The sequence below is a fragment of the Ceratotherium simum genome, chromosome 12, assembly GCF_057802395.1.
Source record: "Ceratotherium simum simum isolate JZ-2026a chromosome 12, ASM5780239v1, whole genome shotgun sequence".
Taxonomy (NCBI): domain Eukaryota; kingdom Metazoa; phylum Chordata; class Mammalia; order Perissodactyla; family Rhinocerotidae; genus Ceratotherium; species Ceratotherium simum.
In genome coordinates this window covers 21,629,772-21,860,398 of record NC_141911.1, presented here as the reverse complement: position 1 = coordinate 21,860,398, position 230,627 = coordinate 21,629,772, and the positions used below count along the sequence as shown (strand labels likewise).

Here is a 230,627-nt window from a genome sequence, read left to right as displayed (position 1 = left end):
GAGGAATTTAAAAGATTAGCATGAGCTGCTGCCAGAACAGTCGATAATCAAGAGGAAAGAATTATACCTATGATAAAATTTCTATTTGGTTAATATAGAGTATTCACATTTAAACATAGAACCATATTTACCACTTAGTTGAACTTTCCATTATAAGTGGAAATATAAAGAATTTAATCAGAAAAAAAAAAAGCCTGTGCTCATCTTATGAAAACATGAATTCATGCATGAGTGGGCCCCAAGCACATCCCTTGTCAACAAACGTGTTGGGGGCTAATGACCTTGGAGCACTGCTAGCTGTTTCTGACAGAGGCACCGAGAAAAATGTGTTGTTATCTTTCCTGATCACTTCCAAACACTAATGTTCCATGAAACTCTCCATGAATCTATCAATTAAAGATTTATCTAAAAATTTTTTAAGCTTTTCTTAAAATATAGTCTATTAGGGTAACAAAGTCTTAAAGTACTTCACATGTCAAGTACCTCTTTGTCTTTACTTTTTCTTTGAAGCTTTAATAGCTGTATCATAAAATAGTTTGCCAAGGTTTGTCGGTAGCTGTATTCATAACTATGATTTCAGAGGCTTTGAATATACTCCCCTCCCTCATGCCAGCCTTTGTCTTTCCAGTTCGAAACATCTTGGGTTTTTTTTTTTTTTTAAGGCATATTAAACCGTTCCTGGTTTGTTCTATTACTGTACAAAGAAGAGAGATCAGAAGTTAAGGCAGAGAGGTGTCTTAGAAATCCTGCCAAGGAAACAGCACCAGGTTTGAGCAAAGTTCAAGGCTAGATCCACGTACCTGTGAAGCATTGTGAAGCAACTCTGCTGCCTTGCTTTGCATGGATCTACGCCTACTTGGCTGAAAGCAGTGACGACTAGGGTTAAGGTGGATGGTATATATACTGCCAGGAGACTTTCAGTTCCCTTCCTGTTCGTTATGGACTCTGGCATATGATTTCCTGGTATTTATTAACATCTCTTAGCGATAGTATGAGGACCCAGGTATTTATTATCTCAGTGGCTGATGAGACTTATTTTATCAGCTACAAGGGTAATGTAACATTACACAGCGATGTGCTAATAAGCCTGACTCTTATTTCAGTTTGGTCTTGAACAAATTGCCTCTTACTGACTTTTATGGCTGCCAGTGTCTCATTTTGGACAGGAGTCTACATGGGAGAGTGGAATCACACTTTGAGTCAAGATTCTGGGGTTCTAACCCTGGCTTCACCACTTCAAGGAAAAAGGCAGTGCGATGTGTATTGGAAAGCCCATAGGCAGAGGAATCAGATGAGTTTGCATGCCCCTCTCAGCTGCTAGCTGTGACTTGAAACACATTACTTAATCTCTGACCCTTATTTTGTGTTCTCTAAAATGGCAACAGTAGTGCCTATGTCACTTACAGGGTTGTTTGTGGAGTTTGAAAGAAATAATATATGTTAATGTGCTTCAAGTGAAGAGGCCCTCAGTAAATTACTGCTATGGTTGCTGTTCTCAAAACCTCCCATTTCTTCATTGTCGGGAAACGAGTTGAGCTGCCATATCTGTATTTCCTTTCAGCTATCAATCTCCAAGACTTATAATAATTTGACCCCTCCACATACATACAGCTGCTCTGATTTAGAAAATATATCTACTGTAGTAGGATTCTGAGTTAGAAATAATAACCAACATGTACTGAGCACTTCTGTATTCCAGATACTGTGCAAAGGGCCTTACATCCATGATCTCATTTAATCGTGATAAACTCTTTGATATGTAGGCATTATTATATACCCATTTTACAGAAGCACTACATAAGACTTTGAGAAGTAACTTATCCAAGAGCACACTGCTAATAAGTGACAAAGCCTGGTAAGTCTGACCCCATAGAGCACGCTCTTACCACTACCTGACAGAGGGCAGCAGGTTTGGGTAGAGTGAAAAGTGGGCTGCAGTGCACTCACACCCACAACCTCGGCCAACTGGAGAGGAAGCTCTGGAGCCGGGCTGGCCAAGCAAAGAAGTCTTCAGTTGGAGTGAGGGGCTGGGCCTTTATAGTCCTGTATCAACCAGTCACCTGACTCAGACTGCCCCCTGGAAAGGGGGTGTGCCCTGGGGAGAGGTGGCGCTCTCTGCCAACACTCAGCAGCTGAAGGCTGGGTAAGTCCTGAAGAAGAGGGCCTGGGTGGTGCCCCACCGCGTGCACTCCAGGACACCACTCACCTTCCTGCACAGGCCTCCTAAAGACAGGGCTCTGATTCTGACCACCCAAGGGACAGATCCCATTTCTTTTCATTTGATGTGACCTCCCTGTTATGATACTTTACAAAGAATGTGGGTGTCAGACACATGGGACAGGAGAGTGAGTAGAGGTCACTGGACCTCACGAGAGACCCCTCTCGAGGGGACTTCCTCAAGCAGGTGGCAGCTGAACTGAGGGGTAGAAGAGAAGACGGCTGATTACTTCCTGCAGAAGAGCCAGTTTGAGCATAGCCATGAGACAAACACCAGCATCCCGTTCTCAGCAACTACCGTATAGAAAGTGCCTTCAACCAGCCCAAATGGTGCCCTTTGTGCAAATTTTAAAAAGGCACTCTTCAGCGAAAGCTTCAATTCGTATGTTATTACACCACCTGTACGCACTTTGACACCCCAGTACACAGTATTTTAGTGTTGAGAGAGGGCTGAGATGAGGCTAGAGCTGTTAACAGCTGTTACAAAGTTACGAGTGTGTCAACCCTCCTCCCTCGTCCTCTGGCGCTCACTGTCCTGCCCGGGATCCCGACACCCGGGCGTCCTCTCAGCCCACCTGCTCTGTAGGCCAAGACCTTAACACCCCTGGGGAGCAGCCATCTCCATCTCTTACGTCAAATCGTTTTCTAAACCTTTCTGAGCCTGGGTTTTCTCATCTGCAAAATGGGGATAATGATAACCAACTCTGGATTGTCGCAGGGGCTACACTGCATTTGAAACGCTCCTTCTACATGTAGAGGTTTATTAAAGGATACTTGGGCTGGGGAAACAAAGAAGATCTAAATCCAGGGTAGACCAGAGGAAGGCGGGGCTATCTGTAAACACAAAACAGTCTAACCAGATTTTAAAACATTTAAATTATTCACTTCCTGGTTTTGGCGATCCAGTCGCTACACGGTACCCTGGTACCCTCTGCTCAGACGGCGCCCGCGGAAGGCCGCGGGAACAGCTGACGGCCCCGGGAACAGCAGTTGCCAAGGCGACTCCTCGCTCCCGCACGTAGCGGCCGTCCGCGCCCGCCCCCTCACGCCGTCACGCGCCCTCGTGCTGCCCCGCCTCCGGGAGCGCGGCGGCGCGGGCCACTGGCTGGAAGCCTCGGTCTCACTATCCTCACTCCATCCGCGGAGCCAATCGTTGGCACCGCCAGGGATTCGTAGGCGTGAGTCACACGATTCCGGCAAGAGCAAGGACCAATCACAGCACCGAGAAGGCGGGGCGGGAGCCCTCTCAAGCCAATAACGGCAGGAGGAGCCAGCCTCTCCTTCTGGGCCCCACCCCTGAGGCGCGAGAGGTAGGTTCGGAGGCTGTAGCACCTGGGCGGCAGTCCGCGCGCGATCGCCCAGGTGAGGCGGCCGGAAGGTAGGCTCGCAGGCGAGGAAGGAGCAGTGCAGGGCTCGGGCTCAGTGCTCCGCGAGATTGAGGGGATTGGGGTCGGCGTGATTGAGCGCTCACGGCCGGAGGAGGGCAGCGGTACCGGGTGTGAGGGCGGGGGTGGAGAGAGGAACAGGTCAAAACAGTGGGAAATTCTCAAGTGATGGAACTGGGCTAGGGCATGTGTTTTGCTTTCAAGGGTTTACAGTCATCGGGAGGCGGGACGTATTAAAAGACAGTTACACTAAAGGGCGGTAGAGTGATGAAAGTTTTGCAAAAACAGAAGCACTACAAGGGAGATAAGATGTGTATGTGCGGTGGGAGTAGTGGGGTTGGGGAGGGCATCCAAGAGGAGGTTACTGAAGGATGAATAGGATTTGGATAGGACATTACTGGTAATGGAATGCCGTTCCCGTGGGCAGAGAGCAGTGAAGCAGCAGGAGGAATGAGAGGTCAGATTTTGCAAGAATAAGAAGTGTAGGATGGCGAGAATGTCAGAGATGAAGAGAGGCCTGGCAGAGCCTGTGTGCGTCACTGTAGGCTTGGTTTTTATCTGTAGGGGAGGCACTCCCTTGAATTTAGGGAGTTTTAAGAGGAGAGTTTAAATAGGTTCTATCTAGCCTTGTGTGGTAGAGATAGGGTTTAAGAAGGTCAGGCTTGGAGACACGGCCTCTCCGGATTGCACTGGGAGGCACCCGGTGCAATCCGGGCTTCACTAAGGTAAAGATTCCGAGGGCCGACACTGGCTGACAGTACTCAGAGACAGCTCAACTTCAAGGTTTCTCAGAAAATCCACAAATAACTACATTTCTTTTTTCTGAAGATATAGTCAGCCTGCTCCAGAGCAAGCTTCCAGGCAATCAGGTTGCCCAAGGATAAGAAAAGGAAGAAAAAAAGTCCCTCTTTATTTCTCCTCCTCTCCTTTTTAATTCCTGTTTTCTGCTTTTGTTCAGTTGGCAACACTGTATCTATTCTCCTTACTTGTGTGTGGAGAGGAAACTCCTGAATGTTAATTAAAGCCAGTATCTCTAAATTGGGTGGAGGTTGAAGATAGGCAGCAGAGATGAGAGACTTAGAACGTTCTGTCAGAGATACCTAAGTAGGTGATGGTGCAATTCGCCAAGCTAGGGACTAAAGGAGGTGGGGTGTATTTGGGTAGAGGGTGCAAGGAGCAGTTGCTGAGCTTTTGGACATGTTGAGTTTGATGTGCCTCTGAACTATCTAATTGGAGATGGCCAGTACACTTTGGGATAATCAGAACCTGGAGTTTAGGGGAGAGGGCTAGAAATAGAGATTGTGGATATCAGCAGATTTAAAAAACAGGAAATAAAGATCACCCAAGGTAATCTAGAGTAGTTAGGAGTAAGGAAAGCATCGTGGGAAGCTTTCCAGGCTCAATTCTCAAGTCTTCCTTTCTTCCTGATTGAACCTTTGGATCTGATGTTCCCTCCACCCAAAAAAGGTCTCTGTATCCCCCACTGGACCTTACTTCACTCTCTTTTAATTTGGTCACCTCTCTCTCGAGCTCTGCATCTCAGTTGAGATGGCATCTTTCTCTAGGAACTCTTCCCTGGTCCTCTGTTCTCACAGCACTCTGTGTTTCCAACCCATAATTGTTCTGTCCATGTACTTTTATGATAGTCTGGTCACTTCTTTGCGTTCCTCCCTCGGTTTTACGTTTTGTGAAGTCAGGGGTGAGGGCAGCAGGTAGCACAGTGGCTGCACATCGTCGCACAAATTAAATCCGAGTGTAACATGGGAATCCCAAGAACCAAGGAAGGAGAGTATTTCAAGGAGAGAAGTATCTTCCAGACCGGTCAAATAAAATAAACTCCAAAGAATGTTTGTTGGGTTTGGCAGCTAGGAGCTCCTTAGTGATTTTAGTAAGAGTGAATTCAGTGTGGTGATGCGGCTAGAAAGCAGATTGTAGTTGCTGGAGAGTGAAAGGGAGATGTGAAAATGCAGACAGCAGCCTGTGTAGAATAGTCTTTCAGGAGGCTTGGGTAAACTAGAGGTTATTCCCCTCTTACTAGAATATTTATTGTGCTTTGTTATTTGTATAGTATAACACAATGGATGAGAGCATAGGCTCCCCCATGTAGCATTTTTGTAACTTGGTAAAGTTGCTTAATCTTTCTAAACCTCACTTTTTCATTTATAGAATGAGGATAATAAAAGTCCCTACCTCATGAAGGCATGGTAAGGATTAAAGTCTCTAATAGAGAGCATGTACAGGAACATAGTTCCTGGCTTACAAAAGTGTTGAATAATTGTTAGCTTCTTGTACTACTATGTGTCAGATCCTATGCTAAGTACTTCACAAGCACTATTTTTTGGACTCGTTAAAACTATTGTTCTTTTTTTTTTTTTTTTTTTAGCTTTATTGAAGTATAACTGACAAAACTGTAAGATATTTTAAGGTGTACATTGTGGTGATTTGATATACATATACATTGTGAAAAGATTCCCACTATGTAGTTACTGTTGTTATTCTTCACAGTTTTGCAGATGATAAAACAGGCTCAGAGAAGTTATGTAACTTGCTCAAGGTCACACAGCTATTAAGTGGTGTTGGTTCAATATTGTCAGATTTGGTAATGACCTCATGAAAAATGAGGATTGGAACAACTGTTTTATTTGACATCTTGATGTGAGTGGGAAGCTAGATTACAAGTAGTTGAGTGAGTTGTGTGGGTAAGAATTAAGCAGTGGGAGGGTTTATGTTGATCTCTGCTTTGAGAAAGAAGTTGGTTGGTTCAAAGAAAGAGAGAAATGGGACATTGACTTGGGGGAGAGGTGATAGAGGTTAGGAAAACTTTTCTCAAGAAAGGAAGACTTGACTATTTGTGTGTGTGTGTGGGTGGGTGGGTGTGTGAGGAAGATCAGCCCTGAGCTAACATCTGCCAGTCCTCCTCTTGTTGCTGAGGAAGACTGGCCCTGGGCTACCATCAGTGCCCATCTTCCTCTACTTTATATGGGACGCCGCCGCAGCATGGCTTGCCAAGCGGTGCTTCGGTGCACGCCCGGGATCTGAACTGGTGAACCCTGGGCCACCGCAGCAGAGCTCGCACACTTAACTGCTTGTGCCACCGGGCCGGCCCCCACTTGAGTATGTTTTTAAACTTTAGGGAATGGGCTCAGTTAAGAGAGAAAGTCAAAAGATGCAATAGGATAAGTGATGGACCAGTTCTTGATGAGGTAAGATGAGAACACAAGACTAGTCAGTCTTAAAGGAGAGGATGAGTAAACAGAGAAACTTGGAGGTTGGGATGGCACAGGTTGTAACACTATAGTCTTCATGGTGTAAGTCATTTGAGAATGAGGGCGAAAGCGTAAGGATGCAAAATGAATTCAGAGACCTGAGGAAGTTGGCTAAGCTTCCCAGTATCCTATGAGGAGTGGGATAAGAGGTCAATTTGGGAGGGTGGGGGATGGAGGGGAGCATTGTAAGCCCTATTAAGAGTGCTTGTAAGCCTTAAAGATTTGTTTTTAGAGTGGTCCATCATAATTCATAAATTAGAAACAGCACTGAATATTTTTAGGCAGGTAACATTCTTCATAAGTTTCTCTATTTTTTGATTTGGTGAGGGATTAAGCTTATTTATTATGTAAGTAAAACATGTTCATGAAAAAAATTAAAATTGTAAGAAGGTATAAAATGGAAAGTAAAATTTTTCCTCCTCTCCTCCATAACACCCCCAACTGTGTGTGCACATGAGTGCACACTCACCCCTAATACCTCTTGATCACTTTTCCTAAAGGTCACACTCTAGATTGTTCCCTGTGTCTCCTTTTGTACATTTTCATGTTTGTGTGTGTGTCTCTGTATATACATATGCATAAAAGTGCATAGATAGAATACATAACTTTTTCACAACATAAGTGGGGCTTTTGCTATCCATATTATTCTGCAACTTGCTATTTCACTTAGCACTGTAACTTAGTCATCTTTCTATGTAGGGCATAGAGATCTTCCTCATTCATTTAAGTGGCTGTATAATAGTCTATGGAAGGACCTAGAATTTAACTCATTTCTTGCTGGACTTATTTATGTTTTGATTTTCTTTTTTCTTTTTGTTTTTGCGATTATAAGCAATCCTTCCTTCAGTCTTAGTGTGCCTGTCTTTGTACACTTGAGTGAGAAAATTGCTAGGTCAAAGGGTGTATTCATTTTGAATTGTGATAGATACTGACTTTTTCCTCAAAGGTATACTAATTTCCCCATCAACAACGTATAGTGATGCCTGTTGCCTTGAATTGTTACCCTTATCAGTCCCAGGTGATTTTCGCTGTAGGGTGTGTTTCCTTGTTTGAGTCAAATTGAACTGCTTATTTGTTTAGTTAGCATTCACATTAATTTTTCTCTGAACCACTTGTGCATGGCCTTTGTCATTTTTCTGTTGGGTTTTTAGTCTTTTTCTAAAACACATTTCGTACCCCTTTGTTATAGGTGTTGGAAATATTTTCCAGTTTGTCATTTGGTCTTTGACTTTATTTATAATTGTTTTTTTATTCTCCAATCAGAAGTATTTAAGTTTTATGTAGTCCTATTTGGCGGCTTTTTCTTTATTGGTTCTTTTGGTTTTAAGCGACGCTTTTAAACTTCACCATTGCTCATTAAAATCACAAGTTTTTCCACAGAGACCACACTAAAAAGTCTCTTTAAAGATGGCTTGAAATTCTTTATTCACTATTGTTCCTTTAGATCCTGCTCTTCAAAGTTAACATGTGGCTTTTAAATCAATATCTATAAGTGGAGGTGGTCATGACATCCAGTAGACTGTTTTTTTTTAACCACATGTTTAGGACCTGAGAAATTGGTACTTCTTTAGAAACTGTTATTTTTAAAATTATCAAAAGATGCATTTTTAAAACTATTTTCTTGGAATTTCATTGTTTAGCTTGCTTTCTTGCTTATTTATGCATGCGTTTATTTATTTATGTTTACAGAATCATAAGGCTGTCTGCAGAGATTTGAAAAATGGCAACAAATGAAAGTGCCAGCATCTTTAGTTCAGCATCCTTGGCTGTGGAGTATGTAGATTCACTTTTACCTGAGAATCCTCTGCAAGAACCATTTAAAAATGCTTGGAACTATATGTTGGATAATTATACAAAGTTCCAGATTGCAACATGGGGATCCCTGATAGTTCATGAGGCTCTTTATTTCTTGATCTGTTTACCTGGATTTTTGTTTCAATTTATACCTTTCATGAAAAAGTACAAAATTCAAAAGGTGAGTATGATGGACTTGCAATGGAATATTATCATTAGTGTTGTTGACTATTTTAGAAGTAAATATAACTTTGTTTTGAGAGACTCCAGGTCAGGGCTCTCCAATAGAAATATAATGAAGCCACGTGTGTAATTTTAAATTTTCTAGTGGGATACATTAAAAAGTAAAAAGAGGGGGTCGGCCCAGTGGCATAATGGTTAAGTTCGGCACACCCTGCTTTGGCGGCCGGGTTTGCGAGTTCGGATCCCGGTCACAGACCTACACTGCTCATCAAGCCATGTTGTAGCAGTGACCCAGATACAAAATAGAGGAAGATGGGCACAGATGTTGGCTCAGGGCCAGTCTTCCTCAAGCAAAAAGAGGAGGGTTTGGCAGTAGATGTTAGAGCAAATCTTCCTCACACACACAAAAAAAAAGTAAAAAGAAATAGGGACATTAATTTTAATATATTTTATTTAACACAATAAATCTAAACTATCATCATTTCAACAAGTAATCAGAATTAAAAAGTACTTAATGAGATATTTTATGTTCTTCTCATAATGTCATTGAAATCCAGTGTGTATTTTACACTGATTTTGGCCCATCTTGGTTTAGACTAGCTGTATTTAGTGTTAAATAGCCACTTGTTTCTACTTGCTACCATGTTGAACAGCACAGCCCTAGATCATTATTGATAATGTTTCAAGAATAATTTGTTAAGTTAAGGATAATGCTTATCTAATTTGGGTATTATTTTGCAATTCACTCCAACCCCTGTTGTCTCAGCCCTAAAGTATATGTTAATATTCTGAGATCTTGGTCAGGGTATTAAAGTTTTGTTTTTTCCCTAAATATAAGGTGGTAGTTCAGCAGCATTCATGTCATCCCAGATAAAGAGGTGATGATGCTCCTAGTTTCTAGGTATTTGCTTCAATGCGCTAAATGTTTCTTGGGAGCCCACTCTGCATGACAGGGTTTTGAGGTATGCAAATACCCCTTCTCAGTTTGAAACATAGGGAAGATAGTGAACTCGACTAATGTGTACACTAATGAGCTTGACACAGTTCCCAGGAAAGAATCTGGACTAACTTATTAGAGAGATGATTTATCAGCACTTGGTAAATCCGTGATAGTTTCTAATGCTTACTGTTTACTTTTTAAAAAGTCATGCCAAGCTAAAACTCAAGGGCACACAGTCTTGATAGAAAGTAGACATCTTGAGAGTGTTCATCTGTGGAGACTAATCTGCACTCGAGAGAGTGTACATTGGGTGGCAGTTGGTGCACACATTCTCTCTCATCGTCTACTAGTTTCATTGCCTCTCCCAGTGAGTCCCACTTTAAGCAAGTACTGACATTGATCTCCTCTGGGGATGGTACAGGGCATCAGAGGACTGGACTCCAAGCCAAAGGAGGGAAGAACAAAGGGAAAAGGGGGAGGGAATAAAAAGGGATGTGGCCCAAAGGAGAGGATCCTGTTACCCTAAATTAAGCATGCAGAAGTTCCAAAATGTTTTTTTATAAAAGGGCCTGCTTTGAAAGGCAGAATTCAGTTTGGATGTCCAAGTTCTCTTGCATGTTCGGGGCGATTCTGGCTGCCGCGTGTGCGCCATTGATTAGTTTATAGGGCTGATTTGTTGTGTGGCTGGCCGGGCCGAAGTATCCTTGTCTTTCTGCCCTCTGCAGTTGACTCACTGGTCAGAGGTGGTAACCTTTCCAGAGAGAGGAAGACCTTTTTCAGTCAAGGTTTTATGAGCGGCTTTAAAATAAAATGTGGCAAAAGGAGGGACAAGCAATCATCTAGTTGATCACAACTAATTATTTTTATAAACAGATTGAAAAGCTGGGTAGTGTGGCTTCAAGTCTGCTCAGCATGCCTTCCTTTGAGTTTCACAACCGTTCAAGTTCTTGCTTTGAGCTTTTTTGATACTAAAATAAATTGTGATGGTAAATCAGTACAAGTTTTAACAATATAAGGGAGTTTAAAAACAAGCGAACAAATCAGTACAAGTTAATTACAGGTTTATGCATTTTGAAGGGAGATACCCTGAAACTCGGAGGGTGCAGGAAGAAGTTGTGGTGATGAGACAGCAGTGAACACTTTCTGCTTTCAAGCAGAATAGACTACGTGACAGTTATGCACATGCTTCCTAGTGAGGGGGAAATGTACAGGAATGAAGAAGTGATAAAGCAGGGCCGGCTCCGTGGCTTGGCGGTTAAGTGCGCGCGCTCTGGTGCTGGCGGCCCGGGTTCGGATCCCGGGCGCACCCCAAGGCACCACTTCTCCGTCCAACCCGAGGCCGAGTCCCACGTACAGCAACTGGAAGGATGCGAACCTATGACATACAACTATCTACTGGGGCTTTGGGGGGAATAAAATGAATAAATAAAATCTTTAAAAAAAAAAAAAAAAAAAAAGAAGTGATAAAGCAGACCTTGCAGGATCTGTTTCTTTTTAAACAGTCATACATCTTAGTAATTCTCTAGGAATTTTCCTCAAGGACATATGCACTAAAAACATTCTTTCTGAAGCCTATGGCCCTAATAATGGTTTTCCTTCATATTGGGATGCTATTGTATATAAAATAAAATATGATAAACTCTGGTATTCCACTACGTATGAGTTTTTAATTAATTATGTTTTAAACTAACTTATGTACACTTGAAACGGTATAGCATGTGATTTTATTAGTTATAGTTGATTAATTTTTGTGTTAATTTCTGCAGCTACATGGGTATCAGATTCTAGCCAGGAAATGAGAAGTCTGTTAAACACAGTTTCTATGGGAAACAGTGCCATTGCTGGTCCAAGCCATAATCTTCCATTTATTTTGTCTCCAATCACAGACTGGAGGTTTGGAGGAGAGGGGTCAGATAATGCTCAGAGTAGAAATAGAAAGACAATTACAAATTATGTTGTCTCATCCCCTCATTTTATTGTTGAGGAAACTGAGTTGTGAGCATCAGAGAGATGGTTAACTGGTCAGTGGAGGCCCAGGGATTAGAGCCCAGCTGTCTGGATGATTCAATGCTTTTCCTTTTTTTGTCAGGGAAGATAACTCTCTTAAAGAATTTCAACAATAGAACTGCATCTGGAAACCTAGATTTTAGTTAGTCCAAGTTCTGCTAATAACGGCCTGTGTGATCTTGGGTGAGGTGGTTGACCTTGGGCTTCTGCTCAGGAGCAGCAATTCCCATACTCGGGTTATTGTGGTTCAGTTAAAAAAAGTGTCATTGGCAGATTTCTGAATTTTTAAGTAAAGACATTTAAGCCAAAGCAATAACTACTATTTATTATCACCCTCTTTTTCTAAAACCAAAAGCACTTTCTCTTATCTAAGTGCAACCTTTTAAATTGAATAAATTTAGTTTTTTTTTATATGCCTTGCTGAGCAAGTTGATATCCTGATGAAGTTTTATGAACATCTCACTATATTGATCTCACCTTGCTCATTTTGACTTGAATCTGTGAACTTCATTACCTGTGGGCACTGGCTCTCCAGTCTTTGAGAACTGCTGGACACATCTCTGAAGTACTTCCAGCTCAGAGAGTTTATAATTCCATCATTGTATACGAACAGAAATGCACTTATTTCTGGGAATGAATACTGCTGAATGGCTGGAAACATCCATTTACCTGTGTAATAAAGGCTTCCAATGGTGCATGTACAACTACTTCAACAGTTGGCGGAACCCAGCTGTCATGTTAGCATAACACATTTCTTCTCTGAAATTCCTGGTGAAAGAAATGAATGATCTGTGGGCAGCAAAGACTGGAGAGTTACTCATTCTGTAGTGTGTGCTCCTTTGGTTTGTTTGAGATCATTATGATCACTATTCCTGGGTTTGTCTTTTACCAATTTGTGCACCTGTTTAAAGTAGTGATGGTCTTTGTCAAGAATTTAGAAACGGAGGATCTTGTGATTCCTGGGCCTTAGTTACTGTACCATAGTAACTGTAATATAGAATTCATATGACATAGGATTAATTAGAATTAAGAATTCTAATAGAATTAAGTTCTCATATGAACTTGAAAAAAATTAGGAATTCACTTCTAGTTGTCATGCTAAACTACTGATATCAAAGGATGATACTCAATATTGTGATTTTTCTCCACAGGATAAACCAGAAACATGGGAAAACCAATGGAAATGTTTTAAAGTACTTCTCTTTAATCACTTTTTTATCCAGCTTCCTTTGATTTGTGGAACTTATTATTTTACAGAATATTTCAATATTCCTTATGATTGGGAAAGAATGCCAAGATGGTATGTAGACAAAGATTTGATTTTTATACTCAGTCATGGTTTATTATCCAATTAAAATATACTTATATCTTCTTTCTTCATTTGGTTAATATTTGTTTGTTCTACACTTTAGAAGTAAATAAAATGTAGAAAAGTAAAGGATAGCAGAAACTTAAAATGTTCCCATTTTTATATCTTTCTATATTTTAATGTAATATTTTATTGGAAGATGAGTTTCTTACATCAGAAGTTTTCCATAGCATCCTTTATGTAATTGTATGCAGCATGCTTATACTAAGAAAAAATGTTACATTTTGAGTCTAAAATGAATGAAAAAAATGAGAGAATAGTTTGTGGGGTTTATAAAACTTGTGTCCATACAGACACAAATATATATTATCTGAGCACACATATTTGAATTAAAATAATATTTGTATTAAAATATCTGTTACTGATATAACTTGAATTTACCAATATAGAGATATATACCTTTTCTACGTAGTATATATTCAACAAATAAAAGTGTGTATGTGTGCAGTTGTATATAAAATATTTTTACCCATTGTACTTATGTCCTTCTCTTTGGTGGAAAAAAGTCATGATTTTACTATTATTAATCTTAATTCAAGTCTTTCGTCAATATTACTCTTTTCCTAGAACTTCTGGTTCTTGTTTCTTAGCTCTGATTTCTTTATTTTTTGTGAGGAAGATCAGCCCTGAGCTAACATCGGATGCCAATCCTCCTCTTGTTTTTGCCGAGGAAGATTGGCCCTGGGCTAACATCCGTGCCCATCTTCCTCTACTTTATATGGGACGCAGCCACAACATAGCTTGACAAGCGGTGCGTTGGTGCATGCCCGGGATCCGAACCTGTGAACCCTCAGGCCACTGCATCAGAGCGCGCGCACTTAACCGCTGCGCCACCACCGGGCCGGCCCTTCTTAGCTTTGATTTTATAGCTGTGAATTTTGTGAAAAACAAATTAGAATTGGTATAGTGGTCAATCTCTTTAACCCTTTTTAAGGTGGTATCATATAGCAACTTTGTATCTAGCAGTTTTGAGACTATGTTAATTAATATATCCATTTAGGTCAAGCTGGTAAATGGGTATTTGGTTATAAGTAGTGTCTCAAATAGTGATCCGAAGTAAAAGTCTAGATTGTTTAAGTAAAAGTTGTTTTATACTCACTACAGTATTTTCATCTTAAAGGTGTATGCTTATGGCAAGATGCCTTGGCTGTGCAGTGATTGAGGACACCTGGCACTATTTCCTGCATAGGCTCTTACACCACAAAAGAATATATAAATATATCCATAAAATTCATCACGAATTTCAGGTATATTAGAATTATATTTAATACGTTTTTTTCTATTAGAGGCAAAATGGTGTTATTTTTATCTCCTCAAAAGACAAATTTTTAAAATTTGTCAGTGATGTTTCTTTCTTTTTCCTTTGGCGTGATTGTTAAAACATAACACACACACACACACACACACACACGTACACAAAGCCAGTTCTACAGATTTTCTTAATTTCATGGTAAATTGAGACCTGAAAGAAAAATGTTACCTGAAGTGGTTCAGGCTCTCATCTTTGTGGCCTGAGCACTATCCTGACACAGTCGGATACCTGGCAATTTGATAGAGACTGTAGTGATATTAGAGTTATTTAAATCGGACCCCAAAACAACCAACTTTAATCTTTAAACATCTAAAACAATTCCTGACTTAGTTTTAACACATTTCTACCACACTGCTGACTCCCACGAAAACAGTGGTTTTTATCTGAACTACTTTGATGGAGCTATGTCAAACTGGTTACGTCAATACGTTCCACACTGATCCTCATTGTGTGGTATGCTAAACGAAGCATCCCTTTCTTGGCAGAACAAATTCAGATGCATAAAACAAAATTAGAGTTCAAGTCAATTGTTGAATGCCTCTGTCTTAAACCATCAAAGACAGTTATCAAGATTTTATTAAGGACATCCCTAGACCTTTTGGTGTTTGGTAGGAACAGAAAGATATTGAGAATTAACTGTTATTCTTTACATTTATATAGATAGAGATATACTATTGTTACATGGAGAAAGAATATAATTTTATAAAACTATATGCATGAATAAATTAGAATATATTTATTAGGATTCTTTAGAGCAACAGAAAGAGTAGGAGATATGCACGTAGTCACACACAGCTTTATTTTAAGGAATTTGCTCATGTGATTGTGTGGCTGGCAAGTCTGAAATCTGTAGGGCAGACCAGAGGCTGGAAATTCAGGTAACAGTTGATGTGACAGTCTAGGATCTGAGTTTCACAGGGCAACAGGCTGGAAACTCAGGCAGGTCTCTATGTTGCAGTCTTGAGTATTCCTTCTTCCGTGGGAACTTCAGTCTTTGCTTTTAAGGCCTTCAGCTGATTGGATGAAGCCCACCTGCATTATGGAGGGTAATCTTTACTCAAAGTCTACTGATTTAAATGTTAATCACATCTAAAAAGTACTTTCACAGCAACATGTAGACTGGTGTTTGACTAAGCAATTGGGCACCAGAGCCTAGCCAAGCTGACATACAAAATGAACCATCACAATATATTAAGCAATTATCTATTTATTTTAGGCTCCATTTGGAATGGAAGCTGAATATGCACATCCTCTGGAAACCCTAATTCTTGGAACTGGATTTTTTATTGGAATCATGCTTTTATGTGATCATGTAATTCTTCTTTGGGCCTGGGTGACCATTCGATTGATAGAAACTATTGATGTCCATAGGTGAGTTATGGTTTCTATTTAGGTATAAGGTGTCATGAAATATCTTTATTTTCATGGTCATAGATTATCTTTATTTCTTTTTTGTTTATTTTTATTTATTTTATTTTTTTTTAATTGAGATGTAAATGACATAAAATATTGTATTAGTTTTAGGTGTACAACATAAGGACTAGATATATGTGTATATTGCAAAATAATTACCACAATAAGTTAACGCCCATCACCACACATAATTATAATTTTTTGTGTGTGTGATAACTTTTAAGATCTACTCTCTTAGCAACTTTCAAATGTAATACAGCATTGTTAACTCTAGTCTCCATGCTGTACATTGCATCCTCGTGGATTATTTATGTTAAAACTGGAATTTTGTACCTTTTGACCCTCTTCACCCATTTTGCCCACCGTAATCATTGTCATAGATTATCGTTTTTTCTAAGTAGACTAATAAGAGAAGTTAACCTTGTGAATGTTATTATTTTTAAAAAGATGAGAACATGGTCATTGGATAAAAGTTCATAATAGAGTCTTTTTCCATCCCTGTTTATGGTTGTTTTCGGTGTTATAGTGAGAATATATTAATATATTGTTTGGGCAAATGAAATAAGATTTTGATAGCTACTGCAAAACTGCCCTCCAGAAGGGTCCCTATTTACATTCCCAGCAGGAGTGTATTAGAGTGCTTTTCTCCTCCCAAGACCCTTTCCAACCTGGGTATCACCATCTTTTTAATCTTTGTCAGTGAGAGGGCAAAGAGCTTTCAGCATTGTGATCCACATCTCTCCAGGGATTCGTGAGGCTGAGCATCTGTGTGTGTGCGCTATTGCCCAACAATATTTTTGTCTTCTAATTACCTTTTTATATACCTTTTATATAAAATATGCCTATTTTTCTGTTAGGGTATATGTTTTATAACCTATTGTTTCGTGTAAGCTTTATTTGTTGCATATGTTGTAAATGTTTTCTGTCATTTGAATTTTAACTCTTGGTGGTTTTTTGTAGCACTGAAGTTTTTAATTTTCACGTAGTAAAATCTATCAGTCATTTTCTTGATGGCTTTTGGGTTTCCGTTTGCTTAGGTCTTCCTGAAGCATTGTTCAAATGAAAATATTTTTGTGGTTTTCTTAGAAATTTGCTTAAATACGATAATTCAGGACCAGCAATTACTTTATCCTTCTGTAATGAACCTAAACCTAACTCTTACTTGAAACAAATTGAAACATTCAGCCTTGACTGAAAAAGAATATTTCGATTCTCTACTGCCCAGCACTGATGGAAGCACAGCTTGTAATATGTACATATTTCACATGCTTCCTTTCTGTTGATTGGAAGGCATTTTTTGGTAAATTATTTCTATTTAATGCCTTTTTAAATGCCTAATATCCTAATTTTTTCATTATTTTAAAATTAGTGTCTATTCATTGCATTTTGCCTTGGAACTTATTAGTATACCTGTGAAAGCAGAATGCCAAATAGTAAGAATTATTTTAAACCACTTAAGCAGCAAAATTAATGCCTCTAGTCCTAGGCAGAGAATATTATTCTGTAGATAAGTTGTCGATGATGTCTCCCTCATTCTTTCTTCCTTCCATTGTTCTTTTCTCCCTCCTTCCCTCTCAGCCTCCTAACAGGAGGGCAGGATTGGCGTGATTCAGACTGGTATAATTGTGGATATCCGATTTTATGTTTGTAGTTGCAAATAAAGGATGATACTCTAGGGCTGGCCCCGTGGCTTAGTGGTTAAGTGCGCACGCTCCGCTGCTGGCGGCCCGGGTTCATATCCCGGGCGCGCACCGACGCACCGCTTCTCTGGCCATGTTGAGGCCGTGTCCCACATACAGCAACTAGAAGGATGTGCAACTATGACATACAACTGTCTACTGGGGCTTTGGGGAAAAAAAAAGGAGGAGGATTGGCAATAGATGTTAGCTCAGAGCCCATCTTCCTCAGCAAAAAGAGGAGGATTAGCATGGATGTTAGCTCAGGGCTGATCTTCCTCACAAAAAAAAAGAAAAAAGGATGATACTCTAGAACAAGTTGCTACACCATGATTCTCAGATTTAACCTCCTTAATGCTTGATACTAATTTCATATAACTTCCTAAAAGACATATGTAGTATTATGGACATTACAAACTATGGTGAGAAAGCTCCTTTAGAACAGGAAAGAAAAATAATTCTCGAAAATCTAATAATTCTCGAAAATCTGTATCTAAAGATTCATTATATAACCCCTCTCTTTCATCCTCTGGTATATATTAATTTCCATAGATCTTTTAAGTTTTTAAAAATTTCTTACAGAGGTTTCTAGAATATGCATCATTTTCTGTGAGTTTTTGTTTTTTTAAACATGTCAGAAATAAAATGACTTAGGTAAAGTGGAATGTTATTTGAATTAATGAGCATATGACTATCAATGAAAATGTCAATTATTTGAGGTGTATTTACTTCCTCCATAATCTTTATCATTTTTATTTCAGTGGTTATGATATTCCTCTCAACCCTTTAAATCTCATCCCTTTCTATGCTGGTTCTCGGCATCATGATTTCCACCACATGAACTTCATTGGAAACTATGCTTCAACGTTTACATGGTGGGATAGAATTTTTGGAACAGACTCTCAATATGTTGCCTACTATGAAAAGATGAAGAAGGCTGAGAAAAAGGCTGAATAAATATCTCATATGAACCTTCCTGAAGATGCACATGTTCCTGAATTAAGGCTAGTAGCTAACATTGCTTCTAGGGAGCAGAAATAAACATGTGTCTTGGCTGCTAAGTGATAAAAAGAACATTAACAACCTTTAATTATCTTCCTAGTGGGAACTTTTTCTACTTTACGTACAAGTTCTGTACATGTAGAAATAAGTAACTGTATATTTAAGGACAATTTTTATGAGGAAGTTTTAAAGGCCATGTTGCTAACCTTACAAAAAGGTTTTAAGTAATGGAAGAAGTATTAATCTCTATCTTTTCCCCCAGTAATAATTGAAATTGGTCTTTAAATCTTTTAAATATATAGTGGCCATTTCAGAAACTCTTAATAGTAATGTTGGCCTCATATTGAACTTTAAACATTTTTTAGAATTTTCCTAAACGTCAAAATATCATGGGTTGAACCACATCGGTTAATACAGTGTGAATGAGGCTGCTGAAAGGAATAGCCAGCAGCAAGAATTTCCACTCTTGTCTGGAGCTGACCATCTTGGGGTGATTCTCTTTCTTTGAGAAGTCCTTTTTGATTGCAATGTACTACTGGTATCTTAATTAATTAGAAATTAAGGCATTTCTGAATTGACGTAAGTGGAATGTTTTAGTCTAAAGGTTTTCACGTTACTTGAATATTTTTAAAAATTGAGCTTTATTTCTGCTATTTACCCTTTCATTTTTGTATATCAAGTTCTCATTATACTTAAAACTGTATCTTGAAACTTTGTGAACCGATTTGCTGTATTTGCACTTTGAGCTATTGAAATAAATGTGATTTTTTTGGTCTGATTATCTGGTTTCCAATTTTGAACATCAGCTGTCACCTTTTATTATCTTCTTATAAGGAGAAGTACAGAAATCATTAAATTATTAAGTTTTGTAATAAAAGGAATAATTCTATTTTTTTAAGTGCTTAATTTGCTAAACTCTTGGCAGTTTCAACGTGTATTTATTAGGCTATCCATTGTGGGGAATTCACTGACCTAGTAAAGTGGAGGATACTGAAGCAGCTCTTTTTCTTTACTTAGAAAATGTATGTTTTCTGTACAGATGAAAGAACAGAGCTACACCTTTTACGGCTGGTTTAATCTCCAGTAACTAGATTCTAACTCAAATCAAGAGTTGGTAATTCTAACTTAGTATATGGTAGTACCAAATTGTTATTTTTTAAAAATATGGAGCCATTTTCTGCTGTTTTTTCTTTCCCTCTTTTTGAAAACATGGAGTAAAGAGGTTCAAATAAGGATTCAAAAAGTTACAACTGAGGGAGCCTGCCTGGCGGTGTAGCGGTTAAGTTCGCGTGCTCCGCTTCAGCAGCTTGGGTTCGCAGGTTTGGATCTGAGGCGTGGACCTACGCAACACTTATCAAGCCACGCTGTGGCGGCGTCCCATATAACGTAGAGGAAGATGGGCACGGGTGTTAGCCCAGGGCCAATCTTCCTCAGCAAAAAAGAGGAGGATTGGCAACAGATGTTAGCTCAGGGCTAACCTTCCTCAAAAAAAAAAAAACAAAAAAAAAATGTTACAACTGAGGATATTTTGCTAGACGGTGTTTTCTAACTTGTACCTGGTTCATATGGCCCTTGTCATTCTCCCATTCCACCCCTCCCCCAACCCATGTGTGCATGGGCGGGGTGGAGGTGTAATGAATTTGATAGCTCTTAATTCTCAAACAGTGATTTTGGGGCTGTACTTACAATTGTGCTGTTTATCAGATATCTGTAGGAATTTTTTAATTTACCTTTCGTTCCCTAATACTCATGGAATGCACAGACATCTGAATTAACAGTAAAAACGTGACTCCCTTTCAGCGTTTAGGGAGAGAGTGACACCTGCTGTTGGGAATGGTGCAAAACAACCTGGTACATTCTAATTCACTCCTTTCAAACTAGTTAACTTTTTGAAAAGTAAACTGGGCACTTACTGTATACCCTGAATTGTGCTGTGAGCTTTTAATGCATGATCTCATTTAAGTCTCTGAGGTCAATGCTGTTTTCTCCATTTATATATGAGGGAATTGTCTGAGAGAGGTTAAGTTACTCAAGATCACAGGGCTAGTCTTTTGACTTCAGAAGCCATGCTTGTGGCTGTGTTTACTACACTGGAGACTTGAATCCTCTAAAAAAATCTCAGGAAATACTCCCCCGAACTTCCCCCTCATTCTTATGTACAGTCTTTTAAGAAGAGAGATTCTTGGAAGAAAGTTCTAAACCAGTAGCCACCCAGAAAGTAGTAAGACTCATTCACAAGCTCTTCAGGACAAATACATTTTAATTTTATTTATTTATTTATTTTTCCCCCAAAGCCCCAGTAGATAGTTGTATGTCATAGCTGCACATCCTTCTAGTTGCTGTATGTGGGACGCGGCCTCAGCATGGCCAGGGAAGCAGTGCGGCGGTGCACGCCCGGGATCTGAACCTGGGCCGCCAGCAGCGGATTGCGCTCACTTAACCGCTAAGCCATGGGGCCGGCCCCAGGACAAATACATTTTAATATAATTTACTGGCCAGATTTCTTTTAAAATTACCTGAATTAAGTTTCTATCTGTCTTTTCTATTAGCACTTGACAGTGAAACACAAAAATACACAAAACAAATATGAAGACTAGAGTACAAATACAATACATAGCTCTGATTCTACTCTAGAAAATAACGAGAGATTTTTTGTTTCTTGGATGATCTGTTTTGGGTTTTACTAAAGTAGTTTGAAAGCTTAAAGTTAATATTGTAATTAAAATGAGTAGTGCTTTACTCTTTTCTACATATTCTGGCTAAAGACATTTAGACTTTTGGAAAACCTGGGTCTGCGATGTTTAATGTCTCTCACCCCAACTCCCAGTGCTTACGCTCTTACATGAAACCTAGGGCTATTAAATTCCATATCCCTGTAGCTGGAGAAAGACTGTCTAAACTCTTTATGAGTGATCAGAGGGTTGTATGTTTATCTCTGAGAATTTAGCTCCTAATCCATTCTTCCAAAATACTAGAATCTTTCAGCCAATAATCAGAAGAGTGATGTACCCTTGATCAAATTAATGCTCTGCGAGGTGGCTGTCAAATGCTGACATTCTTACATAAAATCATCAGAGGACCATGGTAAAATGTCTTCAGGATATAGAGTACTGTTGAGTTCTGAATGTTGAAAGGAAGAGGATGGGAGAGGCTTGAATCCAATATATGAAATATTGTCTTGAAACTATCAAGAAAATAAGCAAAATTCGGGGGACATCTGCAGGCTCACTGCACATTCAAAGGAAAGGGCCTGTGGCAGAGAATAAGCACAAGATAACTAACCCTAGAGCTGCTCACAGGAGACAAACCAGCACTCTAGGGACGGGATGATAACAGGAGAGACAAAGCGAAGATGCTGAGACAGCAGGTCTTGCTCCTTCGCATCATGAAATTCCTTTGCTCCTGGTAATTGATTCACTTCCTGGAAGGCATTTTCCCCTCCTCTTCCTCTAAACCTATTTCATCATCTGTGAAATGAGGATAATAACATTTCATAGGGAGTTATGTGAGGATTAAGTAAGATGTTCCGTGTGAAGTATGTGTTGCTGTGTGCAATAAATGTTAGCTAAAAATGTTAAAAATTCCCTACCTTTCTTTAAAGACCCGGCTCTGGCTTCGTCCCACCTCCCCCAACTTTCTTACTGAGGGCTTATGCCTGCTTCAGATGAGAGCAGTCTCTCACCACTCTCCCTCCCCGTGAGTTCTGTGACACTCATCTCTATCACTCCTCAGCACACGCTACCTTATATTACTACCTCTTTTTAACTGAAGATTTCTATTTTGCACTATGTATTTTCATTCTTCTGTACCTTTGCTTATGCTAATCTCTCAGCCTGAAACAGAGGCTCCGTGATTAATATGGTCAAAGGTACGCAGGTCGTGAGTGACTAAGCTGACTGCAGAGCTGGGATTTTCCTATTCTCCATGTTTTCCCCTGTATCTTCTGTACATCTGGCGTGATGCCTTGTATGTGGTAGGAGTTCAAGAAATGTCTATCAATTAAAAAAGGGGGAAAACATGGTAATAGCATCTTAATGTAGGATTTGGCAATTACGCTGCCATTTTAACAATCGATGCAGAAAATTTTAAGTAATAACAGCAAATAGTTGGGGGAGCAGTGGGCAAAGAGGGATTCTTGCAGTACATGCCAGAGCCAGAACCCGGCGTGGAGGCTGCCCGGGTCAGTTGAAGTCTGACCACGCTCTAATGCGTTGGCATCTTAAAGTTTGATTTCATTAGTGTAGAGTTTTATGAAATATGCAGCTTGATATGTTCTCCTAGGGAACAAATTACCAATTAGAGGGCATGCACGTCTATTTAACTTGACAAAAGACTGTGTCCACCCAATAAAATTTAAAACTTGGTTTAGTCTTTTAGCAGATTTGAGTCAGACTTCTTGCGGTCCATGACGGTTCTCTGAGCTTTCCTTTGCTATAAAATAATTCATCTGCTAGTAATGGAAGGTAGAGAGGAGGAAGTAAGAAAAAGGCATTGGTCACTGCTCAGGAGCAGATGATGTACCGTTAACATACAGACCAGCATTCTGAGCTACTTACTTAACGCTTACACTTTCTTTATCAAGGGAAAATGATCTTCAGCTGGAAAAGGAAGCAAACTAGCCCTGTTGAGAGGGAACTGAACTCCAAGAGAGAGGAAGAGATATTTAATCAGGTGCCAAATAGCTTTAACTGAACTTTGAAGTTTCCAAGTTCAAATGAATTGCATCCCTGAGGAGGGAAAGAATTTGCAAATGTGATTATGAAACCATTTTAGATGATCAGGCAGCATATCCGTCATTTCAGACTTTGTCTTTTTCTGTAGCTTGGGTGCATTTTTTCCAGAGAAGAATCTTCCAATCTCTGTGTGGGGAAGAATATGCCCAGATGCCATCATTCTGAGATTCAAGTATGGAAAGGGGGCTTAAGATCCCCCAGTTCAGTAGGTGCCCTTTCACGGAATCCCTCTGTTCTCAGCCCTATGCCCACCTCACCCACAGTCCCCCCAGGGTCTGGAGATTCCCGAGCCTCTTCTGTTCAATTTCCATTCAATTTCTCCAAAGAATAAACCTGCTCCCTCAAGACGGGTGACCATGCAGAGCTGGGGAAGAGGCCTGTGACTAAAGGCTTTGTAAATAATTTTTAATAGATTGCAATGCTAGTTTTCAGTGTTTTGAAATAATGTGTTAGAAATTTTGAATTGAAGTACATCACACAAACAGAAAAATACACAGTTTGATGAATGGTCACAACCACGTAATCACCACCCAGATCAAGAACTTGACTACCTCCTTTATCACTTTGACCATGAGTATAGTTTTTTCTGCTTTCAACCGGGAATATAGTTAGATTCTCACCTGGTTGAACAACTGAATCCAAATTATTTTGACTAGTGAGAGTTCCTAATGTCGTGACATGTGGCTTTGCCTGTGGCTGTGTCCTGTTAAATGTATTTGTCATTGACTTGGATAATACCATTGAAGGCAAGCTTATTGATTGAATATGATTAAGGCAAAGGAAAAGAGAAAGCTAACACTTTGTTCTACACGACAGAATCAAGATTCAACAATTTTTTTACCTTCATTTAAAGTTCAGCTGCACAAATGGAAGACGAGAGTTACAGACCTGGATTAATAGCAATATGTGTCTGAAAAACTTAAGAATTGTAGTAGACCACAAGTAGTAACTTAGAAGTTAAGACAATGTTAAGATGAATTATTGGCAAGTCTAAATTGCAGAGAAGTTAGTGGTCTCATTTTACTCTGCTTTGGTTGGCTGCACACAGAAAAGCATATTATGTTTACTTCATCATATTTTGACTAATATTCAAAAGAGAGTAACCAGGAATGGCTTGAGGTCTAGCAATAAAGACACAAAAATAGTTTAAGTAAATATAGAGGCCTAGTCTAGAGCAGCTTTATCAAATATGGTAGTAGCTAGCTACATGTAACTATTGACTGGTTGACAGCACAGATTATAGAACATTTTCATCAATGCAGAAGCTCCATTGGACAGCACTGTTTAGAGACAAGAAGAATAAATAGAAATATCAGAACCAGCCCTAATGGCCTAGTGGTTAAATTTCAGCGCTCACCACTTTGGCTGCCCGGGTTCGCATCCCAGTCACTGAACCACACCACCCATCTGTCAGTAGCCGTGTTGCGGCAGCGGCTCACATAGAAGAACTAGAGCGACTTACAACTAGGATATACAATCATGTACTGGGACTTTGGGGAGGGGAAAAAAAAAGAGGAAGATTGGCAACAGATGTTAGCTCAGGGTGACTCTTTCCCTGTTAAAAAAAAAAAAAAAGTAACATCAAAGTTGTCTTCAAATATCTGAAATAGTTTTGTGTAAAAGAGGGTGAGACATCCTTTATTAATCTACCAGAGGGCAAAACTTTACCAGGAAACAAAGTTATAGGAGGTTTTTAAAACTTTTTATTATTTTTAATAACTCAACCTTTGATAGAACTTTCTAACAGTTAGAGCTGGTTACCTGCTTCTTCACCAATGGTTTATGCAGCAGCTGTAGGATCCTTAATTAGTATGTAATAGAAGAAATCCTTAAAATGAGGGGGAGTTTCAATGGGGCTATTTCTTTCTTTTTTTTTTTTTTGTGATGGAGATCAGCCCTGAGCTAACATCTGTGCTAATCCTCCTCTTTTTGCTGAGGAAGACCAGCTCTGAGCTAACATCCATTGCCAATCCTCCTCCTTTTTTTTTCTTCTTCCCCAAAGCCCCAGTAGATAGTTGTATGTCCTAGATGCACATGCTTCTAGTTGCTGTGTGTGGGACGCAGCCTCAGCGTGGCTGGAGAAGCGGTGCGTTGGTGCACGCCCGGGATCGGAACCCGGGCCGCCAGTAGCAGAGCACGCGCACTTAACCACTAAGCCACTGGGCCGGCCCTGAATGGGGTTATTTCTAATGATGCTTCCAGCTCTAACTGTCCATGCTTCTAATGTATATATATGAATTTATTGTTACAACCATTTTTGATATGGCATACAAGGCTTTGTCTCAATTGATCCTACTTTTCCACTCAAGCCTAATCCATACTGAACTGCTTTCAGTTCCTGCAAAGAGCCCTGTTGCTTCTTGGCATTTGCATTTTTCTCTTCCTGAAGAGGAACAAACTTTCCTCTCCAAGAACTTCTACCCCCTTCACCGGGCTAATTTCCACACGTTTTTCTGTCTCAGATCGGCTGTCACTTCCAGTGATCTTTTTCTGGCCTCTTCTCTCCAAGTCTGACACAGCTTCTTCTCTGATATCCTCCCATAACACTCTACTTCTCCCATCAGGTACTTAGCACACTGGATTGTAAAGGTCAATTTACTTGTCTGTATCCCCCAATAGACTGTAAACTCCTCAGGGAATGTCATAGAGGTTATCTTATTCACAGTAGCCTCCCCAGTTCCTAGAAGGGTCTAGGTGTTCCTAGGAATGCTAAATAAATTAAAAACATGACTATTTTATACTGAAACCAGAATAGACTGACAAAAATGTCTAAAAGAAAAATAATTTCAATGTAAATAATTACTAGGTAGATGAATGTTCCAATCATTGCTGACAAAAATCAGAATACTTATAAGTACAGAGACTTTTGAAGAAAATGAAAATACTTGGCAGTGACCTGATAGGTAGATAGATTGAAAGAGAGAAAGACAAAGGGAATAGCAACTGTTTAAAACTCAGTTAACACATATTCTATGAGACCTGTATTACCTGGATACCAAAACCAGACAATAAAATCACAAGAAAGAAAAACTACAGACCAATATCCCTTATGAGTATAAACGCAAAAACCCACAAGAAAATACTATCAAATCCAAACCACAATGTGATATCACTTCACATCCATTAGGATGGCTATAATCAAAAAAACAGACCATTGCAAGTGTTGGCAAGAGTGCAGAGAAATTGCAAACTTCATACATTGCTGGTGGGAATGTAAAATAGTGCAGCTACTTTGAAACGAGTTTGGCAGTTTCTCAAAATATTAAATACAGTGTTGCCGTATGACCTGGCAATTCTACTCTGAGGTATATACCTAAAAGAAATGAAAATGTACATGAACACAAAAACTTGTACATGAGTGTTTATAGCAGCATTACTCAGAATAGCCAAAAGGTGGAAAGAACCCAAATGTCTAGCAACTGGTGAATGGATAAATGAAATATGCAACATCAGCATGACAGAGTATGATTCAGCCATATAAATGAATGAAGTATTGACTCATGAAACAACATGGTTGAACCTTGAAATCATTATGCTAAATGAAAGACGCCAGTCACAAAAGACCACATATAGTATGATTCCACTTATATGAAATGTCCAGAGGAGGCAAATTTATAGAGATAGAAAGTAGATTAGTGGTTGCTTAGGGCTGGGGGTGGGGAGTTGGAAGTAGGTGAAGAATGAGGATTGACTGATAATGGGTATGTGGTTTCTTTTAGGGGAGATGAAAATATCCTAAAATTAGATTGTGGTGATGGTGGTTCAACCTTGTGACTATACTAAAAGACATTGAATTGTATATTTTTTAGTAGTGAATTGTACAGTGTGTGAATTATATCTCAATAAAGCTGTTTTTTTTTAAACCACATTTAACGATATATTAGTTTGTGTGGGCTGCTGTAACAAAGTACCACAAACTGGGTGGCTTAAACAAGAGAAATTTTTGTCTCACCGTTCTGGATGCTAGAAGTCTGAGATCAAAGTGTTGGTAAGGTTGGTTCCCTCTGAAATCTGGGAGGGAAAATCTGTTCCAGGCCTATCTCCCAGCTTCTGGTGGATTGCTGGCAATCCTTGGCATTCCTTGGCCTGTAGATGCATCACTTGGCTCTCTGCCTTCATGTTCACATGGCCTTCTCTCTGTGTGTGTGTCTGTTTCTGTGCCCAAATTTCCCCTTTTTATACGGGCACCAGTCATATGGGATTACAGCCTACCCTAATGACTTCATCTTAACCTGACATTCTGCAAAGACCCTATTTCCAAATAAGGTTACATTCACAAGTCCTGGGGGTTAGGACTTCAATATCTTTTGGAGGAGCACATTTCAACCCATAAGAAACAGTATGAACACTATTTTCTTCAATTCTAAATAGAAGACCAGGATCTAAATAGAAGACTAGAATCTTGCTTACTTCTAAAAAACTCATCACATTCTCTAACACTTTAAAACTGTAATACAGAGAGAAGATAATTTTCTACCTTCTATTAGCTTGAATACTTACCTGGAAGAAGTGGAGTTTTTCCAGAGTTGGTGAAGAAATTTCAGAATGCTTCTGTGTCCTTCAATGACCTTAAAAGTTGTGTAATTTAATCATCTACCTAGACTTGAATCTCCTTTCTATGATAGATAGACGTGCAAAAGGGCTTCGAACTAAGACCACTGGAGAGCAAATTCACCATCCAGCAGTAGCTTCCTTGCCAACTGGTGGCAGTATTTTGCTTGAGGCCATGAGGCCCAAGGAAAGGGCACAAGAGCTACACAGACCAGGGTTCGGAGTCAGACTCTGCTGGTTACTGTTGGCTTGTCCGTGTAACCTTATTTCTTTGTCTGTAAAATGAGAATATTAATGCTTACCTTGCAAGGTTTTAAGGATTAAACATCGTTAGCTATAAAAATCCCAGCGAAGTGCCCAACACATAATAAAAACAACAGCAACAAAAAGCTGCAAATTAAAGAAGACATCTGAGGTTTGATTTTCTGAATGACTTGACTAATATTTTTCAAATAGATTGTCAAAGAATGAAAAATTGGAACCAATACTTATCCTTTTCACTGGAAACTATTATTTTCCCAGGTGCACACCAATTGATAAACACAGCTCTTACAAATATTTTTCTATAAAATGTGGTGGTTAGATATACTCAATAAATTAAAATAAATTGATATAAATACCAAATGCACATTTAAACTTAAAATACCTATTATTTCACAGTACTATAACTTAGCAGATTTATTAAGAACAAAAACGTTAAAATTCTGTTTTCAATTTGATTGGAAATTTTGCATTAAAATGATGTTTATCAGCCATTTTATCAGTTTTTCTTATTTTGGTCCAAATGAATCATGTTCTATTTCACAGCATCTCTTATAAAGCCTCCAAAATGAAAGTATTTTTCCTGCTATGAGGAGTGCTGTGCTAGATTGAAAGCGTAAAATAACTCTGGAACTAGAAAGGTCAGGTGGCTATTTCCCCAGACAATTTCGTTTACCAAAGTGAATGGTCTTCTTAAGCTTTGTTCATTCTATTCCAGTTTACTTTTACCATTCAGTCCAAGGGTATTCTCTAGACATCCCTTAGTTACTGCTCTAAGCATGGATATCAGAAAAAATTTCTTAGACACGACTGTGAGGATTAACTGAGAATTGTTCTCTAAAGCACTAATTCAGGTAGTGAGGACAAGTAACAAGACTGCAACAGTATTCTGGGACTTCACTATTATGAAATAGTCCCTTTTAATCTGGCAATATGCCTGCTTTACTGTTCTAATTGTTTACAGCCTGAAGAGTCCCAGACTGAGAACCTGGCGACGATTAACGTCTAAGTCTAGCTAAAGGATGATGGGGGAAAGTGGTTCCCTTCCAGAAACAAGGAGCAAGTAAGAAATAAGTCACAAAAAAATCTTGACCTTTACTTGGACAATGAACATTATTTAAAAGCACAACTGAAGTCTAAGAAGTTATAGTAAACAGTCTGTAAAGTCTAGACACACAGATAATAGTATTTTATTTTTCCTACAGATGGAATATGTCCTTGATGACATAATGTATATTTACCTGTGTTTCTAGTCTTTACAGATACCCTATTTGAGGTTTTTACTTGTTCTTGTTTCTTAGATGTCAAATTTTAGGCATAACCTACCATAATACCCTATTTCCTTATCTCCAGTGATTAACCTGAGAATAGGCACCTGACCCAAGTCTTCCAGGCTGATCCCAGAATCTTTCTTTGGGATTTTATGTATGGACATTGAGAGAGAGTGCTGAAAGTGTCTATAGAAATCCCTGTAGAAGTCCCTCTCACTGAGTGGAATGAAGCTAACACGGAGGCTGAAGCAAGAAAGGGACCCATAGGTTGATGGGTAGATAGATTCCTGATGATGGCGAGTCCTTGAAAGAAGCTGGGGAAGAGGCCAGCTCTATTTATGTGAATTAATAAATTTCCTTCCTCCCTTCCTTCCTTCCTTCCTTCCTCCTCTCCTTCCTTCCTTCCTTCCTCCCCTCCTTCCTTCCTCCCTTCCTTCCTTCCTTCCCTTCCTCCTATTTACTTATGACATTTTGAATTCAGTTTATTTTAGTTGCAACAAAGCAAGTCCTGACTAGTTTACCTACCCAGGACGTCAAAGTCAGTAGAGCAATTCCAGGTTCCATTTGGTTATAACATGTGTTTTCAAGTGAACTGGCAGAAGTAGGCAGTGGTGATGGGCTCTTCATCAAACTCGGAACAATACTTCTCTCAGATCAGCATACAACCATAACCATCAGCTGTTTCCTGTAGTATGGAAGTGGTTGGAGCTAAATGTAGACTTTGAGCAAATTATTTTTGAATTGTTGAGGCTCAACTTAAATGGTGGAGTATCAGATGTCAACTGAGGAGCATAGCTTGATCTCTTTAAGAATTTACGTATTTGTTCAGTCAATAAACACGTATTTAGTTTTAATTGCGTATCAAATTCTGCTAGGCACTAGGATACACTAGGGGGCATGAGAAACATGATTCCTGGCGTCAGAATTTATAGTACAAGAGAGATTATGGTCGATTAAATAAGTAGTTACTAAAAAGCTCTGAGAAGGGAGAGAGGCACAAGGAATTTGGGGATTACTTAGCAGCAGGATCTTTCCTGCTTGTTGGAAGCTCTTAGGGAAGGTTCCCACAGGAAGTAATGTTTAATCTGAGACCTGACTGACAACAAAAGTTACCCAGAAATGGAGGGGGCACAGAAGGGGAAAAGTAATCCAAGTAAAGAGAACATCATGTGCTAAGATCAGGCGGCAAGAGAGGATGGAATACGCCACATACTGAAAGAAGGATGGAAGCCCTGGAGGTGATGGTGAGCGAAGTTGGAGAAATAAAGCTAGGTCACGATGTGCTTTGGAGTTTGTTTCTGAAGCATTTTAGACGAGGGAACTTGCCCTGCTCTGAGGCATGCATAAGAGGCAAGCCAAGATGGAAGGATGGCCATGGAGGCTGTGGCTTATTTTCCATCAAGCGCCTGTGACTAACTCTCACTTGCTCCCTACTTCCTCTCCTACATAATCCCATCAGTTTAGGGCACCATTGGAGCCCCTTCTCTACGTGGTGCTGTTGCCCCAGCCCCTGTTGGCTGTCCAGCGAACATGGGTTAGTTATAGACAGCCCAGGGTGGATGAATTAAATGGCTAATGAAATAGCAGAGGTGTTGGGAGACAGCCTGAGCAAGATCAAGAGATAAGAAACTAGTTGTTAGGAAGAGGTGAAACTAGATCAAAGAAGGGACAGTAGTTGGGCTGTTAGGGTTTCTGCAAGTGTTAAACAAAATATAAGCAAAGTCAAAGAGTCCAAAGATTAATTTGCAGAGCCAAGGAACCAGACAGAACAAGTAAAACATTGAAGCTTGGAAGAACCCATCATGGAACAATTTTGAGCAATGTGGCAGCTGAATCTAATTTCTTTACCCAACCAGGAAGACTTAATGACTCAGTATGTTTGGTAACACTTCCTGCCACACGTGAGTGCCCAAGTGGCTGGGGTCTGGTGTGTTCTGAATCTGAGAATTAATTAATTATTTAACCAATCTAGTTATTAGACATTTATTGTATATCGTTTTCAAAGTGTTTAAAATACTCAACAAGTCACTTCTTAAGAGCATGTGTTTTTCTCAGACTTTAATTCTGCTAAATTCCAATAGAAATGAACTCTCCTATGCATGGTGATTTGTTCTAGCCAGAGAACACACTTTTAGCCGACAAGGCAATCTTGAGTCTCCAGAACAGAGAGTGAGCTCTGAGCTCCTCTCTGACAGGAACTAAATGTTAATCAATTTTGTATTCCTCACTGACCACATCCCACCAAGTAACTACCAAGTACCCAGCATATAATAGGTTGTAAATAAAAGTTTTTTAAATGAATGAATGCATTGAAAGCCTATTTTGAATCATGGAAATAATGCTGTGTTTCTCCACCATCCTGACTTCATCACTTCCTATTTATATGAACTTGCACTAATTATTTAACCTCTCTAAATTTTAGTCTTCTTATTTTTAAGATGTGGTAAGAGGGTGAAAGAAAGAGTAAAGCCAATAATTAGTACAGGGCTTAGTTGGAAGATTTTAGATATTAAGGCTATCAGGAATGATATTCTTCTTTTAGAGATAGATGGGTTATTTCCTTGAAATCTTTAAAGTTCAAAAGGTGTAAAGTTCTTGTGGACATAAATTAAAATGTTAGGACATGTGTCTCATTTTTTCAACAAATATTTATTGAATCTATTTTATGGGATAGACTCTGGTGGTAGGAACCTACCCTCAGGTTCTCATCTTCTAGAAGGAAAAGAAAGCACCACAAGTAAAGAAACACCATTTCACGATGAGTGTGATGAGGGAGATGAACAGGAAGCTGGGATGGACAGCGCCTGGATGGCCCACCGCACATAGAGAGCCTGAGAGAGTGGGACTTGAGCAGATGGGAAGGCAGGCAGGAGACAGATTCCACAGGACTGTGAAAACCATGGTAAGAAGTTGGGAATTTATTCCAAGTACGTTGGAAAGCTGCTGCAAAGTTTTAAGCAGGGAGGTGATAGAATCTGATTACATTTTGAAAATGGGCTGCAGTGTGAATAATAAATTCTTGGTGGGCAAGGTGTAGAATCACGGAGATCAATTAGCAGGAGATTGTTGGGCCGGCCCCGTGGCTTAGCAGTTGAGTGCGCGCGCTCCACTGCTGGCGGCCGGGGTTCGGATCCCGGGCGCGCAGCGGCGCACCGCTTCTCTGGCCCTGCTGAGGCCGCGTCCCACATACAGCAACTAGAAGGATGTGCAGCTATGACATACAACTATCTACTGGGGCTTTGGAGGAAAAAAATAAATAAATAAAAAAAAATTAGCAGGAGATTGCAATGGTCCACATGAAAAATGTTGGTGGCTTAGATTGTGGTAGTGGCAGTGGCCGTGGCAAAATGGGGGATTCCATATATATAGACATGGTATGTGATAGGATTGATAGACATTGTTGATGTGGGGTATGGGGGAAAAGGGAAGACTGAGGGTGTAAACTGGAATTTTATTGAACAAATAGATAATGAGGCCATTTCTGAGATGAAGTAGACTGCGAGAAAAACAGGAGTTTTTTTGGGGGTTGGGGGGAGTGGAGCAGTGATCGAGCCTTTGACAAGAATATTAAAGATCCAAATGGATATGCTCATTGATTATAATGAAAGATTAGCATACTGCTGTGCACATCTGTATAATGTTTAGGGTTACCATTGTCGATTCCTGAGCAACTTAGCTCATACGATAAACAAGATCTTATTTATTTACAAGATTTATTAATTTATAAGATTTTTTTAATTGATAAGATGGCCAGCATCTCATAGTTAAAGAGGAAACCAATCGTCCTTTGTGACATTTGTCTGATGAGAGCATGGTATTTGATTTTCGTTTTGGGAACTTCATTCCCAAATTTGAGTATATAATATTAGTGGAAAAGTTAAGTCCTATAAAGCAATACATTCCTCTAGCTACTAGAGCCTAGCATAACATTTTAGAAGTAAGTTATCTTATCTTTTTTATCCAATTTTTGTAATTTTGTTTTTAAATAGCAGAGTATATCATTTTAAGTTAAATCCGATGATCGCATGACCACATTTTACAGTTGTTAAAGATATATCATATTTTATAGTTGGTAAAGGCATAGGAATAATAATTTCTTCATAGATGGGAGAACACAGAAATTCAATTCATTCTTGGCTCCTAGTAGCATGCTAAGACTTCAGATTTATAGCATGTTTTCCTAAAATAGAATCAGCTCAGATCCAAAGAATTAAGTGAAGGAGTAATTCTAAAATATATCTTTGAGTTAATAATATTTCTCTTTGACCCTGTATATGCTTGCTTTGGAATTCATCCTCCACAAATTTAGGTGGCTTATCTGTAAGTTGTGGATAAAAAAATGTGGTCATTCTGAGAATCAAGTTAGAAAATGTAGGTGAAATACTTTGTGAAGATAGAAACACAATAACTGTTATGGGTTTTTTTTTGTTTTTTGTTATGCTACTGTGTATCTTGGATAAGGTACAGAGATTCCTCAGTTTGATTTAGGACTAGTTATCCATAAGGAAGGTAATTTCCCACACTTATCACACCAAAGTAGATGAAGTTTATAAAGTTCCCAAGACCCTTAAATAGAGATATTACCAGATTTTCAACTGCTTTACTTTTGCTTTTTTTTTTTTTATAATTTTATTTATTTATTTTTCCCCCAAAGCCCCAGTAAACAGTTGTATGTCATAGATGCACATCCTTCTAGTTGCTGCATGTGGGACGTGGCCTCAGCATGGCGGGAGAAGCGGTGCGTCGGTGCGCGCCCAGGATCCGACCGGGCGGCCAGTAGTGGAGCGCGCACTCAACCGCTAAGCCACGGGGCCGGCCCTACTTTTGCTTTTTTTCTTCCCCTCTTCCTCTTATTTTTTCCTCCTCCCCCTCTTCTTCCTTCTCCCTCTCTCTCTTTCACGATTACACTCTCTCTCTCTCCCACTCCCTGCCCTCCCACTCTTCTTCTCTTACACAAATCCCACCTAGGTTCTCAGCTAAACTCTATTCTTTACACCGCAGGATTCCCTCAGAAAGAAATAATCCATTAAGTCACTCATGAGAAGGCAAAACCAGCCCCCAGACCCAGGCTAAGCCACCAGTGGAACTCTATTGGGCAGCTACCACTCCATGCCTCCTGGCCCCTCATCTACCTAGTAGTATATTGGATCCTGCCCTCTCCCAGGTTATACATCTCTGCATGCAGGCCCCTGGAGTCAATCATGCAACCAAGTGGGGAGCAAACCAAGCCATCTTCTTCATTAACTTGGAGCGAGACTCCACATATGAGTTACTTTTCAGCGAAAGGGCCAAAGCAAGTATTGTGTTTGAGGTGTAGGAGAATCCTGATTTAACTTGAAAGACTTTGGTCAATAGACGGTAAGGTGCACAATAGCAGTAATTATGTAATGGTACTACGTTAAAGTCATAGTTATTGGTGAACAGGGTTTGAGCATCCACTTGATGAATATGCTGTATTCTTTTTCTTTTTGCAAATACTGATGTAAATGGTCACTCACCCACCTGCAGGATGATTTAAGCTGTCATTTCTTCAGTGGGGTTGGGTTTGTGGCCATCCACAAAGCTTCTTTGAAATTAAGGATGCAGTCCTAGTAATGAGTAAGAGATTTTCTTGTTTGTTTGTTTGTTTCTCTCTCTGTACATGAATCATTGATTAACTTCAATTTTGACCTCATTAGCATCTTGATCAGTCCATCTAGAAGCAGAGAGGCTTCCAAATTGTTGGGAAAGGCGGGAGATAATTTAACACACATGTGTGGACACAACATATGTTCACACACATTTATAATTTTGTAGCCTTGCAGGGAAGTGAGCAGCTTTCACAAGTAAGAGACTGTTTCACCTTGACATCTTGTGTATTGTATAAAACAAAGAGGAGAACAGCTTTATTTCCTGGACACTTGAGATTAAAAAAGTCACAAAAGGGGCTGGCCCCGTGGCTTAGCGGTCAAGTGTGCGCTCCGCTACTGGCGGCCCGGGTTCGGATCCTGGGCGCGCACCGACGCACCGCTTCTCCGGCCATACTGAGGCCACGTCCCACATACAGCAACTAGAAGGATGTGCAACTGTGACATACAACTATCTACTGGGGCTTTGGGTAGAAAAAGGAGGAGGATTGGCAATAGATGTTAGCTCAGAGCCGGTCTTCCTCAGCAAAAAGAGGAGGATTATTAGCATGGATGTTAGCTCAGGGGTGATCTTCCTCACAAAAAAATAAATAAATAAAAAATAAAAATAAAAAAGGCACAAGAAAAATTAAGGATTGAAAAGTAACATAATAGATAAGATATGGTTATTGCTTATATACAAAAGATTCCAGTACTTCTTTGTACATCCACATAATGCTTAATATTCCTGAGCACCATAAAGTTGTTAGCATCTTACGTCATAAAGTTGTTATGCATTGTTTGTATTGGTCAACTTCCAGCAGCTGACGGGAAAACCAATCATTCTTTGGGGTGTTTATCAGATGGAAATTGGCAATTTGATTTTCACTTCAGTAATTTGGTTTCCAAAGGTAAGAACATAATAGAGAACCCACTTTTCTCTTCTGAATATTATATTTGTGATGTAGTAGACTTAAAATGACGATATGGACAATAATACTATAGACAGAAATAGGAGCTAACATTGAATAATTACAAAGATAAAATGAGAAAATTGGCAAATAACTTGTGTTACATGCAAGCAACTTGGTAAATGTGATTGATGAGTGAAGAGGAAACTGTGGTTGTTATGTGTCATCAAGGAAGGAATCCTGTAGGAGGATGTGGGAGCATAGGAGCTTATTGAGTAAGCAGAGCATTAAAAACGTAGGGAGGGGCCAGCCCCATGGCTTAGCGGTTAAGTGCGCGAGCTCCACTACTGGTGGCCTGGGTTAGGATCCTGGGCGCACACCGACGCACCACTTCTCCAGCCATGCTGAGGCTGCATCCCACATACAGCAACCAGGAGGGTATGCAGCTATGACATACAACTATCTACTGGGGCTTTGGGGAAAAAAAGGAGGAGGATTGGCAATAGATGTTAGCTCAGAGCCGGTCTTCCTCAGCAAAAAGAGGAGGATTAGCATGGATGTTAGCTCAGGGCTGATCTTCCTCACAAAAACAAAAAAACAAAAAAACAAAAGTAGGGAGAAGTCTGAGTGCCGTAGTTGGAAGGAATTTGGTAGCAGATTTACTAATTCATTCATTCGTCTGCAAATGTCTTGAATGCCTATAAAGGCGACTCTCACCATGCTAAGCTGTGGAGGCAAACACACAAGGCCAGTCTCTGTCTGTAAGTGGGAGGGAATGGATATAGGACTCTGAATCTTGGGAGCGATAAACACGGGAGCAGAGAGGTGATAAGAGAAACCATGAGTGTGGGGCCCTGAGGAAGCCTAAGAAAGGTCAATGAGTGTTCACTCTTATTAGATGGATAGAACCTACAGAGTAGAAGTTGAGTAGAAGAGTGAAGGAGATGTGAGAAAGTTGTGGTGTTTGGATAATAACTAATAGGGAAAGTGAACTCAAGTGAGAATTTCAGTTTTTTTCAAGAGGATAGGAGAGAATTGTGCAAAGGGGGAAATGCAAAAAGAGAAAAAAAGACCTAAAAGTATAAGAGAGAGGAAGATTGCCTCGTGGAGAAGAGGAGGATAGGAATGGGGTCTAGGGAATAAGGTTGGCCTCGGGAGGAGGAAAGACAGCTTAGGAGGTAAACACAGTGTAGATATAAATATGGTTGTAGTTTGGGGGACTGTGGTCATGAATTTGAAGTAATAGCTTGAGAGATAAAATAAGGTAGTGAGAGAAGCAGGAGGAGATACAAGAAGTAAGATTTCCTAGGGCTCTTTAATGAAATTCTCTGAGGAAGGGGATCATAGCTTTGGTTTTGATCCACTGAGTGATGGACATGACAGGATGATGGATGGTATAATCAAGGCGAGTGGGGCAGAAGCTGGTTTTTGCAGTAAGATTAAAAACTGGGATTAACCAGTGATGGAGAGGAGTAATAAGGAGAGGATGTTGCCTTAGTCCAGGCAAGAAATAACGAGTGCCTGGACCAAGACATTAACTGTGAAGATAAAGCAGAAAGAATAATTTTAGAAGACGTATATAAGAACAGCAAGATTTGTCAGGGGTTCAATACAGTTGTCACTAGCCATGTGTGCCTATTGAGCCCTTGAAATATGGCTAGTCTGAATTGTGCCCATGTGCAGTGACGTAAAGTACACACCATATTTTGGAGACTCAGTGTGAAAAAATCTTTCATTAATACATTTTATATTGATTACAAGTTGAAATGATAATATTTAGGATCTACTGGGTTAAACAGAATTTAGTATTAAAATTAATTTCACCTGTTCCCTTTTACTTTTTTTTTTTAACATGGCTACTAGAAAACTGAAAATTACATATATGGCTCATATTTTATTTTTATTGGGCAGTGCTGCTGGGAGGTTAGTAATACTGGGGTGGCCGCTAAGATACAGAGAAATTGATACAAGGTAGAGTTGTAGAAAAACAATGATAAACCCTTTGGACCATGTTTAATTTGAATTGATAATTAGATATTTAGGTGGCGATACTTGTAGATGGAGTTCTGTCCAGCTGATTCAAGCAGCACATTCAGAATGTATTTGGTCATTACCTGTCTGCCATGGTCCGTATCTACCCTCTAAACTGATACAACTGGAACATATTTCCAGTGGGTTGTTTAACGGAAAAAATCAATTAAAGAAGAGAACCATAAAAAAGTGAAGCATACAAGCACAATTTAAATAATTTATTTAAACCTAAAACATAAGCATATACTCATCCATTGGCTGGCTGTTGGTTGTTGGTTGTGGGAGCATGGCCTTTTCACCATAATGCATCTTCTATTACCAGTTTCAGTTTCTTTAAAGTGACAGGTTTTTGAACAAATCTAAGAGCACAATCTTCAGATATTTTTATGTTTTCCTCAGTCCTTCACTGTTTTCTCATCTGCACCTAATTCCATTTTTAAAATTCAAGTGTTCCCAAAGCATTCAACTTTTTTCTACTCTTGTATTTATCAGTTTAGCTAATTTTTAATTAATTACACAACTACAAGTAAAAGTCGCATGAGCATCTTGGTGACACACCTGACTGACTCTTGGTATGCACACAACCCAGTGATGTGAGAAATGAGAAATGAGAGTAATGTGAGAAATGTGAGACCAGCCGCAGCCCTGGTCGGGTATCTGGGCATCTGTTGCTGTGCTTCAGAGTGTGAACAGAGAGATGGTTAAGTGAAAGTCGGCTAAGAGAATTTCTTCAGTGATAACAAGGAATGACAAGCATTGGTGTTTGGAGTTCAGAAGGTAGGAGGAAGGATCCTGAAGCCGGAATGCCTGGATGGGGCACTGCAGTAAGAGGTACCATGATTGAAGAGTTTGTTCCAGCAAGGAGTGAAGGGGCACAGAAGGCTTCCATTTATTGAGCACTTCTCTTGTACCCACCCCCTTGTAGGCATTATTTCATGGAATGCTCATAGCATCCCCCATTTTTGGATGAAATCATTGAGCAATATCCCAAAATAAGTAGATTAGGGATTAGAACACCAATCTGTCAAACTTCAAAACCAGTCCTCTTGAACCAATGTTCCTCCAATCTTTTGTGTATCAGAACCACCATAACAGAGTAGGGATGGGAAGAGCTTATTTAAATGTAGATTTCCAAGCCCTGTTCCCAGAAAACTGGATTCAATTGGTCTGGAATGTGGCCATGCTCACCAGGTGATTCTGATGCAGAAGGTTCATGAAAACTGAGTGACAATACAATATGGCCTCTACAGTGAGCTACCAAGGAGGGCCAGCCACAAAGGGAGGGAGTACTGCTAAGTGAGGAATGGACACTAGAGATGGATATCTGTAGTGGTTTTCTGGGGCCAGCTCCTACCAACTTGCAAGAGCCAATTGTTAAAACTGAAAGAATTTTATGAGTCAATTGTTAACCACAGCCATTATTTACAAAAAATAAATTATATGAACTTGCAATTAAATACTATATGAAGAACAAAGGCAATAAATACTCAACGTTCATCCTTTCTTAATTATGTTGCCACATTTTATTATCTTCTATGTTGCTGAGGTTATTTGTGTCTATTGTGTCTGTATGGGAGAGACGCTGTATGTATTAGTTAGCTAGTGCTGCATAACAAATCACCCCAACCTCAGTAACTTAAAACAACAATTTATTTTCCAACAGTTTCTGTAGGTCAGGAATCTGGTTGCTGCTTCACTGGGTGGTTCTGGCTCAGGGTCTCTAATGAGATTGTAGTCAAGCTGTTGAAGATGCAGCTATTTCAAGGCTTGGCTAGGGCTGAAGGATCTGCTTCCAAGCCTGCTCACATATTTGTTGACAGGTGTCAATAATTCATGGGCTGTCGGACTGAGGATGTCAGTCCTTCTTAGCTTGTTCGATAGAGGCTTCCCTCAGGTCCTTACAATGTGAGCTTCTCCAGACATGTGGCCAACTTCCCCAGGACAAGTGATAAGAGAAAGAGAGAGAGAGAGATGGAAGCTGCAATCTTTTTATAATCTAATTTTGGTAGATACATCCCATCCCTTCTGCTGTATTGTATTCATTAGAAGCGAGTCGAGTCACTAAGTCTTGGCACACTCAGGCAGAAGGAAATTAACCTCCACCTTTTGACAGGGAGGAGTATAAAGAATCTGTACACAATACCACGCCATATAAAGGTATATCTCTTCTCAACACTGTGTTCAGTGATGTCACATTGGTAATTTGAAATCAGCCACGGTGGGAATATTTACACCACAGAAGTCAGCAAACACTCTAAATCGGAGGTGGAGAGGTGAGTGTTAAACATTTACCAGCACACTACTGGATGATGTAGAGCTATGTGTTTATAGAACTTTTGTGGAGTAGATGAGTTTTAGACAGGGCCTTGCAAGGAGAGAATAAAATATTTGGGATATAGGAAGAGATAGTTTCTAGATTTGAAAATAGTAGAGGTGATGCAGAAAGTGGAGGTTTGGAGAGCTTAAATATGCCCCTATAGATGTCCAGAAATGAAATGAAAAAAAAGCTCTCTCTCTTTCTGTTTCTTTCTTGCACATGCACGACTTAAAATGTGGGTTGCATACTAGGTTTAACCATGAGTACACAAAGTGAAATACATTAGAGACTTGGCACGAAAGATTTTCTACCTAGCAATCAGGATGGGTATATGACGTTTTACATAACCACCTATGAGACCACAAACAAGTAATATATGCTCCAGTGAAGCTGACCTACACCCAAAATAGCCCAGAAATTCAAGGACCAAGTTTTAATTCCTTTGAACTGGTTCCTTGGTGTATGTGGTATGCCCAATAATAAGTGAGGCGCTTTATCATCTATATGATAAGCAGGAATATTTTTCAGAAAGAAAACTTCCAGAATCATAGCATTTTAGATCTGAAGGAGACCTTAGAAATAGTACCGTATTCCTCAAAGTACGTTTGTCAATCAAACATCAAAATCAGAAATACCTGGTGTTCTTGTTAAAGCCTGGAACCTTGTTAATACCTGGAACCCATCTGGGACCTACTGCATTGGTGGGGGCTTGGGAAACCGCATGTTTTACAAACTCCTAGATGATTCTGCAGCACTTGAATGAATAACACAATCCAAAGCTTTCATTTTATAGGTAAGGGAAACGAACTTCTAAGATGCAAAGAGTTCCCCCTCAAGTGAGACCACGTAGCTGGTAGGATTCCACCCATTTAAAAAAAAAAGGAGAAAGCAACTCACAAAATTGAGATTTGGGAGAAAATAGAAAACACACCCTTTGTTTAAAGAGATAGCTAACCGGCAACACAGGGCTTCAATGAATAATATATTGTTGACGTGTGTAGTTGCTAGTCAATATGCCCCACCTAGCCACAAATTAGTGTGGTGACCTTAAATTGCTAACATAAAAATCTTAACCTTCCACTTCTGAAGTTGTTGGTTTCAGCTACTCTGTTTTCTTTTTCTAGGTTTACAAGGTTGCTTTTTTGGGTATGATTTTAGAAATGTAATTATAACTCTGGTTTCAAATTTCTGGACCACGTAATCAAACACAGACTGGTCATAGTGGAAAGTATATGGTTTTTAGCTCCGCCTACATTGACAAGGAACGTGGCTGGATCCAAGTTCAAGTGAGTGGCATGTCATTATAGTGGCACTTTTCCCCAAAAAATCCAAAAAAGAAGATCCAGGCTGCTGTCGCAAGAGGGGTTTGGAACCAGCCTCTCCAGCAGGTTTTTTTTTTTTTTCTGATCCAATGAAATCACTTAAATATCTGGATCCTTCGCAAGGAGGAAGTTCTCATTTAGTGCAACGCACTGTTAGTCAGGTGGAGAAAGAGCAAGTTTAGAAAAAAATGTCTAACGTGAAAAATTACCCTCATGGCGTCCAGCTTTTATCCTTTGTTGGAATACCCAACGGATTGATTATTTATTTAGATTTGTGCTGTTCTTGAATCCAAATGGCAACCTCTTCAGAATAACATATGCTCCAGAGTTGCTCCAGGAATATTAATCCCCTGGAAAGGGTGAGTTTTTGGGGCTGGCCCCGTGGCGTAGCGGTTAAGTGCGAGCACTCCGCTGCTGGCGGCCTGGATTTGGATCCCGGGTGCACACTGTCGGATGACTTTGTCAGGCCATGCTGTGGCGGCGTCCCATATAAAGTGGAGGAAGATGGGCATGGATGTTAGCCCAGGGCCAGTCTTCCTCAGCAAAAAGAGGGGGATTGGCATGGATGTTAGCTCAGGGCTGACCTTCCTTCCAAAAAAAAAAAGTCTGGGTATTTAAAGCCATGAATGGTTTTATATTTTTACAATAACTTTGCAGAGGGGAACGGAGATATTATCTCTCATGATCGGAGATTTTTTTTTCCATAACAGGATTTAATCTTTTGATTTTATTTTTTCTTGAAAGAAGATTCTCCGGCTTCAATGGAGCCTTCAGATGACTGCAGTCCTGGCCAACATCTTGGTTACAACCAGATAAGAGACCCTGAGCCAGAATCACCCAGATAAACTGCACCTGAAAGATTTAATCTTAACACCAAACTAAATCCTTCTCTAGGCACTCCCAGAGTTGAACTTTCTTTTCCCCAGAGGTGTTACAGAAGGGGGTGGCACAGGCACTGCCACAGGACGTTGACTTAGCTGTTTGCTTTTTTTTTTCCCTGGAAGAATCCAGGAATGTGCATAAATACAATTAAAGACAGTATCTGCAAATTTATAGAATGCATTTTCATTCTCTTAAACCTCTAAATCAAAGTGCTCAGTGTGCTATTTTCTGGCCAGACCTTGCAATAAATGAAAATCCACCCTTGGGTTTGTGTTTGGTCTATCAATACAGTTACTAAAGATACATCATCGGGAGAAGGCAAGTGGTTGCCAATACTTCCTTTCTGTTGCTTTTTTTCCTGGAATGTTCTCCAATTCTTGGTGCATCGAGAGGAAAACCCTGGTCCGTTCGGAAAAGATGTCACTTTAAAAGGCTCTACTAACAATCCAAGAGTATGTTTTCCACACGCAATGTCATGGGTTTCTCAATGACAACAACCTTCCCAGACCCAGACCGTAGCTGTCATTTCACCTGCGTCGTCCCCGGCGCCATGTGGCTTTTGACGTGGTTCTGAGCCAACGAAGAACGCCAGCAGCCCTCCCAGATGACCGCGGGCTGGGCTGGCCGTGCGCGGCCCCTCCCCGCAGTGGTTTCTCCCGCAGCTCCCCTGGGCTCGGCGGCCGGTAGTGCAGCCCGCGGGCCGCCGCTTCGCCCCTCTCCTCTGGGTGGCCCCAGCGCACGGCTGCCACTCAGTCGGCCCGGGACGGTGAGGCGAGAGGAGGCTGGTGCGGAGCTCGTCGCCTCCCCGCAGCGCCAGGCAGCGCGGTCGCGGAGCCGGGCAGACAAAAGAGGCCGCGGGCGCAGGCGGGCGCGGGCGGCGGCGGGGCGATGGCCGGGCGGGGAGGCCGGGCGCTGCTGGCGCTGTGCGGGGCTCTGGCCGCCTGCGGGTGGCTGCTGGGCGCCGGAGCCCAGGAGCCCGGGGCGCCCGCGGCGGGCATGAGGCGGCGTCGGCGGCTGCAGCAGGAGGACGGCATCTCCTTCGAGTACCACCGCTACCCCGAGCTGCGCGAGGCGCTGGTGTCCGTGTGGCTGCAGTGCACCGCCATCAGCAGGATCTACACGGTGGGGCGCAGCTTCGAGGGCCGGGAGCTCCTGGTCATCGAGCTGTCCGACAACCCCGGTGTCCATGAGCCTGGTAAGGGCGCTGCTCCCTGCCATCCCCGAGGGGCGACGCGCAGGGCTGCAGAGGGTTGGACTGGTGGCGGTGGGGTTGGGAGGGAAAGGTGGGCTCCGGGGTGGCTTCTGGAAAAGGGCGTCTGGGGTGGAAGGTCGGAGGTGGAGGGAGGGATGGAGATGGGGATGAACCTGACCTAGAACTCTGCGGATTGCCAGGTCCCAATCTCTGCTGTCCTTCCCCGCTCCTCGTCGCAGCTCCAAGCCTTCCCCCAGCCCTTAGGCCACCGTTTGGTGAGCAAAGGCCAGAGAGGCTGGAGAGGGGGAGGTAGGAGCTCGGAGCAAGCAAATCTGCGCGCCCGCACACCCGGCGGTCACTCTCACTTTGCTGTATCAAAAACCGGAGGGAATAATAGAGAATCCTGAAGAAGGAGGTTGACCCTCCTTTGCAGACGAGAGTAGAAAGATGAGATGCAGAAGGCAGGGACTTAGAGGAAAGAGGGAGTCAGTTATTTGTTTCCTGATTTCCAGAGGACCAGCTTAACGGGTCCCGCAGGCTCTGCAAATCCATCTCTACCTGGACGTGCCTATTAGGTGCACGCTCTGCTGTGGATGCTCAGGGAACGTTAAAGATATTGGCCACTTTGGGTGGTGGTGTGTGCAGACACGTAGGTCCTCCTCTGAGGGTGGCAAAGTGGCCTCTGACAGGCATTCTGATTTTGAAACTGCACATGGCCTTTCTAAGGAAAAAGGAATATTTCATTTTCTCTGCTTTGGCCACTTGAGATGAATAGTTTGTGACCAGGTTTTTATTTCAACTGATGTTCCCCTATAGCCATTTTATACGTCTTCCTCCTGAGTATAAGGTGCGTTTCAATTTATGTTAAATATGATTCATTTAGTGTTAATAAAGAGGTATTTTAAAAAATGTCTTTGGGGCTTTTTTTCATTATGTTTCTGCTCTTTAAAAATGATATAACTCTTAAGTCCTGATTTTCTGATAGTAAAGGTATATTAAAGTAATCTGGACTAATATCAGCATGGGATGCTTAATTTTTTTTTTAATGGCAAATAAAGCAAGAATATAAGCTAAAAATTCTCAATGTAGGGCCAGAATAGTTTATAATGATATTTAGGATTCAAACTGAGAAGGGATTAAGCTAGGTGATCAACAGAGACACTTTGATCTTCAAATGGAGAGTGTATGGGTTGATCAATAATTAATCTTCAAACAGGAAACACTTCAAAACACTTGTCTTACCTTCAAATAATATAAATGAAAAGGTTTGTATAAGTTTGCTGTCAAAACTCTAAAATGAGATCCTAGAAAACAGTTTATATAGTGCAGTCTAGAAGGATTCAGTATGTAGAGTTGGAAATTTTGAACAAGAGTTTTGTACTTTTATCTGAAGATAAAGAAAAATTTAAAATGTGACAACTCATTTTCAGTTATTTCAGATAACCCAAGTCAAGACATCCGAGGCACAGATAAAGCCAATCTAAATATTTGTGATTCTCTTACTGCCTACTTAATTAGGACCGTGGTATTCTACTTTTTGTACATTGCCCCTCAGAATTTGTTACATTGTTTCTTCAAGGAGATTACATGAAAGCTAATGTTAACTTTTTGTTGCCTTGATTCAAGTTTAGAAATGAAATTCTAAAGTGATATTACTGTTAGAATGCAATGTGCTTTTGAAAATGAAAACAATAATTCTTTTGCCTGAATATCTGGAATTGTATGGTCCATCAAGATTTGCAAATCCCTCTTCTAGATTGCAAGCTTTATGAGGTAGGTACTGTGTCTCTAGCACCTAGCCTGGATCTGGCACACGGCAGGCACTCAATACATGTTACGGAAAAAATGAATTACTCATTTGCTGAATAACACAATTGTTTTAAAATAAAATGTTTTATTCTTCATAAACACAAAATATACAGATTTAATTCATTTTATGACTGTGAACTCAGAAATGTTTTACATTATGTGCTTTATAATTCCTTGTTAAATAAAGGGAACTTGAAGTTCATGGTATTACTCAATAATAGAATACAAAATATCTATTTGTTGTATTTTTAAAGGTAGAAGTAAACCATCATGAACCAACACTAAAAAAACCATAAGAGTCATTTCTTTCTCCACCACTTTTTAAGAGGAAATGAGTAGATTAGAAATCTTCAGGGAACTAGTGTTAAAAAACAAAATTCAACTGAGTAAATTTTAAAGATCTTATTGGTTTTATTCACCAATTCGTAAATCGGGCAGCATCCAGTCTAGCAGATAGAAAGGAATTCCGAGTAGTTGTACAAAATGAAAGACTTTTATAGGCAGAAGGGAAGAGGAACAAGGAAGTTACACTAGGCAAAAAAGCGGGTTGGTTATTGCAAGGTCACTTTCCTTTAGGGAATGGCAGGGGTCTATCAGGCAGATTACCTAACTAGTGCTGATCAGGAGATTCCTGATTGAGAGGTTTAAGATTCCATTTCTGGGAGAGCAGAAATTGTAATTAAGCCTCGGTTTGGTGACGTGGGGCTTAGCACAAGCAACTCCATTTTGGGCCTGTTATATTGTTTTTAACACTAGTAAATGGAGAGGTCTGATCAGTATATAAGTTTGATGGTACTTGTATGATCTTTTTAGGAAATTTTAGATAAAGGAAAATGTTCACCATTTTTATATAGCCTTCAAATTTCTTTTAGATTAAAATATTTTAAGAAATGAAAAAGGAATATCTATATTTACTCTGAGGTAGAAATGAATGCCTTCAGTGTTTTTTGAGCACGTGTACACTCTAGGCAGGCCAGGTTCTATGGGCTGTGTGGTGATACACAAGATAAGTGTTGCCCTTTGGGGAGTTGTGAATTGGGAGTTTGAAGGATAGTATAAAGCTGTGCAGTGTTGCAAGAACCATGTGGGAGGACTGGAGAAAGGAGACTAGGGACATTAAGTCAGGGGGATTTGGTTCTTGAAGAATGGATGACTAGAAGGCAGGAAATGTACAGAATATGGAAATTTACCAATTCCATTGTAGTTCATATAGATGTAGGTTTTAACAGAGCCCTCTGCTTTTGGACTAGAGCAACTATCTTAACTATTTTCACTTTATAAGCCCTTTTTAAAATTTGAAATAATATTTCTCATTAAGCTAGTAGGAAATAATATTTGGCTTAAAAAATTCATTTACTTACCTAAAACTATGATGAAGTTGCCCGTATTCATTTTATCTTCCATTAAGAGAGAGGTGTCAAGTTTGTTGGTTTTCTTAATCTGAATTCTTTTTCTGAACTTGAAAAAAAATGTAGCTAATGTGTGAGGATTTAGTTATCATGATAGAAAAACTCTCCCCAAACGAAACAGCATATACAGATAAAGCCTTTCCTTGTGGCAGAACTGGTGAGTGAGAGGTTTACTTGGTTAGATTAGCAGAGTATGAAGAGAAGTGTTCCTTGATTCCACCAGCTCTCTTCCTGAGCAGAGAAGTGATCATCATCGTACTTGTTCAGTACCAGGCTGTGGGCTGAACTTGAACTTATCTCCTGAAAATGATTCATTCTCTCAGATATTCTACATTTGAATTTATCAAAATGGAGAGAAAATTCCATTTTGAATTGGTCAGCAAGGAATATCTATACCTATTCTGTCATCACATCATAGGAATCAGCTTGGTTCTTGACCAGCTGAATGTTGGGTCTCAGTTATGATTTTGTATCCCTTTGGAGACCTGCAAAAATCTACTGGAGAAGGGTTGTAGGTATCAGCCATCCTCAGTTAGAACTGCAGGTGGTCTTGGCACCAGCCTCATCTCCTTACACATCGTGCGTCTGGACCGCAGATGCGGGACAGGGGTGAAGACCGGGCTGGGATTGAGTCTCTATGCTTGGATTGGCCTCTTGGCTGATTCTAGGTTCTCAGATGTGTTCCCATTAGGTATGATATTTGCCAGGCCTAATCGCGTTCCCCATTTTCCTTTCTGTTTGCTTATATTTTATACTTTAAAAATATTTCTACACATGGGGACTCATGCTCAAACTCAAACATATGCTCTCCTAGGCATGCATATCCGTCATTGCAATACTCATAAAAGAAACCTTTATTAATTTATGTCTAAGCAGTGGAATCTGTATTCCCAGACCACTCCTTTCAAGAGTTAAACATGAGTTAAGATTAGTTTGTTTAAAACACTAATTCTTTTACACGTAGTTCAAGATTGCTCTTGGGGAGTGAATCTGATTTATAGCTAAAATGCTATCTTAGAAACATTCTTTAGAGCATAGATTTTTCTTTCTCAAAGGCTGGAATGATTATTTTGGACCTATTCCTTCCAAAATCTGTTAAAATTTAAAGTGTATGAATGCCAGTATGCATTTGCCAAATATTGTGATGGAACATTTAATGCTGGCAAAATTTCTATACAACTTGAAAAAAAGTGGGAATTTTGATGATTTTGTATGGCCTCTTTTCATACTAGATTAGTATGTATTAGTGGGAAATGATTACAACTGAGTAATACCTTACAATTGGTGAATATAGATGTTAGATTCTGGAGAAGGATCTAGATGTACTTCATGTGGTCAAGAGTTATTTTTAGACCCCAGTGAGTCTGTGAAGCTCTTGCCATAAATAATGTACTTGATTGGCTTGTGATTGGCTAATGAAAGAGAGGAAATTGGGCTGGCCCCTAACATTATATCCTGTGCTCAGACAAAATAGGCAGCTTTCTGTGGAAACTGATTTGAGAGGTGGCAAAGGAATCATCTGCCAGCGTCTCCCTTATTGGCATAGTATGGGTGAAATCTCCATCTTTACAGTCACTTCCTCTGGGAAAGATATTTTTTCTTTTGCTGAGGAAGATTCACCCTGAGATAATATCTGTTGCCAATCTTTCTCTTTTTTGTATGTGAGCCGCCACCACAGCGTAGCCACTGACAGGCGAGTGTTGTAGGTCTGCACCTAGGAACTGAACCCAGGCCGCTGAAGCAGAGTGTGCCAAACTTAACACGAGATCACCAGAGCTGGCCCTGGGAAAGACATTTTTGACATATGCAAAAATAGCCCCTGTAAGAGGTGACACATAACCCCGATTTTCCCAAAGTGTATTCAATGGAACATTAGTTCAGCTTGGTTTGATAAGTATTAGGTAAACAAGCATGAACAGGTTTGCATATGGCAAGACTTATCAGAGCCCTTAATATGCCCATGTATGTTTCAGATCTCCAAGTTAGACCTTTGCTATACAGTATTTTCCTATCTTCTTTTACCAGAGAACCCCTTTTTTCAAGGAACTTATCTTGGAACTATTGTTACATTAGTTTGAGAAACACAGTGTTAGCCCATTGTCATTCATTATCATATTATTAAGGATTAATTTGGTAATTCTCTACCAGAGAGACTCACACAGGGAGATCCTCAGGAGAGGGGAGCATATTTTGTCCATTTTTTTGCTCATAAACAGCTATCATAGTGATTTACATACAGTAAGCTCTTAAGATATGCTTATTGAATTGAGAATATGATTCTGAGGCCACGAGGCATAGGACAGGTAATTTTGATCAGAAAGGTTAAAGTAACAACTGTGTTCCAATTGTTTTATTAAGTAGCTTCATGCTTTCAACTTCTCTTTACCTCTTTTTCTTGTCTATAAAATAGGAATACTTAGAAAACTCATACCTCACAGGAGTGCTGTGAGGCAAAGTAGTATAGAATATAGAAAAGAATTTAGTGAAGTTGCTTGCGTCTGGTTATTAAGAAGATGGGCTAATTTGTTAAAAATTTTGCTTCACTTTCAGTCAGTCTGGAAAATGTGCTCCATTGGCTTGCCTTCACTTGGGTTAGGCCTTCTTGGCCGTGTCACCGCTTGAGACCTGCCGAATGCTTACCTGTGACATGGCATTGCACAAGCCCAGTTGACGGCCCTGAAGGACTTTTTCCCTTTCATCCCTGTTTTCTTGTTCATGAATGTTTGCCCTCTATCGATTTTAAAATGCGGGGCATTCCTGCTTTTCTTCAATTTGACTTCCTTCCATAGGAACAGTGAAAGAGTTCATCATTATTTGAGAATGTCTTTACGGTTGTTTCTTCAGGTAGCTAAATAAATCTAGGGCAATTCCAACATTTACTTTGGCCAACTAACTTATTTTCCTAAAGAATTTGTAATGAAACTGCTCAGGTCCTGACTACTTTATTCTTTTACAGACTCCGTGTAAGTGAAACATCTTGAAACCTCCTCTCTTACCCCTTCCTAATTTTTTTACCCCCACTGGGGTCTTTTCTTTTTGTTTCCATAGTTCTTTGAAGAGCTATAACATAAAGGTTCACGGTATATGCTTTGATGTCAGGGGACTTGAGTTTAAATCCTGCCTCTTCCTGTCTTTAACTAAGTGCTCTCAGGCAAGTCAATTTGCTTCTCTCTAAGCCCCCAACTCATCACCTATGAACTGACAATAATGTGATGATTAAATGAAGTCACAAATATAAAGTTCTTAATTTAATATGTTAACAATTATTATTTCCTCTATTATGACATTTTCCATTGGTGGTCTAAGGGTTCCCCCAGTAGACAGTGAGCTTCTTGTGGTCAAGGATTGTATTTTGTTCATTTCTTTGTCCCAAATGTATAGTCCTATGCTTAGGATGTAGTGGCCGCTCAGTGAATGTCTGTGGAATAAATGAAATTTCTCAAACAGGCAAAAATGTGCATCACAGAACAAAGCTGTATTGAAGGTCAATGTTGACTGTATGCATGATAGCATGTCAAAAGTACGATAGCAAGAAAGGATAGAAATGGTATTTTTCTTATGCATAAACTTTATGTTTTACTGTGATGCATCCAGTTTTGTGTAATAGAGAAACCCACCAACTGCACATCTCTTCAAGTTTCAGTGATGGCTTGCTGTGTTTGTTGTCTGTTATAACTTGGACTAGTATGAAGCTCTTTTCCTCTTGAGACATTTTAGAAAGTTAAGCTGCTTTTTAAGTGTTAAATAAGAGCTCTAATCAGTAAAAATGTCCTTGGTAAAATTTTTGACCTTTAAAAAGTGCATGAGGGCCGGCCCCGTGGCTTAGCGGTTAAGTGCGCTCGCTCCGCTGCTGGCGGCCCGGGGTTCGGTCCCGGGCGCGCTCCGACGCACCGCTTCTCCGGCCATGCTGAGGCCGCGTCCCACATACAGCAACTAGAAGGATGTGCAGCTATGACATACAACTAGCTACTGGGGCTTTGGGGGAAAAAAGTAAATAAATTAAAAAAAAAAAAACAAAACAGTCTGCATGAGCCCTTAGTGTTGCATACCAAGAGCTGTGCGCCGTTTTGAACGTAGAAGTCATACAGCTCCAGGTTTTAATTTTCCCTTCCCTTATGAAATGGCATTTAAATAGGCACTTGAAAATGCCATAGAGGAGGAGGTTTATGTGAAAGCTGGCTGATGGGTCAAATGAGCTCAAATCTGAAACATGTTTAAATTTGCTCTTTCCTTCCCTGCTCGTTAATTACTGGAATTGCTGCCAGTCCATTGCTCTGTGAATGTTTCTTTCTTTTAAAATTCAGGATATGGTGTTTTGTAAGACTCAGCAGCCAGCTCTTTCTAATAAAATGTGGCCTCAGAGAAGAGCCTGTTTATGTTATCAGTACCTTTTATTAATTTCAAATGATTTGCCTACATCTCTAACTGTCCCCAGTTAGTATCTTTGAAAGATAAGGTGACTCACGTAGAGGATTACAAAGTTGATTGTTAAACAAAAAGAAATGAATTAATTATGATTATAAACTCTAAAACAACTTTCTACTGCCAGTAAAGATTTTGTTTTTTATAGAAGTCTACAAAATCATTGCTGAGCCATCATAGTTCTATAATAATAATTATAATACCCCTCATTTTTAAGATGTTTGATTTCAAAGACTGATTATTTAAAAAATGGATACAGATGACTTCTTTTTTAAATGAGGCTAAATATAGCCTTTAACTTAAATTAGATTGCTAAAAAAATCCCTTGCTGTGATTATGGATGTCAAGGTAATTGGGAAAAACAACAATTACCTCATGTATTTGCATATGCAGGTAACTACTCAGATGTTCAGATCCCAAAGTGATGCTGTCTGATTGGACCTACCCAATTTCTCTTCCTACATGGCCTAAATTATTTGAAACCAGAAAATCTTCTCTTTATTATGCAGCTGCTATTCACTACCATTGTGTAATTTTTTCCCCCTATGAAATAGTTTGTTTCTGGAGCTCAGTTCAACAACTTGCATAAATCATAAGCTTTGACCATGAGTTCAGGGTAGGGAAACTTCAGTATAAAGGTTGGGCTGTCACATCCCTGACCAAAGTCCTGAATACCCTTTTTCTTTTCCTTTTTCTAGCCCAGGGGTAGTTTTTAAAACAGCCTTTTCTCATAACCATTATAAAAAATTGCTGTGTAGCATTCCAAGCTAAATTCAACTTTCCAAGATGAAAAGAAAAAGGAGGCTTTTGTCAATGTAGCTAATGCTTCCAATTTAATTTAGGGAATATTTCATGAATACTCACTATGTATAAGCTATTTTATTTTATCTGCCAGTCACCCTTTTAGGCAGTGTCTTTGCGTATCTTGAAGTGAGTTATTTAGTTTCTTGTGCCAGATTCACTCTTTCACACATGTTGAGCTTAATTTACATTCTGTATAACCAGTGGGCACGTCACTTGATTCTGCAAAATGTGTACTGTATCCAGATACAAGAGGTGAAGGCTTCCCTTTACTGTTCTTGATGTAGCAACATAAGGACAATATCTGTAGGGAAAACTACTGGAAATGTTAGACATTGCAAAATAAAATGTTTTTTGTCCTTTTTCTGTTTTAGGTGCAGGGTTGGACAGCTGATTTTAAAATACAACAGTCCTATTGATATAGTTTAATTCGTCGTGACATGGTTCAGCGCAGATCTTTTTTTTAAAGTTTACCAGAGGAAACCAATCTTATTCATTGTGGGAACTCAGTAAATGTTAAGCCCGATTCTCCACATAATCAGCATTCTGGGAATTACGTTAACACACTTTTGGAAACTGCATTAACTCTACAAAATTATCAGGACCTTTGTAGTGCTCACACACAGAGATATCCACTTGTTAAATGTATTTTCTCAAGAGTCTAATTCAGTTTTTGGAAAATGCTAAAGCAATACACAATATAGATAATTTTCATGTGAATATTATATAGATGTATAATGAATAATACTCTATAGACAAGTAGACTAAAATGCTATATAGACATATAGAGTTTCTCTAGGTCTTGATGATGGCGAGATAATCATGAGTGGAGCAGTCATTTTAAATTATTTTAAATTTCAAATTGGTTTAGGTATTTATATTTATAGATTTCATATGCGTCTATAAAATAGCCTTCAGTTTTCTTTTTTTCACTCCTATCTATACCTATTATCGACACTTAGAGTTTTCTCTTTTATCTAAGTGGCTTATTTTTAAAAAGAAAATCATTTCTCAAAAGTTTTTACTTTTAGGACGTTTTCTTGGGCTCTTATTGTCCTCTCTAAATCTGGTTAGAAATTCCACCAGGGTTTTAAATATTTGGCTAAATTTGCCTTTACTCTTGAAGATTTTATCTAAATACCCTCTGGGTTCAGTTTGGAGAACCTAACAGGTTAATGTGGCCTCACATTTTCTTTGCCTCTTCTCCCTTTGGCTTTTCCTCTCTTCCATGGACATTAAAGTAAGAAATAATAGCAATTGGGAGGCTTTCGTCTGATAACTTTGGGTAAACACACAGGATGTGTATAAGCTCATTTACTGGCAACCATTTATTGCATAGTTCTCCATCTGTTTATTAACAACCTCCAGTTTGGTCCTAAATGAACAGCTTTTCCATACCTATCACAGGTGAGGAATTGGATAATATTTATCTTTATAGGGACTTAAAGATGCCTATTGTTGAAAAGAAGTGTTTAAATGAAAACTAAAAAATGTAAATTTCCTTGTTTTCTTTTTAAGATCTTATCACAGTGATCTTAATTAATTTCCTACAAAAATGCACATACATTGCTGTTATTTATGCATTAGGAAAATCTTAGTGAATATGTTAAGAATAGTTATACTATAAAAAAGACAGGTAACTTGAGGAGTTTATTTTTAAGGGAGTTATTTTTATGAGGTTTTATGGAGCTGAAGAAGAAACAATCTGAATCTTAAAATAGGCACATTTTGCTTAAGTCTGTACTGCCTTTGTTTATCAAATAGTGACAACCTATTATTGGCCACATAAAAGAGCCTAATTTTTAAAAAAGCCAGACGTTCATGTCCTTAGCACTCTCCATTTCATTTCTGGCAAAAATCAGGGTTGTAAAATAAGGCTTCAAAAATACCGTTGTAAATTCAGTTACAAGTTAATAGTTTAAAGCATTGCTTGTGCTAGAGTTTTCCTTCTCTCTAGAGGACCATCCTTCTTGCTAATTTCTTAATTTATTTGCCAAATATACTAAAACTGTTAGAGGGTCGTGGTGACTTATAACCATTTATAAATTAAATTTTATAAAGTTATTGGGCATGTAAACATTATTAAAATGTGACAAAAATAAGAAATGAACAAATTCAAACATCTAATGAAAATCATAATTTCATTCAATTTAGGACAGATTTTTATAATGTTAGTGCTTAATTTTTACAGTGGCCAAATTATAAAGTTATCTGTCCTCTCATTTTTTAGAGGGAGATTTCCTAACTTGTCTTCCCTTTCCTGGAACCAGGATAACAACTGCATATTTCAGTGTGGACTTGTATGTTGGGTCCGTAGCAGGTTCTCAATGCATTGTTGAAAGTGATGAATGAATGAACACTTTGGAATGAATAACACATATTAGATGTAGTTATACATACTGCCAAACCAGTGACTGTGGGTATGCAAACACACCCCACTCTCCACTGCAGGGCAAATAGTTATTTCCATACACAATTCTGTCTTTCCTGTGAGCTTGGGGAGAGGTGCCATCTCTGCCGGGTTCATTGCTTATCCATAGTACCTGGCATGTGTATGTGATCACAAATTGGATCTGATGTTAACTTTCCACCCCAGCCTGGTCCCGTTTCTTGTTCTGGTCCTTTTTACATAGAGCCCTGGCTTTGTGTTGCCTCCTGATCTGCTTCTTAGTAAGATTCAGGTCCTTGTGCTGTGTTAAGCCACATCACTCTGGCTGCTTTCTTGTATCAGAACCAAAGAACTAATTGCAAAGAGCTCTTAGTCATTAGGAGGATGACCCTGGAAGTTGTGACCAAAGGATCAGACAAAGCCATGGGTGGTATTTAGCATTCAATTGAATACCATTTCAGTATTTGTAAGAGTTGTGTAGTTCTGCCAAACAGGATGATAATGAAAAGAAGGAAAAAATCTTTGGAACAAGATGGACAATAATTATTTTAAGAGCCAAGGAAGTGTGAAGTCAAATTGGTGGTATATAGTCACCTGGGAGGAATTACTGACTCCAATTTGTCAGATGTCTTTGGGAAGGTAACCCTAAAACTGTGTGGGTTGACATAGCTGTTTCCTTTCCTGGTAAGAATCTTCAACCCCAAGGAGATTTGGCAATGATTTTGTATGTTGGGATTTTAAGTACTTTTAAAACTTAAAATGTTCAGTAGAATTTGGTAGATTCCAATGTTAAAGATGAATACCTTGTAATCTCAATAGAAAAATGTGTCAGCTTTGATTTTTAAGTTGAAATTTTAACAAGTTTGTAGGTGGTAGAACATTTAAGAGACGCTAAGAATCACCATGTACATTTAATGTATTAAATTTACCACGTTATTTAAGAAGTTGGAAATGTTTGTCAGTTAGTCAAACAAGGTACTTAAAAAGGGAAGTGAATATATTAAATTTATACTGACAGTTTGAAATTTTAAAGGTAATTTAATTAAGTGACCAGATCTCTCTTTCAAGTGATTATAGAATCTCTTAGATTTGTAAATAGATTAATATGATTTGTAAACTGAACTTGAATGCTCGTGGAAGGACTAAGCTTTTGAATTTATAATTTGTAACTCTAATAAATTGAATATTGACTTTTACAAACCAAATTAATTTCCAAATCTTTTTATTCACCTAAGTCACTGTCTCGGGCATCAAAAAACTTGCATTTAACATTAATTTCTGCATGCAGTGGCTCAGAGCTCAGTCCTTAAAGTAGGAAAGTTCCTCCTCTGAAAGAATTTTTGCTTCCAGATGCCTGAGCTACAGGAGATTTTGGAGGTGTTGAGGATGTGCAAAATGCCTAGTAAAAATGCTTCCTTCAATGTGTTAATGCATGGGAAGGATTCTATAAGCTTTCCTCAAATTAACTTTCTTCAAATTAGAACAACCTCTAGGCTGAGTTTTGCTTGGAAGAGTCTCCCCAAAATACTTAACTGGTCTTTGATTGGTTCTAGTGTTCCACTGTCCAGTGTAGCATCTGGGATTAATAGAGTTTCATGTTTTCATGTATGTGCGTTATACACAATTTTACTCTACCTCTCAAATCCATTTCAGCTCCTGATTTGCTCTCCAATGGTAACTGTGGACTGAACTGGAGAAACTTCATTAAAAGAGTATGTTAATTTTACTCATGTGTCTAAATTGCTGGGCTACATGTTGAGGACAACTCTAGGCCTTGCACTAGGGGTAAAAACCATGAACTATGTGATAATTATTTTTAATATTTTTGAGATCTTTTTTCCAATTTTTCTAGACTTCTGTGTATGCTTTCTATAGTTGATTCAGATTGCTGGATAGATGGGAGTTGGAGGCAACTTATACTGTTCTAATAAACATTTCCCCTTCTCTTTTGATTCTATTTCAGTTTGCACAAAATGTATTTTAAAAAATTATATGTGACTTTCCGGAACATCAGGTATTTTTCCTGAATAGTTTTAAAACTCATATTTTTGCTGTTCTTATTTTAACATTGAAGCTGAACCCTTGATTACTATGATTCTGTGACCTGTGTGTATAGGGAGAAGGAATGAAAGAGAATGTGTTCTTAAATGAATGTACAGAAGAGTGAGACTGGCTGGAATTTCCCCCCAAATCCATAGAATAAGGGTAATGTGTTTATGGACTCTGTAAAGACAGTAGCATAAGCAAAACATTCATATTTTTGGGGCCGGCCCCGTGGCTTAGCGGTTAAGTGCGCACGCTCTGCTACTGGCGCCCGGGTTCGGATCCCAGGCGCGCACTGACGCACCGCTTGTCTGGCCACGCTGAGGTGGCGTCCCACATACAGCAACTAGAAGGATGTGCAACTATGACATACAGCTATCTACTGGGGCTTTGGGGTGACAAAGGGAAAAAAAGGAGGAGGATTGGCAATGGATGTTAGCTCAGGGCTGATCTTCCTCACAAAAACAAAAAACAAACAAACAAACAAGCAAAAATTCATACTTCCGCCAACATTTCTAAGAGGCCAAGAAGGCTCTCATTTGTAGACCATACCACATTTTCCATGATGTTCTCAGTTCCCAGACCAAGGTAATAAGAACGCCTTATTATCACAAAGACCCTATAACAACTTTCAAGTATAAATCACTCTAATTGGACAAATTACCAAGAAAATTAAAGGGATTCATTCACTAGGCGTTTGGAAATACTAGACAGAAATATTTTTTTTTTTTTGAAAATTTTTTTTTTATTGATGTTTTAATGGTTTTTAACATTGTGAAATTTTGGGTTGTGCATTTTTGTTTGTCCATCACCATATATATGACTCCCTTCACCCCTTGTGCCCACCCCCAACCCCCACTGCCCCTGGTAACCACAGTACAGTTTTCTTAGACAGAAATACTTTTAAACCAGTTCACATTTGGAAATCAAACTCTGAGTATTAGAGGGCAGTAAATGAGGCACATCTTTCATTACTAGATGTGTGATTATATTTGTAGCTCTAATGTACTTATTTAACAATAATAACCAAGTGCCTGCTTTCTGAGTGACATTCTGCAAATTGAAGAGATACTTACAGAAGGGGGGCAACAAACGACAGTATTTTACCAAGTACTTAATGTGAAGGTATTGACTCAAATTCTACAGGGAGTTGAGAGAGAACTCATCAAGGGGGCTTTCAGAAAGAGGTGGGATTTGGCTAGGTTTTAAAGGATGAATCTGGAAAGTAGAGGAGGGGACTTCATTCTATGCCAGTATAGTGTCACTTGTGCTTCTTATGCCTGTTCCTTCACTAGCCCCAATAGTGGTGGCACAGAAGTATTCAATAAGTATTGTGACAGATAATTACATTCCATTAACATGTGAAATTTCCATCTTGTTAGAGAGAATATAGTTTTTAGGATGGTGTCCTTTGGGTTGATTTCCCTCAGCAGGAGAATAAAACTATTTGGGATGGAGATTATACTACCATTTTCTTTATATGTACATTAAGCATATAATATAATATGGTTATATTATATATTATATAATTATAAGTATAATTATATTAAACATAGAATATATTGTAATAAGCAACAATTGATTACCAATACTTTCCTCCTCCAGGTAGCTATTATTGAACATTCTCTAGTAAGTCATGGAGTAAAAAAGTATTAAGTAATTTTGATTTTGTTAAGCCCATTTCCAGCAGTTAAATACAGCTTAATTAGTGTTCTGTTTTGAGTATACATTTCAAAAACTATATTTAACAAGAAAATAAGAACAACAGCAGCAAAAAAGTGATGTAGTTTGAATTATTGAAGGAGAGAATTCAGCCCATAGCTTTTCTCCACGCATTGGCAACCATTTCAGAACATTCATCCAGCTGCATTTGTCTAACACTTGAATAATGATCATGTAGTTTGTTGGATGCCTTTGGGAGAGAAGTGCAGAAATATTTAGTATTTAACTAATTTTTCCAATTGTAGGTTTTTGATTAGGGTAAATTTATTTTGAATTACTCATGTTAAACCCAATCTTCATTAGTGTTAACTAGAATTGTGAAACGTTGGAATTATAGATTTTTTTTCCTAGCTGGAAGGAACACTCTCATTTTATAGATGAGTAAATAGAGCTTCAGAGAGAGATTAAACAACATGCCCAAGCTAGAACCCATTTCCTGATGTACAGCTGGGCATTCTTTTTAGAATATTTCCCATAACAATGTATATAGGTGGGGGACTAAACATAACTATTTCTTATGTGTCTGTTCAGAGTCATGAGCATGGACTGAAGTCTGGGAGGGAATTTATAGGAATGTACCTTATCAGTATGTTTTCAGTTCCTTAGAGCAGAGCTTCCTGACCCGTCTGCTATAAAGGAGTATAGGTGTGCCCGGGGTGGAGGGACAGGGCCTGGGTTGGCAGGAGAGTGTGTTGAGTGGCAAAAAATTAGGAAAGGATTGAAATAAATCACTTTAGCATACTATAAGTATATACAGAAAATATTATTTTTCTTGGCAGTAGAAAGAAGAAATAAGCTTTCTTTAGGAAGAAATAAGCTTTTGTTGGAAGACTGTTCTGCTGAACTCTTCTGAGGGCTGGGCCTTCAGGGCTGAAGAATAGGCTAAATTGAATAAAAAGGAGAAGGCATATTTTCAGAGGCTGTGTGGAGAGTTAGCAAGAGAAAGACTTATTGGCTGGTGGCTTAAGAGAAACTTTGAGGATAGAAATGGTGGATGGGGTCGTCAGCAGAATCCACTATGCTCTGAGATGCTTTGTGTAGTAGATAACTTTGGGCGATGGGATGAAGTACTTAATCTTGCTTCAGATAAGCACTGGCAAAACCAGAGATTGTCCAAGAAAAGACAGTTACATATAAATTACAACTCAAGAACTCATGAACAAAGATCACGTATGCACTATACCACAGTGCTTCCTGTAATACATAAAGGCAACTTTTTGTGGAATGTAAGCTAGACATCTCCCATCTCACTGACCATTTATAGTAAAGTCTTAGATTCCTGAGTTATGTATTCAAAATTGGAAGCCTGGTCCCAGGAGAACATAAATACTGGGAGAGGGCCCTTGGGAGGATATTGTGGTTTGTATGGCCAACTCAAGTTTTGTGTGCACCATGCAGAATGAATCATATGTTGTGTTGTTGGAGGTTAGGGGTGCAGAATATAAATAACTGAAACTGGGTGAGGTTTCCTTTTAAAAATAGTACTTGCGTCAACCTGTTCAGCTGTCTACATTAAATTTTAACGTGAAATAAGTTATTTGTGCCAAAGAGGGTTACATATTTGTTGTGAATTTTTCCAAACCAACAATCAGCACAGGGTTTCTTAAAGAACTTTATTTCTATATTTGTGAATGTTTTATAAAACATTATAATGGTATGAGAATTATTGATATTTAATAAATAGCCTTTATGAAAAATAATAAATATATATAGGAACTATACCTAGATAAAGGGCCCCCTTAAATTATTGTACAGAAAATAGTGGTATGTATTATTGTAAGAATTTAAGAATATATATAAAAGATATCTGGATGAAATTTTGTTTTGCTTTTTTGCCTTTTGAGAAACTCTACCAAAGTGATTAGATGATAAATTCTGTTGTTAATTTATAGTCAGGATATGAGCAAGCAAAGAAAATGCTAAAATCTTCAGGCTGATGTTTGTGTAAGGGGGTGTGTTCTTGTGTGAGCAGGAAATAGGCTAATAATGTGGTGAAAAGACTTGAGATAATTTTCCAGTTAATTTGGTATAAAATAACTTTCCTTTTGATTATCATATTATTTCAGGTGAAAGTAGTTGCTCTGAATTATTCAGACAGTTGCTTTAATTCTCCATTGGGTCTGTGCACGGTCATAACCTTTGGGTGTTAATGAGAGTGGGAGTCCAGAGCCTCATCAAGTGCCGGATGAGGAAGAAGGGATGGAGGAGAGAGTTCTCTGTGTGTCAGGTGTCAGTGAATAATCCTGGAAATGATTTGATTGAGCAGTTTTATTAGCCACTATTTCTTTGCCAGACTAATAAAAAGTGACTTTTTAGACTGGTTTTCCAAGTTCTTTTATACAAATGGATTAGAATGAAAAGAAAAGAGTGTGGAGCAAGTTTCTTCTTGTTTCATGCTTAGAATATTCAGCCTAGAAACTAAATAGCACAGGATAAAACTTGAACTCATAAATTCTGTGTATTCTATGTAGTTCAAAGGTACTACATGTTATTTCACATACAGAGAATTGTACAGGACTCCTGCGAAATGTTTTTTAACCTTCAGAGGTAGAATGACTAAAAAAAACCTTATAGTGAAGGGTTTATGACGCCCAATCTCATGTGTTTGTGACACCCAATCTCACGTGTTTGTGACAACCCAGTCTTGTGTGTATGAGCCAGAGGACAGGGCTAATTCTAATATGAAGAAGAGTCGTCCATTGTCTTAAGTAAATGAAAAACTAGATTGACTTTTGTCTAGTCACTTATTCTAAGACCACTGCAACTTTTTTTTTCTTTTTGCACAAAAAAGCTGCCTCACAGATGTTCCATTTACTTTGCCCTCTTTTTTCTCCTTCCTCCAAAGTTTAAAAAAGTGTGCATGAGTGTGTGTGTGTTTATGTTGAAATTTCAAATATAGCAGAGTTTTCATGAGAAAATGCTTTTCAGATCATCATATGTGTTCTTTGCACAGTGAGGTTTTTGATATTACATCCTATCCCGGAATTAGCTCCTGGGGTCATCTTTAACCAGGCTGAGGAATCTATTAGGTGATGTAGGAACTGCTGGTGTCAGACTCACCGTGGTTTGTGGTCTGGGGTCTCTCTGTTGTAACTCCTGCAATCTGACTTTGAAGTAGCTCTTAGAAAGTGAGCCCTTGAGCCAGCCCTGATGGCCTGGCGGTTCAAGTTCATTGCGCTGTGCTTCAGTGGCCTGGGCCTGGTTCCCCAAGCACAGACCCACACCACTGGTCTGTCAGTAGCCATGCTGTGGCAGCAGCTCACTAGAAGAACCAGAAGAACTTACAACTATATACAACTATGTACTGGGGCTTTGCGGGGGGCTGGGGGGGGGGAGAAAAAAGAGGAATATTGGCACTGGATGTTCGCTTAGGATGAATCTTCAAAAAGAAAAAGTGAGCCATCAAATGCTTGAAATGCTTAAAAAAATTAAGGCAGACTGAAACATAACATTTAAAATAAAAGAAGAAAATGAAGCAAACTTGAAAACAAAAACATTAAAAACAATAGAAGTAGGGGCTGGCCCAGTGGCGCAAGCGGTTAAGTGTGCGCACTCCGCTGCGGCAGCCTGGGGTTTGCTGGTTCAGATCCCGGGCAAGCACCGACGCACCGCTTGTCCAGCCATGCTGTGGTGGCGTCCCATATAAAGTAGAGGAAGATAGGCATGGATGTTAGCCCAGGGCCAGTCTTCCTCAGCTAAAAAAAGAAAAAAAAAAGAGGAGGATTGGCAGATGTTAGCTCAGGGCCGATCTTCCTCACAAAAAAAAAAAACCAAAAACAAACAAACAACCAAAAAAAACAGTAGAAGTAAGGTAGAAAATAAAGAGAATAAATTTTAAAGATGAAATTAAAAAGCTAAGCAAAATATTTAAATGTTATGAAAAGAATATGAATTTCCTTTCTTTTTGCTCACACTTCTATAATGCTTAGTATATGCCAAGCACTGTTTAAAAGGTTTAGCTCATCTAATACTCAACCCCTATGAGGTTGGTACTATTATTATCCCCATTCTAAAAATTGGGAAACTGAGGCACAGAAAGATTAAGGCAGTTGTTTAACATCACAGGCTTATAAGTGGCAGAACCAAGATGAGAATACATATATACGTATATAGTTATATTGTTAAGTAAATACAGAAAATCAGTATATTAGAACCTATTTACTTCATCCTCTTCCCTTCTCCTGGGACTAGCTTCTCTCTTTCTGCCTTTCTCCCTTTCCTTTTTGGAGAAATTCTTCTAGCGATGTGATTTGAGTGGGAGCTGCTGCCGTGTTCTTAGACACCCTCTTCCATCTTCCAAAGTCAGTCTCCTTTTTACCCCATCATCATATCTTGATTCTACAATATATTTCCAAACATTATTTCAGATTCTCTGCATTTGCGTCAGGTAAACAAGATCATCTCCCTTATATGGGGCAAATGATCATTTCAACTTAAAATGGAGCTGTAGTAAAAATACGATTTATTTGTAATTTTGAACATTCATGTTAGATAACTCAGAGGCTGTTAACAATAAGAATATCATTCTAATCTTTTCTACATTATTTATCTCCTTGATTAATCTCTTTAATCAGAGATAATATTGATAAAAGACTGATAAAAGCATGTACCAGTGAAAATTTTCTAAGACATTAACATTTGTCATTATATTTAGGACTGTTAGCTTACAAGTGCATGCATATACACATATACACACACCTTTAAATAGAGTATGTTTACCTAGGAAATCAAGAAAGTGAGAAACTGAGTGTAAATAAATATTTAAAAATGGAAGGGCAAATGGCTTTTCATAGGTAGACTTGATCCGAAGTGAGTGAAAAGATCTCGGCAGTTACTTTAGCTAAAGTACCCGATCATCATAGTTTGAGGAATAATAGGTATTAGATGGGTGGCTTATTTGACTTGAAAATCCAGTATTTTTTGTGAAATAAGTGTTGTCATGGTGACAGAATGGGTTAGCAACTGAAGACTAATTTCATTGGTTGAGTGTTGGCAGACTCGCTTGTTGAGTAGCATTAATATGTTGCTTCCTGCTGTTTTTTTATTGAGGAGACCATCTGGCATTAGCCATATTTAAAGGTACAGTGTTGTTAGACAAAGAATACTGGGGCACACACAGTGACGTGTTAAAAATAGATTTTACAGTCATTGATTGTTTTAACCAATCAGTGACTAAGAAGTTCCCTTTCAAATGATTGACTATTGTAACAATTTAATTCAAAATTCTAGGCTTTGACACTAGGAATTAAAGGGCTTTACTTTTGAGCTTGCTTATGTTATAAAAATTTAACTGCCTAAACATACACCTTTACATGGTCATGTTAATCTTGATGTGCTTAAAAATGAACCCACTTGATAAACTGTTCTCTCACATTATATGTCCATGAACCATACAGTTAGAGATATATTTTTAAAATAATGAGTACTGAGGATGTTTAATATATTAGAACATGAATAGTTGTCTGTTTTTTTTTTGCATTTGAGGGCAGTAAACACAATGGATTTGAAAGATGTCAAATGCATCTATTATGCAAATGATAACTATCCATTCTAAATAATAAATGTTGTGTATCTATTAAGAGACATACCTTATTTTTTTAAATTGAGGTCATAATAATTTATAACTGTGAAATTTCAGTTGTACATTATTATTTGTCTGTTACCATATATATGTGCCCCTTTACCCCTCATGCCCATCCCCCAACCGCCTTTCCCTCTGATAACCACTAATCTGTTCTCTTTATCCACGTGTTTGTTTATCTTCCACATCTGAGTGAAATCATATGGTGTTTGTCTTTCTCTGTCTGGCTTATTTCGCTTAACATATTACCCTCAAGGTCCATCCATGTTGTTGCAAGTGGGACGATTTTGTTTTTTTCTTATGGCTGAGTAGTATTCCATTGTACATATATACCCCATCTTCTTTGTCCATTCATCAGTTGATGGGCACTTGGGTTGCTTCCAAGTCTTGGCTATTATGAATAATGCTGCAATGAACATAAGGGTGTATAAATCTCTTTGAATTGTTGATTTCGAGTTCTTTGGATAAATACCCAGTAGTGGGATAGCTGGGTTGGACATACCCTATTTTTAAGGAGCTTCCAGTATAGTAGGGGGGATAAGATGCATGTATATGATAATCAAGACAGAATATGGCAAGAACCTTAAGAGAAATACAAAGTGAAGTTTGAGATTAAAGAATGGAGGAGGAGGATGCCATCAATAAGGATACCAAGAAGTCCCTGTGGAAAAAGTGGTGCCTAATTAGCCTGGCTCTTAGCCAGTGTAGATGAAGAGAGAATTCTAGACGAGGCAGTAGCATTCATTAAAGTTATAACCACAACCTAGGAGCGGGTTCCAAGGTAATGTTCAGAGAATAACAACATCACACTTAGCGTCTAGAGTTTATTGCACACGTAGAGGAAGCAAAATCTTAACAGATGGGCTTTAGCCATATCATGATGTCCTTGAATGCCAGGCTGAGGCTTTAGACTTCATTTGTTTGGCAATTAATAGAAATAGAAAATTTACAAGTTGCTAGTTTAAGTAAAAGGTAATGTGTGCTTTTGAGAGGTTTAATGAGGTGTTGTGGACCAACTACCTGGAGAGAGATGTATGGTCGTTAGTTTGTAATGAGGAGCTTCATTTCAGGGGCAAGTTTGAGGACAGAGAAAAAGATTTCGGAGTCATTTGTATGACTGGTGAAGGTGCAAGTCGTGATTGTGGACAAGACCACTGAGGGAGAGAGAATAGACAAAGGAGAGAAGGTGTCTCAGGGCACAACCTTAGGGTATATCGACATTTTTTTTTTTTTTTTTAAAGATTTTATTTATTCATTTTTTTCCCCCCAAAGCCCCAGTAGATAGTTGTATGTCATAGGTTCACATCCTTCCAGTTGCTGTACGTGGGACTCGGCCTCGCATTGGACGGAGAAGTGGTGCCTCGGGGCGCGCCCGGGATCCGAACCCGGGCCGCCAGCATCAGAGCGCGCGCACTTAACCGCCAAGCCACGGAGCCGGCCCAATATCGACATTTTTAAGATTAGAGGAGGTAGATGAGAGCAGAGAAGTAGTCAGAGAAATAGAGACAATAGATACAATTCAGTGCTGTAGAAATCATGGGAAGAGAGAGTTTCAAGGGCTGGGGGGCGCATGACAGTGCCAAATGCTGTGGAAGTTGATGAGGCAGAGGACTCAGTAAAGGTCACTCTCTGGACTGGTTGGAAATCACTGGTGATATTTGGGGAAGCGGTTTCAGTAGAGTTGAGAATAAGGAGCCAGACAAAGGAATAAAGTGTAAGTGGAGCGTGGATTCCCCTCGAACACTAACCTTTTCTTACCCACCCATCAAACCAAGCTTCTTGAAAGGTTAGTCTCTCTCTCTCTCTCCCGCTTCATCACACATTCATTCTGAACTCATAGCAATGTGGCTTCCACTGCATCACTCTGTTGAAACTGTTCTCACAGAGGGCATTAGTGACCTCTTAATAGGGTGACCTTCTTGTACCAGGAGGATATTCTGTGGTCCTGAGGTATTTGATATTAAACCCCTCTTTCAGAAGAGTGAAAACTCAGAGACTGTATAGGAAGCTATTGGAGTAGAACAGGTGAGAGATGATGATGGCTGTCACTCAGGTAGTAGAGATGGAGGACATGAGAAGTGGATGATATTTAGGATGGATTCTGGGGATAGAGATGTGGGATAAGGCCTAAAATTCAGATTCATTTGCTACCTTGACATCTTTGAGCTTCACAGGGCCCCAAAGGTCCCTGCTGCTGCCAGATATGCTCCCCACTCAGCAACAAAGGCTCCCCATCTGGCTGGTTCCTGCGTCAGTTGGACCAGCTATACTCCACCGTGGTCCTCAACCTAACCAGTTTCACTTCTCTGCCAACTTGTGAAATTATTCAAAGAAGCCAGTCACATCCTCCCACTGGAAGCAGGGGTCACTGCACCCTCTTGTTACTACAGAGCCTGTCCCCACAGCCTTTGCTTCTTCACTCTGTTCCTGAGGGTAACCCCCTTGTGGCACTGCATGGCATGTGCTGTGCTTCTACCCTGGGCGGTTGAGTACATGTGACTAATAAACTAAAAAAAACCCCAAAAACCAAAAACAACTCCCCTGTTTCACTCCCAAAACTGTCCTTATTTGGATGATAAGTTCTGAGTCACTGTAACTCTTAACTGCCAATTCCAATGAGTTTTTCAGTATTTATCTTACTTGGCCTTATAATTTTTTTGCTTTGTGCAATTGATCATGCTTCTTTACTATGACTTGAAATTCCTCTTCTTTGACTTGTGCTGGGTAACTCTCCTAGTTCTCCTCATACATTCTCAGTCTTGTTTGAGGTCTCCTCTTCTTCTGTCCACCCTTTAAGTGGTGGCGTTGCTCAGAGTTCTGTTCTTGATTTCTTTTCTCGTTACACAACTTCTCTTTGGATGAGGTCATTCACAGAAATAGGTATAGCTAACTACAAGCCAATGATTGCAAAATATAGCTCTGTTTTCTCCCCTTGAACTTCAGATTTGCATATTCATCTGCCAGGTGGACACCTTTACTGTAAGTGAATCTCAGCATGTGGGCAAGAATTTGAGCATTAGAGTAAGACAGACACAGGTTGCCAGCTCTGCCATTTAATAGCTTAGAGACCTTGAAGAGGATATTTAATCTCTATGTGGCTCAATTTTTGTTCTGTAAAATTACTAAATTTTACATAGGGTTTATGTGGGGATAAAATGAGATAGCACATGTAAAGTGCTTTACATAGCTCATGGCTCACAATATACATTTAATTAATAATGGGTATTGTTATTGTTCCATAAACCTTATTCTCCTCCTATATTCCTGTCTTGATGAGATGTGGAACACCTACCTAGCTGAGTGGAGGAGAGTCTATATTTGGAGGAACATGAAATATTTTTGAAAAGACTAGGTGGTACCACAATATATGAGACCCTGAAAGCTGGACAGAAGAGTTTAGATACTATGGTAACAGGGACTTCTATGGGCTTTTAAGCACAACGGTGACTCTGTGAAAAGTGGTGTTTTAGTCAAATTGATTATCTTAAAATTAAGCCAGACTATTAAAAGTCGGGGCAGGGAGGCTGGCCAGGAGACTTTTGAAGTAATAGTGGCATAATTTGATGAGGACTTGGAAGAGAGTGGTGACAATGGGATGAAGAGGAAAAGATAGGTAGAGAAAGGCGATAAATCTACAGATTATTTTATTTTTCATATCAGTTCTTCAGAAGACTATAACTTCTTTTTCATCTGTAAGATATATTAAATAAACATTTAGTAAAACTTTTTTATAGATCAAGAAGTCACTATTGTTTTGAGCCAATCTGTTTGTGAGAATGTTCTCCTTATAATGATGGCAAATATTTCCAGCCTGATTCATTTGGTATTTACTTAGATGTTAATTTACCTCTTCAGATCTTTGAGTGAGTTTTGTAAATGGCTGGTCCCATTTGTGATACCTTTATTATTCTCTTAGTTACAAAGACTTCTCCTGATATCTAATTCACTCTCGGAGGATGTTTGTATTTTCAGTGATTCTGGTCTGTTACATGATACTGTGTGAATTAAAATATAAACATTAAAATATATCACAGGAAGATTTACTCTACAGTGAAGAGGAAAGAGTCAATATGAAAACTTAAAAAATTTGGCAAGTGGAAAAATGGAAAGGAGAAAACCACTTATGTCTTTAAAAATACTTGCAAAACTTTTTCTCTTTTTTTGGTGTAATTGTTTTGAAATCTGGAGTGTAAAATGCGGACTCTTTCTCCCCTTTTCTGGATTTGAAACAACCAAACACTGGGAAATATTTTGTCCTGAACAGAAGTGGAGACACACCAAATTTGAGCTCAGGTTTTAAAAGTCAGCGCTGAGAAACAACTAAAAGTTAATGATGATTATGATGAGTATGTAGATTGCTGTTTGATTCTTTCATAGCTCTGTATGACCATCTAGACAGCGTATTAAAAGGAAAAGCTAAAGAGTGAATGGTTTATGATGTGTATATATCACAAAGGAAACCATTACCACCTACGATTACAACGAAGGTTCAAGTCAACTGAGTGTGGAAAGAAGACAATATAAGGAATTTAAGATAAGAAAATCTACATCCTTGAGGCCGTGAAGCACATGTTCTAGACGACAATATATTACAATTGCATTAAATAAAAACTGATGTTTTCATACTGATGGGAAAGCATGTTGAATGGTATGAAAAATGTTAGAACTCTGTATTTGTAAAATCTGGGAGTTGAAATAGACCATCACTAGAGCCCCAGCTCTAAAGTCCTGCCACTACTATTGATGTGACAATGATTTAATTGTTGGACAAAACTTAAATTGCAACATGTGCATAGGGAGTGTGTTTTCTGGCTTGCTAAGAACATAAAAAGGGGAAGTCGAAAGCCTCTCATAACCATATTTTTAATCTCATTTTCATTTTTATTTTTGTTTCTCTTATAATACATTATAATCAAAGAGAATATAACTGAACTGACTTCACAAATTTTTCCTGAGATTTCAAAAGTATACTGTTCTCAAGCTCCATCTTAAAACTTGCCTCTTTTATTTTAATGGCTGTGAAAATTCTTGCTGTTATTATTTTTATTACAGCTTAATTGAGATAGAATTCACACACCATACAATTCACACATTGAAAGGATAAAATTCTGTAGTTTTTAGCATATTCACAGAGTTGTGCAGCTATGACCACAATAAATTTTAGAACATTTTCATCTTCTCCAAAAGAAAACCCATACCCATTAGTAGTCACTCTCCATTTTCCCATTCCCTCCCAAACTTCCCCCACCAGCCCTAGGCAACCACTAATCTACTTTTTATCCCTGTAGATTTGCCTATTTTAGATATTTTAAATAAATAGAATCTTATAATATGTGGTCTTTTGTGACTGGTTTCTTTCATTTAGCATGTTTTCGAGATTCATCCATGTTGTAGCATGTATCAGTATTTCGTTTTTATTGCCAAATAATATTGCATTTTATGGATATTCCATATTTTACTTACCCATTCACTAGTTGATAGACATTTGGATAATTTCTACTTCTGACTATTATGAATAATGTTGTGAACATTTGTGTGCAAATTTTTGTGTGGACATGTTTTCATTTCTTTTGGGTATATACCTAGCAGTGAAATTGCCGGGTCGTATTGTAAGTCTGTTTAATATTTTGAGGAACTGCCAGACTGTTTTCCAAAGTGGCTGCACCATTTTACATTCCCACCATCAGTGTATGAATGTTCCAGTTTTTCCACATCCTTCCAAACTTGTTTTTTCTCATTTTGATTATGGTCAGCCTGGGTGTGAAGTGGTATCTCATTGTTTTGATTTGGTCATCCCTAATCGCTAATGATATTGAGTATCTTTTCGTGCGCTTATTGGCCATATGCATATCTTCTTTGGAGAAATGTCTTTTCAAATCTTTTGCCATTTTTGATTGGGCTATTTGTCTTTTTATTGTTGCATTGTAAGAGTTCTTTATATGTTCTGGAATCAAGTCCCTTATCAGACACATGATTTGCCAAAAGTTTTTCCTATTTTGTGGATTGTCTTTTCATTTTCTTGATGGTATCCTTTGAAGCACAAACATTTTTAATTTTGATGTAATTCAATTTATCTATTTTTTCTTTTGTTTCGTGTACTCTTGTTATCGTATCTAAGAAGCCATTGCCTAATCCAAAGTCGTGAAGATTTACACCTATGTTTTCTTCTAATACTTTTATAGTTTTAACTCACACTTAGGTCTTTGATCCATTTTGAGGTTATTTTTGTATATGATGTGAGATAGGGGTCCAACTTCCTTCTTTTGTGTGTGGATATCCAGTTGTCCCAGCACTATTTTTTGAAAAGACTATTCTTTCAATATTTTCACCTCTTATGAATTAGTTTTATTGGTTTCCCCAGATATCAGGGGTTGCTATAACTCTCTAAGGCCAAACTTTTCTAAATTCTAGACTACAATATAGGAGGAAAGTTATCTATTCCCAACTGAAAGGAGTTATTTAGCAAACAACTGCTATAGTGTAAAGTTTACATGGGTACCATGACTTATTCCCAGTAAGTATGGCAGAATTTGGGAGATTGATGGGATATTTATCTCTAGCAAAGAATGGAATTCCTATTGGGGCAAAGATATGGCAGGAATTTGAGATAACAGGGGGATCACTTTGAAACAAAGCAGTCAGAATTACTGACCTAGGATATTTCCCTATTAGTGTTTTATGTAACTGTCCTCCTCACCCATTACCTGTGTCTATCAGTGATGTTGCTTGCAGACACATTATGGTTTGGTTCCCAATGGTGGTGTCTGTTCTTCCTATTCCATTCAGTTCAATATGGTTCAGTTAAGTAAATAACTATGGAGGGAAAAGTATTTTCATGGTGCTGATCAGATACCAGTGGTCGAAGGTACAAAACAGAAAGACAGTAGTATTTATTGGGAACTTATATGTCAGTCATTGTTTAGTATTCTCTCCATTTCATAGATGAGGAGAGGCAACTCAGAGATGTCAAATGGTTCACTTAATGTCACCAGTGGTGCAAAAGGAATTAAAAAAATTTAGATTGTCTGCTTCAAAAACTCATTCTGTTTCCAATGCTATACCAGAGGTTCTCACCTTGAGACTGCCTCAGAATCACCTGGAGGACTTGTTAAAACCTAGGTTTCTGGGCCCCACCCCAAGAATTTCTGATTCAATAGGTCTGATGTGCAGCCTGAAATTTTTCATTTCTAACAAGTTTCCAAGGATGCTGGGACTGCTGGTCCAGGGACTACAATTTGAGAGCTACTGTAATACACTGTGATGATTCCCCTGTGTATGGATGCTGATATTCAAAGAGTTGGGGTGGAGGGAGACTCAGAAGACAATATAAAGTCAATAATAGTAACAAAGGGCTAAGAGTGCATGCAGAAGGAAAACACTAATTTTGATTAGAGCATTGGACAAAGTTTCTGTAAAAGACATTATGGGAATGGATTTGCTTATGCATAATCTCAAGCCTTTACCTCTGACTAGTAAAATCACAGAGCAGCAACTGTCCCATCCTAGATTTGCTTTGTCACCCGTATACCTAGAGCACTAAGCTCTTGAGCAAGCTCCTCGTGGTGGGAGTAGTGGTTCTGGAGTGGTTGGTGTGAGAAGTGCAGAGGGAGCAGCCAGATTATGAAACTGAATACAGGAAAGTAATGTGAGCAAGGCTGGCTAGACTCTTCCAGCACTCTTATATCCCACAGTCAGGTTCAGTGAATTGATGCCGTTTGTATGAGAGACTAAAAATAAATAATGGATTTAATTTGGTGATTTTTTTGGCTCTGAGTCTTTCAATGTACAAATGAAATCTTGGTAAATAAAATATTAAGAACAGTGTATCAATGCTTTTCTAAGAAGCTATGAAATACTGTGGTGATCTCATCTCACAGCGAGTGTGCAAGGGCCATTTATTGAATTGTTTTATACTATAGTTTATTTGGACTTTACGCTCACCCAGTAACCTTCATATTGCTGAGTTCTGTAAAATTGCATTAAAGAATCAGTGTTAATGGGATTTACAAAATGTCAGGATTGTATACCAGTTGCCTCTCTTTATGACGTCATTTTGTCTGTCAATCATACAGGCTTTTTAATTAATTAATATTTAAAATCAGAGATCTTAATGGCTCAGTCTTGAACTGTATGAACAATTCACTCGGAAGAACAACTTCAATTTATAAAGATTCAAAAAAAAAATCATTGAAGCCCAGAGCTATGAACCGATCCCTTTTTGATGCAGTCTGATTATTGATTATTCGTGGTCCTGTTCACAGCTGTGCCCAAAGTAGAACTCGCACCTGCGCTGGGTGAGTAAACGAAGGAGACCAGTAACTCTCTCAGCTGCCAAAGACCCAGCTATTAATGGAGATTTATTTTTATTACACATTTGGAATCTTGTCATTCCAGAAGGTGCTGAAATAGAATCTCAGTAATACTTGATTTAAGAGGCAGAGGTTTTATAAATTTACAGCTATTAGAAAAAATGAAAAGCAAAGATAACAGAGGGGAAAGGACCACATTTGTCTTTGCATCTGTTCCTTCCCCAAGATGGAAGGTGCCAGAATTTATTAGAAGACATTTTAAAGGCCTAACTGAAAACCTGGGATTAGTTTAGAGAATGAGAAAATCTTGCTCAGGATTAATTTTCTTTTCATTTATGGTGCTACCATGCGTCTTGGGTACATGGGGTGTGTGTGTGTGTGTGTGTGTGTGTGTGTGTGTGTGTGTGTGTTGGGGGTTCCCGTTCTGTGGATGCTACAGGATCTGAGGCTAAAGGACAACAATCCAGCAGAAAGCTTGGTTTCAGGGGATGTCAAAGGCAATTTCCTGGCTGCACTGGGAGATAAATTGAGGACCAGAGAAAGGTGCATGGAAGACATTACACAGTTGTTCCAATCACGAAGGGAATAGGGAAGTGATTATTTCAATATTACTTTAGGGGATCTTGACCACAGCATTACTTAAGATAAAAATCTAGCTCATTGTTTCTGAGAGTTGGCCTCTTTCTCCTCTCCAGAGGGAATATTTTCCCCTATTTTTCTCCTCTGTGGAAAGAACTTATTCAGACAAAAAGGCATTGTTGGAAAGGGAGTTTTTTTAGTAGCATAAGAGAGGCTATCAGCACTTATTTGTTTAAAAATGGACTTTCTTTGTCAACTTTTTTCCTTCATCCTTCCCTTCCTCTCTTCCTTTTTTTCCATTCTCCCTCCCTCTCCTCCTTCCCCTCTCTCCTCTGCTCTTACCTCCTTCCCACTCCTTCCTCTCCAAGTTCCCTTGAACCCTTGTTTTCTTTAGTTTATCTCATTCTGTGGGCCTCACAGTCAACCCTCTGGTAGAGTACACTTGACATTCTAGACAGTTGGTCAGTCAGTGCTAAGTGCTAAATTGCTAAATGATCGGCCAAGAACAGCCTTGATCAATGAATGCACCTTCCCCTCCTCATTCTCCATGGAATGAAGATGAAAATGAGCTTTCTCCTCTTTTTTGGGTATGGCCCCTTGAATTCTAGTTCTTTATAGTACACAATGGAATCCTTGTGACGTGCTTGAAGCAGCTTTCTCATGGGCGTCTAGATCCCTGTAAGGGTGTAGGGTACATGTGCACACATTCTGTTTATCTGATCCAATGATTGATGCAATAATTTTATTCAAAGTGAAGAGTGTGCTTTTATTACAGTATATGGTAAATGGTTCAGTGGATTCTGGTTCTGCTAGATGAAACCCTACACCTGCTGCTGATGATTTGAGGAGAAAACCTTTCTTTACCGGAAGGAGTGGGGAGAAGAGCAGTATGGGGAAGAGAGTGGGGCCATGTCTCTAAATTCCCCCATGAGAATGAAACCATCTCTTTAAATATGAAAGCACTGTCCGTCCACAGGGGAACCACGTTTTTTTTTTTTTTGTGAGGCAGATCAGCCCTGAGCTAACATCCATGCCAATCCTCCTCTTTTTGCTGAGGAAGACCGGCTCTGAGCTAACATCCGTGCCAATCTTCCTCCCACAGGGGAACCACCTTTTCTGTAATCATTCGTAACCATTTTGGTACAGCAAACGGCTGCTTAGCAGCTACCACTGGCTGAGCTAATATATCTTTTAAAGGTGTTGAATCTATACCCAAGGGAATGACTTTTCTAGTGGGACAGCATCTGTGTACATGCAGAGCAAGGTCGGGTCATTTTAGAGGGCATTTGGGCCCCAACCAGTCTAAAAGTTAGGGTTTACAAATACATTCCACAGAAGAGATTTTGTTTGGAAGGGTAAATAAAGCACATTATGGAAAAGTTAAGAAAGAAACAAAAGAGAAGGATGTAAACTTACTTTATGTTTAAAAGAGCAGATGTGTGGATAAGGTAGAGACTGTGGATTTTCTAAATATAGTTTATTTGGTGGTGGGGAAAATTGTAGACATTAAATATATTTTATAGTTCCAGTGACACCTTACAATTACCTAGTCCTTTATAATTTTCAAAGAAATACTTACGTTAGTCAGCACTTACCACATTCCAGGCACTATTCTAGATGCTGAGATAAGGCAATAAATACAACAGATATTATTCCATTAAGTCCTCTCAACAAACCCTATGAATCAGGTACCATTATTATCTTTATTTTATGGATTAGGAAGCTGAGGCACAGAGAGGTTACATGACTTGCCCAAAGTTTCATAGTTAGGAAGTAGAGGAGTCAGGATCGAAACCCAGCCTTTCTTATCTTAGAGCCTGTGCTCCTAACTATCACTAACTGTCCTGTCTCGTGCAATCAGCACAGGCACCGTGTACTTTATCTTCATCTTTAAAACAACGCTGTGAGGGAGACAGCATGGGAATTTTTCTTTACATTTAAAAAATAGTAAAATATTAAAAAATTCAAAAGAAACTTATTTATTTATTTTTTTTCTGAGGAAGATCAGCCCTGAGCTAACATCCATGACAATCCTCCTGTTTTTGCTGAGGAAGACCGGCTCTGAGCTAACATCTATTGCCAATCCTCCTCCTTTTTTTCCCCAAAGCCCCAGTAGATAGTTGTACGTCATAGTCGCACATCCTTCTAGTTGCTGTATGTGGGCCGCGGCCTCAGCATGGCCGGAGAAGCGGTGCGCCGGGGATCCGAACCCGGGCTGCCAGTAGCGGAGCGCGCGCACTTAACCACTCAGCCGCGGGCCGGCCAAAAGCAACTTATTTAAAGTCGTCCATCAGGGAGAAGTTCTAGAGTCTTCTGCTTCATCTCTTGTCTTGATTAATGTCTCAGTCTCCTCATTAGCTTCCCAGCCTCTCGTCAGCCACATCCCTTGATTTCCTTTCTCCTCATGATAGCGGAGTAATTTTTCTCAAACACGAAATCTGTATTGCTGCTCCAATGACTCACTTGTACTCTTAGGATCAAGCCCAAACTTCTCAGCATGCTCTCAGACTCTTCTCGGTGGGTCCCTGCATGCCTCTGCAGCTTCATCACTTGCTCCTCCCTCCCCACCTCGGAGCTCTAGCCCTACTGAATTTTGCTCATTTTAACAAGACATTCTCTTTCTTGCCCCTTCCATGTTACATATGCTGTTTCCTTTGCTTTAAACATCCTTTCTTCTCTACCTGCCTCTTACTCTGCCCTTCTTTTAAAAGTGGCTAAATCCTATTTCCTTTTCAATCTCCACCTAGAGCCACCTCTCCACAGTGTGTTGTAATTGCATGTGCACACTTCCTTCCCCATAACGATGGGGCTGAAGCGGAGGGTGGGGGGATGGGGGATGGGGATCTTGTTCACACAGTTTCTTCTAGCACCCAGCATAGCCTAACAGAATGTGATGTGTTAATACATGTAATCAGCAGACATCTTTTGAACACCTGCTTTGGCAGGTGTGATGCCAGGTGTTGGGCGGAAGTGTAGTATCATGGAGGATTTGAGGGACTTTGGAATCAGATAGCTCTTAATTGAATTCTAGCTTTATCGCTTACTGCTTTTGAGACTTTGAGCCAGTTGCTTAACCGTTCTAAACTTGTTTTCTCAAATAAAAAGCAAGGATCACTAAAATGGCTTGGAAACTTTTGTGTGGGAAACTGACTTGTAAGGAGATAATTATGGTCCATGCTATGTGTTATGGTGTAGGCATGGGCAGAGTGCCACGGGAGCACAGAGGAGGGGCAACCAGGGCAGTCCAAGGGATCAGGGAAGATGCCATTGAAGCCTTTTCTTCATCTTCCTCAGAGCTTCTGTCATAGACATGCCCGGAGATACCTGCAAGTCAGCCAGCTGTTCATCTTTCTGGAAAAGCCTAGTCCAAGGTCTTTCTGAGCATGGAGATAGAGCAAGTGATCTTCCATTCATGCATATTTATGATTCTATTCTAAGTTAAATTATTAATAGCATTTGGACAAATATTCTATTTTTAATATGGACAAGAAGAATGTTTAGTTTGAAACATTTCCTGAGCTTGCTTACAGCATTCTGGGAAAAAATGTCTTAACTTTGTTATTTTCTCAAAATATTTGTATATTTTTCCTGCAATATAATAGTAAAATGAAATCTATGAAGCGTTTAGAATTTTTTTTTTTTTTTTTGTGAGGAAGATCAGTCCTGAGCTAACATCCATGCCGATCCTCCTCTTTTTGCTGAGGAAGACCGGCCCTGGGCTAACATCTGTGCCCATCTTCCTCCACTTTATATGGGACGCTGCCACAGCATGGCCTGACAAGCGGTGCCTCGGTGTCTGCCCGGGATCCAAACCCGGGCGGCCAGCATCGGAGCACACACACTTAACCGCTCCGCCCTGGGGCTGGCCCCAAGGATTTAGAATTTTTAAAGCTGTGTAATTCACATTTTAAGCTTTTACTGTTTCTTTAGTTTTCCTAAAATAACTTGAGAGATTACTACTTGAAGAAGGTCTTCATCTATCAGATTGATCAGATGAATGTATCTTGAAAATAGTTCTGCCTCTTTGGATAAAATCTATTTTATTCCAAAGAAAGCTTTTTTATGACAAATAAAAACGAAGCTATAAATTTTTAAGAATCTTATAATGAATAGCATGACCTGCTCTAAAGAAGGGAGTGTATTTGTATACAACTTAAAGCCAGATGTTTTTATTTGAAAAACAAAATTTGTTATGCTTCTAAAAATAGTTTTTATGTAAGAAAAATAAAAACAGCGATGCAACAGGAAAGCTAAGAACATTTTCTTGCATGAATTGTGTGTGTGTGTTAACAGCCTGAACAGTATTCCTTTGTAGGCTACCTGGCACCATCATTATGGTAGTTTGATGAAAATCAACTGAGTTATACAATTTGCCCAAAGAAATATTGAACAAAAATAACCTAGATCTAGACGTATATATATATGAAATAAAGTAATTCATAAGAATGCATCTAGAAATAAAATTGCCCTTGGAAAGCACCACCTCCCATGACTACAGGGATAGCTCATTATTTGCTTAGGATAATATTTGCATTTTGAAGTGAACTAGAGTGACTTTGCAAAATGCCAGAATTAGGAGAGCAGGAAGACTTATTTTTTTAAAAAACAAAATGTAATTAACACTAGAAGAATGAGTTTCCTGCAATTATCTCATTATTATCAATTAATTCCAAATGAATATGTTTGAATGAGACGTGGGTCTAGACTCTTTATTTCTTCCTTAACCTTGCTGCTCACAAATTGTAAACAGGTAAAATTAGTGAAAATGTTAATAGTGCCAAACCTGAAACTATCTTTGGATCATTGACCTGATTGGTGGAAAAACCTTTGTAGAAAGGTTTTTATAGGTTTCCACGGCGGTGAGCTAATTTACAACTTCTCCCAATAGGGGGGCAGCAGACAGGGCTGTGTTTCTTCCTATGTCACTTTGTAGGATCCATTGTTGTTCTCTAGCTATTGTGTAAAAAGTGACTTGAATTTAAAGCAACTGCTACCTGGAGGGTAATTTTAATAAATTCTTTTATCATTTGGATTCAATATAGCAAAGTGAAAGCAGCATTATTTAGGGTAACTGTCACCACAATCTTTAATATTATCTCACTATTATTTTCCCTGAAAGTATGTTTTGGGACAATTAACAATGACTAATACTTCAATTTTCACCACAAGTACAAACTTATTGATGAACGTTTACATTCTGTATCTTTCTCTTGTCCCCTATCATCACCAATTATTTCATAACGAGAAGGTGTGTAATTTCAACTTTGTAGAAATTAATATAAATACATTTAGATAGCGACATATTACATGTTCTCTTTGTCACATACAGTCCCTCATCTGCTTTGTAAGTAATATGGGAGAACTGAACTAAGCATCATTATGCTATTATACACAGTCCTCAAAGGAAACAGATCTTTTTGATTATTTGCTTAGTTTTGTTTAGCATCTAGACCCTCCAGAGGTAAACACTAAATGTGAAATAGAGAACTGAACTTGGCTTTGGTTCTCCAATTCTAGGCATGGCGTTAATGTTTTTTTGGAAACTTAGGTCCTAGACTGTGAGGCATGTTCCCATCTATGCTCTGCTGCCAGCTCAGCCACCACCCACACTCCTGTGCCAGCTCAACCATAACTTTAAGTGAGACTAAATCAGTGCCTGAAAGTAAGAGGTAAGGAAGCTTTCTGGCTTCCTTAATAAAACTAAGCCTGATCATCCATGTGTGGCGATGGAGGGAGAAGGTGTGTGGGAGGGTTTCACCAAGTCTGGCCCTGACTCTGCCCACCCTCCCTCCATTCACCTGCCCCTCTGGGTGCTCGCATCAGTTACACTAATTACACTGCCACCAGTGGTCTTGCTTTGGGGTGCTGCTCTCTCTGATGCTCTGCCCCAAGCAGGGACACAAAATACTGCTTTTAATTTCCAGTAGCATAGTCCATGGCAGGATGAAGCACTTACACAAAAGGCAGCTAGAGGCTTTGGGGTAACAGAATGGAAACCAGCAAGGGGAGAAAATGCAGTAGACAGTTGGAGCCCCTCCATGTAACTTGCTTGATCTCCAGAGCCCCAAAGCACTGTTCCATTCCGGGCTCTGCACATGCATTTCCTCTGCTCAGATTTCTTTTATCCATCATTGTCTGCCTAGCTTCTCATTCACTAGATTTCAGTGTAGGTGTGACGTCCGTCTGACTCCCGGGCTTAGGTTTGTTTGCTCCATATGCTCCAGTGATCCTACGTATGCACGCTCATCACCGTGTTCTGCAGTTAGGCCATAAACTCAGTGAGGTAGGAACTTTGTCTTTTTCAGCGCTGTATCCTCAGCACCTAGAACAGTGCCTGGCACACTGTGGGCACAAAATATTTTTGAGTGAATGAATGAGTTAATGAGTGAATAGGACCCCGGAAAAAAAGACTTAGAACCCTGACATCTAGCTTCCCTTCACCACATGGGAGGCTCCCTTCACGGTAACCTCACAGAACTGAGGTTGGGTTGTGTTTAGAAAGCTGGCAGGTTTCCTTACAAAAGGTGCAAGTCAACCACTGAATTTAAGAGGCAGAGAGAAGGGCCATTTTCTAGACTAGAAGATAATATGGAATGGCATAGAGGGTGGAGGATCAGTGGCAGGTGTGATGTTGATGCTTATGGAAATTGGGAAACTGTCCAATTCTCCTTAGTTTGGACTTTTTTTGTGTGAATGAATTTCCTAAAAGTCAAATGTAGCCACATAAAAATATTTGGACTAAGAAAATACAATTCCCTCGATATCATTGGGACATATGGTTTAGAGACAGAGCATTATTGAGCCACATCTATGGGCCAGGCCTTCATATGGATTATCTCCTTTAATAAAACAATCCGATGAAGTAGGGATTGTACTTCCCTTTTACAGATAAGGAAACAAGCTCAGAGGGATTTATTAACTTTAGGGTTGCCAAACTAATGAACAGTAGAGCTGGGAGCTATTTGTTCATTCATTCATGCAACAAATATTTATTGGCAGTAAATGTTTTTCATCATTGGTTTTGCCTTTTTCCATGGTAACAATTGCATTTCACTTAGAATCATGATTTTAATCCCGGGAAAGCTATATAGAAAAGGGCACTGAATTAAGCAGATCACATCAGTAGAAATGTGAAACCTCACCATTTTATTCATCCAGAAGTGTCTAGAACTTTAAGTTCAGATCCTTTTATTATAACTTTAATATCTTGTCTGGCTATCTCTCTCTCTCTTATGTTTTAAATCATCAAATCCCCAGCTCCTGGAATATGGTGGGCACTTAGTAAATAATTTATAGTATATAAGAGAAGTCAGAAACATAAATCATTTTCTGTTCAGTATTAACAAAATCTGACTTTTTTTCTTGGTTCTGTGTAAGGAGTATTTCACTGAGTGTAAATTATGAAGGACTTCAAGAATCAAATTCATGTACCACTGTTATATTCATTGTTGGAACTGAATTCTGAGGGGAACTGAGAGTTTATTGTCCTCTAAGCTTTTACCTTAAGACAGATGACACCAATGCAGGTAGTCATGGAGAATAATAGATTTGAGAATTTAATAAATATGTTGGTTTGAAACACAAATATCATCAGCCAGCAGGGAGGCAGACACATTTTGTGTGAATGAGAACTTAGCCCACTGATTGACATTCAAGACCCATTGGAAAAAATCAGGAAACACAAGAGTGGGAAGAGCCCAGAGTCAATCAGATTGGAGCAGCTCTCCAAAAATACAGAAGGCCAGAAGGTGGTGAGAAAAATGCCAGACAACAGGCTGTGGAGAAAAATAAACAAGCCAAGAAACCTCCTATTTGGCCTTAAAAGAGGCAGATGGTGACAGGAAGTATTCAGTGAGGGGTGATTGTGCTAAAAATCACAAAGATTATAAAATTATCCATCTGTAGTTTGAGGTTTTAGGGAAAAATTAAAACTCTTTGCTCGTATTGCAAGAAAGGGTGATGGTACAGAAACAGAATATTAAGTAAGTGTATTTGTGTCAGGATAACAGAAATGTGAGATGCATTATCCCATTAGAAGAGAAGTTTTGTTTACTTAGAGATTGTGACCAAAATTATAAAAGGTATTTTGTTTCGCATAAAAAGAGTTGGATTTGTATTAAATCTGTTCCTTTCACATTTTTGATGTAAGAAAGAATTCTCCTAAGAATGTTAATAGGTTGCTAAGGTAGCAATAATAATTTTTTAACTGACAAAACATTCTTTCTTTCTCTTTTTTTCCTCCTTAGAAAGGTCTTTGGAATGGGATATAGAAAATGAGAAATAACAATGTTGAGGTTTAAGGTAGAGAATTTTAATTTGAAAGTTGAGAAAAAACTATAGCAGAGAAAGCCAATCATTTGGAATGATATTGGGAGAATTTGAAAAAAAATTCATTGTCAATATTTTAGGATAGATGCAGTTAAACATTGAGAATTAGAAATAGTTTTTATGTAAAGGACCTCATTTTCTGTGCTTAAATTTTAATTCAAAACTACCTATTCTATTTTCTGTTTTTTAAAATCCTTTTAAAATTTATGTATATATTTTTATTGAGGTCACGTTGGTTTATAACATTAAATTTCACGTATACATCATTATATTTTGACCTCTGTATAGACTGCACTGTGTTCACCACCAAAAGTCTAGTTTCCATCCATCACTGTACACATGTGCCTCTTTACCCCTTTCATGCTCCCCTCACCCTCCACCCCTCTGGTAACACTAATCTGGTCTCCGTATCTATGTGTTTGTTTGTTTATCTTCCACAGGTGAGTGAAGTCATACAGTAATTTTCTTTCTCTGTCAGGTTTATTTCACTTAGCATAATACCCTCAAAGTCCATCTATGTTGTTGCAAATGGCACGATTTTGTCTTTTTTTTTTTTTTAATAGCTGAGTAGTATTCCATTGTCTATATATATCACATCATCTTTATCCATTCATCTGTTGGTGGGCACTTAGGTTGCTTCCAAATTTTGGCTATTGTGAATAATGCTGGAATGAACATAGGGGTGCATATAACTTTTCGAATTAGTGTTTTTGTGTTCTTTGGGTAAATACCCAAAAGTGTAATAGCTGGGTCATATGGTATTTCTATTTTTAATAGAAATATCTATACTGTTTTTCATAGTGGCTTCACCACCTATCCTGTTTTTTTATGGCAGTGTCCAACTTAAGGAATCGAATAAGCCTAGGGTTTTGCAACCCTTTTCTAGACCACTGAAGCATTTCTGCTATGTGCTTGAATATGTCTTCGATTTCATGCATCAGAAATATTAGATGCTGGACACTCCTTCTTTAGAAGAAGTCGTTAATAATTTAATATAATCGATTCTTATCTATTTTAATTGTTTTGCTCTTGGATTTTTAACCATACTTACTTAAGAGTGAGTACTATATTTTAAGTTTAAATGAATACAGAGGTGGATTGTGTGGTGATGCTTCTACCCTTTTCCTTGAGAACCGAAGGCAAAAAGTTAAATATATTATGAAAATTTGCTTTACTTTTTTTTTTTGTGAGGAAGATTGGCCCTGAGCTTTTAAAAACACAGTTTTCCAGACAGAGAAACAAGCTTATATATGGGTGTATTTTTTATTTTTTTATTTTTCTGTGAGGAAGATTGGCCCTGTGCTAACATCTGCCAATCCTCCTCTTTTTTCGCTGAGGAAGACTGGCCCTGGGCTAACATCCATGCCCATCTTCCTCCACTTTATATGGGACGCCGCCACAGCATGGCTTGCCAAGCAGTGCGTCGGTGCGCACCCAGGATCCGAACCGGTGAACCCTGGGCCGCTGCTGTGGAGCGTGCGCACTTAACTGCTTGCTCCCCCGGGCCAACCCCATGTGGGTGTATTTTTAAATGAACTAGAATCATGAAATCTAGACACTTTACATGTTATTTTATTTAATCCTCAAAACAACATTTTAACATAATTGTTATTACAGTATCATTCTCATTTCATAAATGGGGCAAGAGAGGATCATATAAACCAAGTCAGTGTCCTAAGGTCACACACCTAATAAGTAACAGAGTCAAGATTTGAACCCAGTTATGTATGTCTCCCAACTCTTCCCATTATGCCAGTGCTTCTTAATAGGGGATGGGGTTTTGCACATTAGATTACTTAATCCCATTGTCCATTAGACTACTTGTCCTTTGCACTAATCCAGGGGTGGTGCCTAGGCATATGTATATTGAAAAAGTTTCAGAGGAGGTTCTGATTCCAACCTTTAGTTGGGAACTGCTGTATCCAAAGTTTCAAAAACCAGCCAACTAGCCAACCAACCAACCAGCCAACCAATCAACCAACCCATCCACCCATCCATCCAGTCTTTATTGTATGGTGGTAGGTGAAGATCTAAGCATTATTTTCTGCAAGTTGCTAGGCAATTGATCCAACCTCCGTCACTGAATAATATTGTTTAATCACAGATTTAGAATGTCTTTTTATGAGGTATTAAGAAATATCATAAGTTATTTCTGAGAGATACACATATATACATACACAATTATTTTCTCTCTTCTTGTGCTTATGTATATATTTTTCAGTTTTATGGCGTTACATGTGTGGGTATCTGTTAATATCTCAAAGTATTAGTGCTATCCTCACCCTCATTCTCAGGTCTCATTTCTTTAACAATTTTCTTTGTTTTGTTATTCCCTCCATTTCTGTCTTCTAGGAGGTCTTAAGAATCATTTTATATAACAAAAATGTCCTCTTTTATTTTGACTGAAAATACATCAAAGTATGAATCTGGGAAAAATGAAAATATTTTATATCTTTTGTTTCTCAGAAAATTCTAGCAGTTTTATTAATATTGATAATATACTTCTTATAGTCATTCCTATACAAACAATATTTTTATTGCTACTGTGGATGAATTGTCTTTCGTTAACTTGTTATTGCTGGAGTAAAAGAACTATTGATTTTTCATATATGTAGCTTGTTTTTGGCCATTTTGCTGAACTCTCAATTCTAATGGTTGTTTAGTTGATTCCTTTCAGTTCTTCTGAGTATACTGTATAATTTGTACTCAACGTTTTCATTTTATTTGTCAAAGTTTATATATCTTAATTTATTCACATGCATATATTAAGAGTTCAGAATTTCGGGTACATTGTTACATGATAACGCCAATAGATATCATGGGAATGGCTCCTGGGTGTCACTGTATGATGGTTCGTGTACATACTTCAGCATGTAAATGACTATGCTTCTGTACTTCCAGATTAGATACATTAAGCCTTTGGAATAATTAATTAGTTTTATCAAATATTTTGATTTGAAATGAATTTTTATTTAAAGGATACTAAGAATAAACTCTGACTGGGGCAGGTTATTTTTAAAATATATTTCTATTTTATGACATTTTATTTAGGTGTTCATATCTATGTTATGACATTTTATTTAGGTGTTCATATCTATGTTATGACATTTTAGTTAGGTGTTCATATTTATGTTCATAAAGGAGATTGCCCTACACTTTTCTATTTTATATAGTTTTTCTCAGATTTCGAGTTAGAGTTGTAATATATTTTCAGAAAATCATTTTATTGAGGTTTTTTACATTTGTATGTACATTTTACATACAATTAATGTTTACATTAATAATATTTATTAATGTAATGGGAAATGTCTCTATCTAGGTCAATGTCATACAGGAAAATTACAGTTTTTAACACTTTCTCTGATTATCACTTATTTCGCCTTTACTGACTAAGACTGGTCAAATTAAGCATGGTGTTAAGGCAGAAACTTATTGGGTGTGTAGTAGTAAAGTAGAAAATATTTTACAATCCCACTCTGCTTTTTTCTAATCCCCCTGTACTAGGATTTGAAGGCTTTTCATTGTTGTGCTCTGTAGGCTGATGATTTCTTCAGGGCAGAACACAACAGAGGTATTGAAAGGTGTACTTTTGGGACCTACATGCCTGGCTATAACTCCTTGTCCTCCAGAGAGGGGAGAAGGTACTGAATCTTAATTTTGATGTCCCTTGTATCGCTGGTTGGCAAATAACCTCTGTCTCTGTTCCACCTCCTGGACTTGGTAGTTTATGGCTCCCATCCTCTGTGTCTTACTGGCGGATATAGGGCTCATTCCCAGATGGGTGAATTTCTTGTTCTTCTCCAAGTTTGCCCAAAGAATCTTAACATTTGCCTAACAAATCCCCTATCCTTCCTGCTTTTACAATAGGGACCCTTGAGGTTTCTTTGTCTCTTTTCATTTAGTATAGCTTTTCACCCAGGAAAGGACAATTTGAGTTGTAGTTATAGAATGCTCACTTAAAGTTTGATTTCAGCTAAATATTTTGTGTTCACATTTTCATCCATCTTATAATTCTGGTTAATATCACATCCAGATTTGAAACGCAAGTTATGTAAACAAGAAGGCATATCTGGACAGCTAGTGCTTTCCTAAATCATGTTTTCCCATTTTAATTATTGTGCAATTGTGCATAGCATTCCATTTTAACACATTATTTCCATTTTATTGTTTCTAATCTAATTATTTCTGCTTTTTTCATTAATAGTTTTGCTAGAGGTTTGTTTGGTGCAGCATTTTGCAAGTTGTTCTCAGAATATTAAAAAATGGCAAATGAGCTTGGGAAATTGTACTAAATACCACTCTTGAGGATTCAGAGTACATATTAACATAAGAAAAAGTCTGAGAAGTTGTAAAGTAAATGGGAAAACTTGTCAAGTCTATTTAATGTTTTAAAGAACTTGAAAATAATGAACTTATTTGTGTAGAGGAAGACTTTTTCTTGGCACAGTTATTGATTTTTTTCTTAAGACCAATTTGAGAAGTGCTATTCTATTTCATCATTATTATTACTTCAAATAAAGAGCTTTGAATTTGTTTATTCAATTCATTTTTCTTTCTTATTATTTTTTACTTATATTTTAATTATTTTTTTACTTTTTTAGGGTATTTTTCCACCTTTTTACAACTTAAACATGGTTTCGTTCATTTATTTTAATATTTAAACATGAAAAAATTTAAAGCTATGACAATGTCTCTGATTACATCTTTGACCATCCTAAAGTCTTGATATTTAGCAACCTCATCAGTGCTATTTTACAAATAAACTATTTTATTTTTAATTTTTTTCTTTGATCTAATTTTTTATTTTTGGTGTGATTCTTTTTTTTTTTTTATTGATGTTTTAATGGTTTCTAACATTGTGAAATTTTGGGTTGTACATTTTTGTTTGTCCATCACCATATATATGACTCCCTTCATCCCTTGTGCCCACCCCCCACCCCCACTGCCCCTGGTAACCACAGTCCAGTTTTCTCTGTCTATGTGTTGGTTTATATTCCACATATGAGTGAGATCATACAGTGTTTGTCTTTCTCTTTCTGGCTTATTTCACTTAACATAATACACTCCAGTCCCATCCATGTTGTTGCAAATGGGACGATTTTGTCTTTTTTTATGGCTGAGTAGTATTCCATTGTATATATATACCACATTTTCTTAATCCAGTCGTCAGTCGAGGGACACTTAGGTTGCTCCCACTTCTTGGCTATGGTGAATAATGCTGCAATGAACATAGGGGTGCATAAGCCTCTTTGGATTGTTGATTTCAGGTGCGTTGGATAGATTCCCAGTAGTGGGATGGCTGGATCATAGGGCATCTTTATTTTTAATTCTTTGAGGAATCTCCATACCGTTTTCCATAGAGGCTGCACCAATTTGCATTCCCACCAGCTGTGTATGAGGGTTCCTGTTTCTCCACATCCTCTCCAACATTTGTTGTTTTTTGTCTTGGTGATTATAGCCATTCTAACAGGCGTGAGGTGGTATCTTAGTGTTGTTTTGATTTGCATTTCCCTGATGATTAGTGATGTTGAGCATCTTTTCATGTACCTATTGGCCATCTGTATATCTTCCTTGGAGAAGTGTCTGTTCATTTCCTCTGCCCGTTTTTTGATCGGGTTGTTTGTTTTTTTGTTGTTCAATTGTGTGAGTTCTTTATATATTATGGAGATCAACCCCTTGTCAGATGTATGTTTTGCAAATATTCTCTCCCAGCTGGTTGGTTGTTTGTTCATCTTGATTCTGGTTTCGTTTGTCTTATAAAAGCTCTTTAATCTGATAAAGTCCCACTTGTTTATTTTTTCTTTAGTTTCCCTAGTCTGGGTAGGCGTGTCATCTGAAAAGATTCCTTTAAAACCAATGTCAAATAGTGTGTTGCCTATATTTTCTTCTATGAGTTTTATAGTTTCAGGTCTCACCTTCAGGTCTTTGATCCATTTTGAGTTAATTTTTGTGAATGGCGATAGCACATGGTCCACTTTCATTCTTTTGCATGTGGCTGTCCAGTTTTCCCAACACCATTTATTGAAGAGACTTTCCTTTCTCCATTGCATGTTCTTAGCACCTTTGTCGAAAATTAGCTGTCCGTATATGTGTGGTTTTATTTCTGGGCTTTCAATTCTGTTCCATTGATCTGTGTGTCTGTTTTTGTACCAGTACCATGCTGTTTTGATTACTATTGCTTTGTAGTATGTTTTGAAGTCAGGGATTGTGATGCCTCCTGCTTTGTTCTTTTTCTTTAGGATTTCTTTAGCTATTCGGGGTCTTTTGTTGCCCCATATAAATTTTAGTATTCTTTTTTCTATTTTTGTGAAGAATGTCATTGGGATTCTGATTGGGATTGCATTGAATCTGTAGATTGCTTTAGGTAATATAGACATTTTAACTATGTTTATTCTTCCAATCCACGTGCATGGGATATCTTTCCGTTTCTTTATGTCATCATCGATTTCTTTCAATAATGTCTTGTAGTTCTCATTGTATAGGTCATTCACCTCCTTGGTAAGATTTATTCCTAGGTATTTTATTCTTTTTGATGCAATTGTAAATGGTATTATCTTTTTGAGCTCTCTTTCTGTTAGTTCATTATTAGCATACAGAAATGTAACTGATTTTTGTAGATTGATTTTGTACCCTGCAACTTTGCTGTAGTTGTTGATTATTTCTAATATTTTTCCAATGGATTCGTTAGGGTTTTCTATATATAAAATCATGTCATCTGCAAAGAAAAAGTTTAAAAATTTCCAGTTGTATGCCTCTTCTCAAAATTTTATTAATTTTCAAATTTATTGTATGGTTGTTGGAGAAAGTGACCTATAGTCTTTCTTATTTCCAAAATTTTACTTTTTAAAATTTATCAAAAATTTCTCTATGACCAATTATGCAATTAGCCATTATGTTTCAGGTGTACGTTAGAAGGTGAATTCCCCATTTCTGGATTATCGAGTTGGATATGTTTTGATAAATTTTGTTTTTCTTTTTAAAATTTCTGCTATTCTTTTTGTCTACTTGACCTACTATAGACTGGTGAAGGCGGGTGGGTCTCTTATGTAATTGTTTTGATTGGTTTCTACTTATACTTCCAAAGGTTTTTGCTGTGTATACTTTTCTTGATGAATTATTCAGAGTTATATACTCAGTAGATATTGTACCTTTTCAAAATACTGCTTACTTCTTTTTAAAAACAGTTAAAGTCAACTTTGCATAATTAGTTTACTTTTCTTGTTTTTTATTTTTGGGTTTGCTTGATATGCATGTGAAAGTTGGTTTTTTTTTTTTTGATCTTTGCATGTCATTTTATTTGAGGTATATTTGTCAGAAGTTGTAGAATTAGTTATTTTCTCATCACACCTTAGGCTTTTTTCCTTTTGGCAGTAAAATATAAAAGATTTATATTGATTGCCATAATTATTATGTTTGACCTTATCATTATTTTTATGCTTTCGTTTTTTATTACTATTTGCTTTCTATTCTGCGTTCTGCAATGAAGGCCATCTACTTTTAGTTTCTGTAGTGACTTAAGAAGTAGAAACCCTTTTTTAATTCCACTGTTGCTTACTGTAAAGGTAATATAGATTTATAATCTCTTTATTATTATAAAAATATAAATCCTCTTTCAACATTTGTTGGTTCTTTTTATTTAACTTGAGAGTTTTTACTCTGATTTTTAAGCCTCTATGTTTTTATCTTGTTAAAAAAACACTACAGGTCCTTCTTCACTGTGTCTTCTGGTTCTTGAATTAGTCTCCTGAGTGTGAGGAATTTATAGAACTCTGCAGAGCAGTATTTTGGACAAATATTCCCTTTATGTGCCTACAGATAGAAGATAGGGTGAAAGCCTTGCCTCATTCCTGTTTAGGGAAACAGAAAATTCGACCTGCCTATTTCTTAGTTGGATAAAGACGAGCAAGAAGTAAAAAATAGTCTGGCAGAGTTCCTAAGATTTTGACAATATGGTCAAGTCATTTAAAGATTGCTTAAGGTCAGATCTGTTTAAAAGCAGAATATTTCCTCTAAAAACCACTTAATACCAATGAAGTCCAAGTGGAGGTTTTAGATTAGTGGTTCTCAGTGGGGGGAGATTTGTTTCCCAGGGAACATGTGACAATGTCTGGAGACATTTTTGGTTGTCACAACTCATGGGGAGGTGCTATGGCATGTGTTGGGTAGAGGCCGTAGATACTGCTAACCACCCTACAATGCACAGGACAGCCTCTCACAGCAACGAATGATCTGGTCCCACGGGTCAATGGTGCCACAGGTATGCCTGCTTTAGCTGAGGTGATACCTTAGATTAAGTGGTTATGTACAGTAGTAAAGTAGATTTTTATAATGTTGATTGCATTGGATAACTTTTCTAAGACAGAAGCAGAAATCCAAATACCTGTCAGTACCTGAGTGAATTACTTGAAGTCTTTAGCAATGAAATTTTCTGCATTGGTCTCTGTATCTTGGATTTCAGGGCTCTCACAGCTATAATCTAGAGTCTTCAGCCACATCAAAATAACTAATAATTATCCCACAATGAAAAAACAATTCTCTAGGGGAATGTCTTTCAACCCTAGAATTTTAAGGCTCTATCCTTAGTGGCTCAACCAAAACCTTACATAAATCTATAAATACTGTTCCTTCAAGAAGGATGTGAAGGAAGCTTCTGTTCTGTATTTTCAAAAAGTAAAATTGAAGGGTTAGGTTATTGCAGTAGTTCTTTTTACTGAATTACAGTTTAAGGTTAGCTTTTGTTATGTATAATAATTTATTCTGTTTAAACAGTTAGAAAAAATGCTAACTCTAGCATCTAGTTATAGTGATTAAGCCATCTCAGGTGCTCTGTGCAATCTGCTCCCTGTTTATTTTCTTGCTACTTAAAGTGTGGTGCCCACCCCCACCACCCTACCAGTGCCATCAGCAACACCTAGATAGATCTTGTTGGAAATGGAGGCTCTTGGTCCCCAGACCAGACTCACTGAATCCTAATCTGTGTGTTAACAAGGTCCCCAGGTGATTTATATGCACAGGAAAGTTTGAGATGTGTCTCTTTTGTTGGCCTTGGTTTTATTTTTATTTTCAGTGGTCTAGTTTTTGTAACGTTAAATAGTGTAAGCTGCCTCAAATTCTTTTAGAAGTAGGAAGAAGTAAAAATCTTTTGTGTCTATCTGAATTGGACCATTTCTTATTTATAAAAGAAATACACACACACACATATTTGGGAAAATTCAAAAAAGTATAAATAATTTAGCCACAGCAATCCTTTGGCATTACACTCCTTTGTCCTTTTTCTGTGCATATGTGTGTGTATATAGTATAGTTTTGTCTTGCCTTTTTAAAACATTGTACCATAAACATTTTCCCAACCATTTTCTATAGTTATTTGTTGGACGTATTAATGGTTGCATACATTCTATTTTATGAATGTAGCGTAATTTAATCATTCTGTAGAGAATGATTTCTAAATTAAAAAGAAAAATTAATGTGGGCATTGAGTAAGAATCTACAATAATTTTCAATTATTTTTTTCCAAATATTAGATCCTCCACTGTGTTCTATAGTATCTGCAGAGCTCCCTGTCTCTGATGCTTTATTCCCCTAAGACTCTGTCAGAAATATCCCATTGTAGCAGTCATACAAAATAGAAGTGGATGTAATACTTCTCAATATTTTCCCAGGAATTTCCTCTGGCAATAGGGGATAGTGATTTAGGACCTCCAACAAGCTCAGGGTGTAGTCCAAAGCATCCATACGTTGTACATTTGATATTTATTTCAGATGTAATTTTCTTCTTCGTCTTTTTTTTTATTTTTGGTGAGGAAGATTAGCCCTGAGCTAATATCTGTTGCCAGTCGTCCTCTTTTTGCTGAGCAGGATGGCCCAGGGCTAACGTCCATGCCATCTTCCTCTACTTTATATGCGGGACGCCACCATAGCATGGCTTGACAAGCGGTGCATAGGTCCACGCCTGGGATCTGAACCGGCGAACCCCAGGCTGCCGAAGCAGAGCATGCGAACTTAACCACTATTACCGGGCCAGCCCCTGTAATTTTCTTCTTGAAAAGAAAAGTCATATGAATTTGTCTTGCATTCTGTATAATATGAAAATAACATTCTTTATTACTTGCTAGTGAAATAGACACTTTTCTTAAGTTTTCCTTAAGATTATGCAGTTTATGCTGTATTTTCTTTGGCAAGATTTAGATATTCCAATGTGAAGGCAATCAAAGAATGACCTGCTTCTCAAGGAAAAAGGGTAATAGGAGATAATGTTTCCCTTGACATCACAACATAAAGACAGCCTGGTCTCCCATATACATGCATTACCCATTGTATAATTTTCCTGTGGATTCTGTAACAAATTACCACTAACTTGATGGTTTAAAGCAGCAGAAATTTATTTTCTATAGTTTTGGAAGCCAGAATTTTGAAATTAGTATCATTGGGCTGAAGTCAAGCTATTGGTGGACCTGCTGCTCCCTTCAGAGGCCCTAGGGGAGAATCCCTTCCTCCCTCTTCCAGCTTCCTATGGCTGCCAGCATCCCTTGGCTTGTGGCCGCACCACTCCAGTCTCTGCCTCTGTAGTCAAGTTGCCTTTTCCTCTTCTGTATGTGAAATCTCCCTCTTATTAGGATACATGTGATTGCATTTAGGACCTACCCAGATAATCCAGGATAATCTCCCCATCTCAAGATTCTTAATCACATCTGCAAAGGACCTTTCGTTTTTGCAATAGAAGGTAACATTCTATAGGTTCCAGGAATTAGGACATGGGTATCTGTTAAGTGGCCATTTTTTAGCCTACCACATTGTTAAAAAGAAGACAGTAGGCACAAATGGAGTCTCTTATGCTAAGGCCCCTGTCACCAAACCGAGACTTAAAGTAATTATAATTTGGCTCTCTCAGAAATGGAATCTTAAACCGGTCAATCAGGAATCTCCTGATCAGCACTAGTTAGGTAATCTGCCGGATAGACCCCTGCTATCCCCTAAAGGAAAGTGACTTTGCAATAACCAACCTGCTTTTTTGCCTAGTATACCTTCCTCGTTCCTGCTCCCTTATGCCTATAAAAGTCTTTCCTTGCGTACAGCTCCTCGGAGCTCCTTTCTATCTGCTAGATTGGATGTTGCTCCATTCAGATTGATTTTTGCTCATATAGACTCTTAAAATTTTTAACATGCCTCAGTTTATCTTTTAACGACACCAGTCTTAACTCTTTCTCTTAACCAATCCTGTCACTCTTCTCTCCTGTATTAGTTACCTATTGCTACATAACAAACCACCCCCCAAACTCAGTGGCTTAAATTAATCATTTGATTTTGTCATAAATCTGTGGGTCCGCAGTTTGGGCTGGGCTCAGCTGGGCAGTTCTTCTGCTAGTTTGCCTGAGTTCACTTAGAAGCTGGGTGGTTCAGATGGCTTCAGTTATATCTGACTGTGTGCGCTGTGGATCACCGACAGACCAGAGGGAACTACACAAGGGTGTGGACTCAAGGAGTTGTGATTCTTTGAGGGCCACTAATTTAACAATTTCTAACAATTCCCTGCATCTCTCATTTTTAATACTTTTGGAAATGCAAGTTTGTACAAAAGCACTCCCAGAATAAGTGTATTGGGAAGATTCTTTGTTCTTTTACACAGTTTAAAAATGATTAAGTTTCTGTTATGTTGCCAACACTTCAAATTTATAGGAAAGATTAAATATACACTTTTATAATGTAAAAACAATAATAAGCAACCAAGACAGACCATAAGGAATTATAAATCCTTGTCTATGCTGTGCTTGTGTTTTTGAGTTATTTTTTCATGCTGCATATATGACTAACAGGTAAGAAAAATTTCATGCTTAACATCTAATCCCTGGGGAGGTCATAACCTCAGCTGGTATGAGGCCAGACATGATTGTGTGGGGAGTCATTCTGCAGGTAATTTTTATGCGCCTGGAGAATTTCTGATTGTTTGAAAGCTGAGTGGAAATACAAAAGAAAAATAGAAATAACATTATTATTGCTACTGTGCTTTTAAAAATGGATTGATTCTAGTCTTTTTATTTTTCTACCAGTTTTTAATAGCTACAGAAATCACATAGCCTAGAAGTAGTTTTCATTAAAAAAAAAATTACTGCTTGCAAATAACCATATGTAGCCAAATTGATTGCATGTGTTGACTCAACTTTTAGAAGAAGTAATGTTAGTCATACTTACTACAAGACCTTCTTGTTCTCTGAGGAAAAGGTCACTTTGGGAAGTCTGCACAAAAATTTATAAAAGTGGTGCAAAACAACATGTGAGAAAATAACATAAAAATATTTTTTTGGTCTGATTCCAAACCTAAGGGCTTGTTTGGGATTTCAGAATAATGTTTATAGATAAATTCTGCAGGATCTGATTTCAGTGATATTTTGAAGGTAACAGACTAAAAGTGTTGTCAGTTAGTATTTAAGCTTCTTCATTTCTAGCACAAATCCCAGAAGGAAGATGATAAGGACTTTCTAAAATTCACAACATGATTGATAATTGAGACTGTGTGGTAGTAAAATATATAGTTTTCATTCCATGTTGGAGTTTGAAAAAAATATAGATCTATATGAAAGTGATTTTTATTTATAGATAATATATGCCTCACAAAAGAAATGTAAAAAGAAAGTTATTTAATGATATGTACTTTGCAGGCCTACTAAGAGAGAGTAAAATTTAGGGTGAGGGAGTTGTATTTCAGAAAAAGCAAAAAGAACAATCAGAAAATGATTTAAGCTAGATATTTGGATTTTGTCTGAAGACACCGAGGTTGAAGAATGCTGGCACAGTCCAGAGGAAATAAGGACTGGCTGGGACCGTGGGCAAGGCCTGAGCCACCATCTTGTTTTTACCGGTGCAGCCCCTTGCCTTACCGGAAGAAACTCTGGCCTTCATGGTTGCTCATGACCAGCCCTATGCTCTGGCCTTTTCCAATAAACTTGCCTCACCTGAATGGAGACTTGACGATCATCCAAAGACAGTTCTTCAGCTCCTGGCCCCAGCTCCCGGCTGAGCCTGCTCACTCCAGAAAGGAGCCTGAGCCCCATTCCTAGTGAGTTGCCAATCTGTCCCCTGCCTTTTCCCAGCCTCCTGGCTTTCTTGCCTTAGATCCCCTTATATTGACCTAGGAGCGTCATTTCTACTAAACTTCAGGAGCTGTAGTGTGGAGTTATCTCCATACCTATCAATTCCTCCTCTGGTAAGACTTGCCTGTCCTAATGTGATACCTCTGTTTCCCACTGTCCATGCTTACGTTATGCCACCTGGGTTAGCTTCAGCATTTGGTTTTGCATCTGCTCCATACCAGTCTGGCTACAGTTTTATGTTATGTAGTATGTTAATACCACAAAATTACCCTTGCAAAAAAGAGCAAAGGACTAGCAGAACTATCTTTCTGTAAAAGAGAGGGAAGGAGAAGGGAAGAGAGGGGAAAAAATATGTTGAGGGCACTGGGCCAGGTACTTTCCACGTATAATCTTTATATTTAATTCCCATAGCTCTCTATGAAGCAGGTGGTAATATCCCCATTAAGTATGGACACATAGTTAATAATAGGGGGAGTTTTTCTGACAAAGACCACGTTTTTTCCACCATAACCTCAAAAGTGTGTTTCCTCACACTTTTGAAACATCTGAAATGGAAAGATTTGCTTTTCTGTATAACATATAGTGGCGGTAACTGAAATTAAGTGCTGAAGAACTTGGAATTTTGGGTGGAGACATGTGAAAGCTCATTAGAGTTTTGGTTGAACATGAGAACATTAAAATATGGTAAATGGTGATAAAGATCCCAGAGAGTAATAAGAATGGGTAAATATATGAGAAGAGATCTGTAGGGAAGGAAGCATATTGAAGGCTTTACAGAATACAGTAGATATTTCTATCCATTATAGGCGTTAATAGAGAACATAGGTGACAAAGGCAAGAGAGATAAAAGTAGTAGATAGAAAAACAAAACAAAAAACATTCTGAGCCAACCCTGATGGCCTAGTGGTTAAAGTTCAGTGTTCTCACTGCTTTGGTGGCCTGGGTTCATTTCCTGGTCATGGACCCACACCACCTGTCTGTCAGTTGCCATGCTGTGGCAGCAGCTCACGTAGAAGAACCAGAAGAACTTAAAACTAGGATATACAACCAGGCACTGGGGCCTTGGGGAGAAAAAAAAAAAGAGGAAGAATGGCAACAGATGTTATCTTAGGGCGAATCTTTCTCTGCAAAACAAACAAACGAACAAAAAATTCCCTTTCTCTCCTGCTCACCAGCTCCCTCAAAAAAAAAACCCCCAAAAACCCCAAATGAAATAATCAATGTAAGATAAACAATGTAAGACTATCAGGATGATGCCAGAGAAAAAGAAGGTCAGGGAAGACAAAAGCACTTCCAAAACCTTTTAAATTCTCAAAAAATCAGAAGCTGGGGGCTGGCCCCATGGCTGAGTGGTTGGGATTCTGTGCAGTCCCCTTCGGCGGCCTAGGTTTGTGGGCCCAGCAGGTTCGGATCCTGGGCACATACCTACTCCACTCATCAGCCATGCTATGGAGGCATCCCACATACAAAATAGAGGAAGAGTGGCATGATGTTAGCTCAGGGCTAATCTTGGTTAGCAAAAAAGGAGGAAGATTGGTGATGGATGTTAGCTCATGGTGAATCTTCCTCACCAAAAAAAAAAAAAAAGAGAGAAGCTGAATGGTGTAGGAAGATTTGTTAGCACCTGTCTTCCTTCATACGGTGTTTTGTGAGCACAGCTCTATTCTAGTCGTTGTGCTGGGTACAGATGATAGAGTCACCCACAATTTACATGTTCCAGATGAATTATTCTTATTTATTTCTAAAGTTCAGGGCCAGTTCCTGATCTGCCCCCTTAAACTCGTTATTCTTTGTTTCCTAGTTGCATATGTGACACTGCCATCCCCCAGCTCCTCCTACAGAAGCCTGGGAGTTACTCTGGCTGCCTCCTTCTGCCTCAGCCCAGCTATCACCAAGCCCTGTCAGTTCTATTTCTTAATCTTTCTCCAATCTGTCCACTGCCCTCCATGACTCCCACCACCATCCTAGTCCAAGCCAATAGCATCTCCTGCTTGGCCCACCACAATATCTCCTGACTTATTACCTTCTTGGTCCCTCCAATTCATTCTTCACACCAGAGGTCAGCAAACTTTTTCTGTAAAGGGCCAGATAATAAATATTTCCAGCTTTGTCGGCCATACAGTCTCTGTCTCAACTACTCAATCTGCCGTTGAAGGGGAAGCAGCCAGAGCCAGTCCATACACAATGGCAATGGTTTCCAGTAAAACTTTACACAACAGACAACAGCAGGGTTAGTCTCCTAGTCATAGTTTGCTGAAGATCCCTGCCCTACACTGTGGCCAGTGGTCCTTCTTAAATGCAGATGGAATCATGTGAGACCCCTGCTTAAAGTATCTAATTGCTTCTCCCACTCGTGGAAATAAATTGACAATGTCTTCCTTCTTTATTCTGCTTATCTTGAGCCCCTTCCTTCTTGATCATTTTGAGCCAGTCCTATTGGTCTTATTTCATTCAGATCCTTGAAAGCTTCATGTTCCTTCCTGACTTGGGGCCTTTACACAAGCTGTTTTCCTTTCCCTGGAAAACTTCACTTTCCTAACTCCCACTCAACCTTCTGTTCTCAGCTTAAATGTCGCTTTCTCAGGGAAACCTTCCCTCTGCTTCCAGACTAATTTAGGTTCTTTATGCTATATCCATACTTTTTTCATAACTTTTATCTCAATTTTGCTTAAATAAATACTTGTATGATTATTTGTCTAACATTTAGCTCCGTGCTAGACTGTAAAGTCTGAGGGTTCGAGAACATGTCTCAAGTTTCAACTATGAATTCTCAACATCAAATCCTATGCCTTGTATGGTAGGCAATTAGCAAATATTTGCTAAATCAATAAATTTAAATCTATAATTTCTAAATCTATAACGTGAAAATTGATATTAGAGAAATTGTTGCTAGTTGGAGAATCAAGGTGAAATGGAGATATATTGTTTGACTAGCAGCCATGGAAGACACACAGATTTTGCAAGAAAAACTTTTAGGCTGAACCATATGAAACTGCCTACATTTGATTATTCTTGACCTACAAAAAAAGGCAATTTCATCTGCCTCCACTTAATTCGAAATATTGTGTACCCTCTTTCTTATAGCTTCTTATTTCCAGCACCCGAAGAACTCAATGGAACCGACCAACACCAAGATGGGGCTACGGTGCCCACCTGGCTTATGTTGAATTGAACATTGTATTCAGTAAGCTCTTGATGGATATGAAGTCCTGGAAGTAAGAATGAGGGAAGCTGCCAATAGGGTGTAAGCAGGAAGAGGAGCAACACGTGGTAATTGAGTGCATGATAACGAAAGATCTTTGGCGCTAGTTGGCCAGAACTATAGGAAAAAAGGTGGAAAAACTATAGTCTCAAATAACTTATACAGCCTCAATGAAATGAAAAGAGACCATGGTTTTCACATAATGGCTTTCTGGGAGAATTGAAATGCTAGTGCTTTTCAGGCTACGGGAGAAAACAAACCTTGGAAAATAGTTCAGAGAAGCAAAAGAAGAAGGAATGAAAGCTTGAGTTCGTGTTTATAAAGAGCAGATATATAATTAATTCATTAGCGGGACATGTTATGGGATGTTTAATCATAGGAAATAGTTATAAATATGATGTAAAATGTTAATCCCTGAAAGTTTGGAACTATGAGAACAACGACCTCTCACGTGCCCTTTTAGCTTTATGATTCATAAAAGGTGTAGAAGGGGAGAAAAAATAATATAGCACATAAATTCAAAACTATGATATATATTTATATATGGTATATTGATTTCTTTATGGTATATTTATATACCATATATGATACTACGTGTACTGACATTTATTTACTTTGATGTCACGTTCCTACCCATTTTAAATATCAGTCTGTGCCATTTTACTGCAAAACCTTTGTCTTTGAGTCTTCACTTTCCTTCCTGTTTTGAATAAATTCAAATTAAGCTTTTGCTCCTACAGCTCACGTGAAGGTTACCATCTCCATCATTGTAAAGCTCATCAGCGCCCACATTGCTAAATATAATAGCAATTGGATTGGCAGTTGACTTTGTTGATCATTCCTTCCTTCTTAAACACGTTTTTACTTGGTTTCCAGGACTTGGTTTCTTAGTTATCCTCTTATTTCACTGGCTGATCCTTCTCTCTTTATAGTTTCCCCTCACCTTCCCAAACTCAAATATTTAGAGTACTCTAGGACTTTATCCTTGAACTTCCTCTCTGTCTGCCCACATTTCCTAGGTCAGTGACTTTCAAACCTATTTGGATCCCTATGCAGTAAAAAATTACATTTTACAACATTCCTAAGTATACACACGCACACACACATACACACGCACCCGTGCACACACACACTGAATCAAAGTCCTCACAAAATAGTGCACTTTGATATATTTTTTCTCTTCGCTTTTCTATTTCATTAAAAAATCCTCTTCACACCCGCTAAGTTGATTTCACTACCCACCTAATGAGTCACAACTTGCAGTTGAAAAAAACATTTGTCTAAGTAGGTCTCCTGCAATCTCATGGCTTTCCATGCCACTTCTATGCAGATGATGCCTAAATATATAGGCAGTTTTCACTTTGCATGGTAGTGTAGGATCATAGAAATGACTGTGCAAACTGAAACCCTGCATAGGAATCTTAATAATCAGTAGGAAAGTTATGATCTTTAAAACTTTTTGTTAAAACATTAACTCTTACTCCTGATTATAAATACACAGGGAAATGAAAAAGTAGTAAGCCTAGTATTATTTAGTACACTGTAACTTAAAGCTTTAGAAACATTGAGAATTAGTGATTTAGGTCTTTGTAAAAAACGTATCAAGAGTAGTTTGAACAGTGCTTGCTTCCTTCTTCTCCTTGTATAATTATGATACAGAATGAGCGTCTCTTCAATGCCATGGCAAATCTTCATACTCCTTTCTAAGTTTGGATCAGCTTCCAACATTTTATCCTTTACATTTTTAATGTCATAGAATATCTCCACAAGTTCCTTTAATGTTAAGTTTTTTGCCAGCATCATTTCCTCTAGGACGTCTTTATCCTTTTCCTCACAGCCACTTTCCTCTTTTATGTTGATAAGTTTCCCTTCATTAAGTTTCTCTGGCCACAGATCCAGAGGCTCTCAGGTGGTAGCAGTGTCAATAGTCCCACAATTAGCTATTTCTTCCATTACTCCATTTGAGTTCAATTTGAATTTCACCTCCTGCATTTTCACTTTTCATTTCTTTGCTGCAATTTCCTCTTTCTTGGCTAATTCCCTTCTTTAATTATCCATTTTGTAAAAAGTCATACGTGTTTATCGCTGTGAGATAAGAAGGCAATACAACACATGCTTTGCTGTATGGGCATGAACTGAATGACAGATGTGTAGTGACCAGTCACCAACAGACTTTAAAAGAAGTGACACGATGGGGCTGGTCCCGTGGCTTAGTGGTTAAGTTTGTCGTGCTCCTCTTTGGTGTCCTGGGTTTGGTTCCTGGGTGCAGACCTACACCATTTGTCATTAACCATGCTGTGGTGGCAACCCACATACAAAATAAAGGAAGATTGGCACAGATGTTAGCTCAGGGTGAATCTTCCTCAAGCAAAAAAAGAGGAAGATTGTCAACAGATGTTAGCTTGGGGTGAATATTCCTCAGGCAAAAAAAAAAAGTGACGTGATTGGTCACTAATCATGATGTATATCTGTTATTTTAGGTAGTGATTTGTGGACTGAAGAGCTGGCAGTGATGTTTGTACTTTATGCAATTACTCCCACCTGATATACCATGGTAATTGAAATTTGAACTATGTAGTTGGGGACTTGTGTTATTTAACTAAACTGTGGTAGCTGATATTCATTCATATTGGATCCCTGCAAAGCGAAGACTGCCTGTATAACTCCAATTGGATTTCTCTCTGAACTCGAGCATCATATGTCTTAACTTGAATTTCTTATAGGTAGTCGAAACTCAATACGTCCAAAACAGAACCTCTGAGGAACAGAGGTTGACTAGCCAATCCTAAACAGAAGTAGCTAATATTCGTTTTTGGTCATTCTCACTCCTCTAAGGGTCTCATGTACCTTTTCTTCTCAAGGACCAGGTAATAATTATTTTTGGGTTTGTGGTAGTACAAAAGCAGCCATAGGTAATACATACATGAATAGACGTGGCTGTGTTCAATAAACCTTTATTGTGTTCCAATAAAACTTTATTTATAAAAAACAGATGGCCAGACCATGGACTGTAGTTTGCTGAACCCTGATCTAGACTATTCCAAAGACTTTTTGGCAGAATCATTCTTGAATTATCTTAGACATAGAAAATCTGTTTTTAAATAAATCTTTGAACTAAGGAAAGAGCTTTCATAATCCTTTTCAGAATATCTCCCCTAATTATAACAGCCCTATGATTATCTAGATTTTTAACACATATCCTATAGATACAACAGAAGCCCATTTCCTTTTACCCCCTTCTGGTGGACCTAGAAAAGATCTAGTTGTTAACATTTGTTTAGTATTTCTTCACATTGTAATGAGCATTATGAAGTCAGACTCCTGGCTTTTATCTTGAAGGAAAAAAATTGTGTTCTTTTATTATAGCTTTCTTTTTTCCAAACTAAAATAAACTTTGTGACTTTTTCTGGATCTAAGTTCCTACAGTGTTTTTAGGTTTTGTAACCTTGGTTATGTAGCACTCTAAATGGTAATAATTGGTATCTGCATATCATGGATGAAAGGGATGCTTTTGTATAGAGCCAGAATAAATGCTTTTTAGTGGTGTGGACACTTGGTGTTTTTCAGAGCAACAGCCTGGTACAGTGCGTGTATCCTCGTTTGGGACAGGATGATCCGAATCTGGATTCTGGTATTGCAACTTGCTAGCAGGGTGACTTGAGCAAGTCACTTTACTTGGTTTCATTTTTCTCACCTATCAAGTGGGGTTATTCATACCAGGTCTGCACAATCTCAGAGGCTTGTGGTAAGGTAAAGTGATGATCAAATATAATAATAATATATTGAAACTCTGCAAATTGAAGAGCACTCTATGAATATAATAAGTGACTTTTTTTCTATTTGCTTCCCTTAATCTATGTGTGCTGTAGGCTTGGTATAGCAAAGTTAGTCACTATCTCTATTTCTCTTCAGTTTACCATTATCCTAACTAAGAATTACCAACTTGCATTCTGAGTAAAACCAATTCAGCGGCTTTGTTCAGTGTGAACTGCATTTTGGGAGGGCTGTGCCCTATGTCGTCGCCTGTGGTCAGTCCCGTGTGCCAAGCTGGATGACGTGATCACCACATAAAGCCGACTTCCGTCCCTGAGCTTTCACATGCCCTGAAGGCTCACGCTCCACTGGGGTCCTCTCTCATTGCTGCTCCCTCTGTACTTGACTTGCTCCCCTTCTTGTCTGTTCTCCAGTCGGGGTTTGCTCACCTGGCTGCAAATGAGAACCTTAGGACAGTTCAGTTTCCTAAGCTGAGGGTGAGAGGCCCCTTCTGCTCCCAGTCCAGACACCTGCCCATCTGTGGATGGAGGTCAAAGATGAAGGACCTTAAACCAGGGGCCTCTACAGACCCCGCAACCAGAGGTGCTTCTAATTCCAGGCATTGTGAAACAGTCCACCTTGTATTTGGGAGACGTTAGGAGTTTTGTATCATTATGTAACTTCACCTTTAAAGCTCTGCCATCGAGCAGTTTTTCTTCAGGTTGGTGTATGATGCTTTTACTCTGCTTAAAATGCCCATGAACACTTCATCTGTTTCCTATCAAAATACCATTAGACAATAACATTACGTATCATCGGGCCAGAGTTTTCCAAAGCCCAGCCAATTTCCTATTTACTCTATTTTAGAGACAGTCCAATGTACAATGGATTTTAATAATTTATGTAGTGGTCTTTTTTTGTACCTCAACTGAAGTAGTATTGTAGATAAATTCAGGGATTAAAAAAAACCAACAACTTAATTTTTACATATAGAGGAACTGTAACCTTCATGAGTTTCTATTCTTTGCTACTTTATGTAATCAAAATTGGTCTGGTTTTGGAGCTTTGATATCTCAAGTGATTATTTAAATTGGACACTGTATTGAAATTCTTGTGGCAAGTGACAGGCAGCCCAATTCTAGAAAAAAAGAGAATGTATTGGTTCGTGGAAATGACAAGTCCCAGGATAGATCTAGCTTCAGGCATGGCTGAATCAGAGTGAAAGTGGCATCTCAAGGACACGGTCATGGAGATTGCTGTTCTCTGTGTTGTCAGACAGGCACTTCTCTTAGGATGATAAGTTCCCACAAAAGTCCTTCATTGAGTCTTATTGGTCTGGCTTGGGTCACGTGCTCATATCTGAAACAGTTGTTGTGGTCAGAGAGAGAGAGTTCGCTGATGGGCTAGGCCTGGGTCATGTGGACTGAGAGTGGAGGAAATCATGGTGCTGTTACTCAACAAAGGGGATATTAATTCTGGATCAGCAAAAGCATCAGGTGTCCACTTTAGACACCATTTAAGTAATATTTTCAGGCATCTTTATTCAGGGCCTGGATCCTATAGAAATCAGTTCTATTCTGTCAGCCTCCCTGCACCTAAGTTTATTACCTTCTAAAGAACTGGGGTTGGGGAGAGGATTAAACTGAAACCCTTTTGGTTAATACTTGTTGAATAATAATTCAGGTAGTTTGCTAGATCCTGGAGATATAAATAGAGAAGGCACTGTTGTGGCTCTTGAGGTCATTATGTCTACTAGAAGACATGTAAACATATAAATTCAAGATAATATAATATTTACTATGATGTTATCATGCATTGGGTATATATAATATTTACTATGATGTTATCATGCATTGGGTATTATGGGAGGAAAGGCATATAGTCAATATGGGAGCAGGGGGTGGGGTATGGAAAGAATTCAGGCAAGGTTTTCAAGAGGACCTAACATCTGAGCTCAATCTTGAAGTACGAGTAAGAGTTTTTGGGTGAAGAAGGGGGAACTGAGGTATCTAGGCAGAAGGAACATAATGTGCACACCTATGGAGCTGTGATAGACACGGTGTGTATGGTGAGCTGCAAATGATTTAACATTTCTTGAGGTTGAAGTATGAGTCAGGGAGAGGCTAGAGGGGTGGATGAGGGCCAGATGTTGGAAACCAACATAAGCAACCTAGAGTTTAGATTAAATTCAAATACAAAAGAATTTAGACTTATCCTATGAGAGCTAAGGAGATTTTGAGGGATCTTACTTAAAAGAGGGATAGTACCATGTGTTTTTCAGAAGAATCACTCTGGCAACCATGTGGAGGGTAGATGAGGGGATGGTTAGTTCTGGAGGTAGGAAGACACCTTAGGAGGCTATTTTAATAGACCCAGTGAGAGAAGATGAGGGTAGTGAATGGAAGAGTGTTCAGAAGGGAGTGGAAGTGAGAAATATTGGCAAAGTTTGGTAATTGGATCTGTGTGTGGAGGTTGTTTTGCAGTACAGGGCTCCTTCAGATATGGTTCCTCAGAGTAGGAAGGCCATTTTGGTCTAGACAAAGCAAGAGGTATATTTGGAAGTACCAAAAGCCTCTGAGGAAGGAGTAGAGGAAATAATTGGGCTTCTATCCTTCTTTATTTGAGGCACAGTTATGGTGCATCACATTTTCCCTCTATTGATTATTTCATCAACATGTATCTATTGAGCATATTCTATATGACGGTCACTGTGATGGGATCCCAATAATGAATAAAACATAATCTCTGCTCCCATGCACCCTACAGTCTAGTGGAGAAGACAAATGGATAATTTGAATGGATCATTTCAAACATGAATAGTGTTACAAAGTCACTGAAATAAAAATGGTTTAGGGGCCGGCCTGGTGGCGCAGCTGTTAAGTGTGCGCGCTCTGCTGCGGTGGCCCATGGTTCGCCGGTTCAGACCCCGGGCGCGCACCAACGCACTGCTTGTCAAGCCATGCTGTGGTGGCGTCCCATATAAAGTGGAGGAAGATGGGCACGATGTTAGCCCAGGGCCAGTCTTCGTCAGCGAAAAAGAGGAGGATTGGCATGGATGTTAGCTCAGGGCTGATCTTCCTCCCAAAAAACCCCAAAAAAACAAAAACGATTTAAAAAAGATAAAAGAGTTCTAACACAGTGGAAGGGTTCCTTCTGGCTTCAAGGCTAATGTGTTTTAAGGACTATAAAGGTTTATGCCAGTAGCTGTGGCTGGGGCAATATATAGACCTAATTTTGGCCTTCTTGGATCTCATTTATGGAAGAATTTATAGTAGGGTTTCGAGGAGTGCTTGCTCTAAGGATGAGCACCGACAGCCAAAAGCAGAGATGGAGATCCTTAGACTGACCTCTAGTGCAAAGACTGGTCCCTTCAACATTGAGCAGATTTGGTACAAGGCACTTCTGACTAATATGTGTCCTGCTGTTTTAAAAGAGTAAGTGTAATTTTCAAAGGTGTCTGATTTGCAGTCAGGAAGAGGCTTAAACCTTCAGAGAATCTGGCTGTCGTAATTCTGACTCAGAAAAAAGGGAATGGTGGGAAACACTTCATCTGCCTGGTTCATTAAAGATGCTTTTGGATAAATAGTCTAGAATTACTTTTGAAAAAACTAACCAACAACCAACTCAAATATTAACAACAACCACCAAAAAACCCCCCAAATAAACAACAACATAAAAACCAGTCATTTGGTAATTGCCAAAAGGTGGCCTTTGGGTTGAGTTGACTTTAAAATTTTATAAGACAATAAAAAGATCATGTGGAACGGGAAATGGATAATGTAGAAGAAGAGGGGGAAAAACATAGAATTGACTGGGGGAAGGATAGTAGACCATGTCTTTATTGTCTATTGTTCCGATTTATAAGTCAAGAGGAATTTATTTCCTAGTTAAATTGTTAGAAATAAATTATTCGTGGAGGAGCCATCTGTGTTCTCTATTGCTAATTTATCCACCTAGAAGGAACAATATGTTGTGGCAGAAGTCTGCTGAAGCAATTTTTTTATGTGACTCATCACTTTGAAGATTTACTTCAGTTTCAAACTTATGTCTTACATCTCAATGTGACAGGAGGTTCATGCTGCATTTCTTGCTCTTACAAAAAATTCAGAGAGACTGACAATAAAAAGATACTGTTACTAATGAGGACAATATATATTTACAGTTGTTGCTAGAGCTGTCTATATACCAAGAGACTGGGGTAGCCATCTATCTGAGTAGAAAAGGGGAGCAGCTTTCTTAAATTGAGAAAATGTCAATGTTCTAGATAAAAGAATGTTGAGGTGATGGAGAACTGATGGAGTTATGAGAGAGCTAAATCATTCCCCAAATCAGCTCATTAACCTGATGAATGAACAAAATGCGATCTGCTTGTTTTTCGAGTTTACTTCTCTGCTTTCTAGAAATTTTTAGATTTTAATACCTTAGCTCAAAGAGTATCATTTGCATAATACAATTATGCTTTATATAGCTTCGCATAAGACTTCCACATCAGCCTTTCTTGCTTTCTTTAGTTTTTCTTGCTAAAAACACTGTGTGTGTGTGTGTGTTTGTTTTTCTGTTTTTACTCTCTGTGTATCCTCTCCAGGTTTTCAACGCGCGTCTCTTGCTGTGATGTCTTTAACCAGAAAGGCTCCTAGTGTTTTTTCAGTGCTGAATCACTAGGAGGCAGGAAGAATGGTGGTTTGAAAGTTAATCTTCATCATCATAGAAAATAACTGTGTCTCTTTACTTATCCAGAAGTCAGATCCGTTTGAACTAAGCCCCTCTCATTATACGGATGTTGGCAAATGGAAGTATTACCAAGGTATCCATTTGCAGTAGGAACAAACCAAACATAACATAAGTTTAAGAATTCCATCAACTACTGTCATATCCCCTCCCAAGCTATGGTTTCTGGAGCAGTGGTGATTTACAGGATTTTGGGAAATGTCACTGGTTTCATGATTCATATGTGCGCCATGGGAATAAACAAGAGTAAATTTCTATAACAATCTATATACTTTAAGCCTTATCCACTGTATACTATATCCTCCTCATACTATCTCAATTGAGTTCCCTAATAGTGTTGTGACAACCCTTAATAAATGTGAGCGAGCATCAGTGCTGGGAGAATTCCAAGGAGTAAGCAAGAAAATACCACCTCTGCTGCTATTTCTCCAATTGGGAAATATTTGCCTTGAGGTGGCTCCGGTGGTGACATATGAGTCCTTGATACGCATTGGCTAATCAGTGCTTGAAAATTCCCTTGGATATTGGGACTTCTTGGTTCTTAGAGAGAGGTTAGTGTGTTTCTTATCTCATGGACAGCATCAGCAAATGTCAGTATGACATAAATCTTTAAAATTCAGCCCTAACAATCTAATCCTCAGCAATAAAAGAAGAATATGAAATGCTGTTACATTAAAGGAACTGCAGAATGTCACCGGGTGGAACATTCATCAGTACAAAGGCACTCCCAAGGGAAACACAGTGAGGGAGACACGTGCTGAAACATCTCCTGACTGCAAACCTGGGGGCTTTATGCCAGTTACTCAGTGTTGCTAGGGTGACCACCTCTCCCAGTTTGCTCAGAATGGCCCATTTTATGACTTTCCCTGCAATAATTAATCATTGAGACCCCTTGCACTCTCAGGAGTGCTGATTTGGTTGGTAATCTGATGAATAATGAAATTGTTTTTAATCACTCACAAATAGCATAAAGAAACTTTAGAGCATTGTGTTTCTGGAGAATTGAAACAACTTGGAGAAGAAATGGCTCGTATATGCCCAGAACTCCTCAAGAGTCCTGATTAGCAGCGCTTCGTGGACCTTAGATTTCCTGTGCCATAGGACATCACAATGACTCAACCCCTTTTGCTAAAGAACGATGCCGTCATTTGAATGTCCTGTCAACGCCTGCCTCTGGAGCAGACCACTGTGATATTTGATTTTCAGGGCAAGCTGAAGATTTCAAGCCAGCTCCATAGACTCACTAACCCTGTTTTCCAAGTAGAATTCTAGAATCAATAATTATAACTTTCAGGGCAGGCATTTTCCGTGAAATCTTGGTTTCAGTTACTCCCAATTATTTATCCCATCATATTTGGGCTTTCTTTACAGATCTTTTTTATTTTCTTTTGGCTCTGAGTCCAAAAATTTTGGGTTTGACTTTCATTCCTAGCTGGAGGATGTGGGTTATGGTTGAGGACCTATAAGCATTTTGACTAAACCAAAATGACCACCTTGCTCCAATTTTGTTGCTGCTGCCCCAGGTTGTGTAGGCAAATGCATTCAAAGTGGTTCTAATCATGGTTGATCATCTCTTCTGCTAAAAAGAGCAGTAAGGAATGCATTTCATATTTTGTATAAAATATAGCATTCTTTTTGTAAATTCTTATTATTTAAATAGCATTTCTGGTTTGGCAGACCTTTTTCAATTTTCCCACTAAGGAAAATTCCTTTCTACGGCAAAACAGTCAGTATTTATTACAAAATATAGCTGCAGCTTTTGCTAGTATGTTCCCAGTACTACTTCTGAATTTCCTTCTGATATTCCTCAAACTTGTCTTTTTGAGATGTAAATAAACTCAACACACAGGGAATTCATACAGAAGTGCCAAATTCAGTTTCCAGATTGTAACAACAATAACAACAAAAAGCATAAGGAGTTAGAACTGTGCTGTTCAATGTGGTGGCCACATATGGCCATTTAAATTTAAATTAATTAAAATTAAGTATAATTAAAAATCCAGTTCTCAGTTGCACTAGCCATATTTCAAGTGCTCTAGTGGTACTATACTGGACAGCACAGATACAGAAAACTGCCACCACCGCAGAAAGTTCTACTGGACTGCGATGGTATGCGGGAATAGACAGGCCTTGCATAAACACTTCTTTTATTCTCTGGTGAAAACACAATTGAGTCAACCTTTAATATGTCTTCAGTTCTGATTCTGTGCTAGTGAGTCAGGGCTCTAGGAGGATTCCTCGTATTACTTTGAGGAAGAGCAGTGGAACCTAAAAGTGGCACAGCTGTCCCAGAACTCAGAACCCAAGATCTAGCAGACTTTAAGTTTCATGAAGATAAGGTCTAAGTCTGCTTTGTTTTCATTTTAACCCGGGGCCTGCCAGACAGACCCTCAGTAAACACTTCTGTGAATGAATAAATGAAAGAGCTCAGCAAAGACCAATTAAAGGGGACTAACTACAAAATTGTGGGCATCTTTTGGGGTTTGGATTATTTTGAAGGTCCTCTGGGAATTATGAGAAGGAGCAAGTAAGAGTCGTTGGAAATGTCTTCCATGTAGAAGTCAGAACAAAAGGTAGAGCAAATAGCATTTGCGGAGTGGTTCCTCCTTTTTCTTCTCTTCCTTCTTCTCCTCTCTCTCCTCCTCCTTCTCCATCATCATCATCGTTTTCAAATAACTAATCTTTTTGGGCATTTATTACATGCAAGCCACTATTCTAAGTGCTTTTAATGGATTTTTTACTTAATCCCCCCAATAACCTTATGAAGTAGGTATTATTGTTATTCCTACATTCAAGTTGAGGAACCGAGGTACAGAGGAAAAATAACTTGCCCAGAGTCTTGCAGCTGGTAAATGAGGGAACACAGATAGAAATCTAGCCTGTGTGACTCCAGAGCTTCCATTTTTAACCACTTGGGGGAGGTACTGCATCTTCTTAAGTTGGCAACCCATTTGGGTTTGAAATTAATTAGGAAAAGAAATAACTGGTGGTTGATGTGGAACATTGTGGGTAGTGACAGTCAAGTGGAGAATATAGGGCACAACCATTGTTGCCAGTGGCTTCTGTTATTCTTTGTTATACTTGCCAACACTAATGCCCTCAGAGTTCATATCCTCTCTTCCTACCCTCATTGCATTTCCCCCAGTTTTACCTGGGGAGGCAAACTTCTGGTGAGTAGAGGGGTTCATCTTGGGCTGTGGCATTGTTCTGTTTCATTAGCCACGTGAGTTACAACGTGGCTACAGCAACTGAAGAACAAAATTCTTGTTATTGAAAGTTGGATAGCTTTCTCTAGTCATTTTTTTTTAATTGTGGTAGGAACCCTTAACATGAGATTGACTGTCTTAACTGGTTTTGTTGTTTTGAAATTTTATACACGTTGAGTAGCAACTCCCCATTTCCCCCTACTCCCAGTCCCTGGCAATCAATATTCTGTTCTTTGCTTGTTTGGCTATTTTAGCTACCTCATATAAGTGGAATTCTGCAGTACTTGTCCTTCTGAGACTGGCTTATTTCACTTAGCATAATGTCCTCAAGGCTCGTCCATGTTGTTGCCTAATGTAGGATTTCCTTATTTTTTAAGGCTGAATAATATTCCATTGTATATACATAAACTACATTTTGTTTATCCATTCATCTGTCAATATTTACTTAGGTTGTTTCCACATCTTGGCTATTGTGAATAGTGCTGCAATGGGGAGGAGTGTGTATATCTCTTCAAGATCCAGATTTTAGTTCTTTTGGGTAAATACTCAGAAGTGGGATTGCTGGATCATATGGTAGTTCTATTTTTAACTTTTTAAGGAACCTCCATACTGTTTTCCATAAAGGCTGTACCATTTTGCATTCCCATTAACAGTGTACAAGAGTTCCAATTTCTCTACATCCTCACCAATACTTGTCTTTTGTCTTTTGAAATAGCCATGTATCTATGTTGTAACAAAATACCACAGACTGGGTAGCTTATCAACAACAAACATTTATTTCTTAAGTTCTGGTTGTCCGAGATCAGGGTGGCAGCATGGTCAGATGAGGGCCCTCTTCCAGGTTGCGGACTTCTCGTATCTTCATGTGGTGGAAGGGGCTAGGGAGCTCTGCAGGGTCTCTTTTATAAGAGCACTAATCCCATTCATGAGGGCCCCACTCTCCTTACTTAAGCACCTCCCAAAGGTCCCACCTCCTGATACTATTACATTGGGCATTACGATTTCAACATATGAATTTTGAGGGGACACAAACATTCAAACCATAGCACCTTCCTAATAGGTGTGAGGAGATATCTTACTGTAGTTTTGATTTGCATTTCTCTCATGATTAGTGACGTTGAGCATCATTTCATATACCTGTTGGCCATTTGTATGTCTTCTTTGGAGAAATATCTATTCAAATCTCTAGCCCATTTATTAATCAGGTTATTAGCCTTTTTTGCTGTTGAGTTGTAGGAGTTCCTTATATATTTTTGAAATTAACCCCCTATCGGCTATATGGTTTGCAAATATTTTCTCCCATTCTGTCAGTTGCCTTTTTACTCTGCTGATTGTTTCTTTTGTCATGCAGACGCTTTTTAGTTTGATGTAGTCCCACTTGTCTATTTTTGCTTTTGTTGCTTTGGTTTTTAATAATTAGAATAAAAGTTATTTTAACTTCTATATTTATGGTTCTATTTACTTTCTTCCAATAGTATGTAAATTTGCTTTCTCTTTTTTTCTCTTTTTAGGCACAACAGAAGTTATTCTATTTTATTAATATTTTCTATTTTACTGATGTTATTTTACCTTTCTACTGGATTTTTTGTTTGTGTTTTCAAATATTAATTTTTGCTTATAACTTTAAAGATTCCTTACTCCTACCTTCTTTTGGCTGATTTTTGTATTTTCTTTTGGTTTGAAAATATGAAAGAAATGACAAAAAAGTTAATAGCTTTTTAAAACAGTAGCAATAACAAGTTAGATACAGTAGTAGAGATAATTGTGAATTATATACCCCGCAATAGATTTAACAAGAAAGGTGCAACTCCCATGTGAAGAAAGATGTACAACTTTATTGATAGTTGAATAAATGGAAATTGAATTCACAGAAAGACTTAAAATCATGAATATAGCAATTCTTCCAAAATTAATATACACTTTTAATGAAATTCCAACCACTCTTACGTTTTTTAAATGAAAGAAATTATTTTTGATCTTTAATCCACTGTCTAGTGAATTATCGCATATCTGTAAACTAGAATTTGGAGAGTCAGGTCAAGCAGAATGGAAGGGATAAGCACCTAAAACTTGATTAAATGACATGGAGGGTAGCAGGGTAGCTAAGCAATTTGGCTGTGGTGCTAGGTCATGGGTATTGAATTCTAGCACTGCTATTGGTAAGCTGTGTTATTTAGACTCCCAATGCCTTTGGTTTCCTCATCTCTAAAATGTAGATGAAAATGGTTCCCACCTCGTAGAGTGTGTATATATGTGTGTGTGTGTGTGTGTGTTGTGCGTATTAAATGAATTAATACATAGAAAGCCCTTGGAACAGTCTTTCCTGCCCTCATTACATGCACACTATTATTGTCACCAATGCTCAGATTCTAATAGATGATATACTTTTGACATGATTAGCCTGTGTTCACCAAAGTCATAATGCTAACGCCTGTATGTATATCATGAATTTAAAGAAGGATAAGATGAGATAGAGGTTGATAAACATTTGAACACTGCCATGTATGTTAGGTTAATGTGTTCAGATACGACACCAGAAATGTTGTTATCATTTTGCTTTCAAGAATACCAGTTTATTTTAGAAGATCTCTAATTCTTTTTGTGACTCCTGTTTGTTAATTTTCATGACTGCCCTTATTGCTCTACTGGATATGTCTTTTCACATCGTGAATGTTGTGAGGACAAGAGATACATAGATTGGAGAAGTGAGTGTGAAGACAGGAAGGTGGTTGGTGAGTGATGAGAAGAGAGTAACAGATATATGAAGAAAATAACAGTATTTCCTATCCCTAAATGAGACATGTGATGAATGTATCTATGTAGATAGAGCTATATAGATTTTTGTTTGTTTGTTTTGGTTTCATGCAATTTTGTGTGGAATTTTTCTGATTTTTTTTTGTTATTTAATTATCTTCCCAGAAAAGAAATTCTTTTCTCTTGCTGGTTTGAGATGTAGTTATTTATCTTTTTCTGAGCTGTTAAGCAGTTCGAAAATCTTTTTAAATAGAAACTTTTGATACATATGATGATTTTTATCATTGAACTTGAAAACAGCTGGGTATTTTGTTCACAAAGAAATATCTCAATAAGAATGTTTTTGACAAGATATCTCAAACCATCCAAATACAGAATATTAAATAGCTTTAAAAGAATCATGAACTTGTTAGCAAAAACAGTGACAAGGTTCAATATAAGATTTTATGTTGACGTTTTGGGATTGTGGATATTGTTTACTTGAGGGACACATGAAATTAAAGATGATTAGTTAGTATTTAGTAACTGTCTTTATTACTTCACTGAAGCCAGGTGGTTTATATTTTATTTAGCAAAATATTTTAACATTTTTTTTTTACTTTTGAATGCTTGTAGAATATTTATTTAAATTAACTTTAAAGAATCCCTAAGGGAGGGGACAGGTGAAATACTAATACAAGCTAATAAAAAGTATTACAAGATAGAAATGTCTAGCCTTTGTTGGGGCGGTGTATATCTCTGTAGTTATCTACTTGAGCTGGTATGAGATTTTGTCTCTCATTTTATTATCCTCTCCTCTTCATTGGGAAAAGAAAAATTCTCTAAAGGCATTATCTAAGTCCCCAAAGAAATGAGGAAAAGAGTAGCAGAAGATGGGTGAGATGGAGTAGGAGGTAAAATTAGAATAGTTGCAAGCAGTAAAAATCTTGAAAGTACTTTAGTGAGAAAACTATAAACAAAATGATAGTAAATATCCTATAAGAATCCATAAAATTACTCATAATTTATTCATAAATACAATAAAAATGTAGAACTGTGCATAATTATTTAATGTATATTTAAGATTTAAATATTGAATTTAAAATTGAGAAGAGCAAAACACTTTCCTGTAATCTGAATAGTTCTGGAGCATTATAGGGTTATGTCAGTAAGTCCTGTATTATTCTACCATCTTCTGGCATCTAACATTGGATTCCATATACATTAGCAGGTCCTTTTGGGGTCATGCTGTTTAGCATTTATAGTGAATCTTAGACCTGAGGCCATGTAGTGGCCTCCAAAATTATGCTGTGTGCTTTGGTGGGTAGGCACCCAAGTTGGTTGGAGTGAGCCAACAATAAGAAAAAATACTCAAGTTTCTAAAGAGTTATTATTTAAAAGTCAGTCTCTCTGTCTCCCTCTTTTTCTCTCCCACTTTTGATTTTGGAGAGTCCAAATAATCCTCAAATATTGGTCCACAGGCCAGCAGCATGGCATAGTCCACAGACCAGCAGCATAGTATCCCCTGGGAGCTTATGAGAGCTTGAGGCTCTCAGGCCCCACTCCAGGCCTGCTGAATTGGAATCTGCATTTTAACAAGATCAAGTGATTCACAAGCACATCCAAGTTTGAGGAGCCTGCCTTATGGAATAGGCTGAGACTAGGCTGATGCTGTTGTCTGTACTCCTGGAAGGATTGGTTAATTTTCCAAACCCACTTAGGTTCCATATCTCTCTGAAAGATCCCAGAGGCACCAGATATTCCTGTTGGAAGTTTCTGTATGTCTCGATTAGGGGGTGATTGTTCATATCATTAACAGTGTGAGTCGTGGGCAATATTGTGGGCATTTATTGGTTACCTACTAGTTGTTGGGCATGGTGCAAAATGTCTTATCTATATATTTTCTTTTTTGTTGAGGAAGATTGGCCCTTTGCTAACATCCGTTGCCAGTCTTCCTCTTTTTCTTTGTTCTCCCCAAAGCCCCAGGACATAGTTGTGTATCATAGTTGTAGAGTTGTAACTCTTCTATGTAGGATGCCACCTCAGCATGGCTTGATGAGCCGTGAATAGGTCTGTGCCCAGGATCCAAACCGGTGAACCCCAGGCCGCCAAAGCGGAATGCATGATCTTAACTGCTACTACAACAGGCCGGCCCCTGTATTTTCTCATTTAATCCTCTCAACAGCTCAACAAAAGAGATTTTAGTAATCCAATTTACAGAAAAGAATACTAAGACCAGGGTAAGGGTTACTTGCTCCAGGTTAAGTTAGATATACCATATTAGACCTGAAATTCACACCCAAGTCAATCTCACCTAAGTCCATGCTCCCCATTCCCCTATTTTTTTTTTTTTTAGACAGTGCTATATTGCTACCCTGCTGCTGTGTTTCATTTGCAGTAAGGAAGGGCATGTAATAGTCTCCTATTTGTCTGGATCAGAAAACAAGCCTGTGTAAAACATGTATGTTGATATTTATGGTGCCCATGATGTCCTTCCTTTCTGATTCTGACTTATAAATGTCTAGCATAATGTTCCTTAAGTTTGTAAAATCTTTGCATAATTTTGGGGGTTTTTTTTGCACACGTGAAGGAACAGAATTCATAGTTTTGTTTAAATCCAATTCTCAAAAAAGTCCATGACCCACAAATTGTTAAGAACCATCACCCTGCTCAGTCTGTGTCCCAGTCACCCTCAGCTGTTGGAATTCCCATCTGTCTGCCGATGTCATTGAACTCCTCCTCATCACCAGCCTTTCCCTGCACCTACCTCCCAGATCATTCCTTCTCAATCCTAGAAGGGCAGCAGAATCACCTCTAGATCCCTTAAAAATACAGATGCTCTGGCATCTTCTAAGGCCTTTTGGAAGTATGATCTTTGGGAATGCAGCTCAGAAATCTGTATGTATATGAAGCCCACAAATGGTTATGACCTAGAGTTCTGTAAGTCAGCACAATTTTCTTTAAAAACTTTGAACAAAAGAGGATAGTTCATGCATGCCCTGATGTAGAATAATCTCCTGGAGGGAGACCTAGAGTTGACTCACTCCTCCCAAGGGGAATTATCACCAGCTAGGTACTGGCTTTCTGAGACATGCAGTCTCAGAAAGCACAGTCTGAGACATGCAGAAAGACCCAGAGAGCTCCATTTAGCCCTTTACTCTCCTTTAAAAGATTCTCTTATATTTCCTGCTGCTTCTGAGACAGGTGTATGTTTAGTGCTGCAAGTCTTTAGTTATGATGTTGAACCAATAACATCTTAAAGATGTTTTGACATATCAGTTTGACTTTTGAGTTATCTCCTTCCTGAGAGAATTAAAAAGAAAGTTCCAAGGAGTTTCTGGGAAGAGATTATTCAACTAAGCATAGCTGATTTTGCTTTAGCTAGTTAATGTTGCTGCCACTTGATCTGCTTAATAGCAAATTGAAGGTTTTCTTCTTCAGTCATCTGTGTTTGCTAGAAATGCTTGACGTTTTTCACCCACACAGGTTCTGATGACATCACTTTTACTCATCCTCTCATCTATTCATGTTTGAAATAAGATAAGCTGTTCATTCATGGGCATAAAGAGAGATGATTAGTGGAAATGGACTCGTGTTTTTCCATTACTTTTTGTAATCATGTCTTAGTTCACTATGATGATGTACCATTTTCTCTTTGTTCCAGAGAACTATCAAATTGTCAACTAACATTTATTGAGAACTATGATTTATATTGGACACGCTTAAAAGCTTGAATACCAATAGCTGGTCGAAGAAAAGACATTAGGCCCTATTTCTATGGACTCGTAGGATGTTTAAGAGATCATCTAGTGCAACCTGTACGGCGTGTCTCTGAGACACCTTTGTGTTTTCTAGGGGAATTAATGACTTCACAGCAGCCATTCTGTCTTTCCACAGCTCTAGCTGAGAGAAAGTTTGCCCTTCGGCTGTGCTAAATGCTCTCTCTTTGTACCTTCTAATTACGATTCTAGTTTTGTCCTCTGGACTTTTGCAGAATCAATCAAATCCTTCCCCACATAACAACCTTCGGATAAGTAACCGTCAACCTTCATAAACTTGATATTGCACCTAAACTTCTCTTGTCTAGCTACAAAATAAACTCCTTATGGGCATTATTTTCCAAATAGACGTACAAATCACAACCCAATATGTTAATAAGAGAATCAACAAAGACCTGAATCATAATCGCTTGTCAGAAACCAGGTCCATTCATGTTTTCTTTCCCCCTCTTCTAGTGCTAGTTCATTTAACTCTGTTCTGTTCTTTGCCTCTTAGATAAATTTATCTTTACATTTTATTTTATTTGATAAGAATACTGGTGAGGGGCTGGCCCAGTGGCGCAGCAGTTAAGTGCGCGTGCCCCATTGTGGCGACCCGGGGTTCACAGGTTCGGATCCCGGGCGCACAGCGACGCACCGCTTGCTAAGCCATGCTGTGGCGGCATCCCATATAAAGTAGAGGAGGATGGGCATGAATGTTAGCCCAGGGCCAATCTTCCTCAAGAAAAAAGGGGAGGATTGGCATCGGATGTTAGCTCAAGGCTAGTCCTCCTCACAGAAAAAAAAAAAAAAAGAATACTGGTGAAAGACAGCAGAGTTTTCTAACAGAGTTATCTAGAATAACTAGAAATGAATACTTTTGAAAGATGCTTTAAGGTCCAAAATCCTATCTTCAGTAAATAAATGCATAAAGACATTCTGATGAGCATGATGCAATCCATAACTATTAAAGTAGTTTAAAAATAATTCTGTCTTTCCTGGTGATTAATATCTACAGAAAGAATTTAAATCATGAAACGACATCATTAAAACAATTGCTGCCTTATCTGATTTCTATATTAAAACTTCTGTGTTCACTTCACTATGTTCTTAAACAAGTCAAAGATTTTCTGAATCTAAAGCTTCGTAGGCGATCTCTCCTTGGATAGTAATTACAGTACGTCTCATATTAGTAATTTTAACAACTGACTTCTGTGATTTTTTTAAATTATGAATTTCTATGAGTGGGCACAGAAATTATATTGCCTTTTGTATCATGAAGATAGCCTTGTAGGTCAAGACTACAGGAAGAACAGAAGGAATTTTGAATACAGTCGTCCCTTGGTATCCTTGAGGGGATTGGTTCCAGGACCTCAGTGGATACGAAAATCTGTGGAAGCTCAAATCCATTCTATAAGATGATGTAGTATTTGCATATAACCTATGCACATCCTCCCATGTACTTTATTTATTTATTTTTTTCTGAGGAAGATCAGCCCTGAGCTAACATCCATGCCAATTCTCCTCTTTTTGCTGAGGAAGACCGGCTCTGAGCTAACATCTATTGCCAATCCTCCTCCTTTTTTTTCCCCAAAGCCCCAGCAGATAGTTGTATGTCATAGTTGCACATCCTTCTAGTTGCTGTATGTGGGACGCAGCCTCAGCATGGCCAGCAAAGTGGTGCCTCGGTGCACGCCCAGGATCTGAACCCGGGCTGCCAGTAGCGGAGCGCATGCACTTAACTGCTAAGCCCCCGGGCGGCCCCATCTCCCATGTGCTTTAAATGGTCTCTAGATTAATTATAATACCTAATACAATGTAAATGCTATGTAAATATTTGTTATACTGTATTGTTTAGGGAATAATGGCAGAAAAAAAAGTCTGTACACATTCAGTACAGAGGCAACCATCATAGGCCTTTTGATCTGGGGTTGGTTGAATCCGAGGATACGGAATCCGAGGATATGGAGGGCTGGCCGACTGTACCTGAAATTGCATGTAAATATTTTAGAAAAACTATTTAATACATTAAAGTAAAATTTTTGCACTGATTTTTTAGAGCAAAGGGTGATATAATCCAGTGAGTCAATAACTGTTAGGTTAATCAACTCAGTCAAAAAAAATTCCCTGGTCCTTTCTTTCCTTCCCCCTAAATTGAATGGATTATGGTATAGTGCTTTGGAAAATGGCCCTATCTCAATACAAAAAAAACTCAAAAAAACCTCTTTTAGTTCTTCCTGCATAAAATTAAACATAAAGAAAGGCAGTAGGGTAGAGGCTAGTCTGATTATATTTCTTATAATGTGTTTGAAATTCCTCAGATTTCTTAGACTTCAGATTCCCCTTCTGGCGAACCTGTGAAGAAACTGGAAGCTATATATCTCAAATAATTGCTTTCCATATGCAGTGGTGTGCTGGAGTAGGCTTGTATGGACTTCTGAGACTTATTTTTAATTTTCAGGAAATTCGTGACCCAATAGACCTCACATTGGTAGCTTCAAATTGGCCACAGTGGGAGTATTTACACCATGGAAATTGTCAACTGCTATAGATCAGAGCTGATCGTTAAACATTTACCAGCACATCATTGTATACAAGTATTCGTGAAAAGTTTCTAGCATACTCGTGTGAAAAAATTTTGATTAAAAAGAGTTGAAGGTGTTTGTTAATATTGGAACTCTGACATTGTTTTATAGACTTATAAGGCTGGAAATATCTTCTGTTCTTTTGTTTACCCCTCTTTCTTCAATTAGGATCTTACTAGAAACATTCTAGATGTCATATGTAAGAGAACTTTAAAATTATATGTAATGGCTAATAATTAATATTTTCAAAAATAATTCTATAATGCATCTGAAGGGGAGGAAAAATAATTTTCCCTCAACCTTTCTAGGTTCTTGCTTGAGACACCTCCATAATAAAAAACAGGTTAACAGGAAAAAAACAAACAGAAGTTTAATAACATGTATACCTCTTGTATACATGGGAGATATCCAGGAAAACCGAGTAACATCCCGAAATGGCCCAAACCACCACGTTAAATAGCCTCTCCAGCTAAAGACAAAAGAAAGATGTTGGGGGGTGATGGGCGTGGGGGACCAGTTATGGGAGGTTACCAGGAAAAGGAAACAGGGTAAGGTTGTTATACAGATTTAAGTCCATGCCTTCTCCATTGATGAGAGTTTCTAGAGATTTAGTCATTCTCCTCTTTTTGGTACAGAAAGGGAGACACCCTTAGAAATGGAGATTTCCCTTACAAGTATAAATATCTCTTATGAAAATATCACTTCCGCTCTGTACTCTTTTTTTTTTTTCAGAGTTTTTCCTATGTCTGCTATTCCATAAAAATAATCAGTTCAAAATAATCCTTATGCCAAAGAGGCATATTTTGGGGTGGTGTATTCTGCTTCTCTTCACATCTCTGCGGAATAATTCTGGAATGCATTCTGTTTTGACTGCCCATTAAAAATCAGATGAAATAAGATTTCAGTTTCAAGATGTCATATTAATTTAGTTATTTTAAAAATATTACTGAAAGAAGCAGCAAGAGGTGATAATATAATCTTCTATACTCTGTAATTTCTTTTGCAACTGTTTTTTATTCTTTTGCCTTTCTTTGGTTTCTTTTCCTCCTTTTTCTTTGTTTTCTCCTCATCTGTTTGTAGAAGAGGAATCTATTTTTATAACCATATCCACCCTCTTCCATTGTTTATTGGCCCCTGGAGATTTGCATTTCTTTCAGGAATATGCTCAGCATTTTAGTCTGCTAAGATGTACTAAAACATGAGCCAATTAATGACGTTCTTATTGACAAGTTCTAGGAAACTTGCAGGGTTCAGTTTCTGCAAGAATGATTGCCAAGCTATAATATTTTAGAATGTCAAACAAATGGAAACAATTAGTAACACTAATGTCTTAACCCCAGGTTTACCACTGAGGGAGAGAGATAACTGATTAAAAGGCCCATCTGTTCCATAGATGTTTCCAACTTGCGTGCATAGCTGTTTGTAAATCAAAGTTCAGTGATTGTGCTGCTTGCATAGCTAGTTTGTCTGTTTCTCAAAATCGCTGGTTATGTACACATTTTACCATGATATCTTTGAGAAATTGAGTTTTATTTGTGGATACTATAGTTATTCAGCAATGTGTTTAGCATATTGCATGTACCAGAAACATGTATTTTGAAAATGTTACCAGCTCTAAGAATTGTGTAGTCAGTGAGTTAAATCTATACCTTTCAAATGAGTTAGTGGACTTAACATTTTGGCAATCATTTGATGTTGGAGGAAGACTGGATTCATCTCAGTGTTCCATCTCTGTTTACAGGATGAAAGATGGAAGAGTTCTATTATTATAATCACATTCTTTCTTAAAATACCCTTAATCTACTCATTCTTTCTAAATAATGACGGTACACTTCTCATGTAGAATTTCACAATTTAAAACCCACGTTCACATTTGTTATCTCATTTTCCATTAGATATCTCCCCCTCTGCTATTTTCTTTCCATATGGAGATCCTTGAATAATTAGCCCGGTGGCCTAGTGGTTAAGTTCAGCATGCTCCACTTTGGCAGCCTGGGTTCAGACCCCGGGCATGGACCTACACTGCTCTGTTAGCAGCCATGCTGTGCTGGTGGCCCACATACTGAAAAACAGGGGAAGATTGGCATGCTTGTTAGCTGAGGGTGAATCTTCCTCAGCAAAAAAGAAAAGTTATCTGATCAATTACTCTACCCAGTGGTCAACCTGTCAGCTATTTCCAAGAGGAGAAAATATTAGAGAGGCAGACAGGCTGACCATTGGTCAAATAAGGGGTGAAAGTACATTTCTTTTTTGTGGGAAAGGCATACAATATTATATTTTACTTTTGCACCTTTTTTTGATTATATTTTTTAGGCTCAGCCTCCTGGGCCAGTGGACTTCTGATTTAGGGGCTCTCTGGTCACTTTAAGGCCATTAATTCCCACCCTTTGGGAGTGTCACTAGTCTGCTGTCAGCTTCAAACTTCACCTGCATGCCAAGCCTAAGGGGTGTGGGTTTCTGGATTGCAAAATGTTTATGTTTTATTTTTGAAGCAATAGAAATTTCTTTAAGTTTCTTTCTTCTTCCTTTCTTTCTCTCTTTTTCTCTCTCTCTCCCCTCTCTCCTCCCTCCCTCCATCCCTCCCTCTTTCTTCCTTCCTTCTTTTCTCTCTCTCTCTCTCTTTCTCTTTAAACTGATTTAGTTATTTCAGATCACATTAATACACCATTGGGGCAAATCAAGCATTACAAGTATGGAGCTTAAAGTTATTTGCCTGCTCCAGTTTGAAATTTATTTAGTTATTTCTGACTTCAGTAAAACCTTGTATCTTATTTTGAAAAACTTATGTTATCCTTATCTTGTTCTGATGAGAATACAAATCCAATCAGGTACATTAATTGTTCTGTGATACAGATGAAAAAGATAGAAACTCGGCCCAGCCAGGCTGGATTAGGTTTGTGAGGTGGTTATCTTTTAATGATGGCTTGATTAATGATTTTGTGCCATGCGAAGTAACTGGAAAACTAACAGTTATGAGACATTGTGGAAAAATTGATGCAACAGGGAAACTACTTCCTGAGCATACGCAATGCAACCTGTGCAAATATGATGATTCTTCAATTGCAGATCAGGAACTCGGGGTAAGCATGGTGTAAAAAGGAAAATGAATTAGATAGTGAGTGAGGAAAGTAAGATGAATGTAAAAACAACCATCCCCAAGTGTACTGAGAATAGTTCTCGCTGCCTTTTCTTCCCGTTGCTAGGAGAGGGATGAGCAAATGGGCAGGTACATGTGCATTACCAGCTGTATCCATAAGCAATGACGTACCTGCTAAGCCTGGGATTTGTGCTCTGTATACACTAAACAGGAATGCATATGTCATCCATTTAACAGCCTGTTGTAAACTCCATCTTTATAGCCACTGAAAAGAAAATTAAGTGATGATGCAAAGCTGTCACTCCTTCGTTAAATAAATTGAACGTAATTGACATAGAGAGGTTTATTCAAAGTCCAAAGTCTTCAATTTTATCTCTATTTCTGGATTAAAGACGGTGAAGGCAAAGTCTCTTCGGAACCCTTTGTTTAGACTTTACAACAAAAATAGCCTTAGAGAGCTGCTTGCCTAGAGAGATTTTGTGGTTTTCTTGTGACCATGGAAATTAATCTTGTTCTTGGGAAATCAGCTGTTCACAACACTGCTGCCTTCATTCCCAAAAAAGAGTTTCTATTCCTGCCTGGGAATGTCGGATATAGCAACAAGTGTTGAGGCCCCTAAATATTCCCCATGGGTACGGACTCTTTGACACTGCCTCAAGTCCCCTTCAGTTATTCATTTATTCCCTTCACTGTTCCAGAAAGGTTTTCAGGCAGCCGTGGCTGCACCTGTATCTCAAGGGCATGTTCTGCTGTCAGTCATGCTGCTGGGAGGATGGGATGTAAAAGCGAGACCGTTCATTTATTCATTTACTCATGGATTTATTGAATTGATATTTATTGTGCTCTCACTGTGTTTTAGACTCCGTGCTGGGCACGGGTGATACACTAGTGAGGTAAAATAGATGCAATCCCACTACTAACAGATCATCCAGTCTGGGGGTGGGAGATTGAACAAATCATCACACTGATTAATGTATATTTTCAAATTAGGGTGTTAAAAATAACAAAGGAACTGAACTTAGACTAAAGATACTCTGAGGAAACCATAGTTATCCAGGATCAGAAAGACATGAGGGCAGAATGTGTGTTTGAGAAGTAGAGAGCATCATAGACGAGAGCCCAGTGGCTGAAGGAATCATGGCTGAAAGATGGAGACAGAGGGATGGTGCCTCAGGAGGCTCGAGAGATGGATCAGGCCAGACCACAGGAGAGTTAAAGATCTTCTAGAGAATTTTGGTCTTTATGGTGAAAGCAAATGGGAAGTTAGTTAGCTGATGGGTTTTTAGGTAGAGGGGACCCGATGAGGGTTGTGTTTTGAAAAGATAACTCTGGCTTTGGGAGGGAAAGGGACTGGAGAGGTGCCAGGGAGGTGGCTGGAATATTCCAGTTGTTTATGCATCCAACATTCCTTCATCGTTGCCTCACTCTGACCGCTGTTCGTGTGCACGTCTGTGTCCTCCACCAGACCGTACATTCCTTGCTGCTTTATTCGCTTTGGGTGCCCTGTAGCGCCTGACGCTGGGATTTGCATATATACATCCAACAAATGCCGTATTTAAACTGTGGCTCTTCTCCATCTCAGAAGACGTGTCAGTAGGCTTAACACAATCCTTCTGTATTCTTCTGGTAGCATTACCTAGTGATCTAATTTATTCCTGCAGACAAAGGAAGATAAAAATACACTTACCTTTTCTTTTGCTAAGTCATATGTCTTGCACTTTATTTCCATACATTAATATCTTCCATAAAATGACCTTTGTAGTCCTATCTTTGCGTCAAGACTAAAGCAACGCTATAGTCATCACAAATAGAATAGCTATATTGAGGGAGATTTGTTCCTGGGACAAATTTCCTACAGAGTTGAAGAAGCAAAACCATATTGGAAATTTTCAGACTCTGAAAATCAGGAGTTGCAAACATAAATAAGTAAAGCACCGACAGGGAGTTGTGTGGAGGGAGTTGTGCGGAGGGAGTTGTGTGGCCTATGGCAGAACTGGGAGAGCATGCCCTATCCCAAAGCGTTCAAATTCAAATACAAAATATACTGTGGTAGCCAAACAAAACATTGGGGGCTAACTGACTATGAGTTCGCTATTTCCCCTTTAAATGATTAAAGAATTTTTTTTTTTTAAATCCAGAAAAGTAATAGAAAATTTCAGTGTGCTCATCTGCTCTTATGGGTTGCGGGCCAAGCTCTTTTTTGAGTGACTGAAGCTTCAAAGCTGTGTTGGGGTAAAGGAGCAGGACCAGAAGGCCTCCAACAGTGCATTCTTCCCAAATAACTTTGTAAAGCAGGCTTCTAATATTCCTCTGGCTATTTGATCTTTATTTTGTTTTGTAATGGACTGCTACAGTTTCTTTTGTGCATAAATCACATTAATACATCCAGTAAGGGGAATGTATAAAGCTCATGAGTTTGACAGAAGGGAAGAAGATTATTATGACTTTTGAAATCAGAAGCTAAGAAAACATTTCTTCTCATATACCTTCTGGGCAAGCCCCTAGCGAGTAGTTTTATTAGAGACTTTCCCTCACAGTAAAAACGAGGGACATATAAATAGCGCTGATCCAGCTCCCACCTGCTCCTTAGATTAAGATTAGCTGAAGCTCAGGCTGAGAGGTCACACAAGGGCGTGGCATTCTGTGGTTGGCAGTCACTTAAATCGCACACTCAGGAATCTCATGCAGAGAATATTTAGGTGACATATTTCCAGGAGAAAAATAATTCCAACTTCTTTTCTTTTACCTGAGGTAAGCAGTCCCAGTGATTCTGTAAATGGGAGAATCCTTTCCGCAGCAGAAATTGGGCCTGTGGGATGGATGAAGCAGATAGGAGCAGAACAACGGGATTAATTAAGATCATTTTGCTGCTGTGCTCTGCAATTTTATTACTCCTCCTAAAATGCAACAGAGAGCAGCAGAAACGGGCAGCAGTGATTTATATTTGAATTCTGAGCCCTTCAGCAAAATGTATCCTCTTTGGGCTGCAATAAGGATAATAAAAATATCTGTCTTCCACATTTTAGTGAGCTGTTGTAAAGAGAAAATTAGATTGTGTGCGGTAAAGCACCTCACAATGACAAGATAATGCGATGTAATAATAATGATATTAAAAATAATTATAGCAAACACATAGCACTTGTTATTTGCCAGACACTGTTCTAAGCATTTACACTCATTATTTCACTTAGTTCTTATAATAACCTTACGAGGTGGTATCCATTAGCTCATTTATAGATGGGGAAACAGAGCCACAGAGAACTAAAGTAACTTCCTCAAGGCTGGCCAGTGAGAAGTGACGCTTGGATTTGAACTCAGGAAGTTTGGCTCCAGAAGTTAATGCTTTAATCACTATGGTTAAAAAAAAAAAAGGCATAAACTTTTGACTAAATGAGAAGACCAGCATTTGAATGCTGGCTTCACGGGCTGTGTAACTGTGTGGTCAGGCCTCTTCTGAACTTTGGTTTGCTCATCTTAAAATACAGATAGGATAGTTATACCTACTTTTAGAAGTTTGGTGAGAGCTAAATGAGAAAACATGCAAAGTTCAGGATTAGACAATAGGAGGCACACAATGTATTATTATTACTAGTTATTGGGGTTGGGTGGGATATTTGTCGCTTGGGCTACCATAACAAAACACCACAGACTAGGGGGCTTAAACAACAGAAATTTATTTTCCCAAATTTCTGGAAGCTGCAAGTCCAAGATCAAGGTGCCAGCAAGATTGGTTTCTGATGAAGCCTCTCTTCCTGTCTTACAGGTGGTTGTCTTCTTGCTGCATCCTCACATGATCTTTTCTCCATGCACATGGAGAGAGAGAGATCTCTGGTGTCTCTTCCTATTTTTTTTTGTTTTTTTTTGATAAACCATAATTTATATAAATCAGAGTAAGAACAAAGAATCACAATAGTTTATAACCAATACCTTATAAATAGCTCTAAAATTCAACTAAGTAATAAATTCTAACAACAGCCCTTACTCGGAAACCAGTAATGCCTTGTATATAGTAGAAGCTCAATAAAAGAATTGCTTTTTTTTTTTTTTTTCTGTCTGGAATAGATTTTATTTATTTATTTTTTAATTTTTTGTTTATTGCAGTAACATTGGTTTATAACATTGTATAAATTTCAGGTGTACATCATTATACTTCTATTTCTGCATAGATTACATCATGTTCACCACCCAAATACTAATTACAACCCATCACCACACACATGTGCCGAATTATCCCTTTCGCCCTCCTCCCTCCCCGCTTCCCCTCCGGTAACCACCAATCCAATCTCTGTCTCTATGTGTTTGTTTATTGTTGTTATTATCTACTACTTAATGAAGGAAATCATACGGTATTTGACCTTCTCCCTCTGACTTATTTCACTTTGCATAATACCCTCAATGTCCATCCATGTTGTCACAAATGGCTGGATTTCATCGTTTCTTATGGCTGAGTAGTATTCCATTGTGTATATATACCACATCTTCTTTATGCATTCGTCCCTTGATGGGCACTTAGGTTGCTTCCAAGTCTTGGCTATTGTGAATAACGCTGCAATGAACACAGGGGTGCATGTATCTTTATGCATTGGTGTTTTCAAGTTCTTTGGATAAATACCCAGCAACTCTTCCTATTCTTATAAGGACAATAGTCCTGTTGGATCAGGGCCCACCCACCCTTATGACCTCATTTAACCTAAATTACCTCCTTAAGGGTCCTACCTCCAGATATAGTCACATTGGAATTTAGGGCTTCAACATGAATTTTTCAGTCCGTAACACATGGGTAGCTGGGGAGAGAGAATTAGAAGGATAGAAGGGGTGTTTGGAATATTTTGATATTTAAGGTAGATTTCTTAGGTATCAATTCTGGAGGGAAAAGAAGTTGTCAGCTCTGGGTAATAAATTAGTAGATATACAATATATTCAGCACTGTATATTATTTGCCTTCTATTTGGCACGATAGAAAACGTCTCCATACCATCTGTTTTTGGCTTTTAGGTGAGCCTGAATTTAAATACATTGGGAATATGCACGGTAATGAGGCTGTTGGACGGGAACTGCTCATTTTCCTGGCCCAGTACCTGTGCAATGAATACCAAAAGGGGAATGAGACAATCGTCAAGCTGATCCACAACACCCGGATCCACATCATGCCTTCCCTCAACCCCGATGGCTTTGAAAAGGCAGCATCTCAGGTGAGTGTGAGCCAGCTCGAAGCAGGGCATGCTTTCTTCATTTTGTATGTTTGTGCATATGTGCTTATCTACAAGCAGTGCTCACATGGAGCTTACAGATGGTGCAGGGGAGGGTATAAGTGATACATTATTCAACTTGCTGATAAGAAAAACGTTCAGAAGGTAAGGGATGGTGGGTGAGAGTTTCTTCAGCAGAGATTGCAAATGAGAAATTTTGTTAATAAGTGAATATTTAATTAATGCTTTGTTTTTATTGTTAAATAAATCATATTTATTCATCCATGTTTGTGACTAGGTAAATTTGCTTCTAAAAATCTACAAGTATGAAAAATATCTACTGCCATGTATTGAAGAGTAATGCCATTGTGGCATCTGAATGAGGCGTTGTCATAGCGCCCTCTGCTGAGTCAAGGAAGAAAGAATTTTGGCCAGATCAGGGTTTCACTGTGTTTACTCCTTGTCTATGTATGATGAGTAAAATAAAATTAAAAAAAACCCCTCCTACCTCTAAACTAAAATTAATTTGATACATTTTAACTGTTAGAGAAGCTGGAAAGTAATGTCATTTTAAGATAAGATATATGGTATGTGTTCTCTTTTTGTTGGGACAGGCATGGAGGACATTATATTTGCTGTTTTCTACAGTTTAAAATAATTTTCTTATTTTATGGTGATATATTAAAGTATATATTTACACTTAAGAAGTCAATTTTTACCTTAAAAATAAAAGATTCAGTTACCTGATTGTTTGACGTTGTAAGAAACCCGGACAGTGAATTTCTGTAAATAAGCATAACATTGATATAATTTCTAAAGTTATGAGAGAAAAATTCTGGTAACATAAAGAATTAAATTATTTAGGGCCGGCCCCATGGCTTAGCAGTTAAGCGTGTGTGCTCCGCTACTGGCAGCCCGGGTTCGGATCCTGGGCGTGCACCAACACACTGCTGCTCCAGCCATGCTGAGGCCGCGTCCCACATACAGCAACTAGGAGGATGTGCAGCTATGACATACAACTATCTACTGGGGCTTTGGGGAAAAAAAAAAAAGGAGGAGGATTGGCAATAGATGTTAGCTCAGAGCCGGTCTTCCTCAGCAAAAAGAGGAGGATTGGTATGGATGTTAGCTCAGGGCTGATCTTCCTCACAAAAAAAAAAAAAAGAACCTTCCAAAAAAAAAGGAAATTATTTATTATTTTAAAGTGATTTTCAGAATTGTAAGACAAAATGGACAAAAAGATTATCATTGCTATTTTCTGTCTTATAGATTTTTTATTCCTCATAATCTAAGGTATCTGGGCTTACATGACCTCAAGAATATGGGAATTCTCTCTATATCAAAGATTTGATATAATTAATAGTAAAATAAGAAAATCTACATTATGGAATATAACTGAATATCTTGGAAAGTCATTAAATTTCCATGTTATATCATTAGTGAGATGAAGGGTTTAAAATTGAACAGAAATTCCTCAACTTACAAAGCTCTAGAACTTTGTTTCATGAAGACTTTAAGAAGGAGGTATATTATTAAATATACAAATAATTTATGTTAAACTCATTTTAAGCTTCTGATCTTGAGTAATTTATTCTTTTGAATATTTAAAAAAATAGATTGCTGTGATTTATAGAAACGATGAATATTTTTCTTAAATCTAAGTATAGAGTGGCATGCTTTGAAACATGTCATCTATTACTAGCTAATATATATTGACTTTTTTTTGCAAATTTATGATAAATATCTTTTAAATGTTATTATGATTAACATTTAAAATATTATTTATTGAAAATATTTTCAAAATATTCATAACAAATACTTAAACCTGATTCCTTCATGTTTATGTCAGTAAAATGGTGGAAGTACCATTATGGGAAGATATTGTTGAAATAAATAATCTTAATAAATTATTTTTAAAATCATTAATGGAGACCTTAAATATATAGCAACAATAATAATAAATAACTGATGATTTTTCTCTTTGATTTGTTTAGCCCGGTGAGCTCAAGGACTGGTTTGTGGGTCGAAGCAATGCCCAGGGAATAGATCTGAACCGGAACTTTCCTGACCTGGATAGGATAGTTTATGTCAATGAGAAAGAAGGTGGTCCAAATAATCATCTGTTGAAAAATCTGAAGAAGATTGTGGATCAAAACACAAAGGTAGAGAACGTGGGTAGTTTTCTTGTGTTCTGTCCTCTAGCCTAAGGAAATATGTTCACAACGAAGGACAGAGGAGTAATGTTAAAGTTTGTATGGGATAGTTAACTATAGCTGTCAAAGTCAAGGCTGGACAGCCTGGAGCCTTGAAATTCATCTTGTACCTGGAATTGGGCAGGGGGAGTTGGTGTGGGGACAAGGGGAAGGACCCAGTTGTGGGTGTCTTAGAAAGTCTTCACGGCCCTTTCAGAGGCTGTTTATCGGCACATCTGGTCAGCTCCTCCTACAACATTTCACAGTTGATCTTTTCTTTCTTTTCCAGAACTTTCTCCTCTTTGCTTTGCACAACTCTACTTTCTCCTACCTCTTCTACTGCCTTTCAAATCACTAATTGGTTTCTTTCCCTGCTTCTTCTACCAGGAGTACCAAGGTACTCCTGTACCTCCAATGTCATCTATTCTACAAAGTCTCCCAGATCCATATCTCTAACTCCAGATCTCCCACGGAGTTCTGTTTCTCTATTTTACTTGCTTACTGAGTCTGTTTATCTGGTGACACGCCGGGCCTAAAGTTCAGCATCGCCAGAACCAAATATTTTCCGTAAGAAAACTATTCTCTCATTTACCCGATTATCAAAGTCTTGATTTTTTTTTCATCTCTGTCACCAACTACCAGCAATTAGTTACCAAATCTCTGTGATTTGGCCTCCCTAACACCTGTCCAGTCTTCTTCTCCTCTGCAAACTCATTCTATACTTTAGCTGAGACCTCCATCATCTCCTGCTCTGGTGAGTACAGTAGCTCCCTATTCTTGTTTTGGGTTCAGCCTCTCCCAACTCTGTTTAAACTTCTCAAATTCCTCCAGAGTGACCTTCATACACAAATTATTGCTCTATTGCTTAAAAAACCTTGCCAGCTCTCCACTGCCCAGAGGATAAAGTAAAACTCAATGTGGCAGAATTGTGTGATGGTTTAGCACGGAGACTCTGGAGGCAGCCACCTTGGTTCAAATCCTGGCTCTATACTTGCTGTGTGAGTTTTGGAAAGTTATTTAACCACCACGTGCTTCTGCTTCTTCATCCAAAATATGGAGATGATAATAGTATCTACCTCAGAGGGTGGTTGTAAGGACTGAATGAGTTAGTACGTGTAGAGTACTTGAGGTCAGGACCTAGAACTATTATTACCGTGTCAGTGTAATTTCTGAGTAGTCTCTCTTATGTACCTCAGGGTTAGATGGGCACATTGACATATCCGCTAAACATTTGGTGCTCCTTCAAACCAATGTGGTTTGAACATTGTTTTCAATTACTTGGAGGAGAGGTAGAGCCCACCATGGAGGAAAGGTGGAGAATGGCTGTTGGCAGCTCTCGGTTCCTTTTCTGTTGTTCCAGGCGATTCTGCTCTGGCTTATCAAATACTTCTGGTACTTTTCCTAAGTGAGAACTTGGAAAGTACAGTTTTTCCATTTTATTATAGTTCCAGGGCCGTTCAAGTTTCCCTTGGCCCCTGCCAGCAGCTGGCTGACCCACTCCTTAATCTGGCTCTAGTATTCCGTATACTCCAGTCCACCAACTCCTTTTTGCTCCCTAGGCATACCATTTTCTAAGTTTTATGTCTTCGTATGTGTTGTTGTTCCACCTGTCTAGAATGTTCTTCCCTTTCCTTCCATGTCACCTCCTCTGTGAAGCCTTCCCCTGCTCTTCCAGACACATCCTGTTAAGCCTTCCTCTATGTTCTTTATATATGCTTCCAGTATGGTGCTTGTAGTTACACAGAGCTTTATATATGTTATAATTTTTTGTTTACATAGCTGTTTTTCCCTTTGATTCTAGAGTTCAATCCCTTGATTGCGGGAATTATAATTCATATTTGAGTCTGACACATAGTAGGCTGAAAGCCTATTATGAACGAATGCAATCCAGCCTGGCAAGCAGATCACAATATCTAAAATCCACAGCTGGAGTTCCAGACAAGTATTCCTCATGTGTTTGGGATGCTGGGGAGGGGATCCAGGAGATAGAGAGTCCCAGATTATTGGTCTAAAGTTCTTAAAACTCCCCTGCCTATATTTAGGATTCATTCCCGACACCTGGCTGAGCCTACAAGTGGGAACTGGTCTGAGAAAAGGGCTGCCAGGGGCTGGGGATTCTGGCAGAACCTGACAAGTGAGTGACTTAAACCTCCCTGCTTCTGAGTCACAGATACTTTTGCAGTTTCTCAGCCCCCAAACCATCTTTCTTGGGAGAAGGGAGAGCTGGAAAGGCAGAGGGCTGCGGTAACAGAGGTGAGAAGAGGGTAGTCCTGTGTGATAAGCTATGAGGAAATGTCAGCTATGACAGAAATGAAAAACTGTCTGGAAGCCCAGTGTTGATATTAGCCCACACACTTTCCCCATTGCTTACATTAACCTGCCTAGGCTGTCTTTGTTAAATCTGAGAAATCAGAAAAATAACTCCTGTCACCTATCATAGAAGAATCATGAAAGAAACTCACGTTGACAGGATATTTGATTGGCAGCCTTTGCGCAAGTGCCGTTATTTTGAGACAGCACTATCTTCCTCTTCCCCAGCTGAAGCTGTATAATATTTGCACAGTCCCTATATTAGATGTTTTCACATTTCTAGCTTAAGCAATACTTATTTAAAAGATGCATGTTCATGGTACTTTTAAAAAATTGGGACTTTTATTAAAAATATCTCAATGCCAGTACTTTTTCTGGGTACAGGTAAATTAAGGAGAAATATGTAAAAATTAAAGTTTATTCCCTTTTCTGGAACAGAAACAAGATTTGTTTACATTATACTAAATCTTTAGTGTACCTGCTTAATAATCATGGGATGATATTGCCCATGTCTGGTTCATCTCTTTTTGCCATCCTTGTCGTAAAGACTGAGTCAGCGGGTAGACCCAGCCTGGTATGGGACATACAGTAGGCATTTCATTAATGTTGTTACACATCCTCCCTTTCCCACTTCCCCTTCTCAGCCTAATATCTACATCACTTATAGTGGTTTTTATTTTATTTATTTATTTATTTATATTGAGATATAATTCACATATAACATTATATTTGTCTCAGGTGTGCAACATAATGATTCTATATTTCTGCATATTGCAAAATGATCACCACAATAGGTCTAGTTAACAACTATCACCATACATGGTTACAAATTTTTTTTTCTTGTGAGGAGAACTTTTAAGGTCTGCTCTCTTAGCAACTTTCAAATACATATTACAGTATTATTAACTATAGTCACTATGCGGTACATTACATCCCCAGCACTTATTTATTTTATAACTGCAAGTTTGTACAAATTGCCCCCTTCATCCATTTCACCCCCCACCTGCGGCAACCACCAATCTGTTCTCCATATCCTTATAGTGGTTTTTAAATGTCAAGATTTATGTTTGGTACGCTAGAAATCAGGGGTTAAAAATGCGGATTCCCATGGATGCTAATTGACAGGGTCTGGGGTGTGTGGGCTGTGGGGGTGGGTGGTGGAAAGGAACCAACATTTTTACTGAGTCCTCCCCATGCTCTCCTTGCCCTTCAGAATCTCTCTGAATCAGAGCTCTCTCTCCCTCTCCTAGAGTTCTTCCTGTGAAGTCATTTTTCATCTGCTCTTGAACTCTTCAGCTGGGTCACCTCTGCTGTTTTCTGGGCTTAGTCCATGAGCCTTAGCTTGGATTGCTTGGAAATAGAATGGATTAAAATACATCAAATAATTTTATTAAATTTATACTTGTGTTTAATGACTAGAGTTATGAAGAAAATGGAATAAATAAAGCTTTAATATATTTTAAGAACGAAAGCCATCTAATTATAGAGCATAACATTTGAGCTATCTTTATCATCTTTAAATGGAAGCCTTAAGGATAGGTCACAATTGGCTCCAGATTCTATTAAGGGTCCATTTTAGGAGTGCTCCAGAGGCTTCTCTATGGATTACTTACATATATTATTGCAGTATCTAAGGAGTCTCAGCATTTAGCAAGCCTGAAAGACTAGAGCAACTGAGTTTAATTTATCAAATTGAGGAATTTGCTTGCTTGCTTTTGAACATACTGGTAACATGTATATTAGCAGTAGTGTATGTAAAAGAACTAACAATAGGCCAAATCTAATAGCTGCACACGGCTTTCAGGGCTGTATCTTTAAATTTGTTTCCAAAAACAGTTTCTTTAAAAAGATTTTTATTACAAAATTAATGTTTTATTACAAACAAAAAGATAAAGCAAATATAGATAAGAAGAAAAACAACCTGTTACCTTATATTCTTAAATGACCACCATTCATATTTTGGTACGTATCCTTCAAAATTATTTTTTATGCACATATCAACCTATAAATATATAGAAGCATGCCATGCATACCTTTTTGAACCCTTTCAGGTGAATAATAAATACAACAGTAGAGTCTATGCCGGGATGGCTTTGCCTCCTGAGCTTCCGTTCAAACCAGCCCTTGGCCCCTGGCGGTGTTTTGCTTGCTTCCCTCAAGTGTACTCCCCTTCCTTCCTTATCTTTACTACTGCTGTCTCCCTTCTCCTCCCATCCAAATCCTACCTTATTTTTTTCCCTGACACATAGTGAAGTTCCACCTCCTTCCTGAAGTCCTCAGTGATTCTCCAAACCAGAGGTTTCTGTCTCTTCTGAACTCATTGAAATATTTGTCAGCACCAATCATTCGGTTTGAGTAACTAGGGAGAATGAGGGGGTATATAGAAGGAAGAAGACTGACAATATATTCAGCAGTAAAAGAAAAACTTTCGAACAGACTCGTATAGAGGAATGTGTGTTAAACTCATATCATATAATATTATTGCCATTTTGAGCAATTGGGCCTAATAAACCATAACTTCATTGTACAAAAAGCATATGCATTATAGATTTTTTTGATTAAATGTCCTATATTAGTTATTTTTAGGTTGATTTAAATAAATATTTAAACTTGATTTAATTTAAATTAATTTGATCTCTAGAAACAAATTTAGGGATGTATAAGAATTTAGTTCATAAAAGGGAGTGTTTCAGATCATTGTGGAAAGAATGGATTATTCAATAAATGGAATTGAGACAAATGCATCTCAGAAATATCAGCATTGGCCGGCCCTGTGGCTTAGCGGTTAAGTGCGTGCACTCCGCTGCTAGCGGCCCGGGTTCGGATCCCCGGCGTGCACCAACGCACCGCTTCTCCGGCCATGCTGAGGCCTCATCCCACATACAGCAACTAGAAGGCTGTGCAACTATGACATACAACTATCTACTGGTGCTTTGAGGGAAATAAAAAAAAAAAAAGAAATATCAGTATTGATCAAAATAAAATTGTGATGTATTATGATTTAAATATAAAAAGTATGAGCCTAGTAAAAGAAAACTTTGGTAAATATATCATTTTTGGAGGGGGATAAAACTTTCTAAATCTCTTATTTAGAAACCGGCACATCGTGGCCACTTAATAGTTATTAAATGAATGAATGAAATATAAAAGCAAACGAAGGTACCATAAAGAAAAGATCAGTAGATTTGACAATATAATCATCTTAAAGGTCTGTATTTTAGTTATTATTATTAAATTTGAAAGGCAAATGACAAACTTGGAAAATATTTATAGTATGTAGTAGCAGAGGGTTAATATTTTTACTAAATAAACAACTCTTGCAAATTAATAAGAAAAGATATACATTTCAATCGAAAAATCAGTAAAACCATGTATAAACATGTCACCAAAGAATAAATATAAATGGTCACTAAACGTATAAAAAACTGTTCTAATTTTATTAGTTAATCAAAGACTGCACTAAAAATAAAATTCTTTTATCATGTATCAAAGTGACAAACTTAAAAAAAACACATATGCCATGTCGGTAAGAATGATTAAAAATGGCAGGGTTAATATACTCTTGCTGGCTATATGGCTGTATCTTACAGGGAGGCAGTTTGGAATAAATTTTATAAAATTGAAAAATGTGCTTAGGTTTTGGTCAAGTCATTTCATTTCTAGGGAAATTTTCCTAAGGGAAGTGTAGATCTGCATAAAGAATAGCTACAAGGGTGTTCATAGTATTTTTTTTTTTTCATAGTAAACAACTCAGTACCCAACATTTGGAGATTTTTCCTCCCAGCTTTATTGAAGTAAAATTGACATGCAGAAATTGTGTAGATTTGAGGTGTACAATGTGATGATTTGATATATTGTGAAATGATTACCACAATCAAGCTAATTAACATATTCATCACCTCACATAGTTACCTTTTTTTCTTTTGTGGTGAGAACACTCATGTTCTACTCTCTTAGCAAATTTCAAATATATAATACAGTATTGTCACCATGCTGCACATTAGATTCCCCAGAGCTTATTCATCATATTGCTGAAAGTTTGTACCTTTTGACCAACATCTCCCCCTTCCTCCCAGCCCCTCCCACCAATTGGAGGCTGCTAGTACTGGTGTAATGGCTCAGTAGCCTGACTGGCTAGGCTTGAGTCCAGGCTCTGCCACTCTCAACTGAGTGACCTCATGCTGTTCCCTAACTTCTCTGTGTCTCAGTCTACTCATCTGTAAAATGGGGTACATGTAGTCCCTATCTCATAGGGAGGATATGAGAATTCAGTGTGTCACACAGAAAATGTTTAATAAGTATGAGCTATTATTTTGTTGATGTTTAAGAATAATATATCCATACATTGGATGTTAGCCATTAAAATAATAATTTAGAAGGGTATTCAACGACATGAAAAAGTGTTTATCTGTTTTCAAGCATAAAAGGCAACATACAAAATAGTATATAAATGATCACATTTTAAAAATTAAAAATTAAAATTGCATTGGAAAAACACTGAGAAAGAGATATATGAAAATGGTAGCAGTGGGTTTCTTTAGGTGGTAAGATTGTGGGTAATTTTAATTTTCTTTGTGTTTGTCTCCTCTGCATTTTCTATAGTGAACTTTTTTTTTTTTTTGGTGAGGAAGATTGGCCCTGAGCTAACATCTGTTGCCAATCTTCCTCTTTTTGCTTGAGGAAGATTGTCCCTGAGCTAACATCCATGCCAGTCTTCCTCTATTTTGTATGTGGGTCACCACCACAGCATGGCTTGGTGTAGGTCTGATGTGTAGGTCTGTACCCGGGAACTGAACCTGCAAACCCCAGGCCACTGAAGTGGAGTGTGTGAACTTAACCACTACTCCATGGGGCTGGCCCCTAAAAACTTTTTTTTTTGTAGTGAGAATAAGATAGACCAATCAAACAAATAATAATAAAAACACCACCCTATTCTAAATCACAGTTTTCCACAATTATGAGTAACCTACGTGAAAAATAGGATGGTTTTGATACATTAAAGGTGATACACTAAAAATAGCATGGGCTTTATGGTTTCATAGACTGGATTTGAATCCTTAGCTGTGTGAATCTGGATATGTTATTAACGCACCCAACCTTCAGATTCCTCCTTGTGAAATGGGGATGAATATCTTTGCCTATCCAATGGGGACGTTGTGAAGCTGAATAAAATAGTGCTTGTGAGAGCTATTCATAAACTGAACAGAGATACACAAATACAAGATCTTATTATAACCATCAAACCCTACTGATGCTGTTAGGTTTTCTGTGCCAAAGAACAGTACAGATCAAATCTCCACTAAAAGCTTTTTTTTTTTTTTTTTTAATCAAAGAGATACTTGGGAGTTTGAGAGTCTTCTTAGTTGCTATTAAAAACTCTTCATATAAAAGTATCAAGCTTTTGGTTCCAGATGAATTCTTTGGAATAAATTTCTTTCCTCTTTTGTTTTGCTTCCAAGATATGAGGGGCTGTGAATCATTCAAAAGACAGCATGCATTCCTGAAACTTTTGCCTTTGTTTTAAAATTTAAGGTGATCATCCCAAAGTAAACTGGTATTTTACAGTGAGCTCTGAAAGAGACCCAATCTAATCTTTTTTTTTATAGGGACAATGTTTGAAGTAGTTGAAGGGAATTGGAAAAATAGTAAGCAAGAACTGGAAAAAAAATTTACCACATGTTTCTAGAGTTGGACCACCATAGAGAAAAAACCCTGTTCTGTGGTTCAACTATTTTCTTTTCTCCTTGTCTTATCCTCAGCTGTTATTAACAAAGCTCAGATGGAGATGTCCCAAAATTTGTAAGTGATTTGCGTGCTGGTTTTCAAGTTACAAAGAGAGAAAAACTGGCAGTCTACAGAAGTAGAACTTGTGAGGAAATTTAAACACTATTGACATATTTTTTATTTTAAGTCTCAGAAAGATAGAGGTAGGGAATGCTGCTCATATGGGAACCTTTTTTTTTTTTCCTATTAAAACAACCACAAAGTGCTTGAAATATGACCAGGTTTCAGTTTCCTTTTTTACCTTTTCTATGTGTTTTTTCTCAAGTGATCTCACCAATGATTACCAAATTTATAATCCTTCTAATCTCTAATCTTTAATACAGCTTGCTCCTGAGACCAAGGCTGTCATTCATTGGATTATGGATATTCCTTTTGTGCTCTCTGCCAATCTCCATGGAGGAGACCTTGTGGCCAATTATCCATATGATGAGACGCGGAGTGGTAGGTGTTCTTCCTGCTTCTCTAGTTGGTTTAAGGTTTACAATTACTTTACAAGGCTTTGCATGATGGTTTCTGTAATATTCTTTTAAGTGGTTTTGCCTGTAGAAATACATGTTTAACAGGAACATCCCCTATTTCATGTGACATTGGCATGTATATTGGGCAGAAAAAAGACTATAATTTTTAAAAAGTAGTTTAGGGGAAGAGAAACATGATCTTGACAGAATACTTAGACAAGAGAAAGGGAGAAAACAGAAGTCATGAACTTGGGTAACTCTTGGACCCTGGTAAAATGGAGAGAGAATGGAAGTTATATAGGTTTGTACACAAGATGACTAAAAATGGAGGCAGCCTGTTGGCGCTTGATCAGGAACCATGTGGATCTCTTACATGTGTCTTATGCTCTCACATTTTTGCATTTGGAACTGTTTCTGGTGGTGTCAGGGAGGGGAAGTGGTGCCTTGATTCTCTAACTAGTTTTAGGTAAGCTTCAGGCACAGCTAGCTTTAGCCAGATAGATATTTTCAGCTTAATTTTTGTTACTCCGGGAGATTTCCTGCTTTGGATTGATTCTCAGGGACCTTTGAAGAGTTAGCTCTTTGTAAACACAGGATGATAATTTTAGATATTGGGAACTTTGAGCTTTTAAGAAAGTCTTTGGTGAAACAGAGTTAAAATTTAGGTTTTGTGGTTCGTCAATAGCTAGGAAATAAAAGCCTGGCATATTTTATAATACATGAATAAGAATACAGTGTATCAAAATATGTATTATTTATTTCCATAATACACACGGGAGATTTTTTTTTTTAACTTTAAACTCAGATTCTGAAAAGTATATGCGAGAGTGGTTCACAGCGGCTATGAGGTTGGTTCAGGTACATTTTTTAAATTAAAAATTATGAACTTTCAGTTCATAAGTGGAATGTACATTCTACCTAATTTCTACTTTGCTGTATTAGAAATGGAAGTCATATAACCTAAAAACTAAGTGTAATTATTGAGTACTTAAGCCTTTACTCCTTTCCCATAGTGATGTAGCTAAAAAAACGCATCAGCAAGAGATCAACACTGGATCACTCTTCAGAAACATGCAGTGCTCCTTGGTCTTTGTCAATTTCTTTAATCTTGTGGGTTTATTTTCTAGGTAGTGCTCATGAATATAGCTCCTGCCCAGACGATGCCATTTTCCAAAGCTTGGCCCGGGCATACTCCTCTTTTAACCCACCCATGTCTGACCCCAATCGGCCACCATGTCGCAAGAACGATGATGACAGCAGCTTTGTAGATGGAACAACCAATGGTGCTGCTTGGTACAGTGTACCTGGTGGTGAGTTTCAGCTTTGCTCTTTGATTATGTGATGGTGGCTTATTTATAATTACCATTTAGATTTAGAGAATCTTCAGTCCTCCTCAATCGTTAAGAAATAGACTGAACCTGTAGTTCATCCATTAAAATTAGTCAGTTTTCTGCATGAATGATTGCTATTATATAGTTTTGTTTTTGTTGATTTTTAATAATCAAAATGCTAATTGAAGAGATATGGGAAATGAACCAAAGACGTCCACTGGGAAAATATAAATTGAATATTGTTGACTAGCTACTTTTCAAGTTCTGGCCTTAGGAAGTAAGATAGCATCCTGATTATATGTTAGTCAAGTTTTTACTATAGGTAAATGTATATTTTAGAGGGCAGGCCTTGGCTTTTAGCATATCTTGGTTGACATACCTTTTTTTTTTTAAATGATGGGATAATGGGGACTATATGACGTGGTATATTTAATTTTTATTTACTACTATAATAAGCACTGTTAGATCAGGAAGCTCTTCACCTCTTCTGGAGTCTGCAAAGGGAATAGTCCATTTGCAGCACAGCCACCAGAGGAAGCACCTTCTAGACAACCAAGGCAGCTCTCGTGGCTCCCTCTGCCCCACGTGACTCTGCAGAGCTCTTATGTTTATGGCTACCTGGACCTCTAACAGTTGTGTGATACTCACCTCTACCAAGGATGAAGAGTGAAATGTAAAGATACTGATGTGTATTTTTTCCCTCTTTGCCTATGCAAAATTTTCTACAGCCCACCTGGAAGTGAAGATGAGAATTAGTTAGGGCATTAGCAGCACTAGCTAATTGTAGGGTTTTGGTTTGTTTAATGTGCTTCTTTTGTTGAAGTATGCCCTGAGAAAAAATTCTCCCTGATTTTTTTCTTTCTAATATATGTTTATTCTGTTTTAATTTATATTTTGCATCAGGCCAGATCAGACTTAGCACTCCTCCCACCCCCCCATAGCTTGAGAAATAAGGTCTATGTCAGATTTAGGATTTAGCCTATGTCAAATACTTCAGATAAGAAGTAATTTTATACTTATACAGTTTATAAAAGTTTATAAAAACTTACACAGTTTTTATAAAAACTTTAGTAACTCCTTTGGAATTACCTTTTTGGACAAACAGTGCATTGTTTATAGAATACCAAGTAATTAATATCAGTAAAGTAATGATAACACTAATAATGTTAATCTTAGCCAACGATTATGTACCACAATAATCAAACAGTCAAAGAAAGCTTTCTATATAGTGAATAAAATCAGTGCCTCAGGTCAGATTTTTGAAAAGCAGAGCCTGAGATAGGGATTCGGATGCTCGTAATTTATCAAGAGAGTGCTCTTGAGGAAAGACCCTGTGTGGAAGTGAGGGAAGCAGGGTAAGGAAGGGGATGGAGCTGAGCAAGGATGTGGTCTCAGGTACAGTCTAGCCTTGGCCTGAGCCATTGAGAGGAGGGTCTCAAGCTTAAGTTACAGGCAGGGTTGTTCTGCCTTGAGGCAAGGGCACCAGCCTTAGATGGCTCATTATAGTCAGTCATGGGTTGTGGGCTGCTTTGTAGGGGTTAGGAGTGGGAGATTGAAGGATGTACCCTCCCAAGCCAGGTGGCTCCTAGCAGCAATTTTCTGAAAAACAGGGGCAATCTAGTGGGCACCAACAGCATCCACTACTACTTTGAATCAAGTTCAAATTAAAGTTTTTCTGAATATACAATCTTCTCTTTGGTGCAATTTTAAGTATTATTATCATTATGTCTTATACATAGTAGATACCCAATGATTGTTGAATTAATATATAGTATATTATCAAGACTCCCAGTCGCTCAGGAATACACTGTGATATTGGTTGGACTTAAGGAATAGGATAGTATGTCAGATCATCTTACATGACTCTCCAAGGTCTTCCTGATAGAGGTGGTCTTAGAGGGATGCTCACTTCTTTAGTAGGCCAGTAAGGATGGAGTCTTTCACCCTGCAGTCTTCTTTTTTTAAAAAATTATTATTTATTATTTTAAAAATTTTATTATTTTTTTCCAGCTTTATTGAGATATAATTAACATGTATTGTGTAAGTTTAATGTGTACAGTGTGGTAATTTGATAATGTATGTATTGCAAAATGACTACTATAGTAAGATTAGTTAACACATCCATCACCTGACATAATTACCATTTTTATTTTTTTGTGGTGAGAAGATTTAAGATCTAGCAACGTTCAAGTATATAAAACAGTATTATTAACTATAGTCACCATGCTGTACATTAGATCCTCACAAGTTATTCATTTTACGACTGGAAGTTTGTACCCTCTGACCAACATCTCCCTAGTTCCCGACCCCCATCCCCTGGCAACCACCGTTCTACTCTGTTTCTGTGAGTTTGGCTTTTTTTAATTCCATATATAAGTGTGATCATACAGTATTTTTCTTTCTCTGTCTGACAGTTCATTTAGCATAATGCTCTCAAGGTCCATCCATATTGTTGCAAATGCAGGATTTCCTTCTTTCTCATGGCTGAATAATATTCCATTGTGTGGTGTATATATATATAACCCTAATCCTAACCCTAACCCTAACATAGACTGGATGGTAAGTGGGGCAACCTGGGGAGCACCAACAGCATCCACTACTAATTTGAATCAGGTTCAAATTAAAGTTTTTCTGGATATAGAATCTGCTCTTTGGTGCAATTTAAAGTAGTATTATCATTATCTCTTATACATAGTAGATACCCAATGATTGTTGAATTAATATATAGTATATATTTTATATATATATAAAAACACACACCACATTTTTTATCCATTTGTCTGTTGATGGACACCTAGGGTGTTTCCATGTCTTGGCTATTTTAAATAATGCTGCAGTGAACATTGGGGTGCAGATATCTTTTCTTGATGATGATTTGATTCCTTCAGATATATACCCAAAAGCGCGATTGCTGGATCGTATGGTAGTTCTGCTTTTAATTGTTTGAGGAACCTCCATACTGTTTTCCATAGTGGCTGCACCAATTTACATTCACACCAACAATGGACAAGGGTTCCCTTTTCTCCACATCCTTGCCGACACTTGTTATTTCCTGTCTTTTTGATGATAGTCATTGTAACAGGTGTGAGGTGATATCTTATTGTGGTTTTGATTTGCATTTCCCTGATGATTAGTGACGTTGAGCACTTTTTCATGTACCTGTTGGGCATCTGTATATCTTCTTTGTGAAAATGTCTATTCAGGTCCTCTGCCCATTTTTAAATTGCATTATTTGTTTTTTTGCTGTTGGGTTGTGTGAGTTCCTTATATATTTTGGATATTAACCCCTTATCAGATATATGATTTTCAAATACTTTTTCCCATTCTGTAGATTTCCTTTTCATTTTGTGGATTGTTTCTTTCGCTGTGCAGAAGCTTTCAGTTGGATGTAGTCCCACTTATTAAATTTTGCTTTTGTTGCCTTTGCTTTTGGTGTCATATCCAAAAAAATGTTTCTAAGACTAATGTCAAGAAGATTTTTCTCTATGTTTTCTTCTAAGAGTTGACAGATTCAGGTCTTATATTTAAGTCTAATCTATTTCAAGTTAATTTTTGTGTATGGTGTAAGATAAAAGTCCAATTTCTTTCTTTTGCATGTATGTATCTAGTTTTCCCAACATCTTTTATTAAAGAGGCTATCTTTTTTCCATTGAGTATTCTTGGCTCACTTGTCAAATACTGGTTGACTGTATACACCAGGGATTATTTCTGGGCTCTTGATTCTGTTCCATTTGTCTATGTGTCTGTTTTTATTCATGTATCATACTCTTTTGATTACTATAGCTTGTAGTATAGTTTGAAATCCAAAAGTGTGATGCCTCCAGCTTTATTCTTATTTCTCAAGATTGCTTTGGCTATTCAGTGTCTTTTGTGGTTCCATATGACTTTTAGGATTTTTTTTTCTATCTCTGCAAAAAATGCAATTGGAATTTTGGTAGGATTGCATTGAATCTATACATTGCTTTGAGTAGTTTGGACATTTTAACAATATCATTCTTCTGATCTGTGAACATAGGATATCTTTTTATTTCTTTGTGTCATCTTCAATTTCTTTCATCCATGTCTTATAGTTTTCAGTGTACTGATCTTTTACCTCCTTGGTTAAATTTATTCCTAAGTATTTTATTGTTTTTGATGCTGTTGTAAAAGGAATTGCTTTTTTTGTTTTTCAGATAGTTTGTTGTTAGTGTATAGAAATGCAACTGATTTTTGTATGTTGATTTTGCATCCTGCAATTTTAATGAATTTTTTATTAGTTCTAACTTTTTTTGGTGAAGTCTTTAGGATTTTCTATACATAAGATTATATCATCTACAGACAGAGACAATTTTACTTATTCCATTCCCACTTTGATGTCTTTTATTTCTTTTTCTTGCCTCATTGTTCTGGCTAGAACTTCCAGTACTATGTTGAATAGGAGTGGTGAGAGTGGGCACTCTTCTTGTTCCTGATCTTAGAGGAAGAGCTTTCCATCCTTCATCGATGAGTATGATGTTAGCTGTGGGCTTGTCATATATGGCCTTTATTATGTTGAAGTATGTTCCTTCTATACCCAATCTATTGAGGGTTTTTATCATGAAAAGATGTTGAATTTTGTCAAATGCTTTTTCTGCATCTTTTGAGAATATGATTTTTATTTTTCATTCTATTAATGTGGTGTATTATATTTATTGATTTGTGTATGTCAAACCATCCTTGCATCCTAGGGATAAATTCCACCTGATCATGCTTTATGATCCTTTCAGTATGCTGTTGAATTCAGTTTGCTAGTATTTTGTTGACAATTTGTGTATCTGTATTTATCAGAGATATTGGCCTATAGTTGTCTTTTCTTGTAGTGTCCTTATCTGGCTTTGATATCAGCAAAATACTGGTCTTGTAAAAAGAGTTTGGGGGTGTTCCCTCCTCTTTAATATTTTGTAAGAGTTTGATAAAGATTAGCATTAATTCTTCTTTAAATGTTTGGTAGAATTCACCGTTGAAACCATCTGGTCCTGGGCTTTTCTTTTTGGGAATTTTTTGATTACTGATTCAATCTCCTTACTAGTTATTGATCTGTTTCTGATTTTCTATTTCCTCATGATTCAGTCTTGGTAGGTTGTATGTTTCTGGGAATTTATCCATTTCTTCTAGGTTATCTAATTGTTGGCCTATAATTGTTTGTAGTAATCTCTTATGAAACTTTGTATTTCTGTGGTATCAGTTGTAATGTCTCCTCTTTCATTTCTGATTGTTTTTTATTTGATCTTTTCTATTATTTTTCTGGTCTCTATTTCATTTATTTCTGCTCTAATCTTTGTTATTTCTTTCCTTCTGCTTAAAGTTTGTTCTTTTCTAGTTCTTTGAAGTGTAGAGTTAGATTGTTTATTTGAGATCTGTTTTCTTAATGTAGGCATTTATCACAATAAATTTCACTCTTAGGAATGCTTTTGCTGCTTCCCATAAGTTTTGGTATGTTGTGTTTCCATTTTTGTTTGTTCAGGATATTTTGGTTTCCCTTTTGATTTGCTCTCTGACCTGTTGGTTGTTCAGGAGTGTGTTGTTTACTTTTCTATGTATTTGTGAATTTTCCAGTCTTTCTCTTGTTGTTATTTTTAGTTTTGGACTGTTGTGGTCAGAAAAGATACTTGGTATGATTTCAGTCTTCTTAAATTTGCTAAGACTTGTTTTGTGACCTATCTTAAGGCCTGCACTGGAGAATTGTCCATGTGTGCTTGAGAAAAATGTGTATTCTGCTGCTGTTGGATGGAATGTTCTGTAGGTGTCTGTTAGTTCCATTTAGTCTAAAGTATAGTTCAAGTTCAATGTTTCCTTATTGATTTTTGGTCTGGATGATCTATCTATCCATTGTTGTTAGTGGGGTATTTAAGTTCCCTACTATTATTGTATTGTCTGTTTCTCCCTTTACATCTGTTACTATTTGCTCAATATATTTCGGTGCTCCAATGTTGAGTGCATATATATTTTTGATAGTTGTATTGAAAAATTATATAGTTGATGCATTGACGCCTTTATCATAATATAATGACCTTCTTTGTCTCTTGTTACAGTTTTTGGCTTAAAGTGTATTTTGTCTATTATATAGCTATCCCTGCTCTCTTTGGGTTTCCATTTGCGTGGAATACCTTTTTCTATCCCTTCACTTTAAGCTTAGGTGTGTCCTTAAAGCTAAAGTGGGTTGCTTATAGGGACCATATAGTTGGGTCTTATTTTTTTATCCATTTAGGCACTCTATGCTTTTTGATAGGAGAATTGAATCCATTTACATTTAAAGTAATTATTGATAGGTAAGAATTTACTAATGTCATCTTATTGTTTTCTGTGTGTTTTGTAATTCCCTTGTTCCTTTCTTCCTCTCTTGCTCTCTTCCTCTGGTGAATTGATGATTTTCTGTAGTGGTATGCTTAGATTCCTTTCTCTTTAACATTTTTGAATCTACTGTAGGTTTTTTCTTTGTGGTTACCATGAAGCTTACATAAAACATCTTATAGATGTAACAATCTGTTTTAATCTGGTAACAACCTAACTTTGATCCCAAACAAAAACTCTACCATTTTAACCCTTCTCCCATTTTATGTTTTGATGTCACAATTTACATCTTTTCATATTGTGTATCCATTAACAAATTATTATAGATATAGTTATTTTTAATAGTTTTGTCCTTTAACCTTTATACTAGAGTTAAATGATTAACACACCCCCATATTGCAGTATTAAGTATTGTGAATCTGACTATATACTTACTTTTACTAATGTGTTGTATATTTTCATATGTTTTCGTGTTATTAATTAGGTCTCTCTTGGCACTGAGCCGTGCCACTTTGGGGAAGGGGTGACACAGGTAAAGTGAAACTGTTCCTCCTACCCTCTTCAATGCATCCAATCTTGGATTTTGTTTTGCTCCAGTAGTGTGCTGGATATTTTCCGCTGGACTCTTGGACTTCCACAAAGGCACTCTGTTCATGGGTGATTGTCAAAATTGGTGTTCTTTGGAAGGGAAGACAATAGAAAACTTGTATATTGCCATCTTGATGATGTCACTCCCCTGTTGTTTTCTTTGAAGCTGATTCCAGCAATATGGAACCTGGCTGATGGCTGCTTTAGCACCCTATAGCCACACTGCATTAAGCTAAATGATTACCTAAAACCTGAGAGAGTTTGTGCTATTGAGATAATAACAATCTCTGAGGTATGTGTTCTCTGCCTTATGGTAGGTGATTTCTCTTGTGGTTTCCCACAGGCTTCCCCAAATGCACTGGTTGGTGTATCTTTTACTTGGCTCTCAATTCAGCAGAACAGCCTGTGTAGGGATTCAGTCACCACCTGCATATTTTGACTTTCCATTTGGTGCTTTGGCAGGAATGCAAGACTTCAATTACCTCAGCAGCAACTGTTTCGAGATCACTGTGGAGCTTAGCTGTGAAAAGTTTCCACCTGAAGAGACTTTGAAGAGCTACTGGGAGGATAACAAAGACTCCCTCATTAGCTACCTTGAGCAGGTAAACACAGTGTCCAGCATAAAATGGGAGATTTAAGAGCATTTAAACCTGGCATACAATAGTCTCCTAAGAAGAGTCCAGTCCAGGGGCGTCCATCGACCCAGAATGAGGATGCTACATTTGGAAAATGTGTCAGTAGTGGTTCAAATAGGCTTTCACTTGTCATGGGTTTTGTGGTTGTTCATGAATATTCACTGAGAGCTGATGAAACTGGAGAGCTGTGGAGAAGTGAGGCAATGCTCTGTTTCCATTATGTTGCTCTAAGCAAGGGCAGTCCTAGGACTCTCATCCACCCTGCTCACCTTGGGCCTGTCAGGCATCCCAGGAAGGATCCAGACTAGAATGAGTAAGTGAGGCACTTATGGTACAAAATTTAAGGAGGCTTTCGCTCTCAGGGGCATGCAGGTATAGGACCAGCACTGGAGCATGAGGGCCTGCTTAAATTTTGTGCCCCACATGCCTTGTTGGTCTCATCCTAGGCTTAGCTGGGTCTGAGGTAATAAAAATAATGATAGCTTACATTTATTGGGCATTTACTGTTTCCCAGGCATTGTTCTAAATGCCTTACATGTAATAATTAATGCATTTAATCCTCACAACAACCCTGTGAGGGAAGTTATATCATCTTCTTCATCCTCATCTTCATCACCATCTTCTTCTTCTTCTTAATCTTCATCTTCATCACCATCTTCTTCTCCTCCTCCTCATTCTCCTCCTCCTCCTCCTTCCCCTTCCCCTTCTCCTCCTCCTCCTCCTTTTCTTATTCATCCCTGGATTAAAAATGAGGAATCAGAGGCACAGAGAAGTTAGACAGCTTGCCTGAAGTCACTCAGCCCGAATCCAGGCTGTCTAGTTCCAGAATTACCATGCTGTAATGCTTCTGATGACCCAAGCCTAAATCTTGACCAGAGAGTCACTTATGTAGCCATTCCAATGGGATCTGTACAGAATTTTAGGGAATCTCACCATCTGTCAGAATGAAATACCTTACCTACTCAGACTTAACCCAGGCCAGTCCCCTGCTAATCCCACCCCTCTATACTATGTAGACATTGGCACTGGGGGCAGTGGTGGTGGAAAAGATCTAAAGATTCTGTTCCTTGCTGCAATGCTTTGACAGTCCTCAAATGCCATTCTGTATGTGGCCATTTATACCCAATTCAAGTAGAGTGATGTTAGTTTCATATGCCAGCAGACAGTCCAGACTAATTTTTAAACTAATTTGACATAAACAAATGATGTTAAATAAACATGTAGCCATTTGCGTGTATATGTGTACATATAAACTATGTATACATATGAACCCAATGCATTTAAAAAAATGTAAAATCAGCTTAAGAATTCTTTTACATATGTCAAATATCCATATAATACCTTACCAAAAGGGACTATCATGGAATAGATCCACTGATGACACACAGTGATTAAACAGTACCCATTACACAGGATCTTTTCAATGAATGGAATCCTGCTGCGTGTTAACATGAAAAGGTGTTTTTCAACAACAAAAATAAGGATAATTAGCCGTGTTGACCCTGGAACAACCTTGGTGGGAACCCCTGTAGTGTGTCTCCTTGGAGGAGAGCTATATTTGGACGGATCTTCCAAGAGCAAAGTTAACTGAAAAATGTATTTTGTGGGCAGAATAGGTGAGATAGGGCTGTTGGGTGTGTTCTCCACTTAGATATCAATGAATGCCTCCTTAAAATGCCTTTTTTTTTTTTTGTGAGGAAGATTAGCCCTGAGCTAACAGCCGTTGCCAATCTTCCTCTTTTTGCTGAAGAAGATTGGCCCTGGGCTAACATCCATGCCCATCTTCCTCTACTTTATATGGGACACCCCCACAGCATAGCTTGACAAGTGGTGCATCGGTCGGCACCCAGGATCCGAACCTGCGAAACTGTGGGTGGCCAAAGCAGAGCACACAAACTTAACCGCTATGCCACCAGGCCTGCACCTAAAATGCTTTTTATTTTATGTACATATTTTTTCATCAAAAATTTATTGAATTACTTTTGTGTCCCACATACCCTGTAAGGTGCTGGAGATAGTGACCGCCCTCAGGAAAGATTCATATTAGTGGAGTTCAGAAACATGAATATCTAACCACAAGAGAGGATGCTAAATGCTAAAATGAAGGTTAACTACAAAGAGCAACGGCAGTACACAGAAGGGTTCCTACCCCAGTCCTGGGGGTTCAGAAAAGGCTTCTTGGAGCTGTACTATAAGATTTACTATAGCTGAAGCCAATAAGATTACTACTGCAATCAATGATTACAAAACAGGTTCAGCTGCTGATTACCTCTCTTAGGTCTAAAATAAAATACAAATGTGTGCATCAGGGAAGAGGAAGATGTTTGTGATATTTATGGTGGCAGGTGGGCATGCATAAATTCATCTAACAGCTATATCAGTTTATATAGAAATAAGCTGAAAAGAAGAGGGACCAGGTCATACAATCTTGTTTTATGCCACTTGGGATGAGAATTTGATCTGTCCACAGATCCGCGTAGTCCACCCTGATAAGGCAGCAATGTTACGGTGCGAGCTGTGCAGAAGCAGGAAGAGCGATATTTACAGTGAGCTTGCCTCATAGAACATTCCAGTTCGGGGAATCAAAGACTGATGAAAGATCAGTGAAGACTGCCAGAAATTCTGTGTTGCAATTGTTTTCTTGGCAATGAAACAGAATATGGTGGTGACTAGCACTTGAACACCTGGACCTAAAATCTAAGTGTGGACTAATTTACAACTCATGGAAAATAGGTGATTAGGAGATCTAATTCTGTACTTGATTGAGAGGAAATCTCTTGCATAGTTTTAAAGGGATGCTTTCAGGAACTGGAATTGTAGAGTTAATTAGGGTAAATAGTTTGCTATGGAGGACAGCCTCTCACGCAACAGCTTTGGAACAGTCTAGTTCTCAAACTTCCCATAGAATTTCTTAAAGAAAGGTTCATGGGCACCTGCATCAGAATCATCTACGTTCTTGTTAAAAGTGAGTTTCCTGCCCCATCACATGGGGCAGTGAATCACACTCCTTGCAGGGCGGGAGCCCAGAATCTCCATTTCAGCAAGCCCTCTGGATGACATTTAAGTACACAAGGGTTTAAGCACTACTGATTTAAACAGACCTAGCAACAATGGAGAATCTTCTGGATTTTCTTTTTTTTTGTTAGCCTTGGTTGATTGAAATGTCCTGGAATCTGAGAAGAGAGCGTTACAGGAGGGACAAGTGTAGTAAATAGCTTCTCCAGGCATGAGTGAAATTTGAACTTCTGTGATTTCCTTTGCAAAAGCCATAAAGTGACAACATTTTCCAGTCTGCATTCATGTGGGGTTGTGACAGCCCATAACACTTCTATTGAGATGTATTACTACAGTGGAATTTTTCAAACAGAAAAGTTTACTCCACAATTGGCATATCAGAGATAGACATTTACTTGTTTAACTATTTGTTAAACTGCATCCTGTAATATGTCTTGGATTGCAGAGGCAGAGAAAAGTAAAGTCGTGACTGGGTATATTGGTACCTAATACAAGTGAATTATGTTTTGAGATGTTTGACTTATTTTTCGATAAGGAAATTTAAAACTTTCATTTCTTTAAAGTTTATAATATTGATAATATCAGGATTATAGTGCCTCAAGATGAAGAAATTACATGTGGGTGAATGATTCCTCTTTTACAAGCTTTCTAAGTTTCTTTGAACAGCCCTCATATTAAGAAATTTAAAGTTTGTATTTCTTCTCTGATTTTCTGCTCTATGCCATCTCTGTGTGTACCTTTCTTTCTCATCTCTACAATTTTTCTAATCCTCAGCCACTCCTTTGCTCTGTGAATTTCATTCAGAAAGCCTGTTTCTGGTGGCTAAATTTCAGTCTCTTTCAATTTTCGTTGGCTAATACATAAATGAGTCTTGGGGAAAAGTCAAAGATTCACTAGATCTTAAAAATGTCTTTTTGTTTTTAAAATATATTTACTCTCTTCCGGGGCTGACCTGGTGGCATAGTGGTTAAGTTCACCTGCTCTGCTTCGATGGCCCAGGGTTCACGGGTCAGATCCCAGGCATGGACCTACACATTGCTCATCAAGCCATGCTATGGTGGCATTCCACGTACAAAGAATAGAGGAAGATGGGCACAGATGTTAGCTCAGGGCCACTCTCCCTCACCTATAAATAAATAAATAAATAATAAATAAATAAATAAAATAAAATATGTTTACTCTTGTCTCACTATACTGATTGCCAATAAAATTATTATTACCGATGACGTGTTTAGCTTTTTACCATTTACAAATTGCCTTTAGAGAAAAAAATTTTATGTTATTTTTATACAGTTTTAGAGGTTCTGCTTTTTAAAAAAATAACAAATGCAAAAAGATTTGCTGATGACCAGGGGCATCTCTTTGATAAAACGTTGTACCACTGCCAAATGTATCCTCTGATGACAAAGGGATACATGAGACTTATTCTATCTTCTGTAGGGAAATATTCAAATATTATCAGTTGCAGAAGAAAATTCATTTTCTAGGGCCAGATTGAGTGAGGAGCAGTCTGAGTCTTTGGGAGGTCGGGACATATTCTGTTAAGTAATCAAGCTTAATGAATTACCTTTTGATACTCGAGAAGCAGTACTTTCTCAAGACCTGAAGTGACTCTGTCACTTCAAACACATATTGACTTGTTTAAAAATAAAGGAAAAAGCTATTTTTGTAGTTTACATTGCATTAGTTGATGACTGCAACTTAATTCAGGGGGATTCTTCTTCTTTTTTTTTTTTGAGTAAGATTAGCCCTGAGCTAACATCTGTTGCCAATCCTTCTCTTTTTTGCTGAGGAAGGTTGTCCCTAAGCTAAAATCCACGCCTATATTCCTCTACTTGATATGCGAGGCTGCCACAGCATGGCTTGATAAGTGGTGTGTAGGTCTGCTCCCGGGATTCGAATCTGTGAACCCTGGGCCACCGAAGCGGAGCATGTGAACTTAACCACTACACCACTGGGCCAGCCCGAGGAGGATTATTCTTAATAGCAACTCTTCCATTTTGTTTCTAAATCCAGTTTTCAGCTATGAAGTTCACTGATCATTCACGCCACTTAATTTCAACCAAAATAATATTGTTAATGGGTTTACTGCAAAACTATTCACAGTATATGTCTTTTTATCCAGAATGAACAAATATTAAAGGGCTGTAATGTAAATATTCTTCTTAACTGACAATGTTCATATAGCCTATATACAAGTGACCAAATTTAAAAGAGAGAGAAAGTTATGAAATATGCTAAGGCCAGAACTACTTTACAGATATAACAGACTTTCTTTTTTTGTTGTTTTCTGTTTGGGTGGTTTGGAAGGTACTTCACAGTCTTTCTTTGACTCAGAACAAGATATCAATTTTCAGGGGATTACTTCTCATTTCTCCATTTGAGAAAAAGCAGAGTCAAGAGTGCTCAGAAAATTCAGTGGCCTTTTGAGCACGTTTTGATTCTTAAACAAAGGATACTGAGGATCTACAGTATTTTGCTAGAAAATGAGATTCTTGATGTGAAATGTGTTTTTAGGTCATTTCTAATATGAATTTTTTGGTTGTCCTTAACCTTCACAGATACATCGAGGAGTTAAAGGGTTTGTCCGAGACCTTCAAGGTAACCCAATTGCCAATGCAACCATCTCCGTGGAAGGAATAGACCACGATATTACGTCTGGTGGGTGTTCCTTGCCATGATCTGGAGGCTCTTGTGTTATACACAAGAACATGATTAGTTATCATCCTAGTTCTAATCTTATGCTATTCTAAGCAAAACAGTTAAGTGCCTCATTTACCTCCTTTACCTCCTCTCTTTACCTCCTCTCTCCCCAGCTTTGATCTAGTTAAATTTCATTTGAGGGAGCAGGTCAGGCCATTACTCAGGATGGCTGCTGAGTTTAGAAATTGGGGAGCAGCAGATGGCGCCCTTTCCCCAGTTATCTCACCCCAGAGCTGCGAGGTGGTGCCGTCCACTGGAGATTCTTTGTAGTTTTTGAGGCAAAGGAAGTGAACTAGCTGGAGTTAAAATATCAGTGTCTTCCTGATCTCTCTTAAGAAGCGCTAACGAGTTGTTAATTGGTGGACCTTAGGAGGGAGCGAAAAGAGTAAGAAGGAAGATAACTGCCAGCATATCGTGTATCTAGGATTTCTCATTTGTTTCCTCATTTAATCCATATAATAAATCCAGATTTAGTCAAGGTTAAACAGGATGTTACAGGATTGAGGTCGATGTTAGTTATTTAGGTTTAAAGCCTCATTTCCATTTTCCCAGTTTGGGCAAAATGATGTATTTTCCTAGCAAAACCTACCTACTCCTGTTAATAAACATCTATCTAGCTCATTTTAGTTTAACTGTTATTTGTTGGGATCTTTTCAACAACAACAGTAATATCGTTTTAGCTATAAACTCTTTACATATTTCTAGACCTTACAATTAATTAACCTTTAACTAATTTCCCAAACCCCTCTATACCATTACCTCTTTCTTAACCTCCACATTTATAATATGTATTTTTTTAACCCTTAACATTTGTCCTCTAGAACTTCATTTATTTTATTTTTTTATTTTTTTTGTGAGGAAGATCAGCCCTGTGCTAACATCCATGCTAATCCTCCTCTCTCTCTCTCTTTTTTTTTTTTTTGCTGAGGAAGACTGGCTCTGAGCTAACATCTGTTGCCAATCCTCCTCCTTTTTTTTCCCCAAAGCCCCAGTAGATAGTTGTATGTCATAGTTGCACATCTTTCTAGTTGCTGTATGTGGGACGAGGCCTCAGCATGGCCAGAGAAGCGGTGCGTCCGTGTGCACCCGGGATCCAAACCCGGGCCACCAGTAGTGGAGCGCACGCACTTAACTGCTAAGCCATGGGGCCGGCCCTAGAACTGCATTTATTTATTCATTTAACAAATATTATCAACAACGCACTAAGTGCCAGCACACCTTTCCAACCAATGTACCAGAATCTGTGGCAAGATATCTTTCCCCTTAGCCCTCAGGGAGGGTCTCCTAAACGTGGCACCCATGCATTGATCCCCTCTGGCCACAAGAAACAGAGGGGATGTATCTGTTAACTCTAGCATGCCATACAAATATTTTCTCTGCCTTCCCTGATGTGAAAATTTTGGGAAAATCTAATGTAGGGAGTAAATATAGGTAGAAAGGAATAAAATCTGAGGAGTCGATTTGGGGACACTCCAGCTTTTTGAGGGCAGGGTCGGAAGGAGGAACTAGCAATAGAATCTAAGGCAAAGAGAAAACTCAAGTGCATTGCCTGGAAGCCTACAAGTGTTTCAAGAAGGAGGGAGTGCTAAAAAGTGTCAGGTGAGTTGAACCTTGTGAATGAGCCAGTGTGGAGAATCTTTACAAAATCTGTTTCACTGGCGTGGTGGGGGCCTGACTGGGGTGGTCCGAGGGATACTAGGAGGAGAGACATTAGACATATTGGCAAATCTTTCCAGAAATGTTGCTATAAAGCCAAGAAGATAAATGAGGCACCAGCTGAAAAGAGATGTGGAGTCTAGAGGTAGATTGGAAGAGATGGCGATGGGGGCTTATTTTTTTCTGATTGTTTCTCTTTTCACAGTGAAATAAGAAGTAAAGCATCAACTGAGAGTGAGGATGAAGAGGATGTGTTAGAGGTGTTAGGAAAAGGAGAAAGTGTGAATTGTCCACTAGAACCTTGCTCCTCAAAGTATGGGCCCCCTACTGGCAGCTAAATTCAGCATCTCCCTGGAGCTGGTTAGAAATGCAGAATCTCAGGCCTTACCCCAGAGCTAGTGAAGTAGAATTTGCATCTTACCAAGTATCCCAGTGATAGGCACTGATCTAGGAAACTGCCAGAGTGAAAGACTAGGGAGGGAGTGATGGAGGAAGACAGGAGAGCACCACGACCTGTGTAAGGCTGGTGTTGATGAATCAGAGACAGATCAGCATGGCTGTGTGTTTGCTCCAGCTCCTTGCGGCTGCACGGGGCAGGCATAGAGTAGGGAGTTGGAAATTATCCAGGGTTAGTGGTTTGCCAGGCATGTATAACCAAGGGGGAAAAGCAAATGAGTTGAAAGCATATGTGTGAGAGTGAGTATAGTGGTGGGCCATGGATCCTAATCTAGGTTAGGAGGGAACTGTGGATATGTGGGGAGTGAGAGAGTGTGAAACATAACTCTGCTTAAGAATTCTCTGGAGAACTTGTTGAAAATGCAGTTCCTAGAAGACACTCCAGACCAATGTATTCTCAATCTTGAGAAACCTAAATTTCCAACAAGTGTCTCAGGGTTTCTGATGAGACTACCTTTGGGCCACACTTTGTAAATCACTGATCTAGACTCTCAGACCATCAGATCTTCACCTGGCAAGATCCTTGGCAAGAATCAAAACATGATGCCAGATGCTCTGACCCCACTGCTTGGGGACATTATATATCTTTTTACCTGTGTCACTCCTGACATGCTTATGAAGATTCATTATCTTAGATGGTTTATTAGACAATTTAACTTTAGTATCTATAAAATTACTATAGAAATGACACCCTGTAGAGAGTTTCCACACTCTTTTCAATGGAATTTCATCAAATTCCACAAGCATCTACTTTAAAAATAGAGAAACAAAGAAGTTGAACTGCAGTATAGTGGGTATTCCTTAGATGGTATAATTATGCATTTCATGTATGTGTCTTGTGATTTGATATTTTGTTTCCCTACAGCAAAGGATGGTGATTACTGGAGATTGCTTGTACCTGGAAACTATAAACTTACAGCCTCAGCTCCAGGCTATCTGGCAATAACAAAGAAAGTGGCAGTTCCTTATAGCCCTGCTGTTGGGGTAAGTAATCATAATAATAGCTAAGATTTATTAAGCACTTACCATGTGTCAGGCGTATTTTAGTGACTTATATTTAACCTGCATAATAACTCTATGAGGTAGGTACCATTATCCCCATTTAACAGATGAGAAAGCTGAGCCCTAGCAACGTAAGTGACTTGCGCAAGGTCTTGTTGCACGATTTAATATCACCACTCAGTGTGAAACTCTGTTACTGTTTCTCAGTTTTTGAAGAGATCTACAAGAAAATCAAATAAAACTTTAAAAAATTAAACTTGTATTTGCCAACCTTGATTTCAATCTAAATGAGATTCTGTTCCATTTATTGTTTTAACCCAGCACTTAGTACAAACCTTACTCAATAAGTATTTGGAAAAATAAATTATGCCTGCAAGATAATTTTAGGCATTTACCAAGCATTTATTAAGTACATACTATGAGCAAGGCCCTCTATGCTAAGCTCTATCAAAAACTGTATCTTAGGGCCGGCCCTGTGGCTTAGCGGTTAAGTGCATGTGCTCTGCTACTGGCGGCCCGGGTTCGGATCCCGGGCACGCACCGACACACCGCTTCTCCGGCCATGCTGAGGCCGCATCCCACATACAGCAACTAGAAGGATGTGCAACTATGACATACAACTATCTACTGGGGCTTTGGGGAAAGAAAAGGAGGAGGATTGGCAATAGATGTTAGCTCAGAGCTGGTCTTCCTCAGCAAAAAGAGGAGGATTAGCATGGATGTTAGCTCAGGGCTGATCTTCCTCACAAAATAAATAAATAAATAAATAAAAAATAAATAAATAAAGAGAATAAAACAGATTATTTAAAAAAAAAATGTATCTTATTTAAGTAGATACCATTTACCTTGGTAGGAAGGTGATGGTGACGAGACCAAAGCTTCTCATAGAGCAGGATTTTACTACTGTCTTTGTCCCATTACTGGCACCATGGAATGGCCTTCAGGATTTTCAATCAAAAGGCTAACTTGAAAAGAAATTATTGTATTTTTATTTATGCACCCAAAATTTGGAGTATAAATGCTTGGTTTTTGCAAACAAAGTATCTTGAATTTTTAACTGGTGCTTTGGTTTTGATTGGGTGTATATGTACGTTAGGCTGTATATGTATTAAAATTAGGAAGTAAATTTGGGCAAGTGAAACCTGGAAAAAGTAGCTACAGAACCAGGCTGTAAAAGGTTCAGCTATTTTGATCCTTAGCCTTTCTAGCGTGGGTTAGTTCAAGGAGGTAGGGAATAATCACATTCCTAAATGACCAGCGTGTAAGTGATCAAATCAAAGAAATCTTAGTTCCATCTAGAATGGAGGCATAGAAATTGAGAGGTCCGAGGAGGATTGGGGTTGCAGGCTGCATACTTTGAATTGCCCTTTATGCAGAAGTGTATGGATTTTCCATAGACTTGCTGAGGACTCCCAGTTCACAAGGAGAGTTGAGTTCCTGGGCCACTGGCCTCTGTGGTGGTCTAGAGATGAATGTGCTTTCATCAGGTTCTTTAACAGATTCAAGATTCTGGAAAGCAGAATCTTGTGGTTTGGGACACCAGGACGCTGAACTGCATTCTTCCATATTCCCCCAGCTGTTAGGAGAAAATTCAAGGTCGACCGGAGAAGCTCACTGAATAGTCAAAGGCAGAAAATTAATTATAAATTACATCCTTTTATTGGGGGAAAAAACTGCCTTTAAATAATCTGCCTTTAAATAATCTGCTTTGAAATAATCCTACAAAGCTTTTAGATCAAAGCACATTTCAAACACAACAGCTTTTGACTTTTTTTTACCCTGAAAGTTTCTTTTGTTTATCATGAGAGGTTTTTTAAAAATATACTTTAATTCAGGTGGCTAGATTGAGCTTATCCTATAAGCTCTAAAACTGCTCTTAGTTTTTTTTTTTTTTTTCAGTTTTTAAAAGTACGTATACAGTTTGATAACAACATATTCTTGCTTTTCTCCTTTAGGTTGATTTTGAACTGGAATCATTTTCTGAAAGGAAAGAAGAGGAAAAGGAAGAATTGATGGAATGGTGGAAAATGATGTCAGAAACTTTAAATTTTTAAAAAGGCTTCTAATTAGCTGCTTTTAATCTATCTATACAATGTAGTATTATGATGTAATGTGGCCATTTTCTTTAAGATTTTGTGCAGTTAATATTTAACATTGATTTATTTTTAATCATTTAAATATTAATAGAACTTAAAATAAATAGACAGGTAAAAATATAAGAACTCTGTTCTATTTCTTCTCTTATATAACATTCATTTTCCTACATATATTACCACAGAGGACTGTAGAAAAGATTTAAGTGATCTTGCCATCTTAGACTTAAATGCAATATTCCATGAGTTATTTACAATATAGAACTTTTTGAGTAATTATAGCTTTTAAAAATTAATGAAGTCTTTTTAATGTAATTGGTGACAGTGTCACACAGTGAGTGCCATTGAAAAGGTCAACGGCTACAGCTTGGGGTTGTGAGCACTATACTGCAAGACTTAACTAGTTCAGTATAAATTGTCATTTGTCTCACGCTGACTAGCTATATAAGCATAATCTTGTTAATGCATTTAATGGAAAGAAAATGTAAATGTTTAGCAAGAGTTTTAATGAAAGGAACAGAAACTGACTTGCTTGTACATATAGGGGCAATACTGTTATATTATTCAGCCTGTTAACACTACTTCCAATTTTGGAGTTTTTTCTCTTGGTTGTAGATTGGCCCAGAATTGCATTCTGAATGAATAAAAGTAAAAAAAAAAAAAAAAAAGTCCCTGTGGTCTGTATTTTAATTCTCTAGGATTTTTGGTCTAAAGTTGTGGTCTCATGATAAAAAAGGTATTCCCTTGATGATAGCCTCTCATTTGTTCATTCTCTACTTTTTAAAATCCATTAAGTGACTGCAGTATGCCAAGCACAGTGCAAGCTCTGTGTTTATTATTGTGGTGGACTAAAGGTTCTGACTCAGTGGCTCTTACAGATCAGCTGTGGACACAGACTTTAAATAAATATATGCACAAATGGATATGTAATTATGCATTGTGATGAGTAAAATGACAGGAAGGAATAGTGCGTGGAGAAAGAGAATGTTAGAGCAACTTAAAATAGACTAGATGAGGGGACTCAGGGATGGCCTTTCAACACGTGTAAGCCCAGACCTAAAATATGAGTAGGTGTGAACAATGCAGAGTGACTAAGTGTAGGAATATGTGTGTGTGTGTGTGTGTGGTGGTATGGTTGATCAATGCTCCAAGTACAGGTTTTTGTTAAAATACGGCAAACTGTTGTAATAATAGACCCCCATATATATAATGGCTTAAGCACAATAGAAGTGTATTTCTTACTCAGGTACCTATGCTGGGCAGAAGAAAGAAAGATGAGATGCCTTTTCTCCAACAGTCATTCTGGGACTCATTCTGACAGAAGATTTGCCATCTTTGACATGTGACCACCAAAGTTGCATGGTGGTCATCTCTGTTGCCACCAATGGGAAAAGAGAAAGAGAAAGGAGGAGCATGTGGGGGATGTCTTTATAGGCCAGGCCTGGAAGTGGTATACATCACTTCTGCTTACACCACATTGCCTATAATTGTATTTGCTGGCCACAAAAATTGCAAGGGAGTCTGGGAAATGTAGTCTAGCAGCACACCCAAGTAGGTGAGGAGAATATGGTCTTTGGCAAGCATCTAACAGTCTCTGCCAGATAGAAGAACAGCAGGTACAAAGGCATTGGGGTAGGAAAGAATATGGTTTCTTTGAAGAGTAAAAGATGGACAGAATGACTGGAGCAGAGATGCGTGGGAAGTGGGAAGCAGAGGCCAGGAAAACGGATGGAGATAAAATCACGCAGGACCTTATGGACCAGAATTGAGGATTTAGGAGTTTTTTTTTTTTTAGAATCATTGAATGTTCTTAAGCTAGGAAGGGACATGATCTAATTTGTTTTAAAGGTCATTCTGTGTAGGCTGCCGTGTAGAGAGTAGAAACAGAAATGGAGACGAGTTAGGAAGTCATTTCGGGGGTCCAGAAGAGAGGTAATTTGGATCAGGTTATGGTGGTAGAGATGAGAAGACGTGGGTGGGTTTGTGATATATTTCAGAGGTAGAATTGACAGGTCTTGGTGAGGGCTTAGATGTGGGCGATGAGGGAGAGGCAGGTGTCAAAGATGACATCACATTTCTAACTTGAACACGTGGGTACATGGCGTGTGGCATATTGGAGAAGCAGATTGGAAAAGGTGAGAAGAAAAATACTTCTTGTTTTTTTTTTTAATTTTTTGTTTATTGCAGTAACATTGGTTTATAACATTGTGTAAATTTCAGGTGTACATCATTATACTTCTATTTCTGCATAGATTACATCATGTTCACCACCAAAATACTAATTACAACCCATCACCACACACATGTACCGAATTATCCCTTTCACCCTCCTCCCTCCCCCCTTCCCCTCTGGTAACCACCAATCCAATCTCTGGCCCTATGTGTTTGTTTATTGTTGTTATTATCTACTACTTAATGAAGGAAATCATACGGTATTTGACCTTCTCCCTCTGACTTATTTCACTTTGCATTATACCTTCAATGTCCATCCATGTTGTCACAAATGGCTGGATTTCATCATTTCTTATGGCTGAGTAGTATTCCATTGTGTATATATACCACATCTTCTTTATCCATTCGTCTCTTGATGGGCACTTTGGTTGCTTCCAAGTCTTGGCTATTGTGAATAACGCTGCAATGAACACAGGGGTGCATGTACCTTTACAAATTGGTGTTTTCAAGTTCTTTGGATAAATACCCAACAGTGGAATAGCTGGATCATATATGGTAGTTCTATCCTTGATTTTTTGAGGAATCTCCATACTGTTTTCCATAGTGGCTGCACCAGTTTGCACTCCCACCAGCAGTGTATGAGAGTTCCCTTCTCTCCACATCCTCTCCAACACATGTTTCCTGTCTTGTTAATTATAGCCATTCTGACGGGCGTGAGGTGATATCTCATTGTAGTTTTGATTTGCATTTCCCTGATAGTTAGTGATTTTGAACATCTTTTCATGTGTCTGTTGGCCATCTGTATATCTTCTTTGGTGAAATGTCTGTTCAGGTCTTTTGCCCATTTTTTAATTGGGTTGGTAGTTTTTTTGTTGTTGAGATGCATGTGTTCTTTATATATTTTGGAGATTAAGCCCTTATCAGATGTATGGTTTGCAAATATCTTCTCCCAATTGTTAGGTTGTCTTTTCGTTTTGTTGATGGTTTCCTTTGCTGTGCAGAAGCTTTTTAGTTTGATGTAGTCCCATTTGTTTATTTTTTCTGTTGTTTCTCTTGCCCTGTCAGACATGGTGTTTGAAAAGATGTTGCTAAGACTGATGTCGAAGAGCGTACTGCCTATGTTTTCTTCTAGAAGTTTCACAGTTTCAGGTCTTACATTCAAGTCTTTAATCCATTTGGAGTTAATTTTTGTGTATGGTGTAAAGTAATGGTCTACTTTCATTTTTTTGCATGTGGCTATCCAGTTTTCCCAACACCATTTGTTGAAGAGACTTTCTTTTCCCCATTGTATGTTCTTGGCTCCTTTGTCAAAGATGAGCTGTCCATAGATGTGTGGGTTTATTTCTGGGCTTTCGATTCTATTCCATTGATCTGTGTGTCTGTTTTTGTGCCAGTACCATGCTGTTTTGGTTACTATAGCTTTGTAGTATATTTTGAAATCAGGGAGTGTGATACCTCCAGCTTTGTTCTTTTTTCTCAGGATTCCTTTAGCTATTCGGGGTCTTTTGTTGTTCCATATAAATTTTAGGATTCTTTGTTCTATTTCTGTGAAAAATGTTGTTGGAACTTTGATAGGGATTGCATTGAATCTATAGATGGCTTTAGGAAGTATGGACATCTTAACTATGTTAATTCTTCCAATCCAGGAGCACGGAATATCTTTCCATTTCTTTGTGTCGTCTTCAATTTCTTTCAGCAATGTTTTATAGTTTTCGGTGTACAGATCTTTCACCTCTTTGGTTAAGTTTATTCCTAGATATTTTATTCTTTTTGATGCAATTGTAAATGCTATTATCCTTTGGAGCTCTCTTTCTGTTAGTTCATTATTAGCATACAGAAATGTAACTGATTTTCGTAGATTGATTTTGTACCCTGCAACTTTGCTGTAGTTGTTGATTATTTCTAATAGTTTTCCAATGGATTCTTTAGGGTTTTCTATATATAAAATCATGTTATCTGCTAATAGTGAGAGTTTCACTTCTTCGTTACCTATTTGGATTCCTTTTATTCCTTTTTCTTGCCTAATTGCTCTGGCCAAAACCTCCAGTACTATGTTGAACAGGAGTGGCGAGAGTGGGCAGCCCTGCCTCATTCCTGTTCTCAGAGGAATGGCTTTCAGTCTTTCCCCGTTGATTATGATGTTGGCTGTGGGTTTGTCATAAATAGCCTTTATTATGTTGAGGTACTTTCCTTCTATTCCCATTTTGTTGAGAGTTTTTATCATAAATGGATATTATATCTTATCAAATGCCTTCTCTGCTTCTATTGAGATGACCATGTGGTTTTTATTCTTTGTTTTGTTGATGTGATGTATCACGTTGATTGATTTGCGGATGTTGAACCATCCCTGCGTCCCTGGTATAAATCCCACTTGATCATGGTGTATGATCTTTTTAATGTATTGCTGTATTCGGTTTGCCAATATTTTGTTGGGGATTTTTGCATCTATGTTCATCAGCCATATTGGCCTGTAATTTTCTTTCTTTGTATTGTCTTTGTCTGGCTTTGGTATCAGGGTGATGTTGGCCTCATAGAATGATTTAGGAAGTGTTCCATCTTCCTCTATTTTTTGGAATAGTTTGAGAAGGATGGGTATTAAATCTTCTTTGAATGTTTGGTAAAATTCACTGGAGAAGCCATCTGGTCCTGGACTTTTATTTTTTGGGAGGTTTTTGATTACTATTTCAATCTCTTTACTTGTGATTGGTCTATTCAGAGTCTCCATTTCTTCTCGGTTCAGTTTTGGAGGTTGTATGAGTCTAAGAATTTATCCATTTCTTCTAGATTGTCCAATTTGTTGGCATATAATTTCTCATAGTATTCTCTTACAATCCTCTGTATTTCCATGGTATCCATTGTAATTTTTCCTCTCTCATTTCTAATTTTATTTACTTGAGCCTTTTCTCTTTTTTTCTTAGTAAGCCTGGCTAAGGGTTTGTCGATTTTGTTTATCTTCTCAAAGAACCAACTCTTTGTTTCATTAATCCTTTCTACTGTTTTTTTGGTCTCAATTTCATTTATTTCTGCTCTGATTTTTATTATTTCTCTCCTTCTGCTGACTTTGGGCTTTGTTTGTTCTTCTTTTTCTAGTTCTGTTAGGTGTAATTTAAAGTTTTTTCTTGTTTGTTAAGGTGGGCTTGTATCGCTATGAGTTTCCCTCTCAGGACCGCTTTTGCTGCATCCCATATGGTTTGATATGGCATATTTTCCTTTTCGTTTGTTTCCCAATAGTTTTTGATTTCTCCTTTAATTTCATCAATGATCCGTTGGTTGTTTAGTAGCATGTTGTTTAATCTCCACATTGTTGTCACTTTCCCAGTTTTTTTTTCATGGTTCGTTTCCAGTTTCATAGCATTATGATCTGAAAAGATGCTTGTTATAATTTCAATCTTCTTAAATTTGTTGAGGCTTGCTTTGTTTCCCAACATATGGTCTATCCTTGAGAATGTTCCATGCGTGCTTGAGAAGAATGTGTAGTCAGCTGTTTTTGGATGGAGTGCTCTGTATATGTCTACTAGGTCAATCTTGTCCAGTTTTTCATTTAAGTCTACTATTCCTTTATTGACTTTTTGTCTGGACGATCTATCCATTGATGTAAGTGGGGTATTAAGATCCCCTACTATTATTGTGTTGTTGTTAATGTCTCCTTTTAGGTTTGTTAATGGTTGCTTTATGTACATTAGTGCTCCTATGTTGGGTGCATATATTTATAAGTGATATGTCTTCTTGGTGGAGTGTCCCTTTTATCATTATATATTTCCCTTCTTTGTCTTTCTTAACATGTTTTATCTTGAAGTCTACTTTGTCTGATATGAGTATGGCAACACCTGCTTTCTTTTGTTTGCCATTAGCTTGGAGTATTGTCTTCCATCCTTTCACTCTGAGCCTGTGCTTGTCTTTAGTGCTGAGATGTGTTTCCTGGAGGCAGCATATTGTTGGGTCTTGCTTTTTAATCCATCCTGCCACTCTGTATCTTTTGATTGGAGAGTTCAATCCATTTACATTTAGGGTAATTATTGATATATGATGGCTTAATGTTGCTGTTTTGTCACTTATTATCCAGTTCTTTTGCATTTACTTTGTTTCTTGTGCCATTTGTTTCAGACTGCCAATTCAGTTTGGTTGTTCTGTCTTATGACTCTTCTAGTTTTCTCTTTGTTTATCATATGTGGTTTTGTTTTCATTATTGTTTAGTGGTTACCTTGAGGTTTGTGTAAAAAATCTTGTGTATGAGATATTCCATTATCTGATCGCCTCCTATTTCCTTATATTAAGTCAATTCAATCACTTTCCTCTTCCCCTTCTAAGTCGTTCTTGTTATACCTTATTCTATCTTGTGCTGTGGCTGTGTGTTTACAGTGATGAGGTTAAATTTATTTTTGGTGAATTCTTTCCTTTGATCTTTGATTTTGGTATTTAAGTGGTTGCTAACCTATTCCGGTAAAGATCTACTATTTTTCTGAGTTTATCTACCTATTTTTCTCCTTGCTCCAAGCTGTGTATTCCCTTTCTCTTCTTTTTTTCAGGCCTGAGGGCCTTCTTGAGTATTTCTTGTAGTGGGGGTCTCGTGGCCATGAAATCCCTTAGCTTTTGTTTATCTGGGAGAGTTACTATTTCTCCATCATATTTGAAGGATATTTTTGCTGGATAGAGTATTCTTGGCTGAAAGTTTTTGTCTTTCAGTATTTTGAATATATCATTCCAGTCTCTCCTAGCCTGTAAAGTTTCTGTTGATAAATCTGCTGAGAGCCTGATAGGAGTTCCTTTGTACGTTATTTTTTGTTTTTGTCTAGCTGCCCTTAATATTGTTTCTTTGTCATTGACTCTGGCCAGCCTTACCACTAGGTGTCGTGGAGAGGGCCTTTGCCTGTTGACAAATTTAGGTGACCTGTTGGCTTCACTTACTGGTATTTCCTGCTCCTTCCCCAGATTTGGGAAATCCTCAGCTATTATTTCCTTGAATAGGCTCTCTGTTCCTCTTTCCCTCTCTTCTCCCTCAGGAATACCTATAATTCTTATATTACATTTCCTAATAGAGTCAGATATTTCTCGGAGACTTTCTTCATTTCTTTTTAGTCTTAGTTCTCTCCTCTTCCATCTGGAACATATCTGTATTCCTATCCTCTAAAGTGCTAATTCTTTCCTCCATATTGTCAGCTCTGTTCTTTAAAGATTCCAGATTCTCCTTTATCTCCTCCATTGTGTTCTTCATCTCCATCAGCACTGATTGGTTTTTCTTTATGATTTCAATCTCTTTTGTGAAGAAACACCTAATCTCATTGAATTGTTTGTCTGTGTTGTCTCGTATTTCGTTGAGTGTTTTTATGATAGCTATTTTGAAATCTCTGTTGTTTAGATTAGGGATTTCTGTGTCTTCAGGGTTGGTTTCTGGGTGCTTGTCGTTTTCCTTCTGGACTGGTGATTTCATGTATCTTTGCATTGTGGTTCCTGTGTTGGCTTTGTTTTTCCTCATCCTGGAAATCTCTGGTTGCAATTTCCACCTGCCGCCACTGTGTGGTGGTAAAGGGCTGTGTAATCTAAGTCCCCTGTGCTCTGCCGTGGTTTTTCCTCTGTGATCCGTGGGTTGGATTGTTTGGTCTGGTCTGCTGTGGATCGCTTGGTCTGGCCTGGTCAGCTGAGCTGCAGGGTCTGGTTTGCGGGTGGGGGGGTCTCTCTCTTTTTCCCTTTGGTTCCCTGGCTTGGGGGGCTTCTCCTTCACCCCTTGTTATCCGTTATCTGCTCTCTGGGGTGCTCAGATGTTGATGGTAGCCCTGTGGCTCTTCTGAGTCCTCTATGTGGGAGTTTCCCACTGGCTGAGAGAGCCGAAGAGCTATGGTTTCCCCGCAGAGGTCTGCCGCTCCCCCCTCTCTGGGAGCCGTGCAGCCTGGATCGCTGATCTGATGGGGAGGGAGAGGAGTTCTCCTTACCTCTCCCCACTTACTCCGGGGGCCCAGCACATTCCACTCTCAGATGTGCAGCAATGTGGATCTTTCTGATCTAGCTTTTCACTGTCTGGGAGTCCATTGTTGGTCTGTGACTGTTCCTTTTGTTGTATCTTATCAGGGGAAGAGTTCACGGGAAAGCTCACTCCGCCATGATGCTGACGTCACTCCTCAGTCTCCTGTTTTTTTTTTTTTAATTTATTTATTTATTTTCCCCCAAAGCCCCAGTAGATAGTTGCATGTCATAGCTGCACATTCTTCTAGTTGCTGCATGTGGGACGCGGCCTCAGCATGGCTGGAGAAGTGGTGCGTCTGCGTGCGCCTGGGATCTGAACCTGGGCCACCAGCAGTGGAGCGTGTGCACCCAACTGCTAAGCCATGGTCTCCATTTTTCAACTGGTTCTGAACTCAGGAATGGAAGAAATGGGTATTATATGTTGAATCTCTAAAATCTTTAAGAGATATAATAATTTAATACTTTAAGTCTGGTGTTCTTCTACAAAAGTGGGCCCACCACATTTCTCATTCTGTACTTAATACAGTTGAAGATGATACTGACCTTTTTTGGAAGTTATGTCACATTTTTGCCTCTTATAAACTTAGCATAAATGAAAACTCTCAATTACAGTTTTTGATTTGGTTTGCAACTAAAGGTTAGAGCAGGCAAGAACATGGAGGATATGAGAGCTGAGGATTAAACAGATCTGGATTATGAAGAACAGGGCTAAATCGTTTTAGGTAACAAAAATCAGAAAGGGAGGAGAATGGGTAGTTGATTTTAATGAAATAACACATTTCGAAATTTGCTTTTTTTTCCCTCATTGACAAATTCAGACACATTACTATGGATGGTATAGCTAATCCCAACTCACATTTTGATTTTCAGTTTTTCACACAAACAAAGATAAACATTGCTTGCAGAAAGGGAGCTATGAACTTTGATATTTATATTTTATTTATTTTTGTCAGTGCCACGGAGTTCATTCTGACTCCTAGCGACCCTGTGGACAGCAGAGTGGAACCCTGTCTGGTCTTTTTGCACCATCCTCTCACCGTCTGACACTATATCAGACAATGCTTCACTGCTATTCGTAGAGTTTTCATGGCCAGTTTTTTCAGAAGTGGGTGGCCAGGTCCTTCTTCCTAGTCTGTACAGTCTGGGAGCTCCGCAGAAACCCATCCATCATGGGTGACCCTGCTGGTATTTGAAATAGCAGTGGCATAGCTTTCAGTATCACAGTAACATTTAATTTATACAATCTCTGAAATCTTTCCACGATTTGGTGCTGTGGGAGGCTAAAAACCCCACCATTTGTTCCAACATATGACTCAACTTCTCTTTTCAAAATTCTCATGAGGATTGTCTTCTGTGGTTAGGACTGGATGGTATTTGGAGTTTCTGCCTCAGCAATGTCCAGATAGAATATACCCAGACTTTTAGGTCTCACTTGTAAATACACTACATCCTGGTTTTGCTGTTCTTAGGTAAGCATCATTCTAGGTACTTGCAAATGCTCTGATTCTTTATCCTTTATTTCTATGTACTGTACGGTCAGCCTGTAAATCAAATCAATTATAACATGGGTTTCTAGGGTAGTACAGAACTTTAGATTTATGTGATTAATTTAAATCATTGCAAAATTCCCTGAGAATCGGTATTTTTAAAAATAGCGCAAACATCTGGCTTAGCTGGGTTAAGGGTCATCAGTGCAACCCAAGTTGATACTGAATATGGTCTGTAATGGCTCAGAAAAGAAAAATCACCTTGATGAAGCTTATTGGAAATTTTCATGGTGCTGGTTTTGTAGGTTGCTGTACTTTTCTTCTACCTCTTCCAGTTTTTAACCTATCTTAGCTCTTTTTTTTCCCTTTCCCTCCCTTTTCCTTTCTCCATTCTTTTCTTTTGAAGATTCATTCAGCGATGACTAAATGCTCATCCTGTGGTTTCTACCAGAGAGTTGAATAGCACATCTCCATTGTCTATGGCCGTGGCCATCATCATTGTAGTCACCACCATTACCATCACCATCATCATCACCATTGTTGAGCATATGTCTTGTGCCACACTGTGTTTTAGGCACTTGAAATGCAATATGTTGAAACCCACTACAACACTGTAACACAGGAAGTGTTGCAGCATTCCTATTTAACAGATGAAGAAACAGACTGGGAATTTAAGTTAAATTCCTCACCTCCACAGCTGGTAAGTGGCAGACCAACATTAAAACTCATGTCTGCCTGACTCCAAGTCTATCTATTTCCACCTTTCCTCACTTCTTTACCATGACTCAGAAAGGGTTGTATTCTTCTTGATTAAATGTATCTTTGCTTTATATTCTTTTGACGACTTCATACATGCTGATTGCTATACTTTGGGTTTCCGGCCAGTATTTATCATCTATTCTGAAGGAAGGCCTTTTAAAGATAATTTTTAAATATTTTGCAAATAAATGCAATAAGCCCCTGTTTATAGCTTCTTGCCATGTGGAATTATTGTGAATCCAGGTAATTTGATCTAGTTCCCTGTAGACATGTGATGTTTGGCACGGGTCTTATGCTCGGCCCTGACATTAATGTCGTAGAGAGACACGTTTCAGGATCTACCAGGACATGGTCAGTAACTCACAGCAGAACAGGGCAGGTGAGGAGAGGAGGGTCTGGCATTACAATTGCCTCCTATTCCCCCCTTCCTCCATGGGGGCAGGGATTTCCTAGGAAACTGACCAACTGCAGATTCTGGTTGCAGAAGTTCTGTCTGTCTTGAAGTTATAGTCAGGGCAAACTACAGCAAGGGTGAGTGGGAGGGTATAAAATGAAGTATTAGGGGTCCTGAAGTCAGGTGGAAAATTGATGTAGATAATACTTCAATAAAGGGACAAATAACTCTAGGCAGCTATCCATGCATAGTGAGGCTTTTGCTTCTGGACCAAGGTCCTGGTCAGTCTACAATCTTAGAAGGAAGGCTGGCAAGGAGGGGACTGTGGTACACATATTAAGTGAATTAATATATGTCAAGCACTTAGAAAACTGTCCTAATGTAGCACATACTTAAAAAACTCAATTACTATTATTATGACTCAATAACGTGTTATTATTACTCAAAGATGTGTTCTTATTATTTCTCAAAAATGTGTTATTATTTTTATTACTACTACTGTCATTGCAAGGTAAGTTATGAGATTTGGTACTGAGAAAATGGAACCATAGAAGAAACCCAGGGCAAAGATCCACAGATGCTTGTAAACGAGGGGAAAACCTAGTTATCAGAAGAGCAATGGTGTACTACTGGGGTATAGATAAGGTTCTTGAAGCTGTCTAAATAGCTTTATTTTAGATCAATAGTGATTTATGCCCCTGCAGTTGACCTCAGTCTGCTGCTGGTATTCAATGGAGAGCAAAGATAAAGAGGTATGGACCTCATACAAAAGGGCATTCCTTAGTAATAATTTTAGTATCAACTATAGCAGTATTTGAATAACTTAAAAATGATTTCAATAATTATTTGTATTTTTTCTACTTAGTGCTGTGTTTAATCAGCAACAGTACAATATTAAGGCCATAATGATTAAAAGAAAAAGAGATAAAACTATGATAAATTTACATGTCAAGGTTTGTGAGGTTAGCGTCCAACTTGCATTGTGAAAACATTGGTGTATCTGAAATGTTATCACCTAAGCGTCCATGTAGAGATGACAGTGATAAAAGATGGAGGGAATCTGCCTGGAAGTTCCGGGTAATTGGATGTGAATGTCTATCCACAGACATTTGCTGAAAAAATGGATGCATGTTCAGAGAGGAGGGAGCACACAGTGGTGGGTGAGGAGCCTACACTTGAACAAAGATGTTCCAACATTAACCTATAAATAAACTCAGAGCCTTATCAATAGCAAGGAATCTGGCACATTTAGAGAACTTCCTGGGAAGAAAACACTGATGAACTAGCCATAAATAACCCTACCCTTTTTACTTTATAAACACTTAAAAATTTACCTACCGCAATTGCTACAAAACTGAGAGAAATATAGTTTTTTTCTCATATTTCTTTTGCATATAATTTTTCAGAATTAAACTGTTACTGGCTCTGTGGCTTAAAATTGATCTGGCTGAAATCCTGTTCATGGACTTAAGAAAACTGATTAATGAATAGGATGTTTAATAAATTACAAAGAAATCACTAGTCAATTAACATAAAATAAAACATAACACATGTACAAAATATGTAAACCAGAAAACGATACAATGACTTTTTGGAATAGTTGAATCAGTGGTTGAGTTAGTCAAGTTTCGTAAGTTTCAATATCATAATCATGCATTCTTCTTATTGTCCTGATTAGATGACTTAGAATTTTCCAGTGACCTCTCTGGCTAAAACTACTGTTTCTTCTTACCCACATTTACACTAATATTTATTCTAAAAATTCCTGAAAAATCAGCCCTGACACTACCAGGCCCACTTCATTCCCTGCCATTGCAATGAAACAATCGAAACGCAGCTGGCCATAGTCGTTTGCCTACAGCTACCCTTTGCTCCAGAAACTTCACTGCAGCCTTTCCTCTGTGTTTATTCTAAACCTTAAACTTGAAGAGCAAGATGGTGAGAGAATAGCGTTGAGTCTAACCAGGGCTTTGTAAATTTGTTGCCATGGCTTATCTGGCTACATGAGCCACTGCTATGGGATTTGGGGTCTGGTTAGGGGAGATTAAAGCGGTGGGTGGTGCAGCATTCTTCGCTTTAAACCTAAAATATCTTTCCTTGTGCACTAAATACACAGAGGTATTTTCAAAGCCAAGTATGTGTGTAATTAAAGTGAGAAAGCACCAGCTTTGTGTGCACACCTCAAAGTCCAGATCGCCGCATGTGCTCTTTGTCAATCCATGGGAGGTGCCAACAAATACACGGAGCAGACAGGCAAATGTGAAAAGAAGGATTAGATGTTGGATTTTTGGTTGAGTACTTTGCCAAGTGAATGGTCGTGCAGGCTCCTGCCCGCACACACTTGGTTGTGTTATCTCTTCTTTTTTTCCACCCATGCAGAATGGGAATACAGCCCCCAGCAATCACAGCACAAGAGTCTATCAACTCTAACACGTTAACTGGGGCAGCTGGGAACCACCCATCCACATCAGCTGTATGTTGCCTACTGAGGTGAATGGGTATCGGGCCCAGGATGGACAGATTCTTTGGGATTGTACCTAAACAGAAGAATAGAAAAGCAGAAAGTCATTGTTTCCCCCACTTAGGAATCACTGTCAAACCTAGTTTCCCTATTTTTGAGTTTTTGCAATATAAAACATGGTGCCCATATTTCTTTCTACTTTTCTGTTTTCCTGATCACATTTCTCTAAGATAAATTTTATCTGTCACAGTTTCCATAACTTCCCTTTGCCTGACTTCTTTCCTTCTCTTTTCCTCCTCTATCTTTACTCCTTTGCATTCTCTTCCTCTGCCTCTCGGGACCAGGACCTCTCTGGGTGATGACTGCATTTAGCCAGGAAAGCAGCTGAGGGCAAGCTGCATGGAATCTCTTCTTCCTCCTCCTGCCCATAGGCCCTTTCTCTGAAAGGCGCCTTCCTCAGAAAGGGTCTTCCTTGGTCCCAGCCTTTCTCTGGGCAGCTTGCTCTCTAGAGGACCCCTTGACCTTCTCCCCAACCTTTATAACTTCCCCAACCCCCGGGCCGGCCTGACTTCAATAGCCCAGATCCCAATTCTGGACTCGTCCCTGGCTTATCTGAAATCAGTTCTCCTGAGAGAAACAGGAATTTAGTAAAGAATTAGGTTGCTTACTTCACTATTGACAAATATGAGAAACTGCAGCCAAACTAATTAAACCTTGGGAAGATGAACTCAGAAGATCAGGCAGTATGGCAGCGTAGAAGGAGCCTTGGACTCGGCTCAAGAGACATGAGCAGCAGCTGCAACTTGTCAAATAATAGGCTGGGTGAGCTTGGCACCTTTTGGAAGCTCAGTCTCCTCATATATAACTAGAAGACAGGATAGTTGCTATTAAGATATTTATTAAAGTTCTTCTCCTGATAATCCCATAAGCCTACAAATAGGAAATTTCCTATAGAGTGTAAAGGAAGGTCAAAATAGAAGGCACACTAAAATCTTTAGGTTGTGATGGTCAGTATTTTTTGGTTAAAATGTACCATGGATCAGAAATAGCTTTGTACTGGCCGGTAAAATCTGGCCATAAAAAGTTATGGCTCCTAGGGCCGGCCCGGTGGCACAAGCGGTTAAGTGCACGCGCTCTGCTTCGGTGGCCGGGGTTCACAGGTTTGGATCCCAGGCTCGCACCCACGCACCGTGTGTCACACCACGCTGTGGCGGTGTCCCATATAAAGTAGAGGAAGATGGGCATGGATGTTAGCTTAGGGCCAGTCTTCCTCTGGAAAAAAAAAAAAAGAGGAGGATCGGCATTGGATATTAGCTCAGGGCTGATCTTCCTTACCAAAAAAAAAAAAAAAAAAAGTTATGGCTCCTAAATGTCAGTAATGTTGAATCCCTGAACCAAACAAGCAATCGAGTCCTTACACATACTCCCTCCACGGCCACACTCCTCACAGAGTGAACCTTAGGAATGCCTGAGTCTGATGTAGCAGCTTCAGGGCGAGAGGAATCAGTGAAATCTGGTGCTGATAATGGGGGACAGGAGCAAGGGCAGAAGGGAGCAAGGCAGTGGGGGCAGGGAGGTGACAGACAGGGATGCTGCAGTTGGTGTCAAATCTCAAATGTGGGATGATGCTCTGAGTCCAACTACATCCTTCTGATATAGGATGTATATCTCTATTTATCTCTTGTCTCTGTCTCTATCTATTTTCATGTTCACCACCATTTCCGTCTCCATCTCTATCTCCATCCTCCCTGTCTCTACAGTCAGCTATGGATAGGGGCTGTCAGCACCTCATTCAGTATCAACCACATCCACTGGGGGTTACTGGGTGCCAGAACCCTGAGGGGATCCTGTCCTGGAACCAGAGAGGAGAGAGAAGAGGACGGGTAGGCAGATGGTGCCACTTCTGTCTTTGTCTATTCTCTGTATTGACTAGACCTGCTTCTTTTTCATTTTTAAGAACCTCATGTTAAGAATGCCCAATTCTTCGAGACAGCTTAAATAAGCTGTCTTTAAACTTCTCACCATAGCTTAGAGGGCATTTTGAAATTGTTTTCCTGCTTACTTATCAGAATAGTGTTGAAGAACAAGTAAGATTATGTGAAAAAGCTACTGTGCTATTAATATATGTGAGATTCTGATGATGTGTATTTCCATATATATGTGCGCCAAGTAATAGCAAAACAGTTAAGATGCTATCAGGGGAAATTATCCATAATTGCTTGGAAAAAATGTATTTTTAAATTTTTTTTTTTTTTTTTTGGTGAGAAAGATTGGCCCTGAGCTAACATCTGTTGCCAATCTTCCTCTTTTTGCTTGAGGAAGATTGTCCCTAAGCTAACATCCACATCAATATTCCTCTCCTTTGTATGTGGAACGCTGCCACAGCATGACTTGATGAGTGGTGTGTAGGTCTGTGCCTGGGATCTGGGCCCACAAACCCCGGGCCGCTGAAGAGGAGCCTGTGAACTTAACCACTACGCCACCAGGCTGGCCCCATACTTCTGAATTTTAAAAGGGATGTTACTTTTTCTCGCAGTAGGTTGTTTTGCCAAAAGACAAAAGTGAGTATGCAACAGCATCCAAGTGAGAAAAAGACGCTCTGCATCAAGCTGCTTTGTGGTCACATGTAGCCACAAATATTCTTCACAGTATAAATGCTCTTTGTAGAGTTTAGATCATGCAACCTTTTAATTTTAAAATATTGCCATTTATGTGAACTTCTGATAAGCTTTGAATGTCAAACTTAGTCCTGGTCTAGCAAGTATTTTTTTTTCCTTTCCTTTAAAGACCATCATTTAGGAGACAAGAACTAGGTCAGGATGTTGGTTAGCCAGTGACTCAACGTTGCAGGATGCCAGGATAAACCTAACCAGCAGCAGGCCTCTGCTGCTAGTAGGTAGCATTTCCTTCTTCACATTTGCTGGAAGTCAGACTTCAGAAGGAGTTCCTCTCACTCGTCTTCTTTTCCCTCCATATGTATATACTGTTGATGATCCACAGAAGTGCTTAGCACAGTGCCTAGGTCATCATGAGTGCTCAACAAATGTTACCTATTAAGTCTTCCTCTGGTTTATTTTGGCATCCTTTTAACAGCAAATTACAGTATGTGTGAAAGAAAGTATCACAGAATCTGTCAGGAAAATGAGCTTTGGCTGTGTACCCAAGGCCTAGAAGAAATTAAGATGGGACGGAATGAACTCAGGATGCGGCCATCTGAGAGCACGAGGGAAAGAAGATGAACATTACCATGCTCTCCCCATCCTGTGTGGATTTGGTTTGGCATGGCTTTCTTTGGAATCTCCCTTTGGAAAAGCAGAGTGCGTTTGCTCCAGCAGGCATTTCTGCCCTCTGAGCTCTAAGACAAACAGTTAACTGCAGGGCAGTGTGGGTGCAAGAAGCAAGTCGCATGTGAAATAAAGGGGCAGAAGAGTTGTAGATTTGGTACCAGGACAAGGACTGGGAGGTTTCAAAATTGTTTTTAGACGTGTTAGAGAGATAGACTTTGATGAGAGAAGTGGCTGCTCTTCAACAGGTTTTCATTAAGGAAGTGTTAGGTAAAACCCTCCTGTAGGGCCACTGCAGTCCAGTGGGGAACATTCACTACGATTACCTTCTTGAGTCCCCTAAAGGGATCTCTGGTTGCTCTTCTCAACATCACCAGTGAGGGCCCAGAGTGCAGATTGCTCATTGGCAGCATGAGTTGTTCTGGATAGGGTACGGGCTTTGAAGAAGGACATCTCTGGGTTCAAATCCAGGCTCAGCCATGTAGAAACTGTGTGATGTTTGGAAAGTTATTTAATCTCTCAGAGACTTAGTTTCATAATCCAAAACCAAAACTAAAACCACCTCCTTTCCTTGGTTTTTATGAGAATTACATGAGATAAAGTATAGAAAACCTCTGCTTACAGAGACTGATCAATGTCTTTTTCCTGGCCAAATTCATGATTTAGGAAAAGCAGTCTTCTGTCTTTTTAAAAGACTCATGATAAGTGAAAACAAATTTAAATTTGTTTACTGAACTATGTAACCAGCTTAATTTACATAAAATAATAGAAACATTTCTTAGACACGTAACTGAGAAGTGAAAAATCCAGGATTGTTCTTGCCAAACCAAGAAAAAAACCAAATTTCCCAATTTACAAAATAGGGAAATGGAGAACAGAAGCCTGAGTCTGTCTGGGTAATGATATTTAGTAATTCAAAGAAAATACGACTACCATTTAGCATTTAGTTGCAGTTTGATATGTTTTTGTGGAAGTAGATTTCGAGTTGGTTTTAGAATTTTTGTCTAAGATCAGCAATTCATTTTTCCAGAAATCTCATGAAATCTCGTAATAGCAAAACAGAGAAAACTCAGAAATGAGGTGAGAGAGTTAATTCTGGGGCAAGGTAGTGGTGGGAAGCATGGCCCCTGAGACTTAGATGGTAGCAATGATATTAATAATCATAGTGATAATAGTGATGATAATAATGATAGTTGACATTATTAGAGAAGTTACTGTGCAACAGGGAATATGTTAAGCACATTTCCTACATTTTCTCCTGTATTCTTTTTTTTTTTTGTGAGGAAGATTGGCCCTGAGCTAACATCTGCCAATCCTCCTCTTTTTTGCTGAGGAAGACTGGCCCTGGGCTAACATCCATGCCCATCTTCCTCCACTTTATATGGGACGCTGCCACAGCATGGCCTGACAAGCAGTGCGTCGGTGCGCGCCCGGGATAAGAACCTGCGAACCTCGGGCTGCCGCAGCGGAGCACGCGCACCTAACCGCTTGCGCCACCAGGCCGACTCCCCCTCCTTTATTCTTCCTAGCAAATGTACACGCTATTTTTGGTCCCCATTTCAGAGAATGGGAAACCAAAGCAGAGTTAACAATGATGTTGATAAGAGTGAAAGGTGGACCATGGAGCCTATGTTTGCAGTCCCTAGTGAGAAAGAGTCTACCATCTCTGAGATGTGCCCTTATAAGCCTTCTACTAATAATCTTCATTAGGGTTAATGTGGATGTGCTCATTGTTTCTGCAGTTACAAATTATTTTCCCACCTTATATTCCTGGAGTGTTCTTTTAGATCAAGGTTTCCCAACCTCAACACTACTGACATTTTGCAATGGATAATTCTTTTTTTGTGGGATGCTAGCCTGTGCATTTTAGGATAATTAGCAGCATCCCTGGACTCTATGCATTGGATACAAGTAGCACTCTCCAATTGTGACAACAAAAATGTCCCCAGACATTGTCAAATGGCTCCTGGGAGGCAAATAGCCCCTGGCTGGGAACCATTGCTTTAGAGTATTTAGAAAAGTTTCTAAGATAATCGCAAAAATGTCACTTGTAGGGTAGTTATAGGAACATCTTGTATTGCCCAGGTGCTGGTCATCTGGAATGGTCAGCACCATCAAATTCGTGAACACTAGTGAATGTTAGTGACACTGCCCTTTCTATTTTGAAAAAAATAACTCGTCCCTCCTGAAATCATTGCTTCTAGAAGTAGATTTTCATTTGTCATATTTCTCTGAAGCACAGTAACACTTGCATGTTGATGCTGATACAGGATCTATGATCTATTGAACACATGGTCTATCAATCAGTTTTCTCGGGCTGCTATAAGTTACCACAAATTTGCATGGCTTAGCAATATGTATTTACTGAGTCACAGTTATGAGGACTAGAAGTCCAAAATAAAGGGACAGGCAGGGCCATGGTCTCTTTGAAGCCTCTAAGGGAAGATGCCTTCTTGCCTCTTCCTAGCGTCTTGTGATCGCTGACAATCCTTGGCATTTCTTGGTTTGTAGATACATCACTTCAATCTCCGCCGCTGTAGTCACATAGCATTCTCCCTGAGTCTGTGTCCAAATTTTCCTCCTCTTGTAGGAGCACCAGTCATTGGGTTAGGGCCCACCCTAATTCACTAGGACCTTGTCATAACTTGATTATGCAAAGACCCTATTTCCAAATAAGATCACATACACAGATATCAAGGATTAGGACTTGAACATACCTTTTTGTGCGACACAATTCAACCCACAACACATGGCATGTTCTCACATAAAATAGAACATGTAAAGGATCCTTGTGCTAACAATTTTTTGTATATCCTTCAAGATCCACACTCCATTTTTCACGCTCTGTTCTGTTCTACATCCACCAGCTCCTTTGTCTTTGGACGTGTGATTGGGTGATGCCAATGGACGGCATCAAGATTGGAAGTCAAGAGGAACGTGTTTATGCCCTCGGCTATCTCCCTACCTTGGCAGTGTGGGTTGGCTGTGCTCTTCTACCAAATCCTACAGCTCCTGTCAGGTGGCCCTCGCCATACAGCTGCTCTCTCCCAGGTCCATCCCCTCACCCTAGACCCAGGGTGGTAATAAGTGGCTCTGCTGTTTCTGGCCCTATTGCTGCACCATCCTTGTCTGTTTCCCTCGAATCTATCTACCCTCGTTACACTCTCCTCCTGAGCCAGTGGGAGTGTGCCCTCTGGTCTCTGCCAGAGTCTGACAGATTGCAATACTAAACACAGCACTAGCTTGTTTAGAAATAGTGTCTGTGCCTGCCTCTTTAAATTACAGACCATAACTGTGTTCCAAATTCATATTTTTCCTACCTCTTCCATGAGCAGATGAAGTTTCCGACAAGTTGGCTCTGGGCCACGTCAGATGAAGATACGCAGTCTCCTCCTGTTTAGTCTTTTGGACTGATTGTAGTAAAGCAGCACCAGTCTTTGTCGGGGAACAGGCTTCCTTTTCAGGAACAATTCATGTTTGCGTCTGTCTCCTCTTTTTTGCTTATGAAATCTCATTTGCCCTCGGCTGCAGTAGAGCGCAGGTGAGGAAAATTGGTCTCTTTGTAACTTGGAACCAAACCCTTCAGAGCTTATGAATCATTCATCAAAATGGAAGGAAATTGGATTTCTGGGTTGGCCCATAGCAGCCTGAGCCAAGTTAGGTGCCATTAAGCAGCTCTCCCTGGAGAATAATGTAACGTCAGAGCACGGGCTCTGTGGCCTCCTCCCTCCTTCCCTCTGTGGATGGATGTTGATCCTCTAGGTCTGGGCTACACACAACCTTACTCACTAGAGCCTTTCAGGAGAAGTACTGGTGAGCATGAAAGAATTCCAACCCTGTTGATGGTAAAGGCAGCACATAATAAATATTCACTTTCTTCTTTCTTCCTTTTCTCCTCATTTTCCCTTATTTTAAAGGCAAGTGGGGGGGAGGGGAGCAGGGATGGGGCTGTGAGAGGGGAACTTTGGAAAGAGAAAAAACCTTCTAGGTTTTGGAGAATGGAGGGAAGAGTGGTGGGGTTGGAGAGTTTTTGAAGTTTTGTTGGCTTGTGGAATGTTTGGTTGTAGACTTTTGGTTTGATGGCAGTGTCCGGGTTCTGGGGTGGCCTTTTAGTGCAGCCCCCTCCTCTTGTCTGTTTGACTCTGTGGAATTATGAGGTGCTGGACAGGGCCTGCTGGGAAAGATTCAAGGGAAATTCTTCCTTCCTGGTTGTCCGGCCAATTCACCAGTGAAGGAAAGGAAGCAGAGCTTGAGGGCATTGCCCACTGGCTGGAGCTGGACCATTTCTCCGGGGCTCCAGGGCATGAGGAAGGGTGACTGAGCCCAGTATAGGGTTTCATAAACAAAGGGGTCTCAGAGTTCCTTAAAGTACAAAAAATTATAGGGGGGATGGAATCTCACCCTTATCTGTCTAGGTATTGTATATTCTAAAAATTCTTTGGAGCCCTTACCTTCCAAATGGGTATTTATGATTGAATAAGTGCTAAGGAGAGAGTATAGGAGTAAAATATCTTAAATACTACTTAATCAAGAAATGGAGAACACATAAAAGTATTGTGGGGAGAAGGAGGAGAAAATTCAGTGATCTACTTACAAACTATTCCATTTATTTGAATGTGATCTAAAGGACACTTCATACTGGCACATCAACCACTTTCTTTGGTACTTTACAGAGGTACAGTCTCCTGGTGGATGGAAGTTCCAGCACCTGAGGGCTTGACTTCACCATTACCTTCAATACAGTAAGTATACATATACATAATATATATAGATAGATATAAAATTCATTTTATTTTACAACAACCCTGTGAGGTAGACTAGGCAGGTAGGATATCTCCAATTTTAGATCAGGAAATTAGAGAAGTTAAATGGTTTGCCCTGGATCACGCAGCTAATAAGTGCTAGAACCAGGCTCTTCTACCAATGCTTGATCTAGTGCGCTTTCCACCACGGTGTACTATTTCCTCTGACACTGGAGAGAATGTCTGCTCCTGAGAACATTGTGCTATCAGAATTATCGAAGAATTCTTTGGAATGTGGAGTTTGGAGGCAGAAGCTATTTGACCCAGATGCAGAAACTACTCCAGTTTAGTAGAAAACTCAACGGATTCTCATATTAAGTGGGATTTTTTTAATCTAGCAGATTGTTGCATCTTTTTATGAATTAAGGCTTAAAAATTATACAGCAGATATGATGATTCTCATTTTATAGATGAGAAAACTGAGGCTCAGAGATGTTAAGTAACGTCTAGTAAAGAATTCGGCCTTGCCCAAAGAGAGGTCTGGCCTTTGCCCTTGGCTTCTAGGAGGTAATCTCTATTATACTTGATAGAATGTCTTTGTTTAGGGTGGGGGGTGACCACACCTGACAGTCTTAGCGTGGGGGCTGGCCATACCAAAGAGACCAACCATGTGATTTAGGGTGGGCGATATGGATTACAAAGTATCAGTCGACCTACAGGCTGAGTTCAACTATGAGGGCAATCAATCAATAAATCAATCAACCTTGTCTATGTAATGGAGTCTCAATAAAAACTCTGAAAGCATGGAGTCTTGAGTGAGCGTCCCTGGTTGGCAATATTCCATATATGTTGTTACACATTGATGCTGAGAGGGTAACATGGCCTGAGGACAATGGAAACCTTACATTTCAAATCCTTCCAGACTCTGCCCCATGCATCAATTCCCTTGCTGATTTTAATTTGCATCCCTACACTGTGATAAACCATAACCATGAATATAATAGCTTTCATTGAGTTCTGTCAGTCCTTCTTGTGAATTGTCATACTTGAGGGTGGTTTTGGGAGCCCCCCAAACTTGCAGTTGGTGTCAGAAGTGAGGGTGGTTGTGTGTGGACTTTCCGCTCTAACTTTGTAGTTGAACAACTCCTTGTAGTTGGTGTCAGAAGTCTTGGGCAGACTTGGCAGACTGCAGGACTATGCCCCCGAACTTTCCAGTTTGGCTAACTCCAGGTAAGTAACCTGTCCAAAGTCACCAGAGCCAGAGCCAGAAATGGAACCCAAATGCTTATAACACAAATACACATAACTACATAAGTAACTCAAAATGCTGTCAATCACTTACTATAGTGTATCCCACCAGGAATATCCCAACTAGTGCAGAAATTGCCAAAGCATCTTGAAGTAAAAATAGTGACAATCAGAGCATCTATAAAGTGAGAGGAAATATGGAGAAGTCGATCCACCAGGGGGATGAAGCAGCGGACTGAAAGAGAGTAATTGGGAGATCTCGGCATTGGATCAGTTGGCACTTGGAGGAGGCAGTGTGGTGCCTCACAAGTCCTAACCTTTATACATTTACAGGCAAACCCTTAGCTGTCCTGAGGTAGTGCTTCCAACCCTCAAAAGCAGAGGCGGCTAAACCCTCTCTAGCATTTCATCCAAGAGCTCTTGGGCCCAGATACAGCAGTCAGAGACTCCAGTTTGGATTTTAAGTCCCATTTCCTTAGGTTCTGGCCTATGCTACATCAGTGGGTGAGTTATGACATTAAAGCATCACACCTACCTTTTCTCTATAGATGCTAAATTGTTGCCGTTTTCCTCCTGAAATTTCAAAATTCCAGAAAAAGGAGTAAAATTGTAATAAAAACAGAGTTCTCACCTTGAAGCTGATGTTAGATGTATCGCAACACAGTGAAGCAATCACCCTCAACAAGTTTCATATTGCCAAGTGCCCAGAAGCACTGAGAGGATTTGTGTTCAGTCATGCCATTCTTGCTCTTCAAAGAGAACAACAGAAAAAACTGTAATCCTCCATAAAATCTGGTATAATGTTCTGCTTAACTTGAAGACTTTTTCAGAAAGCCACCAGTTTAACCATTTTGACGATCTTGAAGAGTCAATTTAGTCCAACAGCCTGGCTCTTTTAAAAGCAAACATTTGAATGAGTTATTTGACTACATTATAAGATAAGAGGCATCTTAAAACTAACAATATGGCTGAGTATGTAGTCATGGGGATTAAGAAAATGATAGAGGAAAATGGATCACTGGGTGCCCACTATATACCAGCCACTTTTCTACCTTATTTATGCTCACATCAACCTGCTGAAGTAGATGTTAATATCCCTATTTTACAGATGACAAACTGGGGCTCAGAGAGATTAAGCAACTTACTAAAAGTTATTAAAAAATGGCAGAGATAGCACTGAAACCCAGGCCGTTTTTGCTACCAAGTCTCGATTTTCCCATTATTCCACACTGTTTGCCTGTTAGAAATATAATTCAGAAATATACTACCTCATCGAGTTATCCCAGGGGACTTAATTCAGGAATCTAAGTAAGAAATTCTGAGATATGCTCTAAACTTTATCATTTATTTATGGTATATATATATACACTTTCTCCCTGATTTCATCAAATTGTGTAGAATTCAAATAAATTCAACATATATTCACTAAAAATAATTTGTCCAAAGATTCCTTCTCCTTTTTGTAGGAAAGATTGATTACAATTTATAAACTGCAGTGAAAGATATCAACTAGTTCACTTATAACTTCCTTTTTATGTTATATACTTTACACTCAGAATTGTGTTGCACTGTCTCTTGAATATACACATAATAATATGCTCAGTGTTTCACTTTGAAATGGTTTCTGCTCGATGATGTTTGTGTCATGTACAGACATACCTCATTTTATTGTGCTTTGCTTTATTGTGCCTCACAGATATTGCGTATGTTGCAAGACCCTCCACCAGCATAAAGATTACTACTCGCTGGAGGCTTGGATGATGGTTAGCATTTTTTAGCAATAAAGTATTTTTAAATTAAGGTATGTACATTATTTTTTTAAATATAATGCTATTGCACACTTAATAGACTACAGTATAGTGTAAACATAACTTTTATATGCACTGGGAAACCCCAAAATTTGTGTGACTTGCTTTATTGTGATATTTGCTTTATTGCAGTGGTCTGGAACCAAACCCGCAATATCTCTGAGGTATGCCTGTATGAATAACTGGCAACCTAGAGCGACATGCTAGATTTGGCACCAAATAATTCTACCACCTAGACCTTCAGTCAGAGTTCCCTCTTCAGTTTCCATTTCTGAACCTTACCTAACCCCTTTCTCTCACCTAATAGGTACCAAATGTACCTCGTACTATCCTTGGACTGCAGAAGGATGTCCTTCTTTGAGTGATGGAGACGTCAATCACACAACTCTTTATTGCACGACTCAGGAACTGCTCCAGGTGCTGAGGATACACCACTGAACCCAATAGACCCAAATCCTGCCCTCATTGAGCTTCTCTTCTAGTGGACCCTTCCCCGTTGAAACTTCTGTGGTTGAGTATCTTAGCCAAGTATGAGGCAATTTGATTATGAGATTACAGTATGCCAAGGAAGGATGAGAGGGATTTATAGGGAGTCTTTGCTTTAAAAAAGCAACTATTAATTTAAATATCCCTCTGATCGATGAATGACATGTAAGAGATTAAGTATCTACCCTTTCCCCCCCGTGAGATGGATTCTTTAACTTATAAATAACAAATTATAGAAAAAATAAGTTTTACAGGGATTTTTAAAATTAAACTGTCAGGGGCCAGCCTGGTGGTGCAAGTGGTTAAGCGTGCGCACTCCTCTGCAGCAGCCCCGGGTTCACCGGTTCGGATCCCGGGGGCACACTGTCACACGGCTTGTCAAGCTGTGCTGTGGCGGCGTCCCATATAAAGTGGAGGAAGATGGGCATGGTTGTTAGCCCAGGGCCAGTCTTCCTCAGCAAAAAGAGGAGGATTGGCAGATGTTAGCTCAGGGCTGATCTTCCTCACACAAAAAAATTAAATTAAATTAAATTAAACGGTCACATTGTAAATTCTAAAATTAAAGTCTACTTTCAAGAGTGTTTTTCATTTTCCTTTTTTCTTTTTTTTGTGAGGAAGATCAGCCCTGAGCTAACATCCATGCTAATCCTCCTCTTTTCGCTGAGGAAGACTGGCCCTGAGCTAACATCCATTGCCAATCCTCCTCCTTTTTTTCCCTTTTTCTCCCCAAAGCCCCAGTAGACAGTTGTATGTCATAGTTGCACAGCCTTCTAGTTGCTGTATGTGGGACGCTGCCTCAGCATGGCCGGACAAGCGATGCGTTGGTGTGTGTCTGGGATCTGAACCCAGGCCACCAGCAGCGGAGTGCGTGCACTTAACTGCTAAGCCACGGGGCCAGCCGTACATTTTCCTTTTTTTCTATGTACATTGTATGTTTCATGTGGATACCACTGGGATAAAGATAGTTGCTCAAATTCACAAGCCAGCAAGTGAGAGAGTAGAAACTCCATCCCAACATAATTTGATTCTAAGACCAGTGTTCAATTCTCTAAACTCTGGCTGCCTTTCTACACAACTATGTGTAGGTTTAACACAGTGATTACTATTGATATAAACACCTGAAACTTAGTGCTATCTTGTTTTGCAACTTGCCATGTTGAGAAAGGAGAATACATAGGAGAGATTTCAATGTCATTGTCAGTCTAAAATGGAGACATTCTGATAGGGGTTTATACACATTTAAAATATATCTCCTGTGGTTCTTATTACAGTAGTCCCTCCTTATCTGTGTGGGATATGTTCCAAGACCTCCAGTGGATGCCTGAAACCAGTGGATAGTACCCAACTCTATATACACTATGTTTTTTCCTATACATACATACCTCTGATAAAGTTTAATTTATAAATTAGGCACAGTAAGAGATTAACAACAATAATAATAAAATAGAACAATTATTACAATACACTGTAGTAAAAGTTACTGTAGATCTTAGCAACCTCAGTGTATGATTTTTTTTTTCTTTATTGTCGAGAACTTTCACCTTTTCACTTAAGGGAAGCACTTTATGGCTTCTCTTTGGCGTCTCTGAATTGCCACCATCTCCACTCTTGCACTTTGGGGCCATTATTAAGTAAAATAAGGGTTGCTTGAACACAAGCACCGTGATACCCCGACAGTTGATCTGATAACCCACAGCTTCTAAGTGACTAAGACGCAGGTAGCGGAGACAGCATAGATACGCCAGACGAAGCGATGATTCACGTCCTGGGTCGGACAGAGAGGGACTGTACAAGATTTCACCAAGCTAGTCAGAATGGCGTGCAATTTAAAACTTATAAATTGTTTATTTCTGGAATTTTCCATTTAATATTTTTGGACCACAGTTGACCACAGAGTAACGGAAATTTTGGAAAGTGCAACCACAGATAAGAGGGACTACTGTAAGACCTTTTATACTTGCTGTTGGCCAGATATCAGCAGTTTGCAAGTCAAAGAGCAAGTCAGATAGGCCTGAAACTGCTGCTTAGAATAGAGTTGTCTTTGGAAAAAATTTTTCTCTGGTTATGTTAGCCTTTGGCATAAAAAAATCTCTGCTGCTTTAACTGTTTACTCAATTAGATATCCAGAGATAGGTTGGTATGCAGATCCTATGATGCCAAATGCAAATCTTTGCATAGCTGTAAGATTCCAAAGAAAGAAAGCTAAAGCCTTTGGGACAATGTAATAAATTCTATCAGTTTGTTTTGTATGTATCTGCTCTCTTCTAATCTTATTAAGAAATGAAACAATCACCTTAAAATCGCTGTTGGCAAATTTAAAGAAAAGAAAAGATTAAGTGAGCATAGGTATTTTTTCCCTTATTGAAGTGGTATTAGAATGTCTCACTGTCTTTTTATTGAGTTTGGATGTTGTTAGCAGATCATTATCAACTTTGTTATATGATCTGTTTCTAAACGTTTTAGTTGAGGAAACATTCTGTCTTGACTTGCCTAAAAAATTACAAATTGAAAAAGGAATTGTGGCAACATATCCCACTTTTCTCAGGTGGGAATTACTCACACAGGTATTCAGGTAAAGGGAATTTGGCATGGCTATCAAATGGCCATGGGTGAAACAAACCAGAATTTCAACTGTAGCCTGGAATTTTGCAACCTACATTATTGCTTTTCCATTGATTAACATGTGGATTGACAACACACTTCTCTACTTTTTGCTAGTGTTATAAACTAATGGTTTTATTGGATAAACCCAGACTATGAGATGTGAACACACTTACATAGTTTAACATCCTAGTCAAATGAAATTTATGATAAAAATATTTTTTTATGATATATATTATCATTAAAATGAGTAATCATTAAGCAAGTAGTAACCAGTTTCCATAAATAATATAATTTGTGTTAATTTACTGAGACGAACTCCACTTCTACTTTTTCTACTCATTTTTTGTTAACTTTACTGCATTAATAATTAGTGTCGGGCCGGCCCCGTGGCTTAGCGGTTAAGTGCACGTGCTCCGCTGCTGGCAGCCCGGGTTCGGATCCTGGGCGTGCACCAACACACTGCTTCTCCTGCCATGCTGAGACCATGTCTCACATACAGCAACTAGAAGGATGTGCATCTATGACATACAACCATCTACTGGCGCTTTGGGGAAGAAAACGAGGAGGATTGGCAACAGATGTTAGCTCAGAGCCAGTCTTCCTCAGCAAAAAGAGGAGGATTATCATGGATGTTAGCTCAGGGCTGATCTTCCTCACACACACACAAAAAATTAGTGTCGTATTGCCTATTTGGTCTAATATATGTAATACTTCAGCATCATTATCTTAATCGTAATGTTCATCATCATCAAAACACATAACTGACTCACATGAAGAGAGAGATATTCTGGATTTTACATCTGGAAAGGTGATGGAAATTGGTTGATGTTATACAGTGGGGACAGTGAGGACACTCTCTAGAGCTCAGAGGATTCTGTGGGATGCCTCTTGGTATTTCCATATCCATTTGTAAAAGTTAATGGACAACTACAGCAATTGAAGCAGGAGATTGAGGATTCAGACACAGATACTCCTCCAGGCATGGAGATTTGGTCACTTTATTGGTAAGAACTAGGTCCTTGTTGAGGGCAAAAAATCATGGAATTAGAAATGAAAGGATAAAGTTGTAAATATCAACCATAGGGCCCCTCCTCCAAGTTTCTAAGTTTTAGTAATTTCTTTTTTTTTTTTAAATATTTATTTATTTATTTATTTAGTGTGTGTGTGCAAGGAAGATCAGCCCTGAGCTAACATCCATGCAGATCTTCCTCCACTTTATATGGGACGCCGCCACAGCATGGCCTGACAAGCGGTGTGTCGGTGTGCGCCAGGGATCCGAACCTGGGCCGCCAGCAGCAGAGCGCGTGCACTTAACCGCTATGCCACAGGGCCAGCCCCTAAGTTTTAGTAATTTCAATCTCTTCCCTTTGTTCCCTCAGTTCTAGAGATGGTAATGGTTTCCTGCAGTTATTACCTCTATGATGTCTCTTTTTACCCTTTTAGTTACCTAGTTAGCAACTCTATATCTAGTTAACTGTTCTTTATATTAAATTATCTCTGTTCAAACATCCAGTGTAGTTTTCTGCCTTCTGACTGGACCCTGACTGAGAGTCCTCAATACTTTCCAAACACGACTCCATGGGCTTCAATCTTACAATTCTTTCCTGATTCTTAAAATTCAAGGGGACCTTGAGAAGTGACTTCCCGTCTTCCTAGTTACCTTACTAGGTCTCCACAGCACTGTTCATTGGTCAGCCTGTCTTTATTTGTACCTTAAATATCAGAATGTGGGACTTGGGGAGCTACCAAGGATTCTTGCCCAGAGGGTGGCATGAGAAAAGCTGAGAAAAGGGAAGTAGATAGGGAGAGATTACAAACAGGCAGACTTGTTGGGAGTTTGTTGCCAGTTATGTACAATGTGATTACTGTTTGTCTTGGGGCGGTAGGGGTGGGAATCGAAATGAAGACACTGAGTCAAGAGTGAGGGAAATGAAGGAAGAATCTCCATGACAGAGGGCTTTGGCAAATGGCCCTGGGCCCTGCATGCCACGCTGCTACAGCAGGGTAAATGAGAGTCAGTGTCCAGTCCAGGCCCCAAAACGCTCCTACCCTCATGTTTGCACATAGATATTTCCAGAACAGAGTGCAAAATAAACCATTCAGTAAAGTCAGAACTCAAGAGTCGAATTTCTAGGATGGCATCAGAAATCAATTTATGATATTTCATAACTTAGGCTGTAGCAGAGGCAGCACACTGAAAGCATGATTAGAAATGTAGCAGTTAAGTTAGTTTGGAACTCTAAAGATAAGATCTGAGGAGGCAGGAGGGGCAAGAAATGTCCCAGAGTACAGGCTCAGGGATCATTACAAACAGGTTTGTAAAGATATCTCATTAATTCGGTGTCAGTATTTCCTTCCCCTTCTATACCTAAGAAGGTCATAGGTCAAGGGAAACCCTTCCAGGTATGTTTTATATGACAGCTTGCATTCCTTCCTCCAGAGTATGAGCTTATGGTAATAAATCCCCTTCAGAGATGTGTGCTGGCCTCCAACCATTAGCTACCTCCATGTCTTTGCCCTATGGGCTTTTTTATCACGTTATTGATAAATACAGGAAAAGGAGAGATAAAGATGACTTTAATTGCACGATTTGTGTAAACATCTGATGCAGAGTCCTTTAATTCTGTAAATTCTGGTCACGAGGTGTCTTGTGGGTAGGGAACTAGAAACATCATGCAAAGGCAGCTGAGTGGGTCTGTAAAGTCCCCATCATCCATGACCTTAATAAGTCACGCATTTGATTCACTCAAAGTTGGAAGGCTTCTTAGTGTATTTCTCTCGCCACTACTTAGATTTCAGCAGCAAAGCAGTGGTTTTAGACAATGGAGGAAAGAGGCTAGTGCTCTGCAAATCAGCCGTCCAGTTTAGGAGCTCTCAAACACATAAGGAATATGGAAGTGTTCTGGAGAGTAGAAAGCTCTGCAAAAGTTGGTAGTTATCACAGACAAGTGGAAAGAGGCTAGAGAGTCTGGAAGCTCTGAACTTAAGTTCTTGTTCTGCTCAATACCTTGCTTTGTTCCACAAGGCACTGGCGACCCACTGCATGATCAGGTCTCATCTTTAGTCAATCTTCTCTTGGCTTGCTGCATTGAAGCCCCTCTATCCCGTTGGTTCCTAGAATGTGCCGGACTCCTTCCAAATGTTGAAGGACATTTGGGATTGTTGAGTCCTCTGGCTAGAAACAGGCTCCCCTTTCCCACTAGTCACCTTTGTCTTCACATAGTGGTTTTTCCTCATCCTTTGGCTTTTGACTTTATTCTACTTTCTCAGAGATGCCATGCCTGGCACAAAATGTATGCATTTGATAAATATTTATAGAATGAATGAATGGTTTGTGGTGGCTGGAAGAGGTAATGTATACGAAGAATATAACAGAATGTCTGACAAACAGCAGGGGCTTGTTATCGAACACAAACACAGGTTCATATACCTGGTGTGCAGCGGAGGCCAGTCACTGAAACGTCAGGCTTGTGACAAGGAAAGAGGTTTATTATCAAAAGGCAGCCAGACAAGGAGATAGGACTTAAAGCTCAAATCCACCTCTTCAAATGGGAAAGGATAGGATTTTTTATTTGGGGTTTTAGGTATGGGAGGGGGAGTATGTGCTGGTGTTTTAGGTGGGGATAGGGGAGCAGGTGGCCTTGCTGGCTGGTGTCTTCAGACTGTGTTTGGTCTTGAAGACTTAATCTCTTTTTTCCTTGATCATCTGGACTTTTCTGGTTAGTTTTTATCCTCAGCCTGCGTTTGGTCTTGTGAGGCTGAATCTCCTTTCTTCTTGACCGTCTGGATCTTGACTTCCTGGGAAAAGCAACTCAGACAGAAAGATCTGGTTAGTTTTAGCAGAATAGGCACAGTTGCAGTTAGCAAAGTTTATCTCAAATTTTTTGCTTTAGGGAAGATTTTAACTCATTCATTCTCAGTTTCAGGCTCCAGAATTAAAAGTTTTCTTATTATGATGTTCAGAGTGATTCTTAGCCACACATGAAAAGTTAGTTTTAGTTGTAATCTCAACAATATCCATATTATTAAAAGTTTTGCAATATATTTACAAATATTATTATGTTTTAGAGCAAACCTATGAGAGAAAACAAGCAGCATTTACTATACCTTTTAATAGAGATTTTCTTTGTATTTATTTGCTTGGCATTCCCTGAGCTTCTTTGGTGGCCTGTTATCTTCTATTAATTTTGGAAAATTTTTGGCCATTATCTTTTCAAACAATCCTTCTGCCTCTATTTTGGCTCTTCCTCTTTTGGGACTCCAATGACCTGTTCTTTAACATTGTCTCACAAACCTTAGATGCTTTTTTCCTTTAAATTTCCCTTTTTCTTCATTGTGTTTCAGTTTGAATAATTTTACTGATCTGTCTTCAAGTTCATTTCCTTTTCCTCTGTTATGTCCATTGAAGGAATTCTCCATCTTTGGAGTGGTGTTTTTCACTTGTTGCATTTCCATTTGGCTCTTTTTTTTTTAGAGTTGCCATCTCTCTGCTGAAATTCATCATCTGTTTATACATATTGTCCACCTTTTCCAGTAGATCATTTAAAATATTAATGACAGTTATTTTAAAGTCTCAGTCTGATAATGCCAACGACTTAGGCCATTTTTGGGTCTGATTCTGTTGGTTTTTATCTCTTGACATGTCAGTTTTATATCTTGACAATGGGTTGTTTATTTTCTTGCTCTTCGGGGTGTTGTATAATTTCATTATTGAATGCTGGTAATGCTGTGTAAAAGAACAGTAGAGAGAGGGACAGAAGTCAAGATGGTGGCATAAGCAGACTCGGAACTCTCCTCCTCCTGCGGACACAGCCAATTTACAACTACTCGTGGAAAAATTACCCCTGAGACAGAACTGAAAACTGGATAAGAGGAACTCCTGCAACAACGGACAATCCTAACTGAGGTAGAAGACGCAGAAACTCCCTTCTGGAGAGGAAAAACACCACCTTCACAAGCCGCCAGCTTCACGGCTGCTGGGGAGCAGCTCACAGGTATGCAGCCTCCCTGGAGGCGCAGGGCCCTGAGCCGGGGAGCGCCCCCGCTGTGGGCATTTTGTGGACCCAGCACAATCGAGACCAGCGGCATAATATCTGACTTTGCCTGCTACTAAAACGTTGGGGAGTACCCCCAGAAAAGCTGGTTCACAAAGAAACTAAAACCGGCACTTAAAGGGCCTGCGCGCAAACTCACCCATTTCAGAAAGCATCCTAAAATCACCAGAAAGAAAGGTGCACAGTGCTGTGGTGAAAAGAGACTCACCTGATAGGCCCAGAGTGCATCTCGGTGAGGGGTGAGACCTCTCCAGGGACTGGGACATTGGCGGCGGCCATTGTTGTGGCCTGGTGTGGGCGTGCTGACACAGGCGCCATAGGAGTTCTCCCTGAGGCCTGCTAGCCCAGGGTCTAGCCCACCCACTAGAGAACCGATTTAATCCAGCTCAGCCAGGGCAGGCAGCCCACCCTAGAGAATGGCCCCACTCAACAACAAGCCCTCAGGCAATGTGTGGGCCTGCATAGATTGGTGACTGGATTCTCTGCAGCCTGGCAACTGAGCAGACTTTAGCAGGGCAGGGTGTGCACAAGGAGCAGGTGGAGAGTGTGGGGCGGTGGCGGAGTGTGTGGGGCTCCCGCCGTGGAGAGACTGGGTCCGCTTGGGGAGGTCGGGGCGCGCACATGAGGCAGGACTGTGTTGACTGTGTGTGTGGACCTGTGGGCGGCAGGGCTTGTCAGCTGCAGAAGACTTGTGCTTCTCAAAGACCCACATAGGAGGTTTGCCCCACCTTCCAAAGCCTGAAACAATTGGGTGCTCCTGTGCCTGAGGCCAGCCCCACCCAGCTGCAATCCTCAGAGAGCCGACAAGAGACCTAATAGGCTAGAGGCTTACAGCAATTGTAAGGCCCTGAGCCTAACAACCTGCCACGCTGGGGGCCTACTCACTTAAAAGAAATACTGCAACTCAAATGTGGTATTAGAACTTGCAGCCAACTGTGCTGGGGCTCCCCACAGCTGATAAAGAGACTGAAGGGCCCACAACAACTACAAGCAGCTGAGCATTACAACAGCTGGTCAGGAATATAACTTGGCCTCCCTGGGTGCCTACAGGGAGAGCAAACAGGCCACAACAGAAGGACACACGTAGCCCACATAGGGGTCAAACCTGGAACATTGAGAACTGAGCGAAGCACACTGGAAGCCTCCTAAGGCATCACTTACATAAGGTCACCTATCCAAGAGCAGGAGACGTAGCTGACCTACCTAATACGTAGACACAAGCACAGGGAAAGAGGCAAAATGAGGAGGCAAAAGAATACATTCCAAGTAAGGGAACAGGACAAAACCCTAGAAAAGGAACTAAGTGAGACAGAAATGAGCAACCTACCAGACAGAGAGTTCAAACTAAGAGTGTTAAGGATGCTCACTGATCTGGGGAGAAGAATAGATGAACTCAGTGAGAATGTCAACAAAGAAATGGAAGATATAAAAAAGAACCAATCAGAAATGAAGAATACGATACTGGAAATGAAAAATTCATTAGAGGGACTCAAAAGTAGAGTAGAGGATACAGAAGAACGGATCTGTGAGCTGGACGAAAGACTAGAAGCAATTACCCAAGGTGAACAGGTAAAAGAGAAAAGAATTAAAAAGTGTGAGGACAGTCTAAGGGACCTCTGGGACAACATCAAGCGCACTAACATCCATGTTATAGGTGTCCCGGAAGGAGTAGAGCGAGACAAAGGGGCAGAGAATCTATTTCAAGAAATAATAGGTGAAAACTTCCCTAACCTAAGGAAGGAAACAGACATCCAGGTACAGGAAGCACAGAGAGCCCTAAACAAGATAAACCCATAGAGGCCCACACCAAGACACATCATACTCAAAATGTCCAGAATTAAAGATAAAGAGAGAATCCTAAAAGCCGCAAGAGAATGTCAAGTTACATAGAAAGGAAACCCCATAAGGCTATCAGCTGACTTCTCAGCAGAAACCTTACAGGCTAGAAGAGAATGGCACGATATATTTAAAGTGCTAAAAGGAAAAAACTTACAGCCAAAAATACTCTACCCAGCAAGGTTATCATTCAAAATGGAAGGAGAGATCAAAATTTTCCCAGACAAGCAAAAATTAATGGAGATTGTCATCAAGAAACCAGTGCTACAAGAAATGTTAAAGGGACTGATTTAAGGGGAAAAGAGAAGACCACAAATAGGAAAAATTATCTATTTCCATGATAAGAACGTAATGGATACAAATGCACAAAAAAGAGGTTAGATATGATATCAAAAACATAAAAGGAGGGAGGAGGGGAGTTAAACAGTAGAGCTTTCAGACAGAGGTCAAACTAAAGAGACCATCAATTCTGTATAGAAGAAGAAAGGAACAGAGAAGGACTACTAAAACACTGATAAAAAAAAATTTAAAAAATGGCAGTAAGTACATACTTATCAATAGCTACTTTAAACGTCAATGGACTAAATGCTCCAATTAAAAGGCATAGGGTGGCTGAATGGATAAAAAAACAAGACCCATATATATGCTGCATACAAGAGACACACTTCAGACCTAAAGACACTCACAAACTGAAAGTGAAGGGATGGAAAAAGATACTCCACGCAAATGGCAATGAAAAGAAAACTGGGGTAGCAGTACTCATATCAGACAAAATAGACTTTAAAACAAAAACTGTAAAAAGAGACAAAGAAGGGCATTACATAATGATCAAGGGAACAATCCAACAAGAGGATATAACATTTGTAAATATCTATGCACCCAATGTAGGTGCACCTAAATATATAAAGCAATTATTAACAGACATAAAAAGAGAAATAGACAGTAACACAATAATAGTAGGGGACTTTAACACTCCACATACACCAACGGATAGATCATCCAAACAGAAGATCAACAAGGAAACATTGGCCTTAAACGACACACTAGAACAGATGGACCTAGTAGATATACACAGAGCATTCCATCCAAAAACCGAAGAATACACGTTCTTTTCAAATGCACATGGAACATTCTCCAGGATCAATCACATATTAGGCCACAAAACAAGTCTCCATAAATTTAGGAAGATTGAAATAATACCAAGCATCTTTTCTGACCACAACGGTATGAAACTAGAAATCAACTATAGGAAGAAAATCAGAAAAGCCACAAATACGTGGAGATTAAACAAAATGCTACTGAACAACGACTGGGTTAACGAAGAAATCAAAGAAGAAATCAAAAAATACCTGGAGACAAATGAAAATGAAAATACGACATGCCAGAATTTATGGGATACAGCAAAAACGGTTCTAAGAGGGAAGTTTATAGCGATACAGGCCTATCTCAACAAACAAGAAAAATCTCAAAGAAACAATCTAACAATGCACGTAAAGAACTGGAAAAAGAAGAACAAACAAAGCCCAAAATCAGTAGAAGAAGGGAAATCATAAAAATCAGAGCAGAAATAAATGAAATAGAGACCAAAAAAACAATACAAAAAATAAATAAAACCAAGAGCTGGTTCTTTGAAAAGATCAATAAAATTGACAAACCTTTAGCTAGACTCACCAAGAAAAAAAGAGAGAAAGCACAAATAAGTAAAATCAGAAATGAAAGAGGAGAGGTTACAACAGACACCTCAGAAATACAAAAGATTATAAGAGAATACTATGAAAAGCTATATGCCAACCAATTCCACAATCTGGAAGAAATGGATAAATTCTTAGAATCATACAACCTTCCAAAACTGGATCAAGAAGAAATAGAGAATTTGAATAGACCAATCACCAATAAGGAGATCGAAACAGTAATCACAAACCTCCCCCAAAATAAAAGTCCAGGACCAGACGGCTTCCCTGGTGAATTCTACCAAACATTCAAAGAAGACTTAATACCTATCCTTCTCAAACTCTTCCAAAAAATTGAAGAGGTGGGGAAGCTCCCTAACTCATTCTACGAAGCTGACATTACCCTGATACCAAAACCAGACAAGGACAACACAAAAAAAGAAAATTACAGGCCAATATCACTGATGAACATAGATGCAAAAATCCTCAACAAAATACTAGCAAATCGCATACAACAATACGTTAAAAAGATTATACACCATGATCAAGTGGGATTTATTCCAGGGATGCAGGGATGGTTTAACATTCGCAAATCAATCAATGTGATACACCACATTAATAAAATGAAGAATAAAAATCACATGATCATCTCAATAGATGCAGAGAAAGCATTTGACAAGATACAGCATCCATTTATGATAAAAACTCTGAATAAAATGGGTATAGAAGGAAAGTACCCCAACATAATAAATACCATATATGACAAACCCACAGCTAATATCATCCTCAATGGTGAAAAACTGAAAGCTATCCCTCTAAGAACAGGAACCAGACAAGGATTCCCACTGTCACCACTCCTATTTAACACAGTACTGGAAGTCCTAGCCAGAGCAATCAGGCAAGAGAAAGAAATAAAAGGGATCCAAATTGGAAAGGAAGAAGTGAAACTGTCACTATTTGCAGATGACATGATTTTATATATAGAAAACCCTAAAGAATCCACCAGAAAACTTTTAGAAATAATAAACAAATATGGTAAAGTTGCAGGATACAAAATCAACATACAAAAATCAGTTGCATTTCTGTACACTAACAGCGAAGTAGCAGAAAGGGAAATTAAAAATACCATCCCATTTACAATTGCAACAAAAAGAATAAAATACCTAGGAATAAACTTAACCAGAGAGGTGGAAGAGCTGTACACCGAAAACTATAAAACATTTCTGAAAGAAATTGAAGAAGACACAAAGAAATGGAAAGATATTCTGTGCTCTTGGATTGGAAGAATTAACATAGTTAAGATGTCCATACTTCCTAAAGCCATCTATAGATTCAATGCAATCCCTATCAAAGTTCCAACAACATTTTTCACAGAAATAGAACAAATTTATATTTATATGGAACAACAAAAGACCCCGAATAGCTAAAGGAATCCTGAGAAAAAAGAACAAAGCTGGAGGTATCACACTCCCTGATTTCAAAATATACTACAAAGCTATAGTAACCAAAACAGCATGGTACTGGCACAAAAACAGACACACAGATCAATGGAATAGAATCGACAGCCCAGAAATAAACCCACACATCTATGGACAGCTCATCTTTGACAAAGGAGCCAAGAACATACAATGGGGAAAAGAAAGTCTCTTCAACAAATGGTGTTGGGAAAACTGGATAGCCACATGCAAAAAAAAGAAAGTAGACCCTTACCTTACACCATACACAAAAATTAACTCCAAATGGATTAAAGACTTGAATGTAAGACCTGAAACTGTGAAACTTCTAGAAGAAAACATAGGCAGTACGCTCTTCGACATCAGTCTTAGCAACATCTTTTCAAACACCATGTCTGACAGGGCAAGAGAAACAACAGAAAAAATAAACAAATGGGACTACATCAAACTAAAAAGCTTCTGCACAGCAAAGGAAACCATCAACAAAACGAAAAGACAACCTAACAATTGGGAGAAGATATTTGCAAACCATACATCTGATAAGGGCTTAATCTCCAAAATATATAAAGAACACATGCATCTCAACAACAAAAAAACTAACAACCCAATTAAAAAATGGGCAAAAGACCTGAACAGACATTTCTCCAAAGAAGACATACAGATGGCCAACAGACACATGAAAAGATGTTCAAAATCACTAACTATCAGGGAAATGCAAATCAAAACTACAATGAGATATCACCTCACGCCCGTCAGAATGGCTATAATTAACAAGACAGGAAACAACATGTGTTGGAGAGGATGTGGAGAGAAGGGAACTCTCATACACTGCTGGTGGGAGTGCAAACTGGTGCAGCCACTATGGAAAATAGTATGGAGATTCCTCAAAAAAGCAAGGATAGAACTACCATATGATCCAGCTATTCCACTGTTGGGTATTTATCCAAAGAACTTGAAAACACCAATTTGTAAAGGTACATGCACCCCTGTGTTCATTGCAGTGTTATTCACAATAGCCAAGACTTGGAAGCAACCTAAGTGCCCATCAAGGGAAGAATGGATAAAGAAGATGTGGTATATATACACAATGGAATACGACTCAGCCATAAGAAATGATGAAATCCAGCCTTTTGTGACAACATTGGACATTGAGGGTATTATGCAAAGTGAAATAAGTCAGAGGGAGAAGGTCAAATACCGTATGATTTCCTTCATTAAGTAGTAGATAATGACAACAATAAACAAACACATAGGGACAGAGATTGGATTGGTGGTTACCAGAGGGGAAGGGGGGAGGGAGGAGGGCAAAAGGGATAATTCGGTACATGTGTGTGGTGATGGGTTGTAATTAGTAGTTTGGTTGTGAACATGATGTAATCTATGCAGAAATAGAAGTATAATGATGTACACCTGAAATTTTTACAATGTTATAAACCAATGTTACTGCAATAAACAAAAAATTGGGGGGGAAAAAAAAAAGAACAGTAGAGATGGAAGCAAATAATTTTTATGCCCAGAAATGGCATGTCTCTTCCTCTACAAAGCCATTAGTGTGTATGTATGGGGGAGAAGGCAAGTCAATATAGACTGTAATTGAGCTGGGTTTGGGCGTTATTAGTGCTTTAGTGCAATGAAGTCTTTAAATTCCTTTAGTAGGGGGCTGCTGCTGTCTTGTGCTTAGGATAAGCCCTGGAGCACCAGACTTCCTCTCAGTATCTTTGTTCTATCCTCATATTTCAGAAGCTCTTGCATCACTGTGCCATGGAGGGGATATCTCTCCATGCTGTCTGCTAATGGTAGATGGCTATTCTTTTGTATTTGGTGTAAGACTTACAGTGGGGAGAGGAAAGTTTCTTGGTTTTCCTGCTCTAGCCCCAGTCTTAGGGAGGCCCTCTGTGACTGCATCTCAGAGGTAAGACTTTTTCAAAATTCCTGATCCTCCTCAATAGCAAACATTCTTTGCCTTTCTACTTGGTACAGGATCTGGAGGACAGGCGAGTTTTCTGTGTGTCCACAAGGGCAGAGGAGTCCTGCCAGATATCAGTGCAGGGTTTTGGACGTGCAGATTTCTTGCCCATATTTTCCCCCCAACAGCAGCAAATGGCTTCTGCCTGCTGTTGGTGAAGAATCTAGGACAGTTGGGTTTCCTGCTTTCCCTTCATTGACAGACAGCTTCTGCTGCTGATAATAGGGTACTTTGTAGTTTCAAATTATTGCTTTTTCCAGAAAAATATGTGTACCATCCCAAGAGTTCCCGAGAGAAAACACTAAGATTTGGGGGCTGACTTTGAACTTTTGGGAGAGCAGCCAATTCATCCAAATCTTCCCCACAGTTCTTCTTGACCACTAGATTCTCCTTGTAGATTAGTTACAGTTTATTTCATCTTTAGTTCTCACAGTTCTAAGATGGTTGATCCCCATCTTGCCCCACGCTGCCTTGTAGATGAGTAAAGGAATCTTAACCAACTTTTCAATTAAAAAAGGTGAAAATTATTCAAAGATAAAACAGTTGACTGCATTATTCTCCATTTGTAAACATCTGAAAGTTGGATTAAATATTGTAATCATTTAGGTTAATGTAAAATGAAAAATAATTGATTTAATGTCTTTCAATATTTAAATTAGATTTGTGGGCTAGGAAGAAGTGGGGAAGAAGGGAGTTTTTCTAAGTATAGTGCTTAGTTTTTCTGAGGAAATAAAGTGCATGAGGATGAAAAAATTTTTGCATGCTTCTTAGAAGGGCAATGGCAGTTCTTCTGTTACTAGAGTTGACATATGGAAACTGCTTTACCATATCTTCAACTGCATATGAAGCAGACAAATTCATACCTGCAGATTCTGGGGCATCCAAGGTTAAGATTTTAAGATCACATGAGATTTTAACTGATCTCTTAGAAGATTGACTTTTGGTCTGTACTTTATCACCTATGGGTTATAATTGTTTTTGCATTAATGATCTTCAGGTGTGTTCTCTGTCTTTCCTTTGAGGTACTTGCTTCTACAGCCTGGATCACACTTCTAGGTCACAGACTTGTGAAAGGCTGATGCACAATCTCAGACTTAAAGAATGAAGGAGTTTTATATATCTTTTTAATTACATCTCAGTGAGTATAATTTTGTAATAAACACCATAACACGGTTCTTTCTGTGATAAATAAGAATATATCAATCTGAAGAAATAATAAGTAGTGAGTCCCTTGTACCTGTTTCTAAAGTAGAGATACCTTCATAACTCATCATCCTGGCTTCTATAAGTTCCATGCCTATTTTATTCAAGGAAATCCATTGTGCTGCATGTGGTGTAAATTTACAGGCAGAATTTTCAAAGTATTTATCTTCATCATATATTTAGCTGTATTTATTTACCTTTTCTTGCTTCACTTAACAAAATATGGCCTACAAATGATTAAAAAAGAGAAAGCATACTTTTTAAAAGTAAAATGAATGTGTTTTGAAAACTTTCAAGATTCATATGAATGCAGTTACAGTTACTCAATTTCCGCTGCCTTAGGCTTCACTCGCTCACCCCCTTGGCTTCCAAAAGAGCTGTTGTCCAAGTTGGTCTTTCAGTTGCTGTAAGAGATCGTGAGAGTTCTCTCTGAAAGGCAAACTGCACAGTTTTATTTAGTTGTTCTTTCTCTCTCAAACATTTATGTTTATGAGGATGTGCATTCTCCACGTGTATGCACATGCCTGAATACTCCACAATCATGGCATTCTATGAAACCATCCCTGGTCTTCTCCTCTTTACTTCCTGAATTACTCAAAACCTCCTAACTCTCTCATTGACTGTATCACACTTTGTTAGCTTTTTGTTTATATTCTTTTTTTCCAGTCTAAGCTTGATGGCAGAGACCCTGCCCTGTTTTTTTTTATTGACAAAACCTAGTATTATCGTTTCTCAAGAAATATTTGATTATCTGAAGTATGTATAGAGAATATTATCTTTTGGAGGCAGTAGTGCAGTGGTTAAAAATCACAGGTCTTTGGGACTCCAGTATCATATCCAGATCTTTATTCACCAGCTGTGTTTACTTTTCTAAACCTAATATGTAAAATGCTAATTTTCTATTTGAGGAGGACAGAGTTAGATTAGCTGGCATATGATCCATTTCTACTTCTGATTATTGGGAAACATACTCAGAGAAAGCAAAAGAAGGCAAGCTGCTTAATCCAATCTCCTTATAAATGTGGTATCTAGACCACCAGGCAAATAGATTAGTGATCTTTGCTAAGAGGAAGAGCCCTTATCTATGATATGCTTTGAGCAGGATGTCTCTGGTTTAAGTTGCTTGTGGTAAACATACCTGCAAATCTATGGATTTGTGAGGCATGGGTCCCTGAATAATGTCATACAGGTTGCACAAAACTTGGGTTAAAATGGACATGTTTTATGGCTTAAATCCTCCTAGCTATGTGAGGTGACCTGCAAAGCTTATTAGAGAGGTCACCTATTTTTCTGGGCTGCAAAGTGGGTACCACTGTGAAAAGGAAAGACCTGGACATATGGGATGTCCCAGACTGCTCCCTGCTTTGCTCATGCTCCTTGACTGCTTGTATCTTTGAAATTATTAGTAAAACTTAACATTGGGTGAGTTGTCTGAATCACATGAAACTAATTCAATAATACCATCTTAGCTTAGTATTAGCTCACTACCTCATGGAGTTCTTATGAGGAATAAGTGATTTAATGCATATCAAGTACTTAGTACAATATCTGGCATACGTTAAGTGCTTAAAAGTTTACTGTTGTTATTATCAGTAATAATTAGTAATAGCAGTAGTAATAGTATGGGTAGTAGTAAGTGCAGCAGTAGCAGCAGTGGTAACAGATGTGGGCTGGAATGACAAATGGTTCTTTTCACTGTCTGTACATATATGTCTGTTCTCTTATCTACAGCAATAGCTGCTGGGTGTGACTGTTTCCAACAGCTCAAATCTGTAATACAACATCCTTTAATGATCCAGCTATTGTTTATTAAATGTTTATGGTATATTAGACACTTTTCTAAGCTCTGGAGACCACATAATGGAGGGGAAAAAAGAAAATTCATAAATGAAAGTATATCATTTAGTGATACCTATAGGTAGCGATAGGTGATAAGAAAATAAAGCAAAGTAAAAATACAGAAGGTGATGAGGGGAGGGTTTGGAACAAGAGAGTGTGTGATCTGAGCTGTGGGTTAAAAAGATTGCCCTGATTGTATTTAACATTTTATCCTCTGATTCTATTTTAATATTTAATATTTCAAAGTGTCCTTCTGACTATCCTGAATCTTTATCACATTTTGCCATTTAGCAGCCAGTAAAGGACCCTATAGTCACCCATTCTTCACCCACGAGTTAAATAATGCTACTGTAAGCCTTTTTTCCAAGGTAGCACAATGACAACGTTTCAGGCCTTTTGTTGCTATTGATTGATTTTTTCTGACATGCCTAGGGGAGAAGCCACTGAAAAAATGAAACAATACACACGCATTTTCTGATGCATTCTGTTTTCATGGAGAAGGCTCATTTCATCAAGTCTTTCGTCCATCTCTTTTCCAGGTGTGAGAATCAGGCTTCGTGTTTTACCATCTTACCATCTCACTGGACACCCTCTATTTCTGTTTTAACAGTTTTCCTTCTCGGAAGGATTCTCTTGATGTGAAACCAAGTCATTCCAGGTGATTTTAATCTTTCTCTTTCTTTCATCTGAGAAACCTTTATTAGGTGGTCACTGTGTGCTGGGTACGGTGCCAGGCAAGAGACTGTCCATGGCCTCTAGGAGATCATGGGGCATATAGGACGCAAACCAAGAACGACACAGGGTAGCAGTTTCTGTAACGGGGATTTGTGCAAAGTGTTGTGGGAGCATTGAGAAGTGGTCGTTAACTGGTCTTGGGAATAGCGGAAGCCCTAATGGAAGCAGTTGCATTCAGGCTGTAGGACAGCCATTGCTCTATCAAGAGCGGAGACAGAGTTTTGCTGTTCTCCCTTCTCAGAGGCAAAGTTTGCTATGCTAAAGGTGATTACACTTCTACAGTGGGGGAGGCTGGTCACTGCTTGCTTCTTTTCCCATTTATCCTTACTTTTTATATCCACAGAGACTTTAATGTTGCTATAAAAATACGGTTAGAAAAGAATTCTGTATCATATTATACTCAGTACAATAATGGGATTCATCCTTGCTTATATTTAGACTCGAAGAATCAAAGTGAAATACCTAATCTTTGACCATATCTTTGATTTTTACAAGCATCTCTTGTTCCTGTGGAAACAGTCGTAGAGCAGTGTTTCTGAAGATGCAGATTAAAGATAGCCATTTAACATTTTTAATACAGTGTTTCCCAAACTTATTTGTCTTGTACCTATTTTTCACATAATACCAACTAACATCCACAAAACTATTTGGGGAAATACTGATCAGGAATAATGAATTGACCTTTTCCTCCGGGATCAAGACTCTTCCTTTTTTGTGTGTCTGTGTGTACCAGAGTGTACTTGCTGGGCACTGGTAAATCTGAGTGTGTGTCTTTGCTTTAGTGAATATGTACATGTAGGTACATATTATCAGAGGCCATATAATCACGTGCAAGCATGTCTATGTACATATGTTTGTACACATTGGTGATTACGTGGATATGTATGTGTTTGTGGCCATTTTTGCAACTATCACAGCATATTTATCAAAGATTCCAGGAATCAATATGAGATAAGAGCTAAATATGCACACTGATAGATTTCAAACTAAAGATGGGCCTTGAAAACCGCCCTTTGCTATGAAATGGTAGATTTTTTCTCTGAGAAATAGGTCAATTCAAGATTCTCAAAAATACCTAATAGCTTATTGGTAAAATCGGGGTTAAAAAATCCTTTCCCTTTAAGAGTTACCAGTTTCTAAAGTCATTGCTTATCATTGATGACTTTTAAGGGGCATTTATGTGTTTTCTGTATAGCCGATTATGTTAGTATTTATTATGTATTCATTCAACAACAGGTATTATTAGATACTTTATTTATTATCTATTGCTAGTAATAAATCACCCCCAAACTTAGTGGTTTAAAACAGCATATTTATTATCTCATAGTTTTTGTCGGTAAGGAATTTGGTCACGACTTAATTGGGTCCTCTGCTTCAGGGTCTCACAAGGCTGCAGTCATGGTGTCAGTGGGGCTGTGGTCAGATCTGGATGCTCAACTGGGGAGGGATCTTCTATACTCACTCATGTAGTTGTTGGCAAGATTTAGTTTCTCAGGAGTTGTTGCACTGAGGGTCTCAGTTCCTTGCTGGCTATTGATGACATCTAATCACTTTTTCTGTATTATTTTAATAGTATGCAAGTTCCTATGTCCAACCCTAACCCCCTGCTCCCCGCCCACAACAGGAGATTATACAGGCACGAACACCTGGAGATGGGGATCATTGAGACTCATTTCAGAATCTGCCTACTATAGATACGAACTATGTTCTGCCTTCTATAAATGCATGATATAGTGTTCATCAGGAAAATACACATTTAAAAATCAATTCTTCTTTCTAAACATCTCTCACATTTATTTCTTCCCATTTAACTGCCATCACTCTGGCCTGATATTTTGCCCCTGATATCTAAACTTTTCCAAGGGCTTCCTAATTGGTCTCTCTGACTTGTTTCACCTCTCTCATTGCTGCTGAAGTAATTTTCCTGAAACACGCCTCTTTGAAACCTGAAGTGGCTGCCTATTCCTGAGTCTGCACTGTTTCTCAACTTGAACTATAATGTTCTCTTTGAAAAAATATAAAAATCTCATATTTTCCTTGAATATTAATTGAGATTTAAAAATAAATACCATGATGAAAAGAAATAAAAACAATTACATATTGTTCTGATTAGCTGTGGAGTTGTAAGTCACCTGCTAAGAGGATCAAGTTCCTGCTATTTAGCCTGGCCTGCAAAGTCCTCCACAGTCTCAATCATTCCTTCCTTCTTAATACAAGCCTTCCATTCTAGTCCACTGGTTTTGCATTAGTTTTAGAATATATTTTGTGCTTTTGAAACTCGATTCCTTTTTTACGAAATATTTAAAATTATACATAGAATTGATTAAAAAAACTCCTATAGTTATTTCCATTTGATTAGGATGACCTTTCAGAGGTAATCCGTGGTTCAAGAACACACCATGGATGAAGACAAGATGCTTTAAAGTGCAAACACAGATTGCAGTTATGTAGAAGAGGTCTCCTTAGCAGGGAACAAAGCATGGAGGAAACAAATTTTTGAAAACCTATCGTCCCCTCAAGCACTATAAAAAAGGGCATGAAAGCTAATGTATAGCAATAATATACTTAGTAAATATTTAAGATCAACTTTATTTTAAAATTTTGCTATTAAGACAAGGCAAAATGAAATCAGTTAATTATTTATTATTTACTAATGAATTACTTCTTTAAGTAGAGAAGACTCAATCTCTGCTTTTGGAGTTTTGATAAACACCTTGCTCACTGTCTCTTCTTATAAAAATATAGTGTGAACATGACTGAATGTTTATGTCCCCCAAAATTCACATGTTAAATCCTAACACCCAACATGATGATGTTTGGAGATGAGGCCTTTGGGAGGTGATTAGGTCATGAGGATGGAGCCCTCATGAATGAAATTAGTGTCCTTAGAAAAGAGACCCCAGAGAGCTCCCTTGTCCCTGCTGCCATGTGAGGACACAGTGAGAAGATGGCCATCTACGAATCAGAAAGCAGGCTCTCACCAGACACGGAATCTGCTAGTGTCTTGATCTTGGACATCCCAGCTTCCAGAATTGTGAGAAATGAATGTCTATTGTTTGTAAGCCACTCAGTCTGTGGTATTCTGTTATAGCAGCCTGAACGGACTGAGACAGCATGCTGTATCCATAATTATAATGATCCTTCTCATGTGAAGCAGACATTTCATTTTCTTGAATAAAAATAAGAGGAATCCTTGCTTCTTCCATGGCAGTGGATTGCTAGATTATAAATCCTGCACCATCATTCTCTGTTTCATCTCATAAACCTGCTTCCATTCTTCCAAAGAGGTTTCCCTTGGGGGTTTACAGTTGGATACCTCCTTGTTTTCTGGATAGATCCATGCCAGATGTTAGCCAGACAAGATGATCTTACAAGTACATACCAATCCCTTTTTGTTTATATGAAAAGTGAGTGTATTCCAATTTCTGTATCATATAGTTTTTTTCTTTGTATATTATCTTTAGAAATGAATGTGGAAATTGTTGAGAAAAAGATGAAGCCAACCAAACAAACAAGTCACCTTTTTTATACAAAGTAAGTGTGGTGAGAAATGAAAGGCAAATAAACTAGCAATTTGGGCTTATTTGGCAGAAAGAGAATAGTTCCTGATAGATTTTATGGTTTAGTGGGGTATGCTACAGTATATCATAATCCTGAAGACTGCTTTTTTAATTATCCAAAAGGGCTATATATTTCCAGGGACTTTAGTGTCAGTTGAGTGCAATAATATAAATTTATTAGAAGATAATTTTATATACTTTACATTTATATATCTAATTTTATATAACTCAGACATTTAATGATTATAGTTGATGCCATAAAATATGCAGAAATATTTGTGTTTACATACATCTACGTAGAAAGAGGTTGCCTATGCCTTTTACCACAACGGTCTCACAGCTTCTCCATATTGAAGCGGATAGGAAAGTGTTTGAGATCCACCTGACCTGCAACATCTCCTGATTGCTATGAAGTCAGAAATAGAAGAGACTTTAATGGATTACATGCCCCCAAATAGGGCATTTCCTGTGTGAGTCCCATTAAAGTGATTTATAAAGCACATAAGAAACATAAAAATTCACTATTCACGCTGGGACACGTCAGCAACAAGCATTAGTCTAGATGGGCACTGTAATACAGCGGTTTGTCTGGGAAGGGGTGTCTAATGGAAAGGAACCTTGACTGCCTGGCTCAGCTTTGTTGCTATGTCTCCTTGGGCAGCTGTTCCTCGCCTTTCAATTGTGCAGGAGAGTCATACAGATTGTGGTCACTAGATGGCAGTATAACACCAATGAAAAAACGACACCAATTTTTCTCAAGTTCAAAGCATGTTGAACGTATTCTTATGCTATGACAGTTTAAAGAAAACTCTAGAGTGAGGTAACTGTGTACTAGGAGTAAAAAATATATACACTCACTCTTTTTTTTTTTTAATAAGGGTGCAAAACCAGATTACTTTCAAGAGTGAAAAATTGTCTTTATTCTCTTCTTTTAGCCCTCAGACAATTCAGGTTTGTAAGTTGGTTCTTTTATTTGGAATAAGCCAAAGAACCTTGTAAGATTCTTCTTTCTTATTCCCTGAAGAAGTTTTGATGGCTCCCAGATGCAAGCAAGCCTTTGAAGAAAGATGATACTCTTTTAGTCACAGGAAAGAAAAAAAGAAAAGAAAAATACACTCCAAACCCAAATAACCCCCTACACACAAGCAACCCTGCCCAGCTGTACTTAGGTATAACCGTCTGTATACTTGCCTTTGGTACCTTGTCACCTTCCTGTTTCTTGTCTAGGTTTTCAGTCTCTTCCTAATGTACATAGAAATCCTCCATTGTCTCCTCAGGGCTCTTCTTGGAGCAGGTGATCTGTTTGTAACACTGTCAGGAATACGGAGCCTGCGTTAGAACCTAATGCTGAGTGTTTCTTAGTCCAATTCATTCATTCAACAAATATTAATAAGCATCTACTAAGTCATGGGCACTCTGCTAGTTGTCGGGGGTGAAGACTCAGTCTCAGTCCTCATGTTACTTATAATCTAGCAGAGGAGAGAGACATTAAGTAAACAATCTCCCAATTAACAAAAGCAATCAGTTATAATTATGAGAAAGGCTACCAGAAGATACAATGGTCAGTGACCATATGACGGGTGGTCTGACTTGATTCATTCAACACATATGTATCGACCGCCTATTCTGTGCCAGGTACGTTCCAGGTACTGGGGATTCACTGATGAACTAAACAGAAAAAGATTCCTGTCCGTATGGAGACATTTTTTTGTTGAGGGACACAGACGAAAAACAAAATGTTAATTTTCTAGTATATTGGAAGGTATGTGCTATGGAGAAATATAAAGCAGGGAAGGAAGAGACGCAGCATTGAGGAGGAATCTGCAATTTTGGAATAGTATGGTCACAGAGGGCCTCACTGAGAGGGTGACATATGCCTGAAAGCTTGAAAGAAATGAGGGAAAGAGCTTAGGCAAAGAGTAGCAGGTGCAAAGGCCCTGGAGTAGGGGCATATCTGGTTATATCAAGGAACTGCATGGAGGCTAACGTGGCTGGAAGGGAATGAATAGAGGTTTAGGGGACTTGTTCAGAGAGGCAATGAGTGGCAGGTCACGTAGGGCCTTGTGTAGGCCATTGTAACTTAATTTGGACTGAGTCAGGGAGCCATGGAGGGTTTTGAGCCAAGATGAGACATCATGTTATGTATGAGAGGATCACTCTGGCTGTTACATTAAAAAAATCTTTTAGGAGGTCTAAGTGGGAAACCAGGAGACCAACAACCCAGGAGAAGATTACAGTAGCTTGGACCCGGGTGGTAGTAGTAGAGGTATTGAGAAGTGGAATTCAGGCCGGCTTTTGAAGGTAGAGCCAACAGGATTTCCTGATGGATTAGATGGCACTCATGAGATAAAGAGAGGAGTCATGGATTACTGCCAGGTATTTGGCCTGACCAACTGAAGGATAGAGGAGCCAGTAATTGAGATGGGGAAGGCTAAAGGTGGAGCAGGTTTTTAGGGCAAAGACCAGGAGTTGAGTTTAGGACATGTCAAGCTTGAACAAGTCATCCAAAGAAAAATATCTTGTTTCATTTGGTCTGGGTTGGAGGTATAAATTTGGGAAGTGATTAATTTAGATGGTATTGAAACCTACAAAACTGGATGAGTGAGTGTCTTAGTCAGGGGTGTGGGAGGGGGAACAGGAAATCTTCTCTGAAGAAGTGACGTTCCGGGAGGGATCTGAAGGATGAGTAAATTAGCTGGGATGAGAGTGGAAGGAAGATCTCTCTCCCTTCAATGGCACCACTAACACACTGATCCACTGATATAGTGAAAAATGGAGGAATAAGCTAATCATAGAGGTTTTTTATTGGAAACTGAACAAGTTTCCTGGAGTGAGAAGGTAGCTTTCCTTTAATAGTTCCATGAACTTCCAAATGCAGTATTAAAGTAGGTGGAAGGCGAGATTATTTCCTGATAGTTCCAAAAGATCTCATATAAAAATGAGGTGTGATCTTTGAAAATGACTTTGTGATATTTGTGTTGAAGCAGTAGAGGTCTGAGGGCAGTTGTCACCAGGTAGTGACAGCATACATTGTCCCCCCGAGTGGGAGCAAAAGCATTCTGGAAACTTGGGTGTGCTCGTCATAGTAGGAGGCAATGGTTGCTGAGAGCGTGGGCCTCTGAGTCAGAGTGCTTGGGGTTAAGTCCCAGGGCTGCCACTTACCAGCTGTATGACTTCAAACAGGTTGTTTAAGAATTTTGTGCTTTAGTTTCTACCGTGGTAAAACAAATACAAAAATTTTGCCATAAGGATCAAATGAGAATATGCTAATTTACTCAAAGTGCTTGGAAAATAGTAAGTTTTCAACAATAGTAGGTAATTACATTTTTTATTGCTGTGAATCACCATGGAATTAGTTATTAAGTTGAAGAATACAGAAACAGTCAGATATATTTATGATTGAGAAAAACAGACCATATTGGATAATAAAATACCCATTTTCCATTTACCATGGTTTTACCTGGACTCTCAACTAGCTGAAAAATAAGGGCAGACATTTGTTGAGAACTTAGCATAAATGAAGCACTGTTCATGTATTATCTTACTTTATCTTTATCAGTCTGTATGGTATATAGAATTTACCCTCTTTTATAGATCAGGAAACTGAGGCTTGGAGTCTTAACTAAGGGTACAAAGCTAGTGAGTGGCAGATCCAGGATTTGGAAGAAGTTGTCATTTTTCAAGTCCTTCAAACCACTATTCCAGCTTTCTCCTACTACAGAACCTATTTATTTCAGCAGATTACATCTGAAGTATACTGCTCATAATTGAAGGCTTTAACATAGCAATTCACCATTGAGGAGTAGGAGGAAGAAAACCACATGAGAACATACCTGTTATTTCAAAAGCTAATACAGACAGATATATATGTTTTTCTTTTTTTTGTAAAAAATAAGGTAATTATGTTTTCATATTTTCTTCTGTAAAGATTTTGAAATCTGAGCAATTCTTTCATATCCACCTAGATTTCTCAACACAGCCTCTAAGACATGTGAACTTGGCTGACAACACACTATTTGGCTGGAACCATTGATTGGCCCAACGATGGCTGGAGAAACTGAGCCAGATTCTCCCTTCTCTGCTTCACTTATACTATCAGTCCAGTCGTTCATACCATGATAGCGGTGAATAATGGCAATAGGACCCCTTTTAATGCCTGTATGTTCCAGAAAGATTGGTTTGGGGTCCAATCTATATAGCTCCATTGGACATTTTATGTTATTATTTTCTACAAATATCATTAGCTTGCTTCTGAACCTAGCCAAAAGCCACATCTCTGAGCCCTTCCAGACCTTGCTGGAAATTGGCTTAAAGTAGGTGCTGATGTCACTATACCATGTGGGAGTGAAATGTTGTCTACACACTATTTAACTGTTTCTCTCTGTTTCAGAAGCACTCTCAATGCTTAAACCTTACAGAACTTACAGACGCATTATTTTTTGGTAGAGCATCTTGGTTCTAATGTAAAGGCTAAATATTAAACTGCCTATTGATTGAGATTAGAAATTCTAGGTAAATACTTATCAATTAACTCTATCTGTTGTCCGGACAGGTCTCCAAGAAATAGCTCTAGGGCAAAGGGGAGCATTACCCTGCTCACATTTTCTTCTAGAATTACGTGTTTTACGGTCCAAAATGGCCACATTTTGGAGTATATCCAAATCACCATGCACATGTTCCTTTCTTGACCACAATTCCTCCAACACAGATCAAATTTAGAAGCTTCCTATAGTTCCAGATGGTCAGAATCTGAACATACCTAATTACTATTTCCCACTGGAATTCATGCCAACTAGGGGCTGAGCTTCTGCCCAAATGACATGTACTTTTTCCCTAGTAGGTTCTGATTCCTACATTTTGCCTATCACCAACTACTAAAATGAAATAAAAATTTTAATTCAGTTTGTTTACAGAATTCCTGTCTTCATTTAGTTTGTAGTTTTCAAAGGGAGAAGCAGAAAATGTTCTTTTAATTTAAATTGTTCAAAAAGAAGGAGTCTTTAAATAGAGAGAACAGAGTTAGGTCTTTAAAATATCTATTATTATTATTTTTTATTGAGATGTAATTGACGTATAACATTATATTAGTTTCAGGTGTACAACATAATGATTTGATATTTGTATATATTGCAAAAACATCACCACAATAAGTCTAGTTAACATCCATCACCATACATAATTACAAAATTAAAATAAAGTTAAAATATCTATTACTTTTGAAGTTACTCTCTTCCTCCTCTTGTTTTTTTTTCCTATTCTGAACCAAAGGTGTTGTGAGCCCAGATCTTGTACAGTTACTAACTCCCCACAATGAAGCCTGTACTACACACATTGAACTCTGTTAGCTATTATGAGAGATAATGAAAATGCAAAAGATTTAATTCTACCCTCTCGGAATTTCTCGTTTTGTACAGAAGCAGATAGGTTCAAAACATAGTACAATACCATTGGCCTGTGTCCCAAGGAATGAAACAATGCTTTTAGGGAAGAAATTAAGATCAGTGGTGGACAAAAGAGCCCCTCTGTAACTAGAATGTGCTTTTCTTCTTACATAGTTACAAAAAATCCAAATAAATTATTCCAGAAAAATAAAAATACAAACCCATGACATAAGACAGAACGTCATGCGTTTTCATAGAATTTTATAGTATTTTAAACAAAATACTCAGGGGAAGCAAGGATGGAGAAACGAATTCTACCTGGAAGCATCTGGGTGGTCTTTGCAGAGGCAGCGCCACCTGAGCTGGTTTTGCTGCATGGAGATGGGGGGACAATCCCTGCAGGCAGACAGCGAAGTGCTGGTGGGGAAATTGAGGGTGTACTGGGAAAGAGCAGAGTTTGAAGTTGGGCTGAAGAGCAGAGGGAGTGAAAGCAGGAGACTGAGCAGTGACAGGTGGGTAGAACCTTGTCATGGAAGCCTTTTAAAATCAAGTGAAGGAGTTGAGATTTCATTCTCTGGGTCAGCAGTTCCCTAAGTCAGATCTGCAAAGTACCAGTCCCGTGGGAGGTGCTGAGAGTGAGATCCACATATACGAAGATTCATTACGGATATCAGAAAATTTGACATTCTAATGAGAATCCCTACAGTAAGGATTCTTGCTTTACTTAATTTAACCTGGCATTTCCTAAAGGCTTTTGACCACAGAATCCCTTAAAATATAATAATACAGAAGGAAGTACCTTGAATCTATACAGAGCTAACACTGAGAGAGCATAATTATGTGCTAGGCACTATTTTATGTATGTTTCATGTATTTTCCCGTTTAATCCTTATGGCACTTTGCGAGGTAGGTACTGTTATTATTATCCTCATTTCATGTATGTGGAAGTTGAGGCACAGGGAGGTTAAGAAACACGTCCAGGATCATAAGCTAATAAGCAGTAACTCTGGGACTTGAACCCAAGTGTTCTGACTGCAGGGTCCGTGTTTTTAATCAGTGTAATAAACAACGCCTCCAAGGCTGTGAGTTGAGTGGGGAGCTCTTGAAGGCTTTTGAGTAGGAGAGTGACATGCTCATCATTAAATTTAAAGATGACAATGCTGATTGCTTTACAAAGACTCGGAGAATGAATAACTTGAATCCATTAGGGAGACAGCTTTCCTTATTTTACTGTGAAAAATTTCAAACACACAGAAAAGTTGTGAGAGAAATACAATGAAAACTTATATACCCAGCCCCTGGATTCAATTGTTGACATTTTGCCATGTTTTATGTATTTTTTTCTCCTGAACCTTTTGAAGGTAGGTTTCAGGCATTATGACTCTTCACTGCCAAATACTTCACCATGTGAATCCTTAAAAATAAGGACATTCTATGAAGTTATGTTAAAGTCCAAGCGAGAGGTAATGAGCACCTAAGCTAGGATAGTAGCAATAGAAAAGGTGAAGAGAGGTGTCGATTACTCATTTGAAAATTACCTTCAGAAGATATTTCACTTCGGGCCGGTGCCGTGGCTTAGCGGTTAAGTGCGTGCGCTCTGCTGCTGGTGGCCCGGGTTCGGATCCCGGGTGCACACCAATGCACCACTTCTCCGGCCATGCTGAGGCCGCATCCCCCATACAGCAACTAGAAGGATGTGCAGCTATGACATACAACTATCTACTGGGGCTTTGGGGGAAAAAAAAAAAAAGATTTACAAGACATTTCACTCAAAGTGGTTTTCCTTCTATCTTAATAATGTTCTGGTACACTTTGCCTCATATTGGTTGGTGTAATTTCAAGAAGGCAAGTTAATTTTACAACAGGCTTAAGCAAAATATAACTTGGATGATAAAGTTAGTGTCAAAATATAATCCATGTAATTTGTGTCAATATCTGATACAACTTCACTGATTCATATTATTATTATTATTATTTTATTGAGGTATAATTGACATATAACGTTACACTAGTTTCAGGTATACAACACAATGATTTGACACCTGTATATGTTGTGAAATGATCACCACAATAAGTTCAGTCAACATCTGTCACCACACATAGTTACAAAATTTTTTTTCTTGTGATGAGTACTTTTAAGATCTACTCTCAGCTGTTTCATATTATTGATGCTTCTTCTTGTTAACAAGAATAATGTATGATTTTCAGTTATTGAACACACACAATGTCCTAAGCATTGTGATGGACAGTTATACATCTTAGGAATGGAAATAAAGAGAGTTTGTTCTTAATTTTATTTCTTCAGAAATTTGGGCCAGAATCATCACCTTCTTTTGAGTTTTGACATTGTTTGACATCCTAGTGGATTCCATCTTTTGTGCTTTCAGTTCAAACTAGACACCTCTTCAGTGTGAGCACATGTAGTGCCCATTACCCACCAAAATGAATTGGAGTTCCTTGGAGAAATGGCTGATTGCATGTTCGGGCAGGAAAAGTCCAAGTTTAATCTAGAATATTTTATTGGCCAGAAAGCAAGAAAATGCTCAAAGAATGATGGAAACATGTTAAAAAACTCATGAGCTGACTGGAAAGGGATCCTATTAACTAAATTTGGGACAATTTCAGCTTCAAAAACAGTAATAATGATAATGAAGCATAACAGATATGAAAATTCCTTGATTCCATAGTGACATTAGAAAGAAAGGGAGAAAGAGAGAAAATAAAAGCTCTTCTTTAAAGCAGAATGCCAGCTAATAAATGCAGGAAGAATGACAGAATTAGAAAATTTCTGGTTTGTAAACTTCCCAGTGTAATAATTGATTTAAGTGAGGAACATCTCTGAATGCCACAACCATTGAGTGCCAGGTTATCAAAGGACAGAGTATTCACATGGTTTCAAAGTATCACATCACACATTACTTATTAATTACAATGGGACAAAATATGCCTTTACCGTGGAGAGATCTGGCAGTGACCACTGTACCAAATGGTTGAGTTCGGCAATGCAACAATGGCCTGGCCTTCAGATGAGATCCATGGGGAGATATCCAGCATCACCAAAGTGGGGTTCTTGCCCGAAATGTTTTGTCTAAATCTACTCCTGAGGAGCCTGTCAAACAAATTCAGAAGGTCGAACGTTTTGTAGAACAATTGGCTTTGATTCATCAAAGGATTCAGCGTCATGGAGATCAGAGGGAGACGATGGGAGACTACAGAGATATGACAAAACAATGTAACGTGAGTTTGATTAGATCCTGAATTTAAACAAAAGCTATAAAAGACATTTTAGGGACAAGTGGGGCAATTTGAGTATGGATTAGATGTTGGATGATGTTATTAAATTCATTTTTTTTAAGGTCGGGTGATGGTGTTGGGTTGTGTGGGAGAATGTCCTTGTTTGTGAGACGTATGTGCTCAAGTATTTAGTAGTAAAATGTCTTGTTGTTCACAACATACTTTTGGAAGGCTTGGCAAGAGGAAGTATTTCTGGGTACCAAAAGAGAGAGATGAAGCAGGTGCAACAAGATTATTAATAGTTGGTGTACCTTGACAAGGGGTATACCAATGTTCATTGTACCATTCTTTAATTTTTGTGTGGACTTGAATTTTTTCAAAATAAAAAAGATACTATCTATGGGAATCACTGGGAGAAAATATTTTTTCCATCTCCTTTTTATGCCTATTGTCCTCCTACACTTAGTTATCATTCTAGGAAGTAAAAGCTCTGCTTTGACTTGTGAGTTTTGTCCCTTGTGTGGAGTTTAGCTCTGAGGACTTAGACTTTCCCTATTTCCCAGCAGTGATGAAGATGGTGCAGAGACAGCAAGTTTAGATATCTAGGATACGCTTTCCTTTGGGACTCTTTTTTGATTAATATGTGAAGTGACAGCAAGGGACTTTGAGAAGACCTTGGTTCTTGTTATTTTTTGCAGCTGCAAGAGTGGGTTCCAGAAGGCCAGTGAAGAAATGCAATAAAATACATGGCACATTTCTTATGGTTCAGATGAAGGCTTGAAAGATCTCTGGAATGGGTAGGAGAGAAATACCTCGAGACTTTTTATGTGCATGTCTGTTAAAACCATCATGTCAGTGCATTTTATAGCATTTTGTCTATCTCCTTTTGTAGGCAGATTTTGGCAGCCTTGACAAGATAGTCATGCATTTTGAACTACTTGTAAGGGATGTTCTTGGGTGCCTTCCATGTAAGAAAAGATGGTAGAGAAAAAAGAAAGGGGGGTTTATTGTCTCACAAATTTTATATCTCCAAAGATAAGAACTCAAGTCACAACTTTGTAGTTGTCATAAATTTTTTGAAAAACTGACAGACTGGTAAGTAACAAAATTTTATTAAACAATTTTTGGGTGAAGAAGGAGAAGATGTAGCATGATGGGATTCTTTGTTAAATGGGTTTTTGTATTAAAATGACATATAGGGCCGACCCTGTGGCTTAGCGGTTAAGTGCGCGCGCTCCGCTACTGGTGGCCCGGGTTCGGATCCTGGGTGCGCACCGACGCACCGCTTCTCCGGCTGTGCTGGGGCCGCGTCCTACATACAGCAACTAGAAGGATATGCAGCTATGACATACAACTATCCACTGGGGCTTTGGGGGAAAAATAAATAAGTAAAATTCTAAAAAAATAAAAAATGACATATAAATAATTCGTGACCTTAATTGAATATTTGCTATGTGCTTCCTTTTAATACAATGTATTAATTTGGCATTACTTTACTACTTTTTCTTCAGAAACTCAAGAATACTTTAATTACTCTTAACCTTTTTAATGTTTCTATAAAGGAAGCATGTCTGACTTTTATGTTTTTACTGAGTTTAAGAAGTATTTGGGGGATTGCAATTCTGATAAGGGTCTTTGGCTTTTAGTTTTTCTGCTCCCTAAGAGCAATGACACAGCAGATTGCAGATTAATGATGGTTCAGAGGGAGCCGGGATATACAGATTGTATTCAATGTCATTGAATGAATATGCATTGAATATCCACCATGTACTGGGCACTGTGCCAGTGCAGGTAAAAACATGAGAGATGGCATTGCATAGAGTCTATTTGAGGACTGTCAGTAATGCAAGAACACATGTTTGGAGGAGCTTGGCTGTTTGCTGCTCCAATGGTCTTCATGGAATGACGTTACTCTTTTTATAATATATTATATCCATGAACAAAAGCTCTCTAACCAATCCCTTCTTGGGCCATTCCAATTTTGTCTCACACAATTTATTGGGGGAAATGAGTTCCATATGTTTAGTAAAGTTGTTCCAGAACTACCTCCTTTCTGGCTCACTTTTAGTATTTTGGGATTTGGTGGTTTGTGTTTATAGTCAACAAATGCCTGCTCTTCATGACTTTCATGTCTCTTTAACATACACATCTCTTCAACCACTCTGATTTTCAGATGTGAACATCTTTGCCTTCTTAGTCGATCATAATTTTTTCTTTACACATGTGTGAGAGGGGTTGACAGTCCTGAATACCATTAGTTTTTCATCCCAATCCTGTTTTCTATGGAAAAGAATGTGTAAACTTCCATTAGGAAGTAGGTGAGAGAAACTTTTCATTCCCTTGAATAAAAATACACAAATATTTAGAATTACCCTTGCAAAGTTCTAGATCAATCACCCAAGGCTAATGCATCACTTATGGAGATTGGCTAGTGGCATTCTCATGAATGATCATCTGTGATTACAGAGCGGCGGCCATCCCAGGATTTTGCTCTCCCTGTGGGGTTCAACACCGTTGATCATTTTAGTTTCTTACATCAGCCGTGCTCAGAAAGTCTTGATGGGACAGTATGCAAACTGTATTCTCATTAAATTTGTTCTCTTTCTATTATCAATAACCCAAGGTCATTTAAATATTCTTACTCATTTCTTCCTCAATAGTATGCCCTTTATAAGAACATCATTTATCTTTCATTTTAGAGAAAGAAATTAGGCTTTATTTTAAGCTATTCAACCAGTGTTGGACTTGGGCAACTGGTGAGGCTTTCACTCTTCTTTGCCAACCACATTTCACATCTGTTTTCCTTTTCACTTCCTTCTTTCAAACCTTTATTTTAAGCCAACTATCTGACAATAGAGTTGTATGTATGGATTTTAAAAAGTATTTGTTTTTCCATTTAACATTTTAATTTTTTTTTTTTTTTGAGGAAGATCAGCCCTGAGCTAACATTGGTTGCCAATCCTCCTCTTTTTGCCGTGGAAGATGGGCCCTGGGCTAAATCCGTGCCCATCTTCCTCTACTTTTTATGGGACGCCACCACAGCATTGCTTGACAAGCGGTGTGTCGGTACGCGCCGGGTATCTGAACCTGTGAACCCTTGGGCCGCTGCAGCGGAGGGCACGCACTTAACCGCTACACCATGGGGCCGGCCCCTTAACATTTTAATTTTTGATGTTGTTTTCTATTCTTCACTATCATTTGAAATACTATCATTCCATTCAATATATGTGCCACCATTTAATCCCATATAGTTAGACATTTCTTTCCATTGTTCACTAATAGCGTTGAAATAGATATTCCTGTAGCTAAAACTTTCAACATATTCATGATAATTTCCTTATGTCAAATTCTTGGATATGGAATTATTCTATCAAAAGTAGGAACATCATTAAGGCTTTTTATACATGTTGCCAAACATTCCTAAGTGGGAATGCATATTTCCTCTCACCTTCTACAAAACTGGGTATTATAAAAAAAGTTTCTGCTTGAATAAGATGTATGAAAATGAAATCTCACGGTTTTTTACATTTGTATTTCTTTGATTATTATAAGCTTGAAAATTTTTTATAGATTTTTGGTTCCTATTGTTTTGTCTTGAAAAATACCGAATACAGTGATAAATCAGGGCCTGAAATACTGTAATTTATAAGCTTGCTTGTTGGTGTCCAAGAAATACCTCTTCTCAGTGTGTAGAGTTTTAAGGAAATAAGATGTTCAAGTATTTTTCTAGGAGCTTTCTAGGAGCACACTAGTTTCTGTCCTCCCTCCAGAGTAAGATTCATTGATTTGCTGAAATTGATATCGATATATACATCTATTTAAACCTGTGCCTTGATTTCTTTGTATTTTCTTTTTGCATTTGATGTCAAATAAACATATTCTTTAAGAATCAATGAATGGTGACAATGATGGTTAATGAAAGTTAAGGTAGAAACCGATTGTTTTGTGTTTATTATAGACCACTGGATGGTTGAGCGTGTTCTAGACTACTCTTAGCAGGCAATGACAGTTGACCTTTCACGAGGGCCTAGGGCATAAAGTGGGTCCCTTTCAGCTTCTCATACGTAAACCACGCAATTCACTCAGAGAAACTGGCTGATCTTCCTTCTCTCTTTTCTTTTCTCTTCCTCTCTTCTATATCACTTTACCTCCATCTCTTTCACTTCTACTCTTTTCCTCCTCCCTTATCTATGTTTTCCTCTTCTCTCATATTTCCTTGCTCTGTGATGCTGTAATGTTTTTTGCTTAAATACAAGATAAAAGTAGATGAGTAAGAGGAAAGCATACCCAACCATATCATGGAATGCGCACACATGTATATACACACACACACACTATATATGTATAGATATACATATACATATATATACATACATACATATAATATATAGGTATAGATTAAAGAATTATAATAAAATGAACAACCATATACTTACCACTTAGCTTAAGAAATAAAAGAATTCTAGTAATTCTGAAATGATCAAAATGCCTCTCCTTCAAATGCACCCAGAGGAATAATGTTCTGTGAATCGTTCCCATGTATTTCCTCATATCATAATAAACATGTACATTTATTCCCAAATGCAGAGCTTAGTTATGCCAATTTTTGAAATGCCTAACTTCACCCAGTAGACTACATTTGTATTCCCTGGCTTTGAAAACCTGCTTCATATCCTTGCTGGGTAGTTGGATCAACGTGGGCAAATTATTTCATCCTTCTGATTGCAATTTTCTCATGTATAAAATGAGAACAATAATTGTATGTAGTTCACAGCATTCTTGTGGGGTTAAATTATATATATTGCACTTAGACAAGAGCTTGATAATAGTAAACAATTTATATGTTAGCTATTATTACTATTGTTATTATATTCTTCAGTGACTCAATGCCCCATATAATGTTGATGCACGTACCTATAGTTTATTTATTATCACTGCCATATAGTATTCTACTACATGTATATGCCATAATTGATTCATCCATTGTAATGCTGGTGGATGTTTGGGCTGTTTCCAGATTTTGGCTGTTATGAACGTTACTGGTAAGAATATTTTGTACAGATCTTGTTGCACAAGGGCAAGAGTTGCTTTAGGATTTTAGAATACGTTCCTAAGAGAATTGTTGGGTCATAGGATATGTGCACATTCAACTTTGCTAGGTGATGTAAAACAGTTTTCTAGAGTGATTATGCTAATTTGCCCTCCCACAAGAGTATGTAAGAGTTGCTCCATATCCTTACCAATACTTGGTATTGTTTTACCAATCCTGTGGGTGTGAAATGCTCTCTCTCTTTGGTTTTCATTTTATTTCTTTGATTATAAGTGAGGTTGATTCATAGGAATTGTTTACGTATTCTAGATATTAATCCTTATGTGGTCACTTATGTTGCAATTGTCCTTTTCCAATTTGTGACTTGTTTTTAAAATTGTTTATGAGGGTATCTTTTGATGAACAGAAGTTCTTAATTTTTTTAAAAAAATTTTTTATTTTATTTTTTCCCCCAAAGCCCCAGTAGATAGTTGTATGTCATAGCTGCACATCCTTCTAGTTGCTGTATGTGGGACGTAGTCTCAGCATGGCCGGAGAAACCGTGGGTGGGTGCGCACCCTGGATGGAACCCGGGCCGCCAGCAACAGAACGCGCGCACTTAACCGCTAAGCCATGGGGCCGGTGCAGAAGTTCTTAATTTTAACATGGTTGAATTTATCAAACTTTTCCTTTATGGTTAGTGCGATGGTTAATTTTATGTGTCAACTCGACTGGGCCATGAAGCACCCTGATTAATACAGATTTTGGTATCAACAGTGGTTCTAGAGGAACAGAATTTTAAGGATGAGTTTTCTGAATTGGTTCCGGTAAAAATTCAAGTTTTCTTGAATTGGTTTCTGGAATTGGCTTTCTAATATGATTAGATTTAAAGATGCTAAAGGCTCTATTTCCAGCAGTAAAGAGAAGCACTGATAATCCACGGCATACTGCGGCAGTAGAGATACTCAAAATATCACCCTTGGATACCCGTAATCAACCACTTATAAAAAGCAAGGAGCTGGGTGACTGTATATATAATGCTTTCGAACGTTCTTGTCAAACTAATGAATATGAGATTGGCTGGGTGTTCCTAACGTCACTAGACAAAGTGATGAAAGAAAAGGATGAGCTCAGAGATTCAAATTCCCAGCTCAAGCACTGCGCATAAATGACTTGAAAGCTTCTATATGTGCCCTCAAGGAGACCCATGTTTCCTGTAGTCACAGGCCTGATGTTGCTGAAAATCAAACTGAGAATCTTATTCTGCAACTGGTTGAATTACAATGCAAGGTGAAATACTAGCTTTGTAGGGTGTTTACTCTTAAAGTGGAGGCAAGGTTCTCCAGAAGGCTGTATGTGTTCTGTTCAGCATCCAATATACGGTGCTGTTTTTCCCATAGCCAGGATTCACGGGTCTAGGATGAAAATGGGAGTGGCACCACTCATTATTAACCCTAGTGACACACTAGCAAAATTTTTGCTTCCCGTTCCCACAACTTTATTCTCTGCTGGCCTAGAGGAAGATTATGTCTGGAACACAGGAGACTCCTTAGGGTATCTCTTAGTATTATCATGCCCTGTGATTAAGGTCAATGGTAAAGTACAATAACCCAATCCAGGTAGGACTGCTAATGGCCCAGACCCATCAGGAATGAAGGTCTGGGTCACCCCACCAGGGAAAGAACCGTAACCAGCTGAGATGCTTACTGAGATCAAAGGGAGTATGAGATGGGTAGTGGAAGAAGGTAGTTATAAATACCGGCTACAATCATGTGTGCAGTTATAGAAATGAAGATTATAAGAGTATTTCCTCCTTAGTTCCTTATGAATATGTTTGTGTGTGTGTGTGTATATATGTAATATACATAATACATTAATATATATATAATTTCTTTGTTTTCTTCCCTTTCTTATTCCTTTATCATGTGACATGAGATGTATTGACTCTACATCATAGTATTTAAGCATTGTTTATTTTACATCATAGTATTTAAGTTATAAGACGTCAAGGAGAAGAGTAAATGTAACTCAAGGACTTTACCTCCTCTTCTGGGGAAGAGGTTAGTGCATTTTTGGTTGTAGGCGGGACAGTTGTATTACGTTAAGTTGAATTATGACATTGTTATTGTCTTTGTTTGGAGACTACGTATGGTTTAAGGAGATGTGTATGGGTGCCAAACTGACAAGGGGTGGACTTGTAATAGTTAAGTTTATGTATTAACTTGAATAGCAACAGGGTGCCCAGACATTTGGTCAAGCATTATTTGGGTGTGTCTATGGGATGTTTCTGGACGAATGAACATTTGAATCGGTAGACTGAGTAAAGTAGATTGCCCTCCCTAATGTGAGTGGGCTTCATTCAATTAGTTGAAGGTCTGAATAGAACAAAAAGTTTGACTCTCCCATGAGTAAGAGGGAACTCCTCCTGCCTGATTGCCTTGAGCCAGCACATTGGTTCTTTCCCACCTAGGGACTTGAACTGAAATATCGGCTCTTTCTGGGTCTCAAGCCTACCAACATTCAGACCGGAACTTATGCCATTAGCTCTCCTGGGTATCGAGTTTGCTGACTGCAGATCTTGGGGGTTGTTGGCCTCCTTAATTCGGTGAGCCAATTCCTTGTAATAAATCTCTTTCTCTCTTTGTATATGTACTCTATTGGTTGTGTTTCTTTGGAGAACACTGATATAGTTAGGCTTTGTTTTGTTTTAAGGAATCATTTGTTCTCTCAAGGTCCTACGGAGAGTTCTCTATATTGCCTTCTAAAAGTGTTGTAGTTTTTCCTTTCAAACAAAAATTTAATTTGCCATGAGTACATTTTTACACGTGTTGGGAAGTACAGATCAAATTTCATTCTGTTCTGTGTGATAACCAATTAATCTGGAATCTTCATTAAAAAGTCTATCTTTTCTGCAATGTATGCTCTTTCATAAATTAAATTTACTTCTATTTGTGGGACTGCTCTATAATCCTTTAATATGGTCAGTTTGCCCATCCTTGCACTATCTCAATTATTACCATTTTATGATACAACTTGATAACTGGTAGAGCAAGTCCCTCTTGGTGGTATATTTATATATATTATTTATATAAACAGTATATTGTTGGGTCTTGCTTTTTTAAATCTAATCTGAAAGTTTCTGCCTTTTCATTGCATTGTTAAAGACCATTAACGTTTCATGTGGTTACTATTATTTTTATTTTTTTCTATTTTCTTATTTTTGTATTATTAGTATTTTCTATTTGTTTCCTCTGTTTTTTTGTTTCCGTTTCTGTTTGGCTTTTTAGTTATACACCTTTTCATTTTCTTAAAAATCGTTGTTTTAGGCATAAAAATATACATCTTTAACTTTTCACATTCTACTTAGAGTTAGCATATTACTTCATATAAAATGTAGAAAATTTCCAACCACATAGGCCCTTTTACTATCCCCCCCGTTTTTATGCTGTAGTTGTAATATGTATCACATCTATGTACATTATAAACCGCACAAGAGATTATTATAGTTTTCACATTAAATGGTCATCTGTATTTTAAAGAAATTAAGAAATAATATGTTTTTACTCAGATATTTACTATTTCTAATGCCCTTCCATTTCTTTGTAAAGATTTTATTTTCTCTCTAATATTATTTTCCTTCAGCCTAAAGAATATTGTTTAGCATTTCTTATTTTGTAGGTCTGCTGACAGCAGATTTTCTTTGGTTTTCTATTATTTGAAAATTTCTTTTTCTGCCTTTATTTTTGAAGGATATTTTTACTGGACTTAGAATTCTGGATTGATGGATTTTTTTTCTTTCCACACTTTAAAGATGTAGTCCCACTGTCTTCTGGCCTCCGTAATTTCTGATGATAAGTCATCGGTCATTGGAACTATCATTCCCTTGTATTTCATATGTTGTTTTTATCTGCATATGTTCAAGATTTTCTCTTATTCTTTCATTTTCAGAAGTTTTACTATTAGATATCTAGTGTGTTATTCTTCACAATTACCCTGATTGGAGGTTTCTGATATTCTTGGTTCTATACATTATGTCTTTTACCAAATTGGGGAGAATTTCAGCCATTATTTTATCAATTTTTTTTCCGCTCCCTTTTTTCTCCAGTCTCCTTTTGAGAGACTCCCATTACATGTGTTCTAGACCTTTTGGTAATCTCCCACAGGTCCATGAGGCTCTGTTCAATTTTCATATATAATCTTCCCTTATTTCTAATTATCAGCTTACATAATTTCTATTGACTTATCATTGACTCTTTCCCTATCATCTTCATTATTCTGCTCAGACCATCCTGTGAATACTTTAATTCAGATATTTTAATTTACCTCTATAACTTCTGTTTCTTTCCTCTTATATTTTCTATTTTTCTGTTGAGATTTTCTATATTTTCTTTCATTATGAGTACATTTTCCTTTATCTCATTGACCATAGTTATAGTAGTTGCTTTAAAGCTCTTGTCTATGAATTCCTATATTTGGATGCTATGTCTCAGGGTTGGTCTCCATTGATTGTCTTTTCTCTTGATAGTCACATTTTCCTGGTTTTTCATATTTTGAGTGATTTTGGATTATATCCTAGAAATTGTGAAAATTAATGATGTGAAGATTGTAGATTTTGTTATATTCTATTGAAGAGTCTTGATATTTTTCTTTTAGTGGGCAATTTAATTTGGTCAGACTAAAATTGCATACTGTATTTTTGGAAGTGGTTGAAATATCATTTTAGTTTTTTTCCTCCTTAGGTGAAATGTTCATATTCTGCCCTGCGAATGCATGGTTCAAGGGGTAACCAGACACTTGGATGAAGTTTATATGCAGAATGTGGGCCTCCTCCTCTCTGGATTTCTTCATCTCTGTCTTTCTACCTCATTTTCCAGTGGTTCTTGTTGCTCTCAACTATTTCTTCTGTTCTTCATGTTGAATATTATGTAGATTTTCATAGTTTTACCTGTCCGGTGGCTGCAGCCTGTTCTCAGGCTAAAAGTAAATAAGCTGGTATACTCACTCTGTTCTGGTTCCTTCTTCTAAGTTTCAACTCTCCTCCAGAATATTTTTGTTTCTGTTTATTCTCCTGACCCTTTAGGTCATAGTGTTTTATATTTTGTCCAGGCTATATAGGTATTATCTGCAGGAAAGTCCATTGATTAACAGCTTATTTAGTTATACTGGAATCAGGACTTCCTAAAATCCTTTTTTTGGCTGTGGCTATTCTATTGTTTAATCAATGTAGCTGTCAATTTTACTTTCAGTTGCTCTCTATTTCTAGAAATTCCATTTGGTTCATCTTTTGAATATGCTTTTCCTTGCTAATATCCTTAAGCTTCAATTTTATTTTTTAGTGAATATTTTATAATTTATCAACAACTGAATGTGAATAATGATTAACAAAAAATTGAGTAGCAAGCATAAACCAAGTGATGGAAAAAGGCAAAATTGTCAGTGTTAAAACTCCCAGAAGAAGTTTAACTAAACAAAATTCCTGGATTATTGACTGACTTTGGCTTCCTGGAGAGTTTTCAAGAATTTCTTCTGGGTAAGTTAGTGAACAAGACCTTGGGAACATGGCTCACAAAAATAGAGCGTTTAGGGATGTGGTATAAGTCGGATATTGGTCATCTAGCAGGAATATAGTCGAGGAATTGGGCTGGGCTGCTCTGAATTTTCTCTTTTAAGTTCACAATGACTAACCTCCAGCTCTGAGAAGTTGCTCAAACTATATTATTTTTGGGAATAAAATGAGCGTCCTCAGCTGAATCAACATGTCATCATAAACGGGAACATAAAACTTTTCTCAGGACATGATCCAGGCAAGTCATAGACAAAGAAGAATCTGGGCAGACTCACCTGATTCCTGTCAGTTTAAAGATGTGGTTCAACAAAAGAAGCCATTTTGTTGATGACAGCCCTCAACATGTCTCTTAATGTCAGTGTGGACAGATTACCTCTAGAGTAGTGCATAGTTTTTACTCAGGAATCTCCTTTAACTCTCATCCTCATCTCCTTTACCTCTCTCTTATTTTGGAGATATTCTGTTTCCTGTATTTCTTGTCTTCTTTCATGGTTCACTCCCTTATTTTTGTAAAGAACATCTTTTTTTTTTTTAGTTTCCTGAGATGTTGTGTACAGGAAATTACTTCTTTAAGACTTTGCATGTCTGAAAATGTCTTTATCTTACTTTTCCATTTTATTGAAAGTTTGGGTACAAAATTTCTAGGCTGGAGTATTTTTCTTCACAATTCTGAGACATTTATCCATTGTCTAGAAGCTTCTAAAATTACATCAGAAAGTTTAAAACCATTCCGATTCTGGTTCCTTGAGACCTGTTTTTTAATTTCTGGAAGATTATAGATTCTCCTCCTCATCCTCGATGTTCTGATATTTCATGATGCGGTGCCTTAGTGTAGTTCCCCTTGCACTTATTGCACTTGTTAATACTTGATGCATCTTTCACATTGGAAACTCGTTTTTTTCACTTTTGGAAAATTTTCCTCAGTATATTTCATTGATGATTTCTTTCCCTTCACTTTCTCTTTTCTCTTTTTCTGAAATTTTTGTTTCTCAGATATTGGACCTCTTAGACTGATGCTCTAATATTATTATCTTTTCTCTCTTGTTTCCATATTATTGTCCTAGTTTCTAAGAGATTAACTTCCAAACCTTCTACTGTTTGTTCATTTCTCTTATCATTGTTATAGTGTCTAAGAGCTCTATTTTTTAATTAATTAATTAATTTTTTACCACGTTTTACCTTTATTTTCTCAAGTTTTATGGACTCCAGAGTTTCATCCATAGACAATGTGCTCCAGAGCTATAGACTCAACTGCCTGTTAACATCTCTAGCTGAATCTTCTTTAGGCTCCTTAGGCTTGGTCCTTCAGGTTCTTAGCCTTCCCTATAGACTCCCTATTCCATCAAAGCTATATCAAGTTCCCTTCAATTTCACTTTTTTTTTATTGCAGTAACATTGATTTATAACATTATGTAAATTTCAGGTATACATCATTATACTTTTATTTCTGCATACATTACATCATGTTCACCACCCAAAGACTCATTACAATCCCTCACCACACACATGTGCCTAATCATCCCTTTTGACTTCCTCCCTCCTCCCTTCCCCTCTGGTAACCACTAATCCAATCTCTGTCTCTATGTGTTTGTTTGTTGTTGTTTTTATCTTCTACATGTGAGTGAGATCATACGGTATTTGACCTTCTCTCTCCGACTTATTTCGCTTAGCATAATCCTCTCAATGTCCATCCATGTTGTCACAAGTAGCTGGATTTCATCGTTTCTTATGGCTGAGTAGTATTCCATTGTGTATATATACCACATCTGCTTCATCCATTCGTCCCTTGATGGGCACTTAGGTTGCTTCTGAGTCTTGGCTATTGTGAAAAATGCTGCAATGAACACAGAGGTGCATGTATCTTTACACATTTATGGGTTCAAGTTCTTTAGATAAACACCCAGCAGTGAAATAGCTGGATCATATGGTAGTTCTATTCTTAATTTTTTGCAGAATCTCCATACTGTTTTCCATAGTGGCTGCACCAGTTTGCTCTCCCACTAGCAGTGCGTGAGAGTTTCCTTCTCCCCACATCCTCTCCAACACTTGTTGTTTCCTGTCTTGTTAATTGTAGCCATTCTGATGGGCGTGAGGTGATATCTCATTGTAGTTTTGATTTACATTTCCCTGATAGTTAATGATGTTGAACATCTTTTCATGTGCCTGTTGGCCATCTGCATATTTTTGGAGAACTGTCTGTTCAGATCTTTTGCCCATTCTTTAATTGAATTGTTAGTCTTTTTGTTGTTGAGATGTATGAGTTCTTAATATATTTTGGAGATTAACCCCTTATCAGATATATGGTTTGCAAATATCTTCTCCCAATTGTTAGGTTGTCTTTTCATTTTGTTGATGGTTTCCTTTGCTGTACAGAAGCTTTTTAGTTTGATGTAGTCCCATTTGTTTATTTTTTCTATTGTTTCCCTTGCCCGGTCAGACATGGTACTTGAAAATATGTTACTAAGACCGATGTCAAAGAGCTTACTGCTTATGTTTTCTTCTAGAAGTTTTGTGGTTTCAGGTCTTATATTCAAGTCTTTAATCCATTTTGAGTTAATTTTTGTGTATGGTGTAAGATAATGGTCTATTTTCATTTTTTTTTGCAAGTGTCTGTCCAGTTTTCCCAGCACCATTTATTGAAGAGATTTTCTTTTCTCCATTGTATGTTCCCGGCTCCTTTGTCGAAAATGAGCTGTCCATACATGTGTGGTCTTACTTCTGGGCCCTCAATTCTGTTCCATTGATCTGTGTGTATGTTTTTATGACAGTACCATGCTGTTTTGGTTACTATAGCTTTGTAGTATATTCTGAAATCAGGGAGTGTGATACCTCCAGCTATGTTCTTTTTTCTCAGGATTCCCTTGGCTCTTCGGGGTCTTTTGTTGTTCCATATCAATTTTAAGATTCTTTGTTCTATTTCTGTGAAAAGTACTGTTGGAACTTTGATAGGGATTCCATTAAATCTATAGATTGCTTTAGGAAGTATGGACATTTTAACTACGTTAATTCTTCCATTCCAAGAGCATAGAATATCTTTCCATTTCTTTGTGTTTTCTTCAATTTCTTTCAACAATATTTTATAGTTTTCAGTGTACAGATCTTTTGCCTCTTTGGTTAAGGTTATTCCTAGGTATTTTATTCTTTTTTGTTGCAATTATAAATGGGATTATATTGTTAATTTCTCTTTCTGCTATTTTGTTGTTTGTGTATAGAAACACTACTGATTTTTATATGTTGATTTTGTATCCTGCAATTTTACCATATTCATTTATTATTTCTAAAAGTTTTTTGGTGGATTCTTTAGGGTTTTCTATATATAAAATCATATCATCTGCAAATAGTGACAGTTTCAGTTTTCCTTTCCAATTTGGATCCCTTTTATTTCTTTTTCTTGCCTGATTACTCTGGCTAGGACTTCCAATACTATGTTAAATAAGAGTGGTGAAAGTAGGAACCTTGTCTGGTTCCTGTTTTTAGAGGGGTAGCTTTCAGTTTTTCACCATTGAGGATGATATTGGCTGTAGATTTATCATATATGGCCTTTATTATGTTGAGGTACTTTCCTTCTATACCCGTTTTATTCAGAGTTTTTATCATAAATGGATGCTGTATCTTGTCAAATGCATTCTCTGCATCTATTGAGATGATCATGTGATTTTTATTATTCATTTTGTTAATGTGGTGTATCACATTGATTGATTTGTGGATGTTGAACTATCCCTACATCCCTGGAATAATTCGCACTTGATCATGGCGTATGATCTTTTTAATGTCTTGTATTCGATTTACTAGTATTTTGTTGAAGATTTTTGCATCAATGTTCATCAGCGATATCAGCCGATAATTTTCTTTTTTTGTGTTGTCCTTGTCTGGTTTTGGTATCAGGGTGATGTTGGCTTTGTAGAATGAGGTAGGAAGCTTCCCCTCCTCTTCAATTTTTTGGAAGAGTTTGAGAAGGATAGGTATTAAGTCTTTTTTGAATGTTTTGTAGAATTCACCAGGGAAGCTGTCTGGTCCTGGACTTTTTATTTTGGGGAGGTTCTTGATTACTGTTTCAATCTCCTTACTGGTGATTGGTCTATTCAAATTCTCTATTTCTTCTTGATTAAGTTTTGGAAGGTTGTATGACTCTAAGAATTTATCCATTTCTTCTAGATTATCCAATTTATTGGTATATATCTTCTCCTAGTATTCTCTTATAATCTTTTGTATTTCTGAGGTGTCTGTTGTAATTTCTCCTCTTTCATTTCTAATTTTACTTATCTGAGCCTTCTCTCCTTTTTTCTTGGTGAGTCTAGCTAAAGGTTTTTCAATTTTGTTTATCTTTTCAAAGAACCAGGTCTTGGTTTCATTGATTTTTTCTACTGTTTTTTTAGTCTCTATTTCATTTATTTCTGCTCTGATTTTTATTATTATTTCCCTCCTTCTACTGATTTTGGGTTTTGTTTATTCTTTTTTTTCCAGTTCCTTTAGGTGCATTGTTAGAAGGTTTTATTTGAGATTTTTCTTGTTTGTTTAAATAGACCTGTATTGCTATAAACTTCCCTCTTAGAACCACTTTTGCTGTATCCCATAAATTCTGGCATGTCATATTTTCATTTTCATTTGTCTCCAGGTATTTTTTGATTTCTCCTTTGATTTCTTCATTGACCCAATCGTTGTTCAGTAGCATTTTATTTAATCTCCACATATTTGTGGCTTTTCTGATTTTCTTCCTATAGTTGATTTCTAGTTTCAAACTGTTGTTGTCAGAATAGATGCTTGGTATTACTTCAATCTTCTTAAATTTACAGAGACTTGTTTTGTGGCGTAATATGTGATCAGTCTTGGAGAATGTTCCACATGGAACATTGAAATAGTGTGTATTCTTTGGTTTTTGGGTGGAATGCTCTGTTATATCTCCTATGTCCCTCTGGTCTATTGTGTTGTTTAAGGCCAATATTTCCTTATTGATCTGGGTGATCTGTACATTGGTGTAAGTGGAGTGTTCAAGTCCCCTACTATTATTGTGTTACTGTCTATTTCTCCTTTTATGTCTGTTAATAATAGCTTTATACACTTATGTGCTCCTATGTTGGCTGCATAGGTATTTACAAGTGTCATATCCTCTTGTTGGACTATTCCCGTGATCATTATGTAGTGCCCTTCTTTGTCTCTTGTTACAGTTTTTGTTTTCAAGTCTGTTTTGTCTGATATGAGTATTGCTACCTCAGCCTTCTTTTCATTGCAATTTGCATGGAGTATCTTTTTCCATCCCTTCACTTTCAGTTTGTGTGTGTCTTTAGGTCTGAAATGTGTCTCTTGTATGCAGCATATACGTGGGTCTTTTTTTGTAATCCAATCAGCCACCCTATGCTGTTTCATTGGAGCATTTATTCCATTGACATTTAAAGTAGCTATTGATAAGTATGTACTTACTGCCATTTTGTTATTTTTTTTCTGGGTGTTTTAGTAGTTCTTCTCTGTTCCTTTCTTCTTCTCTTGCTCTCTTCCTTTGTGGTTTGACAGCTTTCTTTAGTATTATGTTTGGATTCCTTTCTCTTAGTTTTTTGTGTATTTATTATAGGTTTCTGGTTTGTGATTACCATGGGGTCCATATACAGTAACCTATGTATGTAGCAATCTATATTAAGTTGATGGTCTCTTTAGTTGGACCTCTTTCTAAAAGCTCTACTCTTTTACTCCCCTCCTCCCACATTTTATGTTTTTGATATCATATCTAGCTTATTTTGTGTTTGTATCTGTTACTCTCTTATCATGGAAATAGATAATTTTTTCCTATTTGTGGTATTCCCTTTCCCCCTTAAATAAGTCCCTTTCACATTTCTTGTAGGACTGGTTTCTTGGTGATAAACTCCTTTAATTTTTGCTTGTCTGGGAAACTCCTTATCTCTCCTTCCATTCTGAATGATAACCTTGCTGGGTAGAGTATTCTTGGCTGTAGGTATTTTCCTTTCAGCACTTTAAATATATTGTCCCACTCCCTTCTAGCCTGTAAGGTTTCTGCTGAGAAGTCAGCTGATAGCCTTATGGGGTGTCCTTTGTATGTAACTTGTTGCCTTTCTCTTGTGGCTTTTAGGATTCTCTCTTTATCTTTAATTCTAGACATTTTAATTATGATGTGTCTTGGTGTGGGCCTCTTTGGACTTACATTTTTTGGTGCTCTCTGTGCTTCCTATACCTGGACATCTATTTCCTTCCTTAGGTTATGGAGGTTTTCAGCTATTATTTCTTCAAATAGACTCTCTGCCCCTTTGTCTCTCTCTCCTCCTTCTGGGACACCTATAACACAGATGTTAGTGTGCTTGATGTTGTCCCAGAGATCCCTTAGACTGTCCTCACTTTTAAAAATTTTTTTTTCTTTTATCTGTTCAGCTTGGGTGATTTCCTTTAGGCTTTTGTCCAGCTAGCTGATCTGTTCTTCTGTATTCTCTACTCTGCTTTTTAGTCCGTCTAGTGAATTTTTCATTTCCAGTATTGTATTTTTCATTTCTGGTTGGTTCTTTTTTATATCTTCCAATTCTTTGTTGATGTTTTCACTGAGTTCATCCATTCTTCTCCCAAGATCAGTGACATCCTTATGACTTTTTGTTTCAACTTTTTGTCAGGTAGATTGCTCATTTTTGTTTCCTTTAGTTCTTTCTCTGGGATTTTGTCCTCTTCCCTTACTTGGAACGTATTTCATTGCCTCCTCATTTTGTCTCTTTCTCTGTGCTTATACCTATGTATTAGGTGGGTTGGCTATATCTCCCGATCTTAGAGAAGTGACCTTATGTAAGTGATGCCTTATGAGGTCTAGCAGTGTGCTTCCCTCTCGTGTGGTTGTTGTTGGCCCTTCAGTCTCTTTATCAGGTGTGGGGAGCCCCAGCACAGTTGGCTACAAGGTGTACTAGCACATTCCTGTTGCCGTTCTTCTATTAAGTGAGTAGGACATCAGTGTGACTGGTTGTTAGGCTCAGGGGCTTACAATTGCTATAGGCCTCTGGCCTGTAAGGCTCTTGTCAGCTCTCTGAGGATTGCAGCTAGGTAGGGCTGGCCTCAGGCACGGGAGCACCCAATTGTTTCAGGCTTTGAAAGGTGGGGCCGATCCCCTCTGTGGCTGTTTGAGAAGCACAAGTCTTCCACAGCTTACAAGTCCCACTGCCCACAGGGCCACACACACACAGTCAACACAGTCCTGCCCCATCCTTGTGCCCCAACTCCCTGAAGCAGACCCAGTTGCCCCACAGCAGAGGCCTCACACGCTCCACCAATGCCCCACGTATTTCACCCACTCCTTGTGCACGCCCTGTGCCACAGAGGTGGACCCACTCAACAGGCTGCAGAGAGTCCAGGCACAGTAGCCTATGCAGGCCCACAAGTTGCCTGAGGGCTTGTTGTTGGGTGGGCCAGTCCCTAAGGTGGGCTGCTTTCTTTGGCTGAGCTGGATTTAATCGGTGTTCTAGTGGGCTAGCAGGCCCCAGGGAGAACGCCAATGGTGTCTGCCAGCATCTGTGTCAGCACACCCACATCAGGTCACAACTATGGCTGCCGCCAATGTCCCAGTCCCTGGAGAGGTCTCACCTCTCCCTGAGATTCAGCCAGACCCTATCAGGTGAGCATCTTTTCACTAAATGACTGTGCACCTTTCTTTCTGGTGATTTTAGGTTGCTGTCTGAAATGGGTGAATTTGTGCATGGGCCCTTTAAGAGCTGGCTTTAATTTCTTTATGTCCCGGCTTTTCCAGGGATATTCTCCATTGTTATTAGTAGCCAGCAAAGCCAGATATTATGACACTTGTCTCGGTTGTGCTG

The 230,627-nt window shown here is 38.5% G+C and overlaps 2 protein-coding genes across 2 annotated transcripts; both read left to right on the top strand.

The window, feature by feature from the left end:
- The first annotated feature begins 3,576 nt into the window (after positions 1-3,576).
- Positions 3,577-19,343, top strand: MSMO1 (methylsterol monooxygenase 1). Its single transcript, XM_087437449.1, has 6 exons — positions 3,577-3,595; positions 8,558-8,843; positions 12,944-13,092; positions 14,282-14,408; positions 15,690-15,844; positions 18,324-19,343. The coding sequence occupies exons 2-6, from the start codon at positions 8,589-8,591 to the stop codon at positions 18,517-18,519; spliced, it is 882 nt and encodes a 293-aa protein (XP_087293575.1). The 5' UTR covers positions 3,577-3,595; positions 8,558-8,588; the 3' UTR covers positions 18,520-19,343.
- Positions 19,344-43,180: 23,837 nt separating this feature from the next.
- On the top strand, positions 43,181-157,556 carry CPE (carboxypeptidase E). Its single transcript, XM_087437448.1, has 9 exons — positions 43,181-43,644; positions 126,179-126,375; positions 128,367-128,534; positions 136,982-137,103; positions 138,248-138,426; positions 145,807-145,946; positions 151,556-151,655; positions 154,675-154,793; positions 156,767-157,556. Exons 1-9 carry the CDS (start codon positions 43,338-43,340, stop codon positions 156,863-156,865), a joined length of 1,431 nt encoding a protein of 476 aa, XP_087293574.1. The 5' UTR covers positions 43,181-43,337; the 3' UTR covers positions 156,866-157,556.
- The last annotated feature ends 73,071 nt before the right edge of the window (positions 157,557-230,627 follow it).

Coding starts and splice junctions, on each gene's coding strand:
- CPE (XM_087437448.1), top strand. CDS start 43,338: ATGGCCGGGCGGGGAGGCCGGGCGCTGCTGGCGCTGTGCGGGGCTCTG. Junction 43,645..126,178: donor CCCCGGTGTCCATGAGCCTG/GTAAGGGCGCTG, acceptor TTTGGCTTTTAG/GTGAGCCTGAATTTAAATAC. Junction 151,656..154,674: donor AGACCACGATATTACGTCTG/GTGGGTGTTCCT, acceptor GTTTCCCTACAG/CAAAGGATGGTGATTACTGG.
- MSMO1 (XM_087437449.1), top strand. CDS start 8,589: ATGGCAACAAATGAAAGTGCCAGCATCTTTAGTTCAGCATCCTTGGCT. Junction 8,844..12,943: donor AAAAGTACAAAATTCAAAAG/GTGAGTATGATG, acceptor TTTTCTCCACAG/GATAAACCAGAAACATGGGA. Junction 14,409..15,689: donor AAATTCATCACGAATTTCAG/GTATATTAGAAT, acceptor TATTTATTTTAG/GCTCCATTTGGAATGGAAGC.